Genomic DNA, 262,501 nt, shown 5'->3' with positions numbered 1-262,501 from the left:
ACTGTTTGAGGTTGTGGACAGGTGTCTTTTATACTGATAACAAGTTCAAACAGGTGCCATTAATACAGGTAACGAGTGGAGGACAGAGGAGCCTCTTAAAGAAAAAGTTACAGGTCTGTGAGAGCCAGAAATCTTGCTTGTTTGTAGGTGACCAAATACTAATTTTCCACCATAATTTGCATATAAATTCATTAAAAATCCTACAATGTGATTTTCTGGATTTTTTTTCTCTCAATTTGTCTGTCATAGTTGACGTGTACCTATGATGAAAATTACAGGCCTCTCTCATCTTTTTAAGTGGGAGAACTTGCACAATTGGTGGCTGACTAAATACTTTTTTTCCCCACTGTATCTGCTTGGCTTTTTCTAATTCTAGTGTAATGCTAGAGGAAACCAAACAATAAAAATATGATCATAAAAGCTGATGCTTTTATCCAAAGCAAATATCCAGAATACTGTATGTGGCCAATGTCAGACTCAAACCCACAACTGTGGTGTAGTGAGAACCAAGCACAGGGCTCCGCAGTGACATCAATGGGATCATTATCTTATCAAATGGTTTGATTCCTAAATCAGATCACAACCTGATCCTCCAAGTCATTAAATACAGTCAGAGTGGAGGAAGGCAACAACACACACGACTGGTTGGATTCTGACATACAGACTAATGTGACCTTCATTCAGTTGAGTCAATCTTCCAGGAAATCCAGAAATTGCCGCTGTCTTTAATCCAACACAGCAACACACTGAACCCCATGACACGATCAACAGCACCTGACTCACTTCAAAAAACAACCAACTCGGCCTCCCGAGTGGGGCAGCGGTCTAAAGCACTACATCGCAGTGCTAGAGGCTTCACTACAGACCCGGGTTTGATCCCGCGCCGTATCACAACCGGCCATGATTGGGAGTCACATAGGGCAGCGCACAATTGGCCCAGCGTAGTGAGGGTTTGGCCAGGGGGGCTTTACTTGGCTCATCGTGCTCTAGCGACTCCTTGTGGCAGGCTGGGTGCCTGCAGGCTGACCTCTGTAGTCAGTTGAACTGTGTTTCCTCCGACACATTGGTGCGGCTGGTTTCCGGGGTTAAGCAGGTGGGTGTTAAGAAGCGCGGTTAGGTGCCTCCCGAGCCAGTTGGGAGTTGAGACTGGATCGAAATTGGGGAGAAAAGGGTGTAAAATACAACCAAAAATTAAAATATTTACAAATCTGTAAGATCCAACCAAAAAACTCTACCTCACTAAACCGTCCAATCAGATTCAGTGTTTTTCAACCCAGACGTCCAATAAGGAGGCAGGAATTGAGCGAGGAGACGATGATGGGGGGGTAATTTGGGGTCAATCAATAGAGCTGGCCTCTCTCTATCTTGTGGCTGCTCACCGTGGTAAAATCAATAGGGAAGCCATAGTTCCCAGGCTGGGTCTAGATTAGTGAACACACAACTAATCAGGCAGTCAATGAAACTGACCCCACGGCTATTAACCTATTGATACGCCAGGAGAAACGAGTTGAAAATAGACAGATGCGCCAACACTGACACACGCATTCCACCACAGATTGACATTCTGTCAGACTGATTCCCTGTAAGAGAACTTCATATTATAGTTTAAAGTGGCACTCCAGTCTCCTTTTCACCTCATTTAACACCTGATCTACTTAACAAAAGGCACATCTCAATAGGTGGTCCAGGTAAGTCATGACATGACACAAGTGAGGGGGTGGGCCTTTCCTCTTTTGTTCTCTATTGCTCCTCTATTGTTCTGCAAGCAAGGGGGGAGGCCGATGACATCAGAGGGCACCATCAGACAAACTCCTTGAATGGCCTACTCCATAAAGTTAGCACTTTTTTTGCTCAACACCATTTTGCTCAAAATATTATTTTTTTTACCCTTAGGTGTGTGTACATTACTGTATTTATATGTTGGATATTGTTTTTCAACAGGAAAAGTTCCAAAATAGCTGGAGTGCATCTTTAATATACAGTGGGGAGAACAAGTATTTGATACACTGCCGATTTTGCAGGTTTTCCTACTTACAAAGCATGTAGAGGTCTGTATTTTTTATCATGGGTACACTTCAACTGTGAGAGACGGAATCTAAAACAAAAATCCAGAAAATCACATTGTATGATTTTTAAGTAATTAATTTGCATTTTATTGCATGACATAAGTATTTGATCACCTACAAACCAGTAAAAATTCCGGCTCTCACAGACCTGTTAGTTTTTCTTTAAGAAGCACTCCTGTTCTCCACTCATTACCTGTATTAACTGCACCTGTTTCAACTCGTTACCTGTATAAAAGACACCTGTCCACACACTCAATCAAACAGACTCCAACCTCTCCACAATGGTCAAGACCAGAGAGCTGTGTAAGGACATCAGGGATAAAATTGTAGACCTGCACAAGGCTGGGATGGGCTACAGGACAATAGGCAAGCAGCTTGGTGAGAAGGCAACAACTGTTGGCGCAATTATTAGAAAATGGAAGAAGTTCAAGATGACGGTCAATCATCCTCGTTCTGGGGCTCCATGCAAGATCTCATTTCGTGGGGCATCAATGATCATGAGGAAGGTGAGGGATCAGCCCAGAACTACACGGTAGGACCTGGTCAATGACCTGAAGAGAGCTGGGACCACAGTCTCAAAGAAAACCATTAGTAACACACTATGCCGTCATGGATTAAAATCCTGCAGCGCACGCAAGGTCCCCCTGCTCAAGCCAGCGCATGTCCAGGCCCGTCTGAAGTTTGCCAAGGACCATCTGGATGATCCAGAGGAGGAATGGGAGAAGGTCATGTGGTCTGATGAGACAAAAATAGAGCTTTTTGGTCTAAATTCCACTCGCCGTGTTTGGAGGAAGAAGAAGGATGAGTACAACTCCAAGAACACCATCCCAACCGTGAAGCATGGAGGTGGAAACATCATTCTTTGGGGATGCTTTTCTGCAAAGGGGACAGGATGACTGCACCGTATTGAGGGGAGGATGGATGGGGCCATGTATCGCAAGATCTTGGCCAACAACCTCCTTCCCTCAGTAAGAGCATTGAAGATGGGTCGTGGCTGGGTCTTCCAGCATGACAACGACCCGAAACACACAGCCAGGGCAACTAAGGAGTGGCTCTGTAAGAAGCATCTCAAGGTCCTGGAGTGGCCTTGCCAGTCTCCAGACCTGAACCCAATAGAAAATCTTTGGAGGGAGCTGAAAGTCCGTATTGCCCAGCGACAGCCCCGAAACCTGAAGGATCTGGAGAAGGTCTGTATGGAGGAGTGGGCCAAAATCCCTGCTGCAGTGTGTGCAAACCTGGTCAAGACCTACAGGAAACATATGATCTCTGTAATTGCAAACAAAGGTTTCTGTACCAAATATTAAGTTCTGCTTTTCTGATGTATCAAATACTTATGTCATGCAATAAAATGCAAATGAATTACTTAAAAATCATACAATGTGATTTTCTGGATTTTTGTTTTAGATTCCGTCTCTCACAGTTGAAGTGTACCTATGATAATAATATAATATAATAATATGCCATTTAGCAGACGCTTTTATCCAAAGCGACTTACAGTCATGCGTGCATAAATTTTTTTGTGTATGGGTGGTCCCGGGGATCGAACCTGATAATGATAAAAATTATAGACCTCTACATGCTTTGTAAGTAGGAAAACCTGCAAAATCGGCAGTGTATCCCCACTGTAGGTCCCGTGTGGCTCAGTTGGTAGAGCGTGGCGCTTGCAACACCAGGGTTGTGGGTTCGATTCCCACGGGGGACCAGTATGGGGGAAAAAAGTATGAAAATGTATGCACTCACTAATGTAAGTCGCTCTGGATAAGAGTGTCTGCTAAAATGTGCCCCCCCCCCCCCCCAAGCTGTGCTCTGTATTCAGGCCTCACTGTCTCTCTAGTCAGATACAGGATCGCATGGATGTTACCTTTGGAGCTAAACCGCAGGGTCAGAGAGGGGACTCAAAATGGCTGTGAGTAGATGGCAGGTGTCTCTGATTGGTGCACTGGCCTCCATTAAGGGGAGTGAGTGTGGACCATACGTGTCTTTTCATAACATATAAATAGATATCCATGGGTTATATTTCTATGGTAGTAACTCTATCAATGGTAATTCACATAGACTACTTTTACCATTGAAATAATTGTTTAGACATTATGTAATTGTCATTGACCTTCATACCACATAGACCTATATTTTAATCAAACTGATAGAAATTATGATCATGACATACAAATTGCTGTGCAAAACTGGAAAAATTGCATCTTTCAAATGTGTTACTACTGTGTTATTCAGTCTTCAGCCAAAACTGCCCACAGAGTATTTTCAAGAAGCAAAACATTATGTACCACTACCTGGCTCTTTAGGGCAGCACAACACAAGAATCATTTGTCAAAAATAACAGCCGGACTAGCTTTCATCCTTTACTTTTTGAAAGCCCTCTTGTTTTTATAGATTACCTCTCCTTCCTCTGTTCCTCTTCCTTCCTCTCCTCTCTCTCTCTCTCTCTCTCTCTCCTCTCTGTCATGTTTTAGTTTTCATATGTTGGTTTTGTTCTCTTTCTCATTTTCCCCTTGTGTAAAAAATGAAAGGCTGAAAATAGGATGAGTTATAAACACAGCAGCTAGCTCCAGTACATCGGTGAGATCACTCTGACAGACAGTTACAGGCTACATCTAACAGTACAGCCCTAAATCATATTCATATAAATGATATTTAAAAAGCTCAATCATATTCATGGTATTCAAAAGGCTAGCTATCTCCAGATAAACAAGGTTCATTTATGAATTAGTTTCAGGTTACTGCATGAAATACATCCTACAAATCATGTCTTCAAAGCTAAATAGGATTTATGCATGTTTGGAAATGGATTTTCTGCAGATCCGTCAAATCATATTGATATTCATGATATAGACAAACATAAATCATTTTAAAACATGATATCTCCTAAACGAAATAGGATCTGTGCATGTGTTGGGAATTGGATAATCATCCATGCACATTGCTCTGTGACAGCTCAGGCAAAGCACCCAACAGAACTCTCTCTCTCTTTCTTTCTGACATCCTTTTCACCAATCCCTTTTCACACGTTTAACACACAGGGAAAATGAAAGTGAGAGGCGTATGAATTGAACTGGATTTATTTTCCAGTCAGATTTACAGTGGGGAAAAAAGTATTTAGTCAGCCACCAATTGTGCAAGTTCTCCCACTTAAAAAGATGAGAGAGGCCTGTAATTTTCATCATAGGTACACGTCAACTATGACAGACAAAATGAGAAAAAAAAATCCAGAAAATCACATTGTAGGATTTTTAATGAATTTATTTGCAAATTATGGTGGAAAATAAGTATTTGGTCAATAACAAAAGTTTCTCAATACTTTGTTATATACCCTTTGTTGGCAATGACACAGGTCAAACGTTTTCTGTAAGTCTTCACAAGGTTTTCACACACTGTTGCTGGTATTTTGGCCCATTCCTCCATGCAGATCTCCTCTAGAGCAGTGATGTTTTGGGGCTGTCGCTGGGCAACACGGACTTTCAACTCCCTCCAAAGATTTTCTATGGGGTTGAGATCTGGAGACTGGCTAGGCCACTCCAGGACCTTGAAATGCTTCTTACGAAGCCACTCCTTCGTTGCCCGGGCGGTGTGTTTGGGATCATTGTCATGCTGAAAGACCCAGCCACGTTTCATCTTCAATGCCCTTGCTGATGGAAGGAGGTTTTCACTCAAAATCTCACGATACATGGCCCCATTCATTCTTTCCTTTACACGGATCAGTCGTCCTGGTCCCTTTGCAGAAAAACAGCCCCAAAGCATGATGTTTCTACCCCCATGCTTCACAGTAGGTATGGTGTTCTTTGGATGCAACTCAGCATTCTTTGTCCTCCAAACACGACGAGTTGAGTTTTTACCAAAAAGTTCTATTTTGGTTTCATCTGACCATATGACATTCTCCCAATCCTCTTCTGGATCATCCAAATGCACTTTTATTTATTTTTGATGTAGTTCTGTCCTTGAGCTGTTCTTGTCTATTAATGTTCTGTATTATGTCATGTTTCATGTTTTGTGTGGACCCCAGGAAGAGTAGCTGCTGCTTTTGCAACAGCTTATGGGGATCCTAATAAAATACCAAATACCATGGCCATGATGGGGAAGGAGACATCATGGAGAAGGGGAGAAGGATAAAGAGAAAGGAGAGAGGGAGAGGGAGAAAGGGAGAGGGAGAAAGGGTGGGGAGGCAGAGAAATGGAGAGAAAGAGAGAGATGGAAAGAGGGCCTACTGAGCGGGAGGATAGAGTAGTCTGGATGCATTGGTTCCGTATAACAGACCTATTTCAGTCTGACAGACACATGTTGCCATTATAAGGAAAACGGAATCCCAATTTCTCGCTTGAGGCCCAATGTCTGCCCCATACAAAGTAGGAGGATATGGGGAAATGATCCGGACTCAGTATTTGGCTCTCTCATCCCGCTCAGACATATTTTCCCCTTAAGCGTCTTTCTCCGAAACTCTTCGTCTGGGGTCTTTCATTGCTTTCTTTACACAATGAAATGCTGCACTATTGAAACCAATGACAGATTTTAAAAAAATACATTCCATTTGATTTGATAACCCATGAGTGACAGAGCCACGGATCCCACCGAATCAATTTAAAAAGAGCTGAGGTATATGTTTAAATACAGTGTATTATCACTAACAATAACCCTAACCCTTTTGAAGTGGCCATTTAGAAGAGTATAGACATTTTATCCCAATGATACATCTCTTATGTTCACATAATTGATTATATAAAGGTATGAACACTGTAATATCAATAGTTAAGTATCTTTGTACCACAACAGAATCCAAACACAAAATGAAGAAACACTGGCCAACTGGAGAGACTGACGACTGCAGCCAAATCACAGAAAATTGAACACATCCTACAAAATGGCTGCAGTGTCTAAAATGGGTGTGAGCTCGATATTGCCACGCCAAGACAAAAACATTCTCCCACGAGCAGGTACACTGAAGGGAATGAGGCTCAGACATAAGACTGTGGTAACAAACTCTATAATAATTTATAAATGTTATAATTTGTTTGATTTAATTCACTTAAATAGCAACTGAGTCAATGGTGATTGTGCCATTTTTGTCACAGCCTAACAGAGTAATATGAACTACACATAGAGAAGCAGAAGGAGAAGAGGTGAGCAGCGGCTGAGAAGAGACAAAAACAGGATGGATGGATGATGACAAAGAAGAAAATGATAGACTGAAAGGAGTAGACGGTAGAAGAGAGAGAGAGAAAATGAAATATGGGAAATTTAGACAAATTAGTTTAGTACAACATGAACTGCTGCTACACTACTAGTACAACTACCACACACAAAAAAAACATCATTATAAGATATATGCAGTACTTGTTCTATCCAATCATCAGCATCACTATATCTGAAGTGTTTAAAAGGGGTTATACTGAGAGGTGGCATGTTTGGGAGTGATAGAAGAGGAATAGAGAGAGGAGGGAAAGAGAGGTAGAATCAGAACAATTGAGACAGGGGTGTTGAGAGAGATATATATTTGGGATTAAGGAACAAGTGCGTGGAAAAGGACAAGGATTAGGGGAGTGGGTGAGAGAAGGAGTGAAGGAAGAGACAGACAAAGAACTTTGACAGAGAGGGCAGGGATAAAAATAGGTATTTTTCAGCTTCCTCTGTTTTCCTTCCTCTCCTCTGCGCTGCTCCCTCCCTCTTCTCTCTCTTCCTCCTCTGTCTAACTGGGAAGATCAGTAGGAAACCTAACCAAGCCAGACCACCTGCTCTCTACTGCCACTCACAGGCCAGGGGCAGGTACTGCACCTTAGAATGACCAACAGCCCCTTTCCCCTATCAGCCACGGCCAGTGGTGAGGGTCCATTGGACCGTTTCTCACACAGTGTAACCATCCGTCCAGCAGAAGACAATGAGGTTAGGAGACTGGACTGGGGCTGGGGTTGGAGCAAGGGCATATTGGACCCAGGGCTAGTGCAAGGGACTTGGTCTAGTGCTAGGAATGGGTCTGGGGATGGGTTTAGGCTAGGGGCTAGGGATGGGTCTGGGTTGTGGGGGTGGCAGCTGCTATACCTCTGGTCATTGCGTGGAGATACAACTATTATTTCATGGTCATTATGCTCTAAGGCAGTGACACTGATATCTCTCAGGATTGTGACTGTGGGATTGGAAGGCAGGATCTGGGGGTTGTGACTGTGGGATTGGAAGGCAGGATCTGGGGGTTGTGACTGTGGGATTGGAAGGCAGGATCTGGGGGTTGTGACTGTGGGATTGGAAGGCAGGATCTGGGGGTTGTGACTGTGGGATTGGAAGGCAGGATCTGGGGGTTGTGACTGTTGGATTGGAAGGCAGGATCTGGGGGTTGTGACTGTGGGATTGGAAGGCAGGATCTGGGGGTTGTGACTGTGGGATTGGAAGGCAGGATCTGGGGGTTGTGACTGTGTGATTGGAAGGCAGGATCTGGGGGTTGTGACTGTGGGATTGGAAGGCAGGATCTGGGGGTTGTGACTGTGGGATTGGAAGGCAGGATCTGGGGGTTGTGACTGTGAGATTGGAAGGCAGGATCTGGGGGTTGTGACTGTGGGATTGGAACGGGCAGGATCTGGGGGTTGTGACTGTGGGATTGGAAGGCAGGATCTGGGGGTTGTGACTGTGGGATTGGAAGGCAGGATCTGGGGGTTGTGACTGTGGGATTGGAAGGCAGGATCTGGGGGTTGTGACTGTGGGATTGGAAGGCAGGATCTGGGGGTTATGACTGTGGGATTGGAAGGCAGGATCTGGGGGTTGTGACTGTGGGATTGGAAGGCAGGATCTGGGGGTTGTGACTGTGGGATTGGAAGGCAGGATCTGGGGGTTGTGACTGTGGGATTGGAAGGCAGGATCTGGGGGTTGTGACTGAGATTGGAAGGCAGGATCTGGGGGTTGTGACTGTGGGATTGGAAGGCAGGATCTTGGGGTTGTGACTGTGGGATTGGAAGGCAGGATCTGGGGGTTATGACTGTGGGATTGGAAGGCAGGATCTGGGGGTTGTGACTGTGGGATTGGAAGGCAGGATCTGGGGGTTGTGACTGTGGGATTGGAAGGCAGGATCTGGGGGTTGTGACTGTGGGATTGGAAGGCAGGATCTGGGGGTTGTGACTGTGGGATTAGAAGGCAGGATCGGGGGGTTGTGACTGTGGGATTAGAAGGCAGGATCTGGGGATTGTGACTGTGGGATTAGAAGGCAGGATCGGGGGGTTGTGACTGTGGGATTAGAAGGCAGGATCGGGGGGTTGTGACTGTGGGATTGGAAGGCAGGATCAGGGGGTTGTGTGTAAAGAGAACATCCTCTCAATCCCCTTCCTCCTCATATATTCACTATATAATTCACTACATTGTGTGCTTGTAAGTGTGTTTGTGTGTGTGTGTGTGTGTATGTGTGTGTGTGTGTGTGTGTGTGTCCTGTCCAGGCTAGATAACACACATTTGCTGCTGCTGCTGCGGGTAGCTATGCGTAGCAGGGGGAAGGGGTGTGGGGTCAGAAGCCAGGGTCAGGTGTTAATTCACTGCGTCTAGCAGCAGGAGCAGGAGGGACCACATCCAGACCAGACCGCTGCTGGAACATACATGGACAAACCAAGTTATATTCAATGATTATCCCTGTGGGTGGGTCTGTCTGTCTGTCTGTCTGTCTGTCTCTCTCTCTCTCTCTCTCTTTCTCTCTCTCTCTCACTACTCCCCTTCAACTCCCCATCTCGCTTCTTCCCCCCTCTCTCACCACCTTTCAGTCCCTATCTCACTCCTTCTTCCCCCTCTGTCGCCACCTTTCAGTCCCTATCTCACTCCTTCTTCCCCCTCTGTCGCCACCTTTCAGTCCCTATCTCACTCCTTCTTCCCCCCTCTCTCGCCACCTTTCTGTCCCTATCTCACTCCTTCTTCCTCATCTCCTTCACCCTGTCCCTCGGTCTCCTACCCTTTCCTCCTTCTCCGGTCCCTCTATCCTTTCCCTGTCCCTCTCTCCTTCCCCGTTGTCCTCTTTCTCCTCCCCCACCCGAGTTTAAACACAGAGGTCACGCTGTCTCCCAGGGTCGTGTCTGTCTGGGATGAACCTGAACTCTGACCCCAGGCTTGATCATATTCTAACCACACACAGACCTCAGACACACTCACAGAAAGGGCCTGTGTGTCCTCACAAGAGCCTGTTTCATTGTGGTCATTGTTGATCAATTTATCACTTCTTTCCTGTCACTTATTGAAAACCTATTTGCAGATAAGCTCATTTGGCAAGAAAGTCAACGCTTTTGCCAATGCGAAATTTTCAGATGATTACAACGATTTATCAAGCCAATCGACCGAGCAATGATCATGATTTAGTCATGAATTAGATAGGATACTATTCAATAGCCACTGACGCTGGAGGGTTCATGACATTTATATAATGTGGTGTGGAGTGGAGTGGTAAAAAAAAACACTTGATATCTTGAAAAAACGCATCATCAAATTATCCCAAAACCAAAAGCACCACTATCAATTACATTAAAATGTATTACAATAGCCATATAGTCAACATTACAAAAATCACTGCCTAATATTTCCACTGTTATTCATTCCTCCACTTCGCCTATTTAATATTTCTTGAAAAATATTGACAACTAAAAACAATGATAGCCTACTGAGTAGGCTATATAGCAGCTTTTATAAAGGCATAGCCTACAACTTCTAAAATATATATAGGCCTACAGCAGATATTTTATATTGCTAAATTACTGTAGCTCAGTTGGTAGAGCTCAGTTGGTAGAGCATGGCGCTTGCAACGCCAGGGTTGTAGGTTCGATTCCCACGGGGGGGCAGTATGAAAATGTATGCACTCACTAACTGTAAGTCGCTCTGGATAAGAGCGTCTGCTAAATGACTAAAATGTAAATGTAAAATATGGGCTCTATATGTTAAATACAATTCAACAAAACTAATTGATTTAAGCCATGTTAAATTGAATTTTTAAGTCGAACAATGTGGAGAAGTATGGTGGGAAAGAAACGTACACAAATATGGCGCATATCCTGTGGTCCAACGGTCAACACTGGTCCCTTCTTGTCACAGAAAGGCTGCGACGTGCAATTGCAATTTTTCCGCTTTAATTGAGGGACTGGCCAAGCGGCCTTTGACCCGTGGGTCATTACTGCATTGTGCTCCGGGCCGCGGAGAGACCCAACACCATTTGGGGGGAGAATCGTGCGCAGAAAATGGATTCATTTTAGTACGGCCTGTGGTGCTGATAATGACTGGTGCTGTAACGAAAAATCTATAGACAATGTATCCTCGTTTTCTAAGGTATCTTAGCCTATCACTTGTAAAGTTGAGACACTGAAAACTGTTGGTGTAATAAACCTATGAGGATTTGTAAAGTACACCTGCCAACTGAACTCTAAAAAATCTATAAGCTCCCAAGAAACGATTTAGAATATGGTTTCAGATATTAGGCTACATAGCCCAATCCTTTTAGCCTGTTCGGTTCCACAAGAATATCCCATATAGGCTACTCACCAACCATAACCATTTTATATAAATTGAGGGTTTAGTTTTGCAATATCAAAAATAGCTTATACAATTGAAAGACTGTTTTAAAAACATTTGCAACCTCTTAACACAACAGGGCTACGTTTACCCTATAGTTGTATAGGTAGCCGAAATATTCTCAGACATAAGCCTATAGAAATTGTTAGCAAAAGAACAGTCCAGGAAAATTGATTAACAACAGTTTGTTTCACATCAGTTTGATTGAATATTACATGTCATATGGCATCTATAACGATGTAGGCTTGTAGGCTACACTGCTTTTGCTTATTGGAATTATAATATCGTAGTTGATTTAATTATAATCATTAGTTCAAGTTCAAATACATCTGGTCTGATAGCCTCTATTGTAAACGACCTATCAAAACATTTTAGTTCATGTTTGAGGTATATGGGGTTTGTGTATAAAACTCCTCATAATCTCAGAGATGTTTTTTTAGATCGAATGACTAAGAGAATGAAGACCCTCATTCCTGGTGAAAAAACAACAACATTTAAAATATGCAAGTTTCATTGCACAGTGGTTAAACTTTGTCCCGTTATGCATGGTGTATATCTTGATATTCGAGCAACAATAAATTAGTACAACCTGTGTAATTGTCTCCATGCATTTGCAAGTGGGCAATATAAAATGAAAGCATACATTTTTGTATATGTAGATTTTAATATTATTACATTTACATTACATTTTTGTCATTTAGCAGACGCTCTTATCCAGAGCGACTTACAGGAGCAATTAGGGTTAAGTGCCTTGCTCAAGGGCACATCGACAGATTTTTCACCTAGTCGGTTGAACAATTCTCCATTCATCCTCCAAAAATGTTTTCTTTGAAATATCTCTGCTGTGTCATCATGCTAACCCAATGCAGATTTCTTCCGACATTTTATAGGCTTTTGCATGTAATTATTTTCGTCATGTAGGCTAAACTTTATAATTATAGGGTAGCCTATGTGAACAATCTGTTTTTTTAAGAGAAGTCCAACCTCTTTGAACGGGTCCGAAAGAATGCACAATAACACATGGTGCAAAACACCTTCTTGCAGATAGTGTCAAAGTTACAAAACGCAAATGAATAAGCAGAATGAAACGTAATGTAGCCTAGTGCACAAGAAGAAATAAATATAAATATACAAAATGAATATAGGCCTACATAGCTAATGCTAAGGAATGTATATTTCATCTGACAGCAATAACATCGTTAAAGCTTTGTTTCATGGTTTTTAAATATTCCAGATATAGGCATAAAAACACAAACTCGTTGATTATGGTTTTCATCATGGAATTTGATCACATAGCCTATGAATTTGAAGACTTGCTATATGGAACATTTCGTTTTCCAGCGAAAAGCAGGGGCTTTTTTAAAACGCAAATATCGTTGCATATTCACAGATACATAGGTATTTTACATATTTCCATGAGAAAATACAGCCTATTATAAAACGCATGTAAAGGAAATCCTAACGTTTTCTGGTTTAGGGTTAGTTCGTCATTTTAGATAGGCCTACTTTGTTGGTATGACTTCCTAAAACCACAATACTATGAACATTCTTAAAATTACCTCTGGAAGTGCTGGGGGTTCTGGAAACTATATTACATTTAATGACTTTCCTTGTCTTATCTCTCATTTGCTTTCAAATAGGCCTATCGTATTAAGAGCATGAAACTCTGCATTAAAATATGATTATTATTATTATTGGGTAGTGCAATTGTAAGACTTTCCTTTCGTTTTATTCATTTTATTATCAACCTAATTTTGAATGCAAATATGCATATGCTATTACATAACCATATTCAGCAAATCGTGTTTAATTGCATTCCAGTGCACATATTCAAGTGCTTTTACACACACACACACACACACACACACACATTGTATTCTTAATAGGTATCCTAAGTTTAGAAAAACTTACTAGTTAAAGAGCGATTCATAGCCTAATCAAACAACCAACCCTCAAATTATCATCGTTATTCAATTGACTGGATTAAGAACAGAGCTGAGTGGGCTTTCCCTTACCGAATTTAAAAGAGATTGGGGAAAACGCTAACAAGACTTGCTTCATATGCTTATTGAATTAATAGCCAATGTATCTGTAGGCTAACTGAATACTTTTAAAACTCATCACCATCACGACTTTAAGATTTTAAAAATGAGAGAGCTACACGGTATAGGCCTACTTTATGTGGAATGTATTCAATCAAATTTGAATATTCTCAGCGCACACAATTCTTTCTCCATTTTTACCAAATAATTAATACGCACCGCACTACGCACGAACGTTCTATATTTTTTACACCACATTATTAGATAATATTGTAGGCCTATGTAGGAAAATATAGAGATGAAAGCCCATAATGGAAAAATAGCCTACACTGGACTGTAGACCTATGTATTGTGTGGACTTTACCGAAATATAGCCCATAGAAGCAAGCTCGTTAATATTTAAAGATTATATTCCAGCTAACAAACTATCACCCAATCTCTGATTAAAAGTGTGTTTGCGTGGTTGACAATTAGGCCTATCCACGGCCTTAACTAATCATATGATAATGCTATATGCTTCTCTCTCTGTCTCAGCTTAAACCCTGTCTGAAACATCTGTCTCTGACCACTGACCAGTGTCTGTTGCTCATTAACCAGTGGACCACGGTTTGTGGGGCTTCCGGAGGCATCTGGGGCATTATTTGTGTATCATGTCTTCCTGTGTCCTTTTTCTCTCGTGCCTGTCTGTCTGTCCCTCCAAGTCCTTAGTCCCTCTATTTACGCCGCACGTGGTTGGTGAATCAACCACTGCACGTGGAGCCACATAATGACCTCTAAATGGCAATAGGTTCTCCGAATGTTAGCGGGCCCAACATCAGTAATATATGGGCACTTGCACATGCACGCACACACATAACTGCAACTGGGCAGCAGAGGTGTGGGCCTGGGCAGCAGAGGTGTGGTGTGTGCTGTAGGCACCTCTGCTGCCCAGTTGCAGTTATGTGTGAGAAGACTTGTGTTTCAAATAGCAACGATTCCCAGGATGATGCAATTCTTAATATTACATTACATAAAAACACAAAACACAACTAGCCTACATGACAATCATCATTTCAACACAGTGATCAATGCTGTATTTCATGAACAGATTTGGGTTAAAAGAGATAAGATCACACTGCCTTTGTTCAATTACATCACAGGGAACGCTCAGTTTACTAGAGTCAGGAGCGAGATGGAAGAGCAGAGCCGGGCGGACAGAGGATGAACCTCGGCCAGCCCTGCAGGCTGAGTGTATCCGCCGTCCCCAGCTCTCCTCTCCTCCTCTGCCAGTGCTCTGTCTCAGTGCTCGGCCTTATAAAGGCCCAATCCCCTCCTCTTAATTGATTTTCTCATAATTAACTCACTCTGTCCATCGATTTCCCTTCTGCGGTCTATCTGCCCTACCACAGCGCTAACACTCCTACTGGCAGTGTAGGGGCCGTGGTATTGTGGTAGGTAGCCTAATATCTGCGGCGATCGGGGATGCTGCCGAACAAATATCGACCACATTGATTACAAATCCCACCCAATAACACTAAATACACATAGCCTTTATACTGTCACATTCAAGGGCAAATAATAGCCTATTCGTGTCCACTGAGTGGGTGAACATATAGGCTTTTCTCTCATGGCGGACATTTGAAGACTATACACAATTAAACGGCAAACAACAAAGGCTCATATCGGCATCAAGGGATTCCACTGAATTCGGGTTATAGAATATTTCAAAAACGGCTTTCAATAACCACTCATGGTTATGCAACGTTCCGTCTGGACATCTGAACCAAATGACTCATCGCAAACCCCAGTCATGAAAGCAAAGCAACATTTACTCTTGCTATGTAAATAGACATATGACATTATAATCACAATACACAGCATATCATATCAATAAACGATAAGAGGAAACATTCTGTGCGTAATGTTCGCATTCAATGAATGCAAGCGCAGACAGACACATGATGCACGTGCATACATAATGTAGAGCGAACTCATATTCCAAATCAAATATTCGCGCGATTCACAACCAGAAACACGGCATGCAGAGCAGGTGAAAGACAGCGTCATTCGCCCACCGAGAGAAGGAGAGCGGGGGTATGAGAGGGACAGAGGGAAAGGGTTGCCCACATGAATTAATTTATTTTCTAATCAATAAAAAGAAAATCCCTGCCCGCGCAAGAAATCATTAAGGCCGATATTTCTCTGTCCATCTCCTTCTCTCTCTCCCTCTCTATGACACAGGCAAGTTAGCCTCCTCGAAATTGGACTAAAGTCTTTCTGGTTGTGAATTGAAACAGAAAAGCAATATACTTGAGAAGAAGGTGGAGGGTATAGAGAGGATGGGAAGAGGCAGAGGGGAAACATGGGAGTAAGCAGAATGCAAAGATAAGTTATCACTATGCAAAGGTGAGCCCTTCTCTTTTTTTGGAGGTGAAAATTTACCAGTGCTTCCATCGGTGAACGTCTCTATCCCCGCCATGCGAGCTGCCTGTCTGAACACGAGAGGGATGGAGTGCAAAGATGGGGAGATGTGTGTGTATGGGGGGCCAGGGAAAAAGGAAGGGCATAAGGGGAACACAATCTGGGGTGGGGGCTCTGAATTAGAAATTGGGGGAAGGTTAGAGGTGATGGGGGTTTGGCTGGGTTTTGGGGTGCGGGGGTGCGGGGGTGCGGGGGTTGGGAGCACGCGCGCCCGCCCCGTATGGTAGGTAACACCCTAACCTTTCATGTCTCCCTTGCTGTCCTCATTGTGTCCCCCTCTCTCTCCATCTCTCCCCACAGCTCGCGTTCCCCTTCCCATCTCTCACTCTCGACGTGTCTCTCAGCGGTTTCCATGGCGACGTGGTGTTTGTGGTGCTGCTGCTGAGGAGAAAGAGGCGCGTGCATGTGAGACCGGGAGCGTAAGAGGGAGAGAGTGTGTGTGTGTAAGAGAGAGAGAGAGAGAGAGAGAGAGAGAGAGAGAGAGAGGCATAGATTGTCATTTAAGAGAGTGTGAGGGCAGATTTCCACATTTCTAAGAAATCTAATTCAAAATGAACATTTCATAATATGGTAATAACACACAGTAAAATCATCAGTGTTGGCTGTATTCTGTATTCTGTGTTCTGTGGAATAGTATGATTTCATACAGTATAAAGAAGGCATATAGAATAAAAGGTATAAGAAAAAGGTGTCCTGACATGCTTATGAGAGGTGACACATTTGTTGTCACAGATAATTTTGAAGGGCCAGTGGCTCTTTTGAAGGGCGGCAGGTAGCTTAGTGGGTAAGAGCGTTGTGCCAGTAACCGAAAGGTCGCTGGTTCTAATCCCCGAGCCGACTAGGTGAAAAATCTGTCGATGTGCCATTAAGCAAGGCACTTAACCCTAATTGCTCATGTAAGTCGTTCTGGATAAGAGCGTCTGCTAAATAATGTAATTTATTTATTTTAATTTAGTATACAGTCTCAGTAATCTCAGCAATACATACTGTGTGTACAAAACATTAGGAACACCTGCTCTTTCCATGACATTACTGACCAGGTGAATCCAGGTGAAAGCTATGATCCTTTATTGATGTCACCTGTTAAATCCACTTCAATCAGTGTAGATGAAGGGTAGGAGACCGGTTAATGAGACATGGATTGTGTATGTCTGCCATTCAGAGGATGAATGGGCAAGACAAAATATTTAAGTGCCTTTGAACGGGGTATGGTAGTAGGTGCCAGGCGCTCAACAGTTTCTCCTGTGTATCAAGAATGGTCCACCACCCAAAGGACATCCAGCCAACTTGACACAACTGTGGGAAGCATTGGAGTCAAAATGGGCCAGCATCCCTGTGGAATGCTTTCGACACCTTGTAGTGTCCATGCCCTGGCGAATTGAGGCTGTTCTGAGGGCAAAAGGGGGTGCACCTCAATATTAGGAAGGTTTTCCTAATGTTTTGTACACTCAGTATAAATCATACAGTATAAAAACACACAAAAGAGATAGAAATGTAATTTTATTCATTGCTCTGTTTTGCTCGACATGCAAGAGAAGAAACAGCACCCTCCACTCCAGCAGCATCCAGCCTTCTCCTTCTCCTTCTCCTTCTCATCCCCCTCTCCCTCTCTCACTGCATTCTCTGGCTGTTCCATCACCAGCTGGCAGCACGACGACTGGGGCGCCACGGTCATCAGGCTCTGAAGCTCCTCCGCTGCCTCCCCTTCCACCTCCGTCACCATGACAACCGCCTCTTTGACCCCAGTGACATGGATGTGGAGCTGGCCGGCGTCCCTGGTGCTCATTGGCCGAGGGCTGCTGGGCTGGGAGAGCAGAGGGGTGGCGTCAGTGGGTTTCAGGGGGTCTGAGAGATGGGCGGTGGTGGTGGTGGGAGCCTGGGGGGTAGCATCAAACTTCACCACCTGGGGCCAGGGGTGGGCTGGGCTAAACCCTGGCTCAAAGATGGAGTCACGGCAGAGCTGAGAGCGCTGAGCCTCTTCCACCTGTGGCAGGGCATGCTGGGATAGTAGCGGTGTGGTCAGGGCTGAGTTCGGGTCCAGCCTGAGGTTGTTCATAGAGCCCCAGTTGGGTCCATCCTCGCCCTGGGTGGATCCACGGGCTGGTGAGTAACCAGGAGGGGGTGTGCTGGTAGGCAGCAGCAGGTCAGTGCTACCTATACCACAGCCTGGTCCGAACACTTCAGGGAACATCTGTGGCTGGAAGAGCTCCTGAAGGGAAGGGGCAGTCTCAGCGGCCAGGTCCACAGGTAAGACAGTTGGCGGTGGGCTTGGAGAGCCAGGCTCAGGTGTGGTGGTCTCCAGGAGCATGGTGGTGGTCACAGCAGGCTGGGGCTCCTCCATGGTTGAACATGTTGCCCCAGAGTTCTCCAGGCCCAGATCCACTAACTCTTTGAAAAAATAGTATTTTAGAGAGACAGGGTCTTCATAGAGGAAGTCACTGCTCAGAGCTGGACCATCGAAGCAGCCTTTCAGTTGACACTCCAGTTCTCTGCAGAAGTCAGAGTTGGTGCGCCTGAGCTTGGGTGTCCCTGGCTCCTGGCTTGGTGTTGAGGAAAGGCCTCCAAACATCTCTCTGTTCACCAAGGGACACATCTGGCAGTCTGGCTGGCCATCGAATAATACAGCCTCTGAGAAAGGTAGTGAAGGCCCAATCAGATTTTTCTCAGGGGGTTGGTCCCCCTTGCTGTTCTCCATGTCTGCTCAAACTATGAAGACATTTGAAAATTCCTAGGCTTTATTAAGGGTGGGCGTGGTCAGAACGCAACATTATTACCTGTAACATTGTTACATCAAGGTTCTGATCCACACTAAAACAAGGTAGTCATCATAACTGAACCGTGAATCATGTAATAATGTGTTTCACGGTTCTAAAACGTTTACCGTCATGGCGGGAAAGAAGAGATAACAGGAAAATAATTCATGACGTTTTCACCGCTGCAGAACACACACACAACATAGCCTACCTGTTACCCAAATTGCCAGAATAAATGTTAATGTAGCAGCCTAGGCTATTTTCGTAGCTTCACACTATAATAGCATATAGTTGCACAACTAAATGCTACTTTGGAACAGGCCCATAGAAAGGTGGTTTTAGGCTAAATGAGAGGCTTTGGGTCTCTATTTATATATAACCAAATTTACACCACAAATTCTTTGTACAGTAGGCCTACACACAATATGGATGGATTTTCCTACCTTTTCAAATTCACTAGTCGCTTGCACAATGGAAGAGATAGGTAGTTTATATTTGAACCTAGGTGATTTATATTTGAACTGTGCATAATAAAGATTTTAGTACCTTGAGTTAAGAATGCTGCTCTATTATTTTACTCTTTCTAACTTTAGATAGTAGCCTATGTTGAACATTAGAAACGCGGTGGAACTAATTGACCAATATCGGTGAGTCCGCGCGCGGATTCATTGTGTGGTTGTTGGCCACCGGATACTATTCCTGTTGCCACCAGTCGAAGACCTTACCCCCAACAATTGTGAGCGCGGGCTGAAAAAGCCCACCTGTCCTTCCCGGAGATGAAAAGCGAGGACCAGAGTGGACAGACCAAGCATAATGTCCAGAATAAGACAAAGAGGTGAGTTGTGAAATATGCATATACATTTATATTTAGCTTATACTTTTTTATGCATTTTAAACCTGTTAGCTCCAATTTGCATGCATCTCCAATTTGCATGCAGGGATGTAGCTCATTTGGTAGAGCATGGCGTTTGCAACACCAGGGTTGTGGGTTCGTTTCCCACGGGGGGCCAGTATGAAAAATAAAAAAATAATGTATGCACTCACTAACTGTAAGTCGCTCTGGATAAGAGCGTCTGCTAAATGACTAAAATGTAAATGTAAAATCTCGGCAAGGACCAAACATGTCCAGAACTGATTAAATAACAGAGCAACGCTTCCATTTCAGTTAAAGGTTAGGTATGAAATTAGAATTTCGAAAATGCCAAGTTTGTAGGAAATTGCACATCTGCTTTTTAAGAAGACGTTTGGACACAGGTGCTCTGGATCCTTTGATGATGCCGACGATATCTCATCAAACAGAGTGGGTGCCTTGGCCCTAAATAGTTTCTGTTTTAACTAAATTAGTAATTATTAAAAGACCTTTACCTTTAGGTATACTCTACATACGTATCTAAATCTATTTACTTTGTTTTAGTCCAAAAGTCACCAGGCGACAGAAAAGGTGTCTTTGGCTTTTCCCACTGTAGTGTCGAGTTAATGCTGGTAATTATTGCTGTCAAACAAAGAGTCCGCTTAGGCTGTACTTTGATTATACGTTTTATTTATATCACAAGATTTTCAGCATAAGGTTACAGACGCCTGCAGGGTCTGGAGAACAGTGTCCAAAGATAATATGTCTGTTCTAACCCCCTCTGTCTCTAGCCTATACTTATAAGGTATGCAAAAATATGGGTTGCTCCCTCTGCTGTCCAATCACCTGTCTTCCCTGGGGCGTCACCCTAAAAACGGCTCTCTTTGAACTAAAATAAACATCCCCTCAGGTTCCACTAGAAAACATTCACCAAGTCATAATCTTAATACACTACATATTCCCCCCTTCGAGACTAACTAAAAGTCTCGAAAACAAACAGAATAGGATTATGACAAGTAACAATTTATCTTATTGAGTATCTTTAACATTAAACCAAAAACATTTTTCTCTAGAGTGTAAATACCTTTCTATGAAATATGAACAAATCTTTATGAAGTGTGAATACATTACTATGAAATATGAACAAATCTTTATGGAGTGTGAGAGCGAAAAACCTGTCTGGCAGCCTTCGTTCCAAATATCCATCCATCAATCAAGACAGTAAAATTCTCTCACGGTCCCTCTGCCCCAGGCAACCACCTAGGTACTCCAGATCAATTCATAAATCTTTATCAATGCATTTGAAACTATGATGCAATTAAATACACATGAAAGCCCCGGCAAACAAAATACTATCCAAAATGTCCACTCTCAGGCTGGTCGACCCATCGGACCCTACAGTGGATCTCTATCCCTGCCTAAACTCCATGTCCCTAAGCATTCCCGAAATAAACAAAAACATCTAAGATCCCCACATGTATTCAATAACATCAAATATCATTCTACAAAAATTAATACCTAAGAATATGACACACATTATGTATTACACATGCAAATATGTCTATATTTCATTGCAGACACTGGAATGTAGTCCACTACACTTCATCTCCCCCATAGTCTCCTCTTCCAATGCATCGTTGATGATGGAATCGGAACCTTTCCACACCTTCCTTGTTCCATCTCCTCCAGTCATTGTCCTTTCATATTGTCCTTGTTTGCGTATTTCAATCTCTACATATTCCCCCATATGCTTCTAGAAGAAAAGAAAAGACCAAACAGTATCTTTTGCAAAACAACACTTTCAAATTAAAACATCAATATCAACTAAGAATATAAAAATGATATAGAAAATGATATATAAATGAATCACATTGTAGTTCCCCCCTTTGATTCATAACAAAATACTAAAACCCCACTTATATTGAAAAACATTTGAAAAATGATAAGATAATTAAAATGGATATTTATCCATCAATACTCCATCCAGTCCCACTTGTCCATCTTCATCCAGATCAGGAACAGTCAACAACGGCATCTGAGTGTTGTCTCCAGGCATCACAACTCCAACCCATCTTAATATCATAGCTTTCGCAAAGGTCAGTAACAAAGTACAAAAGCAAAACATCACACAAAGCGCTATCAGAGCTGCAACTAAAATCTGAACCATCACTGCTCCTACTGGGCCTAACTGATCTTGCAACCAAGTCTTCGCTGACCATCCAGCTCCTTCAGATCTACAAAACGCATCCCTTATATTCTTCAACGCATCTATAACACTTGTGATATTATCGGGACTATCTGGGATCAAAGTATAACAATCATCCCCCGTCAGATTCATAGCCAAACATAAGCCACCTTGTTTTGCTAAAATATAGTCAAGAGCCATGTCATGTTTCAACAGCGTCAGTCTGTGACTTCTTTGAGTATTTGACAGAAGGTTAAACCCTCTTATTGTTTAATTCGCAAACCCCTGCAAAGTATAGGTAATATTATCAATATGATCTGCCAAAAATGTTACACCATACCATGGAAAAAGTCCCAGTCCCCACTTCTCTCCTAGACTTATCCTCCAATGGTAGGCTTCAAGACTATGAAATGTCGCCATGTCTCTTTTCACCCTATTTCCAAACCTAGATTCAGATTTATCTGTGTCCGGTGCTACCCCTCTTTTAATGGTAAAAGCCTCATATGGAAGCTTCAACGTTGACATGTAACAACATCCTGTCCATCCATAGGGTAAGAATATATATGCTTTATCACCACAAACCCACCAAATATCTCTAAAATTCCCAATAGTCACATTGCCAGGCAAAATCTGATCTTCCACCATCAAAGTCCTGCTGTTCTTACTAACGGGAACATAAAAAGTAACATTATATTTCTCATCCCTAACCTTATGTTCATGCTTACCCAAAGTCATCATATAATCATCACAATCTGATATTCCCATGAACATACCCTTTCCATCATATGTTTTATTAGAACAAAAACAACTTTTAGCCCTCACTGGTTTCACCTCCAATGCTTCAGGGTTCGCTGTTACCTGATTTTCCTTCCCATCTAACAAATTCACATAGGGTAATTCATTTAACCAAGAACACCTAAACCTAGGCTTAAACAAATGTTTTGACAACGACATTATTTTATCTGTTAATGATTGTTGCTGATACAACAGCCATGACAAAGCATAAGATTGACACGTACTCGATAGAGGTTGAGCGACCGTCTCTAAAATGGAACCCCACGTGCCTGGTGCTGGAATTCTCAACAGACATGGACCCTCAAGATTCCTCACTGATCTTACAGAATGAGTTAACTGTTGGAACCAAAGATTTCTACCTGCCCATTCATCTTTAATCTTCAAAACAGAAGAATCAAATCCATAGGCTTTCCATTTAGTTTCTCTTTTCCCTAACGAGCGGTATTGATCAGATGTATCTTCTGATGTTATGTTGAAATCAAAGAACTCATCCTGTACCTCCATGATAGTATCTTGCACTATTTCAGATGAATCTATATTCTTCTCTACCACCATCTGCTCTCCTATTTTAACCCTATCCTTACTACCATTGACAGCACTCTCCATCCGTATCATAAACTCCTGAGTCACTCTTGCTACATCCTTTAATTTCAGAAAAGTTGTTGTTGGTGTCTGTGTCATACTTCCTACATTTGTTATTGCCGTCGTACCATTAATCCCTTCCAAAGTTACCATTAAAGTAGTTGATTTAGTTGATGTATTAACACCCTTAACTACTTCTAGTGGGAAAGCTACCGATATCCTCTGTGTATTATTTACTGTTGGAGTGGCTACTGTAATATACTTCTACTGAACTCCTTTGGTGACTGTAGAAGCTTCAACAGACTTCCACTCTTCCATTATAAGCGTCACTTTATGAATTACATAGCCCTTTAACCAATAATTCTTAACCGGAACAAATTTTAATGCTTGCACTAGATAAGTACACATATATTCTCCCATATGCTTCTCTGTAACATTACGCAAAATAAGTGAACAATCACTCATAACCAGTGGCGGCTGGCCGATAGAGGGCGCTAGGGCGCCGCCCCCTTAAATAAAATTATTTAAAAAAATAAAATAAAAAATAAATAAAAATAATAATAATAATAATAAAAACATCAGTATGTCAATATTTGTGTGTTTGAAATATGGAATGCACACAGTAATATGTGTAAGATATGATAGAAAATCATATTCGCAACCTTTCCTCTGCCTGTCAAACGCCTCGTCAGCTCTGGGCGATACAGAAAGTGCCCCGAGGAGGCGGGTCTACGTAGCAGTTAAGCCAATTGCTAATTTAAGATATGAATGTATGACATAAAATGTAGCTAATCAGCGATTTTAATTCGAATCCAAGGAGGGCGATTATTTTATCGCCCCAAGCTCGCCCCTGATAAAATAAGGACCGGGCTCCAGTGGCGCCATTTTTACTAGACGACAATGGTGAGCGCAAACGTTACTCCTCCAAGACCCAACCCTAACTCGGTGAAATCTCTCCTCCAAGATCCGTTTGAGAGGAGAACTTTGTCAGAGAAAGTTCGGGTGAAAGAGCTGGGCCCAGATCAACCTGACCTCTCAATCAGACAGCAGGCTAGCGAGAAAGGGAAGCAGTATATGCGCGGCTTCTCCCGTAGCTGGTACACCAGGAAGGCTTGGCTAGCTGGGTGCACTGATGCTAATGCTTTATTTTGCTTTCCGTGCTTGCTTTTTAAAACGACGGGCCGGACGGGGTCAGATTCAGCATGGACAGGTACCGGAGTGAGGGATATGAAGCACCTGTCAGAGAAGGTAAAGAAACATGAGAACACCAGGGCACACATGGACAACTCTGTAAAGCTAGCTGTATTAGGAAGGGTGAACATTGCTACGCAGCTGGATGACGGCCACAGGATTGCGGTGAGGAAACACAATGAGGAGGTGGATAAAAACAGGCACATTCTATCCAAAATTATCGATTGTGTGAAGTTCTGTGGGGCTTTTGAGTTGGCCTTGCGTGGGCACGAGGAGACTGACTCCTCGGACAACCCCGGCATTTTCCGGGGCTTAGTGGATTTTGTTGCCTCCCTCGACAGTGTGCTGGAGGAGCACCTGAAGACAGCTACCGTTTTTAAGGGCACGTCAAAGACGATACAGAACGAGCTGTTGGAATGTATGCTGTCAGTGCTTAAGGATTACATCCTGGAGGAAGTAAAGAGTGCTGATTTTATCGCCATTCAAGCTGACGAGACGACTGACGTTTCCACCCACTAACGTGTTTCCAGACCATCAGAGACTCTGGGAACTTTGATGCCCCGACTGTCAGAGAGGCGGGGGGCTTTGTGAGGATGCTCGAAGACGAGGCTTTCTGTTTTTTCCTGGCACTGTTCCACAAGATCATGCCAAATGTGGACATGCTTTTCAGCCAGCTGCAGAAGAGGAACATCGACCCTGTCTTCATTAAAGCACTTGTCCAGAGGTTCACAGACAGCATGCTAACAATCAGGTAAATAACTATATTTACTATTGGCTGATAAAGATGTTGTTAGAAAGATGAATAGTTCACTTACAACAGTTTAAAAGCCTAAATGTGTCTGGTCATCAAAGTGAGTGATTATCATAGAGCCGTCACAATTATATTTGTTTTAGTATTTTAAAAGGAAAGAGAAGACACAATCAGACGTTGATAATAATGCAGGAAAGTACTACACAGTTTGTAATAATTATTCAGGTGTCCACCAGGTCAATTTCTAGAAGAGGCCTAGTTGTTATTGAAGATTAACATTATTTTTAAGTACACAGCAGACCAAAATTATGTTGCATTAAAACGTAATAACATCAGTTAATTATGTACATCACAGGTTAAAAGCAGTTACTAGACATAGTTTGTGTGTATATACACACTATCTGTCTGTCTGTCTGTCTGTCTGTCTATATATATATATATAAAATTCCTGTACAAATAAGATGACAGACACACACACACAGAGCAGCTCTGGCCGCATGTTTCTTTGTATATAGTTGACCTTAGCATAAAAAATCCAGTTATATATGGTACTCTATAAAGTCTTAATAGTGTCTTTGCTAATATTACTGTATATATGTTGTTTTGTATCAATTAATTGTTGCAGTTCTGGAGCACATTAACAATTAGTCACATTTAGTATGATCATAAAATACTGTATGCTATTCTTCCAGTCAAAGGTTTGAGTTCAACCACTTGATATCCATTTCTATATTATACATCCTTTTATACAGTGTAAGATTTCCTATAAACTTTATAATAATTTCATGTTATTGTCCACTTTCCACTCTGTTCTGACAGCATGCCTGTTGCGTTGCCTGTTTACTACCAATGGTGAAAAGTTCACTTTAAATGCAAATGAAAGGCTTGGGTTTGTGTAATATGTTTTTGTGTAAGAATGCCTCAACTTTTTAATATTGGCATTAAATAATTACTGAATGTTTCACTGAGCACTGCTTTCCTGCAGTTTGTGTTAAAATATATCGCGATGGTTACAGGAAAAAAAAAGTATGGCACAGCCCCACCGAGAATATTTTTCACCAGCCGCCACTGCTCATAACCCTCTTCCACTTCATATCGTTGTACAAAATATATTTCCTTTGACTAGGGGGCACAACTTCTACATCTGGTCCTGATAACAATACTTCTTCTCCATAATTATCTCTCCATGTGGGAGGAACGTCCCCTCCCCCACTCCATCTCTCACAGCTACAAGGAAGATGAGCTGTATCACCCATCCTAACCCTAATAACAGTCTTTTCTTCTAAAATTGGTGCTGGAGCTATTGGTTCCCTTGTTATCAAATGCGATATATTTATGGCTTTAATAACTATCAATGTTGAAAGAGTTGAATTGCTTCTCACAGTTTTAATATGCTGAAGTGTTGATGTCATTGTTGTTACTTCATCCATTCTCCCTAAAGCTTTGAACTCTTGACTTGTATTTCCATCTATCACCACTAGTGTCACTACATTAACTATCAGTCCTAACTCTAATCCCTCACTTTCAACCTGTTGATTATAAAAAATACATTTATAATCACCTTGATCTTCCTGCTGGGAATTGTAAATATAGATACCGCAATCACCCTCAATCTTCATTCTTCTCTCATCATTCAGCAACGCATACTTTCTCAATGCAATTGCTTCTAACAGATCTAAACTCCTGCCATATCTATCTTCCCACTGAACTCTAAATTTCCCTTCACCACTGTTCTCTCTCGTGCACTTACATGGGAGCTGAGCTGACTGTCCTAGAGTTACTTCAACCCTAGTTTTCGTAACGTTTTGGTCTGACTTTTCTCCTAACTGGTCTAGGCCTACTTTGTCTAATTGAATCACTAGCTTCTCCTGTAACAGAGTTGCCCTTGGTGCTCTCTGCTGCTTCACATTCCACTGAAATATTCCCTGTTGCTTCTGGGACGTATTGAAAATCAATTTCCCCAAATCCCCTTTCCTTTCCATCCATTGCATAGTCATCTCTGGCATCATCAGAAGTGTAAACATTATCATCAACGTTATCCCCAACATTGATAATCTCTCCCTCTTCCTGTTCTCCCCTATCTCCATCCTCTCTCTCTGCGCGTGGCACCTCTTCTCCAGGCGCTTTAACACAATGTGACAAATGATACCACGTAGGAGACCCCTTAACCTGGACAGCTGTTCCAGTACTACGAACCACTTCAAATGGTCCTTCACGACGTTCGTTATACCACTTCCTTCTGAATACCTTTACGAATACTTTGTCCCCCGGTTGTACTGTATTCCTCTTTTCCTCCTCAAGCTCCTCCTGCACCTCTTCTTGTCTTTGCCTGTCAGAAACATATGTGGACAACTTTTTATGAAAATTGGCCATATATGTAACGTACGCTCTCATTTCATCTTCCAACAGAGCCAAGCTTGGACCCTTTCCGCTTGTTCGCAAACAAGGCGTAGGCATCCTTCTTCCTGTTACCAACTCATGGGGTGTCATACGTAGATCACGCAACTCACTTGAGCGACACACCATTAGTGCTAAAGGAAGCGCCGCTATCCAGTTTAGACCCGTATGCTGACAAATCTTCACAATGCGATTTTTCAAGACACCGTTCATTCTTTCACACATCCCTTGACTTTGTGGGTGATAAACTGCTCCAAGACGCTGCTTAATTCCCAATTTTTGCAACATCAATTTAACTGATTTATCCACAAATTCCCTTCCATTGTCTGAGGATATTCGATCGGGTAATCCCCACCTGCTTATGACTTCTTTACACAAGAACTTGGCAACCGACTGAGCATCTTTACGCTTGGTTGGACAAGCCTCCGTCCATCGTGAAAATCTATCTACAACCACCAACATGTATCTTTTCCCATCAACTGGTTTTATCATATCAACAAAGTCAATAACCATCTCACGCATAGGACCTTTTGGTGTAGGAATGTAACCCGGATGAACAGTTACACCTTTTCGAACATTATTTTTCAGACCGATTGTGCACCTTCCTATCATATAATCAATTTGTTCAAACAAATATGGAGCCCAAAAACCATATTCCTTTGTGATCTTTCTGTTAACCTCCCCCCTCGCAACATGAGCTAACCCATGTGCTTCCTGAATCATCAGACCTAAGAGGTCTAGAGGCGCTACTATCAACCCCTCATGGTTTCTCCACAGACCAGTAGCATCTTTGACCGCTCCTCGGTCTAGCCATAGCTGTTTGTCGATCATAGAAGCAGCTTCCTGCATCAAAATTACATCCTGAAGCGTAATTTTGTCTTCCAAGTCCACTCCATGAGTGACCAGAAAAACTTTTCCCAATTTATCCGCTCCTAGTCCTTTGTTTTCACTTCAATTGTTGGATATTTTTCTTCCCTAATTGGTGCTATCATCTGACACCCCCCTTCGGATCTTCTAGGCACTCTAGAATCCTTGCTCCTTTAAGGGTTCACCTGGAGAACAGGTGATCTTCACTTGTTCCTTTATCTTCCTCAGAAATTCCCTCTGTTGTTTCCTCCTGGCGCATTGCACTCACAGGTAAAGTGACCAACCTGTCCACAATTATAACATGCTTCTGAAAGTTGCTGGAAGTGTAGCTGAAACCTTCCTCCTCCTTCTAAGCCTTCTCGTCCTCTTCCTCTCCAATTCTGTGTCTGTCCAGAAACTGGCTGTGGATATGGAACAACTGGTACCGCCCTTGGTGGCTGGTACAATTGCATTTGACCTTGTTCAGTTGAAGCTGTAGCAGTGATTGTTGATTTGGTTCACTCTGATTCTTCATAACCAAAGCTTGTTTATTCTCCTTCTTATTCTCCACCAGTTGTATTTGATTGAGTTTTCTGAGAGTTTCTTGGTCCTGTTCTTTCTTGTTGTTGACATATCAGTATTCTTCAACAGCTTATATTCTAAGTTTTGTCCTCAAAATATCATCTTCCATCGTCTTCTTACTTTTCTCTCTTTCCTTGGCCTCAATGTATTCTTCTCCTCCAATTCTTGGGATCCTTTTCCTCAGCAGTTTCTTCTTCTAAACTATTCGCTTTATCCAGGCATGATACACATCGGTCTATATCTCTTTCTATTTCTTCTTTGCTAATCATTGTTGGATAAAATCCTCTTGAATATGAAGCACCTTTAATCTCCAAATCTTCATCGCTGTCTTCATCTTTGCTTTCCTCAGAGATCGAATCTCTAGTATCCTTCTTCTTCCTTCAACTTCCATCAGAGATCAAATCTCTAGTATCCTTCTTCTTTCCTCTCTTGCCAACTTCCTTCTGATCACAGAGTCATATCCACCCATGATCTCTTCTCAATCACTCTGATCATCATCATCGTCCTCATCCAGTTCCATCCTACTTAACCTCATTCCACCCTTAGTTTCCAGACATCTCGTTTTCTTTTTACTTTTGGAGTTTGGATGCATTTTTATGGTCGTTTCTGCTTGTCCTCTCTCTATTATTCGTTCATCTTCATCTCTGATGCAATAATCACCCTCCTGGATGATCACTGGAAGCTGAGGATAAACATCCCTAAGCTCTACTTCCTTCTCATAAGGTGGGGGTCTTTTTGCTAAATCCGTATGTGAGAAAGGTATACTGACTTCTGCCCTTAGTTTTTCTGTCGCCTTCTCTCCCTTTAGCATTTTCTCTATACCTTTGTTTCTCTTATCGTTGGTATCTTTCATCAGTTTTTGTCCTTCATCTTCAAACAGCTTAAGAACACCCAGCTCTCTTTGTCTCTTTTCTTTACGTTGTTCCCTTTTTTTCCCCTTCTTTTGATCTGCCTTGTAAATTGACAGAAGCACTTTCATGATGTTGATGACGTCAGGGTTAAGAGTCCCTTCCACTGGCCATGGTTGTTCAATGTCAGGCCAACGTTTGTTCCATTTGCCGGATAACCTCGCAATACCCTTAACTAAAGGATTACTATTTTCAACTATATCAACCGGTGTAATGACTTTCATAGCCTTGCTGTCCTTTCTCCCCATTGTAACAACTCTTTTATATTCCTTTATTGTGAATTATTTTATTTTAGACTATATAGCCTATGGCTTCCTCCCTTTAATTTTTTTTTTTTTATCCAAACAACAAAAATCAATCAATAAAAATATGAATATTCAAAAATAATTAATGAATATTCAAAAAAAAAAATTTTATTTCTATTTCCTATTTTACCAATTTATCAATTAGTGGCTATCTTACCCCTCCTGATTGAAGGTGGTATGTATAATATCTATAATCCAGCAACACTACAGTACTCATAAATCCCATTGCTTAATAAGCATCCAATTATCTTAATTTTACAGAATAATGTTAGTACTCGATTTCCAACAGAACTGTAATCAAACCCACTCATTCACAGAAACTCCAAAATGCAAATTTTATTCAATCAGTCTTTTGCCAAGTCTCTGTGAAATTGTCATAACATCAAATATCCTGTAGGGGAAGATCTTGTAAACAGAACAGCACCAAAACCTTTTGACTCGATCCTCTGTCGCGTCACCCCTTGTCACGTGATGTACACGTCAGCACCTCCTCTCTTTCTCTCTCTCCTCGTTCCTCCTATCGTTCCTATTTTCTCTCATATGACAAAAGAGCATAGAAACAGACAAGAATTTAGCAGTTTATGCAATCACCGAGTCACTTCAACCATTCAATATTCCTCCAGTCACATTCGCTCTAAGAATTAACTCAGGAATAATTATAGATAGCTCAATAACATTTATTTATTTATTTTAATCCGTCATTTTATTTTATTTATTTTAATCCGTCAACATATATCTAATTTATAAATTCAATAGATCTCAACAAATAGTTTCATCTTCAAACAGCCGATGTAACAACTAGAACATTCCATTCGTGTTCAAATCTCTCCTCTTTGTTCCTTCGTCTGTGTCTCCCCACAGCACCGTGTAGCAGAGGACCTATTTACCCCTACGTCACTCTAGTGTCGTAAAATCACACGTGTCGTAATGTAGTGTAGGAAAATCCCACGTGTCGTAATGTAGTGCCGTAAAATCAAACGTGTCGTAATGTAGTGCCGTAAAATCCCACGTGTCGTAATGTAGTGCCGTGTCGTAATGTAGTGCCGTAAAATCCCACGTGTCGTAATGTAGTGCCGTGTCGTAATGTAGTGCCGTAAAATCCCACGTGTCGTAATGTAGTGCCGTAAAATCCCACGTGTCGTAATGTAGTGCCGTAAAATCAAACGTGTCGTAATGTAGTGCCGTAAAATCAAACGTGTCGTAATCTAGTGCCGTAAAATCAAACGTGTCGTAATCTAGTGCCGTAAAATCAAACGTGTCGTAATCTAGTGCCGTAAAATCACACGCATGCGCAGTACATTTACCAATACGATTTCACCGTGGAAGGGAGCTTCTCAGCTCTCTCCCCAACCCAAACAGACAGTTAACAGTCCCGCTGTAACTCCGTTTTCTCCTCATAGTCAAACAACATTTAACAGAGCTCACAAAGCATAGAACTTAAATTCTACACACACAAACATAATTTAAGAGGCTTTATTCCATCGCAATGGCCCTCTAAGGTCACATGTTAGCATGCAGCATGTAGCACAATTAGCATTAGCATTTAGCCTTAGCCTGTATGTAACATGTGGCGTGCAACCTGTAGCAATGTAACCTGCATTGCGCCTTTTTCTTTGTCTTAGTCCCTACCTTTTATGATGCCGTGAGTTCTGGATATTCTATGAGAGGTTTCCCCAAACAGATACCCCGTCAGATACAAGATGAGCAGTAACTTGCAATAGAATATATAACCACACTCCAGAGTCCCCAGGACTCACCTAATCACACCGAACGCGTTATCAGGATTTTCGGCCCACCCTATAGGTCGCCCCGTTTCAGAGGTCTTTACCAGATTTGCAATGCCCTAATGTGTATACGTATCTCTGCCTTGTACATCTGCCTTGTATATCTGCCTTGTATATCTGCCTTGTATATCTGCCTTGTATATCTGCCTTGTATATCTGCCTTATTCACTACCATCGATTGCTCTAGAATTCCTATTCAAGCCTATTTCTATAGACACTCCCCCCTATTTGCGCCATTTACCATTGCAAACAAAATTTAGAATAATTATGACAGACCCTTAGTCAACAGCAACAAAACCACATCAGCACACACAAGTAATTTACACGGTACATCTTCCCCAGCGCACACCCATAAGCCAGCGAACCAACTAGCGCCCAAAATTTGTGAGGAATCTCACCTTATAGCCGGCTTGAGCGGGAGTCACCTCGCGGCTCATGAATGGAACACAAGAAAGATGCAGACCGATCCCGGACGAGCCCCCATTTGTAGTGTCGAGTTAATGCTGGTAATTATTGCTGTCAAACAAAGAGTCCGCTTAGGCTGTACTTTGATTATAAGTTTTATTTATATCACAAGATTTTCAGCATAAGGTTACAGACGCCTGCAGGGTCTGGAGAACAGTGTCCAAATATAATATGTCTGTTCTAACCCCCTCTGTCTCTAGCCTATATACTTATAAGGTATGCAAAAATATGGGTTGCTCCCTCTGCTGTCCAATCACCTGTCTTCCCTGGGGCGTCACCCTAAAAACGGCTCTCTTTGAACTAAAATAAACATCCCCTCAGGTTCCACTAGAAAACATTCACCAAGTCATAATCTTAATACACTACACCACCTCTTGACCTGTGAGTAACAATAACACGCGTGAATTAATAGGCTACACGTGCCTGTACTGTACTGTTTTCTATATTAAAGGTAGACTCAGCGAAATGACGTTGTCACGAGCAGCACCACAGATATTGAGATGAGCCAGATGCAAGACTTTCCTCCCCATAGACATTAAAACCATTAGATAACGATAGCGCCGACGTCATCCACGTATCCCTATGGAAAACTGCCGATGGCTCATGAAGCCGGAAGTATTTGAATTTGAAGCGCCCCATATTGCTGAATGGGTCATGGCTAGAAGGTTACAGCTTTTGTCAAATTAACATCAAAAGTTGATTTTTTATTTTATTTTAGGTAACTAACCCTAACCCTTTTCCTAACCTTAACCTAATTGTCCAAACCTGCTATGTTAATTCTCCTAACCTGCTGTGTAAGTTATCCTAACCTGCTACGGAGTAAAATTGTATATTAATTTGTCAAAAGCTGTATCCCTTCTAGTCATGACCTGCCTAATGGGGCTGAATGGCACCAAAATCACGAAGGATCATAGAGAAAGTGGCCATAATTAGCAAAGAGTCATGTTCGATGTAGTCGTTTTCATCCTGCCTGAGACACGGCGCACGCCTCTTCATAGCCTGCCGGCCTGTGATTGGTCTGTGTCAGGACATGGTCCTGTGTGATGACTGGTAGTCAGAATGGATCACTATTTAATTAAATATATCGATTTGTATATATATATATATATATATATATATATATATATATATATATATATATATATATATATATATATGCCATTTAGCAGACGCTTTTATCCAAAGCGACTTACAGTCATGCGTGCATACATTTTTGTGTATGGGTGGTCCCGGGGATCGAACCCACTAGCGAACTTTAAAAGAAAACACATTTTAGAGCCCAGCTGTTTAAAAAGAAATTGGGGGCCATTCTGGCTATCATAATTTGTCTAGGCTTTCTAAGGCAGACCAGGGCTTTTGGCACCGCTCTCACACAGGCACACACAGTATCTGTGCATGTGCACGGGTTTGCTTCACGCTGTTACAGCATGGTAGCCAGGGGACCAAAACAGCGGAAGAAGTTGAGCCTTTCGCTTCAACGCTACTATGCTGTTTACCTTCTGCATCTATGTCATATCACTGAGTCTACCAACTCAGTTATTGTAATACAGTTCCTCTCTCAGGGAGGAGGATGCAGCTCCGGTCCCTGTGTCCGACTCCACCAGAGAACCACCAGAGACCAGGATGTCAAAGAAGAAGAAGAAGACTATCCTCAGACCACCTGTCACAAAGGATGCAGAGAAGTGTAATGATGGCCCAACTGAGATCAGTAGGCAAGTCTCAAACATTCTAAATGCTCAGTTCTTGTTTTTGTTATAAAAAAAATCAAATTTACACACCTGACATGCATCTAAACCCATTTCCATTGTTTTAGCCCCAATACCACCCCAAGGAGAAAGTGCCTTTTCCCAACCCTGTGAGTAACGGAGTCACACAATTAAATTAAATGAACAATTCATGATTTGTGAGTGCCACCTCCCTCAGGAAGTCTGAGCCAGAGCCAGACCCAGACCCTCTGTCTGAGCCAGCAGAGACCAGCGAGCCACAGCAGAAAGCGGCAATCTTCAACCCACCTGCCAGAAAGCGACTGAAGAGGACCAGGTCAGGTTACACTCTAGTCATAGTTATTTCATACTATATTCACGCCATTAGATAGTTGAATCCCAATTTGTAGTTCCACATTGTCCATATTTTATTTTGTGTCTATTCTACCTCAGAAAGTTGGAGCCAGCCCCAGCCCCTCGCTCTGAGCCACCAGAGAGCATGAAGTCAAAGGAGATGGAGATCCCAGGTCCACCTGCCACAAAGAGACTGAAGAGGACCAGGTCACTCACTAGTTATTTCATACAATAGTCACACTATTATGTAGTCAGTTGAATCTCAATTTCTTATTTTCAGATTATATTGTCCACATTGTTGTCTGTTCTAAGATTTTCGTTTAATTTGTGTCTGTTCTATCATGTTCTACCTCAGGAAGTTGGAGCCAGCTCCAGCCCCTCTCTCTGAACCTCTAGACACCAGGAAGTCAAAGAAGAAAATAATCCCTGGCCCACCAGCCACTCAGCAAGTGAAGAGATCCAGATGTCCTCCCAGCCCCTGGACCCCTAACCCAGTGAAGACTAGACGTAGGCCACCTTCAGCCACAGCGCCTACCTGTGAGATAGGTATAACTACACGTACCTTGAGATCTAAGGTAGCGACAAGCCCTACCTTGAAGTCAGGTGTAGCCACATCCCCATCCAGCGGTGCAGCCTTTTCCACATCCCCTGAGAGGAAGAAGTTGAGGAAGAAGGACAGGAAGAGGGCCAGGTGCAGTGGTACGGCCGTTCCCACCCCCACTGAGAGGAGGAAGAAGAAGGGGGCGAGGTGCTGCCCTGTGCCGCTGAACAACCCCTTGTCTGTCTGTCGGTCACAGAGGGCCACCCAGGGCAGGAAGGCCTGTGTGTGGTGCAAACAGGGGAAAGAGTGGGTGAAAACCATCTGGCAGTGTGAGGCCTGTCAGGTGGCCCTCTGTCTCATACCGGGCAGAAACTGCTTCAGGGCCTGGCACGAAACTCACAAGTGGAACGAGGAAGTCAGCTTCAGTCTGTTTTGTTAAAAGTTGTCAAATATGTGGGTCTGGAGGCTTAGCATGAGATGTTAGTGGTTTGTGGTAAAAAAAGCCCACTTTCAGTTCCTAGTTGGTTATATTGGTTTAGTAGAATACATATTCAGGTATACATACATTAAATAATACATATTTCCTTTGTGGATGTTTTTGCAAACAAAGGAACATTTTCTTAAAAGCCCTTTTCGTCATGTTGTTTAAGTTGACATTAAATGCATTGTTAAAAAACGAGTATACCTCTTTCAAATGTGTGCACTTTGTACATTACATTACAGTTCTTGTTCTTACAACTAACAGTGGTCCAAACAGTATCTTTCAATACTACTTACAAAGACAGCTGTACACAAAACACTACCATGTACAGTGCCTTCAGAAAGTATTCATACCCCATTTTGTTGTTACAGCCTGAATTCAAAATAGATTTCTCACCCATCTACACATGATACCCCATAATGACAAAAGTGAAAATGTTAAGACATTTTTGTGAATTTATTGGAAATTAAAAACATAAATATCTCATTTACAGAAGTATTAACACCCCTGAGTCAATACATGTTAAAGTCACCTTTGGCAGCGATTACAGCTGTGAGTCTTTCTGGGTAAGTCTCTAAGAGCTTTGCACATGTGGATTGTACAATATTTGCACATTATTCTTAAAAAAACTATTCAAGCTCTGTCAAGTTGGTTGTTGATCATTTCTAGAAAGCCATTTAACTCTTGCCATAGATTTAAGCTGATTTAAGTCAAAACTAATTAGGCCAATCAGGAACATTCAATGTCATCTTGGTAAGAAACTCCAGTGTATATTTGGCCTTGTGTTTTAGGTTATTGTGTGGCTGAAAGGTAAATTTGTCTCCCAGTGTCTGTTGGAAAGCAGACTGAACCAGGTTTTCCTCTATGATTTTGCATGTGCTTCACTCTATTCCATTTATTTTTATCCTAAACAACTCCCTAGTCCTTGCCGATGACAAGCATACCCATTACATGATGCAGCCACCACCATGCTTGAAAATATGAAGAGTGGTACTCAGTGTTGGATTTGCCCCAAACATTACGCTTTTGTATTCACAACATAAAGTTCATTTCATTGCCATTTTTTAAAGTTTTACTTTAGTGCCTTATTGCAAACAGGATGCATGTTTCAGAATATTTTTTATTCTGTACAGGCTACCTTCTTTTCATTCTGTCATTTAGGTTAGTATTGTGGAGTAACTATAATGTTGTTGCTCCATCCTCAGTTTTCTCCTACCACAGCCATTAAACTCTGTAACTGTTTTAAAGTCACCATTGGCCTCATGGTAAAATCCCTGAACGGTTCCTTCCTCTCCGGAAACTTAGTTAGGAAGGACACCTGTATCTTTGTAGTGACTGGGTGTATTGATACACCGTCCAAAGTACAGTGGGGGAAAAAAGTATTTAGTCAGCCACCAATTGTGCAAGTTCTCCCACTTAAAAAGATGAGAGAGGCCTGTAATTTTCATCATAGGTGCACGTCAACTATGACAGACAAAATGAGAAAAAAAAATCCAGAAAATCACATTGTAGGATTTTTAATGATTTTATTTGCAAATTATGGTGGAAAATAAGTATTTGGTCAATAACAAAAGTTTCTCAATACTTTGTTATATACCCTTTGTTGGCAATGACACATGTCAAACGTTATCTGTAAGTCTTCACAAGGTTTTCACACACTGTTGCTGGTATTTTGGCCCATTCCTCCATGCAGATCTCCTCTAGAGCAGTGATGTTTTGGGGCTGTCGCTGGGCAACACAGACTTTCAACTCCCTCCAAAGATTTTCTATGGGGTTGAGATCTGGAGACTGGCTAGGCCACTCCAGGACCTTGAAATGCTTCTTACGAAGCCACTCCTTAGTTGCCCGGGCGGTGTGTTTGGGATCATTGTCATGCTGAAAGACCCAGCCACGTTTCATCTTCAATGCCCTTGCTGATGGAAGGAGGTTTTCACTCAAAATCTCACGATACATGGCCCCATTCATTCTTTCCTTTACACGGATCAGTCGTCCTGGTCCCTTTGCAGAAAAACAGCCCCAAAGCATGATGTTTCCACCCCCATGCTTCACAGTAGGTATGGTGTTCTTTGGATGCAACTCAGCATTCTTTGTCCTCCAAACACGACGAGTTGAGTTTTTACCAAAAAGTTCTATTTTGGTTTCATCTGACCATATGACATTCTCCCAATCCTCTTCTGGATCATCCAAATGCACTCTAGCAAACTTCAGACGGGCCTGGACATGTACTGGCTTAAGCAGGGGGACACGTCTGGCACTGCAGGATTTGAGTCCCTGGCGGCGTAGTGTGTTACTGATGGTAGGCTTTGTTACTTTGGTCCCAGCTCTCTGCAGGTCATTCACTAGGTCCCCCCGTGTGGTTCTGGGATTTTTGCTCACCGTTCTTGTGATCATTTTGACCCCACGGGGTGAGATCTTGCGTGGAGCCCCAGATCGAGGGAGATTATCAGTGGTCTTGTATGTCTTCCATTTCCTAATAATTGCTCCCACAGTTGATTTCTTCAAACCAAGCTGCTTACCTATTGCAGATTCAGTCTTCCCAGCCTGGTGCAGGTCTACAATTTTGTTTCTGGTGTCCTTTGACAGCTCTTTGGTCTTGGCCATAGTGGAGTTTGGAGTGTGACTGTTTGAGGTTGTGGACAGGTGTCTTTTATACTGATAACAAGTTCAAACAGGTGCCATTAATACAGGTAACGAGTGGAGGACAGAGGAGCCTCTTAAAGAAGAAGTTACAGGTCTGTGAGAGCCAGAAATCTTGCTTGTTTGTAGGTGACCAAATACTTATTTTCCACCATAATTTGCAAATAAATTCATTAAAAATCCTACAATGTGATTTTCTGGATTTTTTTTCCTCATTTTGTCTGTCATAGTTGACGTGTACCTATGATGAAAATTACAGGCCTCTCTCATCTTTTTAAATGGGAGAACTTGCGCAATTGGTGGCTGACTAAATACTTTTTTTCCCCACTGTATAATTCATAACTTCACCATGCTCAAAGGGATATTCAATGTCTGCTTTTTCATTTGTACCCATACCAATTGGACAACCTCCCTGGTCTTTGTGGTTGAATCTGTGTTTGAAATTCACTGCTTGACTGCGGGACTTTACAGATAGATAATTGTATGTGTGGGGTACAGAGATGAGGTAGTCATTCAAAAATAATGTTAAACATGCAACTTATTATGGGACTTTTTTTTTTACTCCTGAACTTATTTAGGCTTGCCATAATAAAAGGGGTTGAATTCTTATGGACAAGACATTTCAGCTTTTCATTTTTAATACATTTGTACAAATTTGTACATTTACATTTACGTCATTTAGCAGACGCTCTTATCCAGAGCGACTTACATGAGCAATTAGGGTTAAGTGCCTTGCTCAAGGGCACATCGGCAGATTTTTCACCTAGTCGGCTCAGGGATTAGAACCAGCGACCTTTCGATTACTGGCACAACGCTCTTAGCCACTAAGCTACCTGCCGCCCTTAAACACATAATTACACTTGGACATTATGGGGTATTGTGTGGAACTTATTTAGGCTTGCCATAATAAAGGGGTTGAATTCTTATGGACAAGACATTTCAGCTTTTAATTTTTAATACATTTGTACAAATTTGTAAAAACATAATTCCACTTGGACATTATGGGGTATTGTGTGGAACTTTTTTAGGCTTGCCATAATAAAGGGGTTGAATTCTTATGGGCAAGACATTTCAGCTTTTCATTTTTAATACATTTGTACACATTTGTAAAAACATAATTCCACGTGGACATTATGGGGTATTGTGTGTAGGCCATTGACACAAAATCACAATTTAATCAATTTTAAATTCATGCTGTAACAACAAAACATGGAAAAAGTCAAGGGGTGTGAATATTTTCTGAAGGCACTGTTATATTATAGACACAAACCTTTGATGAACCATTTATTTTTATTTGAAATAATTCCAACTTTCCACTAATATATTAAACTAATATACAGCACTTTTGCAGTGCCTAAACAAAAGTTCACCCTAAGTTAACGAACTACAATACACAGTATATTTGTTATTTTCTCTTATGGACAATACAAAGCTACACTAATAAATCCATATATCAAAACACAGAAAAAGCATACACTACTAAGGTTTTCCTGAGTCCCTCCCTAGTCCTCCAACCCTGGTCCCATAGAGATGTGTGAACCAGACACAGTGCTGTAGCAGACCAGGCAGCCTGGTTGTATCAGGGGACTTCTCCTCCAAAGGATGAGGCGGCTGTCCAGGAGCTGAAAAGCAGGATGGAGGTGGTGATCCTTCTCCCTCTCTTCCTCTCTTCTCCCTTCTCTTTCCCCTTCTCCTACCTCTCCTCTTCCCCTTACTCCTTCTCCTCACTCTCCCATAGTTGTGGTGGAGAGACAGAGAGGGGGTTATTGATCCCACTCAGAGGAGTTCAGGCATTAGTTCCACCAGGGTGACTAGACTAGAGACGGACAGCGCTCTGTGAGCCACTCTAGTGGGGCCTACAAGGCAGGGCTGAGTGGAGCTAGGATGTACCTTTCTGATTTTGATCTCCTCGACATCACTTTTATTGACTGAAGCACTGTCCTGTGCTTTAGTTCCAACGGGAAAGGCAGTGGCCTTGCCTTGCTGGAAGCCCGGGTGGGCACAGCCTAGTCGTGTGTTATCCCAGCTGCTGTTCAACAACTTGTGGTGATGTGATGAGTTCTCTATGATTGGCTGAGGTTGAGAGGTAATCCCTCCTATCATCTCCTGGCATCTGAGATGAGATGGCCACTGACCACAGCTATCAGGCCCTGGGTTAGCATGGCACACAGTGATGGGACTACCAGTGGCTTGTGATCATGGTGTTTGTGTGTGTGTGGACTGGTGTTCTCGAAGGACCAGCGATTTGTCCACTACACCTCAGGTAGTCTTCCCTTCGCCATATATTTATAATTCTCTCTCAAAAGGTCCAAACATAATCTCATGCTTTAGTCATTTCCCAATCATCTCTCCCTCAGTGTCAGAGCTGCAGTCTCGCTCATCTTTACAAAATCATAAATTTCAATGGAAACTGAAACTAATATTTAGGCAGGTGAAGTTCGCCTTGCAGGGCATCTCACACGCTCCTCAAACATAACCAGAGCTGCTCAACATTAGCGCACAGTCTAGTTGGTATCTGGGTTCTCATTGTCAGCAAGCAATGTCTCTTGGCTTCAATGAGTCTTACAGGCAGAGCTGATGGTTCATCATGTGGGGGACTTTACAGAGTGTGTATGTTTAAGACAGTGGTAGTTTGTGTGTGTGTTACAGTGGAAGTTTAGTTTGTGTGTGTGTGTGTGTGTGACAGAGGCAGTCTCTTCCTCAGTGCCCTGAGGGCATCTAGGCTCAGCGCAACCTGTGTTATCCATTCAAAACAAAACAGAACAGTGTGTTTTAGTCCAGTTTGCCTTCACTTCAAGTTTGGTTGTTTTCCCTGGGGACTATTCCCCTGACATAGGAGTGGCTGTATCCTCTGTTCTCAGCATGACAGACTTAAAAAGGAGAGAAAAAAGAAAATGTTCCTCTTCCTATTTTATTCTCCTTTTCATTCCTCTATCCTTGGGATCATGACCTGCAGAGGGAACATAGTGGAGGATGGTGGTTAGAATTAGAACTATTGTTAATTGTCTCTGAGGATCCTAGAACTGTTGTGTGAACTATCGTGAGCTGAAAATTATTAACACAACCTCGCACAGCTGCCTGCCTGTCTGTCAGAGCCAAACGTCCATAACCAGCTTTCTCAGGTTGGGTCTAGGAAGTATGACAACGTGCGACCAGGTAGTGTTTATGGCTCTGATGCCTGTGGGCAAAGTTTGCCATCTAGTGGTTATTGGTGGCATTACACAGCAATTCCAATTCATGACGACCAGTCAAGTCCACATAATAATAATAATAATAATAATAATATGCCATTTAGCAGACGCTTTTATCCAAAGCGACTTACAGTCATGCGTGCATACATTTTTGTGTATGGGTGGTCCCGGGGATCGAACCCACTACCTTGGCGTTACAAGCGCCGTGCTCTACCAGCTGAGCTACAGAGGACCACGATCTATGACCCCCACCCCCTGTAGCGGTCAGCTCGGCCCCAGTACATACCACACAACAGATAAGTACTTTAAGAAACCAGCTTACTAACACAGTATAACAGAACCAGAATGGAGAGAGCAGTGAAGCTCACCTGTCTCGTCCCCAGCAGCCGGCCTGTTGTTCCTGTGCGTCCAGCAGCAGTCTGCGACCCTCCTCGTAGTCATCCTGGTCCACACTGATCAGCAGCCGGACCCCCTCTCTTCCCGCCGCCCTCCGCAGAGAGTCTGTGATGAACACCCCCTTCAGGGCCTCTAGCAGCGCTCCACTCAGATAGTCCCCCCAGAAGGCCTCCAGGTTGTCCAGCTCAGTGAACTTGATGTCGCAGATGATGGAGCCCAGGTCGCGGGCGCGCAGCACGGAGGTGGCACGACTGAACAGCTCAAACTGCCGCTCCAGGGGCTGCTGCTTGTCCGAGGAGACGCCGCCGCGCAGGGCCGACTCGTGCTCCCAGTACTCTGCTCGCACGCGCAGACGGATGTCTGCAGGGAGGGGAGAGGGGATGGAGGGAGAGGGGATGGAGGGAGGGAGGTAGGGGAAGAGTGAAGGGAGGAAAGGGGACAGAGAGAGAGCGAGTAGAGGAATGGGTAGAAGAGGGAGGGAGGGTGGTGGAGGGGAAGGGGAGGGGAGGAGAGAAGAGGAGGGGTAGATGTAGAGGAGGGAAAAGAGGTGATTTTAGGGTGCAAAGAGGTGAAGAATATATTCAAAAAGGGAGAGAGGAGGGAAATGGTGGAAGCAGCAGATTGAGTGGGATAAGACGTCATGTACACGTGAGAGTGAAAATCAAATGGGAGAAGGAGGTTGGGATCATTGAGTCAGAACAAAGGGAAGAGAGAGATAGAGGGACAAAAATACAAAATAAAATAAGAAAACTTTTCAAATAAAGCCGTAATCACAGAATATTCTCCAAAGAATTGGCAAGAACAGGCTATGGGAGGGGTGATAGAAAAGTAAAGAATATTTACTACATTCAACAGGACTGTATCTGACATTAAAAACTAGTGATTAGAGTAGGAGACAACATAGAAATACTTACTGGTGTATCATTAACTAGAGTTGATAACAAAAGTGTGTCTACAAGAGTGATACAATAGGTGAGGAAAGGCAGGACAGAACTGAAGACAGCTGTGGAGCACAGAGGTGAATGTAATACCAACCAGGCAGTCTTCCATCACTAACAGTGGGTACAAATATGACCTGGTCGGGTCAAGAAGAGCATCACTGAGGATTTACTGTATGACTAACCTGATTTATTTTTCACAAACCCCACTACCAAGAGCTGTTGTTGTAGTACTAGAGTGAAATCAGTGGGAATCTGATGGATAACAAGCATATTCATTAGGGAAGCCCAACACCACACCACTCTGTGCAGTTCTAATAGTCCCCCACCCATCATTATTCGCCCAGAAGATTTCAGCCAGCCACTGTAATCTACACAAAACCTCTACGCACTGAAAGCTAGGTAAAGTTAGCTATAACTTTAACTATGCAATCCATTTCTCTGAGTAATTACAAAGCTTGTTACACTGTAATTACAGTAATAATTACATTTATAGGTGGCACAAAACAGGCATAAATAAAATGCTACTTGTTAGGATTGTAGGATTTTGTTGGGACATTAACACTGTAAAACAGCCCTTGGGATGGATAGAAACCTTTCATAGTAACATGTTTTTGTTCTGTTTCAGAAACAGGAGGATTAGCGGTCATGCAGCAACAGCACAGTGAGATGGGTCAGAGGATACATACTGTACTGAACAAGGCAAGCGGACCTCTGTCTCATCCTCCTCTACTGCCATTATTCACCAAGCTCCGAGCAGAACCGGCGGCCTTCCGACTTTGCTGCAACAAAAATTCCAAACCTTCCCAGTCCCACACTACCCCACCCCACCAGAGATGTGCATAGATTGGGAAACTTTGTTTGAGATACATTCGTTTCACTGCACCATGTTGGCACCAAACGTTCCAAGAAAATATTATTCAAATTAGAATATTATTGTCAAAGAATGTTTGTTGCCAACATGGAGGATAGTTTGTCAAACTGTATATCTGGATTGACCCCACCCACCTTGCCCTCCCCAACTTCATAAAACAGAAAACAAAGGAATGATAAAGAGTAGAACTGTTTTTAAAAGAGTGAGAGAATGAATATGGAACAGAAAGGACAGAAAGGATGAGGGGACCAGAGGTCCAAAAACCTCACATTGAAAATAAGACAACAGTCTTGGATCTCAGAACACGTGTGGATGTGAATAAGAGTGAAAGCTATGTGTACTGCACACAGGGAACTGGGTACCTACACATCTCTTGGTCTCTGAAGACACTGAGCCAGGTTTGGGTAAAGGAGAAACTGACAAATAGTTGATTCCTCTAACGAGGACACAAAGAACAGAACCAGACAATTTAAAAGGGAAAGATTCAACTGGAATGTTGTACCAAATGACTGTGCCTTAGAATTAAAGGCATTGATTATGAATTTCTTAACATTTGTAAGAGGGAAAACCAAACACTGGTTCCTTCTTTCTTTGCTTTATAAAGGTTGTAATGAAGAGGCTATACAAACACTTACTACTTGGACCATTGGAGAGGTTAGACATCCTCAGGTTAGACAGAGCTTCTAAATTTACTGCCAACATTGAAAACATGCTCTGACGTACAACACAGGGTAACAAAAATGTATCTTAAGATCAACTGCAAGTAGATTTGTTGATAACTAATATATGTCTTATATCACATCAGGCCAAATATGATAATCATGACCATATTTCATGAAGTTCAACTGTTAGTTTGCACACAAAGAAATCGGATACAGAAGGTGTTTGAAATGTTTTTTTTTCTTCCAGGAGGCAAAGTTATGGTACAAGGAACATTTCTGTCTCTATTGATAGAGCAGCTCTTAGGACATTTGTCAATGAGTTTGATAGAGAACAATAAGAGGCACACAGCATACAGCCCCATAATCTGACATGTTGTCAAAAACAGTTCAAGGGTTGCCTTCACTCATCACTACTCCAACGTCTCACCAACGTCTCCACATTGTTATTCTGGGGAGATTTTTCTGCATGTAAAATCATGAATCATTTCAGGAAATAGAGATACCGCTAGTCTAATTTGTCAATTTGTGGCCATTTTGTATCAGAAAATACATGGTTTGTCCCTAAGGCAGTGTTTCCCAAACTCAACCCAGGGGACTCCAAGGGGTGCACATTTTTTTTTGGCCCGAGCACTACACAGCTGATACAAATAACCAAAGCTTGATGATGAGTTGATTATTTGAATGAGCCATGTAGTGCTAGGGCAAAAACCAAAACGTGCACCCCTTGGAGTCCCCTGGATTGAGTTTGGGAAACCCTGCCCTAGGGGATACATTTATCTCTCCCTGCCAGCAGGGTGTCAAATCAACTACAACAGGATGTGCTGCGGACTAAGCGCTGTACTGCTCTGAGAGGAAACTGTCACTGAAAGTCAGCTTCAAACCAATAACATCTGAAAGTTACCAGGACTGCATAATACCCCTGTCAATTGTCAATATGGTAAAACATGTCAGCTAAATCATAAACTGAGTAAAACTGTAACAATTGTGCGCTTTTGCAATGTACAAGTCTAGCGACATGGGTCATTATACTGTGTGGGGACTGTGACATCAACACCTACTACACAATGTCCCCACACTGTTAAATGACTGCTCCTTCCTCCCTACTTGTGAAACATGGCCTTGTTGAGAGCGACAAGGAAAGGAAGGCCCTTTAAAACAATGGGAACATAGTGATGGTAATTTTGTTAAGGTTACAGAGTACTTTACGCTTCATCAGACAGATAGATCCATTTAGACAGAACATTAGAAGGCACAACTTTCATTTTCTGCCTTTAAACAAAGACTTGGTTAGGTTTTCTCCATTTCACCCCACAGAAAAGTACCCATTTACAAGGAGTCACTTGGTGCGAAGAGCTTCAACTCTTTATCGATCCGTTTTTCTGCTGAACGACAGACCAAGAGAGGGAGGGAGAGAGAGGGGTCGGGGTAGAGAGAGACAGGTAGATAGACCTCTCTCTATTCTCCTTTGACCAAAGCTCTCTCTTTCTTTTTTTGGTTTGTGTGGTTTGAGCGTTTAGTGTTCGTTCTCTCCCTCTCAGTGTGTGTGAGAGGATGTTTTTTCCTGACACACGAGGCGGTCTGTTTTGAACTGCGAACATAGAGAAAGGAGAGAAAGAGAGAGAAAGAGACAAGCACAGTTGGATTGGATATCTGTCAATTGGGTTGTTTCTCAAGATCAAGCAGGCAAGGTTAACACTGGTTCAAAGGCAATCATTTGGAGTTTGAATTGTTTTTGATGCCTCCAAGTCCACTGTATAACATTACGGCTTACGTGGACAGTTTTACGTCGCTTCTAATTGGAGGTTACAGTTTGGTATAAGAAATTGTAACCACAAATAACTGAAATACTGTAACTGAAACGCTTGAACTGATTATGTGAAAACAAACTGATTGGTAAGATAGTAGAGGTAGTAATGGGTTTGGTCTGAATGCTGTGAGGCAGCATTGGACTGGACTGCCCCATCTATCTCTGCTCACCTCCCCACACTGGGAGCTCATACAGGGGTCAGAGATGAGATACAGCATGCGGTTACACAGCCCTTAACACAACACTGTTGGGTCATTTTCCTCAGAACTGCTCGAGCAAAGGTTCCAGAGAAGATGTCGGCGGCCATTTTCTGTTCATATACGGATAGAATTCCAGTTCAGACTGACAAGAGGACTGAGATCAATGGAACTCAGACCAGTTTGACATTTTTTAATTGAGATTCCAGAATGGGTTTGGTCTCTTTTTGTTTTAGTAAACCATAATCAGTTGGATCGTTTGAATTCGGAAAAAGGTATTTGTGATCACTGACCAGAGGTATCTACTGAGGTTGATGCCACAAGAACCATTGGGACTCAGTTAAAAGGCTCCATTTGAATGGCTGCTTTAAAAGAGTAGTTCACCCCAAAACTAAAGTTTATCAGATGTTTTCATTATGCATGTAGTGGGATATACACTAAACAGTGTGGAATATGCACTCAGTTATCACTTTTGAGGAAAACAGCTGTCAAACTTTGGCTTTGAAGTGAACTACCCCTTTAAGAACAGTTTTTTTCAGGTCAGTTTGAGCTTTGAGTCATTTGGAGAGTCAGAGCATGGTATTCAGAAGAGGGGTCAGGTTCAAGGTCGCATTATGGTGATTAAGAAACTTCTGGAATATTTCCGAGGACTCTTTGGTCAGTTCTGTGAAACACTGAGGCCAACACCCCTCTTTAGAGTAATAGACACACACAAAAAAGAATGGAACATTCCAGAACACTTTGTGGAGAGTATACAGTTTTTTTTCTGAATGGGGTAAGGAGGAAGAGGATAGCTAGAATAATACACAGGCATTGAACACAGAGCATAGTGGCAGCCCCCCCTCGTTCGGAGGGGGAGGGCCTCTTTACCTTGGGCATCGGGCCAGACTGACGAGAGAGCGAGCGATTGAGGTGAGCACACACTGCAGATCGTACGGACAGAGTGAAAGGCCAGACCATACTTTTTTTTTTGTCCAGCCTTTCTCTCCGCTCTCTAGGTCCGCTCTCTAGGTTACTCGATCTGAGTCACAATCCTGAGTCAACCTGGTGGGGATCAAATGCGGAGTCAAGACAGCAACATGTTCAGAGGCAAAGCAACAACACTGTATGGTACATGGCTGGGACTGGGAGGGCAAGGCTACTGCAGAAGGCAAGGGGCAGGTATCCCTTGGTGGAATGTTTTGGGTTTGATCATAGCACTTAGTGCAGTTGGTTTAGAGAAGGCTGTTCTGATCGACTGGGACAAAACGGCACATTTGAAAGGGTTGCAGTGTTATATTTGAGCAGTACGAAGCCAGTGTAAAATCATAAGAATCTTTGTCTCCCTGAAGAAGAGACTTCATGGATTGCGAAAAGTTGTTAAAATCAGATCATGTTGATAAATAAGCAGTATCACTCATCAGTACGTGTCAGGCTGTGTCTGGGATAGCCATAGTAAGAGGGGTTAGTTGGCTGTCAGGTAGGCTAAGTACAGCAACAGAACTGGAAGGGCTAAGAGCCTATTGACCTGGGCCCGGTTTCCCGATAGCAATTGAACTTAGGCTTATGAGTGTTTTAACGATGCATCTTTCCTACAACGGCCGAAGATGTAACATGCGTTTCCCAAAACACCACGCAGAGAGAGCGTTCGCTAAGTGCGTCGTTGAGGCATGTGTCGATACTGATAGAACTGATAGTATCGAAAGAAAGGCAATGCTGCTCTCGGATCAGCTTTCTCCATTCAAATCTTACCTTAACAACATTAGAATTATTCCACAATACTGACGACGGATCAGCTCCTAGAAGCTTATCACCTATGGCTGCAAATATTGAGGCGGCTTATTCTAATCCTTACCCGAAAATAATGCACTAAATCAAGATTTGGCACATCTTTGCACACATTAGGCGACACAGCATTAAATATATTGAGACAAATTACAGACTGTAGCCTACAAGTAGCAAAATTGAACTCAATAAAAGATTGAAGCCTACTGTATTTATATTTTCATGTAGACATCTCCGTTTTAATTTGAAGCATCTTTTTATACGCCGCTTGTTTGTATCAATTGCAAAGACATTGGCAACTTTGTTCTGAAGTTATCAGCGGTCACAGAGAGGCTGATGAACCATGTGATTCTATGTTTAGCGGAGCTCTTCTGTGTATAAAGTGACGTGGGAGGGCAAATAAAGCATCTAACGACCCATTTAGCTGTTCTATGAGTGGTCTGAGGCAGGCGTTAGATAACGAGTGTTTTCAAGTGTAACGTTAATAACGGTTTTGGGAAACAGCTCTGAGATTTAATGATGCTCCTACGAAGATTCAAACGATAAACTTAGCTTTAAGATGCTTTTGGGAAACCAGTCCCTGGTCTGGGAAGATGTCAGCAAGGCAAGTGTGAGGCTATCAATTCAACTCATATGTTCAGTACACATTCAGAAATTCAGCAGGACTTTCTCTAAACTTTATCTTAGGGATAGGATAAGACAGACAGTCCTACCAACATAAAAGACAGGAGACCTACCAGGCAGGGTTCTTAAGAACAGGAGCTGAAAAAAACTGGGGAAGTGAGAGAGAGGGAGATGAAAAGAGAGAGAAAGAAAGAAAAATGGAGAAAGGGATAGGGACTCTCTCTTTTTGGAGCACAAGCAGTAGTTATGTAGCCTGGCTACCAGTCTGTTTGAGATATCATTCCACTCCTTGTCATGCAAAATGAGTGACAAGGAGTGGCATGATCGCATAAACATTTCTGGGATCAGGCTAGTGGTTATGCTATATGAAGAAGAAAGACAAGCTCAGTTGACAAACGTATAGTGGATGTATAAAGTGAAAGAGAGTATAGAAGACAATAAACCACCTAACTCTCCTTCCCTGGGCAGGCAGCATTCCAACCAAGTATCTTTCAGATGTGTGGCAGCTATGGTATGTAGGCCTAAATCATACATTTTCCCCACAAGTATTCAGTCACAAAAGAGCAAGGCAGCTTAACATTATTTTGGTCTGTACCGAACAGACTAAATTGCTCTTTTTAACAAGTTTGTGGGTTGACGCCGAAATGTCACATTGAAACATAACGCGCTTGTGTGTTAACGTTGAATGCCACATTGAAATGCCATGTCCTACTACTACACTAAGCCTGCTGTGCTGTGTGGAGCTCAGACAGAAACGCTGACTCACATTGGGTGTGTGAATCCCTCTCAGGGTGCATCTCAATAGTCTAAAGAGGCTTACTCCCATTGTTTCATCCCTTTATCTGAATATCCACCTATCTGAATGGACAGGTAGAAGGAAAGTAATAAGGCTGGATGCTTATTTAATTTGAGACACTAGTGGGTAATGGTGAAGACAATGTCTGGAATAGGCCTAGTATATTTGATAGATGGGAGTTGTAGGCGACTCAACCCAATTCCCCTCTCCACGCTACGGTCATCACCAAACAACAGATCAGAGAGATTTCATTTCATTCAGTTCCGTGGAGCTCAATGACGCTTTTTCAGGTTGTTGTTTTTCGCTTGGCCGTGCAAGCAGACTATCCTTGTGCGGACGTCTACAGAATCCCTCCATTGTGAGGATGTTAGCGTGCCAGCGAGCACACAAAGACCCCGGAGTGTGTAAAACGCTGTCTGAAACCCTGGTGATGGTGATTGAGTGCGAGACAGTTTCACCACCATGGAGAGCATATGATGACCAGGATGAGGGGTTACGTCAGGTCAAACACAGCCAGTCAGTATGGGTTGTATTTACTGATGAGCAGTCACTCACTCACACAGGCTCTGCTCTCACAGTATTGTTACAGCACAGCCCACTCAGTTCAACATGCCTGCAGGGTAGTATTGATCTCCCAGGAGGCCCACGCAAACCATTCTCAAACCAGCGAGGGTGGGACGGTTAGCTTATGGTCAGGGTATAAGCTGAGCAGAGGGAGTGAACTGAAGTCGATATCTCATGTGAGGACATGAACACACCACTGACTGACATGGATTTAAGGTTGCTTGATAAGGACATATTAAGTTCAAAATTACTGGTGAGACACAAGGTGGTGACTGGGACATTCTGATATGGCAGAGAGATGTTTAGTATCATCACTGTTATTAAAGGCTGTTGGGTGATGGTGCTTACAGCTTCTCATCAGAAGTGAGATAGAAAATGGATGTAAGCCAGAGAGAGAGAGACTCAGACATGTATAATGGCAAGAGAGGAACCCAGAGAGAGTGTGGTGAATGAGCATGTGGGTTAAAGAGAGAGATGGAAAGAAAATAGAGAAAGAGAGATGGAAGGGAAACTACAGAGAAAGGGAAAGGCTGGTCTTACCGCAGGTCACTTTCTCAGGTACAGGTGGGGGAGGCGTTTCGGGGATGCCCACTTTTCTCCTGTGGGCGGGGGGCTTGTTGGTCCAGCGGCGGCCTTTACCCCTCTTCTTCCGTAGGGTGGCGGGCGCTGGCCTGGCAGGGTCAACACCTATTGGACAGACACACAAACCAGCCAATCAGCAATGCTTAACTGGTGAAAATCCAGACAATTTCAGGAACAGTTATTGACATTTCTTAGAGACAAGTTCAGGCATGCACAGATTGTGCTGGAGTGTAGCTTACCCCCCCTCCATTGCTGTGTTGTGTGTTCGTCATGTGATTCTGTCTGTGCACAGGGGTCAGTCAGTCCAGATGTGCAAACCTGTCTTCTGTCCTCTGTCCCGTAGTCCACTCTGAAACGTTCTGGTGATACTGACAGGCAGATAACACACAGCTGTGAGAAGTAGGCCTACAGGTGATTATGACAACATTATCTCTATTAGTGCATGTTGGCTTCCAGTTATGAACAGCACTCTGTTACAGTCCTTTACCTGTCCTCCTTTTCTTGCGAGACACCAAAGGCAGGAGGTCGTGTCGCGTCAGGACTCGCAGCAGCTGCAACAGGGGCTCCAGGTTGCCCTCACTGAGGTACCCACGTCTCTCCAGCTCCAGCAGCAGTTCTAGCCCACTCTTGGGCTTGTGGCGGGCAGCAGTAGGACAGGCCAAGGCAGGACCCTTGGGCTGTAACCGCCGCCAGGCCTCCAGGAGCACTGGGCTGGGGGAGACTCCTTTACTGGCCTCAGGGTCCTCCTCACTGGGCTCGCTGGTCCAGCCAGCTGGGTCCAAGGGATGCCCTCCAGCCGGATAGGTCTCATCCAAGAGGAACGACAGCACTTCAACGTCTGTCTCTGTCAGTTGAGAACCGACAACTTCAAACATCTCGTGTAGAGAGAGCATCCCATAGTATGTCAGGCACTCAGTCTCATCCCAGTACAGACAGTCTCGGAGAGAGTACCTTGGACGACGCATGGTTGCCATGGTTAACAAGCTAGCTGGCTATCCTTTCCCAATGCACCTTGGCCAGACGTTTCTATGTGATAAGAATACATTTCATTAGACAATGTGAGTAGCAATGAAGTAATGAGTAAAAATGTCAAACTAAACATAAAAGGAGGACAGGATAGGTTTATCAGGTTATCAAATAACAAGCCAGCCAGCAGTCACAACGCGTATGGACCATAAGATATTGACATGAACAGTTACAGGCTTTAAAATGCAAGCAACGGTCTAATAATAAGCAATGTGGAGGTGTGAAATACAAAGCTACTTCGTTTTCGTTGTGGCTACGTTGCAGAACTCGAGAACTCGCCAAGCCACCACACCTTGCAAGTGCAAACTGTGTTGACAGTGCAACAAATTACGTTACGTAATCAGTCACTTTCCACAACAACAAAAAAACGGCACAATTTCGATTGACAGCCCTTGAAAACGGTCCAAAATAGAGATGGTCTCTCATACATAGCTACCCTTGTCTCGATTTGATAACAAGCTAGATGGAAACGTCAAAATAATTAGTTGCAGCTGGAGGAACCATTTGGGTAGCTAGCTAGCTAACGTTAGCTACGAAATGATCGCTAGCTAGCAACAACAACAGCTAACTATACCATGAAAATGAATCAAGACAATCAAATACATGTAAAGACTAAAAATGCGTTAATTAATTGTCAAGCTAATATTGTTAATCATTGCAACAAGCTAAATAATGTGTTATTTTGTGAAACTCACCTTCGTTGTTCGACGATGGTCAATGTTGTCAATACAGTTGGGGTGTATTCATTAGTCAGATTCGGTTGTAAACCGTTTTGTCTGTTGCAAAACGGAAACCGTGTACCGTTTACTCTAGGAAGCAAACAGAAAAAATGGAACAGAAACGGAACGAAGCGGGGATGGACATGCCTGAATTTGTCCAATAGAAACTCTCGTTTTCGTTGCAAAACGTTTAGCAACAGACAAAACGTTTTGCAACAGAATCAACTAATGGATATGCCTCGTCTCTCAGGCAGAGTTGGCAGTAGACCAACAACAAGCATTAACCAATCACTGCACTTACTTTGTATGACGTGTTGGCAGTGATCTACCGCCATGATGAGGAGGGCAAAGGTGGGTAGGTAGCGAAGAGACGAAGATCATGCCATAGTCAGGCCTACTCATTTTATACATGAAGAATGTGAATGAGGCATTATTGCAGATTCAGACCATATAGTGACCCATCAGATACATTTTTCCGGAATATCTAATAAATATCCCCTCATGTACATCTTGTTTTCACCTTGTACTATGACCAGCACCGCTATGCTATTGCCACAAGAAAGCCCCCTCATGTATTAATGCTTTATTTTTGGGGAGGATTTTAAGGCTACATATAAATGTGTTCTGTGTATGTGTGTGTCTATATGGCTGTGCTGACCGTATGAGCCCTGGGCTCTCACAGATCCATCTGAACATGATGCTGCAGGTCTCTTCTCTCCAGCTCCGAGAAGGGTTGGTGTCTCTGAGGGTGCAGGCACTGGGCTCCCCTCACACTCACAGCACTGGGCTCTTTCTACCTGGGCTCTTTCTAATGTCTCAACAGAGATACATTGATTTTCTATACATCCAATGCCCATAATCTATGCGTATTATATCCCGTATTATTACCAGAGTAAAGATTGTCTTGGGGCCCAACCACCTGGCACCATAGATCTAACCCACCTCTGTGCATCTCCAATACAATGTCTCTCAACTGTTCCTCTAGACTGTGAATGACCACCAGGTCTCCGCCCTGTTGAACACAGTCGACCCGACCGCTGCTCCAGCTCCTCCTCTAAGTGGAGAAGAAGTAACACCTGGAGGAGAAAATCTTCCAGCCCTTAAGACAAGGTTTGCAGACTCTCTCTGTGTGAGGCGATGATGTACACAAACACGCGCACACACGCACACACACCCATAAGAACACATTCATGCACATTGCACACACACATGCACAAACATACAGAAACTCACGTACACACTAATAACATATGCATGCACATTGCACACACACACAAACACACACAGTACATAGTACATAGATATAGAAGGAGGACAGATAAATCAAGAGACTGCTGACACTGGGTGATCTGGTCTCTGAGTGGACAGTGTCGGTCCACAGGCAGGAAGTTGACCAGCTCTGTAAGCATCTTCTGAAGGGAATCCCTATCCCTCACTGTGACAACAAAGTCCCTGTTCAAAATGGCCTCAGTTTCAGAGAGACTTATGAGATATAACTGAAGTTTGTTTTTAAACTCTGTGACCCTCACATGCTCTCTCCTCAACTGGTCATAACGCCTCGATCACACCAACAGCGTCTTTGCGCAAAATGGTACGCAGCATCATCTGGATATGTGTGCAACAAAAGTTCAACATTTACCTTCTGCTACCATTTCTGTCAAGCCGTCTAGGTATAAAATTTGACGCATGCGTTCGATAAATCCAATGTATGCACCACACAGAACGCACTGCAACTGCCTCTGCAACGCAATGCTGCAAGGCAAACGAAGCGTTCCATTGGAACTGAATGTACTTCTGGTGTACCAAAATGCAATGACGCTGTCGGTGTGATCGAGGCGTTAAGCTGCACTGATGTTCAGGTGTTGTCTCTGTGACCGTTCCCTGGCTAATGTGAGCTCTTTTACCTCTCTCTGTAGTTGGAGTTTAGATGCCGTCAGGTCTATATAGTTTTTTTTGCAATTGGTTGTTGGATGTCAGTAGGCCTTCATACTCTCTTTCTAATTGGTTATGAGAAGCAGCAAGGTCTCTGTGTTGCCTCTCTGACTGGTCCTTGGATGCGACACGTTACATGTAGCTGTTCATTTTCTGTAGCTCAGCTTGAGTTGAAGTCAAAGCATCATTTTGGCTCCAGAGCTGGTTCTTGGCTGTGAGGACAGTGTCGTCGTTGTCCCTCAGAAGCTGAAATTCTGCCTTCAGTAAGGTGCAACTGAGAGAAGCTGTGTAATCTGGTGAGATGGACACAAAGTGTGAGTGTTAACAATTAGTGTATAGTAGATTGTCTTAGTATATGCTGCCTTTAAGGTTATAGTGTGGCCCAGAGTCATGTATTTAGACATTCTAAATACATGGCTCTGGAGTGGCCTAGGCCCATAAGGATGTGATGAAGAATATGCCTATTGTGTCCTCCTGTAATTGTAGACCTGAGATGGTTAGGATTGATAAAAGCAGTATCCAGGGGAAACACTGACCTATTCCAATAAGAAGCATTATACAGCTCATTAATTGAAAATACAAGGTAGACTAGCTTTTTAAGAGCGTTAGGTCAGTAACCAAGGCGAGCCGGCAAGGTGGAAAAATCTGCCGTTCTGCCCTTGAGCAAGGCAATAAACCCTTTTTGGACGAAAAAAAAGGACAACAATTTGAAGCACCGAAGTCGCATTCCGTTCCAGTAGCTGGCGATAGTGCAAAATGGTTTGCCGCCGTGCTCAAAGGAACGCCCTCCTTTGACTGACTGTGTTCTATGTTTACCGCATACAGTGTTTACGTTATGTTGTTGCAAATGTACCTGTGATTCTCCGCTAGCAAGCTACCCAAGTTTTCTCCTGTAAAAATGTCAAAAATAGAGTTATTGAGAGTGTTTCTCAACCAGAGATTGATAATGGCAGCTGAGGAGATATTTGGCGTCGTCGAAGAAACGATAGCAGAGTACCAGGAAGAGAACAGCCGTCTACGTAGCATGCTGGATATCGTTATTAAACCAGATATACTATTACATAGAATAGGTGTGTGGCTGAGGCAGCTAGCTGTTATCTTTTAAACCTTCTTTGCATATGTCAAGTGATCAATGTCAATGTTAGTATCTAGCTAAATACCTAGCTACCTATCTAACTAGAATACTATTCGTGTCAACATTTTAGATGTTTTATTTCATTCTCTCTCCTTCCCTCCAGACATCCAACAGCCCACTATCCCTGTATCTGAAAAGAAGGCTCTCCCTGAGCAGCAGCACTGTGAGCAGGAGTGGAGCCCCAGTCTGGGGCAGGAAGACCCACATTACATACAGATAAAAGAGGAACCGGAGGAACTAGAGTCATCTTTGAAAAATGACTACCACCACCAGGACCTGACTCAGTCCTCACTTCTTTATGAAACCCAAAGTGAAGTCTATGAAGGGACATACTATCTTCCCAGCACCTCAACTGCACAGAGCAACTACTCTCTACACAGCACCTCAACTGAACAGAACATGATACAGCTCAAACCTGAACCTGATGCAGAAGACAATGGAGTATCAGAACCATCCAGTGAGTGTCAGCCCCTCTTTGAAGCAAATACAGAGTCTTCTGCAGCTCAGAGTGAAAACATGAAATGTGTCATTGGGGTAGAGAGTAGACCTCTGTCGGGGTCAAAGCCACTTAAATCAAAGAGATCACCATCAAAGAGATCACAGACAGTAAGAAAACAAAGTGCCTATATCCGCTGTAAATTTTGTGGAATGTATTTCTCCTACTTAGCTTCTTTAGTGAATCATGCAAGAAAGCATGCACAGGACAAAGAATGTCTATGTGGTGTGTGTGGAATACACTTAGAGTCCACAGAAAGTATGTTAGGTCATCTAGAAACCCATGTTGGAGCTAGAGTTTGTCATGTTTGTGGTACATTTTTCCCTGGGAGTGCTGAGCTGAATGATCATATGAAGGTTCACCCAGGGGAGAAATCATTTCGCTGTCCTGATTGTGGCAAGTGTTTCAGAAAAAATCCAGATCTCACAGCGCACAAGAGGATTCATACAGGGGAGAGACCATACCGCTGCCAGTTTTGTGGCAAAGGATTCAGTCAGAGTGGAAACCTAGCTGTGCATATGAAGAGCCACTCTGGGGAGAAACCACATCGCTGCCCTGTTTGTGGGAAATGTTTCAGCAGTAAATCTTATATGAACACACACATGAAGATTCACACAGGGGAGAGGCCATTTTGCTGTCGTGTTTGTGGAAAATGTTTCATAAGAAACCCTGATCTGACAGTCCACATGAGGACTCATACAGGGGTGAAACCATATAAGTGCCAGTTTTGTGGCCAAGGCTTCAAGCAGAATTATCACCGGAAACTGCACATGAAGAACCACATGGGAAAAACTATATCATTGCCATCTTTGTGACATGTATTTCATCACTAGCACCCAGTCAACCTGGCATGAGATTTCACATGGTAGAGAAATACACCACTGCCATGACTGACAGAGGCTTTGCATAGACTGGAAGTTTGGCAAGGCATAATGACAATGCACAAAATACTTTAGTGTAGAAAATACTGACAGTAGACCTTGTTTGTGATACATGTTTCACTTAGCCGCTTTATTGAGGAAAGTTTTTGATATGTGGTTGTTTTACCTGTTTTGAATGCACTGACTGTAAGTCGCTCTGCAAGAAGTCCAATTGACACAGGAGAGAAACTATATAATTGTGTTATTTAAAAAAAAAACATACATAAGGCAATGATTTCTGCTAAATGCTTAAAATGGATGAACTCCCCTAGAAGGTACGAGAAGAAAATTCACATTAGGGAGAAAACATAATGACAACCCGACAAAAAACCTCATGACAACATGGCAGTCATCCTCTGTGTTGGGAGAGTCTTTCAGATAATACAAGAGGTACATTAAAACATCTCATTCCCTAAATCTACTGTCATTCTTTATTTATATAAAATATATCCCTACTCTTTCTTGAATTAATTGCAGACATGAGAATGTTGGATTGGTGATAGCAGTAGTGTGTATTATATTTTTTGCGTACTTTAGTGATCTAGGGAGGCAATGATTGATCTAAACTTCAGATTTGCCCCAGTAGTGCTGTAGCAGCGCCACCAGCTCTGCAGTCTACTACATGTAGGTCTATGTGCTGGGCAAGAATAGAAATGCACACACACTGGAGGACCTCCAAGAATAGATTGGAAAATACCTATTCAATCTGATCAATGATTATGAGTAGGATGAAGGACAAGAGATTAATTCATTTTGCCCAGTAATCGGTGTCCTCAAAAGCAGCACCGACTCTGGCGCCACCTGCAGGATCGCCACGACCTGCGCCTTCCGCTCCAGCAGGGGGCGACAGTGCAATATGTATTATGCCGTGCACGCAAAGACTGACAGCTCTCTTTCTCTTATTGACTTTGTTTACGTTGGAAGCTAGCTGGCTAACTTAGCTAGCCAAACAGCTTTCCTTCAACAACAAAAAAATGTCTAAAATAGAGTTCTTGAGAGTGTTTCTCAACCAGAAATTGATAGCGGCAGCTGAGGAGATATTTGGTGTCGTTGAAGAAACGATAGCAGAGTACCAGGAAGAGGTTTCTCGCACAAAGGAGGAGAACAGGCATCTACGGAGCATGCTGGATGTCCGGACTAAGACAGATATCAAGTTACATAGTCAAGCAGGTGTGTGTTTGTTTTTTCAACATTAATTTAATATGAGACATGTTAAGCTATCAATATGTATTTACTTTTTGAGAGTGTATCTAGCTAGTTACAAAACCAATGTCTGTAAGAAGATGATTCTTGTAAACCTCGCTAACTACGTCAAGTCAGCTCATTAGTTTTGTATTTCATCCTTCTCTCCTCCCCAGGCCTCCAGCAGCTCACTGTCACCGTGTCTGATGAGGTGATTTCCCCTGAGCAGCAGGAGTGGAGCCCCAGTCTGGGGCAGAAGGACCCAGAACCCACACAGATTAAAGATGAACAGGAGGAACCAAGGACCAGTCAGGAGGATGAGAATCATGTCAATGTGTTTATCAATTCTTACAGCTGTGTATCAAGTGGCTATTATCAAGACCCAACTCAGTCCTCACATGGAGAGAGATACTCTCTACCCAGCACCTCAACTGAACAGATCAAAACAGAACCTTATGTAGAAGACTATGGCGTATCAGAACCAACCAGAGAGTCTCAGCCCTTCTCTGCAGTAGATACAGAGTGTTCTGCAGCTCAGAGTGAAAACAGAGGACATATTGACAGGATGGAGAGTGGAGGACCTCTGTCAGGTCTAACATTAAAGCCACTCAAATCAAAGAGAACAAAGACGGTAGAAGGACAAAGTTCTCACATCAGTGTTAAGGACAGGAAATTGAACCATCTAAAATCACACTCGAGACCCAGTGTAAGCTGGGATGCTGCTCCTAGTTGTAAGGTATGTGGAAAGCAATTTGACTCCATGGCTTCTTTATTAAATCATGTGCAAACGCACGCACAGGATAAAGAACATCTTTGTGGTGTGTGTGGAAAATTCTGTCAGTCCACAGAAAGTATGATAGATCACCTACAAACTCACATCGGAGCAAAGTGTTGTCATGTTTGTGGTAAATATTTTGCTTGGGATGCTTTTCTGAAAAGGCATTTGAGGAGTCACACAGGGGAGAAGCCGTTTCGCTGTCATGATTGTGGCAAAGGATTTACTCAGCGCGGACACCTAAACTTACATATGAGAAGCCACACAGGGGAGAAACCACATCAATGCCAGGATTGTGGCAAAGGATTCAGTCAGAGTGGAAACCTGGCAGTGCATATGAAGAGCCACTCTGGGGAGAAACCACATCACTGCCCTGTTTGTGGCAAATGTTTCATAAGAAACCCTGATCTGACAGTGCACATGAGGACTCATACAGGGGTGAAACCATATAAGTGCCAGTTTTGTGGCCAAGGATTCAAGCAGAATTATAACCTGAAACTGCACATGAAGATCCACATGGAAAAAAACATATCATTGCCATCTTTGTGACATGTATTTCATCACTAGCACCCAGTCAACCTGGCATGAGATTTCACATGGTAGAGAAAGGCATCACTGCCATGACTGACAGAGGCTTTGCATAGACTGGAAGTTTGGCAAGGCATAATGACAATGCACAAAATACTTTAGTGTAGAAAATACTGACAGTAGACCTTGTTTGTGATACATGTTTCACTCAGCAGCTTTATTGAGGAACGTTTTTACTCGCAGTGACTGTTCATATGTGGTAGTTTTACCTGTTTTGAATGTACAGTCGTGGTCAAAAGTTTTGAGAATGACACATGTATTGGTCTTCACAAAGTTTGCTGCTTCAGTGTTTTTAGATATTTTTGTCAGATGTTACTATGGTATACTGAAGTATAATTACAAGCATTCCATAAGTGTCAAAGGCTTTTATTGACAATTACATTAAGTTTATGCAAAGAGTCAATATTTGCAGTGTTGACCCTTCTTTTTCAAGACCTCTGCAATCCTGGCATGCTGTCAATTAAGATCTGGGCCACATCCTGACTGATGGCAGCCCATTCTTGCATAATCAATGCTTGGAGTTTGTCAGAATTTGTGGGTTTTTGTTTGTCCACCGCCTCTTGAGGATTGACCACAAGTTCTCAATGGGATTAAGGTCTGTGGAGTTTCCTGGCCATGGACCCAACATTTCGATGTTTTGTTCCCTGAGCCACTTAGTTATCACTTTTGCCTTATGGCAAGGTGCTCCATCATGCTGGAAAAGGCATTGTTCGTCACCAAACTGTTCTTGGATGGTTGGGAGTAAGTCGCTCTGGGTAAGAGTGTCAACTAAATTACCTAAATGCAAAAACAGTACTCCAACAGTCCAATTGACACAGAAGAGAAACCATATACTTGTGTTATTAAAAAAAAACATACATAATGCAATGATTGCTGCTAAATGCTTCAAATGGATGAACTCCCCTAGAAGGTACGAGAAGAAAATTCACATTAGGGAGAAAACATAATGACAACATGGCGGTTGTCCCCTGTGTTGGGAGAGTTTTTCAGACAATACAAGAGGTGCATTACAACATGTAATTTCCTGAATTTTTTATTCCTATGAAATACATCACTCCTCTCCCCTTCCTTTAATTAATTGCAGACATGAGAATGTTGGATTGGTGACAGTAGTAGTGTGTATTATATTTTTTGCGTACTTTAGTGATTTAGGGAGGCAACGATTGATCTAAACTTCAGATTTGCACCAGTAATGCTGTAGCAGCACCACCAGCTCTGCAGTCTACTACATGTAGGTCGATGCTGGGCTAGAATAAAAATGGACACACACTGGAGGACCTCCAAGAATAGATTGGGAAATACTTATTCAATCTGATCAATGATTAGTAGGAAAAAGGACGAGAGATTAATTAATTTTGCCCAGTAATCGTTGTCCTCTTCTCAAAAGTCACTGACCACCTTCCGGAGACACTTGAAACCCTACCTATTTAAGGAATACCTGGAATAGTATAAAAGTAATCCTTCTACCCCCCCCCCCCCCCCCCATAAAAAAAAAAGTGGTTGTCCCACTGGCTATCATAAGTTGAATGCACCAATTTGTAAGTCGCTCTGTATAAGAGCGTCTGCTAAATGACGTAAAAGCAGAACAGACTCTGGTGCATACTGCAGGAGCGCCACGACCTGCGTCTTCCGCTCCAGCAGGGGGCGACAGTGCAAAATGTATTATGCCGTGCATGCACAAAGACTATATAATGACGAGATGCTCATGTCTCCGCCATCAAAATGGGAATGCAGGCGACAAGCTTTGGTCAAACATAAGCCAATAGAAACGCATTGGGCTTATTTTGGACAGATTTAGGCGAGAGTGAAACCTCTCGCTTAGCCTCAGCGCTCTTTATATTTTCGACTTTTGTTTACGTTGGTAGCTATCTAGCAAACGTTCCTTCTCTAAAAATGTCTAAAATAGAGTTATTGAGAATGTTTCTAAACCAGAGATTGATAGCGGCAGCTGAGGAGATATTTGGTGTCGTTGAAGAAACGATAGCAGAATACCAGGAAGAGGTTTCTCGCACAAAGGAGGAGAACAGCCGTCTACGGATCACGCTGGATATCCGTACTAAGCCAGAGATCAAGTTACATAGACGAGAAGGTGTTTGTATTTTCAACATTCATTTAATATGAGACACGATAAGCTATCAATGTAATAAAACATGTTGAAAGTGTAGATAGTTCCAATGTCTGTAAAATGATTACTCAATCTTAAACCCATCTAACAATTCTAGGGATATAACTTTTTTTTTAATGTTACCCGTAATCGTTCCCGAATGTTTGAGTGTCCAGTTTTTCGTTAGTTATGGAAACATTCTATCTATGTTAGCAAAAACCTTCTGAGAACACGTTTAGCATGTTTTGGTGTTAAAGTTAGGAGAATATTCCCTTAATGTCATACAGATCTTATCAAGAACGTGGTTACAATGTTCTCAGAATATACAATATTAATATTCTAGACACGTTTCATGGGAAGTTGCAAGTTCATGTGTCTGGTTTTCTGAGGGTCTGGAGAATATTCCAGCGACGTCCCATAAAATATACACAGGACATGTTCTAGTCACGTTTCATGGGAACATTTATGTGTATCAGTACATCGCCTGATTTGTCCGAAATAAACTTCCTCCCCCAACAAATCATTACACATCACACCTTGTTACTGTTGCCAAGCCCATCAAGGCCCTGATTGGTAATCCATTCACAGCTCTTTTTGTCTGTTGGCAAGGTTAGGGATACTCACACACAGTGCTTTTAACTTCCATATTTGACATACATGATTACATTGTGCATGTTGATTTATACAGTAATTATTATGCAATATGTCCTACATTTACATTTACGTCATTTAGCAGACGCTCTTATCCAGAGCGACTTACAAATAGGTGCATTCACCTTATAGTCAGTGGGATAAACACTTTACAATGGTTTTTTTTTTTTTTTTTGGGGGGGGGGGGGGGGGTAGAAGGATTACTTTATTCTATCCCAGGTATTCCTTAAAGAGGTGGGGTTTCAAATGTGTCCGGAAGGTGGTGAGTGACTCCGCTGTCCTGGCGTCGTGAGGGAGCTTGTTCCACCATTGGGGTGCCAGAGCAGCGAACAGTTGGGAGGAGAATGTGGCAAAGAGCTTCCTAGGGTTAGAGGCGGATGCTTGGAATTTAGAGTGGTAGAAAGTGGCCTTAGCAGCAGAAACAGATGAAGAAAATGTAGAGAGGAGGGAGTGAAAAGATGCCAGGTCTGCAGGGAGTCTAGTTTTCTTCCATTTCCGCTCAGCTGCCCGGAGCTCTGTTCTGTGAGCTCGCAATGAGTCATCAAGCCACGGAGCTGGAGGGGAGGACCGGGCCGGCCGGGAGGATAGGGGACATAGAGAGTCAAAGGATGCAGAAAGGGAGGAGAGGAGGGTTGAGGAGGCAGAATCAGGAGATTGGAGGGAGAAGGATTGAGCAGAGGGAAGAGATGATAGGATGGAAGAGGAGAGAGTAGCGGGAGAGAGAGAGCAAAGGTTGCGACGGCGCATTACCATCTGTGTAGGGGCAGAGTGAGTAGTGTTGGAGGAGAGGGAGAGAGAAAAGGATACAAAGTAGTGGTCGGAGACTTGGAGGGGAGTTGCAGTGAGATTAGTAGAAGAACAGCATCTAGTAAAGATGAGGTCAAGCGTATTGCCTGCCTTGTGAGTAGGGGGGGACGGTGAGAGGGTGAGGTCAAAGGAGGAGAGGAGTGGAAAGAAGGAGGCAGAGAGAAATGAGTCAAATGTAGACGTAGGGAGGTTGAAATCCCCCAGAACTGTGAGGGGTGAGCCATCCTCAGGAAAGGAACTTATCAAGGCGTCAAGCTCATTGATGAACTCTCCAAGGGAACCTGGAGGGCGATAGATGACAAGGATATTAAGCATAAATGGGCTAGTGACTGTGACAGCATGGAATTCAAATGAGGAGATAGACAGATGGGTCAGGGGAAAAATTAAGAATGTCCACTTGGGAGAGATGAGGATTCCTGTGCCACCACCCCGCTGACCAGATACTCTCGGGGTATGCGAGAACACATGGTCAGACGAGGAGAGAGCAGCAGGAGTAGCAGTGTTTTCAGTGGTAATCCATGTTTCCGTCAGCGCCAAGAAGTCGAGGGACTGGAGGGTAGCATAGGCTGGGATGAAGTCTGCCTTGTTGGCAGCAGAACGGCAGTTCCAGAGGCTGCCTGAGACCTGGAACTCCACGTGGGTCGTGCGTGCAGGGACCACCAGGTTAGAGAGGCAGCAGCCCCGCGGTGTGAGGCGTTTGTGTAGCCTGTGCGGAGAGGAGAGAACAGGGATAGGCAGAGGCATAGTTGACAGGCTGCAGCAGATGGCTACAATAATGCAGAGGAGATCGGAATAAAATGAACTAAACATCTGGGAAAGGAGAGAGCGGGGCCTCCCTCACCACAACTCCCAAATATAACTCTCCCAACTTCCACCTCAGAAACTATAATTGTTGTAAACTACAGCGGTTCAATGTTTTCTAGGAATAGACTAACCTAGTTTATTCAGCTAGCTAACTAGGTGCAGTATTATTCCGTGAAAAACGTCCGGGCACCTCGTCATAAGACGCCACAGCCAGCTAGCATGCCGGTCTCCAACAGCAGGGTTTAGCGCCAATACTCAGCCACAACAACCACCAGTGTATCAACATGCAAGCAGATCGTTCGTGTCCGTGTCTAACGTTGTGGGTTAGTCCCGACAGCTTGAGCGAGTCCGTCGTCAACTTATTCAGCCAGTTAGTTAGCTAGAATAGTTAGCAAACTAGCTAGCCATTGCTTTCAGACAAAGAAGAACCCCTCCTTTCACGGCACGAACACACAGAGAGAGCCAAACTAACGTTAACTAGTCACCCATGTCCCGAATTCCTTGAGCGACTCGGGCTATCAATATGTAAAAAACAAAACACAAGTGTAGGTTATGACTTACCCCTAGCAGCTACTGTTAGCTAGCCAAGTGCAAAGCTAGCCACTGAATTGACTCAGCCAGTTCGCGTCTGTTCGCTCGGTCGTTCCAGCTATTGTTTACAAGTAGCTACCCAGGTTGCAACAAGCTTGCTAATTTTCAAGCACAGTAGCCACTTGCTACCTAACGTTAACGGTTCAGACAATGAGGTTAGAAAACAGCTGAATGGTAGGCAATTATTATATGTAATCACTGTAGGCAGCCAGCTGGCGTAATTACAGGCACTCTCAGGCGTGAAACAACTATACCGTTGCTAATAGCTACTCGCCAGCTAGTCCAGGTGGTGAGTTAGCTAGCTAGCTAGCTTCGTGCTACACCCGGCACCGCCGAATACAATACTAACCTACAATAATTACATACAATAACTACCCACAGCAACCCACGATACCTACCTACAATACCTAACTACAATCTAAATACATAGTTTAAGCCTGGGATTTGAACTTGCAACCTATTGGTTCACGTCATTCAGATCTTCCTGCTACGCCACCATGTCTGTGTGAGTTAATTTGACTATACTCTCATCATTGATTTTATTTACTTATTTCAACAATTTAAGGGATTTCTATATTGTCTAATGTTGGGTTGGCATATTAACCTGTTTTAATGGTACTCTTCAATCACTAGGATCAATACGTTTTTCTTGAGTATACTTTTAACAGAACTGAGAATTCCTGGAGATCTACCGTCCTGTAGGTTTTCACTCCAACCCTGTTCCTGGAGAGCTACTGTCCTGTAGGTTTTCACTCCAACCCTAATCTAGTGCACCTGATTCTTATAATTAGCTGGTGGATAAACTGAATCAGGTTAGTTACAACTGGGGTTGGAATGAAAACCTACAGGAAGATGTATTTTATTTAACCTTTATTTAACTAGGCAAGTCAGTTAAGAACAAATTGTTATTTACACTGACGGCCTACACCGGCCAAACCCGGACGACGCTGGGCCAATTGTGCGCTGCCCTATGGGACTCCCAAACACGGCCGGTTGTGATACAGCCTGGAATCAAACCAGGGGGTCTCTAGTGACGCCTCAAGCACTGAGACGCAGTGCCTTAGACCGCTGCGCCACTCGGGAGCCCTCCAGGAACAGGGTTGGAGAGTCCAGCCCTAGAGATAACCCTTATTGGGACAGTCGTTAGGGTGTTCGTCATTTGTGCTAGTGGCCTTGGTTTGAGACCCGCTAGAGGAGTCCACCTACTCTCACATTCTTAGCAATATAGGTTAGTCATTATTTGGCAACAGTTACAACACACCTGTGTTTGAAGTAAATCTCTGTTAAAAGTACACCCAAGAAAATATTTTATTGTTCATAGTGATTCAGAAGTATCATTAAAACAGGTTAATATGCTCCCAAAAAGTTGTGGTCACACATGTTTTTGCAACGCTCCCATGAAACATGTCTAGAACATTAATATCTTATGTTCTGAGAACATGGCAACCATGTTCTTTGTGTGTTTGGTGGGACATTGATGGAATATTCTCCTACCCAACAGAAAACTGGAGACATGAATGTTCTTGCAACATTCCCATGAAACATGTGTAGAACATTAATATCTTAAGTTCTGAGAACATGGTAACAATGTTCTTGGTATGTTCTATTTGACATTAAGGGAATGGTCTCTTGGAAACATTCCTTGCACATCCTGGGAACATTCCTATGAAAACGTTAGTTAATTACCTATTAAGGAAATATTCTCTAAAGTTGTGGGAACGTTTGTTAGCTGGGTATGTCAAGTCAGCTCTTGAGTTTTCTATTTCATCCCTCTCTCCTCCCCAGACCTCCAGCAGCTCACTGTCACCGTGTCTGATGAGGTGGTTTCCCCTGAGCAGCAGGAGTGGAGCCCCAGTCTGGGGCAGAAGGACCCAGAACCCACACAGATGAAAGATGAACAGGAGGAACCAAGGACCAGTCAGGAGGATGAGAATCATGTCAATGAGTTTATCAATTGTTACGGCTGTGTATCAAGTGGCTATTATCAAGACCCAACTCAGTCCTCACATGGAGAGAGATACTCTCTACCCAGCACCTCAACTGAACAGATCAAAACAGAACCTTATGTAGAAGACTATGGCGTATCAGAACCAACCAGAGAGTCTCAGCCCTTCTCTGCAGTAGATACAGAGTGTTCTGCAGCTCAGAGTGAAAACAGAGGACATATTGACAGGATGGAGAGTGGAGGACCTCTGTCAGGTCTAACATTAAAGCCACTCAAATCAAAGAGAACAAAGACGGTAGAAGGACAAAGTTCTCACATCAGTGTTAAGGACAGGAAATTGAACCATCTAAAATCACACTCGAGACCCAGTGTAAGCTGGGATGCTGCTCCTAGTTGTAAGGTATGTGGAAAGCAATTTGACTCCATGGCTTCTTTATTAAATCATGTGCAAACGCACGCACAGGATAAAGAACATCTTTGTGGTGTGTGTGGAAAATTCTGTCAGTCCACAGAAAGTATGATAGATCACCTACAAACTCACATCGGAGCAAAGTGTTGTCATGTTTGTGGTAAATATTTTGCTTGGGATGCTTTTCTGAAAAGGCATTTGAGGAGTCACACAGGGGAGAAGCCGTTTCGCTGTCATCATTGTGGCAAAGGATTCAGTCAGAGTGGAAACCTGGCTGTGCATATGAAGAGCCACTCTGGAGAGAAATCACATCGCTGTCGTGTTTGTGGAAAATGTTTCATAAGAAACCCTGATCTGACAGTCCACATGAGGACTCATACAGGGGTGAAACCATATAAGTGCCAGTTTTGTGGCCAAGGATTCAAGCAGAATTATCACCTGAAACTGCACATGAAGAACCACATGGGAAAAACCATATCATTGCCATCTTTGTGACATGTATTTCATCACTAGCACCCAGTCAACCTGGCATTAGATTTCACATGGTAGAGAAAGGCATCACTGCCATGACTGACAGAGGCTTTGCATAGACTGGAAGTTTGGCAAGGCATAATGACAATGCACAAAATACTTTAGTGTAGAAAATACTGACAGTAGACCTTGTTTGTGATACATGTTTCACTTAGCCGCTTTATTGAGGAATGTTTTTACTCGCAGTGACTGTTGATATGTGGTTGTTTTACCTGTTTTGAATGCACTGACTGTAAGTTGCTCTGGGTAAGACATAATGCAATGATGTTTTTTTTCTCTGCATTGTTGGGAAGCGTTTCACTGTTAGTCTACACCTGTTGCTTACGAAGCGTGTCACAAATAAAAATAGTTTGGATTTGATTGCTGCTAAACGCTTCAAATGAATGAACTCCCCTGGAAGGTATGAGAAGAACATTCACAAGAGGGAGAAAACATAATGTCCTGATGAAAAACCTTGTGACAACATGGCAGTCATCCTCTGTGTTGGGAGAGTCTTTCAGATAATACAAGAGGTACATTAAAACATCTAATTCCCTAAATCTACTGTCATTCTTTATTTCTATACAGTGCCTTCAGAATGTATTCATATCCACTGACTTATTCCACATTTTGTATTACAGCCTGAATTCAAAATGTATTAAAACAAATTCTCACCCATCTACACACAATAACCCATAATGACGAAGTTGAAACAGATAGTACGATAAATATTCAGTAAAGATTGCCTATGATGAGATCGTCCATAGATTATGGGTGCTTTGTATGTGGTTCTGCAGCTTTTACATTGCTGTTGTGCCTTGATAGGATGCAAGCGAGTGCACTCAGGATGTGCGATGGTGCATTTAAAACTATACCGGTTGAGGCTTTACAAGTAGATACTGGGGAAATGCCACTATCCCTTAAACGAGTTAAGCTAGCCCTGGCATACTGGGCAAGACTGAAGGGTAGTACGGTAGATCATCCTACACTGACAGTATTGGAAGACTACTGGGAATGTGAAAGATATCAAAAGAGGGGTTTTGACCCAAAGATTGGGAAAAGGATTGATGAAGATGGACTCAGGGACTCAGGGTGCATTTATTCGTGAGTTCGATGTTAATCTATGCAATAGAATAATAAATGATTAATCTGTAGATTCAACAGAAATGGTTGCGATAATTGTTGTTTTGCAATGGATAGAAGAGGTACAACCAAGAAGAGTAGTAATATGTTCGGACTCTGCATCCGTTTTGTGTAGTTTTAAGATCTGGAAAGTCAGAACATGAGGATTTATGGTTAGAAATAATGATGCTGTTGTTGGGCTTACAAATATATGGTATTGAAATTCAGTTCTGTTGGATTCCGGCTCATACAGGAGTTCATGGAAATTATATTGTAGATATAAAAGCCAAAAAGCAGTGGAAAATAATATTGTGGATATACAGGTGCAGTTGGGTAGAGGGGAAATTAAAACATTGATTCGGAAAAATGGGTTAGATTGCTGGCGGAGACAATGGGATGAAAGTAGTAAGCGCAGACATTTTTATAGTACAAAGAAATCTGTACTGGAGATAGTGTCATATAATGGGAACAGAAGGGAGGAAGTTATGTTGTGTAGGATGAGATTAGGGCATACAGGATTTAATCCCTCTTGGAAATTGATAGGGAAACATCGTACTGGAATGTGTAATGGCTGAATGGTAGAGGAAACAGAACGTTAACATTTTGTGAAATGTATGATGTAGAAAGAGAGAGGTTGTTTGACAGGGTTGGATGGGAATGGGGAGTGGGTGGTATTTTGGGTGGGGATGATGGGAGTAGTGAGGTTTGTAGGGAATTATTTTATTTTATTAGAAATTCAGGGTTAGTTAAGAGAATATAGTGGTGTAGATAAGTTGTGACCGGCCTCACACTCCAGTACAGTAGGGTGGTGGTGTATGCACCTGCCAGTTGGTTGCCATTTGCCAATAAACACTTAAAGAAGAAGAAGAAGAAGAAGTACATGTCAGAGCAGAAACTATACCATGAAGTCTGCAGATCTCACGAGATAAAATTGTGATGAGGCATATAGCTGGGGAAGGGTATAAAACAATGTCTAGAGTGTTGAACGTTTCCGAGAGCACAGTGATCTCCATCATTGGGAAATTGAAAAAATGTGGAACTACCTAGACTCTGCCTAGAGCTGGCCGTCCGACCAAACTGAGCAACCGGGCAAGAAGGACCTTGGTCAGGGAGGTGACCAAGAACCCAATGACCACTCAGAGTTCCTTGGCTGTGATAGGAGAACCTGCCAGAAGGAAATTAGAATGTTGGATTGGTGATAGCAGTAGGGTGTGTTATATATTTTGCGTACTTTAGTGATCTAGGGAGGCAATGATTGATCTAAACTTCAGATTTGCCCCAGTAGTGCTGTAGCAGCGCCACCAGCTCTGCAGTCTACTACATGTAGGTCTATGTGCTGGGCAAGAATAGAAATGCACACACACTGGAGGACCTCCAAGAATAGATTGGAAAATACCTATTCAATCTGATCAATGATTAGTAGGAAAAAGGATTAGAGATGAATTAATTTTGCCCATTAATCAGCCCTCTTCTCAAAAGCAGCACAGCTGGCGCCAACAAGCATTTCGCTATACCCGCAATAACATCTGCTAAACACGTGTATGTGACACATTATTTATTTTTTGATTTGATTTGACCTGCAGGATCGTCACGACCTGCGCCTTCCGCTCCAGCAGGGGGCGACAGTGCGAAATTAATTATGCCGTGCACGCACAAAGACTGACAGCGCTCTTTGTCTTCTTGACTTTGTTTATGTTGGTAGCTAGCTGGTTAACTTAGCTAGCTAGACAGCTTTCCTTCTCAAAAAATGTCTAAAATAGAGTACTTGAGAGTGTTTCTCAACCAGAAATTGATAGCGGCAGCTGAGGAGATATTTGGTGTCGTTGAAGAAACGATAGCAGAGTACCAGGAAGAGGTTTCTCACACAAAGGAGGAGAACAGGCGTCTACGGAGCATGCTGGATGTCCGTACTAAGCCAGATATCAAGTTACATAGACGAGCAGGTGTGTGTTTGTTTTATCAACATTCATGTCATATGAGTTACGATTATCTTTCAATGTAATTCATTTTGTAGAGTGTATTTACAAAACCAAGGTATGTAAAAAAATATAATTATTCTGAGCCTAACTACGTCTCAATTCAGCTTTTGAGTTTTCTTTTTCATATTCTCCTTCTCTCCAGACCTCCAGCAGCTCACTGTCACCGTGTCTGATGAGGTGGTTTCCCCTGAGCAGCAGGAGTGGAGCCCCAGTCTGGGGCAGAAGGACCCAGAACCCACACAGATGAAAGATGAACAGGACGAACCAAGGACCAGTCAGGAGGATGAGAATCATGTCAATGAGTTTATCAATTGTTACGGCTGTGTATCAAGTGGCTATTATCAAGACCCAACTCAGTCCTCACATGGAGAGATATACTCTCTACCCACCACCTCAACTGAACAGATCAAAACAGAACCTTATGTAGAAAACTATGGCGTATCAGAACCAACCAGAGAGTCTCAGCCCTTCTCTGCAGTAGATACAGAGTGTTCTGCAGCTCAGAGTGAAAACAGAGGACATATTGACAGGATGGAGAGTGGAGGACCTCTGTCAGGTCTAACGTTAAAGCCACTCAAATCAAAGAGAACAAAGACGGTAGAAGGACAAAGTTCTCACATCAGTGTTAAGGACAGGAAATTGAACCATCTAAAATCACACTCGAGACCCAGTGTAAGCTGGGGTGCTGCTCCTAGTTGTAAGGTATGTGGAAAGCAATTTGACTCCATGGCTTCTTTATTAAATCATGTGCAAACGCACGCACAGGATAAAGAACATCTTTGTGGTGTGTGTGGAAAATTCTGTCAGTCCACAGAAAGTATGATAGATCACCTACAAACTCACATCGGAGCAAAGTGTTGTCATGTTTGTGGTAAATATTTTGCTTGGGATACTTTCCTGAAAAGGCATTTGAGGAGTCATACAGGGGAGAAGCCGTTTCGCTGTCATGATTGTGGCAAAGGATTTACTCAGCGCGGACACCTAAACTTACATATGAGAAGCCACACAGGGGAGAAACCACATCAATGCCAGGATTGTGGAAAATGTTTCAGTCAGAATACATCTCTGATAGTGCACATGAGGACTCACACAGGGGAGAAGCCATACATGTGTCCTGTATGTAGAAAATGCTTTACCACATCAAGTATGTTAAAGAAGCATCAGACAGCTCACAAACATATAAATTAGGTGTCATGAATGTGGCCAATGCCACAATGGATTCAGACTTTAGGGAACCACGAGAAGACTGTTTACAAGAAGGAGAACACATGACTGTGCCCTGTGTGGGGGGAGAGAATCAGACAGCAGACTGAGAGACATGTGAAAGGAGATACCCCTCCTCAAGACACTGCTCTCTGATGAATATCATGTTCTAACAGAGAGCAGTTAGTGGGTTTCTGAGCAACAGGAGTCCATTTTCATTAGTTATAGGATGACACAGAGGACATGATGTGATCCACTGTTCTCTGTCTGTATATAAAGCTTGCATTGGTCTTGAGAGTAATATGTCTTGTTCATATATGGTAATACGTCACCACCTCTACCCTGATGTTGTAAACAGCCTAGTTTTCAGAATGTTTGTTCCCTTGTGTTTAATGTGGCAAGATCTTCCATACACCAAATGTCATATTTACCTCTGAGCCTAATGCCAAAATGCACCAAGGGAAAAACATCTGTTTCATTTCATGTGTATTTACAAGTATAGAGAATTGGTATGATACAGTTACGCTGCGTTCAATGGGAACTAAATATACCACCTGAAATTAGAGCTGCTTCTTTCAACCAACCCAGATATTGTACATTCCCAGACATCCATAAAGTACTACAGAATAAATGGCTGATAATGTGTTAATTGAAGTGTCTTTTTTTAGCTTCTCTCTTCTCTGGCAGCGTTGCGGGATCATGTTGGGAACACCAACTAGGCAACCATTACCTGATGAAATCAATACAAGTGTTAGGAAAAGGGAACTGGTTCCAATCTTTAAATAAAAACCCTTTTAATTATCCGTAAAGGCAGTGGAAATATCTCTGAGCTGTCTATCAAATGGCTGCATCTACACACTAATCATTTAGCGAGATATACTGGAGTGGACACAGACCCTGTAGCACAAAAAGAAGAAGAAGAAGAACTTCAATGGGGTAGGGACGTCCCAAGAGGACTTCGGTCAACTAGAGGAGGAAGCGCTCGCTTGGAGGTTGTGATGTGGCGCACAAGATTTCAGATTTGTTTGAATGACTTCGTGCCTGGAGAATTCCGAGTGCGGAGTCCAAACTGGGTGAATGAGTTGTTGATGCGTGAGAAGTTTGGAAGTATGACAGCTGAAATGGAGGCGAGTAGTGCGGACGAAATGGAGAAAAGGTTGGAGAAGCAACAGCTGTGCTGGAATGCGAACAGTATGAGTGTCAGTTCTGATGATATGGAGCGGGAGGATGAGCGTCAAGGACCGGAATGGTCTGTAGTGGAAAGACACAGGAAGAATAGAGATCATGATACTGAAAGCAGTGGAGCGTCTAGTAAAGAAAGCATAAAGAGGGCCAAGATAGGAAGCAAGAGTAAAAATGTGTAGGAGTGGAAAGTGGTGATGGTGTTTGATGAGACCACAGGGCCTCATTTACACCCTATCCAACTAACCAATGCAGTAGAGAAAGAGATAGGTGAAGTCAAATTAGCCCAGTTAATTGGAAATGGTAGATTGTTAATATTTTGTGGTAGCTCGGCTCAGCAAGGGAAGATTCTGCAAATGGAAAAGCTTAATGGGAAGAAGATTAAAAGCATTGTCCCTGGTGCTTATGCTAGGTTGAGGGGAGTCATCACTGGGGTCCCAATATCTATGTCCATAGATGATATTACAGAAAATGTGACGGGAAGCAGAGTGATTGAGGCCAAAAGGTTGATCAGTAGGAAAGAGGGTCAAAGAAGAGAAAGCTTATCAGTGCTACTGAGGTTTGAGAAGGCTTTACCTAGACAAGTACAGATAGGATTCATTAGTTTCAATGTCAGAGAATGTGTCCCATCCCCATTGCGGTGTTTTAAATGCCAAAGAATGGGACATGTAGCTGCTCAGTGTAAAGGAAAGAAAAGATGTGCCAAATGTGGAGGGGAACATGATTACGGTGAATGTCAGAGCAATGTGAAGACAGATTGGTGGAACTACAGTGTGGAATGATGGAGCTTCCATGGCTGCTGCTGTACTAAGTGGACCTAATGTCAGGGCTGGTGCTTCTGCTGGACCTGGCATGGTTTTGAGACCTGTTCAGAAATCTTGTGCTCATGAATATGCTGTGTCAAAGGACACTTTGATAGTGAATAAAGTTAACTGCATAGCTTTCATTGGCAAGGTTATCAACACGACTCGGGTTGTGGAAAGCAGAAATGCCAAGTTGAAGGTTATTGTGGATACGGTTGACAACTCCGCTGTGTCCTCCTCCCAGAGTGCGAAGAGCCTAGGCGTGACCCTGGACAACACCCTGTCGTTCTCCGCCAACATCAAGGCGGTGACCCGCTCCTGCAGGTTCATGCTCTACAACATTCGGAGAGTGCGACCCTGCCTTACACAGGAAGCGGCGCAGGTCCTGGTCCAGGCACTTGTCATCTCCCGTCTGGACTACTGCAACTCTCTGTTGGCTGGGCTCCCTGCCTGTGCCATTAAACCCCTACAACTCATCCAGAATGCCGCAGCCCGTCTGGTGTTCAACCTTCCCAAGTTCTCTCACGTCACCCCCCTCCTCCGCACACTCCACTGGCTTCCAGTTGAAGCTCGCATCCGCTACAAGACCATGGTGCTTGCCTATGGAGCAGTGAGGGGAACGGCACCGCTGTACCTTCAGGCTCTGATCAGTCCCTACACCCAAACGAGGACATTGCGTTCATCCACCTCTGGCCTGCTGGCTCCCCTTCCTCTGCGGAAGCATAGCTCCCGCTCAGCCCAGTCAAAACTGTTCGCTGCTCTGGCACCCCAATGGTGGAACAAGCTCCCTCACGACGCCAGGACAGCGGAGTCACTCACCACCTTCCGGAGACATTTGAAACCCCACCTCTTTAAGGAATACCTGGGATAGGATAAAGTATTCCTTCTAACCCTCCCCCCCCCCCCCCCCCCCCCAAATTGTAAAGTGGTTATCCCACTGGCTATAGGGTGAACGCACCAATTTGTGAGTCGCTCTGGCTAAGAGCGTCTGCTAAATGACGTTAATGTGCCCTTGAGCAAGGCACTTAACCCTAATTGCTCCTGTAAGTCGCTCTGGTTAAGAGCGTCTGCTAAATGACTAAAATGTAAATGTAAATACGGCAAAGTAGTTATTGGGGTAACAGATGTTACTGTTGAAATGGTTGTAGACATGCTGAATAATTTTAAGTGTGGATTGTTTCAGCATTATATAGATAAAGTTGAATGGGTTGGGGTGCTATGGAGTTTTTTTTGGCGGGGGGGTAGAAGTCAGTAGGGATTTATTGTTTATTTTTTATTTTATTTTCTTAGAAGTACAGAATTAAGCAGACCATGATTTATCGCATACTCTAGCACAGTAGGTGGCGACATGCACCTTAAACGTTTGCTTGTGGATCGCCATGAAATCGTAGAAGAAGAAGAAGAAGAAGAAGAAGAAGAAGAAGAAGAAGAAGAAGAAGAAGAAAAAAAAAAAGACAACTCTGTCGCACTCCACTCCAGCAGAGGGCGATAGTACATAATGTGTTATGCCCTAGGAAGGGGGGCATGCGCTTCTGTGTTTATCTTCTGCAGCAGTACATGCAACTTTTGCTTGGAGGAAAATAAACAATACAAAACATGTCTAAAATAGAGTTGTTGAGAGAGTTGCTCAACCAGAAATTAACAGCGGCTGCTGAGGAGATATTTGGGGTAGTTGAAAAAACGATAGCAGAGTACCAGGTAGACGTTTTCCGTACGAAAGAGGAGAACGAACGTCTTCGTGGGCTGTTGATGTTGCATAGAGGAGGTTTGTAGTACAGTAATTGTTTTGTAGCGTCTAACCACATACAAAAGGGGAGGTGTAGCTAATTAGCTACATGGGTGTCTATCTAATAACGTTAGCAAGCTTTCTAGCCCTGGGGGCCAGTGTCCCAGACCCTAAATGTTTGTCAATGGCGAATCTTCATTGAAAGTGCCAATTACAAAACCTTAATTGATAGTGTAGTCAGGGGAACTGGCCTTAAAGCTGAGATCCGCAAAATGTGAAACAGCGCCACTGCATTTGTTCCTGTTTTGTTTTTGAAAAGGGGGCGACGAGCATCCAGCAACCCAGCAACGCAACCTGGTCTCAACATTTCGTATTAACTCCGAAACATTACATTTAGTGTGATATGTTACGTTTCGTATGGTATGTATTAATTTGTGCATGTCCAGCCGTTTTGTATATGTTACGAATTTGCTAAATGTACAATAGCTGGTACTGCAGTGCATCTCATCCTCATGGACTGCACCAGATTTGCCAGTTCTTGCTGTGAGATGTTACCCCACTATTCCACCAAGGCACCTGCAAGTTCCCAGACATTTCTGGGGGGAATGGCCCTAGCCCTCACCCTCTCATCCAAAAGGTCCCAGACGTGCTCAATGGGATTGAGATCTGGGCTCTTCACTGGCCATGGCAGAACACTGACATTCCTGTCTTGCAGGAAATCACGCACAGAACGAGCAGTATGGCTGGTGGCATTGTCATGCTGGAGGGTCATGTCAGGATGAGCCTGCAGGAAGGGTACCACATGAGGGAGGAGGATGTTACGCACAGCGTAATGTCTTCCCTGTAACGCACAGCGTTGAGATTGCCTGCAATGACAACAAGCTCAGTCCGATGATGCTGTGACACAGCACCCCAGACAATGAAGGACCCTCCACCTCCAAATCGATCCCGCACCAGAGTACAGGCCTCGGTGTAACAAAACCAAGACTCATTTACATTTTAGTCATTTAGCAGACTTACAGTTAGTGAGTGCATACATTCGTGCATACATTCGATTTCCCCCGTGGGAATCGAACCCACAACCCTGGCGTTGCAAACACCATGCTCTACCAACTGAGCTACATCCCTGCCAGCCATTCCCTCCCCTACCCTACCCTGGGCCAATTGTGCGCCGCCCCATGGGTCTCTCGGTCGTGGCCGGCTACGACAGCGCCTGGATTCGAACCAGGATCTCTAGTGGCACAGCTAGTGCCTTAGACCACTGCGCCACTCGGGAGGTCAGTCAGTGAAGAGCACTTTTTGCCAGTCCTGTCTGGTTCAGCAACGGTGGGTTTGCGCCCATAGGCGACGTTGTTGCCGGTGATGTCTGGTGAGGACCTGCCTTACAACAGGCCTACAAGCCCTCAGTCCAGCCTCTCTCAGCCTATTGCGGACAGTCTGAACACTGATGGAGGGATTGTGCATTCCTGGTGTAACTCAGGCAGTTGTTGTTGCCATCCTGTACCTGTCCCACAGGTGTGATGTTCGGATGTACCGATCCTGTGCAGGTGTTGTTACACGTGGTCTGCCACTGCGAGGATGATCAGCTGTCAGTCCTGTCTCCCTGTAGCTCTGTCTTGGGCGTCTCACAGTACAGAAATGGCAATTTATTGCCCTGGCCACATCTGCAGTCCTCATGCCTCCTTGCAGCATGCCTAAGGCACTTTCACGCAGATGAGCAGGGACCCTGGGCATCTTTCTTTTGGTGTTTTTCAGAGCCAGTAGAAAGGCCTCTTTAGTGTCCTAAGTTTTCATAACTGTGACCTTAATTGCCTACCGTCTGTAAGCTGTTAGTGTCTTAACGACCGTTCCACAGGTGCATGTTCATTTAATTGTTTATGGTTTTTATTTATTTATTTTATTTAACCTTTATTTAACCAGGTAAGCCAGTTGAGAACAAGTTCTCATTTACAACTGCGACCTGGCTAAGATAAAGCAAAGCAGTGCGATAAAAACAACAACACAGAGTTACATATGGGGTAAAAAAACATAAAGTCAAAAAAATACAACAGAAAATATATATACAGTGTGTGCAAATGTAGCAAGTTATGGAGGTAAGGCAATAAATAGGCTATAGTGCAAAATAATTACAATTAGTATTAACACTGGAATGCTAGATGTGCAAGAGATTATGTGCAAATAGAGATACTGGGGTGCAAAAGAGCAAAATAAATAACAATATAGGGATGAGGTAGTTGGGTGGGCTAATTTCAGATGGGCTGTGTACAGGTGCAGTGATCGGTAAGGTGCTCTGACAACTGATGCTTAAAGTTAGTGAGGGAGATAAGAGTCTCCAGCTTCAGAGATTTTTGCAATTCGTTCCAGTCATTGGCAGCAGAGAACTGGAAGGAATGGCGGCCAAAGGAGGTGTTGGTTTTGGGGATGACCAGTGAGATATACCTGCTGGAGCGCAGACTACGGGTGGGTGCTGCTATGGTGACCAATGAGCTAAGATAAGGCGGGGATTTGCCTAGCAGTGATTTATAGATGGCCTGGAGCCAGTGGGTTTGACGACGAACATGTAGTGAGGACCAGCCAACAAGAGCGTACAGGTCACAGTGGTGGGTAGTGTATGGGGCTTTGGAGACAAAACGGATGGCACTGTGATAGACTACATCCAATTTGCTGAGTAGAGTGTTGGAGGCTATTTTGTAAATGACATCGCCGAAGTCAAGGATCGGTAGGATAGTCAGTTTTACGAGGGCATGTTTGGCAGCATGAGTGAAGGAGGCTTTGTTGCGAAATAGGAAGCCGATTCTAGATTTAACTTTGAACAAGCATGGGAAACAGTGTTTAAACCCTTTACAATGAAGATCTGTGAAGTTATTTGGATTTTTACAAATTATCTTTGAAAGACCGGGTCCTGAAAAAGGGACGTTTCTTTTTTTGCTGAGTTTAGTTGCAAAGTAGCTAGTAAGTAGTTTAAAAGTAGCTAACATTTTTAAGTTGTCCGTTCACATTATACGCCCACCCATCCACCTCCATTTCATTTTTGCCTTAAGTAACCTTCTGTCTTATGTAACCATACCAAACGTAACATATCATACTAATTTGAGTGCACAGGATTTACATTTACTGTGTTACGTCTAGTCTGAGACCCGGCTGAGCAAAGTAATACAAAAAAATAGTAGTAGCTACATACACTGCTGTTCTATAGCGCATGCAATGATGTCCGAGGGAATAAAACAAATGTTGTTTGAAGTTACATTTCTGTTGTTGTAATATCGCAAACGGACGTGGCAGTTTCACCGAAACGGATTCCAAATTTGCAACTGTATCTCCTTCCCTCCAGAGTCAAACTGCCAGCAGCAAGCTGAAGCTACTATCACTTTGGTGCAGGTTGCCCCTGAGCAGCAGTCATGTACTCAAGACTGGAGCCTCCGTCTAGGACAGGAGGACCCAGAGCCCACAGTGTCACAGTGTAAAGAGGAAGAGGATACCCACTGGATCAGTGAGGTTGAAGAGCACATTCAAAGGCTGGAGTCTGATCCCAAAGAAGATCCAGACCAAGTATCCACTCCTGAAGGTGGGTTCGCTGACAAGCTCTCAACACATATTATCAAGCCATAGCATTGGTCAGTGGACACAGCTATACCTTTCAGCACATCATTTATTGTAACACAGTCGTGCTGTTGTTGTTAGAGCTGTATTTAAAGGTCATACTCTTTGAAATCAAGGGGCATTTTATTAGTGGAAATTATTGGAAATCATACAGTCTGTGGCTTTAAGCCCTGGTGACGCTGAGTCCTTTCTTTTCCTCAGATTTCACATTCCAAATGGAGGCAGAAGGGTCTGCAGATGAAGCCATCAAACTGAAAGTAATCATCAACGACAACAGAATAGAGAAAGTGGTTCTGCCCTCTCAACCTGATTCACTGAATGAGCTGATATCAACGCTCAAGGAGAAACTACATCTGAAGTTTGATTTCTGTCTTCTTTATGAAGACCCTGATTTCAACAATGAGCTCTTCAACTTAGAGACCATTGAAGACTTGCCTTCTCCTAGGGCTACGGTGAAAGTTTTGCCAATACGACGTGATACAGACCTCGGTTTAGCTGGACTCTCAGCCACTGAGTTACAGGACACCCCACCAGAGCGGCTAGGCAGGTGGCCTGAGGTATTTGTCATACCCACTTTCTCGATGGAGGTTGAGTTTGCTCTGAGAGAGGGCAATTGCGCATATCTGAGACATGAAACTGTGCTGAAAATAACAAGGGATCAAAAACACAACATTCTTGATAGGATGGCATGGACCATCTTCAATTTCAAAGCTTACCCAAGTGACAGGCAGTTTGCCAAGGCAGCTGAGGCCCTTGTAACCAAGCACCCATGTTTGAAAGAGCCTGGCTCAAGAACAGGCTGTGATGGCTGGAAGAATAGCCTGAAATTCAAAATGGGAAACTACAGGCAGAAGTTACGCCGTGTTGGGTTCCCAGAGGTTGCTGTGAATGGGGGGAGGAGGAGCAAGCATCGTCCTGACAATGAGCATGCTCGGAGCAACATTAAACGAGCTCGCCGGGCAGAGGTGAACTTCCTGCCCAACTTCCCTCAAGGAGAAGACGAGGCCAGCCTGGAGAAACAGAGACTGGAGATGGTCCACGAAATTACGAAAGAAAACAGAGACCTGCCACTCATCAATCAACACATGCAGAAGACATTTGCTCTCCGACGCCAAGAAATCGTGAAATCCAGTCCCCCAGTAGAGCATCTCAGAACACGCTGGCCAGCACTCTTCCTCGAAGCCCAGGTAAGCAGACTAAGAAAAGTTGGGTTTGTCCATTCATATGCTCATAACAATCTACATTTCCATTGCAATTCAGATCTTCTTTGATGGATGTCACATGGGCTTTTGGTTGTACTCACAAATGGTGGTTATCAGTAACAAAATTCTCAGGGCATGCTCAACTTGCCTGACTGCCATAAATTGATGTGTTCTATGTGCTTTATCTTTTGCTGCAGGTACATGCTGAGTTTCAGAGAATCACCAACCAGAGCCTGCAGCAGACGTTCTACGCTGCCTTGGACCACCACACGCCCCGCTTGCTGACCCTGTTCAGGGAGAAGGAGGGGAAGTCCACCACCTATGGAGGGAAGTTCTCAAGCATCCTGAGAGTGTACAATGAGCAGGTCAGTGGATCAGGGATGGACAATCTTGGTGTGGCTGCAGACTCTTGTTTCAATCAAGCAGTGACACACCTGATTCAACTTTATCAACTAATCTTCAACCAAGACGTTGTTTACTGCTTGGTTGGAACAAAAGCCTGCACCCACACCTGGATTTTGTGGATAAGATTGGCCACCCGTGCACTATATGGACATATACTTCAACTGTTAGTTGTGACTGGAACCAGATTAGATTACTCCTCTATGTTGGGGTTGACGATCTCAATTTGCTGGATTATTTAAATGCTAAATTACATTGTGAAATGTGCACTCTTTAGTTCACTTCACAGGGAGAAAAGAACATCACTGTGGCCCGCTCTGCAGTCCTGGCTGGTCTCCCTTTGTTGTTACGAGAGGATAGTTCTGATGTCTTCAAAGTCTGCAAGGTGGTCACCTATATGGTTTTACAGCCTGTACCATTATCAACGCAATATTCTTTTGTATTGTGATTTTTAAACTTTGTTTTTTCTTATGTCATTAAGGTGGGAGAACTCAGCAACCCTGGTATTCTGGATGGCGTTTCCATTCTCTCAGTGGTGGGCCAGCACAATGAGGTGGTGGTGGGTGGTGTACCCATCAGACCAGCCCATGTATCCATTGTCCTTGAGGATAAGATCGTCATGACTAACTCCCGCTCCTGGCCAGATGCTCTCGTGGTTGTGTTTGGCCTACTCTACTCCCTCCATCTGAACTACCCCAAGGCCCTGGGCAGCACCTTTGAGTTCATGCAGAAAGTCTTCCTGAACCTCGACGATGGAAAGCTGAAGCCCAAGCTGTTAGCGCTGAAAAATGAACTGTTGGCCTAATTCTGTAGTGATGAGCTGGAATTTTACTTACAGTGACCTCCTATATGCTGAGTGAGTCGTTTGAAAACAAAACATTTTTCTTGGGGTTTACCGGTAGTTGTTATATTTTTTTATGTTTTTTGTGAAGGTAATGGATTTTAAATTTTATTTCAGTGCACTTGTAACCCTTTTATGTGCAATGAAGACACATGACAGTCAACACATTAACTTGCCACATACAGTAGATCTGCGACCCAGTTCTATACCTTCGTTATACAGCTGCAGAAAACCCCAAAATGTATTCTACAAGATTTCACCTTTGCAGACATTCCGACTGTCACAAAATAAATGTAGATAAAATGTTTATTAAAGTGTCTTTACCTGCTTTTGTCTATCTTTTCTGGCATTGTTGCATGATCCTGGCCTTCTATCTGAATTGTAAATGTTCACGAAGACACAGGACTATGTCTCAACTGTTCTAACACTGAATATACACTGAGTGTACAAAACATTAGGAACACCTTCCTAATATTGAGTTGCAGCCCTTTTTGCCCTCAGAACCGCCTCAATTCGTCGGGGCATGGATTCTACAAGGTGTCGAAAGTGTTCCACAGGGATGCTGGCCCATGTTGACTCCAATGTGTCCCACAGTTGTCTAGTTGGCTGGGTGTCCTTTGGGTGGTGGACTATTCTTGATACACACGGGAAACTGAGTGTGGAAAAACCCATCAGTGTTGCAGTTCTTGACACACTCAAAATTCTTTAACCTGTCTCCTCCCCTTCATCTGCACTGATTGAAGTGGATTTAGCAAGTGACATCAATAAGGGATCATAGATTTCACCTGGATTCACCTGGTCAGTCTATGTCATGGAAGGAGCTGGTCTTCCTAATGTTTTGTATACTCAGATCCTATGTAGTTCAAAACAATTTGGGGGGGATTGCTAGGTATTACTCCACTGTTGGAGATTGAAACACAAGCATTTCACTGCACCTGCAATAACATATTAAAATCTGTGTATGCGACAAATAAACGTAGATTTGATCTGTAGTTGGTAGTAGTACACACAGTGGATAGCCAGAGCTGTGATGGCGGTCAGTAGGAGGGCACACAGCATCACCAGACACACTGCAGCTGTGATGGCGGTCAGTAGGAGGGCACACAGCATCACCAGACACACTGCAGCTGTGATGGCGGTCAGTAGGAGGGCACACAGCATCACCAGACACACTGCAGCTGTGATGGCGGTCAGTAGGAGGGCACACAGCATCACCAGACACACTGCAGCTGTGATGGCGGTCAGTAGGAGGGCACACAGCATCACCAGACACACTGCAGCTGTGATGGCGGTCAGTAGGAGGGCACACAGCATCACCAGACACACTGCAGCTGTGATGGCGGTCAGTAGGAGGGCACACAGCATCACCAGACACACTGCAGCTGTGATGGCGGTCAGTAGGAGGGCACACAGCATCACCAGACACACTGCAGCTGTGATGGCGGTCAGTAGGAGGGCACACAGCATCACCAGACACACTGCAGCTGTGATGGCGATCAGTAGGAGGGCACACAGCATCACCAGACACACTGCAGCTGTGATGGCGGTCAGTAGGAGGGCACACAGCATCACCAGACACACTGCAGCTGTGATGGCGGTCAGTAGGAGGGCACACAGCATCACCAGACACACTGCAGCTGTGATGGCGGTCAGTAGGAGGGCACACAGCATCACCAGACACACTGCAGCTGTGATGGCGGTCAGTAGGAGGGCACACAGCATCACCAGACACACTGCAGCTGTGATGGCGGTCAGTAGGAGGGCACACAGCATCACCAGACACACTGCAGCTGTGATGGCGGTCAGTAGGAGGGCACACAGCATCACCAGACACACTGCAGCTGGTCTCTATGGAGGGAAACTAGAGCTCAACTTGCCACTGAGCCCTGAGAGGAGAATAACACAATACACTTCATAGAGCATAAAGAAGGACTATATAGCCTTAACAAAGCACATACATAAGGACTTCATACAGCCTTCACAGAGCATACATACGAACTTCATATAGCCTTCATAGAGCATACATAAAGACTTCACAGAGCATACAGAATAACTATATATAGAGTGGGGTCTCCCACTCCACTTTCTATTCTGGTTAGAGCTAGTTTGCGCTGTTCTGTGAAGGGAGTAGTGCACAGCGTTGTACGAGATCTTCAGTTTCTTGGCAATTTCTCGCATGGAATAGCCTTCATTTCTCAGAACAAGAATAGACTGACGAGTTTCAGAAGAAAGTGATTTGTTTCTGGCCAAAAAATTGCTTTTCTTTCGAAAACAAGGACATTTCTAAGTGACCCCAAACTTTTGAACGGTAGTATACATCAGTACAGGGTTACAAGCAGAACATTTGAAAAGGTCCCAGCGTGTTTGTTCTTATCACTCTGAATAGAGAGTGAGGCAGCAGGGGGGAACACAGATTCTTACCTTGGTGAAGTTGATTGTGGACACAGCCAGTCTGTGAGGGTGTGTGACGTGTGTTAGAGATGACGTCTGTGTGTGTTCCGTCTGACTTCTGCCCTGCTGGGGTTTCTCCACACTGCCGGTACAGCTCCATGTCAACTTGATGCACACTGGTATCTGTGAGGTTGTTTCTCTGTCAACACAGCTCACTGGTTTGTCTGTCTGTCGTTGGTCTGTCTATTTGTCTGTCTGTCTGTCACTGGTCTGTCTGGCTGTCGCTGGTATGTGTGTCTGTCGCTTGTCAGGGAGGTAGTGTTGGTCGCCTTCAGGGTTCTCTCAGGCACAAAGGTCTCTGTGTGTGTGTGTTTGTTTTTGTGTGTGCGCACGTGCAAGTGAGTCTATGTTCTTAATTACATGGAGCAACGTCAGCATATTTCTCAGCTTGTGTAAGTGGGTGAGTGTCTTTCTATAACTAAGGGAGTAGTTATTAGATTTCGGTGTCCTTGTGCAGCCTGAGCCCTCCCCCTTTGACGCAAAAACAAAAAACATTGAAACGCCTGTGACTCCAATTAGTATATAATCAAGGCAGCCTGTCAGTCAGTCCATGGCTCTGTGATCATAGAAATTGTTCACGTACGGGTAGAACAGACAGCACCATTGATAGAAACTATTGCCTGATTGAAAGCCGAGGAGAAGCCTGGTACAGAAATGAACATTTACTTAGAAATGACATAAAATGGTAATTACACTATAACAATCTGTTTGGCGGAACTTCTGTGTGTTACCCAAGCTCCAATGATGGACAGGCCATGTAAAATGACATCTATTGATTCTATGCAACCTATTTCGATGTCTTGGGACATTGTCCTTCTCACTCGCCCTGGTGAAGGAGGGCTCTAAGAATATCTCCCTGATGTGATGTCATCAGAATGGAATGTCAGGATCGTCCTGTAGATGCTACAATATGGAATGCTGCCGACATACTTATCTAATGTGACTTTAAACGCCACACAACCTACTTACCATGGAATATCTCAGCTCAGCATGAGGGCAGGAGAAAGCTAATAGCACTTGCCAGTTAAACACTGTATGTGACACTAATATAATGTGAATGCACATATCCAGTACCTCTGTCTGCTCCTTTACTACTAATGAACTCTTGTTGAATGCATGTTATTCCTATGGTTTATACAGAGTACAGTAGCTTTTCTGAATGGTAACATGGCTGACTATACAGCACTATAAACAGAATATACGGAAAAGTTCCATCCTGTCAGTTCCTTTCTGTAAATAGAGATCAAAACAAACCAGTTTTATGTGAATAGTCAGACCGTAGCATGTTACATAGTATGGTCCAGCTGCATATGCAATTAACATGTAAATACTGTATGGTTTTAGCTTCACTTGGTATAAAGAGTCACACCATCACATGTACTGTATGAAGTTGCCTCTGTGGTTGAAACGTTATTAATACAAACTATAGGAGCATTTATTCAAACAGCACAGAGGCATTTCTCACATTTTGTCTAGAACACAGTCAGCCCTGAGCTTCTAATGTCATTGGTAAATCACAGGCTTCCAGCTCCTCCTATCATTTTCCTTCTTTCTTTTACAGTGTGGTCTGGAATGTTGGCTGTACAGGGCTGGTGCTCGCTGGAGCTACTCAACCTTCATGTCTCACACTCATCCCATACATATGTCTCCTATTAGCTACACTCACCCAGAGAGAGGGAGGAGGGAAATAGAGGAAGGAGTGAGGGGAGGGAGAGGGGGAGAGGGAAGGAAGAGAGTGGGAGTGAGGAGAGGGGTAGAGAGAAGGAGAGAGAGAGAGAAGGGAGAGAAGGGAGAGAGACAGTAGGGTGAAGGAGAAGAGAGGAATTCGATATATGCTTTATGTGTTTTATATAAAACCGAGACAGAGACAGCGAATACACTGCATGTGTATGTAAGATAGAGATGTGTGTAGAGAGAGAGAGAGGAGAGAGCATACTGTACACAACCACATCAGAGACCCATATATTTTCCAAAAAAAATGATGTTGTTTATCTTCCGTCTTTTTCCTTCATTTGCATCTCGTTTCACAATAAAAAACTAAACAAACCGCCATACCATGAAAATGTACAAAAATAATAATACAAATAATATGTATATATAATTATATAATTATCAACAAACAGACAACATTAATAATAATAACAATACTATTAATCGTTAACATAATATGACACTTCTTAATCATTGGTCTCATGCATACTCATACACCGCCCGTCCGTTAGGAAAGAGGCCGATTACTAAAAATAGAACCAGGAGTTCAACCAGTTCAGAATAAGCGACTAGCTACATGCAATGACATAAAGGAGAGCCTGATGTACACATTCTTCCTGGCATAAGGTCATTTACAACGGACTGTACTGCACTATATTGCTGCTCCCATCTAGTATACTGTACAGGGCACAATACAAAACTGACTGGAGTTGTACAACATACGCTGGGACTTGCCCAGAGTCTGGGGCTATGATATAGTTCAGATAACACAGACTGTAAGTAACGGTTTCACTCATCCCTCTCTCCCTTTTTTCATCTGTTTTCTCAATCAGTTCATTTCTCATCAGGTTCCTATGGTATGATATGTGTGTCCAGTCTATGGTTTCATTTGACTCTTCCTTCATTGTTTTTAGTGCTTCCATTTTTATTTATTTTTATCTTTGTTTGCACATATTTCTCTCCTTTCTTCCTCCTTTGGGTTTGTCATCCGTGGGCTTGTTCCCCCTCTCTTTTTCCTCCCTCACAGGGTCTTGTCGCTTTCCTTCTTTAAGTGGCTGAGGAAGAGAGAAGAGATCGTATGAGACAGGGTCAGGGATGATGCCCACACACACACACACCACACACACACAGTATTGTACAGCTAACCTTGTGGGGACACACAATTCAGTCCCATTCAAAATCCTATTTTCCCTAACCCGTACTCTTACCCTTATCCAAAAACCTAACCTTAACCCTAAACCTAACCCTAGCTCCTAACCCTAACCCTAAAACTAACCCTAGCTCCTAACCCTAACCTTTAACGTAATTCTAACCCTAACACTAATTCTAACCTTAACCCTAAACCCCCTTGAAATAGCATTTGACCTCGTGGGGACTAACAAAATGTCCCTAGTTGGTCAAATGTTTGTTTGTTTACTATTCTTGTGGGGACTTCTGGTCAAGAATAGTTCAACATGTACACTCTCCCCCACCTCCACCAGACACACTCTCCCCACACCCCACCCAGCTCCCCTGGTCCCTTCAGTAGGCTACCTGTAGTACTCGTCCTGGGTGAGGGAGTGGTGGTGGTGGTGGTGGATCCACTGCTGTTCCAGGGCCAGTCTCTGGATCTGCAGCTCTGCGCTCTGGGCCTGCTGCATGGCCTGGAGCTGGTGGGCCGCTGACATGGAACCTGTCAGAGAGGAGGGCTGGGGCAGCTCACGGAACGGAGCGCCTGGAGGGGGAAGGAAAAGGGAAGCGGAAAGGGAGAAGAGGAGAGACAGGTGAGAGGAGGAGTGGAGAAGAGGAGAGACAGGTGAGAGGAGGAGTGCAGAAGAGGAGAGACAGGTGAGAGGAGGAGTGGAGAAGAGAGAGACAGGTGAGAGGAGGAGTGGAGAAGAGGAGAAACAGGTGAGAGGAGGAGTGGAGAAGAGGAGAGACAGGTGAGAGGAGGAGTGGAGAAGAGAGAGACAGGTGAGAGGAGGAGAGGAGAAGAGGAGAGACAGGTGAGAGGAGGAGTGGAGAAGAGGAGAGACAGGTGAGAGGAGGAGTGCAGAAGAGGAGAGACAGGTGAGAGGAGGAGTGGAGAAGAGAGAGACAGGTGAGAGGAGGAGTGGAGAAGAGGAGAGACAGGTGAGAGGAGGAGTGGAGAAGAGGAGAGACAGGTGAGAGGAGGAGTGGAGAAGAGGAGAGACAGGTGAGAGGAGGAGTAGAGAAGAGGAGAGACAGGTGAGAGGAGGAGTGGAGGAGAGGAGAGACAGGTGAGAGGAGGAGTGGAGAAGAGGAGAGACAGGTGAGAGGAGGAGTGGAGAAGAGAGAGACAGGTGAGAGGAGGAGTGGAGAAGAGGATAGACAGGTGAGAGGAGGAGTGGAGAAGAGGAGAGACAGGTGAGAGGAGAGACAGGTGAGAGGAGGAGTGGAGAAGAGGAGAGACAGGTGAGAGGAGGAGTGGAGAAGAGGAGAGACAGGTGAGAGGAGGAGTGGAGAAGAGTAGAGACAGGTGAGAGGAGGAGTGGAGAAGAGGAGAGACAGGTGAGAGGAGGAGTGGAGAAGAGGAGAGACAGGTGAGAGGAGGAGTGGAGAAGAGGAGAGACAGGTGAGAGGCGGAGTGGAGAAGAGGAGAGACAGGTGAGAGGAGGAGTGGAGAAGAGGAGAGACAGGTGAGAGGAGGAGTGGAGAAGAGGAGAGACAGGTGAGAGGCGGAGTGGAGAAGAGGAGAGACAGGTGAGAGGAGGAGTGTAGAAGGGAGAGAGAGGTGAGGTAGACAGTGACAGATAGATAGTTCGGTATCATATTTATGATACAACACAGACAGACAGACAGGCAGGCAGACAGAACAATAAACAAACAGACCAAAAAACAAGCCTTTCCTCACCGAAGAGCTGTTGTCGTAGCACCTCGCTTTCAGTGAGGGGGTGTGCCAGGATGGGGGTGCCCAGCGTTGCCCCTGGGTAGGGCAGGCGGGCCAGGGGAGACCCCGACGCCAACGGGTCCATCAGGGGGTGCACCCCGCCCGCCGCTAGGGGCCAATGATGTAACAGGAAACACAAGGAGATATTTAATAAGAGTCAAAGCATCAACAACCACGTTAACAACAACATCTCTAACCGATAGGATGAGCTTTCTCAGGCCCATCTCAAAACAGCACTATATAGTAGTATGTAGATCATAGTACAGGATCATAACTGTGGTAGTGTTAGCAGCAGTGGGTACCTGTGTCTTGCTGGTGCAGGTGCAGGTGGGAGTGGATGTGTGAGTGCTGGTGATGATGAGGCGTGACGTTCAACATCTGAAGACGCCCCGGAATCTCTCCTCCTCCTGTTCCTCCTCCTCCACTTCCACCACTTCCTCCACTTCCATTGCTTCCCCCTCTTTCTCTTTCTCTCTCTCGCTCCCTCTCCCTCTCTCGTCCCCTCTCTCCACTGGCTGGCAGCCCCGCTCTGTCTCGCTCTCTTTCTCTCTCCCTCTCTCCGCTCCTCTCTCTCTCAGAGTTGGTGGGGGAGCGAGTGGGAGGGGGGTAGGTCTCAGGAGGGGCGGTCACCGGGGCGGGGGCAGGTGGGGGGTGAGATGGGGGGAGAGAGCTGGGAAAGGAGTGCGGTGCGGGGTGATGGAGGGATGAAACAGGGTTGGAGGGTGGAGGAGGAGCGGGCAGAGGTGCAGCTGCGGGGACCGGGGGTGGAGGGCCTGGTGCAGGCACGGGGTGAGAGGGGAGTGAGGGAGGAAGCAGGGAGAAGGGGGGAGGGTTGGAGAGGGACTGAGGGGCAGGAGGAGGATTAGGGAGACGACTCACAGGTGCTAACGCTGGGTTCTGGAGGGGTGGTGGTGGGGGTGGAGGAGCCTGGGGAGGGGGTGTGCCGTAAATGGACACCTCACCTCCACCCCCTCCCCCCAGCAGTAGGGAGTGAGCGTGTGCATGAGCGTGTGCGTGGGCATGCGAGTGGGAGTGGGCGAGGGCGAGAGCCGTAGGATCTCCCAAGGAGCCTGGCTGGTACACCCTGTCCTCACTCTTAAACTCAAACCCCGGCTTCATGCGCTCACGGTGGGCCGCCACTGCATGGGGAAACCCCATCCCCCCAAACCCTGCGCCCCCCATCCCCCCATGTCCTCCTCCATGCCCCCCTGGCCCCCCCTCCATACTGCCCCCATAGAGGAAACCCAAGATGGCTGCCGCTGTGGCTGCATCAGCAGGCATGTGATGTGGGTGGGCCAGAGCATGGTTCTGGAACTGGGGGAGGAAGAAGGAGGGGTGGACATGGGGGTGGCCATGAGGGTGGCCATGATGGTGGACATGCGGATGTTGGTGTTGGCGACTAGCCCCGAGGGGGGACATGGCGTGGGGCCGGGCGTACTCGCTCAGGGTCCGCAGTGCGGGGGTGTCAGGGCCCAGGTACGGCCCTCCTAACCCGATCCCCAGAGCCCCCTGTGGGCCAACCACCGTTGAACCTCCCATGGATTGCATGAGGAGGGAGTGTGGGATGTGTTGAGAGAGGGAGGGGTGGAGGTGGGAGGGGTGGAGGTGAGCGTGGGGGTGAGGGTGGGAGTGGTGCTGCTGGGGGTGAGGTTGAGGGTGAGACCCAGGGTTAGAAGAAGAGGAGTTAGGGTCGAGGAGGATGGAGGAGGATGAGGGGAAGAAGAGAGAGGAGCCCTGGCGTTGTATATTTGCATTGTTATTGTCCTTCTGTTGCTGCAGGGAGAGAGGGAACGGGAGAGAGGGAGCATTTAAAGAGACAAAAAGGAGAAGGAAATTGAGCATCGTCTCCCCCTCCCTCATTGCCTCCCCCTCCCTCCCTCATCGCCTCGCCCTCCCTGCCTCATTATACTCACTTGTAGATGCCTCTCCAGGTCCCGCTCCCTCTCTCTCTCCCTCTCTCTCTCCCTCTCTTTCTCCCTCACGTCTCTAGCCCTCTGCTCCACCTCTCTCCGGGCTCTCTCGATCACCTCGTTCCTTTTCTTCCACAGTTTGGAGCCGTCCAGGGGGACGAAGAGAACGTCGCTACGGGCGCAGGAGTTTCCACTGCCCCGATCTAGAACTCTGTGGAACCTAGAACCACAAACCACATCAGCAACATCTAACCAATTTATGCATCGGATTTTGTTCCCATATGATGATACTAAGTATCTTTATTATGTGTCTTCTGTTATAGGTGTTGTTGTCTTTGATATACTGTAGGCCTATCTACAAAACATATTCTGTGACAGGACTAGATTTCTCAGCCCCTTTATCTAGAAATAATAGCTGACATATTATGAGAAGTGCCAGCGACAAAAACAGAGATAAAACCACATCAATCAGTTGTTAGAACTTGTTGTTAGAGTGACATATGACGGAGCCCTTCTGTTGCTATGACGCCTATCCCATCTCACCGTGCTGATTGGCTGGCGTGGATCGGAATGTCCACCGGCTTGGGCTCAGGGGAGGGGCTTCTCAAAACAGGAGGTGGGCTTTCGCTCTCCTCCCTCTCCTCTATTGGTTCCTCCTTGATGACAGGTGGACCTGTGGACGAATCAGAATGCCCATCTCTAGGAAGTGAGGAGCTACAGCCAGGGGCCGAAGTGCCATTGTTGTTGCCGGGGTTACTAAGAGGTGGCGGTCCTTTTGAGGCGTTTTGAGGTGAGAGGGACTGAGAGAGAGAGTTGGTATTGCTGCTGCCGCTGCTACTGTTACTATTGCTGTTAGTCGGGACCAGGTTGTTCCCACTGTTCCCATTGGAGTGGTAGGGGCCGCTGAAGGGGGCGTGGCTGTTCAAAGTGCTGTGGAAGGGTGAGGGCCGACAGCCAGGTGACACACCTGAACCAGGAAGTGGCATGTTGGCCCCGGAGGAGGAGCCTGGCGGGTAGGAAGGAAACCCTCCCATCTGATTGGTCGAGGGGCTTGGTAAAGGAGAAAGGGGTGTTGCAGGAGTCTGATTGGAGGACGGGTAATTTGCCGGACGAACGTGATTGGGTCCCAGGACGGAGGGGGGTTGGGGCTGAGCGAGGGAGGTTTGCGGAGGGGGGAGAGGGGGAGGAGGTGGCGGAGGAGGGTAAGGAGCATTCAGAGGGTGTCCATGAGGAGTGGAGGAGGAAGAGGAGGGAGAAACAGACGGGGGTTGGGGTGGACCACCACGGTTTTGGTAGAGAGCCGACTCTCGCTGGTTGGTGTCCCTCTCTCGGTCCCTGTCTCTGGGCTGCTGGGTTGGAAAGTGGGGATGGGACAGGTGGGGGATCTGAGGTCCACCTGGGTAGTCTCGGCCCAGGTTTGGAGTCATTCCGGGGGGGCTGGGGTACTCACGGGCTGGGCCGGTGGAGGGTGGGCCACCAGGGGGATAGTCCTTGGCCCCAGGAGGGTACTCTCTGTGGAAGTGTTCTGGTCCAGAGGGGGGGCTGTGCCTTGTCTGTGCCTGTTCCATCGATGGGGGGTAGTCTCGTTTGGAGGCACTTTGAGGATGTGGGTGGGGTGGTAGGGAAGGGTGGCTGGGGTTGTTTTGGGGTGAGGAAGGGGGGTCGCGGTTTAGCATGGGGGCCGCAGGTAACCCACTGGTCGAGCTTGGGGGGTTTCCTTGGGGGAGGGGGTTATTATTGGGGTTGCCATTGCCCCCCACCTCTCTCATCTGGCCCCCAAACTCGCCCCACCGCCCACCCTCTTTGTCTCTGGGGTGCCCCCTTCCTCCCCCAGCACTGGTGGGTCCAAACTCTCTGTTCTGATTCTCATTACGATTCTGTAAAGAGAACTCCCTTCCTCCTACATCCCTCTCTCCCTCCATCTCTCTATCTCTATCCCTCTCTCTTTCTCTGAACCCCCCCGGTCCAAATTCTCTCCCCCCAGGACCCATGGGGGGGTCTCTCCCAGAGCCCTGAGGTCCCAGGCCTGGGTACTCCCGGTTCTGACCCCCAAACTCTCTCCCTTGGACCCCATTAGGACCCCCCATCCCACCAGAAGTGCTGCTGTTACTACCACTACTAGCCGAGAAATCCCTACCTATCTCCCTCCCCCCATACTCCACCCTCACGCCGGCCGCCGCCCTCTCCCCTCCCCCAGCAGCGTACCTGGGGAGGTATTCCTTGTGGGGGTGGGGGAGGTAAGGGGGGTGGGAGGAGGACGAATGACGGGAGGAAGGGGGGTTGTAGACGGATGGCAGTTGCTGCTGCTGCACTGGTGGTTGGTGCTGCGGCTGGTGAGCGTGGTGGTTACCGGAGTAACGGGCGTAGCCCCAACTCCCCTGGCAACCGGTTGCCGTGCCTCCCTGCCAGCCGGTGGGGCTGTAGTGGTGGGGGTGGGGCGGGGGCTGGGAGGGGGGTAAGGGGCTGGTTTGGGGTAACAGAGAGGGAGGAGCCGTCTTGTTGTCCATCAGTTTCTCACCTTTCTCCAATTTCTCTCTCTCTACCTTGACTTCTGAGGGCAGGTTCTGCCCCCCTAGTTCTAAGGGTTTCAGCGCAGGTGGAGGAGGAAGGGGTGGTGGAGGGGGGTGTGGAATGTTGGGGTTGCCGTGGGGATAGTCTCCCCCGGCAACAGTTGTCTTGGTCACGCACTGCACTTTAGCTTTGGAGTTCATTCGATTGCCACCGTGCACAGTGTCAGCGCTGGCCGGTCCATACTCCATCTTACTCACCAGCTTGGAGTCCTGTGAGAAATAGGACTTCCTGCCACTATTGCTGTCATTGGCTGAATCCCCTGCTCCGCGGAGAGAGGGAACAGGAGCACAGGAAGAGCTGGAGGAGGATGGCAGCTTCAGAGAAGGGCTGTCCTCCATTCCTCCATCCTTCCTTTCTCCATCTCCGCAAGACTCCTCCCCTCTCCCCTCTCTGGCTGCTCTCCTTTCCTCTCCTCCTGTCTTCCCCACTCCTCCCTCTTTCCTTTTCTCCCGTTCCCCCTCTCCTTGCTTTGGGGAGTCTGGACCATCTGAGTCAGAGTCTAAACTGGCTGGAGGGGAGGCAGAGAGACTCGGGGAGGAAGATCGATTGTCCTGGTCGATGTCCCGCCCACTGCTCAGGCTACTGCTCAGACTATTGGCCAAGCTCCCTACAACTGAGCTCCGGCTGCCCTGGGATTGGCCATCCTCGTTGTCACTGTCACGTGACTGTCTGGGAGCCGAGGGTGGGGGCGGTATAGTGGGGGGAGTACTGTCAGTTGAATGAGTTGAAGTCGGCGGGTTGGTGGCAGAGGAAGAATCCTGATGACATAAGGTGAATATCAGGAAAGATTGGAGAAAAAAAACATTTTGACATTAAAACATCGTAATTCAACCTAGTGGTGCTGTACAACATCAAGTTACACTAACCTGAACTTTCTGCCTCTTTGGTGGAGGCACAAGTTCCTCCCCTTCACTCTCTGATGAATCATGGCCTTGCGATCTGTGATTGAAGCGACTGACAGCCAATTCCTCGCCAGCAGCTCTTTGCTAAGATACAGAATATGCCATGCATATCATTTTTAAAAGTAAGAAAGACAAAAGACAAACTCACAGAGAGATGACACTAAAGCAATATGAAACACACACACATAGTCTTGTACAGCTAACCTCGTGGGACCAAGTCCCCACAAGAATAGTTAAACACGTCCACACACACACGCCACATTGGCACTATAATTCGTATGTCTATAGTACATCTAAGGCAATCATGGTGGTGATGACTCATACAGGCACGCACACAGCTTCATTACGGCTTACATGTAGATCAATATCTAATGACTGACAGCCTCTTCTTCTCTCACACACACACACACAAACACACACACACACACTTTATTATTTACAAAGAGAGGGGTGGGTTGGAGAGAGATAGACAAATATAGATGAAAAGACTAGATGACAAACAAAGCCATAAGGAGACGGAGAGGGACAACATAACAAGACAGAGAGTTACTTAGGGAGAACAAGGGAAAGAACAGACAGAAAACATGATAGGCTCTCACCGTCTGCCTGTCGTTTCGTTCTGCACGAGAAGGGCTGGGATGCGGACGTCTACCCCTCCTCTCCTCGTTGCTTCCCCCACGCCTCCGCCCACTGCGCATGGGCATCTGAACCGCCAGAGGTGGAGGGGGCACGACGGAGGAGAAGAAAAGGAGAGAGGAGGAACAAATGAAGAGAGAGAATGGGAAATGGGGTATGAGAGGGGGGGTTAAGGGAGGTAGAGGGGGTAAAGGGAGGTAGAGGTGGGTAAAGGGAGGTAGAGGTGGGTAAAGGGGGGTAGAGGGAGGTAAAGGGGTCAAAACAATAAGTATAGAGAACAGTAGAGGAGGACAAAACCGAGGAGGGGAGCAAGGGGAAAGAAAAAAAGTGAGGGATAGAGGGGGCAGAAAGGAGGGGAGAGGGGAACGAAGGATGATGAGATATCAAGGGGGTAGGAACGAGGGAGAAAGGAGAGAGGATCAGGGAAGGGTAGAGAGGGGTAAAGAGCATGAAGAGGGAAATGGGAGGGTAGAAGGCGGCAAGAACGAGGAGAGAAGAGAACAGAGAGGAATAATTTTGGCATCAACGTCCACACAGAATATACACACAAAATATATACACAGAATCTACACACAGAATCTACACACAGAATATCTTAACTTCAAAAGTCTTATTAATCTTAAATGATGTCAAATATACCATTACAGTCCATCTCCGTGCAATATCATACAACTATTAACAATAAACACATATGCAATCTGACCCACACATGCACACTCAGCTACAAAGGTGAACAAGGTTCAAATGAAGGAAGACATTGAAACAGTTCATACCGATTCTTTGTGAGTTCGAGTTTTCATCGTTGCACCTTTATGATGTCCATCCCACCCCACAGGCCATAGCAGTGAATGAAGTGGTGTCCTTGTCTTTCTCTGTAGGACTGAAAATCACCTCACCACCATCTGAGCTTCTACAACCTGGAAAAAACACCACAATTATGAATTCTCTACCTAACCAGGCCAGTCCCATTGAATTAGGTAACATCAGAAAACCTCAACAAATAAAATACAATGATACAACAACCATAAAACAACACATTATTTTACAGGATACGTTACAATGCATCATCAATCATAATAACAAATGCTGTACACATATTGAACGATAAATATTGAACAATCAATATTGAACAATAACATCAACATTACAACTACAGTTATAGGGAATTCATTGCAATGGTGGACTGATTAACTAGGCTTTGAGTGCATGTACAAGTCAAGGATCCTCAACACAGCGATGCTACAGGAAAACCAATATCTGACTCATATCACACTTCAATACTGAATGGATGCATAGTTGAGTAATACACCGCAGTTCAGTTCATTCAGAAGAATCATGGTTAAAGGAAAACTTCACCCAAAAACGAACTTTTGGTATTTGTTTAATTTAGGTCATTGTTCAAAATGTTTTGCGTGTCAGCAATCAAGTTTTCAATATATAACTTTCAAAATACAGAAATACAGCTGGTATGATGCATTTTGATTCATACCGGCTATGTCAACAATGGACTAATGAAAAAAATACCAAACGATCGTTTTTGGGTAGTTTTCCTTTAAGGACATGGAATCTGTACTGTTGTGTATGACAATAAACACATTTGGAAGAAAATATTGTGTGCACAGATTATTCCCTTATGCTGATGAACATTCGTACTTGGATACTGTACAGCACCTTCCCAAAGCAATCGGATGCGTGTTTGTGTTGTAGTCTTTTTCATCTCATCAGAATCCACTAAGGTGTTGTTTAAGCCTGGGTCAGAATATAGCCATCTCCATAAGATACTGAGCCTCAGGTAACCAGCTGGGCTATACCAGAGCCACATTAGCCCCTTACCCACCCTACAGGAGCCCAGCCCCAGGCCCAAACCTGCATGGGATGAACAGTCTGATCATTCATTCATTCATAGATTCTAGGGCTGGGAATTGCCAGGGACCTCACAAAACGATATTATCATGATACTTAGGTGCCGATATGATATGTATTGCGATTCTCACAATTCTATATGTTTTGCGATTCGATACTGTGATTTTATTGCGATTCGATGTTCCAAACATATTGCTCACTATATCTCTGCTGCAGAGAGACAAGAGAGCATGAGAAAACGTGTTTTGATCAGTCATGGAAAAATACTATTGCAATATTGTCAAAACAATATGATATATTGTCAAAAATAATATCCCGATATGTAACAGATTTTCCCCCATCACTAATAGATACAGGTAATTGACCATGACATTTAACATATATGCCCAAATAATTCACCCATTCATTCATTAGGGTTTTAGACTATGAAATATGACACAGGTTTTACATGTCCAACTCATTCACCCATTCATGTTTCACTATGGCGAGAAAAAAAGTCAAGCTCATCTATACTGAATGAGGATATAAATAGAACAGTTACACACTGGGCGAAATGAACGGATATATTTAGCCGGGTAGTAAGCACTGCGAATGGAGGCACTTGTGTTCAACCCAGCGAGCAGTAAACACACAAAGATTCAAAGTGTGTGTGTGTGTGTGTTTGAATCATTGCAGGTACAGTAAATCCGATGGTGGCGCCACTACTGCATATATTAATTATTAGTGCATACTGCATATGTTCATACACTCACACACTGTATATTAACAGTTACAGCAGTTAGTTACAGATTCACACACAGAAACACACAGTGTATAGTTACTTGGCATGAATTCAACATGTGTGACCGACTGGCTTTGAACCTGGACTAAGTGCCACAAGACTGTGTTATCCTGCTGAGCTAAAGCCTAGGCATTAGCCCGGGGAGCTAACACAAGTTCACGTTTCAGACAAGGCTACTCGTCAGTCATCAAGCTATCTTGGTTCACAGAACCACCTCCTTTACACGTGCAATGTGCATAGCGGTACATTGACCTTCTCCATATACTTGTTGTTTACTATATTGCAGTAGCTATAGAATTCACACACTCAATGATAACCATTGTGCCATCACTTGTGCTATTGAATCAATACGTGTAGGCCTATGGGCCTAATGTAAAGCAGAGGAGGGAGGCTATGGATCCCAATGACACATAGATACTGTATACAGTCAGTGTATATCTTAGTCACAGGTGGCTGGCTGCTATTATTTATGAGTTCATTTGCTGGTCCCTGGCTGTGGTCCATCAACACTAAAAGAAAACACAGCATTTACCATAGCTTACAATAATCACATAATGTACAGCAATGGTCAAACACACACACACACACACACACACCTATGTGCACATTACCTGTTTCTCGCTCTCACACACATGAATGCATTAAAATGAAATATGTGATGCATCGTAGTATGCCTTTAGCCCGTGTAAGTATGCAGTTACACAGCTCACATCACCGACAGCAGGCACCGCAACCGTCCTCTTTCTTCTTTCTTCTCCCGCTAGTGTTATTGATACACATGCAGATGCGACCGGCTCTGCTATTCTGTACAACAAGCGAGCTACATCGGAATAGACTACATCGACGATGTAGACGGCATGTGCAATAGCATATATTGGCTAACACTGATAATGCAGAATAGAAGTGGTCCTACGCCTATGCCTGTTGTGTTTCTCCCATAGGGTACAGTTTTTTTTCTACATGTCTAGAAAAATTATTCGGAATAGAATGGCGAATGGCATTCTTCACCGACTCACCGAGACGCCTTTTCTCGTTGGAATGTGAGTGCGTCTGTTGTGCGTTGTAATCTAACACACATTTTACCGGGCCATGAATTACACATAACGCATGATCATTAAAGAAAGGACACAAAGAAAGGGGAGGGAAGACACAAACGTGGCCAACAAGAATAGCAAAAAAATATAAGCATCCATTTTCCCTTCTCCTTACCTATGATATCCAGCGATGCGTGTCTCCTTTCACTCTCTCTTTCTTTAGCTGTCTCTCTCGGTTTATACTGTACGTTGACACACACACATAGGAGCAGCACGCGCACCTATAAACATAGGCTGCTGGATCATATTGCAACGGGGTTCCGCAAATAATGCAGAATTTTCTCTCTCCTTCACAAGTCGTTGCAGGAAAAAACGGGGTGCCGCTGAAGACTGTACGAATTGATGCGTACGTTTGCCTCTTCCCCACCCCCCTCTCCCCCTTTTCTTTCTCCCTCTTCCTCCGTCAAGACGACTTGCACTTTTTGCCGTCGGTACGGTAACAAAATCAACTGAGGGCTAGCAAAGGATGCACTTCGAGGGAGAGAGAAAGAGAGGGAGAGGAGGGCGTGATTTGCATATTCTTAAGGAATGGGGGAGCGAGAAGGAAGAGGCGCAGAGAGAGCCAACACTCAGAAGAGGGAGGGGAGGGAAGGAGAGAAGTCCCTTTCTTCAGTTTTCTCTTCCCCCACTCCAATGTAGGATCACCTTAACAGTGCATTCGTCTACTATAGGCTACTTTGCATGGATCCTGTATACACATAATAACTCTCAAATTATAGAATCTTACGTTCTCTCCCTTTGTTCTATAACTTCACCCCACCATTGTATTGATAGGCATATGGCTATAGCATGCAGTCCAATGTGTAGTCAAACAGCATCGAACTGCATCATGCCATTATAGTGCATTCTTAAAGTTTCAGTGTCCATTCTATTCATGCCTAGAACGGGGTTCTTCTTTGAGTGCATAACCCTTTCCCCTAAAACCTAGGCCTACCCCGTTCCTTCTGCTTCCACCTCTCCCTCCCTCACCCTCTCTCGGTCTACCTCTCTCTCTTTACTCTGCACAGTGTCGGGGGAGGTAGCTACGGTGTGTCCAGTCAAGCGGTTCTGCAAACCACCTCCCTACTCTCGTCTGTCGTTTTTTATTCCCCCCTTCACACAGCCCCCTGTCCCGTCTCCTATTGTGTAGTAACCATAGTAACCATATGGAGGAGCGACCTACTGCGCTTGCGCGCCTTTTACCTTCACACACAAGGCCATGTCTCGCGCTCCCTCTGCTGCTGCATTTAGAACATGCAATTGATATACCTGCAGCAATTTATATAACAATGTAGCTACAGTTGATACATTGTTAATATGATGCAGCTTGTCACTGCGTACAGTGCGCATTACACGTGTCAGCCACACCAGGGGCTTATTTAGGAGGATGTAACTTTACAGGGCTTTCAGATATACATTTATTAGTGTATGTAGAACGAACAAAAGTATCTATTTAATTAAGAATGGGTAAATGCGGCAGCCCAATGCATTTCTACCCAATTGAATGTGCCCCATGTGAATGTAGTGGCACAGATGAGATGCAGTAGCCAATATTTACATTTTACATTTTAGTCATTTAGCAGACGCTCTTATTCAGAGCGACTTACAGTTAGTGAGTGCATACATTTTTCATACTGGCCCCCCGTGGGAAACGAACCCACAACCCTGGCGTTGCAAGCGCCATGCTCTACCAACTGAGCTACACGGGGCACAATATAGCGTATAGCCAGCCTAAAGTAGAGCTTTCATTTTAATTATCTCCAATAATAATATAAAATAAAACATATCACATACAAAACACGCAGACACAATTGTGGCTGATGTTTACATCATAAGTGTTCATATCTTTATTGATTGGATGGTTTCTGTAGTAAGCTTTTAGATGTAAGTGGTAACAGACAATTATGTGGCAGGCTTTTAGATGTAAGTGGTAACTGAAATGTTGCCTAAGAGGGAAGGAGGGGAGGAAAAAGGGAAAATCAGGCAATTGAGGAAATTGAGATGGGAAAACTCTTTCAGGTAAAGGGAAGGAGAAAAGAGAGGGATGGAAAAGAACAAGGGAACAGGTAGAGGAATGTGCGTGTATGTTTTGAGAGAGAGGGAAATACTGCTTTGTGCACCACACTTATGTCTTGTTTAAAACCAATCAGCCCGGCTGCATTCTGCACTAGTCTCCAACTCATCATCTTATCAAACATGTAGCCTCCAATACATCAGTGCGTTCTAAGTGATTTAAAGGCTAATTCATATGAATGTGTTTTTCAGTGCATCTCTCTCTCTCTCTCTCTCTCTCTCTCTCTCTCTCTCTCTCTCTCTCTCTCTCTCTCTCTCTCTCTCTCTCTCTCTCTCTCTGTGTCTGTCTGTCTCTGCTTTACTTTTTAAGGGGGTAAGGGTTGATTATCGGTCTGCTCTCTCTCTGTCTGTCTGTCTTATTCAGTCTGTCTGTCTCTCTGTCCATCCGACCATATGTCTGTCTGACCTTCTATCGATCTGTCTGTCTGTCTGTCTGTCTGTCTGTCTGTCTGATGGATTCATTGTATGTATTTATGTATATCTGTCTGTGTACACCTGTGTCTGTCCATCTGTGTTAGTCTGTCTGTGCCCAGCAGTGATGTGATGTGTGTCTGTGATTCTGTGTCAGTGTCCGTCAACCCAGAGGAGCCTTAGAGGGCAGCGGGGTTCCGGAAGTTGTGCCCTGCGAAGCGAGCCTGGTCCCCTAACTCCTCCTCAATCCTAAGAGAGGATAAAGATGAAAAGAGGAAGATGGAGACCAGGAGAAAGACAAAGTGTTCAGAGAGGAACAGACAGACAGACAGTTATACAGACTCATACAACAACAACCACACACAGTAAGTAGGACACCAACCTCATGAGTTGATTGTATTTGGCCAGCCGCTCTGATCGACAGGGAGCTCCAGTCTTGATCTGTCCTGTGCAGAGGCCCACCACCAGATCAGCGATGAAGGTGTCCTCTGTCTCACCTGAGCGGTGGCTCACCATCACCCCCCAGCCATTCTCCTGAGCCAGCTTACACCTGGAGGACAGACAGAGAGAGATACACAGAGAGACAGACAGAGAGGGAGAGGGAGAGAGAGACAGATACAGAGATGGAGAGAGAGGGAGAGGGAGATATACACAGATAGACAGAGAGGGAGGGAGAGAGAGAGAGAAAGATACAGAGATGGAGAAAGAGGGAGAGATACACAGAGAGACAGAGAGGGAGAGAGAGAGAGACAGATACAGAGATGGAGAGAGAGGGAGAGACACAGAGAGACAGACAGAGAGGAGAGAGAGAGAGACAGCGACAGATACAGAGACGGAGAGAGAGGGAGAGACAGAGAGAGAGGGAGAGAGGGGGAGCGTGGTGGATGAGGTGAGTTCTCACCTTTACACTGTAAAACGCATTGAAAATCATTATATAAAGGTATGTATATAGGGTTTACAATAACATAAAACCTGCTCTAAAATCAATACACAATCTGCGTCCCAAATGGCAACCTACAGTATGTATTCCCTATATAGTGCACTACTTTTGTCCAGGGCCCATATAGCACTAGATCAAGAAAAGGGTGCCATTTTGGATACACTCTAAAAAGCGAATCTGGTCCACACTCCCCTCCCTGACTCACGCCTGGATGGCTTCGGTGACAGAGCCGATCTGGTTTACTTTGAGCAGCAGGCAGTTGCAGGCCCTCTCCTCCAGGGCACGCTCTATCCTCTTGGGGTTGGTGACGGTCAGGTCGTCCCCCACCACCTGGATCCCCACGGAGGCTGTCATCTGGGACCAGGCCGGCCAGTCATCCTGGTCAAATGGGTCCTCAATGGACACCACTGGAGGAGAGAGGGTGAGGAGGAATGTTAGTGAGTGTTTGTGTGTGCTGCAACCAAAACGCAGGTCTTGATGGAGAATAAGGGTAAGGACAGGGGGAGAATGAGGGTGACCTGGGGCCTTGCCTCTAGACACTGATCTAAGGACAGTTTTGCTTTTCAACCCCTAATGGTTAATGTTACAATTTCTGAGCAGTAGATTTTCCTAGATCTGTCCCTAAAGGAAAGATCTACCTAGAGTGAAGGAACTTACTCTACCATGTTAAGGAGTGTGTATGTGTGTGTTTGTGTCTGTGTCTGTGTCTATTCTAGCTTATTAAGGGGTGAATGATGGGAGTTGGTTGATTAGCTTAAGACCCACTCATGGCCCATGGTGGATGGGCTCAGAGGTACAGTGTGTCAGTCTTAATGGGGATTTCAATTACTGCCTCTGACTGGACACGCTATACTATCATCTCCCATATCTGCCATTACACTCTACACTCCTCAGAGAGAGAGAGAGAGAGAGAGAGAGAGAGAGAGAGAGAGAGAGAGAGAGAGAGAGAGAGAGAGAGAGAGAGAGAGAGAGAGAGAGAGAGAGAAGAGAGAGAGAGAGAGAGAGAGAAAGAGAGAGAGAGAGAGAGAGAGAGAGAGAGAGAGAGAGAGAGAGAGAGAGAGAGAGAGAGAGAGAGAGAGAGAGATTGGACGGCCTCCCCTCGTTTCCCGACAACAGTTAAGGAGGTTTTAATTATGTGCTACAGTGCACATTTGGCAAGGTGGGAGCTGCACTGATGTAGCCCTGTCCCCCATCACTGGTGCTTATCCATGTCTCTATGGCTGTGTGTGTGTGTGTGTGAGAGAGAGAGAGAGCTTCAGTACAAGACATCAGGGTTATCATCGGGAGGGGAGTAGCCTAGTCAAACATAGCATGGAACAATTAACCATGTTAGGGTGACAGGTACACACACACACACACCTGGGTAGTCATTGACGAAGCCCTGGTACATGTCGCAGAGCTCCTGGGCGCTAATGTGGCGGTCTGCGTTGGGCGGAGACTTGAAGTCCAGGTCGTACTTGCCCTCTTTGTAGAACTCAGAGGCTGCCACATCCATCCCGATCACCACCTTGTCTGTGAAGCCTGCCTTCTCAATGGCTGTCTTGATCAGCTCCAGGGCTGCACAGGACACAGGGACAGGACAGAGGGACAGGACAGAGGGACAGGACAGAGGGACAGGACACAGGGACATGACAGAGGGACAGGACAGAGGGACAGGACAGAGGGACAGGACACAGGGACAGGACAGAGGGACAGGACAGAGGGACAGGACAGAGGGACAGGACAAAGGGACAGGACAAAGGGACAGGACAGAGGGACAGGACAAAGGGACAGGACAGAGGGACAGGAAAGAGGGACAGGACAAAGGGACAGGACAGAGGGACAGGACAAAGGGACAGGACAGAGGGACAGGACAGAGGGACAGGACAAAGGGACAGGACAGAGGGACAGGACACAGGGACAGGACAGAGGGACAGGACAAAGGGACAGGACAGAGGGACAGGACAAAGGGACAGGACACAGGGACAGGACACAGGGACAGGACAGAGGGACAGGGGACAGGACACAGGGACAGGACAGAGGGACAGGACACAGTGACAGGACAGAGGGACAGGACAGAGGGACAGGACAAAGGGACAGGACAGAGGGACAGGACAAAGGGACGGGACAGAGGGACAGGACAAAGGGACGGGACAGAGGGACAGGACAGAGGGACATGACAGAGGGACAGGACAAAGGGACGGGACAGGACAGAGGGACAGGACAGAGGGACATGACAAAGGGACGGGACAGAGGGACAGGACAAAGGGACAGGACAAAGGGACGGGACCAAGGGACAGGACAGAGGGACAGGACAGAGGGACAGGACACAGGGACAGGACAGAGGGACAGGACACAGGGACACAGAGAGACAGGGAAAGGGAGTGTGAAAAGAAAGGTGAGCAGGGAGAGGGGGTTGTTATAAAACAGTGAGTGATAAATCCAATGCTGGGGTACTGTGCTTGTCTTGCTCTGTCTCGGAAAGACAATGTGCTGTGTCTACCAGTTCGAAAACAACCACTGGCTCCCACCCCTTCAGTATTTCCAGTAATGTTGGAAATCTTGCCTACAGTGCATTCAGAAAGTATTCATACCCCTTGACTTATTCCACATTTTGTTATATTACAGCCTGAATTCAAAATGGATTAAATAGATTTTTATTCACACCCATCTACACATAATACCCCATAACGACAAAGTGAAAACATGTTTTTAGACATTTTTGCAAATTTATTGAAAATGAAATACAGAAATATCTAATTTACATAAGTATTCACACCCCTGAGTCAATACGTGTTAGAATCACCTTTGGCAGCGATTACAGCTGTGAGTCTTTCTGGGTCAGTCTTTAAGAGCTTTGCACAGCTGGATTGTACAATATTTGCACATTATTCTTTTTACAATTCTTCAAGCTCTATCAAGTTGGTTGTTGATCATTGCTAGACAGCCATTTTCAAGTCTTGCCATAGATTTTCAAGCCGATTTAAGTCAAAACTGTAACTTCAATGTCGTCTTGGTAAGCAACTCCAGTGTATATTTGGCCTTGTGTTTTAGGTTATTGTCCTGCTGGAAGGTCTGAAAGCAGACTGAACCAGGTTTTCCTCTAGGATTTTGCCTGTGCATAGCTCTATTTAGTTTCTTTTTATATAAAAAAAACTCCCTAGACCTTGAAGACAACAATCATAACCATAACATGATGCAGCCACCACCATGCTTGAAAATATGAAGAGTGATACTCAGTGATGTGTTGTGTTGGATTTGCCCCAAACATAACGCTTTGTATTCAGGACATTAAGTTAATTTCTTTGCCACATTTTTTGCCATTTTACTTAAGTGCCTTATTGCAAACAGGATGCATGTTTTGGAATATTTGTATTCTGTACAGGCTTCCTTCTTTTCACTCTGTCATTTAGGTTAGTATTGTGGAGTAACTACAATGTTGTTGATCCATCCTCAGTTTTCTCCTATCACAGCCATTAAACTCTGTAACTGTTTTAAAGTTTCCTTCCTCTCCAGTAACTGAGTTAGGAAGGATGCCTGTATCTTTGTAGTGACTGGGTGTATTGATACACCATCCAAAGTGTAATTAATAACTCCACCATGCTCAAAGTGATATTCAATGTCTGCTTTTTATATTTGTACCCATCTACCAATAGGTGCCCTTCTTTGCGAGGCATTGGAAAACCTCCCTGGTCTTTGTGGTTGAATCTGTGTTTGAAATGCACTGCTCGACTGAGGGAACTTACAGATAATTGTATGTGTGGGGTACAGAGACGAGGTAGTCATTCAAAAATCATGTTAAACACTATTATTGCACACAGAGTCCATGCAGCTTATTATGTGACTTGTTAAGCAAATTTTTACACCTGAACTCATTTCGACTTGCCATAACAAAGGGGTTGAATACTTATTGACTCAAGACATGTTAACATTTCAAAAAAATTTGACTGTCACGACTTCCGCCGAGGCTGCCTCCCCTCCTTGTTCGGGCAGGTTTTCGGCGTTCGGCGTCACTGGCTTACTAGCTACTGCTGATCCATTTATCATCACTCCATTTGTCTTGTCGTCAGTCACACACACCTGGTCCTTATTCCCTCATTAGTCATTGTATAAGTGTTCCCTCTGCTTCCTTGTCTGTGTGGGTGATTGTTTATTGTGGAGGTTAGGGAAGCTCGGTGGAGCTCGTGTATTTTGTATCGACGGGAGTATTTCCCGTGTGCCTGTTTTGTGCCCTGGAGTGTGTTTGACGCATTTCTGCGTAAACCTGTATTTTGCGGATTAAAGCCTGTTATTCTGTGATTTACCCTCCTGCGCCTGACTACTTCAACACCACCTCATCACATTTACATTATGGGGTATTGTGTATAGGCCAGGCTGTAACACAATAAAATGTGGAAAAAGTCAAGGGGTGTGAATACTTTTTGAAGGCACTGTAAGCCAATTGGAAGGCTGTTTCCTTCCCATCTGAAAACACTGAAAGCTGAGGGTCTACAAAGGTTGTTTTCGGACCATGCAGTAGTGTCTTTGATATGTCTTTCCTCCTGTCTATCTCACCTTCAGTGTTCTCCAGTATGTTTGGGGCGAATCCCCCCTCGTCCCCCACGTTGGTGGCGTCCTGGCCATACTTCTCCTTGATCACTTCCCGCAGTGTCTGGTACAGCTCCGCCCCCACACGCACAGCGTCCCTGAAAGACTCCGCCCCTACAGGAAGTACCATGAACTCCTGCATGGCCAGCTTGTTGCCCGCATGAGAGCCCCCGTTGATGACGTTAAAGGCCTGAGGGAGAGGGGGACCAGGGGAGGAGAGGAGAGGGAGACATCAGTATTTGTCCATTTACAGCATTTATTCCTTTATCCAGTTGTTCCTTCATTCCTTTATCCAGTTGTTCCTTCATTCCTTTATCCAGTCGTTCCATCATTCCTTTATCCAATCATTCCTTCATCGAGTTGTTTCTTCATTCCTTTATTCATTCATTCAATGACAGAGACAACTGTCTGAAGCCTTCATCTTATCTTTTTTACAGAGTAGGCTATGGTTTTTGGTCAAATGTATTCTATGACAGTCAACTGAATACAAGTGAAAATGTAACGGTAATGAACTCACAGGAACTGGAAGCACTAGCTCTGTGTTTCCTGCCAGGTCAGCAATGTGACGGTACAGTGGGACACCTTTCTCTGCGGCACCAGCTTTGCATATGGCCAAGGACACACCCAGAATAGCATTGGCCCCGAACTGAGCTGAAGGGAGCAGAACGAATAGGTATGAATTAAGGGAAAGCTCAAATTGAAAAAGCACTGGTTAGAATAAAACATTCACACGCCAGCTCTTGAGACCAGGACTGGTCTAAGCTGGTGTCTCATACGTGGTTCATACAGGTTGTTACTTACACTTGTTCTCAGTGCCGTCCATCTCTATCATGATCTTGTCCAGTTTCTCCTGTTCCACCACACTGACCCCCTGCAACACAACACATCTTAGAGAGCTGATGAGACATCTTTCTCTCTTTCTCTCAGTTACAAATACATTTTTACATTTGACATTTTAGTCATTTAGCAGACGCTCTTATCCAGAGCGACTTACAGGAGCAATTACGCCCAAACAAACACACTGCAACACAGGACACAACCCACACACACGCGCGGGCACACACACACACGCTCACTACCGTACTCACCGACTGGATGAGGGAAGGACCAATGGTGTCATTGATGTGACCAACAGCCTTGAGCACACCTAGGAGAAGGAGGGATATAGTGAAGGATGAGAAGAAACAGGATGAAGAGGAGGAGGAGGAGGAGGAGGAGGATACAGAGACAGGACATTAGAATGAAGAAAAGGCCACAGAAAAGTAGCTCATTCTGCATGTCACTCAGTCTAGTCATGTTCATTTTCCTCCTCACTGTGCTCCCATAAGTCAATATGGCTTACTGCCCATACCTCTCCTAGTGCCCATCCATCTCCTAGCACATTTATCTACCCCCCCTCCCCTCACTCACACACACACACACACACACACACACACACACACACACACACACACACACACACACACACACACACACACACACACACACACACATACACACACACACACACACACACACAAACGAGCATGCACAAACACACACACACACAGCTTCCTCAGCCCTCACCTTTGCCCTTGTAGCGGCTCTTGTCTCCATCTCTCAGCTCCAGGGCTTCATAGATGCCAGTAGACGCTCCGCTAGGCACAGCTGCCCTGAAGACACCTAGAAGGAGGAGGGAGAGATTTGAGGGAATGGAGGGGTGAGGGAACGAGCGAATGGAGGGTGAGGGAGGGGAAGACAGAGGGGGGAGGGAATGGAAGGGATGAGGAAACGAGGGAATGGAGGGGTGAAGGATAGAGAGGTGAGGAAAAAACACATTAGCCAGTTGATAATGGAATATCACAAATAATCACACCATGTAGCGATAATGAAAATTGCCAGTGTCTCACCTTTGTCAGTGTGCAGGTCCACTTCCACTGTGGGGTTCCCCCTGGAGTCCAGGATCTCCCTGGCAACAATGTTCACTATCGACATCCTGTGGGGAACACACACACAGACACACACACACACACACACACACAGTCAGAGGCAAATATAATACACATACAATTCATTCTCACCTCTAACAGACACGCACACACGTACACACACACACGTACACACACACACACACACACACACACACACACACAGCACCTTTCATCCTCTCTTGTAGCACATACAGTACACGCACCACCCCTCCAGCCATGTTCTAACACAGCCATGTTCTAACACAGCCTTGTTCTAACACAGCCATGTTCTAACAAAGCCTTGTTCTAACACAGCCATGTTCTAACACGGCCTTGTTCTAACACAGCCTAGTTGTAACACAGCCATGTTCTAACACAGCCATGTTCTAACACAGCCATGTTCTAACACAGCCTTGTTCTAACACAGCCATGTTCTAACACAGCCTTGTTCTAACACAGCCATGTTCTAACACGGCCTTGTTCTAACACGGCCTTGTTCTAACACAGCCATGTTCTAACACAGCAGAGGGATTTCTGCATTACCAAAACAAGCTTGAGAATAAGGGGGAGAAAGATGAGAGGAGCAAGGGAACGGTGGTAGAGATGATTAAATTATTAAACCCCCCTTTGGCCAGAATGATGAATATTCTGAGATGGGGAATGGAGAGTGGGACAGACAGAGGAAGACACAGACAGAATGATAGATTAAAATGACCTCTAAAATGTATTTGCCGGAGACATAAACATGAGGACAGGCTTAAATAGACAATATAGAGAAGACTTTTACTCTCTCTCTCTCTCTCTCTCTCTCTCTCTCTCTCTCTCTCTCTCTCTCTCTCTCTCTCTCTCTCTCTCTCTCTCTCTCTCTCTTTCTCTCTCTCTCTCTCTCTCACACACACACACACACACACACACCCAACTGGCACACACTGACGCATAGTCAGGAAGTAAATGTTGTGAAACAGATGCACTCTAAGCATATACAGCGACACACACCACACCGCAATTGACAGGCCAACTATCAAACACATTCAACACCGAACCATGGACTAGTAGGACACACACACAATGCCCCGTCATTCCTTGACACACACACACACACGGTCAGTGAGTTCACACACATAAGCTGATGCAATTTAGAATGGTACCTGTGCTGTGTAGGCAAGGACTAATCAGAGGATATGGGCCGGTGGAGGGATGAAATGAAGAGAGCAGAGAGACAGAGGAGAAGAGACTGAGAAGGATGGAGAGGAAGGAAGGAATAAATGTATCTTGTTTTCCATTACCTGCAGTCTGTGTGAAGCCTGGTAGGGAAAGTGAGAGAATGTGAGCGAATGAGAGAGAAGGGGCGCAGGGAGGAGGTAGGAAAGGGGAGGGGGGTGAGAACGTGCGACAGACGGGGGAGGGGGAACGCGCAAGTTATTGGAAGATGCAGAGGAAAGGGGAGGGAGTGAGACTGGATCAAGGAGACAAAAAGAGGAGAGGAGAGAAGGATTCAGCATAGCAGCAGTAGGCACCGAAAAAGAGGGGTTGTGTGTGTTATGTTTTTGGCATGTGATACAAAACACAATCCCCCACAAACCCCCTGTCCCATCCCGTTATGACACAGTCAACACACTGCACCACAGCAACACAGCTACAGCCCTAGGCACTGATGCTCAGTATATTGGCAAACACAAAAATTACACATTCATTTATGCATACATTTGCTGGAACAATATTTTCCGCAGATGTCATGAGTACTAGTCAGCAGTGATGTAAGCCCTGATAAGCTCACATACACAGAGAACAGGCAGAAACAGACGGCAGGGTTGGCAGGAGTGCATGCTGGGACATACTGTGGGATGCATGGGCTTAGCTTGCTGTGTGTATCTGCTAGCAAGAACATACTGGAGGATGCATTCACTTAGTTAGCATTAGCATTCATCTTCCAAGACATGCTGCAGGCTGCAGAAATCTGTTAGTATGGCTATCAGCTTTGTATAGATATGTGGATTGGCCTTGAATAGACTGTAGTGACCAAACTGTAGCTTGTATTTGGATTAGCCTTAGCATGCACAGTATAGGAGGGGAGACATTGAACTCCCTGTAGTCCAGGATAGATGGCCATATGAAATAGATACAGTGCCTTGCAAAAGAAACACATTTGGCAGTGATTATAGCTGTGAGCCTTCTTGGGTAAGTCTAAGAGCTTTGCACACCTGGATTGTGCAATATTAGCCTATTATTCTTTTCATAATTCTTCAAGCTCTGTCAAGATGTTGGGGGTCATGGCTAGACAGCAATTTTCAAGTTTTGCCATACATTTTCATGCATATTTAAGTCAAAACTGTAACTTGGCCACTCAGAAACATTCACTGTCTTATTGGTAAGCAACTCCAGTGTAGATTTGGCCTTGTGTTGTAGGTTATTGTCCTGCTGAAAGGTGAATTCCTCTCTCAGTGTCTGGTGTAAAGCAGACTAAAGCAAGTTTTCCTCTAGGATTTTGCCTGTGCTTAGCTCCATCCTGTTTCTTTTTATCCTGAAAAACTCCACAGTATTTGCCGATGTCAAGCATACCCATACCATGATGCAGCCACCACCATGCTTGAAAATAAGGAGGCAGTTACTCAGTGATGTGTTGTGTTGGCTCTGCATTTAGGCCAAAAAGTGTATTACTTTAGTGCCTTGTTGCGTACAATATGTAGGCCCCGTGTAGCTCAGTTGGTAGAGCATGGCGCTTGCAACGCCAAGGTTGTGGGTTCGATTCCTACAGGGGGCCAGTATGAAAATGCATGCACTCACTAACTATAAGTCGCTCTGGATAAGAGCGTCTGCTAAAATGTAATTTGGATGTTTAGGAATATTTTCATTCTGTATATTTGTATTCTTCTTTTCACTCTGTCATTTAAAGTAATTATTGTGGAGTCACTACAATGTTGTTGATCCATCCTCAGTTTTCTCCCATCACATCTATTGAACTGTTTTAAAATCACCAATGGCCTCATGGTAACATCCCTGAGCAGTTTCATTCCTGTCCTGCAGCTCAGTTCAGAAGGATGACTATCTTTGATGTGTCTGGGTGGTTTAATACATAATCCACAGCATAATTATTAACTTGACTATGCTTAAAGAGATATTTAATGTCTGATTTGTTATTGTTACCCATCAACCAATCCCTACCCTTCTTTGAGGCTTTCAAAAAGATCCCTGGTCTTTGTAGTTGAATCTGTGCTTGTAATTCAATATTTGACTGAGGGACCTTACAGTTGTTGTATGCATGGGGGACAGAGGAAGGGTTAGTCATTAAAAAATCATGTCAACCCCTATTATTTCACACAGTGAGTCCTTGTAACTTATGTGATTTATTAAGCAAAATGTTACTCCTGAACTAATTTACAGTTGCCTAAACAAATGGGTTGAATACTTACGCAACGAACATATTTTAGTTATCACATCTTTATTCATCTTAAAAAAAAAAAAAAAAAAATCTTCCACTTTGACATTACAGAGTATTTTGAGTAGATTGACAAAAAAAGACAATTAAATCAATCAATTTTAAACCCACTTTGTAACAATAAAATGTGAAGCAATCCAAGAGGTCTGAATAATTTTGCAAGGCACTGTATGTGAATGAAGGCAGGAAATAGAGGACCAGGGCCAGCTATCTAGTGATGTCACTTAACAGGATACAGAGATGAAAGATGGAGAACAAACAATAAATCACACAAGGCAGCGGGATACAGGACCTCAGGGATGGAGGTGACAATTATGGAAGAGAGGGGGGGGGGGTAGATATCCAGAGGGAATGTGCCAAAGGAATGGGCGGAGGGCAGGGAAGATTTTGATTGGCTTCTTCTCTGGTGCGTTCCATCTGGATGTCATATGACCATCTGCAGCTATTCTGACACTAGGTAGTGAGAGCACGAGTTTACACACGCAAGAGAGTGAGTGTGTGGGGATGCGAGTATGTATGAAGGGATGGACTGTGCCATAAGACTAATACGATTTACTGTGGCATTTATAATAGAAACAAACTGTCCGGATGGAAAGGCATGCTGAATAATGAACAGATTCAACAGCAAAAGAAAAATACAACAAAGTAACATTTTCATATGCACCAGGGTTGGGATCAACTCCACTTCAATTCTACCAATTCAGGAAGTAAACTGAAATTCCAATTCCCATGGCTTTTCAACAACGAAAATGTGTATTGGAATGTCAGTTTACTTCCTACCTCGAAATGGAATTTCAGACAAGAGACTGTATAAAGCTAGAAAAACAGCAGCAAACTCCACTGCTCCAATACCACCTTTAGTAATATCAGTCTTCGCCAGGTCAAAACCTGTTCTAAAAACATAACCCATCCACTCACTATTCCATGACAAACCACAACACAGTGTGCAATTATCTAACAATGTTTAATGTTTGTTTTCATTAATTAGTTTAGTCAACAGTATACAATTCAATTCACAGACACACTAGTGTCTACACAAACATATATGGACTGTACAGCACGTGTGTAGTATGTAGTGTGGCAATGTATATATATTTATATAGTGAGGTGGGCAATTAACGCATGTAAAGTTGGAGGGTGGCTCTATATACAACTTGAGTGTGAGTAATCATGTGTGTGCATGTGTATGTGAACGGTAACAGCAGAGGTTGAACCATAATTACAGGTATTGAGTGTGTTGGGTTCTGATGTGTGTGTGTGTGTGTGTTAAATGTATAGTTTTTATATAGACAGTCCCATCATATCAAACATCTTGACGGTCAGTCGTGACCCTCTTCTCCCTTCACAGCATCAGGCAGATCCCCCTCGGTCTCCTCTCCATCCTTTTGCTCACCTTTCACCCCTGACCCCTGGCAGGAGAGAACACATGACATCAGTGGCTTCTTGTCACTCGTCTCCTCCACTGATCTGAAAACACTGGCTATGTAATAATAAGCCATTTAGCAGACGCTTTTATCCAAAGCGACTTACAGTCATGCGTGCATACATTTTTTTGTGTATGGGTGGTCCCGGGGATCGAACCCACTACCTTGGCGTTACAAGCGCCGTGCTCTACCAGCTGAGCTACAGAGGACCACAAAAAGCATGTATGGAGGATTCTTACTGGGAATGAGCTTTTGCCTGTCCAGTTGTTTAAAGTCAGAGCAGATGGAGGAGTGGTGTAACATAAACCACTGTATACTATTGAGATACACCCATTGACCCCAGACAGGCTAACAACTGGGACAGGATCAGTTCCAGACTGATCTCATCTGTTCCCTGGACTTTATTGACTCCCCTAGTGGATTATTTGAAAGGACTGGATCGGGATTGCCATAAGCAAAGACCATATATCAAGTTGATGCCTATCCACTACTTTTAGATCAACAAAGGGTACAGGAATTGATTTGGGACTGTGCTGTCCACCGTACACACACTTTTACAAAACACACACAAAGACAGACATGCACACACAGGTCATGCTCCTCCTACCTCTCACCAGTCGTAGCGGGGGCGAGTTGCAGGTGGGGGGTGTCTGGGGGACTCGTGGCGAGGGGTGGGCGGAGACGAGGAGCTGGGTGGGGCGGCGAGGGCCAGCTGTTGCCCCCCTGCCCTCCTGTCCCGGCCGTAGTCTATCCCCCGCGCGTTTGGGGGAGGGTACCTTCCGGCCGTGCTCCTCCACTCTTCATTGAAGGCAGCAGCCTCACCTGAGAGAGGGACAGGGGAGGGGGGGGGGTCAGAAACCTGGCCAGACGTACCTCTAACCAGGCAAGTCTAGCAATGGAAACAAACAGTTGTAAATACAGCCACTAAGCCTCCATGTGCATTTTTTCCCCAAAGGAACCGTAGTGAGTAGCACAGGTAGCTCCATGACTTACTCTCCTCCAGGTTGATGAAGTCCTGCCGTTCTTCGCGGTCGCCCGTGTGGCGGTTTCGGGAGCGTTCCATCACGTGACCGCGGTCCCAGATGTGGTGGCCGATGGCCAGGCGCTCCAAGCCGCTCTCGCTGTCACGCATTGATTGGCGCGTCTCGCGAATCTGAGGGGAGGAGGAAGTAGTGTTCAGCAGGGAGCTGGTAGTAGAGGACAGTAGCTCTGGAGGACTGGGGTTGTAAACCCCTAATGAAAAATGTACATGCAATCACAGCAGTAGATGCAATTTGGCCCACTCTCTCTTACCCCTCCAGGTGCAGTCCTTAGTTCGCTGGTCTGCTGGTAGACTTTAGGGGCTCCCATGTCTGAGGAGGAGTAAGAGATGACTGTGGAGGAAGAGAACGTCTGACAGTTTGGCGAACCCGACATTCTGTCCTAAAGGGAAAGAAGATAAACATAATCCAGCTAGACAAGATGTGTTAAGTTTCAACCACTGTGAACTCCTGTTGGGTCTTTGCTTTAGGCTGAGTTGTTGCTGGGTCACAAAACATTAACTATAAAATGTTTTTTTTTGTGGATGCAGAGAATCTCCATTGAGGGTGTTTTTAAGCCCAGGCACAGGTTTGATCTGGATCTGGGAAAGCAGCAAGGTGAGGGAATACCAGGAGTCTTTCTGGACATACTCACCATGTTCTCCATCATTCCTCCCATCATCCCAAACATGTCCATGAAGCCTCCTCCCTGGGGAAGGAACACATGAGGAAGTCAGTTATCTGATTCTGAAATTGAGAATTAGTTTTAAACATATTGGAACAGGGCCTTGGGTGCTAAGAAGCAGAGAGAACATCTTGACACGCAGGGACAAGGACTCACCATTCCCATCATTCCAAACGGCTGCAGGGCTCCAGCCTGAAAAGCAGTAGGAGGTTATTTAACAGCAGCCAACAAATATGCAGTAACAACGCAGTGTGGCATGAAGTACTATAAAATTAGTCTACACTATATATAATCAAAGGGGAAATAGCTATGGTGTGTTTTATACCTACCAGGGTTGGGTCAATTCCATTTTAATTCCATTCAATTCAAAAAGTAAACCTAACTCCAATTCAAATTCTAATGTTTACTCATTGAAGAACATTTGAATTGTAGTGTACTTCCTGAATTTGAAATGGAATTGACCCCAACATCACACACTTACTAGAGATACACACAGAATAGTGACTGACTCGCTCTCTCTCTCTCACATGCACACACACCTGAAGGTGGGGTGCACGGGGAGGCTGAATCTGCGGGCTGAGGGGGAAAGGTTCGTAGCCAAACGACCCAAACAGACTCCTCATCTGTTGCCTGTGGGCTGCGAATGGATCCCTATAAAACAGAAACAACTTCTCACTGAGGGTACAGACCATGAAAACACACACACACACAGTAGTGAATAAGGAAAGGGGTTGCTGACATTATCGTGAAAACTCAGGTGAGAAATCCACTGGTTTCCAGGTGTATTTTTGACCATGATTACTCATCATAAAATGAGAATATAAGGGGTAAACACATGTACTTATGTAAAAAATAATAAGCTAGACATAACCATGATCCAAGCCGTGATATAGTTTGGTAATTGGTATTTTCGGATCCCCATTAGCTGATGCAAAAGCAGCAGCTATTCTTCCTGGGGTCCACACAAAACATGACATAATACATTACATTAATAGACAAGAACAGCTCAAGGACAGAACTAAATACTTTTTTTTTTTTAAAGGCACACGTAGCCTACATATCAATACATACACACAAACTATCTAGGTCAAATAGGGGAGAGGCGTTGTGCCGTGAGGTGTTGCTTTATCTGTTTTTTGAAACCAGGTTTGCTGTTTATTTGAGCAATATGAGATGGAACGGAGTTCCATGCAATAATGGCTCTATATAATACTGTATGCTTTCTTGAATTTGGGGACTGTGAAAAGATCCCTGGTGGCATGTCTGGTGGGGTAAGTGTGTGTGTCAGAGCTGTGTTTAAGTTGACTATGCAAACAATTTGGAATTTTCAACACATTCATGTTTCTTATAAAAAGAAGTGATGCAGTCAGTCTCTCCTCAACTCTTAGCCAAGAGAGACAGGCATGCATATTATTTATTTAGCTATATGATGTATGTAGTTACCTAATATATTCTGGCTGCCTGGCTACACATGGTGGCAGGAGATTAGGCCTTTAAATCTCAGAACAAACAACGACAATAACTTGAATCATTAAAGTGAGTATAAAACCAAGACATGCAGTTCGCTTGGATAAAAGACAATACGATACTCACATCATGTAAGGGTTGTCATCCACGTCATTTAAATATCGAAACATGGTGTTTTGGTTTGCTAATTAAGCTAGCTGGGGCTAGCTAAAAACGTCGTTTCTTCGGGCCTCAGTACAAAAAATAATGTAAGAGGACAGTAAATGTTCGACCTCTCATTCAGATATTTCGACACTTCTCTAGCACTGCGTACCGACGGACAATAGTGAGAAATGTGCAGCAGTATTGTTAGCAAGCTAGCTAGCCACCTAGCATTCGTGTTAGGAAACTAGCCTGAAAACTAGCTTACAAATCAACGTTAGAAATGAGCCCCTTAAAGCAGACTTATTTGCCGATAGAAAGTCTTATATTGCTCACGCCTAAGTACAACTTAAAACATTGGCTAGGTTTTTCCTAGCAAGAGATAGCTAGCTAGCTATTTTTCCACTGTTGATTGCACATGAAAACGGAAGTCAAGCTGACAAAGGAAGCCAAAACGTCAGGAATCCAAAGGAAGAAAGATGTTGTCTCCACAATTTTTCAACAACCTGACCGTTACAAACGCCTCTCTTTTGTGCAAAACATGCACCTATCCGTTCAGAAGCCGTGACGCTAAATGTCACCGAATAAAAAACAAATGACCCTGCAAAACGCCAGTAGCCCGCAAGCTAGAATTAAGCGAAATGTCAATAAAAAAAAAAGGGGGGAGGCAACATCCGGAAATGACGCAGCCTAGTCGACAATGAGGATAGAATGCAAGAAGGGCAACATGCCTTGCCCTTGCTAATGTGTAATATCTGTCAACGAATGTCACTTCTTTGGCATCTATTTAGATTTTTTTATTTTATTGTATTTGTATTGAATGTCACTAAAAAGAGCAGGTGACAGGGGTGTCATTATGTCACTGGTTGACATAAGTGATCTAGAGCTTCAAATCATCATCAACTATCTTTTTTTTCTAAAGCATAGTCTTGATCTGACTGTAAAAACATAACATTTTAAAACAAGGCTCAAAAACAACTTTAGGAATCAAAATATTGCCAAAAGTTACAGAAATGTGAGAACATTGCGCTCTACAGGCCTTGCTTTTGAGGATCAAACTACTGTTGCATGCATGCTCAAAAGTTGTGGCAACTGTCAAACATGTTTTTGAAGTTTCAACTTAATGTCACGTGCACAAGTACAGTGAAATGCCTTCTTGCAATCTCCAAACCCAACAATTCAGTCATCAATATAGCACTACAAATAACATAAGCTAGAACAAAAACACATACAAATAAGAAGAACACAAGAAAGTAAGAAGCTTTCTTGTGCATTCAGAAAGTATTCAGACCTCTTGACTTTTTCCACATTGTTACGTTACAGCCGTATTCTAAAATGGATTAAATAGTCCCCCCCCCAGTCCAGGCTCTGGCTGGGTCACTCAAGGACATTCAGAGACTTGTCCTGAAGCCACTCCTGTGTTGTCTTGGCTGTGTGCTTTGGGTCATTGTCCTGTTGGAAGGTGAACCTTCGCCCCAGTCTGAGGTCCGGAGCGCTCTGGAGCAGGTTTTCATCAAGGATCTCTGTACTTTGCTCCGTTCATTTTTCCCTCAATCCTGACTAGTCTCCCAGTCTCTGCCGCTGAAAAACATCCCCACAGCATGATGCTGCCACCCCCATGCTTCACCGTAGGGATGGTGCCAGGTTTCCTCCAGACGTGACGCTTGGCATTCAGGCCAAAGAGTTAAATCTTGGTTTCATCAGACCAGAGAATCTTGTTTCTCATGGTCTGACAGTCCTTTACGTGCCTTTTGGCAAACTCCAAGCAGGCTGTCATGTGCCACTCTACCATAAAGGCCTGATTGGTGGAGTGATGTAGAGATGGTTGTCCTTCTGGAAGGTTCTCCCATCTCCACATAGGAATTCTGGAGCTCTGTCAGAGTGACCATCGGGTTCTTGGTCACCTCCCTGCCCAAGGCCCTTCGCCCCGATTGCTCAGTTTGGCCGGGCAGCCAGCTCTAGGAAGAGTCTTGGTGGTTCCAAACTTCTTCCATTTAAGAATGATGAAGTCCACTGTGTTCTTGGAGATCTTCAATGCTGCAGAAATGTTTTGGTACCGTTCCCCACATCTGTGCCTCGACACAATCCTGTCTTAGAGCTCTACAGACAATTCCTTCGACCTCATGGCTTAGTTTTTGCTCTGACATGCACTGTCAACTGTGGGACCTTATATAGACAGGTGTGTGCCTTTCCAAATCATGTCCAATCAACTGAATTTACCACAGGTGGACTCCAAAAAAGTTGTAGAAACATATCAAAGATGATCAATGGAAACAGGATGCACCTGAGCTCAATTTTGAGTCTCATAGCAAAGGGTCTGAATACTTATGTAAATAAGGCTTATGTTTTTTTATTTTTTTATACATTTGCAAAAATGTCTCTAAACCGGTTTTCGCTTTGTCAATGAGGTAGTGTGTAGGATTTTTATTTATTTAATCAAATTTAGAATAAGGTTGTAACGTAACAAAATGTGGAAAAAGTGAAGGGGTCTGAATACTTTCCAAATACACTGTGACTAGGCATCAAGACTGTGTAAAGTCAGTATAAATGTGTGTGCATGTTATGTGTGTTGGAGTGTCAGTGAGTTTGTAGAATACTGTGACTGTGCATAGGACTGTGCAAAAAATAAATAAAAAATACAAGGGTCAACTCAGATAGTCCGTGTAGCCATTCTGTTAGCTATTTAGCAGTCTTATGGCTTGGAGATAGAAGCTGGTCAGGAGCCTGTTGGTGTCAGACGTGATGCACTGGTACCGATTGCCGTGCGGAAGCAGAGAGAAAAGTCTATGGCTTGAGTCTAACGATTGCCCGGGCCTTCCTTTCACACCACCTGATATAGAGGTCCTGTATGGCAGGAAGCTCGGCCCCAGTGATGTACTGGGCTGTCCGCACCATCCCCTGTAGCGCCATGCGATCTAGGGTTGTGCTGTTCAAATCAAATCAAATCAAATCTGCCATACCAAGCAGTGATGCAGCCAGTCAAGATGCTCTGTGGTGCAGGTATAGTACTTTCTGAGGATTTGGTCAGTGGTTGAATTAGGATTGTAGATGCATTTCCATTTCCACTATCCTCGTGTTGTTCAGTTTTCACTCCAGTCCATTCTACCCGTTGGATTAAGTCACGTTTATGAAGTTGATTTATTTGTTGTTGATATTATGTTTACAAGTCACTGTCATACATACTACTGGCTAGATGCCGGCTACCACCCAGTCACTCAATCCTGCAATTTAGAGGCTGCTGCCCTATGTACATAGACATGGAATCACTGGTCACTTTAATAATGTTTACATACTGTTTTACTCATTTCATATGTATATACTGTATTCTAGTCAATGCCACTCCGAGATTGCTTGTCCTAATATTTATATAATTCCATTATTTTACTTTTAGATCGTGTGTCTTGTTGTTAATTGTCAGATACTAATGCACTGTTGGAGCTATGAACACAATCATTTCGCTACACCCGCAATAACATCTGCTAAATATGTGTACGCGACCAATAACGTTTTATTTTATTTATTACTCTAGTGTGTCGGTAGGTGGCAGTACTGACATAAAAAGGACGTGGAAAAAAAGCATAAGAAAACAAATCCTCGCTCGCAGTTGCGCATAAGTGGTCTAGTCAAACCCGGATGTAACCAACGCCTAATTGCCGGAGAAAAACGGTGAGTACTTTTCTGACAACGAGGGAAATTAATTTGTTTTAGTTGAATAAATGTGAAGACAGTCAGTGTAGATTCGTCCATAGTTATATATTAGTGCCTACTATACGTAAGAAATGTTGAATTGTCGTTAACTAACATAAGCGACTTTTTAGGAAAGTAGCTAGTTAGCAATCACAGGCTAACTGAGTGAGGAGCGGTGCTTGCCAGCCAACCCAAATTGTCGTAACTTTGAAAACTTGCATGATATGCGGCTAGTCTCGAATGTTTTGGACTGTACAAAATAACCAACTATCAGCAATGTTTTATGACAATCTAACTTTGCCGTGAGTAACTTAGCTAGTCAGCTAACTTTACCCAAAATGATCTGGCTAGCTATATGTTTAACGTTAGTGTCTCCCGAATAGCCGGTACTTGCTAACGCGTTTGGTATGAAAGTATTGCTCAATTTTGCCTGACACAATTTGCTCTACTCTGTACAAAGTAAGGTTTAGCTTTCACATTCATTTTTAGACTGACTGAGGCGCTAATGGCTAGTTACAGATTGTTACACCAGATAATGTGTGAAACCAAATATTTTTGGTATCCATTACTGGGAGTTACAGGTTAGGTACTGTAAGCATTTACATTTACATTTACATTTTAGTCATTTAGCAGACGCTCTTATCCAGAGCGACTTACAGTTAGCGAATAGATTTTTTTTTTTTTTTTTTTTGATTTTTTATTTATTTATTTTTTTTTTTATATTTTTTTTTTTATTTTTTTTTTTTTTTTTTTTTTTTTTTATACTGGCCCCCCGTGGGAATCAAACCCACAACCCTGGCGTTGCAAACGCCATGCTCTATCAACTGAGCTACATCCCTGCCGGCCATTCCCTCCCCTACCCTGGACGACGCTGGGCCAATTGTGCGCCGCCCCATGGGTCTCCCGGTCGCGGCCGGCTGCGACAGAGCCTGGATTCGAACCAGGATCTCTGGTGGCACAGTTAACACTGCGATGCAGTGCCTTAGACCACTGCGCCACTCGGGAGACTAAGCACAGAATTTGACCAACCTTAATGATAGTCTTCGTTGTCAATTCGGCGAAACATGTAGATTCTAAAATGTATGTGTCCAGTTGCAGGTGGTGCGTTTGAATTTAGAAAATGCTGTTATTAAAATAAATCAATGTTTTGCTCCATGAAGTAATCAAGCAATGTGTACGGTGCCATCTTAGTGTTGCCAAATTAAGGTTGGTCGAAAATTCTCTGTGTTACACCAAACACTACCTAACCTGTAACCCCCAGAAATAGATCGCCAAAATCTTTGGGTAAAACACATTATCTTGTGTAGCTATGTCATGGCCGGCTTGCTGTCCCTGCATTTTCCTGGGAAATATTGGTGGATTTAGACACGTTTTTTTCTCTCCACTAATTGGTCGTTTGATTGGTCAAAACACCAATTACTGGAGAGAAAATAAGGTCAGAATTGGGCCCGTCCACTACATTTGCTGGCTGCCAAAGTTAGTTAGTTGTGCTCCTGAGTGGCGCAGTGGTCTAAGACACTGCATCGCAGTGCTAACTGTGCCACTAGATCCTGGTTCGAGTCCAGGCACTGTCGCAGCCGGCCGCGACCGGGAGACTCATGGGCGGCGCACAATTGGCCCAGCGTCGTCCAGGGTAGGGGAGGGAATGACCGGCAGGGATGTAGCTCAGTTGATAGAGCATGGCGTTTGCAACGCCAGGGTTGTGGGTTCGATTTCCATGGGGGGCCAGTATAAAAACATGTATTCACTAACTGTAAGTCGCTCTGGATAAGAGCGTCTGCTAAATGACAAAAAAATAAGTTAAGGCAAAACTGTAGAGCCAATTGTTTATTCATAAGAAATGTCATTTCCTTTCACGTGTTTAGGTATAGACTAGCTGCTTTTAGAAACGCAACAATTTACACACTAGCGTTGCTGGGAATTTGCTTACAAAAATCCCGACTAGTCCGCCAGAAGTTAAATAACATTTAATTTCAATTTACTCTGTTGATTGTCTGTAGGCTTGGTCCTTATGCAGGGGGGAATTTGTGTTAAAAAAAAATAAAAACACATCTAGTGGAACGTATAATTAAACAGAATTTCCAAACGTGGGTCTGTTGTAGACCCATGCAGTTCCTCAGCGAGGTCAGTTCCTCTCTGCATCATGTCAAAAATAAAAATCCCTCAGAGGTTCTTGCTTTTTTTTGTGCATGTATGGCACACGTGCATGACTTTTATTTTGACATGAAGAAAGCGGAGAGGAAGTGGGTCTACCCCCAGAGGTCCACGTTTGGAAAGTCTGTTTAATGTATGTAATATGACCTGGGTTTTTTTCTCAATTTCCCCTTGCATAAGGACTAACCCTAAGGACAATCGGCAGAGTAAATCTAACTATACATTTATTTAACCTCTGACTTCCGGCGGACTATCGCGTTTTTTTTCTCATGGTAATTCCGAGCAACACTAGTGTGGAAATACTAGCGTTGCTAAAAGCAGCTAGGCATAGACTACCCTTTCTACTTATTCAGCAGAAGTAACGATTTGACATTAGAATCTTAAATCAGGCAAAACGCAACAAGTAGTCATGACTGTAAATCATGTCGCTTCCCTTTCCCTGTCATGTCTTTGCTATGCAAGTATGCGGAAGTTAACGTTGTCCGCAACATTCAAGTGTAGCTGTAACTGGAAGTAACTTTGTATTACATAGCACCAAGTTTGTCACGGAGACATATTTTTGGGGAAGTCCAGGCTTCCTTCCTTTTATTATAATAATATGCCATTTAGCAGACGCTTTTATCCAAAGCGACTTACAGTCATACTTTTGACTATTAGAAGTCCCCCCCCCCCCTTTCCCCATAAAGGATCGATTTGTGACAATCAGCATGTTTCAAATGCGGTCAAGCATCGTTTGTGGTTTGATGATCCTTGTTTTGAACATTAGCCAAACACACAATGAACATTACCTGTCTGTACATCAATAGACTACAGGCCAGGCAGACTGTGTTATTGCTAATCGCGGTGCTGTTGTCATCTCCACTCTGTCTGGTTCTGTTGTTTTTGGTTTCCCAGTTACTGTTAATTTGTGGAGTCACAAGCAAGGTCTCAAATGTGTCCTTCGTGAGATAGTAACTCTACTATGTTATGACTGGTGTATGTGTGTCCTCTGTCTGTGTCTGTCTGTCTCTCTCTGTGTGTAGATGCAGACTATAAAGTGTGTAGTGGTGGGGGACGGAGCTGTAGGAAAGACCTGTCTACTGATCTCCTACACAACCAACAAGTTCCCCTCAGAATACGTGCCTACGGTAAGAGGTGGGCAGGGGAGGGTGTAAGTAGGGGCAGATGAGTCACATCCTAAACACTGTGGAGGTCAATGGGGTGATGTCCAGAGAGCTGAGTAGGAAGGGAGAATGGGCTGTAACACCATAACCAGCCTGCCAGTTGGGGTAATGTTTGATATGAGCCTTTTTTAAAACGTTTATCTTATTTTAGATGGGTAACATCCCTTTACCTTTTTTACTCATTCTTTTGTGTCTCATGTGTGCAGGTGTTTGATAATTATGCAGTGACTGTGATGATCGGAGGGGAACCCTACACACTTGGGCTTTTCGACACAGCAGGTAATCTGTCTCTGTCTGTCTGTGTCAATTTATGCTTTTATGTCTGTACATCCTTTTGTTAAGTGGTTGCTATGCTACAACTCAGTCCTAGTCTGCCTTTGTTCTTTCTTGAGAACATATGTCTTGTAAATGCAACTCAACCAGTTGAATCATTCAATGTCACATTCGTTTCATTGTGTCACAGCATTCTCTCCCTCTGATTGGTCGTCTCAGGTCAGGAGGATTACGATAGGCTGCGACCTCTCAGCTACCCGCAGACGGACGTCTTCCTCATCTGTTTCTCCTGTGTCTCGCCCTCATCCTTTGAGAACGTCAGAGAGAAGGTCAGTGTTGGTCTCTGAGTCGCCACACCTCAACTTTTTCCCTTGTATTATTACCCATAGAGAAACTTGTAGATGATAGGTCTGAACCCTTTCCTTAGCCACTTCACCTTCTGTTATTGCAGAAGATCCCTCAAAGCCCATTGGAAGGCTATGTGAAGACATCCTCATATTGCTTACATCAGGGATGGGCAACTTTGATGGGGCCGCAGTGGCACACGGGTCTGTGTACCCACATCCATTCCCACACATGCAGTCAGAACCGGCCTTAGCCTTTCAGGGGCCCTAAGTTTTCTTGCGAGCAAAACAGTGAAGTTTTAGAGTTAATTTCCTGCAATTCTACACATTTTGCCATGGAGCATAGAGAAAATGTTTCAGTTTTAAAGTAATTTTGCTGCAATTCTATACATTTTGCCATGGGGCGGAGAGAAGATTTCTTCAATTCTACACACTTTGCCGTAGGGTGGAGAGAAATGTTTGCAGTTTTTTATATGATATCTGAGTCAGCGTGACTAGCAAAGTTAATGGGGGCCCCCCGGTCAGTAATTCGACCATGATTACTACAAGTTTAGATGGCTGGCTAGACTAACTTACCAATCTAAAAATTCTTAGTTGACATGGCTAATTCAGTGACTGTCAGTGACTAACAAGATAAACTGCTGATGCACAACCACATTTCAAAATTGCACATTGTATTCTACTATTCTAACTCTCAACAGTAAGTTCAGACTCCGAATGAGTTCCTAACACAGTCTGACCTCTGTGTATCCTTCGACCCCTGTAGTGGGTTCCAGAGATCTCCCATCACTGTCCTCGTACACCCTTCCTGTTGGTGGGCACCCAAGTGGACCTGAGGGACGACAGCAACACTGTGGAGAAGCTGGCCAAGAACAAACAGCGCCCCCTGTCCCCTGAGAGCGGAGACAAGCTGGCCCGGGACCTTAGGGCCGTCAAATATGTGGAGTGCTCCGCCCTCACGCAGGTAAGGGGCCAAGGATTATGATGATGTTACATGGTTAGGGGGGAAAAAGGGCTGTTGAGGAACCCTGGCGGCTGAAACATTGCTATGCTTCACAAAATAGGTTAGAATACCTTTATAAACCATGAAAAGTCAATGCAAACTCTCTCTTCTCTCTCTCTCAGAGGGGGCTGAAGAACGTGTTTGACGAGGCCATCCTGGCAGCTTTGGAACCTCCTGAGACTAAACCCAAGAAACGCTGTGTCCTGCTATAAAGGGAGGAGGTGAGAGCGAGAGAGCGGTAGAGGGGCAGGGTTAAGAATGGGCGAGTTGGTTACAAATAAGAGAAGCAGATCAACAGCTTGAAAAAGGACAAAAGAGTGAAAAGGAAGGAGATTAAATGGCATCAAGAATCCGATACATTCATGCACTGTGCCGCCTTAATATGTATTGAAAAAAGGAGAGGAGAGCGAAAGCGATTTTGGTCTTTCAAGTAAAGAATACAAGAGGGGAAGGAATCAACAGAACTTTCATCTAGTCTCCTTCTCCATATACACTTTAGACATCTGCAGTGTTTCCCCTAACATTACTTTGGTGGGGCGGGCTCTCCTACCTGCCCGTCACGTTGCCTTTGTGCCTAGATTAAATGAAATATATACCTTGGGGAAACAGTTAATTTACATTGTTTTCTTTTGTTGCTACTTTGAGGAGGGAGGGAGAGAACACAAGATTTATTTCCACTCCCGACCAGGCTAGCATGCTAGAACGGTCACTTTTCCTTTTGGGACACACCAAGTGCATTTTCGCCTCAGATTTTACTGCCTTCTGCAGGCGACACCAAGAACTGAATTTATATTATTTTTCTCTCTTTTTGTTTCATGTATGATGTATTAATTTTATGATATTCTTAGCGGTTATTATTATTATTATTTTTAATTAAAAAAATACAAAATAATCATTTGATTTATTTTTTGTTTGACTACCAACTTGATTGTGATTGGTTGATAGTATAACAAATTAAGCTGTAGTATTTTGAATAGCTGATCTTAATCTTGATAATAACAATAATGGTGAGATTATAACCTTTTCCTAGTCAACTTCTGGATGTTTATAATCACAGAATGTTTGTAATAAAATGGTCCTTGAGTTGGTGTGTAATTCTTATTTTTCTATATATGTTTAATGTGACGGTATACAGCACACATCATAGAAGAAACTGTAGTCAAAACAAGTTTATTTGACCAAGTCAACTGTGCAGAACATTAGCAACATGCATCACAATTGTTTCACAACAGAGCGTTGGACTAAAGCAACATGGATGCAGACACGGACTGGGGGGAGAGGACAGGTATTCTCACTGGTGGAATCTGAGGGGTAGGAGGAGGGGCCACAGGATGATTGATGTACAAATAAATAAAAGACTCATAAATACAGTAAATGTATAAAGACTGCAACTACATACTACACTGAAATCAAATGCATTTAAGAAAAGGGCTGTCATAATTTCCCTGTTAGTTGTGGTTAATGTTGGCTTTAAAAGCTTTGTCAGTTTAAGTTAATTGTGTGTGTGCTGTAAGTTGTGTGTCATTGTGAACTAGACAATCACCTATATACAAGTATACTGTGTATTTCCTACACTTTAGGATGCTGACGTTCCTTTAGGTTGAAAGAGTACATCATCATGAGTGTAATGTGTTCCATGGGAGAGTTAATATTGCTCTATGCAGTGAGTATCCTTTCCTGTCTCCATGCGTGTTAGTATATCTCTATTTTCTGGCATTAGAGGTCATGGGAGAGGTCATTTCACCCTTTCTGCTTTCCCTGGCAGAGGTTTCTGTCATGCATAGGTCCTCACTCTCGCAATGCACTGGTTTATACTATCCACACAGTTCTGACCAGAGTGTTAAAGTATATGTCAGGTCAGTTTTGAAGAATATGTCATCAGTGCCGTTCTACAATGTCTGGACAGTGTTCTACAGCAGGGGTTCCCAACCTTTTCCCCCAGGGCCCCACTTTTCAAATTTGAAAAATGAAACTTTGTTTAATTTCAAGGACCTAGAATTTTCCTGCAATTCTATGACTCATGACAACTTATAGGCTGATAATAATAATAATAATGGATAAGGAAAATAAAGTCTAAACCCGATTTCCCAAAATGTTATTTCGCTACCAAATATGTTTTATTGTAATTTATATGAAACTCAATTTAATTATACATATGATCTTTTACAGAAAGTGAATAGATCAATTGATAGCGACAGAGTCACACATTGTATGAGATTACTTCCCAAGCAAAGTCCAATTTCTTTGAGTCCTTGACTTAGGTCGTAGCTCAGATTCTGAATGTCATCGAGACAAACCAAAGATATTCCCAGAGTTGCGCCTTCCTCTGGCATTTTACCGCTTCTTTCTAGCCTAAAGCATCACATATTTATGCGTTGTTTTATATAGGTATAAATAATCAAAAAATGTTTTAGCCCTGAAGTCAAGGAAGGTCCAATGTTGCCGCCCCCTAGGTTGGGAACCCTGGTTCTAGAGTGTCTGGTCCACAGGAGGTTGGTGGCACCTTAATTGGGGAGGACGGGCTCGTGGTAATGGCTGGAGCGGAATCAGTGGAATGGTATCAAATACATCAAACACATGGCCTCCATGTGTTTGATGCCATTCCATTTACTCCGTTCCAGCCATTATTATGAGCCGTCCTCCCCTCAGCAGCCTCCACTGGTCTGGTCGTTGTAGTGTTCCAGAATGTCTGAGTAGTGTTGTGTTCTAGAGTGTCTGGGTAATATTCTAGAATGTCTGGAAAGGACAGTGTTGTGTTCTAGAGTGTCTGTTTAGTAGTCTAGAATGTCTGGACAGTGTTGTGTCTTTGTAGTGTTCTAGAGTGTCTAGTTGTTGTAGTGTTCTAGAGTGTCTGGGCTGTGTCCTGGAGTGTCTGGACAGGTGTAAGGTTCTTGCGTGTCTGCTCTGGGTTCTGCATAGACTGGGTTCACACTCGGCAGGTGTGGATCATCACTGTGTTCTTGCACTGCTGGCAGCGGACCGAGCAGCACCATGAGAACTTACAGGAGCAGCGCTGCACCACCTCAGCCCGGCCCGCCCGGTACCCTGGCCCACAACACACCAGCTCGCAGCCATCTGGGGCCAGCCGGGAGGTGCCTGGGAGGGGAGGATGGAGACAGGTAGAGGAAAGGAAATAAGGATGTGAACATCCAAAACAGCCTGATCACCTAATAAAACTTAAATTCTTTATCCCAGTGCTGGTGATGTGACTGAATCTCACCGTTACAGCGTCGGCCGGCGGTCCCGGGGATCCCATTGTCGGGGTCGAGACGACAGAAGTCTGGCGAGGCAGCGAGGTACACCAGGTCCCTGGCGGCGGGGGGTTTGACCTGGGGGTCCCGGGGCAGCAGGGCTGTCCTGGAGCCGATACGGGACAGACGCACCTGGGTGAGTGGGGGTATTTGTTGATTGTTAGAGATTGTGAAAAGACTGGAAGCAGCATAAATCACTAATTTCCAAATATATGGCTGTACCTCTGTGGCTCCATCAAAGCGTTCCTTCAGCACAGCGCCGACGCGCCGAAATGGAGGCATGACTTTCCAGCAGGTCCTCAGCTCACAGGATCCCGAGACGCCATGACACTTACACTCTACCTGCATGTTATGGAGGATGGCCTGGGGATGAAGGAATGTAAAAGAACGATCAGGAGGTCAAATGAAACGAGGAAGAAAGATGATAGAAGTGAAGATTGGCATGTTAGAATAATTGATGATGTCATCAGAGTGCCCCACCACCACCAACCTTCCGTCCAGCCTCGTTGTTATGGACATTCATGAGGGGTCGCCCTGCTGACATCCCCTTGGCACGCTCCGTCTCATCTACAAAGGTCTGGGAGAAGGCCACTCCATAGGATAGGTTATCACTGCACCCAGACCACTGGAAACCTGCAGGATAGACAGAAAGACATTGACAGCATCTGCACATTTTTCAACTATGTTTTTCAAAATTTACCTGACAGACAGCAAGAGAGACAGACATATAGACACACCCCAGACTCACCCTCGGGACTGACCCCTCTGACCTTCCTGTCGCAGCCACACCGCTCTAGCTCTCCTCGGCTGCAGCCTCGCGTCACTGCAACCGCCACCGCCGCTGAGGACAGGGCATGCACAAAGGCCGCCTCACGCGTGCCTGGTTTTTAGAAGAGATCAAGACAGCCATTGAGTCATTTACCATGTCATCACATGTCCCTAGTCCTTCTGATTTCAGCCATGTGGAATCAACGGCTTTTCTGTTACCAGCATGTTAATGACTGTGGTACAACCACAGATCTCCAGTGGTAACTAGAGTGGCCCTGCTGTCCTCACCTTGGCTCATAACTCTACCGAACACGTTGACTCCACGCGGGGTGGTGGAGCAGTTCCAACGGCGATTACGAAACTGGTGCTGGCACTGATCAGACCAACAGCCAAGCCAATGGAACCGAGGGTTATAGGCAGGCAGATAGACGGACAGACAGACGGACATTAATACGGGTGGACAGATAAAGACACACATTTTACGTAGGTGCTGAGGGGAGTGAACTTTGGTAAAACTGGTGCAATTGTCTAGTACTTTACTGACTGAGTACAGATGAGGGGATGTTAATGATGCTGGTTAAAGAGGCAGAAGAAGATGATTGAGGAGGTTAATGATGACGCTCCTCCACACTGATTGATATGGATATCGGTTGATGAAGATGATTTTGGTGAAGATGACTATAACAACAGCGCTGAAGATGCTGATTGAAGATGATCTTGAGAAAGACAATGAATGAGCTGAAAAAAAACTCTTCCCCATGTATTTCACTACTTTTGTGACACAACCGATGACACTTCTGCCCCAGGCTCATACCTCCTCTATGACCATCTCGGCTGCCTTGCGCACGGACTCCATGACCTCCCCCCGCGCCCTGCACACCCCCACCTGCCCCACGGACAGTCCCCTCAGCCGCCCACAGGGGGCAGCACCCGACACGGGCCGCGAGCGCGGCATTCTCGCCAGGGAGCTGAGAGAGAGAAAGAGAGGGAGAGGGGAAGATGCAGGGGAGTGAGGGGAGGGGCAGAGGGTGAGATAGAGGAAGGGGAAAGTGGGGGAGATGGGGATTGAGAGGGTAAAGGGAGAGAAGGGGTGAGATAGAGGGTAAGGATAGAGGGAGAGGAAGAGAAGGACGGAGAAAGAGAGGAAAGGAGAAAGACCAGCATACAAAAGGGATAGAGGAGACACAGTGAAGGGAGGGAGAGAGGGAAGGAGGGCGAGAGAAAGGGAGAAAAGGTCAGCAAGGGAGAGACAGAGAGATTTAGAGGCACGTCACCATCTTTTAAAAGTGATAGTATGACAAACAAACTCTCTCTTTCTCTCCCTCCTGGAACGCCAGACTTACAGCCAGTTGGTTGCCATGGTCGGGTGGGTTGCCCATAGCAACAGCAGGAGGAGTTGTGCCGTGAGATTGACAGCGGAGACAGTTGGCATCAGACTGTCTGTCTGTCCGTCTTCGTGCGTCAGTGAGTGTCCTTGGGCGGCAGTCTGCCCGTTTCCACGGTTATGCCGTGTTGTCCGTCAGTCTGTCAGTTTGTTCTATTATGGGGTCTATGTTTCTGGTTCCGAGCTTGGGGATGATCCCCTCATATCTGCAGATAGGAGAAGGTCCACCTGGTTAGTTAAGTAATGTGTCCTTCTGTTGGAGAAGCTCATCTCTCCCTCTTACAACTTATTCACAACCATCAGGTCTGTGATCAAGACTGTAGATGAGGGTGCTATTTCATTTTCTATGAAAAATACTATGTATATACATAACAAGTTCTCTGGATGAGTACAGCTTAGTAATAAACTTGGTTTCTTACCAGTTCATGTCCAGCACTGTCCAGTAGTTTTTCTCTTTGGAATTGTGTCTGACCAGATTTAAAATTAAATCCAATTTCTCAGTGAACGGTATCAATCTTATAGTTGAACAATTTCCACCTCTGTGATAGCAGAAACATGCCTATAGGAAGCTATTGTCATGTAAAGTTATCCAGGTACACGTAAAAAGAAACAAGATTAGATTTTTTTAAAATATCCAAATAGTATCCGATGTTTCTTTGACCAAATAAAATTACTTTTTAGAATGATTTTGCAGACAGTGATCAAAATGATGACACTTTTTATTTGTCTGTTTCCCTTCTCTCTATCTCTCTATCTCTCTCTCTCTAGAAACGTTTTTGAGAGCGAGACAGTTGTGGAAACATCAAAAATTAACATCCAAAAGATCCCCTAAAATTACGGTAGGTGAATATGTAAAAAAGCATTTTTCCTCTCTGCTGTTTGTCCCTTGGTTGCTTCCCCTCGTTAAGAAAACGAATGTGTGTCCAGTCCCGTAAAAGACCGAAAGAAAGAGTGAGAATGGTGAGATGGGAGTGATGGGTTATAAAGGAGGGAGAGAGAGAGAGTGAGGGAGGGAGAGAGAGAAGAGATGTAGGGGGGCAGTCAGAGGGAGGGGACACAGTGTAATGGTTACACTACAGTCCATTAACAGGAGGAATGGCATGGGCTCCATTGTGCATGTTAAGGACAAGACATAATGTGTGACCCGCACTGGAGATAGGGAGAGCTAAACAGAATTCTGCTGAATGGTTCATTTAGAGACCCATTTAGTGTTTGTGTGTGTGTGTGTGTGTGTGTGTTCGTACTCACCAGTTTCCAAGAACTTTAAGAGCGTCTGTCAGAATATGTCCCTGTTCATTCAGTGGCCCTAGCTACAGGTTCTCTCTCAGGCCACATTGTGTGTTTGACTGAAACGTGCAGCGGTTACCGTGGCGTGTATGAAATACCCAGCAGAAGATTAAATAGACGTGACCGTACACAACCCTCGTCACTAAGCTTTTTTGTGTATATAGGTATGTGAGAAAGTGTCTTACCTAATGTTTAATCTTCCCAAACTTTGTTGCTCTTTTTACGAGTTCCCACCTCCCCTCCTCTATCTCCCCCGCATTTGCCCTCTCCTTCTCTCCTTCTCTCTCTATATATATTGTCTTAGAAGAAGGGGTGACATTTAGACAAGGGGAAGAAAACACACTGGCGACAAATATTGGAACTGAGGCAAATAAATCACGAAAGTGGAGGGGAGGGAGGGATGGAGGGGGGGATGGAGAGAGAAACTGCTGGGGTGTTAAACTGAGGTTAAGGGGAAAAGGGGGCAGAAAGGAACATTCAGGGATGTACAGTAGAGGGAAAGACTGATATTAGAGTTCAGGGAGGGGGGTTGGTGCTCCCTTATGGTTCCTGTAGACCACTGTGTGTATGTGTGTGTGTGTGTGTGGATGTGTTTAACTATTCTTGTGGGGACCAGAAGTCCCCACAAGAATAGTAAACGAACAAAAATGTAACCAACTGGGGAATTTTTTTTTGTCCCCACAGGGTCAAATGCTATTTCTAGGGGGTTTAGGGTTAAGGTTAGAATTAGTGTTAGGGTTAGAATTAGGTTTAGGGTTAGGAGCTAGGGTTAGTTTTAGAGTTAGGGTTAGGAATTAGGGTTAGGGTAAGAGTACGGGTTAGGGTTAGGGGCTAGGGAAGTTAGGATTTTGAATGGGACTGAATTGTGTTTCCCCACAAGGTTAGCTGTACAAGACTGTGTGTGTGTGTGTATATGTGTGTGTATGCTTGTGTGTGCTTAGGGATACCCCTGCTGTTGGGGTGTGTATGGGGTAAAGGTAAACTCAGACGCGGTGGCACAGTAATTGTCTTCTCATGATCCCAAAGCTCTAAACGTTTTCTGTCCTTTGTCTCTAGTTCTCTGAGTTGATCCAGCTCCCAGTGATGTAACATTACTACAGATACGTCAGGTTTCTCAGAACCAGATTTCTCAGAAACGTGTAGGATGACAGTAGGTATTTATTGAGTAGTTACTAGGTTACTATGCATATACATTTCCTCGAACTTCTGTTGTGTCCACTAGTTAGGATACGATCACAAGGAAAGGAGATGTTAAGGTCCCAAAGTAACCAATCCTTGTCCTGGAGAGCCATAAGGTGCAGGATTTTGTTCTAGCCCAGCGCTGGAAAGCCTGACTGAACTAATTTACTACTTGTGTTAGATCTCCAATAGTTGATTTAGGTGTTTTAGCGCTAGGTAGGAACAAAAACCTGCACACTTTGGCTGTCCAGGGCTGGGATTGGTGACCTACTGTATGCCCATCTCTTATAGGCCTATCTAATAGTGCTGAACAGTGTTTGGTTGATTAGTTGAAAGAGGTGTATGAGACCCTTGTTGCCCAGCCGACCCCTGCTCTACAATCTATAATGATATCACTATCTTATGGCATGGCGTACCATAGTCTACCTGAACCCAGTGACACGAGGCCCTCTCTAAACAAGCAAATAAATAACCTAATTCTGGGTTGGCTCCACTGCCCCCCCCTCCCACCTCCCCAAACCTCTCTCTCTCTCTCTCTCCATTTGAACAGTCCCTCTCTCTGTTTCCCTCCTCCCTCCTTTTTTAACTCTCCTCCATGTCGTATTCCTCCTTTGTGTCCGTCCGTTTCTCTCAGTGACGTCTTCCGCTGTATCCCCCAGCAACGCCATGGCGATGGGCTCGCCACTGTCACGTCCGGCGCCTCCGTTGTGCTCATCCCTCCGTCCCTTCACCCCTCTCTCGTAAATAACATCCCCTCTTTTTTTATCTGTCTTTCCCCCTGTTGGAGTCCTTTTTATCATCTGTAGATGGCCTCACTTACGCTCTGATTGTCTATAGTCACGTTGCAGGTGTGAACTAGCTACCCCAACACCTGTGCCTATATAGTAGTTTGTGTAATTTCTTAGAGTTTTCCTAACATCCAGGTGGGTGGTGCAGTCAGAGGTGTCATGGACGGTGAACCTCAAAGCGGCAGTGGTGGCCAAATTCAATATCTTTGAATTAATTCTGTGTATAAAAAACGATATCTTGGATACATTTATCCTACAAATAAATACAACTGAGGGGGCACGAATACATATTGGTGGTGAATAGTGGCTTGAGTTCCAGTGCTTTGAGCATTGAAAAAGTGCTATATAAATTAAACCCTATAGCAGTATGATGATGTAGCTAGTATAACAGGTAGGGCTGCACTGTGACTCCATCCAGATATCTCTACTGTACTGCTATCTCATAGTGTGCTGATTATTACTGGATGGCCAGCTGACCTCATTCTCCTGTGATCGCCCTTGGTAACCATGAACTCTATCGCAAAGCCTTCTCTTAGGTTATTATGGGATGGAAATTTGATCCCTCCTATTTTCAACCCTCTCTGGTGGTAACTCTCTCTCCATGTCTCTCTCTCTCTCTCTCTCTCTCTTTCTCTCTCTGGTGGTCTCTCTCTCTCTCCCAGGGGGAAATGCTAGCTGCGTTCTCAGCCTGAGTATGAACAAAGCAGTCATATCTGACTTAGACGTTACCATATACTGTGAAGGCACACCCACCGGAGAGAGAGATTTCTTCTCAAGCTACCCATTTCCATTGTAAGGACAGGCGCTGGATAGTAAATTAGTACTGCTGAATGCACTGCCGTATGAAAATGTGCTTGCACTCATAGTGTGTTTGTGTGTATGGGCGGTGGTGGAGGGAGCTGTGAATATTATGGGATGGATGTGTTAGAGGGGTGGGGGGGTGAGCAGCAGATGTGTGGGGGCAGTGTGTGAGGCTCTGAATATTATGGGATAGATGCGTTGTTAGGCGGTGGGTGGGGGGTGGCTGTGAGAGGAAGGGAGGGGGATTGTGAGTATTATGGGATAGAGAGGTTGTCAGGCAGGGGCCTGAGAGGGGGAAGCTAGGGGAGAGTGTGTGGGTTGTGCGGGTATGGGGGGGATATGAGTGGAATGTGTGTGTGCGCGTGCGTGTGTGTGTAGGGTGCTATGAATACTATGGGATTCAGGTGTTATGAAATGGAAGTGGGTTGTATGGGGTTGGGGGGTAACAGAACATCCAATCGCAGACAACAGACAATGGTCTGACATTGGGGGCTTGGGGTCATGGCGAGGGGAAATGTTATGAGGTGTGCAGTCAGAAAGGCAGAGAGAGTAATGGCTGACTACACCTGGGCTGAACACACTGGCAGACAGCTGTAGAGAGACATTGAGTTCCCTCCAGGGTTGGTGTGTGAACTCCATTTGAATTCAATAACAGTCATACCTGGAAGACATACACTTTACAGCTCAACAATAAAAACAATCTGAATTTCAATTGACCATTACCCCAGTAGAAACATAAGCTAATTAAACACCACCAAGGCAGAGATTATTCTGGTGTAGGGCCTCTTGCATCCAGGGCACAGTCAGTGCACTTGACCTGTAGAGGGAGTAGGCTCCCAGGCTATTTAGTACAAAGCACAAGAAGACATATCTGCTGGACAGGTGTTTGTTCTACGTTTATAAGGATCTGTCTGTCTGTGTCTGCCTGTCTGTCTGTTTGCTTGTCTGACTGTCTGAATGCTTACCTGTCCCTGTGTGTGTGTGTGTCAGTAGCTTTTAGGAACTGATTTATTAAGCATTTTGACCTGTTATTATCAGGGGAATAAAAAAAGGTAGAACAAGAAGATACAATTGTTGCTATTTACACTTCTATTTTCTTTGTCTGCTCTAAAAAAAGCAGTATGTAAACTTTACACTGGTGCAAAAGCCTGGTTGATATGCCCATAATGTACTATTGATAAATCAATATCAGCGATACAGTAACAAAGTTACAAAATGAACAGTGTTTGGTTTCAGGAACCCTGGGCCAGGAAGAAATACCTTGCAGAGACCTAATGGTGATGGTGAGAGAGGGAGGTAAGAAATTCACACACACACTACAACATGATACCATTCTATTGTCTGTCATCTAGAAAATGCCACCCAATAAGGACAGAATCCAGCCATTCAGAGTGATGCATGACAGTGTGTGACCAATGTGTATTTACAATGATAGATGAATGCACATAATAATAATATAATATGCCATTTAGCAGACGCTTTTATCCAAAGCGACTTACAGTCATGTGTGCATACATTTTTACATATGGGTGGTCCCGGGGATCGAACCCACTACCCTGGCGTTACAAGCGCCATGCTCTACCAATTGAGCTACAGAGGACCACATCTCTGCTAGGTCCACTAGACTTGATTCTTATCCCTGATTCAGTCATAACAGATTAGGGTATAAGTCAATTAATCAATCGATCAAATGTATTTGATAAAGCCCTTTTTATATCAGCAGTTGTCACAAGGTGTTTTAAATGTTTCTGTCTGCGTGAACATACCGATGCTGTCAGGTAGTGTTTGCATACGGCATCAAAACATTAACATCCCTGGTCAACGCAATCTATTGACCATCTGTTGCCCAATTCAAGACTGAATGCATCTGTGTATACTTTAGATCAGTGGTTCCTAACCTGTTTCAGCTACTGTACCACCAACTGAATTTTGCTCTGCCCGGAGTACCCCTGAAGTACCCCCTCTTGTGCATTTTACCAGTAGGCCTATGGTCTGATGAATCTTCAGTCTTAAGTACCCCCTGTGGATAGGCCAAGTACCCCCAGGGGTCCTAGTACCCCTGGTTGGGAACCACTGCTTTAGATGCTCTTCTATATGGTTGAATTATCTGTGGGGGTCAATGCAATGTTGACCCTGTTTCACATTCTAGTTTCCTCTACCTGTCCACAGCACTGCATGCATAAGGTAGGCTGTGAGGGCTATGGGGACAATAGACCCCAACTGTACTGTGCCATCTCATAAATTGTTCTGTTGAGTCCAGAGACAGGTGCCTAACATGTGACACAGCAGTCCATCATTGACACAAGCAGCAAATGTTGCTGGTTTCCCTGTGTGTCCTGAACAATCACATGTGTGTGGCAAACCTGTTGTGTTATGTTGATGTGTGTATTTAAGACTAAGCCATGTGTACCATGTACTTCAGTACAGTGGGCCTATAGTTATTCCCATACAAGTGTTATAAAGCAGTCCTATACTGTGAGTGCAGTCTGTAAGTGCATAGGCACAGTGGTAGCCTAGCCTATGTGTGGGCTTCCATAGGTCTTCTGGGTGCAGTGGTACACATGCCAGGTGGACAGTCTGTGAATATGATGGTCTGTCACCAGTGGCCTGGAGTTTCCCTGGAGACCATGTGACTGGTATTTTTTCTTCTCTCTTTTTAGGAGTTGTGTTTATTATGGGATATTGGTGGCTGGAGTATTATGGTCTGTCAGAGAGCGGGCGGGAGGAGGAGTGTCACCATGACAACGGGGTTGCTAAGGGGCTGGGACTGAAGGGGAAGGGTGTGTGTGCAGTAGAAGTGTACGTGCATGAGCATGTGTGTGTGTGTGTGTGTGTGTAGAGGGGGGAGGTGTGTGCAGGATGAGTATTATGGTCTGGCCGTTGCGAGGTAACTATGCAGAGTTGTGTGAGTGTTACAGAACGGAGGGGGGGGGATTATTCTGGGATGTCTGCCCCCTTTGTGTGTTTGTGAAGATGTTAGCTAAGCTCTGCTAGCCACTGAGGCTGGGGGAGAGAAGGGGGACCGAGAGTGTGCAACGTGTTTTACGGGGTCATTAACGACACATTGTATTACGCTGGATATTGTTGCTCATTAATTTATATTAAAGACTAATACAATTTCTGAGAGACAATTATTACACGAAGGAAACCCATCTCTAACAGGGACTACAGTAAGTTTCTCACAAGTCTTAGGGGTTTCACTTGAACCCTGACTGTAACTGTAAATTAGCCTAAATTGAGTTTGTATCGCGAGTGGGGCAGTATTCCAGAGAAGTGCTATAATATATATATATCTATTCAATACACGATGATTGACGGGTGTCCATTGCTACAGCTTCCTGTGCGGTGTGGACATAGGCATGCCAATTGAAAACAAATGTTTTTCGATGTAATTAGATAGTTAACATGTCACCCCTTGACCTGTCAATATAATAAATACTTATTATTAAGCGAAAAATACCAATAGGATTGCTCATTCAAGCAAAAAAATGTTTTCTTCTTACAGCGCTCCCCCCTCCTCAGGACACCCCCGTTCCATTCTCCACCACCCACACGTCATTTGCCCTCCTCCCTCACAAGATCGGGCAAGGTTCGGCGGAGGGATTAGCTCGCTTTTAATTGAAATTAATTATTATTGAAATATGTCGGGAAGCGAGGACGAGAGGGAAGACTTGGGACCTACGGCACTTGCACATGGTAAGACAGCGATCAATTTTTTCAGAACAAGCATGCAGGTTGGTAACGTTAGTTAACGTTACGTTAGCTAGTTAGCTATCTAATTTGCTAGCTACTCTAGTCTTGTACTAGTAGTGACAATTTACGTTAGGCAGCCCAGTTTGCTAGCTAGCCGAATGTTTTGCTTCTACACTAGCTGGCAAACTTGATAGCAAGCTAGCTAGCTACCTATAGAGAGTGCGTAAGGATTTGCGCTGTCAATGCATGCTTGTTGTTGTTAGAAGTTGCGTCCACGACCATTTGCTGGCAAAGTCACACGAGTCATGCCTCTGTTCGGTACTGTACTGGCAACTGGCGTGCACTGCATATCTTTCCATCAAAATGTATCCAAAACGCTGTCAATAAAGCTTGTCTGGAGTTGACAGTTTCAAAATGTTATACAAATCCCTCGGTAATCTATGAATATATTTTTTAATGAATAGAATTATCTCATAATTATCTCAATCAATTATGCATTCTATTCAATCAATTCCTGTACCATTTCCAACGGCAGATGAGGAGGAACCAGAAGAGGCTGCGTCTGACATCGAGGTCCCCACCAAGTCAAAGAAGAAGAAGAAAGCCAAGAAGAGCCGTGAGAGCAGGATCAGCAAGAGACCAAGACCTGTCAGAGAGGTAGGATGGGCATGATCCTCCCTTACATGAAGTAGCCTAGTCACAGATATCAGGGATTGCTCCAAGGAAGTTGGGAGGGAAAATGCATTTTGAAGTATAATAATAATATGGATAGCCCCTAGCCTTTGACCCTTACCTTTTGACCTGACCTTAGTATCAATTTTCAGCATTTGTGAGATTTATTTTTCTTCGTATTTGCATCTAAATTGACTCATTTTGTTTCCTATCTCAGGAGGTGCCAGTCAGCTCACCAGAACCCCTCTTAGCAGTAGAGCAAGTAGCGAGGGAGGAGGAAGAGGGTGGAGGAGGTAGGGCCAGGTCAGAAAGCGAGGGAAGTGATTACGCCCCGAGGGGGAAGAAGAAGAAGCGCTCCAGCTCCTCCAAAGACAAGAAGAAGGGAGGAGGGACAAGTGGAGAGAAGGAGAAAGGAGGAGGAGGCTCATCCAGCTCCAAGAGTAAACGCAAAGAACCAGAACTAGAGAAAGATGATGATGATGATGAAGATGAAGAAGAAGAAGATAGCCAGGTGAGGATGAAGGCTAAGAGGATGTAGGTGGTGTGGGTGGGTTGTACAAGGGAGACGTTGGAGCTGTTCCCTGTTTAGACTTTGAAGCAGCCCCTGCAATGCACTTAAGTTTCTAAGTGACCCTGAATGTAATGATATCCTAACTCCTCCCACTCTCCAGGAGCCCAAGAGCTCGACTCAGCTGCTGGAGGACTGGGGCATGAAGGACATAGACCATGTCTTCACTCAGAAGGACTACACCACCATCACCAACTACAAGGCCTTCAGCCAGTTTGTCAGGTTAACACACCTCTCTCACGTCTCATGTTTTCTACTTGCTTTTTGCTATTCTCCTTCTGTTTCCACTGCAGCAGGTTTCAGTACCACTTCATCTGGATAGCGCAGCATTTGTGGATCGGGGGAGAAAGTTACTTCATATCTGTGTGACTGAGCTAGCTACGACCAGTCTGAAACTGCCCCTACTTCTACCCCAAACTTAAACTAACGTAGCAGGCGTAAAAAGACACTTGAGCAGAGTCCCCACATCCGTTTTTTCAGAGGAAATGGAAGTTAGGTTGAAAATACTGTATCCTTGAAAACCGCAAACATCGGCTTTCTGCCGGCCCCCCCATAGAGTGCCCCAAACTTAACCTCTGTCTCTCCTCTGGCCTTACTTCCCCAGACCCCTCATCGCAGCCAAGAACCCCAAGATCGCTGTGTCCAGGATGATGACTCTGATGATGGCCAAGTGGAGGGAGTTCAGCACCAACAACCCTCTGAAGGTAACACACCCAATACAAGACATTGCTATTACATGACATTACATTGCTATAACATTACATTACATTGCTATTACATGACATTACATTGCTATTACATGACATTACATTGCTATAACATGACATTACATTGCTATTACATTACATTACATTGCTATAACATTACATTACATTGCTATTACATGACATTACATTGCTATAACATGACATTACATTGCTATAACATGACATTATATTTCTATTACATGACATTACATTGCTATTACAATACATTACACATTTATTTTGACTATGATTGCATGTTCTTTATAGCAACGGTCCTGATTTCCATCCTGCCTTGTCTAACCCTCTGTAGGGCTGTGCCAGTGCCAACGCAGCCCTGGCAGCTGCCAACGTGGCTGCGGCCGTGGAAAGCATGGTGGTGGCAGGGGCAGAGGCAGGAGGGGATACTGGGGCGGGGGGTAGTGCCGCTAAAGACTCCTCTCCAGCTGCACCCGCTTCCATACCTGTAGCTGTGCCCGCTCCGCCCGCACCCCCACTCCGCAAGGCCAAGACCAAAGAGGGCAAAGGTGAGGAACAAGTTAGAGGAATGCTGATGGAGGGAGCATGTATAATATTATTGTTGGTGGTTCGTTGTTGTAGAATAAGGGGATCATTTAACTCTGTCCGTTTCCCTCTGCAGGCCCCAATGCTCGCAGGAGGTCCAAGCCCAACCCTAAGCCTGCCCCCAAGCCCAAAGCCAAGAAGGTGGCTCCGCTCAAGATCAAACTGGGAGGCTTCAACAGCAAGAGGAAGAGATCCTCGGTAAGAACACTAACTTGTCTGAGAATCAACTGATATGCAGTAAGCCTTGCCTTACTTCTGTCCCACAATTCTATCATTGTATCTTTGTGTCTGTTTCTCTCTCTCCCTGTGTTGTTGCAGAGCGAGGAGGATGAGCTTGACGTGGAGAGTGACTTTGACGACGGGACCTTTGAAGTGTCGGACGGCTCCAACAGCCATAGCAGCCGCTCCAAGAAGAAGGCCAAGTCCGCCAAGAAGAAGAAGAAAGGTTGGCATGGAAACGCAACTGTCATCTCTTGACCTCTCATTCCATGTAGTGGAGGTGTTAGAACACCTGTGTCTTTTACTGTGCTTGGGGCTATAGCATTTAGACCAGTGGTCAGTTACATACCTTAGTTCAGGAGAGCTATAGGGGGTGCAGGCTTTTGTTCCAGTCTAGCACTAGTACACTTGGTTCAACTAATTATGTTGTTGATGATCGTGTGATTAGAGGAATCAGATGTAGTTGCTCTGGGCTGAAACCAAGGATCTGGCTCTCAGTCAATCATCTGATAATATTAGATGTTTTTAACAGGACCATCATCATGTACCATCCCCCTCCCTCCTAACTTCCCCTCTTCCCATTCCAGTTGAGGAGGATGGTGACGGTTATGAGACAGACCACCAGGACTACTGTGAGGTGTGCCAGCAGGGAGGGGAGATCATCCTGTGTGACACCTGTCCCAGGGCCTACCACATGGTCTGTCTGGACCCTGACATGGAGAAGGCCCCCGAGGGCAAGTGGAGCTGCCCCCACTGTGTAAGTACACAATGTACCCAGTCTGAAGTCGGCCCATAGTCCAACCCATGGCTAGGTAGAGTTGACACCATATTGCTTGTATATACTCTATGTATTTTCTCTTTAATGATTAAAGATGGGTGTGATATCCTATTTTTGATGTTGACCTTTCTCCTCCTATCTTTCACTCTCCCTCCCTTTGTCCTTCATCACATCACTCCCCCCCCCCCCCCCCGGTTCCACTCTCGCTTCCCCTTCATCGTTCCACTCCCCTCTCTTCCCATTTCTTCTCAACCCCCCCACTCTCACTACCCCCTCCACCACACCCCTCCCACATTCTTGTCCCCCCCTCACCCTCCTGCTCTCCCCTCCCACTCTCTTTTTGTTCCTCTGTCCCTCCCTGCAGGAGAAAGAGGGGATCCAGTGGGAGGCCAGAGAGGAGCTGTCTGAGGGAGAAGGGGAGGACGAGGAGGTGGGGAGGGATGAGGGATGGGTGGAGGAGGAGGAGGATGACCATCACATAGAGTTCTGCAGGGTGTGTAAGGATGGAGGAGAGCTGCTGTGCTGTGACACCTGTACCTCCTCCTACCACATCCACTGTCTCAATCCCCCCCTCCCTGAGATACCCAACGGGGAATGGATCTGCCCACGCTGCATGGTGAGCCCTGCTGCCACACACACACACAGACCGACAGACCGAGAGAGAGAGAGAGAGAATCTCAACGTATGGGTGTTGGATGTACATTATTATTAAAGAGAACATGTTCTGTCATATGTGTGTGGGTGGATACACCTACATCATATGGAATTATTGATTTGAGTTGAGTCAGCTATACAGCTGGCATTTAACTCTAATTTCCGATCTCTTTAATGCTGCCATTGTTTTTTAAATGTATAAAGACGGAAGATTGCAGATAGAAATAGAAATGCATTATGTAGTGTTGACACGATTGACAAAGAAGGTATTTTCTACACAATATACACTGCTAAAAAAAATTAAGGGAACACTTAAACAACACAATGTAACTCCAAGTCATTCACACTTCTGTGAAATCAAACTGTCCACTTAGGAAGCAACACTGATTGACAATAAATTTCACATGCTGTTGTGCAAATGGAATAGACAACAGGTGGAAATTATAGGCAATTAGCAAGACACCCCCAATAAAGGACTGGTTTTGCAGGTGGTGACCACAGACCACTTCTCACCATGCTTCCTGGCTGATGTTTTGGTCACTTTTGAATGCTGCCGGTGCTTTCACTCTAGTGGTAGCATGAGACGGAGTCTACAACCCACACAAGTGGCTCAGGTAGTGCAGCTCATCCAGGATGGCACATCAATGCGAGCTGTGGCAAGAAGGTTTGCTGTGTCTGTCAGCGTAGTGTCCAGAGCATGGAGGCGCTACCAGGAGACAGGCCAGTACATCAGGAGACGTGGAGGAGGCCGTAGGAGGGCAACAACCCAGCAGCAGGACTGCTACCTCCGCCTTTGTGCAAGGAGGAGCAGGAGGAGCACTGCCAGAGCCCTGCAAAATGATATCCAGCAGGCCACAAATGTGCATGTGTCTGCTCAAACGGTCAGAAACAGACTCCATGAGGGTGGTATGAGGGCCCGACGTCCACAGGTGGGGGTTGTGCTTACAGCCCAACACTGTGCAGGACGTTTGGCATTTGCCAGAGAACACCAAGATTGGCAAATTCGCCACTGGCGCCCTGTGCTCTTCACAGATGAAAGCAGGTTCACACTGAGCACATGACAGAGTCTGGAGACGCCGTGGAGAACGTTCTGCTGCCTGCAACATCCTCCAGCATGACCGGTTTGGCGGTGGGTCAGTCATGGTGTGGGGTGGCATTTCTTTGGGGGGCCGCACAGCCCTCCATGTGCTCGCCAGAGGTAGCCTGACTGCCATTAGGTACCGAGATGAGATCCTCAGACCCCTTGTGAGACCATATGCTGGTGCGGTTGGCCCTGGGTTCCTCCTAATGCAAGACAATGCTAGACCTCATGTGGCTGGAGTGTGTCAGCAGTTCCTGCAAGAGGAAGGCATTGATGCTATGGACTGGCCCGCCTGTTCCCCAGACCTGAATCCAATTGAGCACATCTGGGACATCATGTCTCGCTCCATCCACCAACGCCACGTTGCACCACAGACTGTCCAGGAGTTGGCGGATGCTTTAGTCCAGGTCTGGGAGGAGATCCCTCAGGAGACCATCCGCCACCTCATCAGGAGCATGCCCAGGCGTTGTAGGGAGGTCATACAGGCACGTGGAGGCCACACACACTACTGAGCCTCATTTTGACTTGTTTTAAGGACATTACATCAAAGTTGGATCAGCCTGTAGTGTGGTTTTCCACTTTAATTTTGAGGGTGACTCCAAATCCAGACCTCCATGGGTTGATAAATTTGATTTCCATTGATCATTATTGTGTGATTTTGTTGTCAGCACATTCAACTATGTAAAGAAAAAAGTATTTAATAAGATTATTTCATTCATTCAGATCTAGGATGTGTTATTTTAGTGTTCCCTTTAATTTTTTTGAGCAGTGTATTTCTTTGTGAATGTGTATCTGATTGTTCCTGAATTTCCCTCCTCAGTGCCCGGGCATGAAGGGTAAAGTCCAGAAGGTTCTGACCTGGAAGTGGGGTGAACCCCCACCCCCTACACCTGTGCCCCGCCCCCTGGACCTCCCGGCCGAGGCCCCAGACCCCGTCCCATTGGCCGGCCGACCAGAGAGGCAGTTCTTTGTCAAGTGGTGCAACATGTCTTACTGGCACTGCTCCTGGGTCCAGGAGCTACAGGTGACACACACAACCAGCAATATGCAGGCTCAATTAGGGCTGTGGCGGCCATTACATTTTGTCAGCCGGTTATTGTCATGCAAAAGTCTGGCGGTCTCACGGTAATTGACTGTTAATCTCCAGGCCTCCACGCATACAAGCTGCTGATGTGCACCTTTGGAACATCTACATTTAAAAAAGTATACTAAACCAATTTAATGTACACCATCACAATAAATCCATTATTTATTTTAGTCAGGTCTAAAGAAACATTATGATATGAAGAAAATATATTTCAGGTGAACATAATATGAGTTGGCCTACTGTAGGCCTATGTTATCTGTCTATGCTCCATGCCATACATAGGAGTACCCTTTGAAGAACCCTTTTTGGTACCAGGTAGAACACTTTTGGGTTCCATGTCAAATCCTTTCCACAGAGGATTCTACTTGGAACCCAAAAGGGTTCTACCTGGAACCAAAAAGGGTTACCCTATGGGGACAGCCAAAGAACACGTTTGGAACCCTTTTTTCTATGAGTGTAGGCTTGTTCATTTAGCTGACAAGATATGTGTAACGTATATGCCAGGAGTCAGGAAACAGGTGCAGAAGGTGAGTTTAATAATGAAAAGATACAAAATAACAAACATGAGAAGCATACTGAACCTGAGAGAAAACAATACCACCTAATGACTGATGACAACTGAGGGCTAAATAAAGGGGGACTAATCACGGAGTAAATGATGAGCCGGTGTGCGTAGTAGAGTAGCCAGGGGCGGTGGTTAGTAGACCGGCGACGTCGAGCACCGGTGGGAGGGAACAGGAGTAGGTTTGACAGTAGGTTTGACATGCCATTATTTTATTTTATATGATTTTCTAGTAAGAAGAATATCATTGAAATTAGCTGAATAAAATAGAAATAATATTTTTCTCATTACGGAGCGAGTGCGCATATGAAGTGGATATGTTGAGCGTAAAAGTGATCACTTGAAAATGGTCCTATATGCTAGATTCAATAGTTATTTGGCAACTTTAGTTGTGAATGATAAAACCGTAGAATATCTTAGAAATCAGACTGCTTCGATTTTATAGCAGAGCATGTGCTTAATATGAGCAGCTGAGAAAGAAATACAAGAACACTTATTTCACTCCACGCATAATAATACAGCCCACACTCAAAGGCACAATCGAATTTGTTTAATTTTGGACTATAGGCTAGACCAATTATGTACCAAAGACATCTTAAATCAGTTTTATGTTTTTCTGCCATGTGTAATATGCGGTTGGCTATGTACATCATCATTTTAATTCAGGTTTTTTGTCGAGCTTGGGCTCATAAGCCTATGCATATGCATAAACTCTAATATGCGAATGGGGTTTTGAAAAAATTATCACCTGAGAAAGCGCTGTCCATTTCAAACAACATCCACAACAACCATGTTTTACACTGTTTCAACCTGCTGTTGAACTTCTTTCTTCAAATTGACCATCACAGTGAGGTGAGTTTTAAATGTATGATAGGCTTACTGTTTTGATGATAAGTGTTTGATGTGATTTTCGAATGCATTTGCATTGATGTCAGAGTGGGTAGAGGGACAATAGAGCCCTGAGTACCAGATCATTAGGACCTGATGGTAGTTATCAAGTTGGGTACTACCAAAGCATGTCCAGAGTGCATAAAAGGAGATTACCGTGACTCAACGGTCACGTGGAATTTTACTGCGGTCAAGACTGCTGGTGTGGCGGTAATACGGTCACCACAACAGCCTTATGTACTAGATAGAGAGTAGACTCATCTTTTTCCCTCCTCACTATTTTCCCTTCCTCCAGTTGGAGCTGAACTGCCAGGTGATGTTCCGTAACTACCAGAGGAAGACGGACATGGACGAGCCCCCGCTGGTGGACTTCGGAGGGGAGGGGGACGATGACAAGAGCACTAAGAGGAAGAACAAGGACCCCCTGTACGTCCACATGGAGGAGGAGTTCTACCGCTACGGAGTCAAGATGGAGTGGCTCATGATCCACCGCATCCTCAACCACAGGTAGAGCACACACACCTGGGATACACACACTAACACACACACACACACACCTGGGATACACACAATAACACACACACACACCTGGGATACACACACTAACACACACACACACCTGGGATACACACACACACACCTGGGATACACATGCTAACACACACACAAACCTGGGATACACATGCTAACACACACACACACACCTGGGATACACATGCTAACACACACACACACACACCTGGGATACATACACTAACACACACACACACACACCTGGGATACACATGCTAACACACACGCGCACACACACACACACACACCTGGGATACACATGCTAACACACACACACACACACACACACACACACACACCTGGGATACATACACTAACACACACACACACACACACACACACACCTGGGATACACATGCTAACACACACACACACATGCACACACACACACACACACCTGGGATACACATGCTAACACACACACACACACACACCTGGGATACACACGCTAACACACACACACACACACACACAAAAACACACACACACACCTGGGATACACATGCTAACACACACACACACCTGGGATACACACGCTAACACACACACACAAAAACACACACACACACACCTGGGATACACATGCTAACACACACACACACCTGGGATACACACGCTAACACACACACACACACCTGGGATACACACACACCTGGGATACACACGCTAACACACACACACCTGGGATACACACGCTAACACACACACCTGGGATACACACGCTAACACACACACCTGGGATACACACGCTAACACACACACCTGGGATTCACACGCTAACACACCACAGTATAGGTAACATACTACCTCCTAACACAGGCGTGTCAAAGTCAGTTCTGTAAAGGAAAGGCAGTTTATTTGTTGTAAAAATAGCAAATGTTTTTTTAAAAAACCTCTGTATCCTATTTGTATCATTACAGATGTAAATGATAAAATGTGCATCACCATAATATCATAATTCTCTACTTCCCCTCTCCTCCTCTCTCCAGTGTGGATAAGAAGAACAACATGCACTACCTGATCAAGTGGAGGGATCTGGCCTATGACCAGGCCTCCTGGGAGAGTGAGGAGATGGACATCCCAGAGTACGACCAATACAAGCAGACCTACTGGAACCACAGGTACACACACACACACACACACACGAACATGCACACACTCACCCATGCATGCACACACAAACGCCGACATCTCTGCCTATAGCAACCTATAGTAACCTATAGCAGTAATCTAATCCTCTTCCTGTCTTGCATCTTTCTCTACCTACCCCCTCTTCCATCTCTCTCTTTCTCTCTCTCTCTCTCTCTCTCCTTCAGAGAGTTGATGTTGGGAGATGAGGGCAGGCCCGCTAAGAAGCTGAAGAAGATAGCTAAAGTGAAGAAGAGTGAGAAACCCCCTGCTAACCCTGTGGTGGATGTAAGTACGGGTACTTCCTTGTTCCTTTTCATGTGAATCTTCCAAATCTCCCATTGACATTGATTCATGATTCTGCTCTATGATGTAAATTAAGATGTTTATCTTCCACTTCCCCTCCAGCCCACCATCAAGTTTGACTATCAGCCAGACTACCTGGACACTACAAGGGGAACGCTGCACCCCTACCAGCTGGAGGGCCTCAACTGGCTGCGCTTCTCCTGGGCTCAGGCCACTGACACTATACTGGCTGATGAGATGGGTCTAGGCAAGACTGTCCAGACCGCTGTCTTCCTCTACTCACTCTACAAAGAGGTGTGTTGGTAGGGTCTGTGTTGGGGTCTGTGTTGGGGTCTGTGTGTGCTGGATAGGCAAAAGGATGTAGTCATCTGATTCCACAGCGATGTGTTTCTGAGTGTGTGTGTGAGAGAGAGAGATCCTGTGTGTATGTAAGTTTGTGTCTCTCGTCCAGTCTGCCTGCCCCTGTCAATAATTTCATTCAGTGGGGGTAGTGGCAAACCCTGGACGAACAATAAAACCACCCATCAAAGGGGACTAGTCCAAAAAGAGGGACTCTGTCCTAAAGGCAGGGCGGGACAAATACAAGGAAAACTCCACCTAGTCTTATCAGAAGGATAGGTTGAGTTATTACCCTACTGCTAAATACCTAGCTACGTGAATTATCAGTTGAGTGTTAGGGGATAAGGGCCGGACATGTCAATCGGACTTAGGCAATTCCCTTTTCTGATTCAACTGAAGTGTTTTACTCACTCGCCTATTAATCCCTGACCTTCCACCCCTCAAGGGTCACTCCAAGGGCCCGTTCCTGGTGAGCGCCCCCCTGTCCACCATCATTAACTGGGAGAGAGAGTTTGAGTTGTGGGCCCCGGACATGTACGTGGTGACCTACGTAGGAGATAAGGACAGCAGAGCCGTCATCAGAGAGAACGAGTTCTCCTTCGAGGGCAATGCCATCCGGGGGGGCAAGAAGGCCTCTAAGATGAAGGTGAGCGACGAATGGGATGGGAGGATGGGGAAAGACTGATAATGTACAGTCATGTTTTCTGTTGTTGATTTTTTCTATCTCCCTCATTCTATCTTTATTGTTACCCCCTAATCCTCTGCCCCCTCCCTCTCTGTCTGCCCCCTGCAGAAAGACTCATCGGTGAAGTTCCATGTCCTGCTGACGTCCTATGAGCTGATCACTATAGACCAGGCTGTGCTGGGCTCCATAGACTGGGCCTGTCTGGTGGTGGATGAGGCCCACAGGCTGAAGAACAACCAGTCAAAGGTCAGACACACACCAGTACCATAACCATTATAGCCATAACCAGTACCATAACCATTATAGTCATAACCATTATAGCCATAACCAGTACCATAACCATTATAGCCATAACCAGTACCATAACCATTATAGCCATAACCAGTACCATAACCATTATAGTCATAACCATTATAGCCATAACCAGTACCATAACCATTATAGCCATAACCAGTACCATAACCATTATAGCCATAACCAGTACCATAACCATTATAGTCATAACCATTATAGCCATAACCAGTACCATAACCATTATAGTCATAACCATTATAGCCATAACCAGTACCATAACCATTATAGCCATAACCAGTACCATAACCATTATAGTCATAACCATTATAGCCATAACCAGTACCATAACCATTATAGTCATAACCAGTACCATAACCATTATAGCCATAACCAGTACCATAACCATTATAGCCATAACCAGTACCATAACCATTATAGCCATAACCAGTACCATAACCATTATAGTCATAACCAGTACCATAACCATTATAGTCATAACCAGTACCATAACCATTATAGTCATAACCAGTACCATAACCATTATAGTCATAACCAGTACCATAACCATTATAGTCATAACCAGTACCATAACCATTATAGTATGACATATCGTTGCATACTGAACACAGCGTTATTAGTATAGCTATGGTTATAACCACTCAAAGATGAGAGATCACCCCGTTTTGTGAAGAGGGCAGCTGAAGTATAAAAGTCTGTCTCTCTCTGTGTAGTTCTTTAGGATTCTGAATAACTACCCTCTCCAGCACAAGCTGCTGCTGACTGGTACACCTCTACAGAACAACCTGGAGGAACTCTTCCACCTGCTCAACTTCCTCACCCCAGTGAGGTTCAAGTCAGTATGCCTACACTACTGTGTGGTGGGGGGGGGGGGGGGGGGTGTGAGTGCTGCTATTGCTTAGTGTTTTGTGGTCCTGATGTTTCTTTTTGAACAAATCCAGTAACCGAAACAATAACAAAAGTCACCCCTATGAGGTACAAACTGACCCCGCTTCTCTCCCTCTGCTCTGCAGTAACCTAGAGGGGTTCCTGGAGGAGTTTGCTGACATCGCCAAAGAAGACCAGATCAAGAAGTTGCATGACATGCTGGGACCACACATGCTCAGGAGACTGAAGGCTGACGTCTTCAAACACATGCCCTCCAAGACTGAGCTCATCGTACGAGTGGAGCTTAGCCCCATGCAGAAGTGAGTGATGAGGAGGAAGAGGGGAGGGTGGAGGGGAGGATGGTGGTAGGAATCAAATCAAATTGGATTCATCACATACACAGTTTACAGCAGGTATAAAAGGTGCAGTGAAATGCTTACTTGATAGCTTCCTCAACAGTGCAGTACAATCAGTGCTAGCACATGCTAATGAGTGGAGAAGTATAGAAAATAAGGAAATAGAGGATTGAATGTCAGTAGTGTAGTGTTGCAGAAGTCTCATGTTGGCTTCTATTTCTTGTTTTCTGGTATTAATTTAATTGTGTGATGCAGGAAGTACTACAAGTTCATCTTGACGCGTAACTTTGACGCCCTGAACACCCGCGGAGGAGGAAACCAAGTGTCCCTGCTCAACGTGGTCATGGACCTCAAGAAGTGTTGCAACCACCCCTACCTCTTCCCCGGAGCTGCAATGGTACGATCCAAACCCATTATCGGAGACATGGGCCATACCATTGATTTAATGCTTGATGGAGGGCATCAATTTGTGTGTGTGTTTGTACACGAGTAAATGTTGTCTTGAATGTTTATGATTTTGTTGGTTATATTATGTGTTAAGAGGCTTTGATCAGCATGCAGTCTACTTGATGAGTTTTAATTCATTAATTGACTGATGTTTAATTGATTGATCTCCTGCAGGAGGCGCCAAAGATTCCAAACGGAATGTACGAGGGCAGTGCCCTCACAAGGGCTTCTGGGAAACTGACTCTGCTGCAAAAGATGATGGTTAAACTCAAGGAGGGAGGACATAGAGTGCTCGTTTTCTCTCAGGTACACATACACACACACACATACACACACACACACACACACACACACACACACACACACACACACACTAACTGTCTCTGTCTCTTGGTAGATGACTAAGATGTTGGACCTGCTGGAGGACTTCCTGGAGAACGAGGGTTATAAGTACGAGAGGATTGATGGAGGTGTAACGGGGGGCATGAGACAGGAGGCCATCGACCGCTTCAATGGTGAGACACACACACATGGGTTCATGGATACACTAACGACAGCACAATTGGAACACTAACTTTAACTGTGAAAATATGAAATGGAAGTAACTATTTGTCTTTTGTCTCCTCCCTCCCTCTTTGTATCCCTCCCTCTTTCTCTCCCTTCCCCTCTCTCTCCCTTCCCTCTGTCTCTCTCTCCTCAGCTCCTGGCGCCCCTCAGTTTGCCTTCCTGCTCTCTACCAGAGCGGGAGGTTTGGGCATCAATCTGGCAACCGCCGACACCGTCGTCATCTACGACTCTGACTGGAACCCCCACAACGACATCCAGGTACACACACACACCACACACACACACACACACACACACACACACACACACACACACACTTGACGCTCTCCTCCTGCTCACTTCTCCTCTTCCAATCTCTTCCCATCTCTCTCTCTCAGGCATTCAGCAGAGCTCACAGGATTGGTCAGAATAAGAAGGTTATGATCTATCGCTTCGTTACCAAGGCGTCTGTGGAAGAGAGGATCACTCAGGTAAACACAGTATACCAAAGCCTACCAGACTCATACATAGTGGTAGGTAAAAGACTAACTCCTCTTCTCTCCTCCTCCTCTCCTCCTCTCCTCATCCTCCCCTCTCATCCTCCTCTCCTCCAGGTGGCTAAGAAGAAGATGATGTTGACCCACCTGGTGGTACGTCCTGGGCTGGGCAGTAAGACAGGCTCCATGTCTAAACAGGAGCTGGATGACATCCTCAAGTTTGGAACAGAGGAGCTGTTCAAGTACGAGCTGGGAGAGGGTGAGTCACTAACTACTAACCATAACCAGATCAGTCCACTCCAAACAGGTAGCCATTCCTGTTGTCGGAGGCCGTAGTATCTGCTGCTTTTCCTTCAAACTAACGAGTGATTTAGACCTGGGAAACTAGGTGTGTGGCCTCTCCAGTCTTTCTTTCTTACACACTCTTTCCTTGTCCCTCTCTCTTTCCTTGTCCCTCTCTCTTTCCTTGTCCCTCTCTCTTTCCTTGTCCCTCTCTCTTTCCTTGTCCCTCTCTCTTTCCTTGTCCCTCTCTCTTTCCTTGTCCCTCTCTCTTTCCTTGTCCCTCTCTGTCTCAGGGGACAACAAGGAGGATGACAGCCAGGTCATCCACTATGATGACAAGGCCATAGACAGACTGCTGGACAGGAACCAGGAGTCAGAGTCAACCGAGGACACAGAGATCCAGAGCATGAACGAGTACCTCAGTTCCTTCAAAGTGGCCCAATACGTCGTCAAGGATGAGGAGGAGGAGGTGTGTGTGTGTGAGAGATACTGTGGAAGGTGATGAACAGGAGAGATGACCCATACTTCTGAGAGTGTGTGTTATTACACTTCTTATTTGTGTGTGTGTTTGTAAACCGAGTTCTTCCATCCTTGCTAACCTGTGTGTGTGTGTCCAGGAGGAGGAGGTGCAGCGTGAGGTGATTAAACAGGAGGAGTCCGTAGACCCAGACTACTGGGAGAAGCTGCTGAGACACCACTATGAGCAGCAGCAGGAGGACCTGGCCCGTAACCTGGGGAAGGGCAAGAGGACCCGCAAGCCTGTCAACTACAACGACGGCTCTCAGGAGGAACGAGGTAGTAGACGGGGTACAGAACAACGCTGCACAATGCAACCTTTTTTACCTACTCTGTGTGTGTGGATGTGGACATGTGTTTATGTGTGTGGTAGGTAAGGTGTGTGGTATAGGAGTGTGTATCTTTGGTGTTATATTGGAGCATGTGAGTGTGTTTTGTGTGTGTGTGTTAATGGTTTGTGTTCGTATTACATGTTTGTCCATGTCCCATCTCTGTCCTCTGTGTTTTTTAGGTGTTTCTAGTAGTATTCTAGGATTAAGCGTGGGCATGATGTTTCCTTCCTGCTGTCTCAGTACTCTCTCCTATCTGTCTCTAACAAGATTGGGGTCAATTCCAGTTTCAATTCAGGAAGTGAATTGAAATTAAATTTATGTTTGAAAATTGCCCACTGACAAGAATGTGACCCCAACCCTGTTAATGACTTTGGTATTGACTAGTTTAGTTTTCTTGTGAAGTTGGTTGAAGTGAATTTCTGTGATTGTATCTATTCTTCACTCTCTCTTCCTTCTCCCCTGAAAACAGAGCGGTCTGTGTCCTAAAACTCTCTGATTGGCTAATCCTGTCTCTTCCCCGCCCCTCTCTCTCCATTCTATAAGCAGATTGGCAGGAGGATCAGTCTGACAACAACTCAGATTACTCTGTGGCCTCCGAGGAGGGAGATGAGGACTTTGATGAGCGATCAGAAGGTAACAAACACTATTGTCATGAATTCATATTGATTACAGTGCATTCGGAATGTATTCAGACCCCTTCCCCTTTTCCACATTTTGTTACAGCCTTATTCTAAAATGGATTAAATAGTTTCCCCCCCCCCTCATCAATCTACACACAATACCCCATAATGAGAAAGCAAAAACTGGTTTTTAGAAATGTTAGCAAATTTATTAAAAATAAACATCTGAAATGTTATATTTACATAAGTATTCAGACTCAGTACTCAGTACTTTGTTGAAGCACCTTTGGCAGCGATTACAGCCTTGAGTCTTCTTGGGTATGACGCTACAAGCTTGGCAAACCTGTATTTGGGGAGTTTCTCCCATTCTTCTCTGCAGATCCTCTCAAGCTCTGTCACGTTGGATGGGGAGCATCGCTGCACAGCTATTTTCAGGTCTCTCTAGAGATGTTCGATCGGGTTAAAGTCCGGGCTCTGGCTGGGCCACTCAAAGACATTCAGAGACTTGTCCCGAAGCCACTCCTGCGTTGTCTTGGCTGTGTGCTTAGGGTCGTTGTCCTGTTGGAAGGTGAACCTTTTCCCCAGTCTGTAGTCCTGAACGCTCTGGAGCAGGTTTTCATCAAGGATCTCTCTGTACTTTGCTCCGTTCATCTTTCCCTCGATCCTGACTAGTCCCCCAGTCCCTGCCGCTGAAAAACATCCCCACAGCATGATGTTGCCACCACCATGCATCACCGTAGGGATGGTATTGGCCAGGTGATGAGCGGTGCCTGGTTTCCTCCAGACGTGATGCTTGGCATTCAGGCCAAAGAGTTCAATCTTGGTTTCATCAGATCAGAGAATCTTGTTTCTCATGGTCTGAGAGTCCTTTAGGTGCCTTTTGGCAAACTCCAAGCGGGCTGTCATGTGCCTTTTACTGAGGAGTGGCTTCCGTCTGGCCACTCTATCATAAAGGCTTGATTGGTGGAGTGCTGCAGTGATGGTTGTGTTTCTGGAAGGTTCTCCTATCTCCACAGAGGAACTCTGGAGCTCTGTCAGAGAGACCATCGGGTTCTTGGTCACCTCCCTGACCAAGGCCCTCCTCCCCCGATTGCTCAGTTTGGCCAGGCGGCCAGCACTAGGAAGAGTCTTGGTGGTTCAAAACTTCTTCCATTTAAGAATGATGGAGGCCACTGTGTTCTTGGGGACCTTCAATGCTGCAGAAATATTTAGTTACCCTTCCCCAGATCTGTGCCTCGACACAATCCTTTCTCGGAGCTCTACGGACAATTCCTTCGACCTCATGTCTTGGTTTTTGCTTTGACATGCACTCAGGAACACAGACTGGGGCAAAGGTTCACCTTCCAACAGGACAACGACCCTAAGCACACAGCCAAGACAACGCAGGAGTGGCTTCGGGACAAGTCTCTGAATGTCCTTGAGTGGCCCAGCCAGAGTCCGGACTTGAACCTGATCGAGCATCTCTGGAGAGACCTGAAAATAGCTGTGCAGCAACGCTCCCCATCCATGGGAGAAATGCTCCAAATACAGGTGTGCCAAGCTTGTAGCGTCAAGAAAACTCGAGGCTGTAATCACTGCCAAAGGTGCTTCAACAAAGTACTGAGTAAAGGGTCTGAATACTTACATAAATGTGATATTTCCGTTTTTTATATTTAATAAATTAGCAACATTTTCTAAAAACCTGTTTTTGCTTTGTCATTATGGGGTATTGTGTGTAGATTGATGAGGGGGAAAAAACTATTTCATAAAATTTAGAACAAAGCTGAAAATGTAACACAATTTGGAAAAAGTGAAGGGTCTGAATACTTTCTGAATGGCTGTATGTGTCCGTGTCCGTGCGAATAAATGAATCTGTGTGTGTGCCAGTTCGGATTAGTCCTTGCTTGTGTGTTTTCGTGCAAATGACAGAAAGTGAAAGAGTGTGTGCATTTGTGTGTGAGAATGAGCGCCAGAGAGAGCGACTCATTCTGTCAAGCAGTTGTAACAGGCCAATTCAGTTATAATAAAAGTACGAGACTATTCCACACAACAAGTCTAAGTAAGCAGAAGCACAAACCCAATCCTTTATGGCCGAAGGCTTTTAGAAAGGGCGGTAAACCCCAACTACTGATACAGGGTTAGATATTTGTTAATCCCCCTAATGGTTAATTTAGGATTGGAGGATAGAATAATCCGAATATAGATCTGTGGTTAAGGTACGTTTCTATCTGGAGTGTTACGAAGCTATGTCCCATGCTAACGTATTTCAAACTGCACCTACATATTATACAGAAACAGACTAACTCCTGCATCGACTAGTAGGAGAGGGCAGCTAAATGTACACAATGTATCAATTCTGTACAGTGAATCATCCACGAACTCCCGAGTGGCGCAGTGGTCTAAGGCACTGCATCGCAGTGCTAGCTGTGCCACTAGAGATCCTGGTTCGAATCCAGGCTCTGTCGTAGCCGGCCGTGACCGGGAGACCCATGGGGCGGCGCACAATTGGCCCAGCGTCGTCCAGGGTAGGGGAGGGAATGGCCGGCAGGGATGTAGCTCAGTTGGTAGAGCATGGCGTTTGCAACGCCAGGGTTGTGGGTTCGATTCCCATGGGGGTATGAAAAAAAAAAAAATGATGTATGCACTCACTAACTGTAAGTCGCTCTGGATAAGAGCGTCTGCTAAATGACTAAAATGTAAATGTAAATGTTCTTTTTGAGGATCTGTTAAAATTCTTCACTTTTTGTAGTTATTTTGAAGTTTATAGTGTAGCGCTCATACATATAATTAGATGAAACTGTTGAATGCACGTATGATTACATCCATTCATTGAGTTTATGGATATCCAATAATTGTTAAGTTAATATGTGATTGTGGTCAACATGACATTTGGTTAAACTACAAGTGTTTTGAAATGGAAGGATTGCAGGTAAAAATTCTGGTGTAGAATACCTTTTTATTTACATTGTTGGAACAACATTTCCATTGATGAAATTCACACACAAATCCAGGACATTTATGTGTGTATGTATTCTGTAAGAAAGACAATATATATTCGATATAAAGAAGCGATTTGGTTGCAAAACAATAATTAATACGATGTTAGTCAGAAATGTGGTCTGGGTTTGAACCATTAATTGAACGGCAGATGAGTTACCGATTGCGCCACCATAGTAAATAAAATAAAATAAGTGATCTCAGATTTCTGCCTGAATCAGCGACTCTTAAATCCTGTCATAATCGTACATATTTCCATGCTAAACAGTAAACGCGTTGACAGAAATTTAATCTGATGTCTCAGTTGACGTTCGCGGCACAGAACATTCAGAACGGATTTTATTACAGCGCGACAGATACAGTAGTTACTGGCGGTTACATTTTTCTTTCTTGAGGTGTTCCTTTCGATCATCTGCCCGTTTCGATAGCTACGGTCAGTGAGTGAGTGCTCTTTCAAGACCGGACATAGCGAGGAGTTGCAGCATCGTCTGTGAATATGCTAGCTACTAATTCAATTCAAAGGGCTTTATTGGCATGGGAACCATGTTTACATTGCCAAAGCAAGTTAAATAGATAATAAACAAACGTGAAATAAACAATACAAAATGAACAGTAAACATTACACTCACAAAAGTTCCAAAGGAATAGAGACATTTCAAATGTTATATTATGGCTATATACTGTGTTGTAACGATGTGCAAATAGTTAAAGTTAGCTATCAGCTAACCTTCGCTAATATCGGGGATGTATTCACTAGGAACAAAACGGAGAGGGACCTTCCTGAATTTTTTCAATAGAAACTCTTGTTTAGGCTACGTAGCAAACCGTTTTCCGTTCGCAACTGTTTGAGACGGTTTGCTAAGGTGTGAACTAATGATACACACCTTTGCCACCTTGCTCTGAATTTTTTCAGCAAGTTCACTGATGATGTAGCAACAATGTATCAATGTATGTCTTTCTGACAATACAGGGTTTGAATCCCTTATCATGTCACATTTTATGGTACACTATTTCAAATAGGTCTGTCTGCAACTTTTATCTGTAATTGGTTGTATAAATTGCAAAGGCTTTGCTAAAACAACATCCGGTAGAGGAGTAAAATAGCACACAATTCCATGCTGTTTTGAGGGATCATTCAATCAAAATCTCATATAGTGACGTAGCGGGTTTACCCCAACTCTATTGCAGGACAAATTGTGTGTGTGTGTCAGTACACATTTATATGTGTGTATTTTCTGTGTGAGACTACCATGACCTGTGTTTCTCCCTCCAACCAGCCAACTCCCGCAGGCCAAGCCGCAAGGGGTTGAGGAACGAAAGGGACAAACCACTGCCCCCCCTGTTGGCCAGAGTGGGAGGCAACATCGAGGTCAGACTGCAGCTTCTATCAGTCTCCCTCCCTCCATCTGTCACTCTTAAAATAAAAATCGACACATTGTTCTCTTCATATCTCCCTCTACAAGCAGTATTTTCTTTCTCCATGTCCATTTCTGCCTGCACATTTTCCCTCTCTCTCTTTACCACTTGTCTTTTGACTCTTTCAGTGTGTATGTTGCTCTAACCCCCCCCCCCCCCCCCCCCTCTCTCTCAGGTGTTGGGCTTCAATGCGCGCCAGAGGAAGGCCTTCCTGAATGCAGTGATGCGCTATGGGATGCCTCCCCAGGATGCCTTCACTACCCAGTGGCTGGTCAGAGACCTCAGGGGGAAGTCTGAGAAAGAGTTCAAGTGAGTCTGTGTGTGTGTGCAGTCTAAGTATGTGTGTGTGTTCCCAGGGGTCCGTATAACAGTATTCTCTCACTCCCTTCATCTTTCCCTCTCAGGGCGTATGTCTCTCTCTTCATGCGTCATCTCTGTGAGCCGGGGGCTGACGGAGCGGAGACTTTCGCTGATGGGGTTCCACGGGAGGGGTTGTCACGGCAACATGTCCTTACTCGCATCGGTGTGATGTCATTGATCAGGAAGAAAGTAAGCAATGTCGTTTCTTTGTTTGTTTACAGCATTTGGTATTGTTTTGTTTTAATTTATGTATGTATTGATTGTATTGATGTCCAGGTGCAGGAGTTTGAGCATGTGAACGGCCAGTGGTCCATGCCCTGGATGATGGAGCTGGAGGAGAACAAGAGGCTGGCAGCCATCGCTGCTGGAGAGGACGTCAAAACACCTTCTACTGGAACCCCCGCTGACACACAGCCCAACACCCCCGCCCCAGGTACACACACACACACACACACCTTCTACTGGAACCCCCGCTGACACACAGCCCAACACCCCCGCCCCAGGTACACACATACACACACCTTCTACTGGAACCCCCGCTGACACACAGCCCAACACCCCCGCCCCAGGTACACACATACACACACCTTCTACTGGAACCCCCGCTGACACACAGCCCAACACCCCCGCCCCAGGTACACACACACACACACACACACCTTCTACTGGAACCCCCGCTGACACACAGCCCAACACCCCCGCCCCAGGTACACACACACACACACACACCTTCTACTGGAACCCCCGCTGACACACAGCCCAACACCCCCGCCCCAGGTACACACACACACACACCTTCTACTGGAACCCCCGCTGACACACAGCCCAACACCCCCGCCCCAGGTACACACATACACACACCTTCTACTGGAACCCCCGCTGACACACAGCCCAACACCCCCGCCCCAGGTACACACACACACACACACACCTTCTACTGGAACCCCCGCTGACACACAGCCCAACACCCCCGCCCCAGGTACACACATACACATACACACACACACACACACCAGCCCAACACACAGTAAAATGAAAATATGCTCAATCATTCTCTCACTCACTCTCTTTTTCTCTGCCTTTCTCTCTGTCGCTAACAGAGGACCTCACTAAGTCTGAAGACACTGGCAAGGAGACGGAGGTAAAGAAGGAGGGAGAGGCAGAAAAGGACGGCAGGGCGCACAGCAAGACAGAAGACCCAGAGGTGAGCAGTCTTTATTAGATTATACTGCACCATCATCAGTGTCATCACAACCCTAATCCTAACCCCTTTTTCCTCCTCGCAGATTATTGAAATCCCAGACGAGACAGAAAAACTCTCGGAAAGGAAAGAGGCGGAGGGAGAGTCCTCCACGACAAAGAACGAGAAAGAAAAGGACAAAGACACAGAAGAGGAGAAGGAGAAAGAGACTGAAGAAAAGGAAACCAAGGAAACCCCAAAAGAGACAGCAGAGGAGGAGAAGGAGAAGGATTCCCCTACAGAGGTCACGGGTGAAGGGTCAGAGGCCACAGCAGTGTCAGAGGAGGCCAAACCTAAAGGTCAGTCGGGACAGTCAGGGTGATACAGATACTGTATGAAGGTCATGTCTCCTGTGGTTGTGACCTCTGACCTGTGTTCAATCTGTTATAGTGGAGGAGAGCAAAGAGGAGATGGACACCAGTCCTCCTGCAGAGAACAAGAAAGGTAGGGTCTTCCGTTCCATACACACATGTACGCGCACACACACAAACAAACATATGGTGCTTACCCAGTATTCTTCCTCCCTTCAGAGCAAAAAGAGGAGAAAGATGGTGTGAAGACGGAGGAGTCTGGCAAGCTGCAGAATGGAGAGAACGCTAAAGAATCAGTGGCAGCAGCAGCGGTGGCGGTGAATGTGAGTGAGGAGAAGAAGAAGGCTACCAAGCAGAGGTTCATGTTCAACATTGCAGACGGAGGATTCACAGGTGCACACACATATCTAGGATCAGCTAACCCTCCCCAACTCCCTAACTTTAACCATTGGGGGGCAGGGAGATGCAAAACTGACCTTTGTTCATTTTCAATCTCTCTCTCTCTCTCTCTCTCTCTCTCCCCCCCCCCCAGAGCTCCACTCTCTGTGGCAGAACGAGGAGAGGGCAGCGACCGTCACCAAAAAGACATTTGAGATCTGGCACCGTCGCCATGACTACTGGCTGCTGGCTGGCATCATACAGTATCCTTTCACTCTGTACCAACATCACTCTGCTAATCAAAGTGTCGAGGAGAATGGTATTAATTGGATCAGGTATGTTAGTGCTGGGCTGGAACTAAAACCTATAGACTCCTGTATCTCTCCAGGACCAGGGCTGGAGACCACTGCACTACTCAGCAGGTCAGAGGTTTGGTGGGAGGACTGAATCATTGTGATGTATTGACCTTTGACCGTGGCGCCTCTCAGACACGGTTACGCTCGCTGGCAGGATGTGCAGAGCGACGTGAAGTATGCTATCCTCAACGAGCCCTTCAAGGGGGAGATGAGCCGAGGGAACTTCCTGGAGATCAAGAACAAGTTCCTGGCTAGGAGGTTTAAGGTGCGCTGGGATGGCTTGATGTTTATGGCTGCTTCTGTCTATTGATCCACTCTCTGTCTTCTTTAATCTCTCTCTCTCTCTCTCTCTCTCTCTCTCTCTCTCTCTCTCTCTCTCTCTCTCTCTCTCTCTCTCTCTCTCTCTCTCTCTCTTCTCTCTCTCTCTCTCTCTCTCTCTCTCTCTCTCTCTCTCTCTCTCTCTCTCTCTGAGTGTCTGTTCAGCCATCCCTCTCTCCTACTCTCTCTTCCTTTCTGTTAATCGCTCTGTCTACCTCTTCCCTCTCCTTCTCTCCTCCTGTCATATCCCTTACTTCTCTCTCTCTCTCCCTCGCTCTCTCTCGCTCTCTCCTCCTGTCATATCCCTTACTTCTCTCTCTCTCGCTCTCGCTCTCTCCTCCTGTCATATCCCTTACTTCTCTCTCTCTCTCTCTCCCTCTCTCTCTCTCGCTCTCTTTCTGTCTCTCTGTCTCTCGCGCTCTCCTCCTGTCATATCCCTTACTTCTCTCTCTGTCTCTCGCTCTCTCTCTGTCTCTCTCTCTCCTCCTCTTACCCCTCTCTATCTCTCTCTCCGTCTCTAGTTGTTGGAGCAGGCGTTGGTGATTGAGGAGCAGCTTCGCAGGGCAGCCTACCTGAACATGTCTGAGGACCCAGCCCACCCCTCCATGGCCCTCAACACCCGCTTCAGTGAGGTGGAGTGTCTGGCCGAGTCCCACCAACACCTCAGCAAGGAGTCCATGTCAGGGAACAAGCCTGCCAACGCAGTACTGCACAAAGGTAGGCTACACACAGACTCACTCTCTTTCTTTCTCATTTTCACTTTTCTGTCTCTGCTTTTCTGACCCATTTCATCATCTTTCTCTTTTTCTTATTTCTCTCCCTCTCTCCATCCCTTTGGTTATTTGACTGTGGTGGTGGTGGTAACTCTTCCTCTCTCCTTCAGTTCTCAAACAGCTTGAGGAGCTTCTCAGCGACATGAAGGCTGACGTCACCCGTCTCCCGGCAACCATCGCCCGGATACCACCCGTCGCCGTGAGGCTACAGATGTCGGAGAGGAACATCCTCAGCCGATTGGCCAGCCGGGGGTCAGAGGTCACTGGCCAGAGCCAATCACAGACCACACAGCAGCAGATGCAGGTGCCACGCTGACCAATTCCGCCAGTCCTCCCCTAGGCGTCCTCCCTCCCGTGTTTTGGAATCAGAGAGTGACCCTCATCTCACCTCCACTCTGCACCTCTCCTGTTCCCAAACCAAAACTCACACTCTGGACAGTAGAGTAAGGTCTGTACCCCCCCAACACCTCTTCTCTGGACACACAGCAGACTACAACTGCTTCCTCTTCACCCAAAGACACCTGGAGGAACACAGTCTCTATTCTCCACTGGGAACACACACCTTCTCTACAGTATCTACCTAATGAACTGAAGCACTGTCTCTGTGTCTGTCTGTTGTGTCTAACCTTCACACAGAGGTTGTTTTCACTGTATCTTTCCCCAACCCTGTCTCTAAAATAGACAGCTGTGTACCTGGCTCTGTCCCATAGAATTAGAATGGGTAGACTGAACATTTCCACTCCAAGTAAAGATTCTATAATATGTGGACTCGTGGTTCTATGGGTATGCAGAATTCAATTCGATATCAACATGTACAATTCAATTGTGCATCAGTGGGTAAATGTGAAATCATGTGGAATTTAGAACTATGTCTGTTCTGCCCATTCCATTTCTGAGTGTGTACCTCTTCTGAGTGTGTGTGTGTGTGTGTGTGTGTGTGTGTAGCTGGGCACACTGCTCCTGACACAGCTCTATACTTTCCCACAGAGAGACTGTTAATAACTATCAACTGATGAGGATGCTTTAGTAGAATAATATTGGTTCTGTGTTACTGCGCCTTCCCCCTCTTCACTGCTCCCCTCACCTGTACACTCAGGTGGTCCATAACACTAGCCTGTTATTGGCTCTCCCCTCTCCTCAGCCACGCCCCATCCTGCAGCTCTACATTCCTGATTGGCTTCTTGAACAATTGCATCACACATGTTCCCGAAGGCCTCGCCCCGTTTTTGACCAAATAAGGACATGCAATAGCTCCACAAGTTTAGACACATGGGACGGCATTGAGAATGATGGCAATCTCTAAATTAATTAAATGTCTTAGTCTAACGTTTTCTTTTACATTCTGGAATATTATTATGGTTACCACCTTGTTGTTTTTATCGTTACAGTTTCTTTTGAGAACTACAATAAAAAGGGTAACAGTTTGTGAAGCTTGTTTCCTTGTCCTTTATTATGTGAGGGAATTATTACCTGGTCACATTACATTGTAATGACCAATGGTACGTGTCATAATTTGACCTACAAGGTCTGTGGATTTGCAGGAGAGGGAAGGAGAACAAAAGAGTCGGGTGGACAGTAAGACGGAGAGAGAGAGTGAGAGAAGAAGAGGGAGACAGGAACAGACTTGTTTTCCCAGACAGACAGAGGTGCAATTAAGAAAATTGGGGGAAATTACAGGGCGGGAGAAAAGACTGCGATGTGATAGTGCCTGCTGATAACTTATCAGGATAGAGAGAGAGATGGAGGAATAGAGAGAGAGAGGGAGGGAGAGAGAGAGGGAAAGAGGGAGAGGGCAATCAGAGGAATTGTAGAGAGCAAGAAGGAAATGCAGAGAGAGGGAACAACAGGGCGAGACGGGGAGGAAATGAGTGAGAAAGAAGAGGTAGAGAGGGGGACAGAAGACTAGCTCATCTCCACTCTGTTGTAGAGACTGGATCTATTCCCCTGGTTCAGTAGGGTGAGACTGGACTGCTGTCTAGAACACCTGAGCAAACGTCCATTCAATGTCTTGTGGGTAAGTACTATCTATAGACACAGTTAGCATGTGAAGCTCACAGGTGTGAAAGGGGAAGAGAGCCCAACTCAAACTGCTGCAGGTGTTTTGTTTCAATAACCTGTATGTTTGTGTGTCTGCAATTCCTGGTGTTAACCACTGTTCTAACACCTGCAGTACAAACGTCTGTTAGTCTGCATGTGTGTGCGCGTGCGTTCTCGCTCGCATGCTTGTGTATGTATACTCTAGCCTTCTGTAATGTATGTATTTTAAGATATTACAAATAATATGTGGGAGTACTAATCATTATGTTCTCATTGGCTGATCATTCTGAGTGTACACCTTCCTATTATTGAGTTGCACCCGCTTTTGTCCTCAGAAAAGCCTCAATTAGACTCCTGCACTCTACAAGGTGTCAAAAGCATTCCACAGGGATGCTGGCCCATGTTGACTTCAATGCTTCCCACAGTTGTATCAAGTTGGATGGATTTTCTTTTGGGTGGTGGACCATTTTTGATACACACAGGAAACTGTTGAATGTGAAAAACCCAGCAGCGTTGCAGTTCTTGACACAAACCGGTGCGCCTGACACCTACGACCATACTGCGTTCAAAGGCACTTCAATCTTTTGTCTTGCCATTCACCCTCTGAATGGCACACTTGCTCAATCCATGTCTCCAGGCTTAAAACCCCTTCTTTATCCTGTCTCCTCCCCTTCATCTACACTGATTGAAGTGGATTTAACAGGTAACATCAATAAGGGATCATAGCTTTCACCTGGATTCACCTGGTCAGTCTATGTCACAGAATCTTTTGTATACTCAGTGTATTTACATATATTTAAATCTCACTGTTAAAGGTCCATGCAAGAGAAACATGATTTGCAAGTCAAAGTGATAGCCCTGGAAGAGTTTTGTTTTGACAATAGTTACTGTCAGACATGGCTCTCACCTTGGGGTCTTTTTCTTTGTTCTTTTTTCATTTGACCATTTCCACACATACTGTACATAAAACAGAATGATTGTTATTTATTTCAAACCCATCCCTCACCAGTGGAGGCTGCTGAGGGGAGGACGGCTCATAATAATGGCTGGAACGGAGTAAATGCAATGGCATCAAACACATGGAAACCATGTGTGTTTTACATTTACATTTACGTCATTTAGCAGACGCTCTTATCCAGAGCGACTTACAAATAGGTGCATTCACCTTATAGCCAGTGGGATAACCACTTTACAATGTTTTTTTTTGGAGGGGGGGGGGGTGGGGGGGTAGAAGGATTACTTTATCCTATCCCAGGTATTCGTTAAAGAGGTGGGGTTTCAAATGTCTCCGGAAGGTGGTGAGTGACACCGCTGTCCTGGCGTCGTGAGGGAGCTTGTTCCACCATTGGGGTGCCAGAGCAGCGAACAGTTTTGACTGGGCTGAGCGGGAACTATGCTTCCGCAGAGGTAGGGGAGCCAGCAGGCCAGAGGTGGATGAACGCAGTGCCCTCGTTTGGGTGTAGGGACTGATCAGAGCCTGAAGGTACGGAGGTGCCGTTCCCCTCACTGCTCCGTAGGCAAGCACCATGGACTTGTAGCGGATGCGAGCTTCAACTGGAAGCCAGTGGAGTGTGCGGAGGAGCGGGGTGACGTGAGAGAACTTGGGAAGGTTGAACACCAGACGGGCTGTGGCATTCTGGATGAGTTGTAGGGGTTTAATGGCACAGGCAGGGAGCCCAGCCAACAGCGAGTTGCAGTAATCCAGACGGGAGATGACAAGTGCCTGGATTAGGACCTGTGCCGCTTCCTGTGTAAGGCAGGGTCGTACTCTCCGAATGTTGTAGAGCATGAACCTACAGGATATTTTTATTTGATTTTAGATTTTTAATCCCAGCCCCCGTCCCCGCAGGAGGCCTTTTGCCTTTTGGTAGGCCATCATTGTAAATAAGAATTTGTTCTTAACTGACTTGCCTAGTTAAATAAAGGTTAAATAAAAAAAGGGGGTTTGATGTATTTGATACCATTTCACCCATTCTGCTCCAGCCATTACCACAAGCCCGTCCTCCCCAATTAAGGTGACCCAACCTCCTGTGTCCCACCCTTCCCTTCAGAGGACAAAAGCAGTCTTGTTTTAGACACTTTTTTTTTAACATATCTTTTTCTACATACATGCCAATTTTCCACACAGTATTACATGACAAAAAGGTGAATCCAGGTGAAAGCTATGATCCCTTATTGATGTCCACTTCAAATCAGTGTAGATGAAGGGAAGGAGACAGGTTAAATAATATTAGTTAAGCCTTGAGACAATTGAGACATGGATTGTGTATGTGTGCCATTCAGGGGGTGAATGGGCAAGAAAAAAGATTGATGTGCCTTTGAACGGGAGATGGTAGTAGGTGCCAAGCGCACCGGTTTGAGTGTGTCAAGAACTGCAACGCTGCTGGGTTTTTCACGCTCAACAGTTTCCCGTGTGCATCAAGAATGGTCCACCTCCCAAAGGACATCCAGCCAACTTGACACAACTGTGGAAAGCATTGGAGTCAACATGAGCCAGCATCCCTGTGGAACGCTTTTGACACCTTGTAGAGTCCATGCCCCGACGAATTTGAAGCTGTTCTGAGGGCAAAAGGGGGTGCAACTCAATATTAGGAAGGTGTATGTGTTATCCTGTAGGGCTGGGAATTGCCAGGGGCCTCACGATACGATATTATCATGATACTTAGGTGCCAATACGATATGTATTGCGATTCTCACCAGTCCCTCATCACTACTAGTCAGTGTGAGAGTGTGTGTCCTTTCATTGAAGGCAGGTCATCATCACTTGGACTTTAGGTGAGAGAAATACACGTGTATGTGTGTTAGTCAGTGTGTGTGAGTGTGTGTACATATGCTGAAGGAGTGACTGGATGAAGGTATGTCATCACTTGGTATGTGTGTATTAGTCAGTGTGTGTGAAACTGTGTGGCAAGTGGTCATTACTTTTGGGTGTTAGAAATGATATACAACAGCAACATGACTCAACAGGGAAAATACATTATCACCACCAGCTCTCAGCTCTGTATATGTATCACCAGAGCCTGAAAAGCAGAGAGAAAGATGGAGAATTTCACGGCTGTCTTCCCGTGTAACAAACTTCACAGGTTCATCAGCCTCCCCCTCTAGTGTTCAGATTGTAGATTTTACAGTGTGAAAAACACAATGAGGTTCTGATGTTCCTCTCTCAGCTCCTAATTAGAAAAGTGGGTCTGTCTCTGTCTCTCACTTCCTTCCGGTCTTCTCACCTTGGTGGGGCTCTGTCTAAAAAACAAATGTATTTAACATTTATGTGGTAATATTTGACATATATGCATATTATATATAACTCACACCAAACACAAAAAGGCATTCAGACATGCAGGATACACGGTGCTCTCGGCCCCAGCCACTACAGATCAGGAGCTTTAATTCCCACCCCTCGGCTACTCTCTGCTGCTTTGCATGTTAGTCATATTGTAATTTGTAACACTAACTTGAACAGGCAGTCGTGTTCAAGCTGTAAAGTTATACAGCCCTGCTTTGTTGCTATGCTGCTTCCGTAGCCACACGAGCTGGCTGTTGCATTGTGGGAAGAGTAGTTTCAGTTTCAAGCTCTAACAGACTTCTGTGGACAAGACTTTAGTATAGATGTAGCCAACCTCTTTTTGTAACATGGTCACGTGTTGTATTGCTTGTCACATTAACAGTGTTGTGTAGTTGCTATCCTGACTGTAGTTATGTGTGTGTGCTGCTAGTTGTTACTGAAAATAAGGAAGTGTAATGCGAACATGACCTTTGTGCATCAAACACAAATGGTTAGACACACACACGCGCGCACACACATACACACACACACAGCGGGAAGAAGAGAACAGACACACACAGACAGAAGAGGGGAGGAGTGGAGGACAGGTGGGTTAGAAGGAAAGAGAGAGAATGAGAAGAACAGAGAAATCTATGAATAGTTTAACCAGTATATGCTTGAGGGGCTAGTGTGTTTTTCATTCCTGTTAGTGGTGGTGTGCAGACCCTTAGTTTACCTTTTAAAGGTGCTCTCTCTCTCTCTCTAGTTCATTATCTAATTGAGGAACAGTGTATGGTATGACATATTCAGAGTAAACACTAGTGTTGCTATGATCATTCTGGGGGGATAGAGATGTGACATTAGATTGAGGCAAGGAGAGTTATAGTACAATTTTAAAAGATGAATACTAAGTATTTTTATTGCGTTAACATTTATAAAGTATCTCTATCTGTAAGAGATTCCGGCCTGTCAGCAATTATTGTTCCTGTCTGTCTCTTGCTTTCACTGTTTTATGAAAAGAGCCACAAAAAGGAAGGAAGGAGCGCGAGTGTCTCAGAACGACAGAGAGAGAAAACGAGAAAAGAGGGGAGGGACATATATGAACCTGTCAGCAAGAGTGTTGCTTGTTTTCAGAAGGAGCTGAGAACAGTAAGATGTGTTTACTTTTCTACCTAACGTGAGATATATAGAGAAGGAGAAAGAGAGGAAAGGTTTGATGAACAGATGAGTGTGGGAGTAAAAGAGGAAGGGAAGACAGGTTGATCGGAGGGGTGGTCTTTGCGTATGTGATGTTGAATGAGAGAAATAAAGGGAGAAATACAGCAAACTAATGTGTGGAGGAAGGCAGTTAGAGAGAGAGAAAGGGATGATAATGGAAGTAAAACAAGATTGTTTAGGAGTACATTTGCATTTACTTAATAACTGGCAAGATGTTGCAAATTTAGAAAGGGCATGAAGATGTCTCAGTTACAATGTACAGTATTTGTTACATGACCATGCATTACAATTTGCTAGCCTTGAGGTTGTACCTGTAAGTGTACCCTCATTATCCTGTCTCCTTCTCTTTGGGCCCAGAAGAAGTGAAGGTGAAAATGGTTCGGTGAGTTGAACTCCCCCCTCTCAAGACTCTTACACTCAGTTGCTCAACCCTGGTCTTGATCTGCCTTTGCCTAACGCGTGATGTCAACTTCTCTCTTTCTTTTCCTTGTTCTCTCCGTTCCTTTACCATCAGTACTTTGTCCTTTAGTCTTTTCTGCTGTCTTGTGTGTTCATGCGTAACGTTTTGTTTTTAAACTCTAAGAATTCCCAGCTATTTTGCAGTAGTTTTTCAAATTCTTGAAATGTTGCCCAATTCTGACTGATTCTACATTTGCATCCTACTGTTAGTCTATCAATAACTTGACCATGTCTTGTGTAGCTAGCTACATCTACACTGAAACCTGGCAACAGATATCAATGTGATGGTCCACTTGCGAGTGAGAGGTTGTCGAAAGAAAGATAATAGATTGTACATTTACAATCATCAATCATTCCCTTTAATTTAGAAAGCATTATCAGTCCTACGTCTCAGACGTGTGATACTATACAGTGAGGGATAAAAGTATTTGATCCCCTGCTGATTTTGTACGTTTGTCCACTGACAAAGAATTGATCAGTCTATCATTTTAATGGTAGGTTTATTTGAACAGTGAGAGACAGAATAACAACAACAAAATCCAGAAAAACGCATGTCAAAAATGTTATAAATTGATTTGCATTTTAATGAGGGAAATAAGTATTTGACCCCCTCTCAATCAGAAAGATTTCTGGCTCCCAGGTGTCTTTTATACAGGTAACGAGCTGAGATTAGAAGCACACTCTTAAAGGGAGTGCTCCTAATCTCAGCTTGTTACCTGTATAAAAGACACCTGTCCACAGAAGCAATCAATCAATCAGATTCCAAACTCTCCACCATGGCCAAGACCAAAGATCTCTCCAAGGATGTCAGGGACAAGATTGTAGACCTACACAAGGCTGGAATGGGCTACAAGACCATCGCCAAGCAGCTTGGTGAGAAGGTGACAACAGTTGGTGCGATTATTCGCAAATGGAAGAAACACAAAATAACTGTCAATCTCCCTCGGCCTGGGGCTCCATGCAAGATCTCACCTCGTGGAGTTGCAATGATCATGAGAACGGTGAGGAATCAGCCCAGAACTACACGGGAGGATCTTGTCAATGATCTCAAGGCAGCTGGGACCATAGTCACCAAGAAAACAATTGGTAACACACTACGCCGTGAAGGACTGAAATCCTGCAGCGCCCGCAAGGTCCCCCTGCTCAAGAAAGCACATATACAGGCCCGTCTGAAGTTTGCCAATGAACATCTGAATGATTCAGAGGAGAACTGGGTGAAAGTGTTGTGGTCAGATGAGACCAAAATGGAGCTCTTTGGCATCAACTCAACTCGCTGTGTTTGGAGGAGGAGGAATGCTGCCTATGACCCCAAGAACACCATCCCCACCGTCAAACATGGAGGTGGAAAGATTATGCTTTGGGGGTGTTTTTCTGCTAAGGGGACAGGACAACTTCACCGCATGAAAGGGACGATGGACAGGGCCATGTACCGTCAAATCTTGGGTGAGAACCTCCTTCCCTCAGCCAGGGCATTGAAAATGGGTCGTGGCTGGGTATTCCCACATGACAATGACCCAAAACACACGGCCAAGGCAACAAAGGAGTGGCTCAAGAAGAAGCACATTAAGGTCCTGGAGTGGCCTAGCCAGTCTCCAGACCTTAATCCCATAGAAAATCTGTGGAGGGAGCTGAAGGTTCGAGTTGCCAAACGTCAGCCTCGAAACCTTAATGACTTGGAGAAGATCTGCAAAAAGGAGTGGGACCAAATCCCTCCTGAGATGTGTGCAAACCTGGTGGCCAACTACAAGAAACGTCTGACCTCTGTGATTGCCAACAAGGGTTTTGCCACCAAGTACTAAGTCATGTTTTGCAGAGGGGTCAAATACTTATTTCCCTAATTAAAATGGAAATCAATTTATAACATTTTTGACATGTGTTTTTCTGGATTTTTTTGTTGTTATTCTGTCTCTCATTGTTCAAATAAACCTACCATTAAAATTATAGACTGATCCTTTCTTTGTCAGTGGGCAAACGTACAAAATCAGCATGGGACCAAATACTTTTTTCCCTCACTGTACTTAGTAACAGGTCGTTCTGTAGAATAAGCTAGTATAGTAGCCACTGAATGAAAAGCTGGTGCGTTGTGGTGAGGTGTGTTCTGTGGGTTTGTAAGTAGGTGGTCTGTCTGTCATCTCTTAGGCCTTATGCAGGCTTTACCATTCAAATGTTATGCTAGTTCTTTGCCTTGAAACAATATTGTATACTTGTGAACTTCAAAAAGGTTGCAATAATGCTGTGAAGACTACTCTCTACCTAGTACTATGTTAATCTATGACCTGATAATGGTATGCAGGGTTTTGAAATGGGATTAAACAGACACACTGTGATTTAACTAATCTTTATTACCACGTCTCATATAATTTCCCACTGAGGGAAGAAACTGAGTATCAAAGAGATGATGTGGCTCAGTGGACAGGTGTGTGTGTGGTTTGTATATACTGTACAGTCATGGTCAAACATTTTGAGAATGACACAAGTATTGGTCTTCACAAAGTTCGCTGCTTCAGTGTTATGAGATATTTTTGTCAGATGTTACTATGGTATACTGAATTATAATTACAAGCATTCCATAAGTGTCAAAGGCTTTTATTGACAATTACATTAAGTTTATGCAAAGAGTCAATATTTGCAGTGTTGACCCTTCTTTTTCAAGACCTCTGCAATCCGCCCTGGCATGCTGTCAATTAACTTATGGGCCACATCCTGACTGATGGCAGCCCATTCTTGCATAATCAATGCTTGGAGTTTCTCAGAATTTGTGGGATTTTGTTTGTCCACTCGCCTCTTGAGGATCGACCACAAGTTTTCAATAGGATTATGGTCTGGGGAGTTTCCTGGCCATGGACCCAAAATGTCAATGTTTTGTTCCACAAGCCACTTAGTTATCACTTTTGCCTTATGGCAAGGTGCTCCATCATGCTGGAAAAGGCATTGGTCGTCACCAAACTGTTCTTGGATGGTTGGGAGAAGTTGCTCTCGAAGGATGTGTTGGTACCATTCTTTATTCATGGCTGTGTTCTTAGGCAAAATTGTGAGTGAGCCCACTCCCTTGGCTGAGAAGCAACCCCACACATGAATGGTCTCAGGATGCTTTACTGTTGGCATGACACAGGACTGATGGTAGCGCTCACCTTGTCTTCTCCGGACAAGGTGTTTTCCGGATGCCCCAAACAATCGGAAAGGGGATTCATCAGAGAAAATGACTTTACCCCAGTCCTCAGCAGTCCAATCCCTGTACCTTTTGCAGAATATCAGTCTGTCCCTGATATTTTTCCTGGAGAGAAGTGTCTTCTTTGCTGCCCTTCTTGACACCAGGCCATCCTCCAAAAGTCTTCGCCGCACTGTGCGTGCAGATGCACTCACACCTGCCTGCTGCCATTCCTGAGCAAGCTCTGCACTAGTGGTGCCCCGATCCCACAGCTGAATAAACTTTAGGAGGGTCCTGGCGCTTGCTGGACTTTCTTGGGCGCCCTGACTCCTCCTTCACAACATTTGAACCTCTCTCTTTGAAGTTCTTGATGATCCGATAAATGGTTGATTTAGGTCGAATCTTACTAGCAGCAATATCCTTGCCTGTGAAGCCCTTTTTGTGCAAAGCAATGATGACAGCACGTGTTTCCTTGCAGGTAACCATGGTTAACAGAGGAAGAACAATGATTTCAAGCACCACCCTCCTTTTAAAGCTTCCAGTCTGTTATTCTAACTCAATCAGCATGACAGAGTGATCTCCAGCCTTGTCCTCGTCAACACTCTCACCTGTGTTAACGAGAGAATCACTGACATGATGGCAGCTGGTCCTTTTGTGGCAGGGCTGAAATGCAGTGGAAATGTTTTTTGGGGATTAAGTTCATTTTCATGGCAAATCACTCTTCATAACATTCTGGAGTATATGCAAATTGCCATCATCAAAACTGAGGCAACAGACTTTGTGAAAATTAGTATGTGTGTCATTCTCAAAACTTTTGACCACGACTGTATGTATATGTGTGTAATGTGTTTCTCTCTGTGTATCCAGGTGGTTCCACAGGGATATCTCTGGCGTGGAGGCTGAGTCTGTTTTGAAGACCCGAGGCGTCCATGGCAGCTTCCTGGCCCGACCCAGCAGGAAGAACCAGGGAGACTTCTCTCTCTCTGTCAGGTAGGAATACACTCCATATCTTTCTTTGTCCTTATCTCTCTCTCTCTCTGTCTGTCAGCTAGGATATCCTCTCTCTCTCTTTCTCCTTCTCTCTCCGTCAGGTAGGATAGGAACACTTTCTATCTCTCTCTTTCTTCTTCTCTCTCTCTCTCCGTTAGCTAGGACATCCTCCATCTCTCTCTTTCTCCTCCTTTCTCTCTGTCAGGTAGAGGTACACTCCATCTCTTTTTCTCCTTCTTTGTCTCTCCTTCTCTCAACCTACAGTGTCTTCGGAAAGTATTCAAACCCCTTGAACTTTTCCACATAGACTTTTTCCACATTTTGTTGTGTTACAAAGAGGGATTCAAATAGATTTAATTGTTATTTTATGTAATCATTGCTAGACAACCATTTTCAGGTCTTGCCATAGATTATCAAGCAGATTTAAGTCAAAACTGTAACTAGGCCACTCAGGAACATTCACTGTCCTTTTGGTAAGCAACTCCAGTGAAGATTTGGTCTTGTATTTTAGGTTATTGTACTTCTGAAAGCTAAATTCCTCTCTCAGTGTCTGGTAGAAAGCAGACTGAACCAGGCATTCCTCTAGGAATTTGCTTGTGCTTAGCTCCATTCCTTTTCTTTTTTATCCTGAAAAACTCCCCAGTCTTTAACGATTACAAGCATACATATAACATGATGCAGCCACCACTATGCTTGAAAATGTGGAGAGTGGTACTCAGTAATGTGTTGTATTGGATTTGCCCCAAACATAACATTACCTTGTTGCAAACAAGATGCATGTTTTGGAATACTTTTTTTCCTTTACAGGCTTCCTTCTTTTCACTCTGTCAATTAGTTTAGTATTGTGGAGTAACTGCAATGTTGTTGATCCATCCTCCGTTTTCTCATTCAGTGGGGAAAAAAAGTATTTAGTCAGCCACCAATTGTGCAAGTTCTCCCACTTAAAAAGATGAGAGAGGCCTGTAATTTTCATCATAGGTACACGTCAACTATGACAGACAAATTGAGAAAAAAATATCCAGAAAATCACATTGTAGGATTTTTTATGAATTTATTTGCAAATTATGGTGGAAAATAAGTATTTGGTCACCTACAAACAAGCAAGATTTCTGGCTCTCACAGACCTGTAACTTCTTCTTTAAGGGGCTCCTCTGTCCTCCACTCGTTACCTGTATTAATGGCACCTGTTTGAACTTGTTATCAGTATAAAAGACACCTGTCCACAACCTCAAACAGTCACACTCCAAACTCCACTATGGCCAAGACCAAAGAGCTGTCAAAGGACACCAGAAACAAAATTGTAGACCTGCACCAGGCTGGGAAGACTGAATCTGCAATAGGTAAGCAGCTTGGTTTGAAGAAATCAACTGTGGGAGCAATTATTAGGAAATGGAAGACATACAAGACCACTGATAATCTCCCTCGATCTGGGGCTCCACGCAAGATCTCACCCCGTGGGGTCAAAATGATCACAAGAACGGTGAGCAAAAATCCCAGAACCACACGGGGGGACATAGTGAATGACCTGCAGAGAGCTGGGACCAAAGTAACAAAGCCTACCATCAGTAACATACTACGCCGCCAGGGACTCAAATCCTGCAGTGCCAGACGTGTCCCCCTGCTTAAGCCAGTACATGTCCAGGCCTGTCTGAAGATTGCTAGAGTGCATTTGGATGATCCAGAAGAGGATTGGGAGAATGTCATATGGTCAGATGAAACCAAAATATAACTTTTTGGTAAAAACTCAACTCGTCGTGTTTGGAGGACAAAGAATGCTGAGTTGCATCCAAAGAACACCATACCTACTGTGAAGCATGGGGGTGGAAACATCATGCTTTGGGGCTGTTTTTCTGCAAAGGGACCAGGACGACTGATCCGTATAAAGGAAAGAATGAATGGGGCCATGTATCGTGAGATTTTGAGTGAAAACCTCCTTCCATCAGCAAGGGCATTGAAGATGAAACGTGGCTGGGTCTTTCAGCATGACAATGATCCCAAACACACCGCCCGGGCAACGAAGGAGTGGCTTTGTAAGAAGCATTTCAAGGTCCTGGAGTGGCCTAGCCAGTCTCCAGATCTCAACCCCATAGAAAATCTTTGGAGGGAGTTGAAAGTCTGTGTTGCCCAGCGACAGCCCCAAAACATCACTGCTCTAGAGGAGATCTGCATGGAGGAATGGGCCAAAATAGTGTGTGAAAACCGTGTGAAGACTTACAGAAAACGTTTGAACTGTGTCATTGCCAACAAAGGGTATATAACAAAGTATTGAGAAACTTTTGTTATTGACCAAATACTTATTTTCCACCATAATTTGCAAATAAATAAATTAAAAATCCTACAATGTGATTTTCTGGATTTTTTTTCCTCATTTTGTCTGTCATAGTTGACGTGTACATATGATGAAAATTACAGGCCTCTCATCTTTTTAAGTGGGAGAACTTGCACAATTGGTGGCTGACTAAATACTTTTTTTCCCCACTGTATCACAGCCATTAAACTCTGTAACTGTTTTAAAGTCACCATTGGCCTCATGGTGAAATCCCTGAGCGGTTTCCTTCCTCTCCAGCAACTGAGTTAGGAAGTACGCTTGTATCTTTGTAGCTACTGGGTGTATTGATACACCATCCAAAGTGTCATTAATAACTTCACCATGCTCAAAGGAATATTAAACGTCTGCTTTTTTCATTTTTACCCATCTACCAATAGGTGCCCTTCTTTGTGAGGCATTGGAAAACCTCCCTGGTCTTTGTGGTTGAATCTGTGTTTGAAATTCACTGCTCGACTGAGGGACCATACAGATAATTGTATGTGTGGGGTACAGAAATGAGGTAGTCATTCAAAAATCATGTTAAACACTATTATTGCACACAGAGTAAGTCCATGCAACTTATGTGACTTGGTAAGCACATTTTTACTCCTGAACTTATTAAGGCTTGCCATAACAAAGGGGTTGAATTCTTATTGACTCAAGACATTTCAGCTTTTTATTTGTAAATAATTTGTCAAACATTTGAAAAACATAATTCCACTTTGATATTATGGGGTATTGTGTGTATTCCAGTGACCAAAAAAAAATCGACATTTAATAAAATGTAATACATTTGAATTTCAGGATCTAACAACTAAATGTGGAAAAAGTCAAGGGGTGTGAATACTTTCTGAAGGCACTGTATGTTAACCCAAAGCGTTTCGCTACACCCGCAATAACATCTGCTAAATATGTGACCAATAAAAATTGATTTGATCAAATTTGATTTACAGTATATCATCTCTACTCACTCGTCCTTTCCTCTCTCCTTATCTTGCCCTCCGTCAGGTACAGATACACTGCATCTCTCGTTCTCTCCTTTTTTTTTTAAATAATTTTTTTACTTAAAACTAGCTTAGGAAGAATTGTCTACTGTCACTGACTGGCCCATGAATGTCCTCTGATCTTTGACCCCAGGGTGGGTGAGCTGGTGACCCACATCCGTATCCAAAACACAGGGGACTTCTACGACCTGTATGGAGGGGAGAAGTTTGCCACGTTGTCCGAGCTGGTGGAGTACTACACTGCAGAGAACGGGATCCTGCAGGACAAAGATGGCACCATCATCGAGCTCAAATACCCCCTCAACTGCTCCGACCCCACCACTGAGAGGTCAGTGCACTCTCATCTCTAACCTTTACCCTTTACCCTTTACCCCTAATACCACCAGAGTCAGTCAGTCAAGTCCGTGTACTCTTGCCTCAAACCGCTAACCCATAACTTTACCATTCAGAGGCCTGTGCTCTTCTTTCAAACTGCATGTCTATCAAACTGAAGCAGATCATATCAAATGCTCCTGAGACATTTAACATCCAGGCATTTTGCAATTAATAATTTGCTAAATGTTTATGTTGAGGATCATAAGGCTTTCAGAAGGAAAGGTAATTCTTTGGCCTTTACTTTGAGGCGTATGCGTGCGTGCGTGCGTGCGTGTGTAAATCCCTCATGTTCTGCCCTCACTGCCCCTCCTTTCGCCGCTCTCTTTTCTCTCTCTCCCTCTGTCAGTTTGACTTCCCTTTCTTGCTGCGGTTGGAAACTTTAGGTTTTGACACATTTGAAAACAGTGACCAGAACCACCTTACCTTCCTCTCCTAACCTCCATCTCAGTCTTGCTCTGTTTTAGTCTTTCTGATCTCTTTCTCGATACCCATATCACAGGTTCTGCTGTGATGGTATGCTTTATAGTTCAATGTTAATGCAGATGTGTCAGGCTATGATAATTATGCCTCTAACTTTCTCACTCATCATTATTCACAATTCATTCATGATTATCCGTAATCATGGTAGCATCCACATTAATGTAGAAGTGTTTAGAAACATATTATATTCTTATTTACAATAAAAGTGACTCCAAAAAGACAAAATACATGATTTACCATTAATTTCTATTGTTCACAAAATAATCTGAAACACAACCAAAACAAACTGCAAATGCATCCAACAAATAAGTAGTCACAAGCTTGATGTAGTCATTGCATGCTAGGAATATGGGGCCTAAACTTAACTACTTTAATACACATAAGTGAATTAGGGGGGACTATGTACAAAAAGTGCTGCAATTTCTAAACGGTTCACCCGATATGGATGAAAATACCTTCAAATTCTGCACTTTAACCTCATAGTCATTGTATCACTTCAAATCCAAAGTGCTGGAGTACAGAGCAAATCAATAAATATAGTGTCGCTGTCCAAATACTTTGACCTCACTGTATATCGAATTTGGCAGATGCATCCACGCTACTGTGTCTATCTCTATTCCTAGAAAGGAGGATAACTGAAGTAGTATTTCATGCAAGTGGAGGACACCCCCAACATAGCAGTATTCTTATCTGGGTTAGAGTTTTAGTACATTCTACAGAGATAGATAACTTTGTGAATGTACAGTTATTCATACTGTGATAAATTGTCTGGTAAACAGATTCATCCAGGGCCAAGAACATGACAGAACATAGTGTTATAAAGAGGAGGGAGGGGGGGGGGTGGGGGGGGGTTGTGTGAGGCTCAGGCTATAAATATCCTGTTGTCTTGAGCAACGAAATCTTGTCATCAGAATTTTCCGACTGCAAAGCAGGAAGTTCAGATGAAGAAATCGAGAACTGTGCCTAAATTTAAACAGCAGGCAGCACTCAGAGACGATCTCCATACTAACAGTGTAAACTCTCCCAGAGACAGTTACATGCATGCAAACACACATTCACACACACTATACTCACAGGACAGAAATACTTGCATAAACCCACATACAGTGCATCTGTACAGGCCGTAAATACACATTAGTAACCAAAATGTCCACAACCATTTATTAAAGTCCTCTACCACTTTGCAACACAGTTACAGTACATTAACGCTCGCTTTCACCGTCTGTCCGGTAGCACTGAACAGGCTGCACACCGTACTTTTACAGTATAGTACTATACAGACCTGTTCTAACACACCGGCTTCTGCTTTATGTGCTGCTTATCATAACTATGATTAGCTGAATCATGTGTTAGAGCAGGGCTGGAGCAAAAGCCTGTACACACAGCAGTTCTCCAGGAGGAGGGTTGTCCAACCCTGGTGTAGGGCATAGTGATGTCTCCATTAGAGCTTCATTGACCCCTTCTCTATCATACACCATACAGGTGGTATCACGGACACATGTCAGGCCCCAACGCAGAGAAGTTGCTATGGGAACGGGATGAGCCGGGCACCTTCCTGATGCGTGAGTCTCTGTCCAAACCTGGAGACTTTGTTCTGTCTGTTCTGACTGAGGAGAAGAGCAAGGCATCCAACAGAGGGAGGAGGGTCTCACACATCAAGATCATGTGTCAGGTGTGTGTGTATGTGTGTTTGTATGTGTGTGTGTGCGTGCGTGCATGAGTGTGTGCGAGCGTGTGAGAATGTTTGTGTGGTTTTCTCTCTCTAACTCACATTCACTATTATAATTCACATTGCAATCTTTGCTATAGTTTTTCCCATATCTGAGTACATCTTATGAAACCAGACCAATTTTCAGTTTCTCCAAAATGTTCATTCTTATGCAATGAGTGACCTTCCTGCTTCCAACATCTATGAGAAAACCTGACAAACATCAAACACACCACCACTACTGTCTCAGCACAGAAACAGTTATGCAAAGTCAAGTCAACATGAACATGGAGGTTTGAGGTTGATAGATGTCACTGACGACATCCTGGTTACAAAACGTTTACTTTTGCCAAGCGGTTATGTTTTAATTAGTTAGTTACATATTTCATTTGGACCCTTAGGTGATGTGTGAAAATTCATATACGATTCCAATAAAACACATGAGAATTGGTATTCACATATATTAATGTGTGTACAGTAACTACCACTAGAAATAAAAATAGCATAGTAATTTCAGAGTTCAGAGCTAGACTAACTTACTGCATTCATCCCCAAACCTCATTTTCATAGATGAAACGTTGTCAGCAGCACCATCAGGGTTAGTTTTTTTTTTAGCTGTGGTTCATCTCATTGCAGACATGAGGCAGATTTGAATGAGAGGCATTGTAGGGCTGGAGTCTGGAGAATTCAGAGTCAGAAGATTATCACGGAGGTCATTGAGTCCTGGCACAGGCCCTACCAGGAGCAAGCATCAGGTGCATTTCCTAATAGGAAGTACATTAAAGATATTTTATGGTACTTTTGTATACTTTTTAGCCAAAAGTGGTCCCCGAAAATTGCGTACTATGTCACAAATGGGCAGATATGTGCACCATGTCATTGCTCTCTCTCTCTCTCTCTACTGTGTGTGCGTCTTGCTAGCTGTCACTCAAATGGCGAGGGGCTGAAGCTCATGGACTGAAACTCGAATTGCTAGGGGGCTTGCCTACGTGGGGGTAAATGTAGGGAAAATGGCACAGCACAGCTGAGGTAAAACTGCAATTTTGCTCATAGATTATGCATGTATGAACTACAGATTGACACATTCAGCCCAAAGCGGGAGGTTTAAAAAATACTTACTAGTGGCCAAAGTACCGACGCATGCCTTCAAGTACATGAAGTAAACTGGCTGTCATTTCTAAATGAAGTCTGGTGAGTCGGCCATCCAGCTGCATGATTAGATCAGATTAGATAACATTTATTTCCCTCATGTGGAAATTTGTTTTCACAGCTTCATCAGCATACAGCTTACTGAAAAGGGGCCAAATGTGCTACACATAACGAAAGACCCAAAACCACAGTTACCAAAATAACATTATTAATGTGTATTATTGACCGTTTCTATATTCTATATCGTTCCGTGTGTGTGTGTATATTTACACAGTACCAGTCAAAAGTTTGGACACACCTACTCATTCAAGGGTTTTTCTTTATTTTTACTATTTTCTACATTGTAGAATAATAGTGAAGACATCAAAACTATGAAATAACACATATGGAATCATGTAGTAACAAAAAAGGTGTTAAACAAATCAAAATATATTTTATATTTGAAATTCTTCAAATAGCCACCCTTTGCCTTGATGACAGGTTTGCACACTCTTGGCATTCTCTCAAACAGCTTCATGAGACAGTCACCTGGAATGCATTTCAATTAACAGGTGTGCCTTCTTAAAAGTTCATTTGTGGAATTTCTTTCCTTCTTAATGCGTTTGAGCCAATCAGTTGTGTTGTTACAAGGTAGGGGTGGTATACAGAAGATAGCCTTATTTGGTAAAAGACCAAGTCCATATTATGGGAAGATCAGATCAAATAAGCAAAGATAAATGACAGTCCATCATTACCTTAAGATATGAAGGTCAGTCAATACGGAACATTTCAAGAACTTTGAACGTTTCTTCAAGTGCAGTCGCAAAAACCATCAAGCGACCTGATGAAACTGGCTCTCAGGAATGGAAGACCCAGAGTTACCTCTGCTGCAGAGGATAAGTTCATTAGAGTTACCAGCCTCAGAAATTGCAGCCCATATAAATGCTTCACAGAGTTCAAGTAACAGACACATCTCAACATCAACTGTTCTGAGGGGACTGTGTGAATCAGGCCTTCGTGGTCGAATTGCTGCAAAGAAACCACTACTAAAGGACACCAATAAGAAGAAGAGACTTGCTTGGGCCAAGAAACACGAGCAACGGACATTAGATCAGTAGAAATGTGTCCTTTGGTCTGGAGTCCAAATTTGAGATTTTTGGTTCCAACCGCTGTGTCTTTGTGAGACGCGGTGTAGGTGAACGGATAATCTCCATCTGTGTATTTCCCACCATAAAGCATGGAGGAGGAGGTGTTATGTTGTGGGGGTGCTTTGCTGTAGACACTGTCTGTGATTTATTTAGAATTCAAGGCACACTTAACCAGCATGGCTACCACAGTATTCTGCAGCGATACACCATCCCATCTGGTTTGGGCTTAGTGGGACTATCATTTGTTTTTCAACAGGACAATGACCCAACACACCTCCAGGCTGTGTAAGGACTATTTTACCAAGAAGGAGAGTGATGGAGTGCTGCATCAATCCCCTGACCTCAACCAAATTGAGATGGTTTGGGATGAGTCGGACCGCAGAGTGAAGGAAAAGCAGCCAACAAGTGCTCAGCATATGTGGGAACTCCTTCAAGACTGTTGGAAAAGCATTCCAGGTGAAGCTGGTTGAGAGAATGCCAAGAGTGGGCAAATCTGTCATCAAGGCAAATTATGGCTATTTGAAGAATCTCAAATATAAATATATTTTGATTTGTTTAACACTTTTTTGGTTACTACATGATTCCATATGTGTTATTTCATAGTTTTGATGTCTTCACTATTATTCTACAATGTAGAACATAGTAAAAATAAAGAAAAACCCTGGAATGAGTAGGTGTGTCCAAACCTTTGACTGGTACTAATATATATATACATATACACACACACAGTGCATTCGGAAAGTATTCAGACCCGTTGACTTTTTCCACATTTTGTTACGTTACAGCCTTATTCTAAAATGCATTAAATCGTTTTTTTCCCCTAATCAATCTACACACAATACCCCATAATGACAAAGCAAAAACAGTTTTTTAGAAATTGTAGCTAATTTATAAAAATAAAATAAAACAGAAATATCACATTTAATTAAGTATTCAGACCCTTTACTCAATACTTTGTTGAAGCACCTTTGGCAGCGATTACAGCCTTGAGTCTTCTTGGGTATGACGCTACAAGCTTGGCACAACTGTATTTGGGGAGTTTCTCCCATTCTTCTCTGCAGATCCTCTCAAGCTCTGTCAGGTTGGATGGGGAGCGTTACTGCACAGCTATTTTCAGGTGTCTCCAGAGATGTTTGATCGGGTTCAAGTCCAGGCTCTAGCTGGGCCACTCAAGGACATTCAGAGACTTGTCCTGAAGCCACTCCTGCGTTGTCTTGGCTGTGTGCTTAGGGTGGTTGTCCTGTTGGAAGGTGAACCTTCGCCCCAGTCTGAGGTCCTGAGCGCTCTGGAGCAGGTTTTCATCAAGGATCTCTCTGTACTTTGCTCCGTTCATCTTTCCCTCGATCCTGACTAGTCTCCCAGTCCCTGCCACTGAAAAACATACCCACAGCATGATGCTGCCACCCCCATGCTTCACCGTAGGGATGGTGCCAGGTTTCCTCCAGACGTGACGCTTGGCATTCAGGCCAAAGAGTTCAATCTTGGTTTCATCAGACCAGAGAATCTTGCTTGTCATGGTCTGAGAGTCTTTAGGTGCCTTTTGGCAAACTCCAAGCGGGCTGTCATGTGGCTTTTACCGAGGAGTGGCTTCCGTCTGGCCACTCTACCATAAAGGCCTGATTGGTGGAGTGCTGCAGAGATGGTTGTCCTTCTGGAAGGTTCTCACATCTCCACAGAGGAACTCTAGAGCTCTGTCAGAGTGACCAAAGAGTTCTTGGTCACCTCCCTGACCAAGGCCTTTCTCCACTGATTGCTCAGTTTGGCCAGGCGGCCAGTTCGGCCAGTTCTAGGAAGAGTCTTGGTGGTTCCAAACTTCTTCCATTTAAGAACGATGGAGGCCACTTTGTTCTTGGGGACCTTCAATGCTGCAGACATTTTTTGGTACCCTTCCCCAGATCTGTGCCTCGACACAATCCTGTCTCGGAGCTCTACGGACAATTCCTTCGACCTCATGTCTTGGTTTTTGCTCTGACATGCACTGTCAACTGTGGGACCTTATATAGACAGGTGTGTGCCTTTCCAAATCATGTCCTATCAATTGAATTTACCAAAGGTGGACTCCAATCAAGTTGTATAAACATATCAAGGATGATCAATGGAAACAAGATGCACCTGAGCTCAATTTCGAGTCTCATAGCAAAGGGTCTGAATAATTATGTAAATAAGGTATTTCTGTTTTTGTTTTTTTCAAAAAACCTGTTTTCGCTTTGTCATTATGGGGTATTGTGTGTAGATTGCTGAGAATGTTTGTGGAAAAAGTCAAGGGGTCTGAATACTTTCCGAAGGCACTGTGTATATATATATATATATATACACAGTGCCGTGAAAATGTATTTGCCCACTTTCAGATTTTCTCTATTTTTACATATTTTTGATACTGAATGCTATAAGATATTCAACCAAAACCTAATATTAGATAGTTTACAAATAACAAAACAAATTGATACTTACTGTATTTATTTAATTGACAAAGTTATGCAACACCCAATTCCTCTGTGTAAAAATGTAATTGCCCCCTTACACTAACTGGTTGTGCCACCGTTAGCTGCAATGACAGCAACCAAATGCTACCTGTAGTAGTTGATTAGTCTCTCTCGTCGCTGTGGAGGAATTTTGGCCCACTCTTGCTTGCAGAACTACTTTAACTCAACAACATTTGTGGGTTTTCAAGCAGGAACTGCCACAACATCCCAATTGAGATTAGGTCTGGACTTTGACTAGGCCATTCCAAAACTTCAAAATGTGTTGCTTTTTAGCCATTTTCATGACTTGATTGTTTGTTTTGGATCATTGTCTTGCTGCATGACCCAGCTGCGCTTCAGCTTCAGCTCACAGACGGATGGCCTGACATTCTCCAGTAGAATTATCAGATACAGAGCAGAATTTATGGTTCCTTCTATTAAGGCAAGTCGTCCAGGTCCTAAGGCAGCAAAACATCCCCAAACCATCACACTAGCACCACCATGCTTGACCGTTGGTATAAGGTTCTTACTGTGGAATGCAGGGTTTGGTTTTCGCCAGGCATAAAGGGACCCATGTCGTCATATATTTATATAAATAGAATGACCGGTACACGGTGGGAGGCAAGGAGATGTTTGACACCCTGGCAGACCTGGTGGAGCACTACAAACACAAAGGCATCGAGGAGATGTCTGGAACCTGGGTGCACCTCAAACAGGTAACGACTTAGGACGCCATACAGTCAAGTTACAACCTTACACAGGTTGGAGATACTGTATCTTATAATGGGTTAAAGATCACCTGAATGACAAGATAGAGCCATATCTGAACAAATCTTGACTTCTCCTCTCTTTCCTGTCCACTCCATCCTTCTCTCCTTCAGCCCTACTTCTCCACCAGAGTGAATGCAGCAGACATTGACAGCAGAGTGAGGCTGCTGGACCAGACGGCGGAGAGAGAGAACGAGGGAGACAAGAAGAGCAAAGCAGGATTCTGGGAGGAGTTTGATGTAAGTCGATTAAGTTTATGATGGAGGGAAGATGTGATGTTTGAACAACCCTTCTTCACCTCTTCCTCTCTTTACTCAACCTGGTCTCAGAGCATTTCATGTTATTTTGTATGTCAATTTGAGACACTTCATTTAGTGTATGATATGTTACGTTTCTTATGGTATGTATTAATTTGTGGATGTCCATCACCCATTTTATATGATATGTTATGAATTACAATTCTTATTATATGTTACGAATTTTCAAAAAACGTACAATATGTTACGAATTTTCAAAAAGTACAAATTCTAGCTAGGTGTCTAACAATAGCTAGCTAGCTAATTTTAGCTAAGCTAGGGGTCAGGGTTAAGGGTTAGCTAAAAGGTTTAAGGTTAGGGGAAGGGTTCGCTAACATGCTAAGTAGTTGCAAAGTAGCTAAAAAGTAGTAAGTAGTTGAAAAGTTGCTAAAATGCTAAAGTTGCTCTTGATGAGATTCAAACTTGTAACCTTTGGGTTGCTAGACGTTCGGGTTATACACCCACGCATCCACCCCGACCAACCACCCTACTTTCGTTTTGGCTTAAGTAACCATCTATCTTATGTAACCATACCAAACGTAACATATCATTCTAATTTCAGTGTTCTGGATTTGTTTACTATGTTACCTCTAGTCTATGAGACCCGGCCGCTTTTCTCTACTGTAGGTTTTCTGAGGCCTAATTTCTAATGTGCTCCCCGGACTGCACTAGCGATTGCACAAGTTGATTTTGTCCTCCCACACCAGACATGATCAGGGACACGCAGGTTGAAATATCAAAACAAACTCTTAACCAATTATATTAATTTCGGGACAGGTCAAAAAGCATTCAACATTTATGGGAATTTAGCTAGCTAGCTTGCGGTTGCTAGCTAATTTGTCCTGGGATATAAACATTGGGTTGTTATTTTACCTGAAATGCACAAGGTCCTCTACTCCGACAATGAATACACAGATAAACCGGTAAACGTTTGTTTTCTAGTAATCTCTCCTCCTTCAGGCTTCTTCTTCTTCTTTGGACTTTATATGGCGGTTGTCAACCAACTTTATGGTGCATTACCACAACCAACTGGACTGGAGAGTGGACCTCAGTTCTATATCGTGGAGCTCCGCCCCATAGGGGAGCTCTGCTCCTAGTGGTTTACCCTCTGCCCTAAGGCAGCAGCAGCCTGAAACAAATTTATGCACACACCTGCAGCCAATGGGAGCACAGGTGTCCCTATAATAGGGGATGCCTCCCCTCAATCTGCCTCCCATTATCTTCAGCGACTGGACGACTAGACTGAAGAAGCCAAGAAGAGACGAAGAGAAGACTCAGGAAGAAATCGCCGTCGATGAGCCAGCCATCGACGTCTTCTAATATGAGCACACCAGGAGATTTTCCACCCCCAAAAGCCCTTTTCAGGGCTCAGTGCCGATGTACCTCCATGGCATCTACGGACCCCCACGACCTCTGTTTCGTGTGTTTGGGGCCACAGCATGCCAAGGAAGGGACCGGCAATCCCCCTAATTGCGCCTCCTGCGCCCTCCTTCCTATGAAGGTGAGGAAGCAGCGTTGGGCGTTTTTTAGGGAGGATATCCCCCTAGAGGATGTACTGTCTCTTCTCGCCTCTGCTTCAGGGGCGTCGACGGACAGTGCTGACTCAGGGGATGACAAGGAGAGAGACGCAGAGATGGATGTTCCAATGGAACAATCCGACCCTCTGACGCCAACCTTCAAGACCCCCTTCCCTTTGGGGAGTGTGAGATCTGAAGGCTCCTTGTGCGATGACGACACGGGCTCTGTTACGTCAGCAGCCCTGTCCTTCGCAGCGGCCTCTCTGCGTTCGGACTTTCCCAAACTCATTGAGAGAGCCGCGAATCGACTTGAGATAGCGCTGCCCCCTGCTCCCCCCCCTGTGGAGGTCGACATGATGGAGGGCGGCCCCTACTCTAGACCGAGAAAGGCAGCTGAGCCAATGGCTCCTGCTATGCCTTCTCTCTGAAAATATGTCGAGGGCTCGTGGGATACACCCCTGGCGGCGCGTTCGCCGGCCAGAGTGTACACCCCATTCACGAGAGTGGCTGGACGTGAGTGGGCTGCCAAGGGAATCCCTAGGCTCGAGAGCGCCATGGCGGCGTATCTAGTGCCGGGTTCGAGTCCCTGGGCGGCCTCCAAGAAAGCCACCTTGCCAGCACAAAAGGACAGACTCACAGCACAGCTGGCTGAGAAGTCCTTTACGCTGGGAGCCCAGGCTGTGTCAGCGGCTAACAACATTGCCCTCCTCGCGGCCTCCCTATCCCGTCTAACAACGGGTAGGTCTGAGTTGACCAGCGAGGAGATTGAAGAGGCGTCCAGGATTTCTGGCGCTATTCTTCATCTGACACAGGCGTCAGCGATATACGCAGGCCGGTCCATGGCCACCTCGGTGGTCATGGAACGTCACCTCTGGCTGTCAATGACGGCCATGAAGGAGACGGACAGAGCCTCGCTGCTAAACGCTCCCGTCTCTAGCGAGGGCCTCTTTGGGGTCGCCGTTATGGAGGCGACGGAGCGTTTCGGCAAGCTAGACGAAGAGAGGAAGCACCTGGCTAAACACCTGCCATTGGCAGGCAAGTTTAGCAGGGCCTCAACTAACCCGTCAACCTCTAACGCCCCCAGTAGAACTACAGGGAGGCGACGGGCCAGGCGACAGGCGCCTACCACCGACAGCAGGCGAGCGGGCTCGGCCCCCCCAGCGACGACAGTGGTGGCGACGATTCCGCCGGCGAGAGAGGTCGTCACAAAACCGTCCTGGCAACACCAGAAGGTCAGCCAGAAACGACGGCGTCAATGACGGGACGAGGGGGAGAGGACGGATGACGGCTCGGCGCTGGACGCGACAGAGCCCACTGTTCCCCCCCACCCTATTGTTCAGGGCATGGAGGGAAATGTTTATTGTTGTTATGTGAATAAAGAGTTGGCTCCCACTGACATTGTCACAAAAGAGCCCTTTTTCCATGACACATTGCAGAGTACTACATGTCCGATGAATCTCTCCCACCATCCTGAGTGTAGCTCAACCCACCGAAGGTGCGTAGTTGAACACACACAGGAGAGGAAGGAGAAAAAGGTAGTAAGGCGTAGCCTTAGCTCACCTAATAAAGATATTTTACTACAGACTCCTAGGAGCTCTGTAGTAAAGGTCTCACATAGCAGGCAGCTGTCTCAGTCTAAGTATGACATGAAGACGCAGCCGCTAGCTGGGAATGATGCCTTGCTTCAGGCTAACGCCTCAGCAAGCGCAGTTCAGACCTGTGCGACGTTCACGGAGGGCCGAAATACTAGAGTTACAGGTGTAACCGATGTATGGGCGCCCCAGGTTAATTCAGAACGTAACAATACCCACTACTCTGAGTACAGCTCACCACACCTAGAGTGTGTAGTTGAGCAACCTCATGAGACCAGTGAAAAATAGGTATTGTGGCGCCACCTTGTGGTACCAGTTAGAGACCACACTTTCCAGACTCTGTTGAGTACTGCAGTGGACGGATCTCATGGCAAGCAGCAGTCTCAGTCAGACAATGACATGATGACGCAATTGCTATCCGGGGAGGGCGCTCTGTCTCAGGTTAATACCTCAGTCAGTGCAGCTCAAAACCGTGCTACGTTCACGGAGGGCCGGAATACTAGAGTTACAGACGTAACTGACGTATCAAGGCCTCCGATTCTCTCAGAACGAGCTGATGTTTCCTCTCCCTTTCGAGGGGGGCCCGCCTTGGGCTATTCCACCAACCCAGTGTTGGGGAATAGCGGCGGCGAGGGCCATAGAGGAATACAGGTCCTTCCTACTGGATGCACCACAGCTTCGTGCGCGCCCGCTTTCTCTGCATTGCTGGCAGTGGCAACGAAGCTGTACCCTCTCACGCTGGCTAGAACAGACGTTGCAGAAGGGTTATGCCCTCCAATTCCATCGAACCCCACCCCCGTTCAGGGGAGTGGTGGAGACGGTGATGAAAACGCCAGACAAAGTGGCCGCTCTGATGTCAGAGATTACGGAACTTTTGGCGAAGGAGGCGGTCACAGTAGTTCCCCGGGAGCAAAGGAACAAAGGGCTATATTCGCCTTATTTCCTAGTGCCCCAAAAGACGGGGGGAGTGAGGCCGATTTTGGATTTACGCACTCTCAACGAGAGCATAACCAAACGACCCTTCCGAATGCTGACGACAAAACGTCTACTGGAATGTGTCCAGAAAGGAGACTTTTGTACAAGCATAGACCTAAAGGACGCGTACTTCCATGTGCCGATACAATCGCGTCACAGGAAGTTTCTGCGGTTCGCCTTTCAAGGGGTGGCGTACGAGTTCACGAGGATGCCATTCGGGTACGCCCTGGCACCTCGAACGTTTTCCAAATGTGTGGAGGCGGCATTGGAACCGTTGCGTCGTCAAGGGATAAGGCTATTAGCCTACCTAAACGACCTGCTGGTTCTCGCCCCGTCAGCAGAGCTGGCGTTCACTCACACAACACAGACAGTGATTCATCTCACGCGTCTGGGGTTCGCTGTGAATTGGAAAAAGAGCGCACCCTGGCCCAGTCATCAGATTGTCTACCTGGGGCTACAGCTAGACACTGTAATGATGAGGGCTCGAATTTCGGACCCTCGAAGGGTAGCATTGTTGCTAGCCCTGAGGAAGTGTTGTCCGAATCGCACAGTGATGGCGCTGTCGATCATGTCACTTTTGGGTCTCATGTCGTCAGCCCACTCTGTGGTTCCGCTGGGACTCCTGCACATGCGCAGAATACAGCGATGGTTCGCCCAACTAAGACTAGACCCAGTGCGTCAACGTCATCGGTTGGTGGTGGTTCCTCTCTCGCTAAGAGCAGACCTGGACTATTGGAGGAATCCGAGCGTTCTCACGCACGGAGTCCTGATGGGCAAGGTGTCATCCTACATTCCGGTATTTACAGATGCTTCTCTGACTGGATGGGGAGGGACATGTCAGACTCAAGCGATAGGAGGTGTGTGGCCTCAATCAGGTCGTCACATAAACCTCTTGGAGTTGGAAACGGTTCGACTGGTTCTGACCCACTTCGCGCCTACCCTTCGGGGTCGCGATGTGCTGGTCTGGTCAGACAACCGGACCACAGTGGCTCACATAAATCGCCAGGGAGGAGTCAGGTCTCCTGTTCTCCACCGGGCGGCAGAGGAATTGTGGCTGTGGACTCACAAGCACCTTCGCTCGTTGAGAGCAGCACACATTCCGGGCTACTTGAACGTAGGAGCAGACCTCATGTCAAGAGGGGGTCCTCGAGACGACGAGTGGTGTCTGCATCCGGACATTGTTCTCCAAATTTGGGAACAGTTTGGGAGAGCCGAGGTGGATCTATTCGCGTCACGCGTGAACGCGCAATGTCCCCTATGGTTCTCTATGAGGGAACAGGACGAACCACCACTGGGAAGAGACGCATTCGCGCACTACCCGTGGCCGAAAGTTCTCCTGTATGCATTCCCTCCGCTGTCTTGCATTCTCCCACTGCTAGCCAGGGTGAGGTCAGAGGGGCTGTCAGTGATACTGATAGCGCCCGATCGCCCGGGGGCTCCGTGGTTTGCGGAGATGAGTCAGATGTTGATTGCGCCACCTTGGCCAATTCCACATCGACGGGACGCGTTGACCCAGGCGGGAGGCTCGATAGGGCAGTGGCCCATAATCGGCCAACCACTGAAGGCTTGGTTCCTGAATGGGACAGGTTGAGGCGCCGTGGGTTATCTGATGCAGTGATCAGAACCATACAAGGTGCACGAGCCGGTTCCACTTCTAGGATGTATACCAGCAGATGGAACGTTTTTTCACGATGGTGTGACACACAAGGTGTGGACCCCATGAACTGTCAGGTTGAGAGTGTGCTCTCTTTTCTGCAGTTTATGTTTGATAAGCAGAAATCGCCCTCCACCATTAGAGTGTTTGCAGCGGCAATTTCAGCTGGTCATGAGGGGTTTGGCGGAACGAACGTGTTCAGCCACCCTTTAGTGAAACGTTTCTTATTGGGAACGTGGCGGCTTAGGCCAATGCCTAGAGCCACGCTGCCCCAGTGGAATTTGGCTTTGGTACTCAAAGCGCTATGTAAGTCGCCGTTCGAGCCATTGAATCAAATACCCCTCAAGATGCTGTCTATCAAGACGGCACTGTTGCTCGCCTTGACTACCGCTAAGCGTGTCAGTGATTTGTGTGCCCTGTCGACGAGACCCGACTGCCTTGCCATTAATGGCGATCTGAGCAGAGCGGTGTTACGTCCTAACCCGGCGTTTGTGCCGAAGGTTATTAGCAGTGCATATAGATCACAGACCGTGGAGTTGTGGGCTTTTTCTCCCCCTCCTCATGGGGAGAGGAGTGAGGAAAAGCTTCATTGTCTGTGCCCAGTGCGCGCTTTGGCGTGTTACGTTGAGCGCACAGCAGCGATTAGGTCATCGCCTCAGCTGTTTGTGTGTCACGGTGCGGCTGCATTAGGTAGACCACTTTCAAAACAGCGATTGTCTCATTGGCTTTGTGAAGATATTGAGACAGCTTACGAGGCAGCGGGGCGACAACTGCCTCAGGGTATCAGAGCTCACTCCACTCGTGGAGTAGCAGCTTCTACTGCCCTCTTCAGAGGAACAGGGGTAGAGGATATTTGTAGAGCAGCGTCATGGTCGACACCGTCTCCATTTATCCGTTTCTATCTCTTAGATTTGTCTTCTAACTCTTTGGCTCGATCTGTACTCAGCGTGGCTGAAGGGAGATCTTGAGCAAGGAAGAGAGAAAAAGCAGGACTGTGGACATGGGTGTCCATCAGGTCCGCTTTGGTTAGGAAGACGTATTCTTGACAGATATGTTTTCTAATTCTTTGGCTCGGTCTGTACTCAGCAAAGCTGAAAGGAGATTTTGAGCCAGGAAGAGAGGATAAAGCAGGACTATGGACAGGTTCCCATCAGGTCCGCTTTGGTTAGGAAAACATGTTTTTTGATAGATAGGCTTTCTATCTCTCTGGCTCGATTGTACTCAGCATAGCTGAAGGGGAATCTTGAGCTAGAAGAGAGAAAAGCAGGACGATGGACACAGGTTTCTATCAAGTCCGCTTTGGATGGAAAGCATATCTTGTGGCATGACTCTTGACTGACAGGTTCAGTACAGTAGAGGCATGTATTGAATTGACAGAATGTGAGGTCATCTATCTGATTGTTCAGTTTAGTATGACTTATATTTTGTTCCTGCCTACTAATCTCTGGGATTCCATTGAGTGAGTGAGGCGGTCTACTGTGCACATAATGTAGAGTGACACTTGGTGTCATTCCATTAGTGGTCGGTAGTGTTTTCACAGGATATTGAGGCACATCTATCTGCTAGTACAGATTAGTGTAGCTTCTATTCTGGTGATCTGCCCACTAGTCATTGGCATTGCCATTGAACTAGGTGGGGCGGGTCTTTAACCGATGACGCGGTATATTGTGACGCCCATAGGGTTTTTTAGTTGCAGTACTGCGGGAATTGGTTGCGGCCATTGCTAGGCTTGACCTTTTAATTTTTTAATGGGAAGTGTTAGGCTCGGCAGGGAGTACATTTTGGAGCGCTACGCTCCGCCTTAAACCACTAGGAGCAGAGCTCCCCTATGGGGCGGAGCTCCACGATATAGAACGATTAGTTACCGGAGTGTAACTCCAGTTCTATGAGTGGAGCGGAGCCCCATAGGACTTAAGGCCCTGCCGACCCTCTCTAGTCTCGCTGAAGATAATATCTCGGGAGGCAGATTGAGGGGAGGCATCCCCTCTTATAGGGACACCTGTGCTCCCATTGGCTGCAGGTGTGTGCATAAATTTGTTTCAGGCTGCTGCTGCCTTAGGGCAGAGGGTAAACCACTAGGAGCAGAGCTCCCCTATGGGGCTCCGCTCCACTCATAGAACTGGAGTTACACTCCGGTAACTAATCGTTCATCTTTCAATCACCAATGTGGGTAGATGCTCCTAAGAACCAATGAGGAGATGGGAGAGGCAGGATTTGCAGCACGTTGAGTATCACGAATAGATCCGAGTTCTATGTTAGCGCCTGGCCACGCAGACGCTCGTTGACGCGCGCGAGCAGTGTGGGTGCAATGATTGAATAGCATGTATGTGTACATTTATTTTGCCACGATCGCGCACAAGATGCGTAAGGTGTGGTCTCCGCTGGCGTTACATGCGCGAGCGTTGCAAAATAAATGCACGTGGGGTCTGGGTAGCAAGTTAGAAATTAGGCCTCAGAAAAAATCAACATGCGTGCGATGGTGCACGCGCGCGCCGGGTGTAGTCAACAAGTGTGTCTGTGTTTGATGCTTTAGTTGGTCATATAAACTGTGTATGTAATGTGCCTTTACTCTTGTGCAATATGGTGAAATATTTTGAAACATGTTCCGTTGGACAAGTCAAAGCGAGAGTGTTGCAAGGAAAAACTATAATCAAATGGTTAAACGTCTCACTACTACAGCCATAGGAAGTAGACTGCAACAACCATAGACTACTTTTTTACTACCACCATGTGGTAGCATGTGGTACGGCTATATGAGGCCTTTGTGCCTATTCTCTAATCTCAGAAACCCACAACTATAACTTTACGTAATTGCGTCAGATGCTACATAGTCTGGTCACGAGAGATTAGATATTGTCTAACACTAATTCCAAACTGCTTTAACAGTACATTAAAAATAACTTTTCAAATGGTAAAACAAATATGGGTAAGGACTTTACATTAACTGTATGTTCATTAAGCATACATAACACATCCATGATCATATAATAAACATGACATATTTATAGAGCATTCATGAATGTATTCATAGTAATGTAGTATGTCGGTATTCCACAAATACTGGGAATGGGGGTTTCCATGTCTTTAAACATTAACTCATTCTCCTGAAGGTATTGCTGAAAAGAGTTTGAGTTGTCACAGCTGGGTTGAGTGTCTTTATGTTTGGGATTTTTACAGTCAACCCCTTCCCTCAAGTCTGTGAGGTTAGGCCAGGGGTTAGGTTACACTGGTCCTGGTGTGCACATGCAGGCTTTGTTCTAGTCCAGTGAAATAGTAAACACTGGATGTATGTGTAACCCCAATCCTGTAGACCAATTAGAGTTCACCTGAGCTGACACAGGCTAACAGGCAGGATGAGAGGGGCTGATGCTGCTGATTAGGAACCTCACTGAAAGTCCCCTCATAACCAGGGGACTGGATTAGCACTAGCAGCAGCTCCCACCAGGGGTCAGGACAGGTTGTAAGGCGCTACAGTATAGCTGGACTAGCTATAAGCAGTACGTCTATCCCCTAATGTGTACATTGAGATGAACACAAGATATACAGTGCATTCGAAAAGTATTCAGACCCCTTGACTTTTTCCACATTTTGTTACGTTACAGCCTTATTCTAAAATGGATTAAATTCATTTTTTTCCTCAACAAAGCGAAACAGGTTTTTAGAAATGTTTGCTAATTTATTAAAAATAAAATAACAGAAATACGTTATTTACATAAACTACCGTTCAAAAGTTTGGGGTCACTTAGAAATGTCCTTGTTTCGAAAGAAAATATATATTTTTTCCCATTAAAATAACATCAAATTGATCAGAAATACAATGTAGACATTGTTAATGTTGTAAATGGCTACTGTAGCTGGAAACAGCTGATTTTTAATGGAATATCTACAAAGGCGTACAGAGGCCCATTATCAGCAACCGTCAGTCCTGTGTTCCAATGGCACGTTGTGTTTGCTAATCCAAGTTTATCGTTTTAAAAGGCTAATTGATAATTAGAAAACCCTTTTGCAATTATGTTAGCACAGCTGAAAACTGTTGTGCTAATTAAAGAAGAAATAAAACTGGCCTTTTGAGACTAGTTGAGTACAGTATCTGGAGCATCAGCAATTGTGGGTTCGATTACAGGATCAAAATGGCCAGAAACAAATGACTTTCTTCTGAAACTCATCAGTCTATTCTTGTTCTGAGAAATGAAGGCTATTCCATGCGAGAAATTGCCAAGAAACTGAAGATCTCATACAACGCTGTGTACTACTCCCTTCACAGAACAGTGCAAACTGGCTCTAACCAGAATAGAAAGAGGAGTGGGAGGCCTTTGCTATGAGACTCGAAATTGAGCTCAAGGTGCATCCTGTTTCCATTGATCATCCTTGAGATGTTTCTACAACTTCATTGGAGTCCACCTGTGGTAAATTAAATTGATTGGACATGATTTGGAAATGCACACACCTGTCTATATAAGGTCCCACAGTTGACAGTGCATGTCAAAGCAAAAATCAAGCCATGAGGTTGAAGTAATTGTCCATAGAGCTCCGAGACATGATTGTGTCGAGGCACAGATCTGGGGAAGGGTACCAAAAAATGTCTGCAGCATTGAAGGTCCCCAAGAACACAGTGGCCTCCATCATTCTTAAATAGATGTAGTTTGGAACCACCAAGACTCTTCTTAGAACTGGCCGCCTGGCCAAATTGAAAAATCGGGGGTGAAGGGCCTTGGTCAGGGAGGTGACCAAGAACCCGATGGTCACACTGACAGAGCTCCAGAGTTCCTCTGTGGAGATATGAGAACCTTCCAGAAGGACAACCATCTCTGCAGCACTCCACCAATCAGGCCTTTATGGTAGAGTGGCCAGACGGAAGCCACTCCTCAGTAAAATGCACATGACAGCCCGCTTGGAGTTTGCCAAAAGGCACCTAAAGACTCAGACCATGAGAAACAAGATTCTCTAGTCTGATGAAAACAAGATTGAACTCTTTGGCCTGAATGCCAAGCGTCACGTCTGGAGGAAACCTGGCACCATCCATACGGTGAAGCATGGTGGTGGCAGCATCATGCTGTGGGGATGTTTTTCAGTGGCAGAGACTGGGAGACTAGTCAGGATCGAGGGAAAGATGAACAGAGCAAAAAACAGAGAGATCTTTGATGAAAACCTGCTCCAGAGCACTCAGGACCTCAGACTGGGGCGAAGGTTCACCTTCCAACAGGACAATGACCCTAAGCACACAGCCAAGACAACGCCTGAGTGGCTTCGGGACTCTGAATGTCCTTGAGTGGCCCAGCCAGAGCCCGGACTTGAACCCGATCTAACATATCTGGTGAGACGTGAAAATAGCTGTGCAGCGACGCTCCCCATCCAACCTGACACAGCTTGAGAGGATCTGCAGAGAAGAATGTGAGAAACTCTCCAAATACAGGTGTGCCAAGTTTGTCCTGTTGGAAGGTGAACCTTCGCCCCAGTCTGAGGTCCTGATTGCTCTGGAGCAGGTTTTCATTAAAGAGGTCTCTGTACTTTGCTCCATTCATCTTTGCCTCGATCCTGGCTAGTCTCCCAGTCCCTGCCGCTGAAAAACATTCTCACAGCATGATGCTGCCACCACCATGCTTCACCGTAGGGATTGTACCAGGTTTCCTTCAGACGTGATGCTTGGCATTCAATCTTGGTTCATCAGACCAGAGAATCTTGTTTCTCATGGCATTTCTGTTTTTTATTTGTAATACATTTGCAAAAATGTCTAACAACCTGTTTTCACTTTGTCATTATGGGGTATTGTGTGTAGATCGATTATTTTTTAATTTATTTAATCCATTTTAGAATAAGGCTGTAACGTGTAAGGCTGTAAATGTGGAAAAAGTCAAGGGGCCTGAATACTTTCCGAATGCATTGTATTTATCCCGGGAAAAGGGAGTGGTTTTGGGCAGTAAATCTCGGTAACCGGGTTCCAGCCATTCAACCTGACTATAGATACAGTGGTTACCGTCAACGATACTGTGGGATAACTTGAATGTGAGTTAGATAGTCACCTATCTGGTGAGGGTATGGCCTTAAAAGCTCTCACTAACGTTAACCAAAAAGTAACGTTTCTGGCTGAGAAAATCAAGATTTCTTGGTACTGGTACCTCTGTTGTGGAAAATAACCACCATACTTTATTACAAATAAGGTCTTACAGAGTTTTTGTTGCATCAAGAAATGACTTTATTAAAGTTCTCAACAAAGCCGATACCCATCTGCAGAGGGGCACACCCTTCTTAAGGTCCCTCTTCATCTTATATAGTCCTCTTCTGTTTTCCCACTCTTTTATTGCTCCGCCCACTTCCTTTGTCCCTGAGGACGGCTGAACTATTACTCCAACCAATCACCCGCTCCCCTGTACCTCACCCCCTCAAGCTGTAATCAATCAAGAAGATACCAAGGAGACAAAGGTCTAGCCCAAACTCTATTCAACCCTGGTGCCGCTCCCTTCACTGTGTTTGAAGAGAGAGACAAAAGGCAGCCATGGATTCAAGTAAGAGCAAGCACCTTGACCCTAGGGCAGTTTCTCTCTACTCCCCCACACACACAGTGACATGCCCCAATAAAATTCCTAGCCCAGTAACAAACAATTCTAACTCAATGTTCGTGATTAACCCAGTTCTATCTTCTAATTTATTAAAGAATATACATCATATCCCTCCTAATGGGATTACTAATCCCATACATTTACAAAAGTATATCATGTTTATGCTATCAATTACAATCTTTGCATTCAAGGTTATACTCATAATAAAAATATCACTATTTCTACTCAAAATAATTCCAACATAAGTGTTAGTCTCCTAACACATTAAAACTAACGTAGCATTGTTTTAAGCATACTACCTAGGACATGTTTAAAAATAGTGTCAACATCTCACATATCTTCATTCAGATCAATCAGTCAGCTTACAATTCATAATCATACTCAAATTAATTACCCAAAACAAATTTAGAATGACAATTCTTAGTCACCTTGGTTCCATCATTCAAAGTTAAAACTCTCACCTTGGCACATATTGACACTAACAGAATGTACCTTTATATTATCCATAATTTTAGCATTACCTTCCTCATAACGAGAATTACAACTGATCAGTATCTTAATGCATTCCTAGTCTAAATTACTATCAATTTAGCAGTGTATAATAACTCCTCAATTCAACATACTACCTCAACTAACACTCCCTTCCTCTACCGGCACTCAATCTTCTGGCGTCCTCTTTATGTCCTTCAGATAGCTTCATAGTTCATCTTGGATTGCCCATGGCAATGCCCCAATTCCAATGTCACACCTGAGCCGCCCCACCTCCACCATCATTCTGTTTTGTCCATTTTGCCAACCAGTAACTCTGAAGAACGTTGTATTGGCATAGATCTCTCTCTTCCTGCTCACTCCACATGGATTCCTGTCACATTCTTGAGAGAAAAGGCACAAAAGAGAAGGCAATTTATTGCTTTGATTGCTGGATTCAGGTCTCCTGGCAGAGGTGGTGTCGGACAAGAACGTCTTCAACGCCTTTGTTGCTCCTCTTCAGCCGGGTTTTTGGTTTTTGGTTTTTATTGAGGTTTACACCGTTCTGGACCGAATTATCTCTGCTATGCATTACGACACCATCCGTAGTAACCTCAGGAACGGACAGATCATAACAGTTCAGTTGAGTTAATTTCCAATCCAAAACATCCTATTAACTTTGACTATATGACAAATTATTATGTTTCACCACTCATTCTTAATACACATTTCTAATACTTGATCCTGCTGCCTGATACATTCTTCTTTGAGGGGTCCCTGTATTCCAAACGCTATCTGTTTAAACGCCCCCTAGTTTCACATTCTCCCTTGAATTCTCCCAAATGATATAACCCAATTGTTTCATTGTAACATTCCTATATTTCCTCATAATCTATTTGATATTACTCTGGTATTTCCCTTTTCCTTGTTCCTATTCTAACAATTGCTTACACTTCTCTCCTCCTCCTGGTTGATCATAAAATTGTTTATAGTTAGAATTCCCTAAATATTACAAAAGTTGTGATTGAATCCTAGCACACAGTCCTGGTAACTGTGAAGATTTTGAACTACTGTTAATTCTTTAAACGGAGATGTGGTGCATATTAGACTATTTTCTTTATTTAATTGTAATGTAATATATTGTACTCATCTATACCAATCATTGTTTAACGCTTCCTTCCATTCCCTTTCTTCTGCATTTGGTATGGCTCTAACATGTAAAGGGTTCAATGCACTTTCCCAAGGAATAATTACTTCAACAACCCTACCCCCTGGAAATGTAGCACTTAGAAGTACTACATCCAATTGTTTATCTAAGTCCTGGTGTCACGAACGTCTTCCAAATGAGTAGACCAAAGCGCAGCGCGTTGAGCGAACATGACTTTATTAATTCAAAGTCTGGAACAAAACAACAAAACAAGAACGATTCGTGAAGTCCTCTGCAATACTGACAGAACATGGAACAAAAACCCACAACACCCACAGGAAAACATACAGATTAAATATGGCTCCCAATCAGAGATAACGAGCCGACAGCTGACACTCGTTACCTCCGATTGGGAGTCATTGACCAAACATAGAAATAAACCCAACAGAAATACAAACATAGAAAATGAACACATAGAATGCACACACCCTGGCTCAACATCATGAGTCCCAGAACCAGGGTGTGACAGTACCCCCCCCTAAAGGCGCGGACTGCGACCGCGCCTCAAAAACCCCAAACAGGGGAGGGCTGGGCGGGCATACCTCCTCGGTGGCGGTTCTGGCTCCGGCCTATACCACCACCCTCCGATACACCCCCCACAGTACCCCTGGTCCTGTCTAGCCCCGCTGGCCGGAGCCGGACTGACGACACGCGCCCCTGGCTTGGTGCGTGGAACAGGAATGGACCAGAATGGGCTGGCGACGCGCACCACAGACCTGGTGCGGAGGGCAGGAACGAGCCGGACAGGGCTGACGACGCACCCCGTAGGCTTGGTGCGTGGAGGAGGAACGGGCCTTACCAGGCTGACGACTCGCACCCCTGGCTTAGTGCGAGTGGCAGGAACAGGCCGGACCGGGCTGGCGACGCGCACCGTAGGCTTGGTGCGAGTGGCAGGAACAGGCCGGGTCGGGCTGGCGACGCGCACCGTAGGTCTGGTGCGAGTGGCAGGAACAGGCCGGGTCGGGCTGGCGACGCACACCGTAGACCTGGTGCGGGTGGCAGGAACAGGCCGGACCGGGCTGGCGACGCGCACCGTAGGTTTGGTGCGAGTGGCAGGAACAGGCCGGGTCGGGCTGGCGACGCACACCGTAGACTTGGTGCGGGTGGCAGGAACAGGCCGGACCGGGCTGGCGACGCGCACCGTAGGTTTGGTGCGAGTGGCAGGAACAGGCCGGGTCGGGCTGGCGACGCGCACCGTAGACTTGGTGCGGGTGGCAGGAACAGGCCGGACCGGGCTGGCGACGCGCACCGTAGACTTGGTGCGGGGAGCAGGACTGGGCCGGACAGGGCTGTCGACGCACACCGTAGACTTGGTGCGTAGAGCAGGAACAGGTCGGGCAGGGCTGTCGACGCACACCGTAGACTTGGTGCGGGTGGCAGGAACAGGCCGGACCGGGCTGTGGAGACGGATAGGAGGCCTGGAGTGAACAGCGGCCACCACCCGTCCTGGCTGAATGCCTACCCTCCCACACTCTGTGTGAGGCATCCGCACAGGACGTACAGGGCGGTGTACCCCTGGCCTGGTGGCCTCCTGGATACTCCCCCTTTTCTCCTCCGTCAGCCCCGTCGTCCATGCCGTGTGCCCCCCCCTAAAAATTTTCTGGGGTTGACTCACGACCGTCCGACGACGACCCTGATCACGCCGTAGCTCCTCTCTACGGCGCGCCTCCACCGTCTCACTCCATGGCCGGCGATCCATCCCGGCCAGGATTTCCTCCCAGGTCCAGGACCCCTGCCCGTCCAAGATCTGCTCCCACGTCCAGGCTGCCTGCTCCTGGACACGCTGCTTGGTCTTGGTATGGTGGGTTTTTCTGTCACGAACGTCTTCCAAATGAGTAGACCAAAGCGCAGCGCGTTGAGCGAACATGACTTTATTAATTCAAAGTCTGGAACAAAACAACAAAACAAGAACGATTCGTGAAGTCCTCTGCAATACTGACAGAACATGGAACAAAAACCCACAACACCCACAGGAAAACATACAGATTAAATATGGCTCCCAATCAGAGATAACGAGCCGACAGCTGACACTCGTTACCTCCGATTGGGAGTCATTGACCAAACATAGAAATAAACCCAACAGAAATACAAACATAGAAAATGAACACATAGAATGCACACACCCTGGCTCAACATCATGAGTCCCAGAACCAGGGTGTGACACCTGGGCTGTTATTCTTATGTCTATGATCCATCTGTCTTTTTCTATTATTATCTTAAGGTCACAGTTACCCCATGTGATTTCCCCATAATCCTTGTATTGGTTCCTCCCACACCAATAACCAGTTGACCCTTGTACTTTAATAACAATCCCTTTCTGTATTTTAGTTATGCTTCCTGCCTGTGCAGGAATATACATTTGAATCTTATCTGCTTCCCTTCTCTGCCTTATTATTTTGCTCTTTACTATTGTCAGTATGCCATTCCCCTTATCCTCAGGGAAATTAGTCAAGGGCAGAGAAATCAATGATGGGGATATCTGGTTCATCTTGGAGTTCTAGAATCTCTCGGTGGTCTCGAAGGTCTTGGAGGTCTGGAATCTCTCGGCGGTCTGGAATGTCTTGGAGGTCTGGAATCTCTCGGCGGTCTGGAATGTCTTGGAGGTCTGGAATCTCTTGGAGGTCTGGAATCTCTCAGCGGTCTCTTAGTCATCAGTTCCCTCACTCTGGTACAATGGTTTAGATGATACCCGATCGCGCTCCCCTCTTTCCGTACCGCCGTTGGTGTAACCGGGATGATGATGTATGGTCACTTTAGCTGTTAACCTTCTCCCGTCACTAGGGTCTCCGGATCAGCCAGAGTCCCTCTCAATCTATCGACATCGGTCTGCGAAGAGTGTCCTTCTACCAGCCTACCCATAAGGAAGCTCTGAGTTACTGCTGCAAGGACACACAAGCACAGACACACACAAAAGACAACAATGCTACCCAATGGCTGGGGTTGGAACACTCCTATAGTGGGAAACATGGACCTAAGTATCTGTCTCCGCCACTTTTACCATCATTGAGGTAGCCAACAACACCTGGTACAGGCCCCTCCACATAGGGTCTTTCAAACTCTTTCTTCCGTAGTCTTTTACCATCACATAGTCTCCAGGGCGCAGAAAACACTCAGATTCTCCTACTCCGTAGGGCAGAGTTCCCTTCACCCATGGGAAAAAAATCTTAAGAACATTGTTAGGTTAGGTGAGACACAGTATTCTACTTATGTCCTCTCAACCGTCAGGAGAAGCCTTGAGATTATGAAGCGCACCTCCTTCCAGCTCGTTGTAGTCCCCTCAATTCATAGACAGACCTCTACACCCTGCCCCCTATCACAAAAACAAAAAATATTTAACCTAACCCATAACACATTATTACTACTGCTCATATCCTTAATACAATTTGCATATCTTACCACAAAAACATAAAAAATATTAAAACCATTAAAAACCATTAAAACTCCTGTAAGCCCAAAAATCATTAAAACACCTTTAAAACCCCTGTAAACCCAAAATCAAAATCGTTAACACCTTCCCCCCTTTGGACACATGCATCACATCGTGATTCATGTGTTCAAAAAACAAAACAACAACATTGCTTGTTAAACCAAAAATAATAACTGAACTTAAAATGACAACCCTTGATGATATCTTAACCCAATTGCATTCGTTATTCAAGGATATCTCTCCTTCAAGACTAACTCTCCCACTTCATATTTGTCCTGTTTGGGATGATATATAGGATTAATGCCAAATGATATACTTCTTTACAATGGCTTATTCTAATGAACCCCTAATTAAGCATGCCTCCAAGATTTATAGTGTGGATGATCAGATCACACTATAAAGCCAGGATAGATTGCAGAGGTCATTGAAATCATTCAATTAATTGTTCCATCAAATAGTATACTACTCATTAACAACCGTCAAAACATTTCATAAATGTTGTATCCCAAGTGTACAGTATGTCTTTAGTACAGCTCTTTTCAAAATAAATCACACGTATTTACTTATCCGTCAGTAAATGAAAGCCCAAATTACATGTGTTTGCCCCTTTAAGATATTTCACTCCCATCCTGTGAAAAAACCCAAAACCCAAATAAAAAATCCTATACAGCTAACATTTCATACTAAGTGGTTTATTTGTGGTAATTTGAACACCATATAGTAAAACAATAAACAAACAAAAAATGGCCAGGCCTTATTTATAATCTCAGCAAATATTTCAAAGAAAAGAGAATCACTGGGGAGTAAACATTTAGTTAGTTTCCATTTTGATACCTCTTAATCAGTCCACACAATCTAAATTCGAAAAATTCTCACTCTCTTGCCACATCTCCTGATCCCTCCTTTCAGACAACCCTCAAGAACATCACTTGTGACTGCTCCCTCCTCCGGTGAATTCCACAATCCAGCGCACATAAAACAAAATAAAATCCCATAAGATTTAAACCCCTAGGCTTTTCCCTAGCCGCACTGCTACTACTCAATCACCCCCAACATGCTTTGTGACGTCGAAAACTCAAATATGCTATCTCTTGCCTCGTTGGTTGCACTTTCCCACATGCCCTGTGGCCCCCCTCTTATAAAATAATTTACTAATGTGATGATGGTTTCTCCCATTAGCGTCATCGTCATTCGACACCCATAACACTTTACTACAATCCATAACACACAAATTCAACCCGTCTAGTGATTGTTTAAATGCAGCATGATACACCATTTGACTATTTGTAACCCTCATTCGCGCTGTCACCCATACATACTGTCAATTTACATTTCACCTTTCAGAATCCATTATCTTTGACCCTCGGAAGGATTCTTTAACCCCACTGAATGTAATACTTCTCCTTCTCACAAATACAGTCAATTCCTCAGTGTAAAGAATCAGTGATATTTGATCCCAAGTATCTATTAAAATGTTGTTTGAGACGTGGTCTCCTACATCTCCCTCATCATTCATACTGTAGGGGATTTCCATCAATCCGTGAAGAAAGACTCCCAATCAAGACACATCAGACATTTTAATGTTTCATTAAGTGGAATACGCCTATATCATAACAAACCCATAACCACTTTCCAGTATTCTAATCATTTCAATCTGCTGCCTTGATTTTAGTATAAATATAAATTGTTGTGTAATCAATCCAGAACCTACAAAAAGTTAGTCCTGTCCCCTAGTCCAAAATAAATGCTTCTCTAGCTACCCTGTTGTGGTCCTCCCCATGAGTTCTAAGACTGCTGCCATTCATCTTAGCTGGTTCCATTTCTTTGCCAATTTTCCTGTTGTGGTTGCCTAGGCAGCCATGGGTTGGTAGGACAATCCCTTCTCACATGTCCTAATTGATTGTACCTCCAGCAGACACCTGGTCTTCTTGGTCCACCACTCTGGTGTGTTTGATGCTGTGGTTGGTACCATTGATTCTTGGGTCTATTTTCATTATTCTTGTTTTGCCACTGCCCAGGGGATTGGTGTGTATACACATTCACTACTGGTAAGGCATGAGCTCTTTGGCCTTGCTGCTGAGGCAGTGGTTCTTGACCTCCCTGGATGACAGGTGCCATGCCACCCTCCTCCGTCGGGACCAGAGTAATCATTGGAGCTTGTGTTCTCTTTTTGTCCTTTCTTGTCAGCTCTTCCAGCTGCATCTGTGTCAGTTTTCTTTGAATGTCTCTCCCTTGATCTGTCAGTTTATGTTCATCCTTCCTGTATTTCTCCACTGCGTGAATAACATGGTCGCAGAACTCTTTGTGTGACTTTGACGTTAGTCCCACCACATCTCCTAGTCTGCTTCTGACAGGCGTTGGCATTGCCTCCATCAGTGATGTCCTAAACAGTGTTGTCATCAGTGGATCCCCCTCCGGATCCCTTTCTGTTTCTTGTCGCCACCTCTTGAGCTGGTCCTCCAGATAACCTGCCGGGTTTTCTTTATCCCTCAATGGCTCCCCTCTTAGTGCTTTAGGGTCTATTTTGGCTGGATACTCAATTCTCAGAGTGTGCCACAGTCCTGGCCTATAATTTTCAAAGGCCACTCCATCCAGTGTCGTTCTCCGCACCACCAGTATGAGGCCATCCGCCTGCATCAAGTTCTCCATTTTGGCCACTCCCACCACCCTGGCCAGCAATGCTTTCAAGTCTCCCACCGCCAGTAGCTTCCCCATCGTTTGTTCTTCAAATGTTCTAATCCATTTTCCTGCTCCTTCGTGCAGGTTAGGCAGTCTAGTCACCAGACCTTCCAGGTCCTGCGTTCCCCAAGGCACATAATGAACCTGTGTCCCCTTTACCAAAATGGGACATTGAGCTCCATATTTTTCTGGCTTTTTTATTGTCCTTCTGTTTCTTAAATTTGCTTTTTCCAGATGAGCGTATAGTGCCTTACCTAATTCTATTACTATAGACATTTTTGACATTTTTTTTGGTTTGCCTCCCGTGGCTCCTTGCTCTGATAGTCGTCCCTATGTCTCACTCTGTTCTTGATCAGAGTCAGCATACTGTCTAAGTTCTTCACCTTCCTCATCATTTGTATTCCCCCCATCTCTTTGCCCATCATACTCTTGTTCATCTATCCCATAATTTTCTAGCTCTGTTAACATGTCCCTCAGTCCTCCATAGCAGTCTATATCTAAATGTGATTTATCTCCTCTTTTAGGCGTGGAAACCTGTTGTTTCCCCTTTTCTTCCTCTTCTATCTCTATATTCCCTGTTATTGAGACTACACCTGTAGCCTGTGAATACTGCCCCCCTTCTGTGTATGGTGGTGGTGTAGTTAAGCCAGCCTTTTTTGGTTCACTCCCTCTCTCTCTCTTCTAATTTTCTTGTTATTCTTTGTTCCCTTATCTTATCCATTCTTACACCAAAATGTTCCCTCCTTTGGCCATTTAGTTACTATTTTCCTGGTCCTTTTTTCCCATTTGTCAGAGATATTACCAATATTACTATTTTTTGGGAACCTTCTCTTCATGATTGCTACTGGTGTTCCTACCATCTCTACTTCTTGTGTGGTTCAGTGTCTATATTAGGGTGTAAGGTAAATTAGTCCTGTTGCCTTTCCTTTACTATCCTTCTATCATTACTGGATCAATGACACTTGTAATAACTATTTCGCATTAAATTGTGCCTTTTTCTGATAATGTTATAATTGTAGCCTATTGCATTACTTTAGTTTAAAATATATGTTTGTTTATTTAACAAATCTACAACCCACTATAAGTTGGTGCTATTCCCTCAGCACATTAGCCAAAGCTACTTGCATCCCCTGGTCCCCGTAACGAAAATAAATTATTGTTCTAGAATTCACCAACTATTTGCATACATCACTTGTGTTAAGCAACCTATCGAATAAAGTAATAACAATTAGAATTTATTTGTCAAAGAACTGTCTTCCAGTCAAGTATTTAGACCTCTACTTGAAATCTTACAGCTCAATCCAATTCGCTGGACTGTCTCTATTTTACCCGTGAACCAGAGCCATAAATTATTCTCCTTTGTTATCAATCCAAACCATTACCACAGCCAGCCCGCTATTCAATTTCTGTAACTGTCCTTTCTGATTACGCTCTAATTAGTAAAACAACACTGGCTACAATTTACAAGCATACATTTAATTCACATCCATATTCAATTTTATTCTCAGTAGCTTTCAAATGATCAACTCATTCGGGCGGCGGGTAGCCTAGTGGTCAAGAGCGCCGTGCCAGCAACGGAAAGGTTGCCCGTTTTAATCCCCGAGCCGACCAGGCAAAAAAATCTGCCGATATGCCCCCGAGCAAGGCACCCAACCCTAACCGCTCCTGTAAATCGCTCTGGATAAGAGCGTCTGCCAACTGACCACAATGTAATTCCGCACCACGGAAAATAACTAACTATCTTTCTCCCCGTCTCCTATTCCGGTTGAATACCGGAGTCGTTCAATTTGAAATCAGCCAGCTGCTAAATCGTTTAGTCTTATAACACAAAATGAACATTGACTGTTCTATCAATCTAAGCAACCCATAAACGTAATTTGAAAATCTAATGCAGAATCTATGCTTTATCTGAATGACAAGTAAATCCTCCGTTATTCCAATTCTAAATGGTCTGTATTTGTAGTATCTTGCACATACCACATTTATCACAAAATAGCTTTGAAGGACACAGATCTCACACGCTCAACGTAAATACCTTAGCAGCAAACGAGTCAAACCCACATTTACTGATTTGAAAACAGATCTAACGACTTAACCAAATTAATTATATTTCCCCCCTAATATACAAAAATTCCTTGACTATATCACCTCTGCTTCTGGAATGATAGATAATTATTATAATGCTTAAAACCTTTTCTCCCACACGCTCTATGCACTGTCTCTCACCCCCCACATACGTCTACGTGTTTGGGCACTCAAGCCAGCACTTATATATTATTCCACTTTTATCCACTCTCCATTAATCAATTACCCACACATAACATACATCATATGTCAATATTATTCATATCCACCGCATTCGTATTTCTAATGATTCTTTATCGCCACATGTTAATTTCCCCTAATTCAGTCCCAGCGGAACATCACTTTAACAACCTAGACACCCGTACACATAACCTGTTCCTCCAACTGGATTTGTCCTACCCCTCCGAGAAAAGACACACACACACACACACCTTCTGATTTCCTTTTAATCAGGACACACACACTCCTTCTGATTTCCTTTTAATAATAATAATCAGGGCACACACACTCCTTCTGATTTCCTTTTAATCAGGACACACACCTTGTCTACTAGCCTGCTTGTCTTATTTACCTTATCTATAATCACATTGCATGCATGCTTATTTCTCATTCCAACCAAAAACTCTGTACTTATGCTAAATTTGGTCCTTATTTTGGAGAGAACCCTTCTGTGTACCCCACCCTCAGATTCAGCCTGATCGAAACACACAGTTTAAGTAAGAAAATAGCGTACCTTTTAAACAGCGGCCACTGAGTCTGTGTGAGTCGTTCAAAACCTCCTCCGATGGCAAAGCACTCAAGGATCTCTATAACCAATCACGTCGGGGTCACCAATTATGTTGTGGAAAATAACCACCATACTTTATTACAAATAAGGTCTTACAGAGTTTTTGTTGCATCAAGAAATGACTTTATTAAAGTTCTCAACAAAGCCGATACCCATCTGCAGAGGGGCACACCCTTCTTAAGATCCCTCTTCATCTTATATAGTCCTCTTCTGTTTTCCCGCTCTTTTATTGCTCCGCCCACTTCCTTTGTCACTGAGGACGGCTGAACTATTACTCCAACCAATCACCCGCTCCCCTGTACCTCACCCCCTCAAGCTGTAATCAATCAAGAAGATACCAAGGAGACAAAGGTCTAGCCCAAACTCTATTCAACCCTGGTGCCGCTCCCTTCACTGTGTTTGAAGAGAGACAAAAGGCAGCCATGGATTCAAGTAAGAGCAAGCACCTTGACCCTAGGGCAGTTTCTCTCTACTCCCCCACACACACAGTGAAATGCCCCAATAAAATTCCTAGCCCAGTAACAAACAATTCTAACTCAATGTTCGTGATTAACCCAGTTCAATCTTCTAATTTATTGAAGAATATACATCACCTCTTGGTTTGGTAGTTCTCCCTAGGGCATCAAGAATTAGACCTCTCATAATCAGTCAGGATTACTTCAAGTTCCCATCCTGTAGTCAGGATTACTCTCAAGCTCCCATTCTGTAGTCAGGATTACTCTCAAGCTCCTATCCTGTAGTCAGGATTACTCTCAAGCTCCTATCCTGTAGTTAGGATCACACCCAAGCTCCCATCATGTAGTCAGGATAACTCTCAAGCTCCCATTCTGTAGTCAGGATTTCTCTCAAGCTCCTATCCTGTAGTCAGGATTATTCTCAAACTCCTATCCTGTGCTCATCACTCTCACTTTGATGACCTGAAATGGCTCAAGGTAAAAAAACACCTGAGAGTCACGCCGATCAAGATGGGGCTTATCCACTAAACTGTATAGCCCTGTCCCCAGATGTCTATATGGAATTATTTCAGCCGCATTAGACACCCTCTAGTACTCCACCAGAGGGAGCTCTACCGACTTTATTCCCTGTAGTTTCAAGAGCTCCATGGGGAAAAACGATTTCCTCTAGTCCAGTGTTTCCCAAACTGTGGGTTCGGCATAGTTTTTTTTTTAAAGGAACTCAGACCGGCTTTAAACGTACTCTTGAAAGTTGTAGTAGTAGAATGTACAAGTTGCAATTTCGAAATTGAGTAGCGCATCAACAGTTCCTCTTGTCGTGTTAGTCATTGCATACCTTAGATAGCTATTTATAACTTGTCAGAAATGTCCAGATCAACTAGCCCATGTCAGCTGTTTTTTTTATTTAGGTTTTTTAGCCCATAGATATTGTTGTAATTTTTTTGTCACTCAAATATCACATAAATACACAGTAGACATGGCAAAATGTATAGAATTGCAAGAAAATGTGCTTTAAAACTGCTACATTTTCTTTGCACCACATGACAAAATGTGTAGAATTGCAGGAAATAAGCTTTAAACCTGCAAAATTATCTCCACCAACAAGATAGGTTTGAACAGTTTGTGTCATGAACAGTGCTTGTGCCCATAGAAATAGACGTGGTGTGCGCGCAGAGGGGGGGCCTGGGATGTTCCCCAATGCTGGAAGGCCCAGAGTGAAAACGTTTGGGAACCCTGCTCTAGTCTGTGGCAGTACTGTGGAACAAGGGAAACATTTGTCATTAGAGATTAGCTTTAAGGTGTCCCTTAAAAATGGTTGAGAAATGGCTGTTTGATTGAGGGTATTTTTCTTTTCAAGAAGTGGCCCATTTAAAGGCCCCTCTATACTGTTGGTTAAGTTATTGAATGCTGTTGATGTTTTAAAAATTGCATTGAGCTTACAGTGTCTATCTTTCTCTCTCTCTCCTTCTCTCTCTCCTTCTCTCTCTTTCTTGTTCTCTCCAGGCCCTTCAAAAGCAGGAGACGAAGGTGAAGAAGAGCAGAGAAGAAGGGATGAGACCAGAAAACAAAAGCAAAAACCGATATAAGAATATCCTTCCCTGTAAGATCATCTCCTTCTAAAGTGCAATGATATATCGTTATCTTTTTACCCATTTTCTTTCAATTTTCTCTACCATTTATATTCTCTCTGTCTGATATATTCCCCCCCTCTCTCTCTCTCTCTCTCTCTCTCTCTCTCTCTCTCTCATCCTTCCATCTCTACACTCATCCTATTCTCCTCCCAGTTGATGAGACCAGGGTCATTCTGTCATCTAGAGACCCCAATATCATTGGCTCAGATTACATCAATGGCAATTATCTGACAGTAAGTACATGTTATGTCACCGTGTAGTCTCAACATCACACTCCAAATGATAAACAATTGTTATGAATCCATAACAAGTCTAAACATGAATATGTTTGAATTGATATGATCAAAGACTATAATTGCAATGGGCTTTGTATCCATGTACAGTCGTGGTCAAAAGTCTTGAGAATGACACAAGTATTGGTCTTCACAAAGTTTGCTGCTTCAGTGTTTTTAGATATTTTTGTCAGATGTTACTATGGTATACTGAAGTATAATTACAAGCATTCCAAAAGTGTCAAAGGCTTTTATGGACAATTACATTAAGTTTATGCAAAGAGTCCATATTTGCAGTGTTGACCCTTCTTTTTCAAGACCTCTGCAATCCGCCCTGGCATGCTGTCAATTAACTTCTGGGCCACATCCTGACTGATGGCAGCCCATTCTTGGATAATCAATGCATGGAGTTTCTCAGAATTTGTGGGGTTTTGTTTGTCCACCCGCCTCTTGAGGATTGACCACAAGTTCTCAATGGTATTAGGGTCTGGGGAGTTTCCTGGCCATGGACCAAAAATGTCAATGTTTTGTTCCCCGAGCCACTTAGTTATCACTTTTGCCTTATGGCAAGGTGCTCCATCATGCTGGAAAAGGCATTGTTCGTCACCAAACTGTTCTTGGGTGGTTGGGAGAAGTTGCTCTCTGAGGATGTGTTGGTACCATTCTTTATTCATGGCTGTGTTCTTAGGCAAAATTGTGAGTGAGCCCACTCCCTTGGCTGAGAAGCAACCCCACACATGAATGGTCTCAGGATGCTTTACTGTTGGCATGACACAGGACTGATGGTAGCGCTCACCTTGTCTTCTCCGGACAAGTTGTTTTCCAGATGCCCCAAACAATCGGAAAGGGGATTGATCAGAGAAAATGACTTTACCCCAGTCCTCAGCAGTCCAATCCCTGTACCTTTTGCAGAATATCAGTCTGTCCCTGATATTTTTCCTGGAGAGAAGTGTCTTCTTTGCTGCCCTTCTTGACACCAGGCCATCCTCCAAAAGTCTTCGTCTCACTGTGCGTGCAGATGCACTCACACCTGCCTGCTGCCATTCCTGAGCAAGCTCTGCACTGGTGGTGCCCCGATCCCGCAGCTGAATCAACTTTAGGAGACGGTCCTGGCGATTGCTGGACTTTCTTGGGCGCCCTGAAGCCTTCTTCACAACAATTGAACCTCTCTCCTTGAAGTTCTTGTTGATCCGATAAATGGTTGATTTAGGTGCAATCTTACTAGCAGCAATATCCTTGCCTGTGAAGCCCTTTTTGTGCAAAGCAATGATGACAGCACGTGTTTCCTTGCAGGTAATCATGGTTAACAGAGGAAGAACAATGATTTCAAGCATCACCCTCCTTTTAAAGCTCCCAGTCTGTTGTTCTAACTCAATCAGCATGACAGAGTGATCTCCAGCCTTGTTCTCGTCAACACTCTCACCTGTGCTAACGAGAGAATCACTGACATGATGTCAGCTGGTCCTTTTGTGGCAGGGCTGAAATGCAGTGGAAATGTTTTTGGGGGATTAAGTTCATTTTCATGGAAAAGAGGGACTTTGCAATTAATTGCAATTAATCTGATCACTCTTCATAACATTCTGGAGTATATGCAAATTGCCATCATAACAACTGAGGCAGCAGACTTTGTGAAAATTAATATTTGTGTCATTCTCAAAACGACTGTAGACAATATTTGACATATTTTACTAATTTTCTCCATCTCTTTGTAGAATAAGCTGCAGGAGCCTTGTGACCAGAAGGTGTACATTGCCTGTCAGGGCTGCCTTGCAACAACTGTCAACGATTTCTGGCAGATGGTGTGGCAGGAGAACACAAGGGTCATTGTCATGACAACCAGGGAGGTCGAGAAGGGACGGGTTAGTGACTTAAGAGTGTTTCTGAAAATTCAAAAGCATTTTCTTTTACATTGTATGATTTCAATATTATAACAAATAGTATAAACTTCCCATCTAATTTTCCTCAAACAATTTCTCCATGTTTTTCGATGCAGAATAAATGTGTGCCATACTGGCCAGAAATGCAGGACTTCAAAGACGTGGGGCCGTATGTGGTCACCAATGTGTCTGAGAGAGATGCCACTGACTACAAGATCAGGATAATGGAGATCTCCCCTCTGGACCAGGTAGGTACCACCGGCTGGCTCCACCCATCATCACGACTCTTACCTCTGTCATCACTGTCACTACTGTCATCACTGTTAACTCTGTCATCACTGTTACCTCTGTCATCTCTGTCATCGCTGTTAACACTGTTACCTCTGTCAACACTATTCATCACTACCATCACTGTCATAACTGTTAACAATGTTATCTCTGTCATCTCTAATACTGTTTCACTGTTAACACTGTTATCGCTATCATCACCATCAGTGTATCACTGTTACCCTTATCATCACTGTCACCACTGTTACCATTGTCACCACTGCATCACTGTTACCGTTATCATCACTGTCGTCTCTGTCGTCCCTGTTACCTCTGTCATCACTGTTACCGTTATCATCACTGTTGTCTCTGTCATCCCTGTTACCTCTGTCATCACTGTTACCGTTATCATCACTGTCATCACTGTTATCTCGGTCATCACTGCAGTCACAGATTAGCTGAGTTTACAGTATTACTCATGTCTCTCCTCTTTGTCTCTTTCCTCTCTCTTCCTCTCCTCCTCGTCTGTCCCAGTCGGACTCGGTCCGTACTATCTGGCACTACCAGTACCTGAGCTGGCCTGACCATGGAGTTCCCGAGGAGCCAGGAGGGGTGCTCAGCTTCCTCACTCAGGTCAACGCAAAACAGGACGAGTTCCCCGACGCCGGGCCTATGATCATCCACTGCAGGTATATTCTATCTATCATCCTTCTTGCTATATTCCAGCTGTATTCAGGAAGATAAGTGTCAGTTCTATCCATTCTCTGTAGTCTAGAATACAGTCAGATTGTTTTTTTTCAGGATTAAGATTAGTTGTTAAGATTAGTTGCCGTTCTCATGATTAGTTGTTAAGATTAGTTGCCGTTCTCAGCGTTTTATGTCAACTGACAGTTTATCCTATAGGAATTTTCCCCTTGTGACATCAAGAATAGGGAGAGTACTTGTACTCTTGGACGTAGTTGGTCCCGTTACTATTTGTTATGTACAGTAACCAGTCATAAGTACAGTATACTAGAGTACACAGTGTTTACATGGCTGTTGCAGTACAGTTTAATGACAAAAGCTATTTCCTTTGCTTCTTTACACTGACAGACTTCAATAGGGACAAAGTTCTTATTGAATACACTGGTTTTTGTAATGTAACCAAACTGTCACAGTCACATGTGTGTGTAAAGTGGTCATCCCCTGGCTGAGACATCTGTTAGTGTGACAACTTGACAAATCCCTCTCCATTTGTCCATGATCACTTTACATCTCCGATCACAGAACTGTGTAGATTATCAATACTGCTCTAGAAATTCTGTTTCAATACAGTTCAATCATTTCAGTGAATTGCATTGAGTCCAATCACATCATACTGTACTGACAGTTTTCCATACAACCACCCTGTTTGTGTTGTGTTTCTGTGTAGTGCTGGAATAGGCCGAACTGGCACCATTGTGGTGATCGACATGATCATCGAGACCATCAACACTAAAGGTGAGTCTCTTTCATTACCAAAGTTCCCGAATTTCTTCAGATCTTCATGATATTATACTGTCTCTTATTATGGTTCCTTCGTCCCATGATCCTTGTAATGCCTGTCAATATTGTAGAATTACAACGTTTTTACTGATTGTGATTTTAACTTCCTTGTTGTCCATAGGTCAGGACTGTGACATAGACATCCAGAAGAGCATCCAGATGGTGCGAGACCAGCGGTCAGGCATGGTGCAGACTGAAGCCCAGTACAAGTTCATCTACCTGGCCGTCTCTCAGTACATAGAGGCCTCCAAGGTCTCCATGATGGCCTACAACAAGGTCAGGGAGACGGAGGAAGGAGGAAGGGAGAGGGGGGGAGGTAGCAATAGAAGGAAGAGAGGAATATGGGTAATATGGAATCAAACATATATTGTTCTCCTCTCCCAAGTGCCCTGGCTACTGTATATATATAGATAAAATAACACCAACAAGACAGCAGAGAGAGACTCAGATATCAGCTAACACAGCAGGATCTGTGTCAATACATACTTATCACTGTTGTTGTGCATGTTCTTTTGTCCTCCAGACACATATCTTATCAGAGACTGCATTGTAAAAGATGAACATTGACAGAGAGAGGTTGAAATTGTTAACGGAAATTGCTAATGTTCTGGGAAATTGTTAAGAAGACTATGACTTAACTCTGCACATTGACTTACCCTATACCACCCATCATGTCTAACACTCGCTTTCCTGTTCTCCCTTTTGTAGGGAGCTGAGACAGAGTATGGGAATTTGCAGTTCAAACACAAGCCTGCCAGCCGCAAGGTCTCCAAGTGAGTTTGTACAGTGTGTGTCTGTGCACATGCCATTGGAGTCCCGTACATATTCCCATCTCTCCTCAAAACCACACTCCAATGCCACATTGGGTGAAAGTTATCTGGCGCACGCCACACACTTAGTTCCTATAAGCCATATTGAAAATGGGACCATTGTTTATCATCGTCGTCCCCGGTGTTTCTCCATCTTTCTGTTGTCCAATTTAGCTGATTGGGCACATTTGTGTAACCTTTGGAGGCGATACTGATATGAGAATGTAGGGACACGGGTTCTTCTTGACCAGGAAACACTTTGGACTGTATAATCAGGTTATAGGGATCACCCTGGTTATACAGCATGGTTCACCCTGGTTATACGGCTGGCTATAGGGATCAGAGTTCTTCCTGGTCAGGAAAGTCTCTGGGCCCTAGTAATGAAAGAGCCCCCGAGGCACCCACGTCATGTATAATCCAACCCCTATCTCTAGTACAGTATAATACACCACAGTGTAACCCCCATCTCTAGTACAGTATAATACACCACAGTGTAACCCCTATCTCTAGTACAGTATAATACACCACAGTGTAACCCCTGTCTCTAGTACAGGATAATACACCACAGTGTAACCCCTGTCTCTAGTACAGTATAATACACCACAGTGTAACCCCTGTCTCTAGTACAGTATAATACACCACAGTGTAACCCCTGTCTCTAGTACAGGATAACAGTGTAACCCCTGTCTCTAGTACAGGATAATACACCGCAGTGTAACCCCTGTCTCTAGTACAGGATAATACACCGCAGTGTAACCCCTGTCTCTAGTACAGGATAATACACCACAGTGTAACCCCTGTCTCTAGTACAGGATAATACACCGCAGTGTAACCCCTGTCTCTAGTACTGTATTAATTAATTATTAATTAATATGCCATTTAGCAGACACTTTTATCCAAAGCGACTTACAGTCATGCGTGCATAATTTTTTTTTTGTGTATGGGTGGTCCCGGGGATCGAACCCACTACCTTGGCGTTACAAGCGCCGTGCTCTACCAGCTGAGCTACAATACACCGCAGTGTAACCGCTGTCTCTAGTACAGGATAATACACTGCAGTGTACTCCCTGTCTCTAGTACAGGATAATACACCACAGTGTAACCCCTGTCTCTAGTACAGGATAATACACCACAGTGTAACCCCTGTCTCTAGTACAGTATAATACACCACAGTGTAACCCCTGTCTCTAGTACAGTATAATACACCGCAGTGTAACCCCTGTCTCTAGTACAGTATAATACACCACAGTGTAACCCCTATCTCTAGTACAGTATAATACACCACAATGTAACCCCTATCTCTAGTACAGTATAATACACCACAGTGTAACCCCTATCTCTAGTACAGTATAATACACCACAGTGTAACCTCTGTCTCTAGTACAGTATAATACACCACAGTGTAACCCCTGTCTCTAGTACAGTATAATACACCACAGTGTAACCCCTGTCTCTAGTACAGGATAATACACCACAGTGTAACCCCTGTTTCTAGTACAGGATAATACACCCCAGTGTAACCCCTGTTTCTAGTACAGGATAATACACCCCAGTGTAACCCCTGTCTCTAGTACAGGATAATACACCCCAGTGGAAACCCTGTCTCTAGTACAGTATAATAAATTTTTTACATTTTTTTACATTTTTAGTCATTTAGCAGACGCTCTTATCCAGAGCGACTTACAGTTAGTGAATAATTTTTTTTTTTTTATACTGGCCCCCCGTGGGAATCGAACCCACAACCCTGGCATTGCAAACGCCATGCTCTATCAACTGAGCTACATCCCTGCCGGCCATTCCCTCCCCTACCCTGGACGACGCTGGGCCAATTGTGCGCCGCCCATGAGTCTCCCGGTCGCGGCCGGCTGCGACAGAGCCTGGATTCGAACCAGGATCTAGTGGCACAGTTAGCACTGCGATGCAGTACCTTAGACCACTGCGCCACAGTGTAACCCCTGTCTCTAGTACAGGATAATACACCACAGTGTAACCCCTGTCTCTAGTACAGTATAATACACCACAGTGTAACCCCTGTCTCTAGTACAGTATAATACACCACAGTGTAACCCCTGTCTCTAGTACAGTATAATACACCACAGTGTAACCCCTGTCTCTAGTACAGGATAATACACCACAGTGTAACCCCTGTCTCTAGTACAGTATAATACACCACAGTGTAACCCCTGTCTCTAGTACAGTATAATACACCACAGTGTAACCCCTGTCTCTAGTACAGTATAATACACCACAGTGTAACCCCTGTCTCTAGTACAGGATAATACACCACAGTGTAACCCCTGTCTCTAGTACAGTATAATACACCACAGTGTAACCCCTGTCTCTAGTACAGTATAATACACCACAGTGTAACCCCTGTCTCTAGTACAGTATAATACACCACAGTGTGAATCTGGCACTGGCCTGACACAGGTGGCTCAGCGCCCTGAGTTGTGTTAGGAAAGCTGTTGATTGGTTAGGAAAGCTGTTGATGAAGTTAGGAAAGCTGTTGATTGGTTCATCCATTTATCTAATTCCTGCACAGTATACTGTGGTCCCCGCGGGCCTCTGGTGCCCGCCTGGCCAAGGCTACGGCTACTCAAACTTGTGGGTAAGCTCACAATCCAGTGTGGTGTGGGTAAGCTCACAATCCATAGTTCACTGGAGAGCTCTGAGCTGGCTATGTACAGTATGAAGGGAAACGTGTCACTGTCGCTACTTCTGAGTGTTTATTTCCTAAGCTAGGCAATACCTGTTTTAATATTAAGTTTGTGCACTATCCTTGTGTTGTTAACCTGTCAGGGTACTGTTTGGTGGGCTGCTACTAACTGAAGATCCAAAGAGTGCTCCTTCCCTTACACACAAAGAAGCCTACATTATTATCTCTCAGCTATTTGAACCTGCGGGTTTCTAACATTATGTCCTCTCGCTTGTATTGTCTCTCTTTTAGAAACAAGGAACAGGAATTGTATGAAAACCAAGCCAAAGGAAGGAAAGACGTGAAGAAGCAGAAATCAGAGGAGAAGAAGAGTGGCTCAGTGAGAAAAAGATAAAGGAAGAGAGGATGAGAGAGCTGTGTCCTGATCATTTAATATAGAATTTGATATGAACTTTTTATTTTTAAAGATTTAAAGAGTGTTTTTTTATATCAAGCGATAAAGTTGATGCCTGTGATAGAATTAAGATTATAAAGCAAAGTACTACTAGATTTGGGCTCTGGGTCCCCTGCACCCATGCAAATGGTAATGGATTGACATTTTTGCTGAGAATAAAGGCTCAGAGTAATATGCATTCATTTCTTTCTTCATCACGATTTTATTGTATCCATTGGTGCAACGCCTACTGAATATTCTACAATGAATATAATAAAATGCCATGACCACGGGATCTAGCACAGCGGGGACACACTGTCACTCTGTCATTCCAATTAAAGTTTTAGATAAGATATATCTCTATAATGAGCTATTATGTTTATAGAATAACATTGGCAACATCACTGGGCTCCCCAGAGTCGCCGACGACCCCCAGTGACTGCCCTAAGCGAGAGGAAAACATTGAGTGAGATTTATGAACTTTGCCCCCGCCTCCCTCTCCCTCTTCTCCGCATGTGGTACAGAACAAATTTGTTCTCCAACCTCCAGCGATAGTGAAGGAGCTAGAGAGAGAAACTTTGAAAACGTTTGTGTGTGTAAGGTTTACTGTTAATTTCTGATTGCTTATTTCACTTTTGTTTATTTTTTTCACATGTTTTGGCAATGTAAACATATGTTTCCAATGCCAATAAAGCACATTTGAGTTGAAGAGAGAGAGAGAGAGAGAGAGAGAGAGAGAGAGAGAGAGAGAGAGAGAGAGAGAGAGAGAGAGAGAGAGAGAGAGAGAGAGAAATGCAGTTTAATTAACGCGGAAAGGCCACAGACCTATCCAGTTCCCACTCCGTAGGGAGGAGTTAACATAATTTACGCTTTCCGTGGGAGAGGACAGGGGGCGAATAGGGAACTTAAAAGGGTTGTGCAACGTTTGCATCAGGGAATCGATAGCCGGGAATTGAAGGAGTAAAGAGAGCAGAGGAGGACAGTCATTGTGGATACTGCCGTGGTTCTGTTAAAAACATTCCAGCAGCTCAATCGTTCCATTATCGCGTGTTAGTTTTGCGTCTTCTGAATGACACTAGCAGACAGGGGGTTAGCTCACATGTTGCATACGTCTTATTAATATCAAACAATGCGGTAGTGGTGAGAGCAGTGAAAATAACAAAGAAAGATAATATCTGTAGAGAAGAGGCAATACTGTAGGTTACAGTTTTCTTTGTTGGGTTCCTCTGCAAAACTAAAGGCTTAAAGATGTCTAAACCAAATTACACAGGAACCTTTCACATGGTGTCTCAAGATAACTTCGAGAACTACCTCGCAGCTCTGGGTAAGATTATAGGAATCGTAATGTCTTTGTCTGTTACCACATATACTAGCTACAAATGCGTCATTGTTAAAAAGTGTCCAATACGTGTAGTTTTTTTTAATACATGTAATATGACACGTGTTAAGAGCTTACTGTACCTCGGCAACTTGCCTCCTTTCATTTTAATTTAACACGATTCATTCATTCTATTTTACTGAACTTTAAAATATTTGTTTTCCTCTGCCTACTGCTTTGAGATTCATTTTAGGGGTAGTGACTCATCCAAAGGCTTGCCACCCCCATTCCCAGAACCAAGTGTGATAGATCATCATGGCGCCTTAGCCTGTAAATGACCCTGGACACAGACAGGGGTGTGTGTGTGTGTCTGCGTGTGTGTCTCTGTGTGATATCTGGAGACATTAACAGGAGATGTAAAAGGACAGACACAGCTGTAGGTCAGAGATGTTGCCCCAGATACACTACCTCATTACTAGAATGGCAAGGTGTTATGTTTGGTTGATTAATTCTCTCTCGCTCTCTCTCGCTCTCTCTCTCCATTAGATATTAATTTTGCCCTGCGGAAGATAGTGTGTATGTTGAAGCCCAGTAAACAGATAGTCCACGACCCGGCCACAGGCAGTATGAAGATCCGCACACTCACCACCTTTAAGAACTTTGATATGGATTTCAAACTGGGTCAGGTCTTCACTGAGGACCTGGGACCTGTGGATGGACGAGTCTGTCAGGTGTGTGTGTTTACAGTTATACATGTATGGGTGGGTGGGTGATCTCTGTGTGTTCTTCATCATGTGCTGTTTGTAGAGACAGTGGCTAAATGTATTTTTATGTTTGTCTGTTTAATGGCTTGTTCAGACGTGTACAAATTCTCTCTAATTGGCTTCATATAGGTGTACTTGTCATACTACTTTGCTTTATTTGGGTGAAAATATACTTTTTGCCAGCTGTGTGTGTGGCTATTTTGGCCTGTCTGTGAGAGAGTACCTCCTGTTGTTTTTCTGTCATAAACACCCCCTGTTGCTTGTTTTCAGACCTGGCCAAACTGAGAGTGGTACAAGGCACTGATTGTGTGTGGTTGTGTGCGCTTTGATGTTTTTTGCAGACCACAGTGTGTGTTAATCCTGTTTTTCTCTGTTTTTAGACCACAGTGGACTGGGAGGGTGATAAGCTGGTGTGTGTTCAGAGAGGAGAAAAAGAGGGAAGAGGATGGACACACTGGCTGGAGGGAGACAAGCTACACCTGGTGAGAATGGAGGGAGGGATGGATTAACAGACAGGGATAAAGACTGTGAGGGAATAGGAATAGAGCTGAACTCAAGGCCAGAGAAAGGGAGGAGAGCAGGAAAGATTTGGGAGGAAAGGAGATGCTGGAATTGATATACCATTTCGAAAGTGGGGGATATGCAAATCAGATTTGGTAATGGAAGTTGTATGCGTGCACGTGTCCGTGCGTGTGTTTGTGTGAGAACAAATGAGATCCTTCTAAAAAAGAGGGGGTGTATGGCCCTCAATCCTCCTTATTTGTTGCCTGTACATGGGAAAGAAATGTGTGGGGCCCGAAGAAGGAGGAGAAAGAAACGGAGGAAAACACTGTTAAGAGTCTTCAGAGTGAAGGAATGGGCAGGAACAGGAAGAATAAGGAAAGGTTATTGTTTGTTACCATTTTAATGAGCTAAATACAGACTTCAACAAGACTCTCATAGTGAAGGGATTGAGAAGAGAATCACAGTATCTGTTTTAGCCTGCGCTTGAAATTGACTTTAGTTGGGCAATCTGTCTTTGCTTGTGATTACATGTAAATGCTGAATACAATTTCAAACAATAAGCATTGTTTTATTAAACAGCTCCCAAATGCTTCTAATAGAAAACAATACCTCATTGATATTTTGTTCAAATCCGAAAGAGAAGTTTGGAAATAAATGCCACTGGGGATCAGGCAGTAAAGGGTGGATTTGGTGAGTAACACAAGAAGAGGGGGAGGGAGGTCGCGGGGGGGGAGTGGGATTGAGAGCAGGGAAGTACATGTGTGGGGGGTGGAGGTAGGGGGATGGAGATGAGATGGTGAAAAAGGAGGGGTGGGGGTTGGGGAGATAGGATTACGGAGTCCGGAGAGAAAAGAGCACAGCATTTATTTTATGACTGAGTCCATGGATTATCTTTCCCCACACACGCACTCACTCTCACACACACACTCTCACTCTCACACACACACTCCCACACTCACTCACTCACCCACACAAACTCCTCTCACTTTCTCCACCCTCTTCTCAACCCGTCCTTTTTTCACCCTCTCTAGGAGATGAGAGTTGGAGATGTAGTCGCCAGGCAACTCTTCAAGAAGGCCGACTGAAACCACTGGGAAGGATCTTGTTCATCAACTCAACGTTCATGATTCTCATTAGAAAACAGTCTAGGACTTGGTATATAAGTGCCATAGTTTTTTAAATATGATCATCATTGTTTTAAAACCATTACTTAATGGACAAAATTGAAGATATTTTAAAATTAGTGTGCTATTTCACTGTGGGAAAGATTGTCAATGGTCTATTTTGAATGTTGTCATGGTACAGTGCAGGGTGAACTGTGTAAACATTCCCAATGTGTTTCCCCACTACGATAGTTCACAATGCCATTGAATGTTCCCTTTTGTGATGTATGTGGCTGTTCTGTGTTCAAATATACCACCTTTTACCTCCGATTGGTTAGGAATTGATTGCTTACCCTTGGTCTGTGCCTAAAGGGATGCGTTTACACAGGCAGCCCAATTCTGATCTTTTTTTAAACTAATTGGTCTTTTGAACAATCAGATCAGCACCGAAAAAGATCTGATGTGGAAAGATCTGATATGATTGGTCAAAAGACCAATTAGTTGAAAAAAATATCAGAATTGGGCTGCCTGTGTGAATGCAGCCTGCAACTTTTACCCACAACTGATTTCAGTTGGCCTGCATTTAGCTGTAAATGCTACATGATATCACTAGAAGGCAGGGTAAAGCAGTTTGAAGTATGGTAGCCGCTGCTACTCCTATCCTACAGGGGGCGACAAACACTTAATTAATCAGTGTCCACTCGTGTTGCCAGATTCAGGACTTTGCTAAATCTTCAACTGTTTTGATAGAATTTCCAATGCTGTGGTTAAAACAACATTGAACAGATGCTGTGATGATGTTAAAATGAATATCTTATCTATTTAGCTACGCTGTATCTATCTATATACATCTACTTCATCAATCTGTTTTCCACCACAGTGATGTTCAATTCATGCTACAGACGACAACACGTCTTCGTTAGGGAAAGTGCAGCCGCCCGGGGCTTTGAAAGTTCCTTGGAAAAACTTAAAATAGAGAAGCTATGATGACATTTGACCTCAGTGGTTACACTTTATTCAAACCCTCCCCAACAGTTTTTTCAATGACCTAAGAATCAAAGAATGTTAATAGAATGTTTATAGTTCAGTATATTTACATTGCAGAGATAAGTGACTTTCAAAAAAGGTATTGTATCCAAGAACTTCCATGTAGGTCTTGTTCGTTGTAAAAAGTAATACAAAAAAAGATTTTGTTGAAAATCAGAATTATGTCCCTGGCCACTCATCTTCCTGTGGCTCTGATAGGTAGCGGGAGGGTCTAATGTAATTTCCTCTCATTCCATTACTGTGATCCGATTGGCTGAATCGCTCTGACGCTGTCATTGTTATGGTGGCGCTATTGGACTCAACTTCACAGTCTGACGTACAGCCGTTAACCTGAATAACAGCTGGGACCTGAATAACAGCTGGGATGCACAATGGAAATATTATGAGCACACAACAATAACCCTCCAACGTCACGTAATAAGAAAACAGAAGTACTGTATTTATCCTTCATGAAGCCTACACAAGCCCCATCTCAAGGTATCAATAAATCTGTATTTTAATGATTTCATTTTAGGCGCTTGCAAATGGAGAAATAACTCATCCTGATGGTCGATTATATTGGCAGCCTCAGTTTAGATTACATCTGATCCATTCTAAATGAGAGCCATCACATTATCGATAATTGGGAAGCTGCAGAACTACATTTACATTTTAGTAATCTCTTATCCAGAGCAATTTACAGTTAGTGCATACATTATTTTCATACATACCCGTGGGAATCGAACCCACAACCCTGGCGTTGCAAACGCCATGCTCTACCAACTGAGCTACATCCCTGCCGGACATTCCCTCCCCTACCCTGGACAACGCTGGGCCAATTGTGCGCCGCCCCATTGGTCTCCCGGTCGCGGCCGGCTAAGACAGAGCCTGGCTTCGAACCAGGATCTCTAGTGGCACAGCTAGCACTGCGATGCAGTGCCTTAGACCACTGCGCCACTCGGGAGGTGAATGATGGATATGGTTTAATATAGCCGAATGAACAGGTTTATAACATATAGCTACTCCACATGGAAAGTATGTGTTTTTGGTGATGAGATTTGTCAGGAGATGATTTAAAGTTTCAAACTTACCTCATCTTGTGGATACCTTGCACTGGATTCAATCCATATTGCCGAAGTTCAGCTCTATAGCGTGCTTGAAATTTAAAGGTCATTTCCGATTGAGCTGACATATACAGTGTTTACCGTGAATGCAGTCACTGTGAACGAAGGGGAACATGGCCTTTAAGTTTCAATCACGCTATAGTGCTGAACTTTGGCGATACGGATTGAATCGAGCCCTGAAACCATGCTAACCAGGGTCCGATCACTCATATTGTTCTGTACTCTACGATGCTAATGCTAACCTGTAGCTCAGTAAACAAACCCAACTTACTCTCTGGGTCCACTGAATACCTCCTTTCTATGCGGTATACACTACCGGTCAAAGGTTTTAGAACACCTACTCATTCAAGGGTTTTTCTTTATTTTTACTATTTTCTACATTGTAGAATAATAGTGAAGATATCAAAACTATGAAATAACACATATGGAGTCATGTAGTAACCAAAAAAGTGTTCAACAAATCAAAATATATTTCATAAAAGAGATTCTTCAAATAGCCACCCTTTGTCTTGATGACAGCTTTGCACACTCTTGGCATTCTCTCAACCAGCTTCATGAGGTAGTCACCTGGAATGCATTTAAATTAACAGCTGTGCCTTCTTAAAAGTTAATTTGTGGAATTTCTTTCCTTCTTAATGCGTTTGAACCAATCAGTTGTATTGTGACAAGGTAGGGGGGGTATACAGAAGATAGCCCTATTTGGTAAAAGACCAAGTCCATATTATGGCAAGAACAGCTCAAATAAGCAAAGAGAAATGACAGTCCATCATTACTTTAAGACATGAAGGTCAGTCAATACGGAACATTTCAAGAACTTTGAACGTTTCTTCAAGTGCAGTCGCAAAAACCATCAAGCGCTCTGATGAAACTGGCTCTCATGAGGACCGCCACAGGAATGGAAGACCCAGAGTTACCTCTGCTGCAGAGGATAAGTTCATTAGAGTTACCAGCCTCAGAAATTGCAGCCCAAATAAATGCTTCACAGAGTTCAAGTAACAGACACATCTCAACATCAACTGTTCAGAGGATACTTTGAATCAGGCCTTCATGGTCGAATTGCTGCAAAGAAACCACTACTAAAGGACACCAATAATAATAAGAGACTTGCTTGGGCCAAGAAACACGAGCAATGGTGGAAATTTGTCCTTTGGTCTGGAGTCCAAATTGGAGAATTTTTGTTCCAACCGCCGTGTCTTTGTGAGACGCGGTGTGGGTGAACGGATGATCTTCGCATGTGTATTTCCCACCATAAAGCATGGAGGAGGAGGTGTTATGGTTTGGGGGTGCTTTGCTGGTGACACTGTCTGTGATTGATTTAGAATTCAAGGCACACTTAACCAGCATGGCTACCACAGCATTCTGCAGCGATACGCCATCCCATCTGGTTTGGGCTTAGTGGGACTATCATTTGTTTTTCAACAGGACAATGACCCAACACACCTCCAGGCTGTGTAAGGGCTATTGTACCAAGAAGGAGACTGATGGAGTGCTCCATCAGATGACCTGGCCTCCACAATCCCCCGACCTCAACCAAATTGAGATGGTTTGGGATGAGTCGGACCGCAGAGTGAAGGAAAAGCAGCCAACAAGTGCTAAGCATATGTGGGAACTCCTTCAAGACTGTTGGAAAAGCATTCCAGGTGAAGCTGGTTGAGAGAATGCCAAGAGTGTGCAAAGCTGTCATCAAGGCAAAGGGTGGCTATTTGAAGAATCTCAAATATAAAATATGTTTTGATATGTTTAACACTTTTTTGGTTACTACATGATTCCATATGTGTTATTTCATAGTTTTGATGTCTTCACTGTTATTCTACAATGTAGAAAATAGTACAAATAAAGTAAAACCCTTGAATGAGTAGGTGTTCTAAAACTTTTGACCGGTGGTGTATGCATTAGAGGAGGTACATTTGTAATTGTGGTGAACTATTCCAACTACCACTGAGGGACTTTCACCTGTGTTGATGAAGAGTGGCTCAGTACCTTTCTGGTCCAGGCTCCAATGGCTGTTGCACTCTGTGGGGAACTTGAGCTCAGCTGGATCGAAGGAAGGAGTTGCAGGCTCTACAGGAATACCAGGACCACTGGAGTTGGCTACAGACAGACAGGCAGACAGACAGACATGAGATCACTGAGTAGCACTATCAACATTCATGTATTTGTTGCATCTTATCTGACTTACTGTTATTGTGGGTAAGTCCAACCGCTACTGATGAAGCATTGATATAAAGGACAGTCACGAAATGTTTCAGCCAGTGACGCCACTGTACTTTACCCAAAGCTTTCTTGCTATGAGTTAACTGGCTGTGATACATGTGTCATGTGGTTTTCCAATAACCGTGTCAAGCTCAACATAAAACAGGATGTGGTTTTGTCTCTCACACTCAAGAAGCTATAATAGGAGCTTGCTTCATGCCTACTATAGTTTCATAACTGATGATGAGTAGATCTACCGTGAGGGAAAAAAGTATTTGATCCCCTGCTGATTTTGTACGTTTGCCCACTGACAAAGAAATGATCAGTCTATAATTTTAATGGTAGGTTTATTTGAACAGTGAGAGACAGAATAACTAAAAAAAATCCAGAAAAACGCATGTAAAAAATGTTATAAATTGATTTGCATTTTAATGAGGGAAATAAGTATTTGACCCCCTCTCAATCAGAAAGATTTCTGGCTCTCAGGTGTCTTTTATACAGGTAACGAGCTGAGATTAGGAGCACACTCAAGGGGCGGCCTACCCAGCGCTCAACCTAGGGACCATCCCGCGCCTGTCCAAGGGCCAACCTGCACTCGTCCAAGGGACCATCCTACGCCTGTCCAAGAGGTGGCCTACCAGTTTGCTCCTAATCTCAGTTTGTTACCTTTATAAAAGACACCTCTCCACAGAAGCAATCAATCAATCAGATTCCAAACTCTCCACCATGGCCAAGACCAAAGAGCTCTCCAAGGATGTCAGGGACAAGATTGTAGACCTACACAAGGCTGGAATGGGCTACAAGACCATCGCCAAGCAGCTTGGTGAGAAGGTGACAACAGTTGGTGCGATTATTCGCAAATGGAAGAAACACAAAATAACTGTCATTCTCCCTCGGCCTGGGGCTCCATGCAAGATCTCACCTCGTGGAGTTGCAATGATCATGAGAATGGTGAGGAATCAGCCCAGAACTACACGGGAGGATCTTGTCAATGATCTCAAGGCAGCTGGGACCATAGTCACCAAGAAAACAATTGGTAACACACTACGCCGTGAAGGACTGAAATCCTGCAGCGCCTGCAAGGTCCCCCTGCTCAAGAAAGCACATATACATGCCCGTCTGAAGTTTGCCAATGAACATCTGAATGATTCAGAGGAGAACTGGGTGAAAGTGTTGTGGTCAGATGAGACCAAAATGGAGCTCTTTGGCATCAACTCAACTCGCCGTGTTTGGAGGAGGAGGAATGCTGCCTATGACCCCAAGAACACCATCCCCACCGTCAAACATGGAGGTGGAAACATTATGCTTTGGGGGTGTTTTTCTGCTAAGGGGACAGGACAACTTCACCGCAACAAAGGGACGATGGACGGGGCCATGTACCGTCAAATCTTGGGTGAGAACCTCCTTCCGTCAGTCAGGGCATTGAAAATGGGTCGTGGATGGGTATTCCAGCATGACAATGACCCAAAACACACGGCCAAGGCAACAAAGGAGTGGCTCAAGAAGAAGCACATTAAGGTCCTGGAGTGGCCTAGCCAGTCTCCAGACCTTAATCCCATAGAAAATCTGTGGAGGGAGCTGAAGGTTTGAGTTGCCAAACGTCAGCCTCGAAACCTTAATGACTTGGAGAAGATCTGCAAAGAGGAGTGGGACCAAATCCCTCCTGAGATGTGTGCAAACCTGGTGGCCAACTACAAGAAACGTCTGACCTCTGTGATTGCCAACAAGGGTTTTGCCACCAAGTACTAAGTCATGTTTTGCAGAGGGGTCAAATACTTATTTCCCTCATTAAAATGCAAATCAATTTATAACATTTTTTACATGCGTTTTTCTGGATTTTGTTGTTGTTATTCTGTCTCTCACTGTTCAAATAAACCTACCATTAAAATTATAGACTGATCATTTCTTTGTCAGTGGGCAAACGTACAAAATCAGCAGGGGATCAAATACTTTTTTCCCTCACTGTACATGGAATCTGGAGGTAGTTTTTTTTATTTCTACCTTCACAGGGTAGTCTAACTGCGGTTATTTATTATTTGGAACCTGTATTTAGCTTGATTTGAATTAAATACTGTATATATATAATTGAAACGACATTTTTCAAAAAGAGGATATGTGCCTACGATGTTCTCTCAACTCCCCATTTTATGCTCAGTCATTCTCTCAACAAACATCTGTTTGTTTGAGATATTAGGCTGAAACATAAATGTTATAACCAGAAGCCAATCGCAGTTGTGTCTATAGGGTCTCCTCTTATGCTCCTGTGACATTTAGCTGCACTCGGACTCACATTGGTTGATGTGCTGTGCACTCATCTCCTGATCGAGCATAAACATGAGCAATGCAGTCAAGTTTCACTTTAACTCATATTGTCTTTGATCTGATTCATCTCTAGAGGAAGTGGCGAGTTCTTACGTCTGACGGTGAAAAGAAATGACCTTGTTTCCTTTCATTCAATCCAAATTACGTCTAGCACCTTGACACCTAATATTTGTACAATGTGATGCATATTGTCACTGTGTAGGAGAGAATAGAAACACTAAGAATTCTCACTGCCTCTGCGTCTGTCACCAAATAATATATACTGTACCTGATCTGAAGTCTGCTGGCTGGGGAATCACACAGAGAGACAAAAATAGCATTTACTTAACAATTGGTAGGCCTAACTATCAAATGGGGCCTAGGGTGGTGCTTAAAAAAAAAGAATCCCAAAGAAACAAACAAGTTGTTAATAGGTTATAACTATGTATGTACAAAAGCCCTCAGAGTGGAGTAGCGTACAGCTGAGATGGACTTGCTCAAGCAAGTTGATTTCATCTGTTGACTCACTCATGCAATCACACACCTGTCAGTAATTATCAGGACTGCCCTGATAGGCGCATTCACACTTCGTTTGTATTTAAAGCCTGTCAAGCCATTTCTCAGTTTCTTTCCAGTTGTTTGCGTCCAAGTTAAGAGTAGGTTTGTTTCCTGTCCTTATTTTCATTATTTCAGATGTATTGGTTTAATAGGTTTATCCTTATCACCTTTTATGTTATGCAACTTGCTCATGATGTCTCTCCTTTGTTGCAGAACCACACAAATCCAACTTTACCATGTCTAACCACAAGTCCTCAATAAATATGTGAACTTTGGCACTGTCTCTGTCATCGGCGAGTACTCCTGGTGACATCTATCCAACAAATTACCTATCTAGGTTCCTTAGCCTATTTTTCATGGTCCTTCAAGCTGGATGATGTTTACCAGGTGTACCGTAGCAGATTTCCAGTTTCCTTCTCACCTGAATGACTGTGTGGTTGGTCACCCATTAACAGGACAGGGCTCTAACAGCATGACTTTGTCTCCATTCATCACGTCTTTGGGCTACCAACATAAACAAGCACCATTGTGGGAAATGGCGAAGCGATGCTCCAGTGCTCCGGCAGCACAACACCACCCCTTCCCCCGGGCTACCCATATATCTACTGAACCTGTAATGTCACCACTGTGGACCAGCCAAGACTCTCGCCTAACTCCCAACTGCACTGGACACAAAGCATCAGCTAGCAGTTGCCTTGGAGTTGTCAAACGCTTCCCAAATGGAGCCTCAGCGACGCTGTTGCCATGGCATCTCCTTCCGCTCCCCCTTGGAGCCACACCCTGCTGTGCTGTAAAGAGTGTCCACCTTTCCTGACGCCCTGGGACTTGGCTAATCCATGTCACAGGTTTTCAACATGACCCCGCGCCCGTCCGAGGGGCCAACCTGGGCCCGTCAAGGGGCGGCCTACCCAGCGCTCAACCTAGGGACCATCCCGCGCCTGTCCAAGGGCCAACCTGCACTCGTCCAAGGGACCATCCTACGCCTGTCCAAGAGGTGGCCTACCAGGTACCCATTCAAGGGGTCTCACCTGAGCCTGCCCAAGTGGTCTACCCTGCCACGCCTACATCGGTCCTGACCAACAACCCTATTTTTCAATGTTATTACAATTTTTCATTGTAATGTCTTAGTAAATACCTACACATTTTTCTACAGTACAAAGAGAGAGTCCCTGTAATATGAAGGAATATGGTGGGAACTCCCTCTAGCTAATGCTTACATCAATCCAATCTTTTTAAATCCATGATGAGGAGTGCACAAACACACACTTATTCAGTGTGGGCGTTGGCAGTGATGACATACGCACCTGGCATGTAAGATTGACGCTTGGCCCTCCAATATATGCAGATCAAGATTATGATGAGGAGTGAGGTCACCACTAGTCCCGCCCACAGACTGGTAGGCAGTATCCAGGGACACCCTGAGAGAGAGGGACAACCTAACAAACAGCCAATCTATATATGAGGCTCTATCTGAACCATTTCTGAGGGAGAATGTAATGTGCTTTAATCTTGTTTACACTATTAGATGTACATTACTTATGTCAATAAATCATTCAATCAATTCAATTTTTTACTGAGAGAGAAAGAGGGGAGGTGGAAGAAATATTGGTAAAATGCCATGTATACCATCTAGTTTTCTATATACTTCCACCTACTGTGCAATAAAAGAGATGCTATTCGACCTACGAGATATGACATCACACACAGCATCGGTCGTCTCAGTCCCAGCACTTTTCACCTCCCTCCCTAGGTCCCCACACCTGAGAGAGAGAGCGAGAGAGAGAGGAAAGAAAGTGATTGTGAAACAGAGAAAGGAGTTTAACCCCACAGTTAACCCCACTGTCCCACAACTTTATAAAAATGTCAAACGTTTTGTGTCAAACAAATGCACCTACTGAGTTGACGTTTGATAAAAATCAGAGCCACTTTGTGTGAAGGGTTCTGACCTGGTGTGTGTTTGGCAGCGTGTGATGGCATCGGAGATGTTGTTGTAGGTCCCAGGTAGGCACGGGGCACAGACTGTGTCATTGTGGGGGGTGGCTGGGGGGTTTAGGAACAGATGTCAGACATGTCAGCTGCTCAAAGTAAAGTACACACACCCGGCAGAATATACAAGCACAGAGTAATAAGATGTTTTGTACTGCCAAAGGCCCACAGTGGTTTAAACATTGACCCTGAGTGCATCTTATTAGACTACAGTCTCTGATTTCTTGTCAGGTGTCTTTTCAATGACAGCCTTAGTATCTCCAACTCATGATCAGCTCATCAGAGGCAATGGTGTGTCATATTAGAACAGGGTGTAGAGGTGAGGAGGCTGCTGAGGGGAGGACGGCTCATAATAATGTCTGGAACGAAGCAAATAGGATGGCATCGAACCATGTGTTTGATGTATTGGATACCTTTCCACTTATTCCACTACAGCCATTATCACGAGCCTGTCCTCCACAATTAAGGTGCCACCAACCTGTGGTGAGGAGGCAGTTCTCACCTTCATTCACGACCCCTGACCCCAGAGGGCACAGGGTCACGGGTAGGCAGTGTTCACATCCATCGTCCGTACAGTAGAAACCAGTCACACACACACATTGCCTGTCCCTACTGGCTTCACACTCACTCCATACCCTCTGGTTATTACCTGAGAGAGGGAGAGAGAGATGGAGAGAAGAGAAGGGAGAGAAAGAGTGGGAGAGAGGACGGTAGAGGGAGAGATGAGGTATTGAGCGGGAAAGGCAAAAAATGATGAAGTGAGGTGAAAAGAGAGAGGGGATAGAGAGCGAGAAAGAGAGGAGGGGGCAGGGGGGAGCGAGAGAGAGAGAGCAGGGGCGGGGGGGAGAGAGAGAGAGAGAGAGAGAGAGAGAGAGAGAGAGAGAGAGAGAGAAGGAGCATGAGAGAGCGAGGAGGGCGGAGAGAGAGAGAGAGAAAGCTTTGACTATGTACAGACTCAGTGAGCATAGCCTTGCTATTGAGAAAGGCCGCCGTAGGAAGACCTGGCTCTCAAGAGAAGACAGGCTATGTGCACACTGCCCACGAAATGAGGTGGAAACTGAGCTGCACTTCCTAACTTCCTGCCAAATGTATGACCATATTAGAAACACATACAGTGGGGAAAAAAAGTATTTAGTCAGCCACCAATTGTGCAAGTTCTCCCACTTAAAAAGATGAGAGAGGCCTGTAATTTTCATCATAGGTACACGTCAACTATGACAGACAAAATGAGAAAAAAAATCCAGAAAATCACATTGTAGGATTTTAATGAATTTATTTGCAAATTATGGTGGAAAATAAGTATTTGGTCAATAACAAACGTTTCTCAATACTTTGTTATATACCCTTTGTTGGCAATGACACAGGTCAAACGTTTTCTGTAAGTCTTCACAAGGTTTTCACACACTGTTGCTGGTATTTTGGCCCATTCCTCCATGCAGATCTCCTCTAGAGCAGTGATGTTTTGGGGCTGTCGCTGGGCAACACGGACTTTCAACTCCCTCCAAAGATTTTCTATGGGGTTGAGATCTGGAGACTGGCTAGGCCACTCCAGGACCTTGAAATGCTTCTTACGAAGCCACTCCTTCGTTGCCCGGGCGGTGTGTTTGGGATCATTGTCATGCTGAAAGACCCAGCCACGTTTCATCTTCAATGCCCTTGCTGATGGAAGGAGGTTTTCACTCAAAATCTCACGATACATGGCCCCATTCATTCTTTCCTTTACACGGATCAGTCGTCCTGGTCCCTTTGCAGAAAAACAGCCCCAAAGCATGATGTTTCCACCCCCATGCTTCACAGTAGGTATGGTGTTCTTTGGATGCAACTCAGCATACTTTGTCCTCCAAACACGACGAGTTGAGTTTTTACCAAAAAGTTATATTTTGGTTTCATCTGACCATATGACATTCTCCCAATCCTCTTCTGGATCATCCAAATGCACTCTAGCAAACTTCAGATGGGCCTGGACATGTACTGGCTTAAGCAGGGGGACACGTCTGGCACTGCAGGATTTGAGTCCCTGGCGGCGTAGTGTGTTACTGATGGTAGGCTTTGTTACTTTGGTCCCAGCTCTCTGCAGGTAATTCACTAGGTCCCCCCGTGTGGTTCTGGGATTTTTGCTCACCGTTCTTGTGATCATTTTGACCCCACGGGGTGAGATCTTGCGTGGAGCCCCAGATCGAGGGAGATTATCAGTGGTCTTGTATGTCTTCCATTTCCTAATAATTGCTCCCACAGTTGATTTCTTCAAACCAAGCTGCTTACCTATTGCAGATTCAGTCTTCCCAGCCTGGTGCAGGTATACAATTTTGTTTCTGGTGTCCTTTGACAGCTCTTTGGTCTTGGCCATAGTGGAGTTTGACTGTTTGAGGTTGTGGACAGGTGTCTTTTATACTGATAACAAGTTCAAACAGGTGCCATTAATACAGGTAACGAGTGGAGGACAGAGGAGCCTCTTAAAGAAGAAGTTACAGGTCTGTGAGAGCCAGAAATCTTGCTTGTTTGTAGGTGACCAAATACTTATTTTCCACCATAATTTGCAAATAAATTCATTAAAAATCCTACAATGTGATTTTCAGGATTTCTTTTTCTCAATTTGTCTGTCATAGTTGACGTGTACCTAAGATGAAAATTACAGGCCTCTCTCATCTTTTTAAGTGGGAGAACTTGCACAATTGGTGGCTGACTAAATACTTTCCCCCCCCACTGTATTTCCCTCAGATTACACAGATCCACAAAGAATTTGAAAACAAACCCAATTTTGATAAACTCCCATATCTACTTGGTGAAATACCACAGTGTGCCATCACAGCAGCAATATTTGTGACATGTTGCCACAAGAAAAGGGCAACCAGTGAAGAACAAACACCATCGTAAATACAACCCATATTTATGTTGATTTATTTTCCCATTTGTACTTTAACTATTTACACATTGTTACAACACTGTATATAGACATAATATGACATTTTAAATGTCTTTATTCTTTTGGAACTTCTGAGTGTAATGTTTACTGTTAATATTTATTGTTTATTTCACTTTTGTTTACTATCTACTTCACTTGCTTTGGCAATGTTAACATACGTTTCCCATGCCAATAAAGCCCTTAAATTGAAATTGAGTTGAGAGAGAGACAGAGAGAGAGAGAGAGAGAATGAGTCAGATCAAAAAGAAGTGACAGTTTTGGGATTTTTCATAAGAAGATGATTTTACTCAGACAGGAGAACAATGAGTGTCAGAATAAGTAGGAGGAAGGGACAGGAGGGGGGAACTTACTGGAATGGCAGACCCTACAGGGTAGACATTTTTTCAAGGAGTTTAATTCAGCAGTGTAGTATTCATGTTGACAGGTTTCACACTCTGTTTTTGTAGACTTGCCACAGTCGGTGCGAACATACTGTCCTGGAGTAGGGTTAGGAATGAGAGAATGACAGAGAAATGTGATCATCCATACACCCATATATAGGCCACAGTATTATACTGTCCATAGTAATGTGTTCATCACAGGAGGTTGGTGGCATCTTAATTGGGGAGGACGGGCTCGTGGTAATGGCTCGAGCAGAATGAGTGGAATGGTATTAAATACATGGTTTCCATTCCATTCGCACCGTTCCAGCCATTATTATGAGCCGTCCTCCCCTCAGCAGCCTCCACTTATGTTCATGTAGTGTTGTGGAGATAAAGGGTCTGATTTTTCCCTTTATACTGCAGTTCATCATTTGATAATATGGTCATGTTGCAGACAAAGCAATTTACAGTTAATACACATAATATAATGTGTATATGTGGCACATGTATAACACTGGTCTTTCAGACATCTTGCTCCAACAGCCATCTGAACAACAGAAACACACCATTAGTCACTCACCTTTATGACAACGCTCACAGCACCTTTCCACCCCAGAAGCATCATGAAGGTATTCCTTAGTTTTGCATTCCAATCTAGCCATCTCTAGTCTAAAATGTCGACTCTATCATAAAGTTTGTGTTTTTCAGTAATTCTCCTCTGTAAAATCGTTACTATTAAAGTAAAATATTCTTCTTCACCATCAATGTTGTTGATCCATTGGTCTCAGTTTAATGTATATCCTTTCACACTCCGCCTCTCAGTCTCTAGCTCTATCTCCTCTTCTCTCTCTATCACTATTTCTGCATTTTACTTCTTTCTTCTGCTGAAGTATCACTCACTCTTTGTCTTCTCTCTCTCTCTCCCCCCCCCTTTCCTTCCTGCCCTCCCTCTCTGGCACGAGGTGCACTGTTCTGGACTGTGTAAACTAGCTTTAGAGAGGTGGATTCTAGAGGCTGCTTTTGGCACTGTCTCCAGATCAGTGTGTCCAGATATGGCACACAATACACACCAACACAATAAGATACTTCCCCTGACCACTCCACCCCTTCCCGTCACTCTCTCTCCCTTTATTTCTTTACTGAACCTTTGTACTGATAGTGTTGTAATGCTGCTGATCTGGAGCTGCTGAGAGATGTGTTTAGACGATGAGATGTAGATGAAGACAGAAATATATACCCCCGACTCTCTCTTCCTTCCTCCCTTGCTCTCTCTCTCTCTCTCTCTCTCTTCTCTCTCTCTCTCTCGCTCTCTTCTCTCTCTCTCTCTCGCTCTCTCTCTCTCTCTCTCTCTCTCTCTCTCTCTCTCTCTCTCTCTCTCTCTCTCTGCACTCTCTCTTTCTCTCTCAATTCAATTCAAAGGGCTTTTTTGGCATGGGAAACATGTTTACATTGCCAAAGCAAGTGGAAAAGATAATAAACAAAAGTGAAATAAACAATCAGAAATGAACAGTAAAGTTCTCGTTCTCTCAATGTGGAATAGACGTTGAATTGACGTCTGTGCCCAGTGAGAGGGGTTAGAGGGAGAGAGTCAAAATGAAAGCAAGAAAAGAGAAAAACAGTGAATTTGTTTATTTGCTGAGGCAGAAGTGATCACTTCCTCACCATGCTAGGAGTGAGGTATGTAATGATTTTTCATTATCTTTTATCAAACAGAATATAAATACAAATATAATATGTAAGTTAATCTGCCTGCATTTAAACAGCACTGAGTGATATTAAAAGGCAGAAAACAAGCAACACATTTGAAGTGACGGCCTTATGCAACGATCGTGATTTACAGTTTCCTTCTTGGGATATGTGGTGTAATTTTCTTCTTCCTAAATGGATGTGATTGTGTGAAATGAACTCAGCATTTGTTAATAAGGGCTAATATTATAATATATGTACTGTAAGTCTGAACTGATATTCTCATGCATTTCTCACCCTTGTTCTTTCTGTTTGTATGACTCTCTCTCTCTCTCTCTCTCTCTCTCTCTCTCTCTCTCTCTCTCTCTCTCTCTCTCTCTCTCTCTCTCTCTCTCTCTCTCTCTCTTTTCTGTCTTCGCCCTCTCCCCCAGCCTCTGTCTGTTCCTCCTGCCCCTCTGTGCCATGTCGATGCTCTCGGGGTGGGTAGAGTCTCCAGGCTATCCCCGTGGTTACCCACCTGATGCTAGTATAAACTGGAGCAGGTGTGCCCCTCCCGGCCACACTCTCGCCCTCAAGCTGACACACCTGGACATGGAGGACAGTGACGGCTGCGAGAACGACGCCCTGGAGGTCAGTATAAAGGGTTAAAGGCAATGATTTATATATACACTATATGACTGATAGGAGGTGCTGTTTTGAAGCCACTGCGCCTCCATCTTGGCACTCCCCCACCATTGTAAAAATGATTTTGGAAGCTATAGAAATGCATTTATTAATTTCTACATTTGTTTTTGCCATGCTCATTCTATTGCAGACACCTTAATGCATACTGTTAAAGGATATTATGTGAGCTAAACATAAAAATATACAGTTTTCCTTGAAGGATACTTAAATACATGTTATTTTGTCCTTGAAACGTGTACTTGAAATACTGTAGAATTCCATTCATTCATATGGAGGACTTCTTGTTGTGCCACTATGGCCGACTGGTAGCGTCAATGCCTCTCATTGGCCAATACATAGCATCAACAATCCATTGGTTAAAGTCAGGTGTCACTGACTCAAGGATGACACTTTTACTGTAATGTAACATACTTTGAGACATAGCAAAAAGTCGTCTATTATTCCTATTATTGGGGTGGGAATGGGAGGGATATTAGATGTCACAATTAGAAATCCTAAGGTGTCCATGTGTTGTTAAAGATCGGATAAAATCATCCCTTTGTTAGATCTTTGCAGATGGAAAGCAGATAGCCATTCAATGTGGTGAAATGTTGTTTGAGGACCTTGATTCTACTGTCAATCCCTCACTCCTGTCCTCCATAGAGGGCTGCCTCTCTCTCTCGTTCCGCTCAGACTACTCCAACACTAAGAGGCACACTGGCTTCAGAGGGTTTTACACACTGAAAGGTGAGGAGGAGAAAGGGACCATTGTTTCATAGAGCATTGATGTATTTCTCTTATGATGAAATGTTATTTTTGGTTGTTGTTGTTGTTGTTGTTGTTGCGTTACCTCATGTGACCATTGATTGGTACCTTAGTCAGACCTATGTTGTCTTTTTAACAGACTTTGATGAGTGTGAGGACGACCCAGATAACGGATGTACCCAGTTCTGCCACAACTACATCGGAGGCTACCTCTGCTCCTGTCGCCTTGGTTACCACCTGGACACAGACAGACACACCTGCACAGGTATGGAGAAACAGAGAGAGAGAGAGAGAGAGAGAGAGAGAGAGAGAGAGAGAGAGAGAGAGAGAGAGAGAGAGAGAGACGGGAAGGGAAGGGACAGGGACAGGGAAAGAGGAAGTGAAAGACAGAAGGAACAGAGGAGAGAAGAATGAAGTATAATGATGATGATGCCAATTGTAGTAATAACGACAAAGACGTGATGGCGTTACTACTTGTTGCTCGTACAGCTACCGACTTCATGATACCCTCTATGATGGTGATGATGATGACAATGAGGGTCATGTTATTGATCATACGTCTCTACCGCAGTGAGTTGCACTGAGGACCTGTCCGGCTCGCTGCGTGGCGTGATATCCAGTCCGCCTCGGCCCGGCCCGGACGCTGAGCATGCCCACTGCTCCTACACCCTGTCAGTAGAGGACAACCTGTAGCTGCTCCTACACTTCACTGGGGAGTTTGATGTGGAGCAGGAGCCTGATGGACAATGTGTGGACACACTCTTGGTGAGTAGCTGTAGCCTATAAATAGGGCCCCGAGTTTTTCTTAGTCAGGTCATGTGGTCAAGAAAAACAGCTGATTCTCATCATTACTATGTGTAAATTCTGTGAAATTCCTACATTATGCTGTGCACCCATGAAGGTGACCAATCCCTCTAACAAGATTTGTGTCACGCCCTGGCTCTGGAGACTCTTAAATGTTGAGCCAGGGTGTGTAGTGTCGATGTTGTATTTTCTATGTTGTTGATCTAGTTCGTGTATTTCTATGTTGGCCAGGGTGGTTCCCAATCAGAGGCAGCTGTAGCTTGTTGTCTCTGATTGGGACCATACTTAGGCAGCCTGTTTAGCATTGTTTATTGTGGGATCTTGTTCCGTAAGGTTTGTTTTGGTGTATAACTTAGGACTTCATGTATCGTTTGTTGTTTTGTTTTGATCGTGTATTCAGTACAATAAAGATGTACGGTTATCACGCTGCGCCTTGGTCCGCTTCTTATAACGACCGTGACAGAAGATCCCACCAAAGGAGGACCAAGCAGCGTGTCCAGGAACAGACAGCCTGGACTTGGGAGGAGATCCTGGACGGGAAGGGATCCTGGACTTGGGACGAGATTCAGGCCGGAATGGATCGCCGTCCTTGGGAGGAGACTGTGGAGGCACGCTACAGAGAGGAGCAGCGGCAACGCAGAGGGTACCGGCCGAGGAGGAAGCCCGAGAGACAGCCCCAAGATAATTTTTTGGGGGGGCTAAAAGGGTGGTTGGCGGAGCCTAGAGGTAGAGCAGAGCCAACTCCCCGTACTCAGGCTAGGGAGCGTGAGACTGGGCAGGCTCCGTGTTATGCGGAGCCACGTACTGTGCCGCGAGTGTTCCGGCACAGTCCTGTACGTCCTGTGCTAGCACCACGCACGTGTCGTGCTAAGGTGGGCATGCAGCCAGGACGGAGTGTGCCGGCTCAACGCTCGTGGCCTCCAGTACCCCTCCTCGGTCCCGGATATCCTGCGCCAGTGCCACGTGCTGTAGCGCCAGTACGAGTGCACAGCCCTGTACGTCCTGTGCTGATGCCTCACACATATTGTGTGGATATAGGCATTCAGCCAGGACGGGTTGTGTCAGCTCTCCACTCCAGACCTCCAGTCCGCCTCCACAGTCCGGCCCGGCCCGTTCCGGCTCCCCGCACCAAGCCAATGGTGCGTGTTCCCAGTCCGGCCCGTTCCTGCTCCCCGCACCAAGCCAGTGGTGCGCGTCGCCAGCCCGGTCCGGCCTGTTCCTGCTCCCCGCACCAAGCCAGTGGTGCGCGTCGCCAGCCTGGTCCGACCTGTTCCTACTCCCCGCACCAAGCAAGTGGTGCGCGTCGCCAGCCCGGTCCGGCCTGTTCCTGCTCCCCGCACCAAGCCAGTGGTGCGCGTCGCCAGCCCGGTCCGGCCTGTTCCTGCTCCCCGCACCAAGCCAGTGGTGCGCGTCGCCAGCCCGGTCCGGCTTGTTCCTGCTCCCCGCACCAAGCCAGTGGTGCGCGTCGCCAGCCCGGTCCGGCTTGTTCCTGCTCCCCGCACCAAGCCAGTGGTGCGCGTCGCCAGCCCGGTCCGGCCTGTTCCTGCTCCCCGCACCAAGCCAGTGGTGCGCGTCGCCAGCCCGGTCCGGCCTGTTCCTGCTCCCCGCACCAAGCCAGTGGTGCGCGTCGCCAGCCTGGTCCGGCCTGTTCCTGCTCCCCGCACCAAGCCAGTGGTGCGCGCCGCCAGCCCGGTCCGGCCTGTTCCTGCTCCCCGCACCAAGCCAGTGGTGCACGTCGTCAGCCCGGTCCGGCCCGTTCCTGCTCCCCGCACCAAGCCAGTGGTGCGCGTCGTCAGTCCGGCACGGTCCGTGCCTGTCAGCTGCTCCACACCGGAGCCAGAGCAATCCGCTCCACCGATGTCCAGCTCCGGCCAGCGGGGCCAGACCAGACCAGGGGCGCTACGGGGGGGTAGAGAGAGAGTGGTGGTCACGCCCGGAGCCGGATCCGCCTCCGAAGCGGAATGCCCACCCGGCCCCTACCCTATTGTGTTTGTGTGGCACGGTCACAGTCACGCCCTGGCTCTGGGGACTCTTAAATGTTGAGCCAGGGTGTGTAGTGTCTATGTTGTATTTTCTATGTTGTTGATCTAGTTCGTGTATTTCTATGTTGGCCAGGGTGGTTCCCAATCAGAGGCAGCTGTAGCTTGTTGTCTCTGATTGGGGACCATACTTAGGCAGCCTGTTTAGCACTGTTTATTGTGGGATCTTGTTCCGTAAGGTTTGTTTTGGTGTATAACCTAGGACTTCACGTATCGTTTGTTGTTTTGTTTTGATCGGGTATTCAGTACAATAAAGATGTACGGTTATCACGCTGCGCCTTGGTCCGCTTCTTATAACGACCGTGACAATTTGCACCTGACATACGCTGTGAAAGTAACCAGGAAGTGACTACCCCCTCAGCCTTGTAGTTTTTCAATTTTTTTCAATGCGCAAAAACATGGCGCAATGGTCTAGTGTAAAAACGTAATAAAAGGCATCTGGTAGCGGAAGTGGCTGTCACCTTCACAGCGAATAGGAGGACATTAAACCAATCTTCTACATTTCAAGGTCACTGAATATGCTTCAACAACAATGTCCCCCACTCACCTTGTAGACTTACAGTATTCCTGATACAGTACATATCCTGTTTTCCTGGTACAACATTCTTCATACAACATATTCTGTTGTTTTCAGGTTGAGACTTCCTCTGGGACTCGGGGGCCATTCTGTGGCCGTGTGCCTCCCTCCTCCCCCATCCGCACTGGGTCACACAGCGCCCGCATTCTCTTCAACTCCGACGGACAGGGCTCCAACAACGGCTTCACTATCCACTACAAAACCACAAGTAAGGGTTTCTATAAGGTCAGGAAACTACTCATTTCCTTGCACACGATAACTGAAAAAGGACAACTTTTATACATAAAAAAAGCACATTTCTGAATTAAATAATGTATTATATATATATATATACCATTTAGCAAACACTTTTATCCTAAGTGACTTACAGTCATGCATATGTTTCACGTATGGATGGTCCCGGGTATCAAACCCACTACCCTGGTGTTACAAGCGTCAAGCTCTAACAACTGAGCTACAAAGTTACAAAGTGAAATTAAAACGGATTTAATTGTAATTAGTTTGTTATCGAGCTACACAAAATACTCTGTAATGTCAAAGTGGAAGAAAAATTTGAATGTATTTGTATTTTTATTTGAGTACCCATGATGCAGTGGCCACCATGGTTGAAAATATGAAATGGTACTCAGTGATGTGTTGTGTTTGATTTGCCCCAAACTTAACGCTTTGTATTCAGGACAAAAGGTTAATTTCTTTGCCACCTTCTTTGCTGTATTACTTTAGTGCCTGTTGCAAACAGGATGCATGTTTAAAAAAATATTCTGTACAGACTTGCTTCTTTTCACTCTGTCGTTTAGGTTAGTATTGTGGAGTAACTACAGTGGGGGGGAAAAGTATTTAGTCAGCCACCAATTGTGCAAGATCTCCCACTTAAAAAGATGAGAGAGGCCTGTAATTTTCATCATAGGTACACATCAACTATGACAGACAAATTGAGAAAAAAAATCTCTCATCTTTTTAAGTGGGAGAACTTGCACAATTGGTGGCTGACTAAATACTTTTTCTCCCCACTGAACAAAAATATAAATGCAACATGCAACAATTTAAAAGATTTTACTGAGTTACAGTTCATATGAGGAAATCAGTCAATTGAAATAAATGCATTAGGCCCTAACCTATGGATTTCACATGACTGGGAATACAGATATGCATGTTGGTCACAGATACCATAAGAAAAATGGGCCTCACAATGGGCCTCAGGGTCTCATCACGGTATTTCTGTACATTCAAATTGCCATCGATAAAATGCAATTGTTCATTGTCCGTAGCTTATGCCTGCCCATACCATAACCCCACTGCCACCATGGGGCACTCTGTTCACAACATTGACATCAGCAAACCGCTCGCCCACATGATGCCATACACGTGGTCTGCGGTTGTGAGGCCTGTTGGATATACTACCAAATTCTCTAAAATGACATTGGAGGCGGCTTATGGTAGAGAAATTAATGTTCCATTCTCTGGCAACAGCTCTGGTGGACATTCCTGCAGTCTGCATGCCAATTGCACACTCCCTCAAAACTTGAGACATTTGTGGCATTGTGTTGTGTAACAAATCTGCACATTTTAGAGTGGCCTTTTATTGTCCCCAGCACAAGGTGCACCTGTGTAATGATCATGCTTTTTAATCAGCTTCTTGATATGCCACACCTGTCAGGTGGATGGATTATCTTGGCAAAGGAGACATGCTCAAATTTGTGCACCAAATTTGAGAGGAATAAGCTTTTTTTGCATATGGAAAATTTCTGGGATCTTTTATTTCAGCTCATGAAACATGGGACCAACACTTTACATGTTGCGTTTATATTTTGTTCTGTATACAATGTTGTTGATCCACCCTCAGTTTTCTCCTATCACAGCCATTCAACTCTGTAACTGTTTTAAGATGGCTATTGGCTTCATGGTGAAATCCCTGAGCGGTTTCCTTCCTCTCTGGCAACTGAGTTAGGAAGGATGGCTGTATCTTTGTAGTGACTGACCAAAGCCAAATAACTTCACCATGCTTAAAGGGATATGTCTACTTTTCGTGTCAACTTTTTAAAAATTCATAAAATCTACTGTAGTGTATTGAAGATTATGATGGGGCTAAATGTTTTTCATGACGAAATGGAATGTTGGTTGTTCAGGCAAGAGGGGGGATGTTTTATGATGTTATTTGAAATGTGCCGCTTGGAGGGTGACGCCCGAGGGGAGACTGGTGATTGGCCAGAAGAGGGGGTAACCCTTATTTTGGTATTGTCTATATAAGAAGGGTTTTAGACAATAAACCCCAGAGCAGCCATTAGAATTGGGGGACACTGCTCTCCAGACCTCGCGAGTCTGTCACCCCCTGCTGAAGCTTGTGATCTGAATAAACCTTATGATCAATGTTCAGTATGAGCAGACTCCTTTTTGTTGACAGCAATAATTGCCACCACTCATCATATACGACACTACCAATCGGTGCTCTTCTTTGCGAGGCATTGGAAAACCTCCCTGGTCATTGTTGTTGAATATGTGCTTGAAATTCACTACTCGATTGAGGAACCTTCATTGTATGTGTGAGGTACAAAGATTGGGTAGTCATTAAAAAATCATTTTAACCACTATTACTGCACACAAAGTGAGTCCATGCAACTTATTATGTGTATTTGTAAGCACATTTTTACTCCTGAACTTATTTAGGCTTGCCATAACAAAGAGGTTGAATACTTATTAACTCAAGGCATTTCAGCTTTTCATTCAAAAAAATATATTTGTATTTTCTAAAAACAACATTCCACTTTGACATTATGGAATATTGTGTGTAGATTAGTGACACAAAATCTCAATTTAATACATTTTTTAATCAGGCTGTAACACAACAAAATATGGAAAAAGTCAAGGCAGTTGAATACTTTCTGAAGGCACTGTATAATGGATCAAAATAAAGTGATGACTTAGGACTTGTTTAATTGCAGAAAAGACCTGCCGAGGGATTGTGACCTCCAACTCTACGTTGGCCCCACAGCAACCTGAATATCACCAAGGTGACACAGTCACGGTGACCTGTGACCTAAGGAGTGTTCTGAACACAGTGAGTAGGCTACAGTACTGTAAGTTCACAAGAGGCAGTAATAGGGTTCAGTTAGCTTTCATATTAAAACCAAGAGCTTGGTTTGGTACTGTAGAAAAACATTTGGAAAATTTGAATGTTCTCAAAAACATGACATAATAGATTGTACACTACCAGATACATGTGTTCTCTCTTCACAAAGGGCGACAAAGAGTATGAGTCGACATGCAAGAGGACAGGCGAGTGGAGTCCTGTACACCACTGTGAACGTGAGTGAGACGAGACTGTCTCAACAATTGTATTTCACAGGATTAATATAGCCAGCCATTAACACCCTTAATAGATGTAACTCAAAATGTTATGGTGTAGAAAAATAGCAAAAGTTGAATATGTACAGTTGAAGTCGGAAGTTTACATACACTTAGGTTGGAGTCATTAAAACTTGTTTTTCAACCACTCTACACATTTCTTGTCAACAAACTATAGTTTTGGCAAGTCGGTTAGGGCATGTACTTTGTGCATGACACAAGTAATTTTTCCAACAATTGTTTACAGACAGATTATTTCACTTATAATTCACTGTATCACAATTCCAGTGGGTCAGAAGTTAACATACACTAAGTTGACTGTGCCTTTAAACAGCTTGGAAAATTCCAGAAAATGATGTCATGGCTTTAGAAGCTTCTGATAGGATAATTGACATAATTTGAGTCAATTGGAGGTGTACCTGTGGATGTATTTCAAGGCCTACCTTCAAACTCGGTGCCTCTTTGCTTGACATCATGGAAAATCAAAAGAAATCAGCCAAGACCTCAGAAAAAATTTGTAGACCTCCACAACTCTGGTTCATCCTTGGGAGCAATTTCCAAACGCCTGAAGGTACCACGTTCGGTACGCAAGTATAAACACCATGGGACCACGCAGCCATCATACCGCTCAGGAAGGAGACACGTTCTGTCTCCTAGAGATTAACATACTTTGGTGCGAAAAGTACAAATCAATCCCAGAACAACAGCAAAGGACCTTGTGAAGATGCTGGAGGAAACCGGTACAAAAGTAACTACAGTGGGGAGAACAAGTATTTGATACACTGCCGATTTTGCAGGTTTTCCTACTTACAAAGCATGTAGAGGTCTGTAATTTTTATCATAGGTACACTTCAACTGTAAGAGACGGAATCTAAAACAAAAATCCAGAAAATCACATTGTATGATTTTTAAATAATTAATTTGCATTTTATTGCATAACATAAGTATTTGATCACCTACCACCCAGTAAGAATTCCAGCTCTCACAGACCTGTTAGTTTTTCTTTAAGAAGCCCTCCTGTCCTCCACTCACCCTGTATTAACTGCACCTGTTTGAACTCGTTACCTGTATAAAAGACACCTGTCCAAACACTCAATCAAACAGATTCCAACCTCTCCACAATGGCCAAGACCAGAGAGCTGTGTAAGGACATCAGGGATAAAATTGTAGACCTGCACAAGGCTGGGATGGGCTACAGGACAATAGGCAAGCAGCTTGGTGAGAAGGCAACAACTGTTGGCGCAATTATTAGAAAATGGAAGAAGTTCAAGATGACGGTCAATCACCCTCGGTCTGGAGCTCCATGCAAGATCTCACCTCGTGGGGCATCAATGATCATGAGGAAGGTGAGGGATCAGCCCAGAACTACACGGCAGGACCTGGTCAATGACCTGAAGAGAGCTGGGACCACAGTCTCAAAGAAAACCATTAGTAACACACTACGCCGTCATGGATTAAAATCCTGCAGCGCACGCAAGGTCCCCCTGCTCAAGCCAGCGCATGTCCAGGCCCGTCTGAAGTTTGCCAATGACCATCTGGATGATCCAGAGGAGGAATGGGAGAAGGTCATGTGGTCTGATGAGACAAAAATAGAGCTTTTTGGTCTAAACTCCACTCGCCGTGTTTGGAGGAAGAAGAAGGATGAGTACAACCCCAAGAACACCATCCCAACCGTGAAGCATGGAGGTGGAAACATCATTCTTTGGGGATGCTTTTCTGCAAAGGGGACAGGACGACTGCATCGTATTGAGGGGAGGATGGATGGGGCCATGTATCGCGAGATCTTGGCCAACAACCTCCTTCCCTCAGTAAGAGCATTGAAGATGGGTCGTGGCTGGGTCTTCCAGCATGACAACGACCCGAAACACACAGCCAGGGCAACTAAGGAGTGGCTCCGTAAGAAGCATCTCAAGGTCCTGGAGTGGCCTAGCCAGTCTCCAGACCTGAACCCAATAGAACATCTTTGGAGGGAGCTGAAAGTCCGTATTGCCCAGCGACAGCCCCAAAACCTGAAGGATCTGGAGAAGGTCTGTATGGAGGAGTGGGACAAAATCCCTGCTGCAGTGTGTGCAAACCTGGTCAAGACCTACAGGAAAGGTATGATCTCTGTAATTGCAAACAAAGTTTTCTGTACCAAATATTAAGTTCTGCTTTTCTGATGAATCAAATACTTATGTCATGCAATAAAATGCAAATTAATTACTTAAAAATCATACAATGTGATTTTCTGGATTTTTGGATTCAGTCTCTCACAGTTGAAGTGTACCTATGATAAAAATGACAGACCTCTACATGCTTTGTAAGTAGGAAAACCTGCAAAATCGGCAGTGTATCAAATACTTGTTCTCCCCACTGTACATACAGTACCTAACAAGCATCTTGATTCTATGTGTAGCGGAGATATTCTGTGAATAAATTGACTCGGAAGTGCAAAAAACATCTAACGATGCACTTTGGCTGCTCTACAAGTGGTCTGGATCACTTGCAGATGTACAATGGTTTTTAAGAGCAACGTTACTAATGAAAGCTCTGAGAAACAGATTGGCTACTAAAGATACATCTTAAGATGGTTCTAACGATGATCTTAACTCTACGAAGGCTCTGGGAAACGAGGCCCAGGACTGTTGCATTTTCATAAAGTAATTTTATATTTTAAATCAATTTGTTTCAGAAGCTTTGGTTTACTCTGTATGTCTGGCTACCTCTAGCTGTGAATTGTGGAGAACCAGAGACTTCTAGTGATGAGGCCCTTCAACTGGTTGACAAGGATCCAAGCACTCTGTTTCGTGACAAGGTCCAGTTCAAGTGTGAATCCAAATACTACACACTGGAGGGAGACGGTAAGTCCATACAGTCTTATTCACCTACAGCTGCAGCTGTTATCGTTTTTTCTTTAACTTTTTATGTAAATCTCCCCCTTTCTTCCATCCCTCCTTCCCTGATCATTTCTATACAGTATCTTGAGTACACCTGCCCCATGCTTTGAGCCCCCTCCACATGCCGTCACTATCTTCCCTACCTGTGCTCTTACCTCTCCTCTGTTCTTTCAGAGAAGTACATCTGTGATGCCAATGGTACGTGGACGTCAGTCAACGGCCAACAAATGTTACCAAAGTGCATCGAAGGTATGCCTCACTATCATTTATCAGGTGTACGCAGTGTTGTGGAGTAATGAACTACATTTAGTTCAACTAGAAATTTAACTACATTTTGCAATAGTTTGGTGGTAGTTTAACTCAATACAAATCTTGATAGTGTTTACAGTAGTTAATTACTTATTTTTACCATGTAGCTCTGTAGCTAACTACTGGAAATACTCACTACGTTTTTAGCCAGAAACATTTTCAGACCTGCCTAATTCTCACTTGAAACAGTTTTTTTTGTTTTTAATAGGCTTAATTACACATTCTGTTAACATGACTCCAGAGTGAGCTTTTCTTGCAATTTGTAGTTTATGACATTTCACATTTAGATGTGATAATTTTCCACTTAGTATTTTTTATATGTAGTGAACTACTTTTTCAAAGTATTTTTAGTTAAGTAAACTAAGGGTAACTTTAGTGTAGCTTAACTTCTTCCAGTAAGAAGTAATTGGTAGCTTGGTAAACTATATTTTCAGAGTAGCTTCCCTAACACTGGGTGTATGATAGTACACTATCACTGCTGTAACACTGTATTGTTCAGACACTAATCTGGATTGTCTATCTTCTAGTGTGTGGGAAGACTGAAACAGATTTTTCCAGCATTGCAAGAATTTCGGGGGGCCATCGGGCGAAGATAGGAGAGATACCCTGGCAGCTTCTCACTAAACATCCTAAAAGAGGAGGAGCATCGCTGATCAGTGACCGGTGGGCCATCACAGCAGCTCATGTTGTAGATGGCTATGAAGAAAGCACCATTACATTTTTCGGAGGGCTCATAGATGGGACAAAAGCAAAAGAAACTGATCCTGACACGGTTGTCGTGGTAACAGAGAAGATCATCATTCACCCTGACTACATGAAGGGCATAGCTGGTGATGAACGCACTAACTACGACAACGACATAGCTCTCATCAGAATGTCTTCCAGGGTGAAGTTAGGGCCCAATGTTCTCCCCATATGCCTGGCTGAGGCTGATGGAGAATTCAAAGAGGGTCAACAAGGCACTGTTTCAGGGTGGGGTGCGACAGAGAATAAAGATAAAAGCCAGTTCTTGCTTCACACAGCTGTGGGAAAATACCCCCAAAGGATGTGTAAAGACACACCTGTATTGTATATTAACAAGCCAATGCTTTTCACTGAGAACATGTTCTGTGCAGGTGGTGATGGGAAAGATAGCTGCAAGGGGGATAGTGGGGGTCCATTCTTTCTCCCTATGCTGGGATTAGGGAACAACGATAACAGAGGGCCATATCGTCTGAGAGGCATTGTGTCCTGGGGTGCCCTTTGTGAACTGGAAAAGGATTCTAAAAAGGGTTACTACACCAAAGTGGAGAATTACTTAGACTGGATCAAGAAGACCATAGAGAGAGAAGAGCAGGGGTACAAACAGTAAGAAGAGTAAAACATACTAATCAACTCTTAACCTCCATAATCACAATTTTATGCTCATGATTTCCAGTACTTTCACTTTTTTTTAAAAATCAGTCTGGTTCTATAAATGACTTGTGATTTTTAAATTAGGTTTTCCCTCAATCAGTGTTAATTGTAACTTCAGTATACAGACAATACCATCCTGTCATGTCTGAATTAAGTCTCAGTGGCAAAATCACAAAACATAATGTTGTTTTCTTTTAGATTGTGAAAAATGCTTCACAATGTAACCCTGATTGACAAACCCAAATAAAAATATGATTTATAAAACTTGTCTGAATGTTTGTCTTCAATCAAACTCTAAATGAAATGTTGATACCCAATTTTTTCTCTCTCTGCCCAAACTCTCTCCCTCCCTCCCCCATTTCTACCGTGCCTCTACATCTGCATTGCTCGCTCTCTGTGGTTTTCGGCTCGGTTTCTGTATTTGTATTTGTATTTGCAGTGGCGACCCGTCATTCAGGGCTGTTTTGAGCCCCTCCTGTTGAGCTTTTTTTTGTAGCCTGTTTTGCATGTTATCTTGGAATTAATACGTGTCACATATCAGTTTGCAAACAATGTAAAAAAAAAAAAAAATCATTGAGTTAATAAAGCCACATACAAACATGGTCTTTTTTTTGCTTTCTTGAGTAAGGCAGCTCCAAAATGCAGGTGATTCAGCCTAGCTCAGTGCTTTCTGTGGTGGTGGGGCAGCCAGTGGAAAATAAGGAGTGTAGGGGTTGATAATGTTCTCTAGTTGTGCCGTGATTGGCTCAGTGTTCTGTCACTCATGGGGACACTACATCACCGCAATATCTATGGGGAGAGCTCAAAAATTAAATCCCCTTGGTTGCTGCCATAGAGTTACATTAGAAGTGCCCAGCCAAGAAGGCTCAAGGTCATTGGCCACAGATAAAATGACGTCAAATCACGTTACATCTACCGTAGCTTTGATGTCAGCTTCATGTCAACATCATACTTTCAAAATCTTAGCTAGGAAGCTAGACAAGCAGTCATCATCATGAATCATGTCGACAATCTTCTGGCAAATTGTTTTCAATCCTTGTCATATGAAGATAAATAATAGATAGAATGTATCGGTGCTCATCGGCCATTGGACATAAACATTACACAACAAGTTGGAAATCGCAAATTCAACAATGAGTGGTTTAGAAGGAATCAGTGGCTAACTGCAAGCGTTGCAAAGCAATCACTAGCCTGCTATTCAGTGGAGTGAGTATGTGGTCCAAGTCTGGGTTTAAAGGTCTCTTTTCCAAGCTTAAAAGGATAAATATTTAACACCATGGGCCAGAAAAGGTTGAATACATTGGCCATACTGTCAATCCATCATGACTTCTGCCGAGTTCAAGACAACTGGGAACTCAGAAAACAACGAGCTCAGACTGAGAAAATACGTTTTGAACGGTCATCCAACTCGGAATTCTAAGTCGGGAACTCTGGCCTCTTTCTAGAGCTCCGTTTTGAAGATCACTGACGTCATGATTCAACCTTGTTTTTTTCAGAGTTCCCATAAATCCAGAGAATGCCAGGCTTTGATGACACATTTCTATGACTAAATATGCCCACAAGGACCGCCGCGCCACCTTCCCGTTCAAGTGAGCACAGCACAACAAGGTGTCCAAAAATGTATTGTATGCTGCTGCATAAATGATGTAATGTGCCAGGGAGATATGTATACTGTAGCTAAGAATGTAATACTAAGTATATGTTGTGTAGTAAGCTGTTAGTAGCCGATGTGCCTCACCCTAATAATTTGGTCCCTTTCACCCTCAAAACTTAGCCTACTGTTCTGACTTGGTGGTGCACTTGTAGCCTATAGCCTGTTTTAGAGAAAAGTAATCATCGAATATTGTAAGCTTTCATTGTCTGCTTATATGCCCCCTTATTTATCCTACGGTTCTGACGTTGTACAGGGAGAATACTGTAAGAACGGCCCATGTTCTGAATTCTGTCGCTGTACATTTCAAAAGTGCTGAACAAATAGTTATATTGACTACGTCTGTCCTAGCTCGCTCATTAATGTCTTAATCGGATTGCATCTTATCTGCTCGTCGTCCCCTTATGCCATAGTTTGTACATCTCAATTGTCAGTAGAAACCACATTTGTTTAAGCAAGTCAGCCATATCAGCTATGTTTTTTTTAAGGCAATAAATGAGGCTGAATGAACTGTTTCGCTGCCAGACAAGGCTCCATTGATAGCCAGGTGTAGCAGTGGTAAGGATTCACTCCATGGTGCTGAAAAGAAAGCTCTGCTGTTGGGACAGCTTTATGTAGGCCCTAACAGTTTGTGGGCACCGTTTGTCACCGTTATAGTGCAATTAATGTATTGTTTAGTGTTGTGTTGTGTAGTGTAGTGGCTTTGCTGGCATGCATCTAAAAACTAATTGGGACGTTTACTCCACCAAGATTTACATGTTAAAATCGGCACTGTGTATTTGTATTTATTATGGATCCCCATTAGCTGCTGCCAAGGCAGCAGCTACTTTTCCTGAGGTCCAACAAAATTAAGACAGTTATACAATTTAAAAAATGTAGCAATACATTCACAACAGATTTCACAACACATTAAGTATGTGACCTCAGGACACTACTCTACTGCCACATACAGTACCAGTCAAAAGTTTGGACACACCTACTCATTCAAGGGTTTTTCTTTATTTTTACTATTGTCTACATTGTAAAATAATAGTGAAGACATCGAAACTATGAAATAACACATGTGGAATCCTGTAGTAACCAAAAAAGTATTTTAAATTTTTGATTCTTCAAAGTAGCCACCCTTTGCCTTGAAGACAGCTTTGCACACTCTTGGCATTCTCTCAACCAGCTTCATGAGGAATGCTTTTCCAACAGTCTTGAAGGAGTTCCCACATATGCTGAGCACTTGTTGGCTGCTTTTCCTTCACTCTGCGGTTCAAGTCATCCCAAACCATCTAAATTGGGTTGAGGTCGGGTGATTGTGGAGGCCAGGTCATCTGATGCAGCACTCCATCACTCTCCGCCTTGGTCAAATAGCCCTTACATAGCCTGGAGGTGTGTTTTGGGTCATTGTCCTGTTGAAAAGCAAATGAAAGCCCCACTAAGCGCAAACCAGATGTGATGGCATATAGTTTTAGAATGCTGTGGTAGCCATGCTGGTTAAGTGTGCCTTGAATTCTAAATAAATCACTGACAGTGTCACCAGCAAAGCACCCCCACACCATCAAACCTCCTACTCCATGCTGCACGGTGAGAACCACACATGCGGAGATCATCCGTTCACCTACTCTGCGACTCGCAAAGACATGGCGGTTGAAACCAATAATCTCAAATTTGGACTCATCAGACCAAAGGACAGATTTCTACCGGTCTAATGTCCATTGCTCGTGTTTCTTGGCCCAAGCAAGTCTCTTCTTCTTATTGGTGTCCTTTAGTAGTGGTTTCTTTGCAGCAATTCAACCACAAAGTTCTGATTTACACAGTCTCCTCTGAACAGTTGATTTTGAGATGTGTCTGTTACTTGAACTCTGTGAAGCATTTATTTGGGCTGCAATCTGAGGTGCAGTTAACACTAATGAACTTATCCTCTGCAGCAGAGGAAACTCTGGGTCTTCCTTTCCTGTGGCAGTCCTCATGAGAGCGAGTTTCATCATAGTGCTTGATGGTTTTTGCGACTGCACTTGAAGAAACTTTGAAAGTTCTTGAAATGTTCCATATTGATTGACCTTCATGTCTTAAAGTAATGGTGGACTGTCGTTTCTCTTTGCTTATTTGAGCTGTTCTTGCCATAATATGGACTTGGTCTTTTACCAAATAGGGCTATCTTCTGTATACCCCCCCTACCTTGTCACAACACAACTGGTTGGCTCAAACACATTAAGAAGGAAAGAAATTCCACAAATTAAGGCACATCTGTTAATTGAAATGCATTCCAGGTTGAGAAGATGGTTGAGAGAATGCCAAGAGTGTGCAAAGCTGTCATCAAGGCAAAGGGTGGCTATTTGAATAATCTCAAATTATAAAATATATTTTGATTTATTTAACTATTTTTTGGTTACTACATGATTCCATATGTGTTATTTCATAGTTTTGATGTATTCACTATTATTCTACAATGTAGAAAATAGTAAAAATAAAGAAAAACCCTGGTGTGTCCAAACTTTTGACTGGTACTGTTTCTACAACACAAAATCCATGTGTACGTGTGTGTATGCATGTGTCTTTGCCTGTGTTTGTGTTTCTTCACAGTCCCCACTGTTCCATAAGGTGCATCTGTTTTTGAAATACAATTTTACTGCTTGCATGAGTTACTTGATGTGGAATAGAGTTCAATGTAGTCATGGCTCTATGTAGTACTGTGCGCTTCCCATAGTCCGTTCTGGACTTGGGGACTGTGAAGAGACCTCTGGTGACATGTCTTGTGGGGTATGCATGGGTGTCCGAGCTGCGTGCCAGTAGTTCAAACAGACAGCTCGGTGCATTCAACATGTCAATACCTCTCACAAATACAAGTAGTGATGAAGTCAATCTCTCCTCCACTTTGAGCCAGGAGAGATTGACATGCATATTATTAATGTTAGCTCTCTGTGTACATCCAAGGGCCAGCCGTGCTGCCCTGTTCTGAGTCAATTGCAATTTTCGTAAGTCCCTCTTTGTGGCACCTGACCACACGACTAAACAGTACTCCAGGTGCAACATAACTAGGGCTTGTAGGTCCTGCTTTGTTGATTGTGCTGTTAAGAAGGCAGAGCAGCACTTTATTATTGAAAGACTTCTCCCAATTTTAGATACTGTTGAATCAATATGTTTTGACCATGACAGTTTACAATCCAGGGTTACTCCAAGCAGTTTAGCCACCTCGACTTGCTCAATTTCCACATTATTCATCACAAGATTTAGTTGAGATTTAGGGTTTAGTGAATGATTTGTCCCAAATACAATGCTTTGAGTTTCGAAATATTTAGGACTAACTTATTCCTTGACACCCATTCTGAAACTAACTGCAGCTCTTTGTTAAGTGTTGCAGTCATTTCAGTCACTGTAGTAGCTGAAGTGTATAGTGTTGAGTCATCCGCATACATAGAAACACTGGCTTTACTCAAAGCCAGTGGCATGTCGTTAGTAAAGATTGAAAAAAGTAAGGGCCTAGACAGCTGCCCTGGGGAATTCCTTATTCTACCTGGATGATGTTGGAGAGGCTTCCATTAAAGAACACCCTCTGTGTTCTTTTAGACAGGTAACTCTTTATCCACAATATAGCTGGGGGTGTAAAGCCAGGGGTTGTAAAGCCATAAGTCTTTCCAGCAGCAGACTATGATCGATAATGTAAAAAGCCGCACTGAAGTCTAACAAAACAGCCCCCACAATCTTTTTATCATACATTTTTCTCAGCCAATCATCAGTCATTTGTGTAAGTGTAAGTGCTGTGCTAGTTGAATGTCCTTCCCTATATGCGTGCTGAAAGTCTGTCGTTAATTTGTTTACTGTAAAATAGCATTGTATCTGGTCAAACAAATTTTTTCTCCAAAAGTTTCCTAAGGGTTGGTAACAGGCTGATTGGTCAGCTATTTGAGCCAGTAAATGGGGCTTTACTATTCTTAATTAGCGGAATGAGGGCACACACTTTCTAGTAGGCTTAAATTGAAAATATGGCACTTTGTGACAACTGCTCCTCTATATATACAATTGATTGACTGACTTTTTCCTAATTATTAATTTTCCTAATCTCATCTGTTCGTCTCTGTTGTCTTTATTCTGGTTTCTGCCTCTCTGTCAATCTACTAATCTTTCTGGGCCAAGTCAAACAGAGACATTTTTTAACATGACTTTTAGACTCTTTAGTCAAACTCCCCACTAAAACAAACAGCGTCAGCTACAGTACCCATAAGGCTGAGGGGCTGTTCATTCCTGTCCAGTCACAGTCATGGACTGGTTCTATTCAACACTCTGGTGAGTCTACTGTTGTTTATTCTATTGTTGTTTCTGGCTAATGTTCCATGTATCCCCTGCTTGGATTCAAGCTGTTGTAATATTACTAAACAGATGTTCAGTTACAGTGATTTACACCCATATTAAGTATGAATTATGAGATCATGACTGATCAGTTATCAAAATACTTTTTGTACAGTATGTCTCAACATTATTATTTTATGATGAGACACACTCAGTCTCAAATCTCCCCTTCCCCACATACTGTGTGTCCAGGCTGCTGGGTGTGTCTGTGTGTGAGATTTGGGTTCCAGTCTCTTCTGCAGGTATTGGCTGTGGGGAACCTGGACCGTTGCTGAATGGAGGGGTGAAGGTCATATCTGGCTCTCAGAACCAGCACCTCTCAGTCATTCAGTACCACTGCAATGAGCCGTTCTACACTCTTCCTGAAGGGGCTAAAAGTCAGACTAAAATCATCCTTATATTCTTCACTACAGTGATATCGGTTTTCAACCTGCAACTCTCTAATATTTTGTAAATTAAACTACTGCAACTATTCAATGCCTAATGTATGTATCGTGTAATCACATCTCTCTCACACGTTTAACAGGAAACTTCACATGCTCATCAGATGGAAAGTGGAAAGACAGCCTGAAAAGCTCACTGATTCCTCAATGTATTCCAAGTAACTCAGAGTTTCACCCTTGAGCGTGTGTGTTTGTGTCTACTGTGTATCGTATGTGTTCTTTCCCTGTGTGTGTGTGTATCTACAGTCAGTCTGTTCCTGGATGACCAGTAAGGGTCTCTGTCTGTCCCTAGTGTGTGGTCGTCCTACAGTGAACCTCCCAGGGTTTGGAAAGATTTTTGGGTGAAAGTATGGTAATATTTTATGTATCATTAAGGAAAATGTTGGGAAATGTCAAAGGTAAAATATAGTAAACATGATTGACATTTTATAATCCAGATGCATGTCTAAATAAGGAATATAGCCAATACAGTCTGTAAACATGCTTTAATGAATGTATGTATATTATTTTTAAAAGTGTCTGAGCCACGCCACCAATATAATGATATAAGGGAAAGAGGCAAAAGCGGCCATGGCCTTTTGGAGTAAACAACATGTGTTGTTGGACTTTGAAAAATAATAGTGGCGTGGCAGTTAAAGATGTTAATCAGTTATCTTAAGGGGAGTAGCTTTGTATGCTATGTAAACATGACTGTGCATTTGTGTGTGTATAAAAGAGATCTCTGAGCCAAAGAGAGACAGTTGCTCCATGGAGCAAGCTCGGCTTTGTTATGCAAATAATAAAGTCAAATTTTTGGATTCACAAGCTCCAGTCTCTTGAGAGATATTTTTGAGTTGACTACTTTTGAGTCAAATATTTCTACGACATGAATGGCGAGCTTTGCCAGGAGTTGAAAACAGGGACCAGAGACGGTGTACATCTGCAGTTGTGAAACGGCGTGGACGGACCATACAAACAAAAGCGGCCGCTTTTAAAAGGTAAGCCACGTTCTTACTTATATAGTATAAAGTTTGTGTGGTTCGATCCGGGGCCCGGCATCAGATGCAGAAAACCAAGTAGGTCTCTCCAAATTTAAGAACCAGAAAATTACAGACTGGAAGCTTTTGAATTTAAGAATACATGTCGATGTCACTCTGTTGTTCGTCTGAACCGTCTGTTCAATTAATTTGATTTATCCTGCTGATCGCTTTGTCTGGGTCATTTCGGCACGGGCGGTTGTCCATCTGGTTGAGCGATCAGACAATAACATGTTAGAAAGTCCTACGAATACCTCTCTAAACGTGTTGAGGAAGTGTATCGTTTATAGGCTGCTTAGGTAGGCAGAAATCCTGTGCAATACCGCTTATTTTCTGTGTCGAGGAAGTGTATCAGAAAAAAAGGGCTGAATTTACAGGTCGCTTAGGAAAGCGTAGGATGGGTAGAAGTCCAGGTGTGTCGAGGAAGTGTATCACCTAGGGGGCTAAATAAATAGAAATCCTGTATAAAATCGTCTTTCTTGTGTCGGGGAAGTGAATCAGAAAGGGTCGATCAGGTAAAAGGATAGGTCATCCGGAGTAGGTGACATAAATTGGAAGTTAACACCGGTCATCCTGAGTAGGTGAACGGGTTAAACAGTCACTAAGGCTTCAAAATATAGAGAACGTGTTAGACAGAGTAGGTCTGATCATCTCATGTGGATGAGTGGTTTGCTTGGGCTACTGTGAGTCATTCAACTGTCTGATTCATTTAGGCACAAGTGGCTGCTCATCTGTGTGAGTGAGAATAATAAGAAATCCTGCAAGTAATAGCCTTTCTGTAAGGAAAGGAACTATATTTGAGGTTGTTTGAAGCTTCTGCCTGGCGAAGAAAGGGCATGCTCAATCTCGCATTAGGAAAAAGAAGAATATGGATGTGGATATACGTTTACCAACTGAGTGGAAAATTCACATTACTAGGAGGGGTATGAGGAATCCTGTTGGAGGAACAGGTCACGTGTACCGGTGTGATCATATGACGTCTATGCATTGTATTTTGATCAATATTTTAGGGTGTGTTTCTGACATTATATTTGGAAACTTTAGAGGTGATGTAGTATCATGATAAATTGACTACAGTAAAATAATAACTGGGATAGGGTTAACATTCCAAATTTGGGCCCTTTGATAGAATAAAATATTCCTGTAGGTTATACAAATAGTAATTAAGCGCATTTGAGAACAACATTGTATAAATGTGGAATGAGAGTGGTATAATGGTGTAAATGAGTCGCACTCTGAAGTTTGAATGATGAGATATAGAGGTGTGTATGATAATTATATATACACGTTGGAATAATAAGCTTTTCTTGTAAATAATATCTTGGAGTTTCTTACAACAATGCCTGTCATAGAATTTTGTAAGATCAGTGAATAGTGACCAGCATATACGATTCTGGGAGGATTCCATGACTGAGGGGAAGGATTTGGGTAATTTGTTGTTCGTTCCGCTGAGACTAGATTGTGATTAACTGATTTGTGGCAATAAAGAATCATTAGAAACATGAATGGTTTGGTTGATGTGAATATATTAGAATAGAATGAATTTTATGTGAGTGTAATTTATTACGAGGGATTGGATAAAATAATAGGTGCTGACTTGCACACCCAAAAACGTAGACGTACGTGAGGGATGGGAGACAGTACATAGAGCATGTGGTGGAATTAAGCATTATAATAAACTATCTATTATTTCAGAAGCAGAGGTGATATAGTCAAGGAATTTTAGTATATTAGGGGAAAATATAATTAATTAGGTTAGGTCGTTAGATCTGTTTCCAAATCAATGAATGTGGGGTTTGACTCGTTGACTGCTAAGTTGTTTACGTTGAGCGTGTGAGATCTGTGTCTTTCAAAGCTATTTTCTGATAAAGTGTGGTATGTGCCAGATACTAAAACTACTGACCATTATCTTTGGAATAAAGGAGGATTAACTTGTCATTTCAATAAACATAGATTCTGCATCGCTGATTAGAGTCTAGGTTTTCTAAGTATAGTTCAATTATGGTTGTGGGTTGTTTAGATTGAAGGAACAGTCAGGATAAGACTGGACGATTTAGCAGCCTGCGTCTTTTCAGACTGAAGGACTCACTTATTCAACGGGAAAGAAGGAGGAGTGACTATAGTCTAATCAGAAAGGACAGTTACATACATTTGAATAGCGGACTGGCAATTGCGATAGAGTTATGGCCATAATTTGAATTGTTTAGGTAGACTGGAATGAAAGTAAGGTCTTTTAAGAATATGAATATAAATATACTATTAGTTATTGTTAGGTTGTGAATAGACTTTACTAATGCCATGATCTAGTTCTCGGGTAAAAGAGAGTCGTACTTGCTTGACTGTATCGAGCTGAAAGAGATATTTGAAGCAAGTTTGAATAGTTGGATGGAAAACATTTATTTGACAAATTCGAATTGTTATTACTTTATTCTATAGTTTGCGTGACACCAGTGATGTATGCGAATAGTTGGTGAATTCTAGAACGATAATTTATTTTCGTTACTTGAACCAGGGGATGCAAGGAGCTTTGGCTATTATGCTGAGGGAATAGCACCAATTTCTAGTGGGTTCTAGATTTGTTGAATAAACAAACGTATATCTTAAACTAAAGTAATGCAATAGGCTACAATTATAACATTATCAGAAAAAGGCACTATACGCTCATCTGTGGTCCTCTGTAGCTCAGCTGGTAGAGCACGGCGCTTGTAACGCCAAGGTAGTGGGTTCGATCCCCGGGACCACCCATACACAAAAATGTATGCACGCATGACTGTAAGTCGCTTTGGATAAAAGCGTCTGCTAAATGGCGTATTATTATTATTATCTGGAAAAAGGAAATTTAAGACACAGAAGGACAATAAAAAAACCAGAAAAATAATGGATACTAGGGGTGCCCAGAGAATCCTAAAGGGGAGGGTCAGCTAGTGGCAGTAACTATGCAGGCTGATGAAGAACCTATGCTAAAGGTTCAGGTGAAGAATAGAGGCACCCCAATGATGATAGATACTGGAGCAACTTACTCATGTGTAAATCCAAATTATGCCTCTCACCAACCCCATGTCAGGCAAAGATGCAGAGATAATAGAATTTTCATGACAAACGCAGTTAATACATATGACAGTTCCAGTAGAATAAAAAGCAGGAAAAAGTTACGTGTACATACAGTGGGGAGAACAAGTATTTGATACACTGCCGATTTTGCAGGTTTTCCTACTTACAAAGCATGTAGAGGTCTGTAATTTTTTCATAGGTACACTTCAATTGTGAGAGACGGAATCTAAAACAAAAATCCAGAAAATCACATTGTATGATTTTTAAGTAATTAATTTGCATTTTATTGCATGACATAAGTATTTGATCACCTACCAACCAGTAAGAATTCCGGCTCTCACAGACCTGTTAGTTTTTCTTTAAGAAGCCCTACTGTTCTCCTCTCATTATCTGTATTAACTGCACCTGTTTGAACTCGTTACCTGTATAAAAAACACCTGTCCACACACTCAATCAAACAGACTCCAACCTCTCCACAATGTCCAAGACCAGAGAGCTGTGTAAGGACATCAGGGATAAAATTGTAGACCTGCACAAGGCTGGGATGGGCTACAGGACAATAGGCAAGCAGCTTGGTGAGAAGGCAACAACTGTTGGCGCAATTATTAGAAAATGGAAGAAGTTCAAGATGACGGTCAATCACCCTCGGTCTGGGGCTCCATGCAAGATCTCACCTCGTGGGGCATCAATGATCATGAGGAAGGTGAGGGATCAGCCCAGAACTACACGGCAGGACCTGATCAATGACCTGAAGAGAGCTGGGACCACAGTCTCAAAGAAAACCATTAGTAACACACTACGCCGTCATGGATTAAAATCCTGCAGCGCACGCAAGGTCCCCCTGCTCAAGCCAGCGCATGTCCAGGCCCGTCTGAAGTTTGCTAATGACCATCTGGATGATCCAGAGGAGGAATGGAAGAAGGTCATGTGGTCTGGTGAGACAAAAATAGAGCTTTTTGGTCTAAACTCCACTCGCCGTGTTTGGAGGAAGAAGAAGGATGAGTACAACCCCAAGAACACCATCCCAACCGTGAAGCATGGAAGTGGAAACATCATTCTTTGGGGATGCTTTTCTGCAAAGGGGAGAGGACGACTGCACCGTATTGAGGGGAGGATGGATGGGACCATGTATCACGAGATCTTGGCCAACAACCTCCTTCCCTCAGTAAGAGCATTGAAGATGGGTCGTGGCTGGGTCTTCCAGCATGACAACGACCCGAAACACACAGCCAGGGCAACTAAGGAGTGGCTCCGTCAGAAGCATCTCAAGGTCCTGGAGTGGCCTAGCCAGTCTCCAGACCTGAACCCAATTGAACATCTTTGGAGGGAGCTGAAAGTCCGTATTGCCCAGCGACAGCCCCGAAACCTGAAGGATCTGGAGAAGGTCTGTATGGAGGAGTGGGCCAAAATCCCTGCTGCAGTGTGTGCAAACCTGGTCAAGACCTACAGGAAACGTATGATCTCTGTAATTGCAAACAAAGGTTTCTGTACCAAATATTAAGTTCTGCTTTTCTGATGTATCAAATACTTATGTCATGAAATAAAATGCAAATGAATTACTTAAAAATCATACAATGTTATTTTCTCGATTTTTGTTTTAGATTCCGTCTCTCACAGTTGAAGTGTACCTATGATAAAAATTACAGACCTCTACATGCTTTGTAAGTAAGAAAACCTGCAAAATCGGCAGTGTATCAAATACTTGTTCTCCCCACTGTATATTAGTGTCAGAACAAATTCCAGTTAATTTAGTAGAAAGAGATACACTGTGTAGAATGGGGGTCCAAATTAAATGCAGATCAGAGGGACTAATAATAGTTAAGGAAGGGGTATGTCCACAGAAGGTAATGGGGAAACCATCATCACATTAGTAAACTATTTTGGTAGAAGGGGGGCCACAGGCATGTGGGAAAGTACAACAAACGAGGAAAGGGATAGCATATTTGAGTTTGACGTCACGAAGCATGTTGGGGGTGATTGAGTGGTAGCAGTGCGGCTAAGGAAAAGCCTAGGGGTTTAAGTCTTATGGGATTTTATTTCGTTTTATGTGCGCTGAATTGTGGAATTCACCGGAGAAGGGAGAAGTCACAAGTGATGTTCTTGAGGGTTGTCTGAAAGGAGGGATCAGGAGATGTGGCAAGAGAGTGAGAATTTCGAATGTGTGGACTGATTAAGAGGTAACTTAATGGAAACTAACTAAATGTGTACTTTTTCTTCCAGGAAAAAGGGGGGAGTGATTCTCTTCTCTTTGAAATATTTTCTGAGACTATAAATAAGGCCTGGCCATTTTTTGTTTGTTTATTGTTTTACTATATGGTGTTCGAATAACCACAAACAAACTACTTAGTATGAAATGTTAGCTGTATAGGATTTTTATTTATATTTTGGGTTTTTTGATGGGATGGAAGTGAAATATCTTAAAAGGGGCATACACATGTAATTTGGGTTTTTATTTACTGAGGGATAAGTAAATATGTGTGATTTATTTTGAAAAGAGCTGTACTAAGGACTTACTGTACACTCGGGATACAACATTTATGAAATGTCTTGATGGTTGTTAATGAGTAGTATACTATTGGATGAAACAATTCATTGAATGATTTCAATGACCTCTGAAATCTGTCCTGGCTTTATAGTGTGACCTGATCACCCGCACTGTACATTCTAGAGGCATGCTGAATTAGGGGGTTAGATATAATAAGGATAATTGTGAAGAAGTTTATAATTTGGGAAAAATCCTACACAGTAAAAAATGGGGTGTTAATATTTCAGAGTAAAGTTATTTTAACCCAGATAGAGTATTTTCAACATTTTTGAGAGTAAAGTTGCTCTATCAGTGGAGTTAAAAGTGAGTGTAAAAATCTGCAGATACGCAGTGACAATTTCAACTCTACAGCAGTGATGAATACCCGCCACTCTGCTTTGCTGAAGTTTGGCACGTACGTTGGTGGAGGAAGATTTCGAAGGAGTAGCTAGGCCACAGATATTGCTAGGTAAGTTACATCCCCGTTTTTTCAACACCAAACCGGTATTTTTTAACTTTACATAATTTTAGAGTTGTGCTGATGTCAAGGTCATATTTTAAGTTACGAGTTCCATGCGGCGGTCCCACTTGCAGTGACCTCGTCATCAGCCAGCTAAATTAGCTTGTAAGTTCAGATGGTTGACAGTAATAACTGTTATATGATATACCCATGGAATATGTTTGATATTTTTGTGAATGGCTTGCTGTTTCATATGGCTAAAAATAGGTAACGTTAACTTAGCTAATCAGTTCGTTTGAAGGACACCACCGTTTGGCATGAGCGCAGATTGTGCTTGTCATGCGGTTAGCTAGCTTGCAATCAGTATCGGTAACTGTCTTTCTTTGTGTTGCAATATTTTCACGAATGAAGTTTGTCAGAATGGTAAATACGTAAAATAACGTTCGCTAACAACAAAACATTTATACAGATAGTATTGTTAGCTAACGTTATTGTATAGCTTCCCAGGCTTCCTTACACTAACGCTAACTGTTTTTTATAAAGCTATATATAACGGTAATGTTAGCATGCTTCTGATAGTTAGCCAGCTAATGTTGGTGTTATAAAACGATAACTTAGATCACTGATTTGCATGACGGGTTTGTTTAACATTGCTTAACCATTTTAATGGTTAGCTACTGTTCGAACTAAAATGGCTAATGAGCTAGCTAACTTTGACACATAGCTAGTTATTTGGTAGCTAATGGGACAATGTGCCTCTAAACTTGAACTAGCCTACACCCATTTGCTGCAGAAAATGGCAGCTTAACGTTATATTCAACCAGCACAACTGTGTCTACTTCAGCCTTTGTAATTGCAGTGTAACGTCTAAGTAATGCATAGTGCATTGCGTAGCTAGTACTACTGAGATAAATGGATAGTTAGCTAACGCTTAGTTGAACCAGCACTAAATGATGATTTTGAATATATATTTTCTTTGTTAACAGAGGCAAAATGCTGTTGCGTGTTCAGCTCGGGGAAGAGCAGAAATACGTCAAGCTGTCTGAGCTGACATTCAATGCTTTCTTG

At 44.3% G+C, this 262,501-nt stretch overlaps 14 protein-coding genes, 2 long non-coding RNA genes and 2 pseudogenes across 28 annotated transcripts in view; 12 read left to right on the top strand and 6 right to left on the bottom strand.

The window, feature by feature from the left end:
• Positions 1-38,866: 38,866 nt before the first annotated feature.
• On the bottom strand, positions 38,867-52,387 carry LOC311123391 (DNA-binding death effector domain-containing protein 2-like). The gene is made up of 6 exons (XM_084158175.1): positions 52,317-52,387; positions 51,083-51,621; positions 50,835-50,963; positions 50,554-50,700; positions 41,760-42,147; positions 38,867-41,150 (listed from the first exon to the last, which is right to left on the bottom strand). Exons 2-6 carry the CDS (start codon positions 51,567-51,569, stop codon positions 41,144-41,146), a joined length of 1,158 nt encoding a protein of 385 aa, XP_084014301.1. The 5' UTR covers positions 51,570-51,621; positions 52,317-52,387; the 3' UTR covers positions 38,867-41,143.
• A 2,744-nt stretch (positions 52,388-55,131) lies between these two features.
• LOC311112408 (uncharacterized protein) lies at positions 55,132-57,230 on the top strand. The gene is made up of 2 exons (XM_084155519.1): positions 55,132-55,342; positions 55,511-57,230. Exons 1-2 carry the CDS (start codon positions 55,171-55,173, stop codon positions 56,716-56,718), a joined length of 1,380 nt encoding a protein of 459 aa, XP_084011645.1. The 5' UTR covers positions 55,132-55,170; the 3' UTR covers positions 56,719-57,230.
• A 523-nt stretch (positions 57,231-57,753) lies between these two features.
• LOC311111518 (uncharacterized protein) lies at positions 57,754-60,189 on the top strand. The gene is made up of 2 exons (XM_084154253.1): positions 57,754-57,993; positions 58,182-60,189. The coding sequence occupies exons 1-2, from the start codon at positions 57,798-57,800 to the stop codon at positions 59,327-59,329; spliced, it is 1,344 nt and encodes a 447-aa protein (XP_084010379.1). The 5' UTR covers positions 57,754-57,797; the 3' UTR covers positions 59,330-60,189.
• Positions 60,190-61,200: 1,011 nt separating this feature from the next.
• On the top strand, positions 61,201-67,746 carry LOC311110727 (uncharacterized protein). The gene is made up of 2 exons (XM_084153287.1): positions 61,201-61,457; positions 66,111-67,746. Exons 1-2 carry the CDS (start codon positions 61,262-61,264, stop codon positions 67,172-67,174), a joined length of 1,260 nt encoding a protein of 419 aa, XP_084009413.1. The 5' UTR covers positions 61,201-61,261; the 3' UTR covers positions 67,175-67,746.
• A 2,297-nt stretch (positions 67,747-70,043) lies between these two features.
• Positions 70,044-72,136, top strand: LOC311110147 (annotated as a pseudogene). Its single transcript, XR_014615273.1, has 2 exons — positions 70,044-70,254; positions 70,433-72,136. The product of XR_014615273.1 is annotated as an uncharacterized misc_RNA (transcript).
• Positions 72,137-74,962: 2,826 nt separating this feature from the next.
• On the top strand, positions 74,963-81,577 carry LOC311106619 (uncharacterized protein). Its single transcript, XM_084149004.1, has 6 exons — positions 74,963-75,243; positions 78,536-78,769; positions 79,006-79,991; positions 80,204-80,371; positions 80,686-80,793; positions 80,890-81,577. The coding sequence occupies exons 1-6, from the start codon at positions 75,075-75,077 to the stop codon at positions 81,211-81,213; spliced, it is 1,989 nt and encodes a 662-aa protein (XP_084005130.1). The 5' UTR covers positions 74,963-75,074; the 3' UTR covers positions 81,214-81,577.
• Positions 81,578-86,392: 4,815 nt separating this feature from the next.
• LOC311127021 (uncharacterized protein) lies at positions 86,393-95,119 on the bottom strand (the record flags this gene model as incomplete). Its single annotated transcript, XM_084158761.1, has 9 exons — positions 86,393-86,465; positions 86,944-87,124; positions 88,265-88,408; positions 88,603-90,073; positions 90,214-90,430; positions 90,754-93,539; positions 93,648-93,767; positions 94,283-94,387; positions 95,093-95,119. The coding sequence occupies 9 exons, from the start codon at positions 95,117-95,119 to the stop codon at positions 86,432-86,434; spliced, it is 5,085 nt and encodes a 1,694-aa protein (XP_084014887.1). The 3' UTR covers positions 86,393-86,431.
• Positions 95,120-99,854: 4,735 nt separating this feature from the next.
• LOC311127051 (gamma-enolase-like) lies at positions 99,855-108,000 on the bottom strand (the record flags this gene model as incomplete). The annotated part of the gene is made up of 10 exons (XM_084158799.1): positions 99,855-100,769; positions 100,903-101,070; positions 101,666-101,867; positions 102,820-103,017; positions 105,994-106,216; positions 106,544-106,677; positions 106,828-106,897; positions 107,115-107,173; positions 107,593-107,688; positions 107,916-108,000. The coding sequence occupies 10 exons, from the start codon at positions 107,998-108,000 to the stop codon at positions 100,700-100,702; spliced, it is 1,305 nt and encodes a 434-aa protein (XP_084014925.1). The 3' UTR covers positions 99,855-100,699.
• A 4,356-nt stretch (positions 108,001-112,356) lies between these two features.
• On the bottom strand, positions 112,357-116,811 carry mlf2 (myeloid leukemia factor 2). Of its 2 annotated transcripts, none has more exons than XM_084158788.1 (8): positions 116,133-116,811; positions 115,079-115,190; positions 114,696-114,731; positions 114,510-114,563; positions 114,129-114,257; positions 113,829-113,988; positions 113,443-113,657; positions 112,357-112,820 (listed from the first exon to the last, which is right to left on the bottom strand). In XM_084158788.1, exons 1-7 carry the CDS (start codon positions 116,174-116,176, stop codon positions 113,446-113,448), a joined length of 747 nt encoding a protein of 248 aa, XP_084014914.1. In that variant the 5' UTR covers positions 116,177-116,811; the 3' UTR covers positions 112,357-112,820; positions 113,443-113,445. The 2 variants fall into 2 exon arrangements, with proteins under 2 accessions (XP_084014914.1, XP_084014913.1); XM_084158787.1 differs by having other exon boundaries at positions 113,450-113,657; positions 116,133-116,800.
• Positions 116,812-119,740: 2,929 nt separating this feature from the next.
• On the top strand, positions 119,741-125,854 carry LOC311127043 (cell division control protein 42 homolog). Of its 2 annotated transcripts, XR_014613082.1 has the most exons (7): positions 119,741-119,813; positions 123,011-123,115; positions 123,358-123,430; positions 123,644-123,753; positions 123,876-123,972; positions 124,535-124,732; positions 124,894-125,854. XR_014613082.1 is itself a non-coding variant. In XM_084158792.1 (6 exons), exons 2-6 carry the CDS (start codon positions 123,011-123,013, stop codon positions 124,981-124,983), a joined length of 576 nt encoding a protein of 191 aa, XP_084014918.1. In that variant the 5' UTR covers positions 119,741-119,813; the 3' UTR covers positions 124,984-125,854. The 2 variants fall into 2 exon arrangements, 1 of the variants encoding a protein (XP_084014918.1); XM_084158792.1 differs by lacking the exon at positions 123,876-123,972.
• A 1,576-nt stretch (positions 125,855-127,430) lies between these two features.
• wnt4b (wingless-type MMTV integration site family, member 4b) lies at positions 127,431-130,222 on the bottom strand (the record flags this gene model as incomplete). Its single annotated transcript, XM_084158783.1, has 8 exons — positions 127,431-127,867; positions 127,992-128,154; positions 128,245-128,385; positions 128,513-128,655; positions 128,771-128,902; positions 129,079-129,163; positions 129,605-129,758; positions 130,134-130,222. 8 exons carry the CDS (start codon positions 130,220-130,222, stop codon positions 127,698-127,700), a joined length of 1,077 nt encoding a protein of 358 aa, XP_084014909.1. The 3' UTR covers positions 127,431-127,697.
• A 6,956-nt stretch (positions 130,223-137,178) lies between these two features.
• On the top strand, positions 137,179-163,102 carry chd4b (chromodomain helicase DNA binding protein 4b). 3 transcript variants are annotated; one of them, XM_084158760.1, is made up of 41 exons: positions 137,179-137,399; positions 137,735-137,925; positions 138,458-138,579; positions 138,812-139,105; positions 139,266-139,384; positions 139,767-139,866; positions 140,219-140,432; positions 140,546-140,667; positions 140,788-140,914; positions 141,276-141,445; positions 141,831-142,082; positions 144,022-144,225; positions 146,034-146,245; positions 147,301-147,432; positions 147,628-147,727; positions 147,848-148,039; positions 148,530-148,730; positions 148,878-149,015; positions 149,795-149,916; positions 150,095-150,268; positions 150,560-150,701; positions 150,926-151,057; positions 151,149-151,266; positions 151,452-151,576; positions 151,696-151,788; positions 151,912-152,053; positions 152,370-152,545; positions 152,694-152,871; positions 153,471-153,557; positions 157,798-157,889; positions 158,112-158,245; positions 158,341-158,485; positions 158,573-158,729; positions 159,397-159,500; positions 159,583-159,835; positions 159,927-159,980; positions 160,067-160,240; positions 160,380-160,488; positions 160,714-160,846; positions 161,421-161,616; positions 161,783-163,102. In XM_084158760.1, the coding sequence occupies exons 2-41, from the start codon at positions 137,871-137,873 to the stop codon at positions 161,986-161,988; spliced, it is 6,000 nt and encodes a 1,999-aa protein (XP_084014886.1). In that variant the 5' UTR covers positions 137,179-137,399; positions 137,735-137,870; the 3' UTR covers positions 161,989-163,102. The 3 variants fall into 3 exon arrangements, with proteins under 3 accessions (XP_084014886.1, XP_084014885.1, XP_084014884.1); XM_084158759.1 differs by having other exon boundaries at positions 153,468-153,557; XM_084158758.1 differs by having other exon boundaries at positions 152,694-152,883.
• A 263-nt stretch (positions 163,103-163,365) lies between these two features.
• Positions 163,366-217,538, top strand: ptpn6 (protein tyrosine phosphatase non-receptor type 6). Of its 5 annotated transcripts, XM_084158771.1 has the most exons (17): positions 167,452-167,579; positions 167,992-168,120; positions 168,547-168,571; positions 172,664-172,786; positions 176,232-176,426; positions 178,436-178,625; positions 183,999-184,115; positions 184,281-184,406; positions 209,370-209,466; positions 209,651-209,730; positions 211,482-211,628; positions 211,763-211,894; positions 212,448-212,602; positions 213,325-213,392; positions 213,559-213,713; positions 214,146-214,210; positions 217,194-217,538. In XM_084158771.1, the coding sequence occupies exons 3-17, from the start codon at positions 168,564-168,566 to the stop codon at positions 217,294-217,296; spliced, it is 1,761 nt and encodes a 586-aa protein (XP_084014897.1). In that variant the 5' UTR covers positions 167,452-167,579; positions 167,992-168,120; positions 168,547-168,563; the 3' UTR covers positions 217,297-217,538. The 5 variants fall into 5 exon arrangements, with proteins under 5 accessions (XP_084014896.1, XP_084014898.1, XP_084014899.1 ...); XM_084158772.1 differs by lacking the exons at positions 167,452-167,579; positions 167,992-168,120 and adding an exon at positions 163,445-163,686; XM_084158773.1 differs by lacking the exons at positions 167,452-167,579; positions 167,992-168,120 and adding an exon at positions 163,482-163,686 and having other exon boundaries at positions 168,550-168,571.
• Positions 217,539-218,147: 609 nt separating this feature from the next.
• rbp5 (retinol binding protein 1a, cellular) lies at positions 218,148-221,352 on the top strand. The gene is made up of 4 exons (XM_084158793.1): positions 218,148-218,659; positions 219,200-219,384; positions 219,798-219,899; positions 220,953-221,352. Exons 1-4 carry the CDS (start codon positions 218,584-218,586, stop codon positions 221,004-221,006), a joined length of 417 nt encoding a protein of 138 aa, XP_084014919.1. The 5' UTR covers positions 218,148-218,583; the 3' UTR covers positions 221,007-221,352.
• Positions 221,353-222,019: 667 nt separating this feature from the next.
• On the bottom strand, positions 222,020-234,380 carry LOC311127037 (tumor necrosis factor receptor superfamily member 5-like). Of its 2 annotated transcripts, none has more exons than XM_084158785.1 (8): positions 234,078-234,380; positions 233,486-233,611; positions 230,715-230,861; positions 230,173-230,266; positions 229,913-229,986; positions 229,531-229,644; positions 225,155-225,265; positions 222,020-222,430 (listed from the first exon to the last, which is right to left on the bottom strand). In XM_084158785.1, the coding sequence occupies exons 1-8, from the start codon at positions 234,157-234,159 to the stop codon at positions 222,231-222,233; spliced, it is 948 nt and encodes a 315-aa protein (XP_084014911.1). In that variant the 5' UTR covers positions 234,160-234,380; the 3' UTR covers positions 222,020-222,230. The 2 variants fall into 2 exon arrangements, with proteins under 2 accessions (XP_084014911.1, XP_084014910.1); XM_084158784.1 differs by having other exon boundaries at positions 222,185-222,412; positions 225,128-225,265; positions 234,078-234,376.
• A 764-nt stretch (positions 234,381-235,144) lies between these two features.
• LOC311127048 (complement C1s subcomponent-like) lies at positions 235,145-248,188 on the top strand (annotated as a pseudogene). Its single transcript, XR_014615272.1, has 11 exons — positions 235,145-235,174; positions 235,615-235,813; positions 236,413-236,593; positions 236,751-236,876; positions 237,183-237,376; positions 240,089-240,239; positions 242,971-243,086; positions 243,268-243,334; positions 246,082-246,213; positions 246,424-246,498; positions 247,086-248,188. The product of XR_014615272.1 is annotated as a complement C1s subcomponent-like (transcript).
• Positions 248,189-253,799: 5,611 nt separating this feature from the next.
• LOC311127054 lies at positions 253,800-255,186 on the top strand. Its single transcript, XR_014613085.1, has 3 exons — positions 253,800-253,876; positions 254,132-254,316; positions 254,466-255,186. It is a non-coding gene; the product is annotated as an uncharacterized lncRNA (long non-coding RNA).
• A 6,163-nt stretch (positions 255,187-261,349) lies between these two features.
• LOC311127053 overlaps positions 261,350-262,501 on the top strand; it is a 2,743-nt gene continuing 1,591 nt past the window's right edge. Inside the window, exons 1-2 of one of the 2 annotated variants that reach the window (XR_014613083.1) lie at positions 261,350-261,442; positions 262,420-262,501. The exon at positions 262,420-262,501 is cut by the window's right edge and continues 7 nt beyond it. This is a non-coding gene — a long non-coding RNA (uncharacterized lncRNA). The other variant, XR_014613084.1, reaches the window with a different exon arrangement.

Source organism: Coregonus lavaretus, assembly GCF_964263955.1.
Source record: "Coregonus lavaretus genome assembly, chromosome: 3".
In the NCBI taxonomy this organism is placed as follows: domain Eukaryota; kingdom Metazoa; phylum Chordata; class Actinopteri; order Salmoniformes; family Salmonidae; genus Coregonus; species Coregonus lavaretus.
This window is presented reverse-complemented; position numbering and strand designations above follow the sequence as displayed.

What these genes read in the sequence shown, in the direction of transcription:
- LOC311127043 (XM_084158792.1), top strand. Translation starts at nt 123,011, where the DNA reads ATGCAGACTATAAAGTGTGTAGTGGTGGGGGACGGAGCTGTAGGAAAG. An exon ending in TGGGCTTTTCGACACAGCAG is followed by an intron (nt 123,431 to 123,643) that starts GTAATCTGTCTC and finishes TGGTCGTCTCAG; the next exon opens with GTCAGGAGGATTACGATAGG. An exon ending in AGTGCTCCGCCCTCACGCAG is followed by an intron (nt 124,733 to 124,893) that starts GTAAGGGGCCAA and finishes TCTCTCTCTCAG; the next exon opens with AGGGGGCTGAAGAACGTGTT.
- rbp5 (XM_084158793.1), top strand. Translation starts at nt 218,584, where the DNA reads ATGTCTAAACCAAATTACACAGGAACCTTTCACATGGTGTCTCAAGAT. An exon ending in GAACTACCTCGCAGCTCTGG is followed by an intron (nt 218,660 to 219,199) that starts GTAAGATTATAG and finishes TCTCTCCATTAG; the next exon opens with ATATTAATTTTGCCCTGCGG. An exon ending in AGGGAGACAAGCTACACCTG is followed by an intron (nt 219,900 to 220,952) that starts GTGAGAATGGAG and finishes CACCCTCTCTAG; the next exon opens with GAGATGAGAGTTGGAGATGT.
- LOC311110727 (XM_084153287.1), top strand. Translation starts at nt 61,262, where the DNA reads ATGTCTAAAATAGAGTTATTGAGAATGTTTCTAAACCAGAGATTGATA. An exon ending in CAAGTTACATAGACGAGAAG is followed by an intron (nt 61,458 to 66,110) that starts GTGTTTGTATTT and finishes TCTCCTCCCCAG; the next exon opens with ACCTCCAGCAGCTCACTGTC.
- LOC311112408 (XM_084155519.1), top strand. Translation starts at nt 55,171, where the DNA reads ATGTCAAAAATAGAGTTATTGAGAGTGTTTCTCAACCAGAGATTGATA. An exon ending in TATACTATTACATAGAATAG is followed by an intron (nt 55,343 to 55,510) that starts GTGTGTGGCTGA and finishes CCTTCCCTCCAG; the next exon opens with ACATCCAACAGCCCACTATC.
- ptpn6 (XM_084158770.1), top strand. An exon ending in TCCGACCCCACCACTGAGAG is followed by an intron (nt 176,427 to 178,435) that starts GTCAGTGCACTC and finishes TACACCATACAG; the next exon opens with GTGGTATCACGGACACATGT. An exon ending in AGATCTCCCCTCTGGACCAG is followed by an intron (nt 211,895 to 212,447) that starts GTAGGTACCACC and finishes CGTCTGTCCCAG; the next exon opens with TCGGACTCGGTCCGTACTAT.
- LOC311106619 (XM_084149004.1), top strand. Translation starts at nt 75,075, where the DNA reads ATGTCTAAAATAGAGTTGTTGAGAGAGTTGCTCAACCAGAAATTAACA. An exon ending in GTTGATGTTGCATAGAGGAG is followed by an intron (nt 75,244 to 78,535) that starts GTTTGTAGTACA and finishes CCTTCCCTCCAG; the next exon opens with AGTCAAACTGCCAGCAGCAA. An exon ending in CCAAGTATCCACTCCTGAAG is followed by an intron (nt 78,770 to 79,005) that starts GTGGGTTCGCTG and finishes TCTTTTCCTCAG; the next exon opens with ATTTCACATTCCAAATGGAG.
- LOC311111518 (XM_084154253.1), top strand. Translation starts at nt 57,798, where the DNA reads ATGTCTAAAATAGAGTTCTTGAGAGTGTTTCTCAACCAGAAATTGATA. An exon ending in CAAGTTACATAGTCAAGCAG is followed by an intron (nt 57,994 to 58,181) that starts GTGTGTGTTTGT and finishes TCTCCTCCCCAG; the next exon opens with GCCTCCAGCAGCTCACTGTC.
- LOC311127037 (XM_084158784.1), bottom strand. Translation starts at nt 234,159, where the DNA reads ATGGCTAGATTGGAATGCAAAACTAAGGAATACCTTCATGATGCTTCT. An exon ending in CTGTGAGCGTTGTCATAAAG is followed by an intron (nt 233,612 to 234,077) that starts GTGAGTGACTAA and finishes ACCCTACTCCAG; the next exon opens with GACAGTATGTTCGCACCGAC. An exon ending in CGCTGCCAAACACACACCAG is followed by an intron (nt 229,987 to 230,172) that starts GTCAGAACCCTT and finishes TCTCTCTCTCAG; the next exon opens with GTGTGGGGACCTAGGGAGGG.
- LOC311123391 (XM_084158175.1), bottom strand. Translation starts at nt 51,569, where the DNA reads ATGGCAACCATGCGTCGTCCAAGGTACTCTCTCCGAGACTGTCTGTAC. An exon ending in AACACAGCAATGGAGGGGGG is followed by an intron (nt 50,701 to 50,834) that starts GTAAGCTACACT and finishes TCTGTCCAATAG; the next exon opens with GTGTTGACCCTGCCAGGCCA. An exon ending in ACCTGAGAAAGTGACCTGCG is followed by an intron (nt 42,148 to 50,553) that starts GTAAGACCAGCC and finishes CCCTCCCTGCAG; the next exon opens with ACATCCGTCTGCGCGTGCGA.
- mlf2 (XM_084158787.1), bottom strand. Translation starts at nt 116,176, where the DNA reads ATGTTTCGATATTTAAATGACGTGGATGACAACCCTTACATGAT. An exon ending in CCCGTGCACCCCACCTTCAG is followed by an intron (nt 114,732 to 115,078) that starts GTGTGTGTGCAT and finishes ACTGCTTTTCAG; the next exon opens with GCTGGAGCCCTGCAGCCGTT. An exon ending in CTTCATCAACCTGGAGGAGA is followed by an intron (nt 113,658 to 113,828) that starts GTAAGTCATGGA and finishes TCCCTCTCTCAG; the next exon opens with GTGAGGCTGCTGCCTTCAAT.
- chd4b (XM_084158758.1), top strand. Translation starts at nt 137,871, where the DNA reads ATGTCGGGAAGCGAGGACGAGAGGGAAGACTTGGGACCTACGGCACTT. An exon ending in GCCTTCAGCCAGTTTGTCAG is followed by an intron (nt 139,385 to 139,766) that starts GTTAACACACCT and finishes TTACTTCCCCAG; the next exon opens with ACCCCTCATCGCAGCCAAGA. An exon ending in CCTGGGTCCAGGAGCTACAG is followed by an intron (nt 144,226 to 146,033) that starts GTGACACACACA and finishes CCCTTCCTCCAG; the next exon opens with TTGGAGCTGAACTGCCAGGT.